Source organism: Pholcus phalangioides, unplaced genomic scaffold, assembly GCF_987345545.1.
Source record: "Pholcus phalangioides strain wild (caught in Gottingen) unplaced genomic scaffold, Ppha-v1.0 ptg000005l_1, whole genome shotgun sequence".
NCBI classification, from domain to species: domain Eukaryota; kingdom Metazoa; phylum Arthropoda; class Arachnida; order Araneae; family Pholcidae; genus Pholcus; species Pholcus phalangioides.
The window spans coordinates 11911438-12199795 of NW_028301598.1; the positions used below are offsets into that span (position 1 = coordinate 11911438).

The window sequence follows — 288358 nt, forward strand, 5'->3', positions numbered from 1 at the left end:
AATAAATTCACTACTTCGGGGTCTGTGAAACATCTGACAAGGAGGCCCGCCAAATATCCCAGCCTGGGAACGCTGCTGCAGGATGTGGGGGCCATATGCTAACACCATCCGGTCAAAGTAAAGTTAACTCATGCAACACCAAGTTCCCTATCTCTCAGATCACTTTGGTTGCAGTTATAGTGGATCGAATAGGTTAAGCGGTACGGGAGTTGCGACGAGGAAGAAAAAATGCATAGGGGTGGAGGATGAGACGTGCGCGCATAGTAGAAGACGACGATATAGAAAATGGCTGAAGGGGGGGATACACGAAATGTAATGGTGTGATGATGATGACCCCTACGCAGAAGAGGGAAGGAAAAAAAGGAGAACGGACCAGTCTGCAGATAGCAAAAATCAGCTGATCGAGGTGAAAACAAACATGTTTGTTCGACTCCCGCACCTCGTTGAGTAGTCTCTTTCTATTCTTTGTTTCCCTCCTCGAGTATGTGCGGTGTACAACAGTTCTCGTCGCTAGTCGCTATTGTGCCACTCCAGTACCTCGTGGTCGCCTCACTATGTGTTTAAATGGAGCTGAAACGGGGGTGTTTCAGAATACTTTCTGATGAAAATTAATTCCAAGAATTGGAAAAAATTTAAAAAAAACATTTCTTTTGTTCTCAATGCACAAAATGTCCAAGCTTTACATATTATGGCCTCTGAAATGCATCAATAAACTTAAAACTATGGTAAAATAGGCATTTATGGCAGAAAAAAAATCCAAAAAGGCAGTTTTATAGGAAAGCTTGAAAATAGGCAAAAAACGCATTTAAGGCATTTTTGAACATCCGGGCTCTAGTAATCGAACACAACCCATTGAGAGGAAATTACATTTCAATTAATTTGGCAACATTTATAAATGATTAATAATAATTAGTGTGGTCCACCTGCTGAGGTTCGAATCATATTGAACAGGCATACATTTCTGACGCACTTTTAAAGCGTTTCATCATATTTATCAAATAAATGTTGCGATTCCATACAAAGCCGTAGAGGAGGGGGGAGGGAACCTAGATCCCCCTCCCTGGAATGTGAGAAAATGACCGAATAAAGGGAAAAGGATGTGCAAATATATTGTTCTATCACTTTGGTTCCCCCCCCCCCCCCGAACGAAATTTCCTGCTACGGGCCTGATTCGATAACTTTGACAACTTTTCGAATCTTTTATTGCTGTTTTTGTATAATTAATGTAAATTAACAGAAGTAAAACATTTTTAAACACATTAGAACTGGATTTGAAAATGTAGGTTAATGCAAAATTACTACAGTATATTCTGCTTATAACGTACCCACTGCGAAAGTTTTCTCGCTTAGTACGATTTATTTTCGTAATCCTAACTTTTATTAACACTTATCGAAATTTCCCATTTAAAGCGTTTTCTCTCCTGCAACGTTTTTCATGATGATTTTTTGGAAAACGCTGTAAGTGGGATTCACTGTATATGAGCTCTTCAACGTTATTACTTGTTTAAAAACAAGAGTTTCTTGCCACAAATAAAATTAAAGATCGCAATCTCAATATTTGAATATTCAAATTCGAAATTCAAAAAGACGCTCTGGTATAGGCTGTCGAATATTAACAACACTAGTTAAGAACAGCCTAAACTCATGGGTGGAGATACGGAGGGGGGGGGGGCATGGCAGGGTAATGTCTCCCCCCCCCCCCCCCCCCCAGTGCCAATGACGGAGCCGACTGATCTAATGTATATGCCTATATATAAATTGGTGTCATCATCATGCCCTCACCTCGCCGTTCATGTCTATCTCCGCCTATGCCTAAACCTCCGATAAAATTTATTCAACAGTAGGCAAACACATTGTCTTATCAGAAAATGAACTACCGGGACTGTAAGCAACGTAGCCTACATCCTAAATTTTCAGACCTTTGTTCTCTTAAATGTTTCTATGCATGGACTCTCTATTCATGAAACAAAATATCTCTTCTGTTGGTACTGTACTAGGTGAATAATTAGAGAGAGAAAAATCTTACTTTTTTTTTCGGAAGTTCAGTCGTAAAAATTGTCAAAATATAGAATTTATATATTGTATATCCATCTTTCGGAATAATTTAGATGGGGTGTTAATGGCTGGAAACTGCTAAAAAGTTCTCAAGCCTCCTTAGGGAAACATCGTGACATGACAGTTTATAGGTTCGGAGGAAGGCATGAAATTAACACTCCGGAGGAGTGTCGAATTGGGGGGCAGTCATCATCTAGATCTGTTCATGCTACAGACCAGATGGTAACTCTAACGAGAGGGGAGGTTTTCAAGGAGAAAAACTAATAGATTTCTTTTGTGGTACCCCTTTTCGTTTGATGTCCTAAGCATGTTTTTTTTTCTTTGTTAATATAGCCCTGTTATTCTTTGATGGCAGAAAGAAAGGCCATACTTTTTTCAGGAGTAAAGAATGCGACCCCCATCTGCATACTCTTTTCCCCCTTTAAAATAAGCTAACGCCATACCTAATAACACTAAAAATGGTATTATAAGGTCTTTAAACTGAAAGCGTCCTTTCACAATCAATAGTAGTTTAATAGGAAAAAAATTAAATTTTAATCAAAAATTTCCAAAACATCTGCTGAAAACGGAAAGGGTTTCGTTTGGAAAAATTGCGGCCCTTGAAATTTGGCGGCCCGGTGCGACCGCACCTTTCGCACCCCCCTAAATCCGGCCCTGTCTGTGCTCTTTGATGCCATCCCCGTAAGGGGCGCCAGTTTTCACAAGGAAAACAAATATATTATATTTAATCTGCGTAAGACTTATGGCTACTCGCTTTAATCGCTGCGCAGATAGCGAAGAATGGAGGAACGGGGTATGGACCGCTACCGCAGCGGACTCCGGGACCCCAATAGAAACGTGATTTTAATGTCAATGTCAAAACTATACAACTTTCAGTTTGCAGTTAAATAAAATATAGAGAGAGGAAAAAGTACGACATTTGAATGGACACGTAGGAGCAGTCACTTCTAATGCGAGGTAGAAAGTCGGGGAGGAGAACTAATAATTGGTCGAATATCCCGACTGTGTTATTGTTTGGATTGTTCATATGTAACAACTTATCTGGGGGATTAGAACAGTTCTCGTTAAAACAAGGTTTTCGCTAAAACGGGATTGGAGTATGCAGAACTTTTACATAAAACAAATGGAGAAATACGAAAATTAAATAGGTGTTTCATATCCATTCCACGTAATAAAATTCAATTCTTAATCTGGAATCAAACGAGATCAGTATGGGTTCCGCATGTGGTGCCATCTACAATTCAGAAATATAACTAAACAACAGATAGAAATAAATACGCAAAATGAATTTCAATTAAATCTGTTCAATAATTATACCTTTTCCTTCATCTATACACTTCTCCTAAAAGTGTTCAATTGAGCCACTACCTGTGTCTCCCCCCCTTCACCTCTCCTCCCCTCCCTTAACAAAATTAACATTTTTCCTCTACCTCCTTCTCTGTTCATCGATGATCCACCCCCTGCCTCACCGCCGGTTTTACCAAATCGTAATGTCGCATTTTCATCGCCGAAAAAATGGAAACATTTTCTTCACAGCTTGCAACTTCGCTATCTCACTTCTTATTTTAACATCTGAGGTTGTGCCGTCATCTTACCTGCAGAAATTTTTCAACGCCAAGAACCACTTCTTCATCGAAATTTTTTTTTCCCGATTGTGTCAAAAAAAAAAATATATATATAGGCCTATATATATAAATTTAAAAATATATAATTTATAAACTCACACAAACACTTCACACCAATACATACATCACTTCCTTGTCTTTCTCTTCACCGGGGGAAGCGACGGGCCCCCAGCCCTTATGGAGATAGATGGCCCGCACAAGGACCAGGCATCTCCGAAAAAATCTCTATTCTGGTTCTGGTATACACTTCTCCTAAATCAGTCTTAAGTACCTAATGACATTCAACCCAATTATTAAATAAAATTTTCATTAACGAAATTAATAGAAAACCCCCAAAAGGTTGAAATTAAATTTCTTCTCATTACTAATGCGGCAGTTTTTCTGTTATTGAAAAAACATTCATTTGAAAAAACATATTAATATGATCACGGCCACAGAAATAAAAGGGTATAAAGAAATAATTTTAGGGTTATATAGTTCCTTTTTTCCTCAGACTCCAGGCCGCTCAAAAGGAAAAATTGGGAACTTCTAGTTCTGTTTCTCTTTCACTGAAGGTTCCGCTAACATACTTTATAACGAAGTCGCAAAAACCAGCGAAACTGTTCGTTACACGCGAAATTCGTTATAATCCGAACGGGCATGAAATATTACGTATTTGAGTAAAAAAAAGCACAATCTGAACGACTGCACGATATACATTTTTGAATAATCTGAGTTTTCCCGAAATGGAAAGACATTAATTAATTAGACATTAATATTAATGCTGTGGTGAATAGACATTAACTACTCAAAGTAGTAAAATAAAAAATCGAAAGAGTTCAATATTATAATCCATACATATATGCGTCATCAAAGCACATAATCGTTATTCTTTTCTTCATTCAAATCATTTTTGCCCAATAAACGTGCAAAGTGTAATGATTCCTGTTTAACCAAGAGCCCGGTTACTTTTTCTCGTCCGTTATTTAAAAAGAGCTCTTTCTTGGAATCTCTTTCTGCCCAATTTTTGCTCTTTGCTTTGATGCTTACTCCGATTTTTTGCTTCGAAAACCCGAAGCCAAGAATCTGAAACTAAAGCTGTACAGTTTCGATTATTTTCAAGGATAACAACGCTGTTGTGGTTCAAAATTGTTGAGTACTATTTAAGCTGACAGTACTCCAAGAAAGAAAACTTTTGGCCTGGTGATCATATTAGTGGGGTACCATTTTTGAGTTGTTACCGTGTCCGCAATAACCCTTTGTGTGTCGGTGAGTAATTCTCCTGAATAAATATGTACTACAGCATTTTAACCTAAACAATTAAGTCACAAAGAAAAAAATAATATGTCAACACACAGAGGTCTAAATTACTTTAAGTTCTTTAATTCTTAATTCATATAACCAAAAACAAAATATATAAAAAAAAAACAACGATGCTGAAATACCTTACTATACTTATCAAAAATTATTAATTATTTGGGTGCAAAACACAAAAAGCCAAATATTGCTGCAGTTTGGTTTTTCCTGACCACTCAACAAAATTTGAAAGAGAAAATTTACTCACTATCTCCCATATTAAGGTCACTTCATTCTTGACAACCGGATTTCGATGAACAGTTCCCTTCAACTTGAACACTCAGTACGGACAGTTCGTTATGTCATGTCATCCTTAGACGGGCGAATCTGCTTGACCAATTGAACGATTAATGTTCTCTGTATCTGCTGAAGCGACGGTCCGTGCACATACTTTACGATGTCGGAGCATCAAAGTTCTCCATCTGTACTACCACTCGGGGTAGTGTGGACATGAATGAAGTAGCATCCTTAGACTGGACTGCAAGAGACAGCTGCTGGGCTTCATCTTATATGACATGGCAGTAAACCTTCCTTCCTGGATCAGTTTGGAGCAACTGATATGACGAGACGATGCTTCATACCGTTATTTTTATAGCTGTTTTTCTTGAACTTACATCTTCAAGTAAAATGTTACGACTTTTGGCAGTTCAGAACTACATAGGGGTTTGAGTGACTTGACTTGGGATTTGAGTTTCAGGGGCTCTTCAAGTTACGTGGGGGGGGGATTCTTCAACGGCGGGACCACGCTTTCTCGTGCAACTGGTCCCGATGAACTGCACGCCTCCAAAGTTTTTCAGTGATAATATGTAAATTGAGTGATGGGCGGGGCTTGAGAAAGCGCATCCTCTAATTCGTCGCGCAAACTGCGTCATCCAAAATTTTACCCAATTGTATCCCGAGGCGCGAACACAAACATGAAACCAAAAGAAAAACATCTTCTCTCAATACGGGGTCGATTTAAGAAAATGAACGGCTTTCAGCAAAGTTTATAATTACAACAATAATTTTCAATATAAGATTTCCCAATTAAATGCATAAATATTCATCAAAATGAAAAAACATTAACATCATTGTGTGGGGAAAAAAATTAGCTTTCCAACGATATGCGACATCATATATAAATATTCTTGTTTCGCGACATGCCGAAAAATTTAAATCCAAACAAAGGAAATTCTTAAAAAAATTCAAATTCAACACTTTCTCGATAACAGAGAATAATTTCAAGCATATAACATTATTTCAAAAGTTTCTCTCCCTCAAAATATTTTACAACACAAGCCTTTTTTTTTTTCAAAAGCATCGGAAACAGTGGAGAGAAAAATGGGAAAAAAATATAAATTTTTAAAATTGAAATACTCACACGGTCTCAACTCTTGATTAACAAAAATGTTTGTTTCCCTTATTTAAACATCGACTCAGAATATGCAAAAAGCGAAAAATCGGCTTTTCAAGTATAAAAAAAAATATACAACAGATTACGAACAAGTGAGAGAGAAAGAGAAAAAAAGAAAAGGAATCTTATCTTCCTTTTACACGTACCGAACGCGTTCATGTGGGAACAAGAAAAACTGACTCATCAAGATGGCGATGATATCTTTGATTATCAGTGGATCATTAGGTGTGTCTCTCTCACAAAAGAAAGGATATATTATTCAAAAGAACACACATTTTCTCGTTCAATTTAACTCTGAATTTCTCAAAATTTTACAGGAAGAATCAGAAAAATTCAAGGAATTTGGTATTGAGCTCAAATGATTCAGATGTCGAAACAAAGCATTCAATAAATAGGATTTTCCGACAAACACATACAGTGTGATACATAAAGAGTGTGTGTCCACTCTACACAAACGATCTGTGGTTCAGATCTCGGGCATTTTATGAATATCAGACGGAATGATAACACAAGAGGAAAGGAACTAGACAACCACGAGATTCGGTTCAGCCTTCCACATTAAAATGAAGACAGAAGCTCAAATATTTTCCACGCTACAAACACAATTATATTTACATTTAGCAAATTTCACTTATTTGACATGACAATTCTGGGTTAAAATTATGTCAGGCATCTTTGTCAAAGGGGGGGAAAGTGTCCTACTTTTCCCACCGTGACAACGCACTCCGTTGCCTCAAAAATTGAACCGAAACTAGTTAAGATTCGTAAATGCGCTTTCAAAAGGTGTTTTGGAAGTTAGATTCACCTGTAACTCTTTTCTTGTTTCATAGTGATTCGGTTTTCCGCCAATAAAGTAGAATTTACTGAGCAGAGAAAAGTACAAACAAAAAGAAAAAAATCGCAGTACTCAAAACGCCCCGTGGGTACTATGTCTTTCAGAGAGAGTTAATTGTATTCAAACCTTGTATACAAAGGTAAATTTCTCGGTAAGAAGACAAGGTTACAAAGAAATTCGTGTTGTGAAACCGGTTGAAAATTCGTTATAGGCGTACTTTGCTGAAATCGGTGTTCATTATAAGTATAGATAAGCGATACAAAATTCACAAGCACATGAGAAAACTTCATTATATGCGAAAATTCATCATATCTGTTTTCGTTTTAAGCGAGTCCGACTTCACATCTGGTTTTTTTTTTGCCACACAGTTAGTAAAAATACCCATCCAGTTGCTAGTTGTTTTTTCTATTATTTGTCAAAAGTTGTCCTACTCCTCAAATTACGTGAAAATAGAAGACGTATGGTCATTCAGAAAGTGGAAACTGAAATTCATTATTTTCCAATTCAGTTGGAACATTTTTCGCGTGTTGGCAACACTATTCATGAATGGTAAACGAAACGAGAAAAAGTTTCTAAATTGGTTAACGGTTCCATTCCGTGTATGGAACGAAACGATTAATAAGGTTAACATAACACGCGCAGGGATAAAAATATTTACTCTGTGATTCCTAACAAGTGAGTAACCGCAACATCAAACTCCTGTTGGTGTCCTTATATTCCATCATGACGATCAATATCGTGAAACTCTCCCCGCTTCCTCAAAACCGGAACAAAAGGAATACAAGTAATAAGGACCAGAAGTAGTAACAAAAGATATTGTTCCGGATAATTTTTCACAAGACTTCGAGATTGCAAAACAAGAAGCGATTCGATGGACAGAACAGCAATTTACACGTATTTACAAGCTAATCACAGAGCTAACAACTTTCTCACAAAGTTCAATCACAACTGACTTTTCATCCAGTCTCTCTAATCAGGAATCTTCCCTCCTGTGATCGCCTTACTATTTATAGCTCTGGTCGAAACTTCGAAAAAAAGAATATTCCACAAATTTCTGTTCCACAGTACCAGGTTTGTGGCGCCACTGTCTGGAGGGGCGGAACCCTCGGGAATGTTCTCGGCCAACCCTCCGCCAGTTCTCCGCCAATCGCACGTCTTTGTGCCAAACCGAAACCGGTATCAACTACTGTTGCCAAAAGATTTCAATAGTTTTGAGAGCCGTCGAACAAATCGTGCCATCTATCATTTATAGATCGTAACAATAAATTAAAAAAAGTCAACTTTTATTCTTGAATAAAAATCAAATACTATGCATACTATTTCAATATGTGAGAAGAAAGTTATTAAACTCGCACACACAATAACAGAGTAACCACATTTCTTACTGAAGTGATTGCTTTCATTACTATTCGAAATTCATTAGAAAAAACCACGAAAGAAAACTCCGGCAGCAGTTGTCGCCAGGTCAACTAGAGGGAAGGTATGCACACCTAAAAAAAATGGGGAGGTACCAAAACTCCCTTCCAGCTGAGAAATCAGAATTTTCGGTAAGGGGCCGTTCAAGTATTACGTCAGCAAATTTTTAGCTATTTCTCACCCTCTTCCCCCCGGCAGCAAAATTTCGTCAGCACTGCCCCCCCTACTTCCTAACGCATATTGGTGGGATCAGAAACGCATACGGGAGTGGGGAGCATAGGTGACTCGTGTACCTCCCGCCCAGACGAAAAAAAAATTAAAATTTCGAAAGAAAATACTTTTATACGTTATTGTAATCGATTTCTGCTAATTTCAATGCTATTTGAAGGGTAAGAACTCAAAATTTCTCTTTAAAAAATTCATTGCGACCCACCCTTTAAGCCATATATGATAAACCCTTGACCCGCGGACCAAATGCGGCCCTAAAGGTTATCTGATGTGGTTTGACCCCCAAACCCAATTTTGTAAAAATGAACTAAGTGGCGCATTTTTACAGATCGCTTTAATGACCCGTGGTACAATTCCAGAGCATTTAAGGTTTCCGTGGCACATTTTTAGATCACTGATGTAGGCCCGTTGCATATTCGAAGATCACTTAAGTAACCCGCGACACAGTTCCAGAACACCTGAACGATCCGTGGCACATTTAGAGATCCCTTGAGTGACATGTGGCACAATTTTAGAGCACTTAAGCGGATCCCCACAGTGTGGTTCTATATCGCTCAAGTTACCCGCGGAACATTCCCAGATTACTGAAGTGATCCGTGGCATAATTACGGATTACTTGAGTGATGCGTTGCACAGTTCCAGAGCACTTAAGCGGCCCGGAAACATTTCCATAGCACTTGAAGGATCCGTGAAACATTTAGAGATCGCTGAAGTGGCTCTGTAAGGGATTCATCATTCGGAAGAATGTTAGTTCAGGTACCCACAAACTAGCGAAAATTTTTTCTCGTTTTTGGCGCACCGAGTAAGATGCCATTAAGAATATTTCTTAGTTTCATAAAGGGCGGTTGATGACGTAAGCATCATCCGAACCCCCCCCCCCCCCCCGGTCAGCAAAAGTTAGCAAATCGGAAACCCCCTTCCCCCAATCGATGCTGACGTAATTCAAGTATTACGGGGTTTCTGACTGAATGACCCCTAACTTCAAGGTATCGCGAATTAAAAGCATGCGCCAGGTGCGAAAAATTTGAAAGCCCACCTATATTTAGGATGGGCAATATTGAGATAAGATATAAATGAGACATTAAATATTTAGGTGTTGGACCGCAGATTCAGTTTTCAACAACATTTTGAGGATGCGAGAGAAAATGTGTTTGATTTTTCTCCTAAACTGAGAGGTTTTGTGAAAGCCACTTGGGGAATATGACCAGGACTTGTTAACGAAATACATATTAAGACAATTGAAACATCAATATTACATGCCTGTGAGGCATGGTTCAGAAGCCTGCTTTACGTGCGCACAAAATTATTACAAATACAACGTATATAGTAATTAATTATCACATGATGGTACGATTCATTTTCAACGTAAGCAAAAGAGTGATTAAAGAAATTTAATTTCAAACAAAATGCATAGAATATCTTATTCGAAATCCCCCCCCCCCCCCCGCAATTTAAATAACATTAACATGAAGAAGGAAATGGAAAAAAAAAGCGTTGCATATAAATGCGTAAGTTGCAGGTCGTGTGACATTTTATTGGCAAACCGTTGGTGCTAGAGGCATACCTCCAATTATAAAGGGTATCCAATTAACGTGAACTACTCAGATATGTCATTCGCCTTGCAAGTTGCTTTGTATAGTTATTAAAATAAAGATGTCAGCATTTTATACAGGCACCCTGTGTGATAAAAAAACTCAAAGTGAATGTTGTTGCCCTGTCCCTCCTGATGACAACAAAGAAATTTCCACGCTTCCAAGTGTAATGGGATATCCGAATTCAAAACTTGAAGGAAAGTTGGAGAAAAAACAGCTTTAAGTACGGATAAACCGTTTCGCCTGCATTTAACGCTGATTAGAAGAAACGCAAAAACATTTTTTAGTTGTCATCAGGAGAGACAGGGCAACAACATTCGCTTTGAGTTTTTTATTACACAGGATGTCTGTATAAAATGTTAACATTTTTATTTTAATAACTATACAAAGTAACTTGCAATGCGGATGACATATCTGAGTAGTTCACGTTATTTGAATACCTTTTATAATTAGAAGTATGAGCCTATTCATCAGTAAAATGCCATACGCGCTGTTGTCTATGCACCCTATATATGGGGTGATTCAGAAAATATGGGGAAAACTTTAAGAGGTGATAGTACATACCAATGTAAACAATTTTCATCAAAGAACGCATGGTCTAACATGACACGCAAACGTTGAAGCGGCATTCCTGATAAAAATTTGTCAAGAGAAAAATAATACCATGCATGCAAATGTAACCTGGGGGGGGGGGGGAAGAAGAAGAAACCGTATGCAAATGTGCTGCGTCACAGTGAATAAAAGGCGCGGACGCCAACCCCGTGGAGTTATTCCGCCGTGCAGCTGTTCTAATAGGTTGTACGTACTTTAGCAATACTTTAGCAATACTGAAAAAGACGACATGAATTTCATTGACGAAGCTGTGAATGGAAGTACCACAGAGGCAGCACGAATATAAGGTGAGCGTTTTTCTCAAGGGTGGTTGTCCAATCCGAAAACATTTGCGCGATTGCATCGGCAGCTGTGCGAAACGGAGCTGGCTAACTTCACAGGGCTGGCGTCCGCGCTTTTTATTCACTGCGACGCAGGTTCACATACGGCTTCTTCTTCGTCCCCAGGTTACATTTGCATTCATGGTGAGTTTTTTTTCTCCCGATAAATTTCAACAGGAATGCAGTTTTAACGTGTGCAGAGTGGCCATTTCGAAACGCGTTAAAGCGTTTGCATTGCATTTTAGACCATGAATTTTTTCTTCGATGCAAATTCTTTGTTTTTGTGTGTACTACCATCTCTTAAATTTTTCAACTTGTTATTTTATTAATACACTTTCATTAATTCTCGAATTATCACTTTTTTCATCAATGATGAAATTATATTATTCGTTAATTTTGGAATTATCTCATCGATGCTGAAATTATTCCTTTCGTTTATTGTTTAAAAACCTTTAAACTCCAATGGATTCCAGAAGTAAGTAACGGAGATTGCGCCAACGTTAAACCGTCACGTGATCTTCCGATGTTGCGGACACCGTTCTTAGTACTGCGAAGGCAGAGAACTCTGACGTCATACTCTCTCCGATAAAATAGGCTCGATGGATGCAGGCCTTAAAATTAGGTCTGGCGCTCTACATAACTGTTCACGGTTACGGTCAACTCCAATCTATCGGCCAGAAAAATTCCTTGTTCACTTATTGCGCCATCTACAGTCTCTATGTCACAATTTTTACGTGAAGACATAATATTTGGTGATACAGCGTCATCTAGTAGTGAAATTTTTTATTTTACATTTAAAAAACAACAACTTTTTATGCACCGGTAAGCATTTTGGTGCGAACCGTCTTCACTTCTTCGATCAGGAAAGTTCCTTGTTGACTTATTGCGCTATCAACACTTTTATGTCACATTTTTGTGTTAAGACAAAATATTTCTTAATACAGCGTCGTCTGGTAGTGAAATTTAAAACCATTTCTTCTTTTATATTAAAAAGACAACATTTATGTACAAACCGCCTCCTATTCATTGATCAAGAAAGTTCCTCGTTGAACTGTTGCACCATCTACACTTTTATGTCACATTTTATGCTTTCAGAAAATTTTATCGTAATACAGTGCCATCTAGTAGTGAAGCTTTCAACCATTTTTATTTATTTTTTTTGCATCAAAAAACATTGTTACGCCATGATGAGCATTTTGGTGCAAACTACCGGCAATACATCGGTCTGAAAAATTCGTTGTTGACTTGTTGCGCCATCTAGACTATTTATGTCACACTTTATTCGTTAAAACAAATTTCTCGTAATACAGCGCCATCTAGTACTGAAATTTCCAACCATTTTTTATTTTTTATGAAGCAAAAACAACCGATAGATTGGAGACGGTTTTCACCAAAATGCTTATCATGGTATACAGTCAAGAAAATACCTTGTTCGCTCTCTATGCCACCTTTAATACGTTACGGCAATTTTTCGTGATGCAGCACCATCTAGTAGTGAAATTGTATACCACTCTACGACATGGTGATAAATATTGAGCAAACCACACGTTTTCATTGGTTTATTTTATATTGATTTTTAAAATGTGTCACGCACTGTTCTCCTACCCTGTATTTTCCATCGTGTTTTCAAAATAAAGCTTGGTAAAAATTATTAGTGTTTAAAACGTTCAATAGTTTAAACCTCTATTTTCAACCGCTAGATGGCCTCACGGGTAGTAAAAAGCGGATCGCTCATGATCCGGCTGACACGAAGATCCTTGTTCAATATTTTTGTATGACAACACAGAGAGCCCGCCGATGAACCGACTCTCTCTCTCTCTTAGCCTAATTTGAAGGCTAATAACGGATGCGAAAAACAAGCTATAAAATAGCCCAATTCGCACGATATATCCCATTTAAAGGATAGCAATAACCAAGAATCGAATTATCATCAATTATTTTTGGAATGATGGTAGACGTCACTCGTACTTTCAACGACAACATCAACCAGTACGATCACAAGGACGAGGATCTCAAAAGACCTCCATCGGAACAGGTAAAAATAATTATCATACTACTAATAATAATTATTATTTTGCTGTGACAACAACCTCGTGGAAATGGAAGTTATTAGAGAATTAATTGTTAGAATTTTTTGAGAATGTCATGGATCATGATATAATTTATTTGAGCAATCAATCAATGCCATCGTGAAATGACAACATGATGCTTTCGTGACACGGAGCCATCGCGACAGCACGAACTGGACTTGGCTGGCGCTAGTTTATGATGATGGCTATTATTGTCATTATTATGCATGAAGTATTGCGTTTCTAAATGTTATATTTTAGCAAGGATTAAACTGAGATTCAATTGAATGCAAATTGAAATTTCCATAAAAACGGAAGATATGTTTCAAGAGTGACTACCTGTTTTTATAACCGACCGAGTCACATTATTGTGACCATCTCCCATTTTTGATATCCACCCTGAGTGGTTAGTTGCATTAGTTGCACGAGCTGGAATCAGGGGGTCACGTTAACGTATGGGCTAAACCGGTCTTCTCCCGGGGACTCCGAAGGGGAAGCTCCCGCGATAATAATATCTGGTACTATGATTTTTTTTCGGAGACGCTTCAGAAGCAACTAACGGTACTATGTATTTTATTCTCACACCTTGATGAATGAGGTGACCATCCCACGATATTACCTATTTTCACGTGATTTTGGTCATCCCGACCTCATATCATATCATACCTCCTCTAGGATCCCGACTTTTATTGTAAAAATGACGCGTTTTTACGTATTTTCAACGGAGCCAACTTCTTATTCTTTATTGAAATCAAGGGCTAAAATTAGCTTCTCAAATCTTAATTATCTTATGATAGTTATGACTACAATATTTTTTGGATCAACCACTGTGGTGTTTTCTTTATTTATTTTTAGGGGTATGTTCCATTCTTTATACAAATACAAATACAAGGCCACAACAGATAAAATGCCCAACGAGGTGGCTGAGAAAAAGAAAACATATACATATATATTTCTTTCTTCGAGATTTAGTGTTGAGCATTTTATTTTACTTAATTTTTTTCGTACAATCTTTTACGTATATTTTGCATTGTAATGTAATTTACGTTATTTTAATTTCCTGTTAACGTTTCTCATTTTCTTGTTTTTTAAGTATTATTATCTAGTTTTTAGCAATAGTGATAGTATGCCTCGAACTCGACTAGTATTGTGTAGGGCTTGCGACGGGAGGTTCCCCTGATCTAGGGGGATAGTAGCTGATAGTTTCAACTGTAAGGGGATGTTTGGATAGGGCAATGATGGAACTCTACGTCGAAGTGTTACGAGAGAGTTGTTAGTTCGAAGTGTTGGGGTTTTAAAGGGCCCGCTTTTTTCGGAGCCACCTGTCGATGAAGACGCAATCTCCACGAACAACGACAGTTTAGAGGGTGAATAGGTGGTCGTGGATGAGGTAGAGGGGGATAGTGATAGGGGTTTAATCATCGGCGATTCTATGGTTAGGGAACTGGGGAACAGAATGTGTAGGGGTTTTCGGGGTTTCGAGCACTGTTGTCTTCCTGGGGGGAAGATTAGCAATGTTCGAGAAGCTTTTCATCGCCGAAAGTTGCCCTGACGGGTGATTCTGTGGGTGGGAACAAATCAGGTAGGAGCGAATATTATTGAGTCTCTGTCAGAGTACCGGGATTTACTATTATGCGCTAGGAAGGGGGGTTCAGATGTGGCAGCGATCCCAGTGCTGCCAAGGGGTAATAGGGGGTATAGGAATAGGATCCACCAATTCAATATAGGCCTGAAGGACATTTGCTCCTCACTTGGGGTTACGTTCTTGGAGCTTCTCGCACTTACCGATAGGGTTCGTTGGGATGGGATTCACCTGAATACGAGGTCGGGGAGTGCCTGGGAGGTTTACGATAGACTTAGGTCAGGTTTTTTACTTCCAGACCACGTAGATGGGAATGGGGGTTAGTTAATGATAATAATAATATTATTAATGGGGAATTACCCACCTCTGACTTGGATGGCTTCTCAATTGACACTAAATCACCGGGCAAATTAAAATGTGTGCTAATAAATGCCAGGTGCTTGGGTAATAGGAAAGATGTTTTAGAAACTATGATAGCTGTGTGTGGGCCTGGATATTATAGCCATTACAGAATCTTGGGCAAACGATGGGGATGAATCTTCTCTTACACATCTCAGGATACGACACTTTTCTAAGAAATAGATCGGATAGGAAAGGGGGTGGAGTGTTGTTATACGTGAAATTATGTTTGAAGGCTAGAGAGTGTAACGTGCAAAGAAGTGATATTGAAACTACATGGAGCTTGAAAACAAAAGACGTCATAAACTTATTGTTGGGGTTTGTTACAATTCACCTAATAGGGATCCAAACTACATCGCTAAACTTCATGATGAAACTTCCTACATTTATGTAAGCGTAAGAGCGTTGTAATATTAGGGGATTTCGATTACACGGGTATAGATTGAGAGAATCTTTCAGCTAGAGATCAATATGAACGGACTTTCTTAAGTTGGTGCTCGATACCTTTTTGTGTCAGCATGTATCAGAAGCCACTAGAGGTAGTGCTATTTTGTATTTAGTTCTCACTAGTTCCGAGGATGTTGTTGACCATCCATGTTTCGGTGGGGGGGGGGGGGAATTTTTTTCCAATGATCATCGTGTCGTCAGTTTTTTCTGTAAGTTTTCTTCGGTTAAGATTCATAACAATAATGTTTTCAGAAAACTAACTTCGATGTTTTGAGAGAAAGGTTAGCGGAAGTTTTCAAAGAGACCGGTTTGAATCAGTCGGGGTGTTAAGCTCGAGAGATTACTCCGACTCATCCCGGAGGACATACGGTATTTCTTGTAAATCGGACGCCGCAAATGCAATCCATCTCGCCGTAAGAGGAGAGACACTACTCGTGATTCAACTCAAAGACATTATTTCATGCCAAATAAATTAAATTAAGATCCCTGTCTAGTCTCCCACATAACCAGACTGGTTTTTTGTTAGCAACTGATTAACAAAATTAAGCTTTACATTTTTTACAAAGGTTTAAAAACGCAAAAAAGTATATACATATGTAGCAGGCCCACGCATGCGATACCTTTACATTTTTTTGCAGTATATCCAATGGCAATTGGAGAAATGGTCTTCATTGACGTCACTAGCTTCGTGCGGAGGCTTTTTTCTGTAGGTGGTGTTGGTTTGACGAGCTCCCTCTCGAAAATTTTAGAAATTATTATCGAAAAGCAATTGGTGAAGTGGCTAGACGAGAATAGTGTATTATCGGATAATCAGCATGGGTTCAGCAACGAAAAGTCACGTGTAACTAACTTCCTTTGCTTCTATGATCACGTGACTAAGGCTTTAGGTAAGGGCAAAAATGTAGATGATGTGTACTTTGATTTCCAGAAGGCATTCGATCGGCTCCAACATGGAAAATTCTTGAAGAGGTTACACGGGATTGGGATTGGAGGCATCTTGCTGAATTGGATAGAATCGTGGTTGACAGATAGGTCACAATAGGTTATGGTGAACGGGGAATTCTGTGATTGGACAGGCGTCACTATTGGAGTTCTTCAAGGAAGCGTCCTGGGCCCCATACCTTTTCAATAGGGGATTCCTAGCAAATTCGCAGATGACGTGAAGCTAACGGGAGTAATCGGAAATCAAAGCGATAGGGAGTTGCTCCAGACCAACTTAAACAGGATTGCAGCATGGGCAAATGAATGGAGCATGAGGTTTAGCGTTGACAAGTGCATGGTCGCTCATTTTGGTTCGAACAACCCACGGTTCTCTTACGAGTTGAATGGTGTCACTATCCCGGATGCAATTAGGGTAATCGATTTAGGAATTCTCATTGACGAGCGGCTTAGGTTTTCTGAACATTGTTCAGCGGTGGTCAAAAAATCGAATAGAATGCTTGGTCTCATTTTCAAAAAGGTCCCTTCGCGTTCTCCTAAAGTCATTCTTCCGCTTCTCTGAGGTTTAGCTCGTCCTGCACTGGAGTATGCCGTGAAGTTTTGGAGACCATACCCACAGAAGGACATAGACTTGGTTGAGCTTGTGCAGAGAAGAGTTACGCGTGTCCTTATTGGAACACGGGGCTCGAGTTATGAAGAGAGACTACATTTTTTAAACATGTCTACATTGGATGAACGCAGGTGTCGGGGAGACATGATCGAAGTGTTCAAAATTTTCTGTGGGATAGATAGGATGGAACGAACACACACACGCGCGCGCGCGCGAATTATTATTCACTATTCCGTCAATCGACTGCTTTTTGCTTTTACAAGGGGACATCACACCAGTATCGATTGGTAAGGGACAATGCGAGGTTATGGTGTCGCAGTAGAATTTTTCTCTGATAGGGTTGTTAATAAATGGCATAGCTTTACCCCGGAGGTAGTAAATTGTAACACAATTGACACATTTAAAAATAAATACGATGAACATGTTGTGGTAAATCGAGAAGCTCTATCCATACTTAGAATAAGACAACCATAAGTATTCTTATGGGCATTGCGTAATATTTCTTCATGTATATATGTATATATGTTTTTGCAATTGTATTTCTAATTGGGTTGCTGTATTTCTGTGAAATATATGCCATCCATATTATATCTTTTTCTCAGCCACCTCATTGGGCATTTTGCCTGTTGTGGCCTTGTATTTGTATTTGTATACTATTTTCACTTCTTAGAGATAAACTCGATCAAAGAATCGATGGCACTGTTCTCAAATTCGCAGATGACGTAAACTAATATCGGGAGTGGTCGGAATGAAAGTGATAGGGAGTTGCTAAAGGCCAACTGAAATAGGATTGCTGCATGGGCAAATGAACGCAGCATGACTTTCAGCGTGGACACGTGCATGGTGTCTCAGATTGCGTCAAACCATTTAGGAAAAGCATCATCAGAATATTATCTGAAAATCACTGCAAATATCACGTCTGGATAAAATTAATTATAAAAGCAGTTATGTTTTCCTCACCATGAGACTAAGACACTGAATATCTGCTAGTACTTCTATTCGCACATGCTGGCCCTTCGGCAGCATCCTAAAATGCCGCGGTTAGATCAAATCTATAAAATCCTTAAGACCGATATCATTCGCGTTATGTTGCGAAGCTCATGGCACCCAAGAAGAAAATTGCCGTGACAAATGGCCTTTGGAAATCACCGTGTTATATTATTAAATGTAAAATTGACCTTTAGAACATATAAATTTCTAAATTTTTGATTCGTGGCACCCTTGAGAATGAGACGTCAAAATGAGAATGCCAAATCACGTTGAAACTGTGCGAAATGTAAATCATTATAAACTTAATATCAATACATAAAGATCACTGATGTCTGATATTAATGTGTGTTGAATAAAATACACTGCTGGCCACCCAAATTGCAACACCAAGAAAGACAAGAGATATCGCAACAATATTTATTTTGTAGATAACATGTTGACCAAGCATCAAATGATTAAATTTATAGACTTCTGTGAAGTGTGGTTCCTGCCAAAATCAGTAGCCAGAGTAGCCGCCATTGTTGGAGATCACCGCTGCCACACGCCTCGGCATTGATTCAAAGAGACTTTGGATGTGTTCTTGGGGTACAGCAGACCAAGCAGCTTCCACGCGTTGCCAAAGTTGATCTGGTGTGGCAGCTGGGGATGTAATCTGGGTCAATCGTTGAGCAACCATGGACCACATGTTTTCTATCTGCGAAAGATCCGGAGAGCGAGCTGGCCAGGGAAGCAATTCAATCTGGCGATTGACGAAGAACCTTTGGACAATGCGTGCCACGTGTGGTCGCGCATTATCCTGTTGAAATATGGCTGTGGGCAAGCCCTGAAGGTAAGGAAGGACAACTGGCTCCAACACCTCGGAGATGTAGCGCTGGCTTTTAAAAGTACCGGCAATGCGTACTAGAGGAGTGCGAGAGTGATATCCAATACCGCCCCATACCATAATACCCGGTGCAGGACCAGTGTGGCGGTGCATAACGCAGCTGTTCAGCATCCTCTCTCCACGGTGTCTCCAGACTCGAATCCGACCATCGTGGTGTTGCAGACAGAAGCGTGACTCGTCAGTAAAGACAATTTCATTCCATTGTGCCGTCCACATCCTTCTTTCATCGCACCATTGGCGGTGGAGACGTCTGTGGTTTTGCGTCAAGGGTAATCGAAGCAATGGACGTCTTGCGGACAGACCACTCTGCTGTAAACGGCGTCGAATGGTACGCGCAGACACTGGATGATGCGGTACAGACTGAATGTGCTGTGCTATGGTTCGTGATGTGGCTGAGCGATCCGTCACTGCCATACGCACAATACGTCTGTCATCACGTGAAGTGGTGCACTGAGGTGGATGCGATCGAACACGTCGGTCCTTCGTACCCTCCTGCATCCAACGATCACATATCCGCATTACAGTTGTTTGGTTTCGTCCAACACGACTACCGATTTCCCTGAAAGGTAATCCGCAATCTCGGTAGGCCACTATCCTTCCTCTGTCGAACTTGGATACTTGATCAAAAGATGATCGCTGTTTTCTACGAGGCATAATTGATCGTTTTTTTGAAAAAACCACAAGAAAAACACAATTGCCGTACTTCAAATCGTCGAAATCTCCGAGCCTTAAATAGCGTTTTGAAGTGGCGCCACAGGCGCGCGTGATTTGCGTCTGCGCTGAAATTCTAATCATTTGCATATCTCACCTCCGCTAATGCATGTTGTAAATTTCATATTATTTGCATGCTTCCTTCAGGGTGTTGCATTTACGGTGGCCAGCAGTGTATTTTATGGCATCCTTGATACATCTCGAGGCACTTAATCGGCACAGTGAATTGTCGTGACTCACTAATTGTAGGTCACAGCCCCGTTACCAACAGCTAGGATACCTCGTGGAAAACCAACGCAACTCAAGGCACCAAAAAATCAACAGTGGCGTTTCACACCTTTTTTCAAATCATCATGTAGACTATAAAATGAAAATTATTGCAACAGTTTAGGTTTCAGAACACGAATTCTAAAGCGCTTTACATTCGTTACACCATTGAGAATGAGATTATGTTTTAAAATATCTCACTGCCTTTGTTACATCTCGAGGCACTTCGGAGGCACCTTGAATGACTGTGAGTCACAGCTCCATTACCAGAGCCAGGAACATTCTCCCCCAAAGATATCTTGATGAATATTGATCATTTTCACGGCACTAAAAACACAAAAGTGCCGTTGCACATCCATTGAAAATCACTGAGTTGGATTACCGAAATGAAAATCACTATGAGCATAGCATTTAGTCCTAAGAATATGACTTTTCAGACTTTTTGCAATTGTGGCACCCTTAGGGATGAGAATAGGATGTGGAATACCTTAAGGCACCCTAACTGATCTCGAGGAACTTCTGTGATGCATCATAAGGCCGTGGCACATTGATTGACTACCGCTACATTATAATGCGTTGATTATAGCCGTAACCGTATTTCCAGAATACATCTTGACACTCTTTCGGCATTTTATATGGGACGACAATATAACTTATCATCAACGATCGAATCACAACAATGAAAATTACGCTTGTCTTCTTAATTACTTGTATCATAGCTAATGTCAACTGTAAAATTTTGACTGAAAGAATTGAAAGAAATTCATTGCAACACTATAAAAGTGATCGGAAAGTTTATGGAACCGTAAAAGAATTATAAATAATTGTTGAGTAATTCATTCGATTGTTTACAAGACTACTGCTACTTAACCGTACATGAACCTCGTACACATTCCTCTACGGAATCTCTAACGAATTGTTACATGTCGGAATGTGCGTGTACGTGTTGTGAACCTAACATGAAATTTATTTCTGTGCAATACTTGTTATGTGTAGTGCTGTCACCTGTCATCAATTTTTATAACTATGAATGAAGTGAAATGATTGAAGATTTCACCGTTGTAGTCCTGTTGCTCTCTGTGGCGAAGCTTTTAACGAGAAGAAAAAAGAAGTCTCGCCACAGAGAGCAACTGCTGTGATAATTTGCATAAATATTTATTCGTAATTATTACTCTAATTAATTTTTTAATTCTATTGTTGCTCGTGAAGCTTGTGGAGCTGCACATTTATTTGGTCCCCAAAGAAAAGTGGCTCGAGAAAAGAAAACTCGCCAAGAATCAAGCCGTCGACCACACAATATCTGTTGGATTCGTCCGGTAAGTAACAATCACTTTATTACTCAGTGTTGTACTTTGGGTTTCCATTTAAATTAATCCACATCGCTGTTTTTAATCCGTAACGATTCAAGAATGCTTTGATATTGATGCAATTTAATTTTTTTAACGATCCGAAAAAGACGAAAAGTCTGTTGGGCAAACCTCTCAACTATCGATAAAGCGATTGTTGAGAAAAATAACAACAATGAGCGTGCGAAATCTATACTTCGGTTTCAGAAACAAAAAAATTACTGTCGGATAAGTGAAAAATAAGAATGTTATGATAAGAAGTTATGAAAAATAAGAATTATTGTTAAACTGACAATAGTTTTGATCCATTTCTTCGACGAAATTGTTGGTGTCTTTCAAAATGAGGCTCTTCGGCATTTAGGCATTGTTAACGACCATAACGACGATAAACATTATGTTTATCACCGAAAGTAATGAAGGGGGAAAATAATTTGATATTAAAAAAACCACCATTGTTGGCTCAAAAATCTTCTGATTGGAAGAATGAATTCAATTACTCGATAAAAAAAATTATAACCGTTGTTGATGAAAAAATATACCCATTGTTGGATGTAAAGCCATTGTCGAAAAAAAATGAAACTATTTTTGGATAAAAAATTTCAACCTTTGTTGGATAAAAAATGCAAACATTGTTGGATAAAAAGTGCAACCATTAATTGATGAAAAATTGCAAAAATTGTTGGACAAATAATATATAACCATTGTTGGATAAAAAGTGCAACCATTAATTGATGAAAAATTGCAAAAATTGTTGGACAAATAATATATAACCATTGTTGGATAAAAATTACAACTATTGCAATACAAAAAATTACAACTATTGCAATACAAAAAATTACAACTATTGCAATACAAAAAATTACAACGATTGTTGGATAAAAAGTGCAACCATTAATTGATGAAAAATTGCAACAATTGTTGGACAAATAATATATAACCATTGTTGGACAAATAATATATAACCATTGTTGGACAAATAATATATAACCATTGTTGGACAAATAATATATAACCATTGTTGGACAAATAATATATAACCATTGTTGGACAAATAATATATAACCATTGTTGGATGAAAAATTACAACTATTGCTATACAAAAAATTACAACTATTGCTATACAAAAAATTACAACTATTGCTATGCAAAAAATTACAACTATTGTTGGATAAAAAACAATCATTGCCAGTTAAAAAATATTGCAGCAATTGATGAACACAAAAAAAAGAGATATCAAGAATCAGCCATATTGTTACGTGAAAGTACGACAAAAATCATTGTTTAACATAAAATGTTGACGCCATTTTTTATTGAAAAAAATGAAGCCATTGTTTTTACAACCACCTCGTTGGGCATTTCGTCCGTTGTGGCCTTTGTAGTGGTACATAAAAATAAGATGAAGCTGTTAAAAGAACAACGAAGTAATTTCTTGGTACACTTCCGCAAGGTTGGAACTCGAGGTCGAAACGTTACACGAGAAAGTTAGGGTTTTAGAGGGCTCATGTACAACGGAGCCATCTGTCGTCGAAGAAGTTTAGAGGGTGAATGCGTTGTCGAACATGAGGCAGAGGGGGGTGGGGATAGTGATGAGATTTTAATTATCTGGTATTCTATGGTTAGGGAACTGGGGAACAGGGTGTGTAGAGATTTTCGGAGTTTCGAGCGCTGTTGTCTTCCTGGGGGAAAGATTGGCAACGTTCAAGACGTTTTTCGTAGGCGAAAGCTCCCCGGGTGGGTAATCATGTGGGTGGGAACAAATCAGGGAGCAGCGGATATAAGGGAGTCTCTATCGGAGTACTGGGACTTGCTATTATCCACTCTGGAGGCGGGTTCAGATGTGGTAGTTATTCCAGTAGTGCCAAGAGGTAGTGGGGGGGGGGGTATAGGAGTAGGATCCACCACTTTAACTTGCAAGGAAAGGGTCCGAAGGTGTCGTCCTCAAAAAATTATGAAAAAATTAAAGTGCATTCATCTCACCCAGAAATACAAACGAACGAAAAAAATTAGCGGCGGAGGTCAATTATTAAAGACGCAAAAAACTGTTAAAAAAGAAAAGTTGGCTACTCATCGCCTTTTGCTCTTCTTGGCGATATCTATAAAATGTTCTTTTAACTCTCGAGCTCCTTTTTTCGTTTTCTGTTGAATACTAAGCGAGGAGAAGAAAAATAACGGGAGAGAGGTGGGGTGAGGAAATTTAATATGACAATATATAAAAGAAAGCGATGGGAGACAAAATAGCATAATGCATAAGCAAAACGTTATACTTTTATTTTTTAAATTTAGCGCTTTCGTGCTGCGCGCGTTTTTTTTCTTCACCTACCAGCTTCTCTCTTCTAGAAACCAGTTATTTCTTTTCCCTCCCCCTCTTTCTTTGTATATGCTGTACCTGATCATGTGTTGTTTGAATGTCTCTAACAGCACCTCCTAGAGATAGAAGGCCTCTTACCTAGACTACCTAGCAAGTTTGCCACATTTTAAAACACAGCATCCTATTTCGTATTTTGGCGTAGATCTTCCTGATTGGCTCACAAATACCACATAGAGATTGAATGTGGGGCACAGAAATCGCCAATTCTGAGCCCGATTATTTCTTTTGCTCACAACGATGATACTGGCACACGAGCAGGGAATTTTTTCTCCCCCGAATATTTTGAAGGAAAATGGACTACTTACTGATGTCATAAGCAGAGTGTGGAGGCCTTCTATCTCTAGGAGGTGCTGCTCTAACACTCTAGAGTTGTGGTATTTTTGTCATTCTTGGTCTCTATTGACGTTAAAAATATTAATATTTACATTTTTTGAGTGACCCATAATAATTCCGCCGAATATTTTCATATCTTTGTGCATATTTTAATGAGTAGAATTAGTGGTAATTCTTTTGAAACTTTTTGAGGATGATACCTTTGGATTCTTTTCTTGTCACGCCTGAAGGACATTTGATCCTCACTTGGAATCACATTCTTGGAGCTTTCTGCATTCACCAATAAGTGACTTCGTTGGGATGGGATTCACCTGAATACGGGGTAGGGGTCTGAGAGGTTTACGATACGCTTAGGTCAGGTTTTTTACTTCCAGACCACGTAGACGGGAATGGGGGTTAGTTAATGATAATAATAATATTATTAATGGGGAATTACCCACCTCTGACTTGGAGTAGCCTCCTGCATCCAACGATCACATATCCGCATTACAGTTGTTTGGTTTCGTCCAACACGACTACCGATTTCCCTGAAAGATAATCCACAATCTCGGTAGGCCACTATCCTTCCTCTGTCGAACTTGGATACTTGATCAAAAGATGATCGCTGTTTTCTACGAGGCATAATTGATCGTTTTTTTGAAAAAACCTCAAGAAAAACACAATTGCCGTACTTCAAATCGTCGAAATCTCCAAGCCTTAAATAGCGCTTTGAAGTGGCGCCACAGGCGCGCGTGATGTGCGTCTGCGCTGAAATTCTAATCATTTGCATATCTCACCTCCGCTAATGCATGTTGCAAATTTCATATTATTTGCATGCTTCCTTCAGGGTGTTGCATTTACGGTGGTCAGCAGTGTAGCTAACTCTCTGATTCACGGATAGCGTGCGGAATATTTATCTTGAAAAGAAAAGAGCATTCAGATAGTATAAAAGTAGATGAGGTGACTTGTCATTGTTTACTCATAAAAGAAGGACGTTAAAGAAAGGATAAAAGACAAAAAGCGGAGTTGAATCTAGGTTGGTAGGTAATATTGGCTCTGACCCAAAATCATTTTCTTGTACGTCAATAATGAATGTAAGGGGACAGGTGGCCCTTTCTCAATAGTAGGGTCTAGGGTAGACAGCAATGTAGGAATGTGTTGGGCTTTTAATGATTTTTTTCGCGTCAGCTTTTAATAGAGAAAACGATATTCAACTTATGGGTGTTGCATGAGGGTAATGAAATCCTCAACGATATTCGAGTAGAAGATGTGGAAGTCTAAAACTTTTAAAAAATGCATGTGCTAGCAAAGCACCAGCACCAGATGATATATTTAGGGAATGTGCAAATGAACTATATGGGCAAGTTACAAAGATCGACAGGGGTAGTGTTGCTGAGGGTATTGTCCCAGGGGATTGGAAGCTTGCTAATGTGGTTCCTATATTTAAAAAGGGTATTAGAGAAACCGTGTCGAATCGTTCAGCAAGTTTGACGAGCCTCCTCACGAAAATTTTAGAAATTATTATCAAAAGGCAATTGGTGAAGTGGGTAGGCGAGAATAATGTAATGTCGGATAATGAGCATGGGCTCAGGAAGGGGAGGTAATGAGCAACTAACCTCCTTTGCCTCTATGATCACGTGACTAAGGTTTTAGGAAATGGTGAAAAAATCGATGTTGTTCATCTTGATACCCACAAGGCATTCGATTGGGTCCGTCATGGTAAACTCTTGAAGCGTTAATATGAGATTGACATTGGTGGGGGGGATAAGTAACTTGTTGAATTGAATAGAAATCGTGGTTGCGAGATAGTTCACACTGGGTTGTGATCAACAGGGAATTTTTTGATTGGACAGGTGTGAAGAGGGCAGTTCCTCAGGGAAGTTTCCTTTGGCTCATGCTTTTCCACTTTTAATCGATTAACTCGATCAGAGTATCGACGGGATTGTTAGTAAATCCGCAGATGACGTGAAATTAATGGAGGTAGTCGGAAATCAAAGCGATAGGGAGTTGTTCCAGACTAACTTAAACAGGATTGCAGCATGAGCAAATGAATGCAGCATGATGTTTAGCGTTGACAAGTGCATGGTCGCTCATTTTGGTTCGAACAACACACGTTCACTTACGAGTGGGATCATATTACTATTACGGATGCAACTAGGGTCACCGATTTGGGAATTCTCATTGACGAACTGCTTAGGTTTTCTGAACATTGTTCAGCGGTGGTAAAAAAAAAACGAATAGGACCATAGAATAAATGTGAGTGAACCACCGAGTAGTAATATGTGATTACGAAGGATTGATTTATACAAATGGTTTTAAATGGTAAAATTTGTAAACTAAAACCCGGAGCTTTATTTGAAGATATTCTAAGTGAGAATGAAATTTTAAATTTTGATCAATATATGCACCAAGATATTTTATAATAATATATAAATTTGATCAAGAGTTTGTGCATGTACATGAGTTAATGCAGGAGAAGAGTTGATTATGGAAAGGTGGATTAAAACCGATTAGCTAAATATATTTGTTAATGAAATGTTAATAAATTTAGTTTTAGAAATATTTATCTCTCAAGGATGTTATCAAGAAACCAATTTCGAAGATTTAAAAGGTCACTGTTAATACTATACTGTTAATGAGTGTTGTTAATGACGGTTTGGTAATTTTCTCCGGAATATAAAGTCCTAGTATCATCAGCAAATGCTATTATTTCACCAGAAATTTTCACATGTCATTATAAGATTATAAAAAGTCCTATATATATAATAAAGAACCCGCACTCATAGTTCGAAAAATATGTGGTAGATGGCAGCACTATAACAAGCATTACACAGAAACAAGCTTCTCGTTAGGTTCACAACACGGACATGCACATTCCAACATGTACCAATTCGTTAGAAGTTCCGCAGAGAAATACGACGAGGTACATGTGTGGTTTAGTAGTAGTAATCACCATTCCACAAAGACCCTTACAACAATAGCACAAACCAGTGTTTCTCAAAGTGTGAGCCCATCAAACAAGGTTTCCGTCCAGCCGAGAATATTAGTATGTGCTCACACAATGGTTAGAAAGAACCAGCTTCTACCCAATTCATTCAATTATTAGTTTCACAAGGGTGTCGAGAAACATACGTTAGCCATGGTTCATACCAGTGTCGTATTTACAGGGAGGGGGAAGGACTTAGCGTGGCCCTCAGCTTAGCTTAGCCCAGGGCGGCAAGTCTGAGATATGAGTGAACGTAAAAATTAATAGAAAGCAAGAGGGGTAACAAAAATTCTATAGCCCATCATAAATCCACCTCTGCCCAGAAAACAAGGGACTAGGTCAGTGAGTGACCATGCGAGTGACCTAAAGAGTATGCAAGCATGCGAATGACCAAAAGTGTGAACTAGAGAACAAAAAAAAAACAGGTCAGTGAGCGATCAAAAGCGTGACTTCGAGCGTGTGCAATCTTGTGAATGGCAAAAAAGAGTGGCCTAGAAAACGAAGAAACATGCCAAGGAGTGATCTAGATCATGTGCAAGCATGTGAATAACCAATGACAAAAAGAGTGACCTAGAGAGCAAGGGGGTCAAGTTTAGTGAGCGGTCAAAGAGCGACGTCGAGCGTGTGCATGGATGTCATAGACCAAAACAGTGTGCAAGCATGTAAGTGACGAAAAGAATGACCTAGAGAATGTGCAAGCATGTGAGTGACTAAAAGAGTGAATTAGAGAGTGTGCAACCATGTGAATAACCAAAGTGTATGCAATCATGTGAGTGACCAAATGAGTAAACAAGCATGCGAGTGACCAAAAAGAGTGACTTAGTCACACAGTCGTATTTACAGCAGTGGAAGCCAAGCAGGGTATAGCACAGGGCGGTGAATTCCAGGAAATCGGACAAGAATGGAAGAAGGACGGAAAACTCGTAAATCTACCTCTGGCCAATGCTCAAAGTTTGAGCCCTTGACTGAATGGCCACCCACTGGCCACTACATACCTTAATGATCGCAATGAGAGGAAGCTAAGGGCGCGAAAAGGGTGAAAAACGTTGCCGTCACAATCGCGTCAGATGATTATCGATTTACCACGTTTGAAAATTCTTTGGATAAGCGAACATATTTTTATTGGTCAATCTTGCCATTGGGTCAAGCATGAGTAGGCCGTCGTCTGGCCCATTCTTTGGCATTTTCTCACGTGTAACCAATCATACGTTTTGTTTTTCATGGGCGATGATTCGTTGGCGTCATTCCAGCGGTTTCAAATGGCCCCAGGTTCAAAGACACCGAGGAGGACTTTGAACTCAGGTTTATTGTCAAGGGACCCCACCCATCGCATCAAGCATGCGAAGCACGCGTTTCTTTCTCTTCTTATCGATTCTTTTCCAGCTTTTATTGGCGATGGACATCGCGAATTCATCGACTTTTTCGCCACCACTTTGGCGCGAAATGTTTTCTGTTTCCAAGAAACTGTGGCGATACAGTAGCCACCACTGATAACCGTCACACGTTTTTCTGTTTTCACCATAGATGGCGCCACAATGCTATACCGAAAAATCCAACCACCACAATAACTAAGACAGAACGCTAAAAGAAAAGTAACAAAAATAGAACAAATACTTATATCCGTCTGCCCTCGTTATAATAATTGTTCCGTTCCCCGCCAGTTTCATTGCATTGTGGCTTTTGCCTGAAGCATGTCGAAGTTTTCTTTGACCAAAAACCGTATTTTTTGTTACATTTATTGGCATTTCTGAAAGCTTTCTTAGGTTTTTTTTTCAGCCACCTCATTGGGCATTTTGACTGTTGTGGCCTTTGTATTTTTATTTGTTAAAGGTGCTGTTCCGCGAAGTACATGCCACCCGGTACTTTCTTTCTGAATGGAAGAGGTAACAACCAACCCCCCCTCCCCCCACTTCAGTACATGAGAATATCTGATCATTCGTCAGGATTTTACAATTTTTAAAGTTTTAAAAAAATACATAAATTTCAAAAATTTAAATTCAACATTTTTTTAAAAAATACTTCCCATTATTCAATCGCCAAATCCGAGGTTCATTTTATTAGCACCTGTCGAGTAAACATTTCTGCGAAATTTCAGAATTTTTGGGGCAGCAGTTATTTTCAAATCTTACGGATGAGCTCAAAACGTGCAATTTGAGAAAATCCCGTTCAAAGCGTTTTCTCTTGTGTGCGTTTACACTTTAATTCATTATTTCTTTCTTTTATTATGAAAAACAAATTAACCGATTGACGCGAAATTTTTTGTAATTTATTTGCGATTGAATGAAATATTCTTTGAAGTCATTTTTTTGAAAATTCGACTTCGGGTGTCGCGACACCCCATAAAGGTCCTTTTATAAGGAAGTTATAACGTGGAAAAAAAAATGAGTTCCCGGTGCACGATGGTCCAAATCGCGAATGGAGTTTCCGTATCGAGAAAAAAAAATTGTGTAGAGAAAGGTCTAGTGTATCTTGAGGTGGTATTTCGTGACATTTGTTTACATCGGGGTCAAAGTGATAACTTACTGAAATAGGATTTTCGCCGAAATGCCGCGAAAAACTTTCTTCGCTTATTCATAGGTTTTGTTTGAGTGAAACCGCAAAATTCTTTTTGTCACTCGTTTTTAGGTTTCTTTTCGATATTCTTTGTTTTTTTTTTTTCAGTTCTTTGTAGAAAAATTGTTTTAGAAAATGTTACTTAAAGTTTTGTTTAACTTTTGTTTATGTTTTTGAGTAACTTTAAGCACAAAAAGTGACTTACTAAAAACGTTCATCTTTGTTCAACCGTGGAAACTTGTGTAAGTGAATGTGTCGAATGATTCATTGCCAACAGTTTTCTTGAAATTTATTTTCGTGATTTATTATTTTTTACCTATGACTACATAGTGCTAATGGTGTATTGAGCTTGCCTTTTAAAAAGCCCAAAGCGATCAAGTCATTTAGGAAAAGTCTATACATACAAAATTTAAACTTTCCCTCGAGTTTAGAATTAAATTTTGTCTGAATATGAAGAAACGTTCAATAAAAATCACCTTTTAGAAAATTGAAAATCATGCAACAAAGCCATATTGTGTTTCCTCGAATGGATCGTTGTGATTACAAAGAAATGTCAATAAATCATGGAAAATACTCTATAAATATCAGTGCAGAACTCGAAAAATTTCCCAAGACATTGACTTCACGAGCAAGAACCCTAAAATAGAAATTTAACACACGATTATGAATTTCACCATGCATATCACTTACTTAAATAAACTTTAAAAGAGAAGCCTGGTTGCTGACGATTTTTTTTTTTAATTTCTTAATTTGTAGAAAACGCACGCGAAATCGGTAATCAAAAATATTCAGACTAGGTTTCGCAATTTTACACATTTTATTCCTGAATTGTTGAACTGAGAAAACAATTTTTTTTTTAGAATGAAGAGCTTGATTTTTTTCAAGTGCTCCGAAAAGAAATATTTTCACTGCCGTATTTTTGTTCAAAATACTGCAGTGAAGTTTAGCATCATTACCTATTTCAATATTTTCGTTTTGAATATGGGAGTAATATTATTATTTTGAGTGCAACCAAAATCATAGAAATAACAAACATCAGAAAAACTGAAAAAAAAAAATTAATTAGCAAAAGTAATTTTGGCTTTAAAATGCAGAGAATTGCGAGGAAAAAAAACATGGTAATCGTGTTAAAATAGTTTTAAAATTACCAGATGTTATTATTACAGTAGAGTCCGGACTATTCAGCCTAATGTGGTAGAAGGCAGGGCCGTATCAAGAGCATCATGGGCCCCCGGGCCAAGTGGTTTTTCTGAGGACGTACCAGGTAAATTCTAGAAAATTTGAACCAAATCTGATTTTTGTGAGGCCTCTCTTCTCTTGAGGCCCATGCATTAAGACGGCACTAGTGGAAGGGCTGGGCGGATATAACAGAAAAGCCGGATAGGCAGGAGTTCTATAAATGTTCACTTCCTACCCCCCCTCCCCCTACCATCAAAAATAACATTTTAATACCAAAAACCGCTCCTATTAACATTTTGTGACATATGGAATGGATAGGATGGACCATGAACTTTTAGTACACCGCCAATCGACTGCTTTTACAAGGAGACACCAGTATCGATTGGTGAGGGACAATGCAAGGTTATGGTGTCGCAGGGAATTTTTCTCCAATAGGGTTGTCAATAAATGGAACAGCTTACCCCCGGAGGTAGTAAATTGTAACACAATTGACACGTTTAAAAAGAAATACGATAAACATGTTGGGGTAAATCGAGAAGCTCTATCCATTCTTAGAATAAGACAACCATAAGTATTCTTTATGGGCATTGTATAATATTTTATCATGTGTATATATTGTTTATAATTTTTATTAATTGCATTTTTAATTGGGTTACTGTATTTTTGAAATATATGACATCCATATTTTTATGGGTATCTGTTTATCAGCCACCTCGTTGGGCATTTTGCCTGTTGTGGCGTTGTATTTGTATTTGTATAATGCAGTTTATACATACATATAATGCCCTTTTTATACATAAATGTATGTGTTACTGCCAAAGCCAGCGAATTGACCAATTTCGTTGTAAATTATTTTATTTTTATATATTATTATTATTTTTTATTGCCCAGAACACAACACATAAAACATACAATCAAAACAACAGAGAAAGACACAAAAAGTAACCTTACGATGACACAGACACTTTGTGACCACAAGAAATAGAAAAAATTCAATATAAATTAGATTGAAGAGTTAATTGGGTTATGGAACAGCCTTGTTAATGTACTAATTGGTTAAATATTTTATAAAGTCAAATATATATATATTCAACAAAAATTAAAAAAAATTAATTTTAAAATTACATTTTTCTATATACAAATACAAAAACAACGCCACAACAGGCAAAATGCCCAACGAGGTGGCTGAAAAAAAGATGCCCATAAAAATATGGATGTCATATATTTCAAAAATACAGCAATCCAATTAAAAATGCAATTAATAAAAATTATAAACAATATATACACATGATAAAATATTATAGAATGCCCATAAAGAATACTTATGGTTGTCTTATTCTAAGAATGGATAGAGCTTCTCGATTTACCCCAACATGTTTATCGTATTTCTTTCTAAACGTGTCAATTGTGTTACAATATATCTCTCGGTTATCCTTCCTTTTTAAAATTCTTTCTCCACGGTCATTTTCATATCGACACCTCGAACCTTCTAACTCCGGCTTCATACTTTTCAAAAAGAATTAACCATTCACAAAAATCGAAACCCATCTTTGCATCCACAGACTGTTTCAAATTTAGTTTCTTTCCTCGAACAATAACCGACTGGAACAACCTCCTCCCAAACATTATTGATTGTGAAACAATTTCCGATTTTCTTTGTGACATCAATCATCTCTGCCTAACTTCATCACCGTATTTCCTTGTATAGGCCTCGGCCAACCAATTTTGAATAAATAAATACCTCCGGGGGGTAAGCTATTCCATTTATTAACAACCCTATTAGAGAAAAATTCCGTGCGACACCATAACCTTGCACCTCACCAATCGAATATATATATATATATATTAGGTATTTTTTAATTGAACAAAAAATATACATGTATATAAATATAGACATATATAAAATCAGTCAGTTGGCGTACACAGAATTCACGTACAATCACATATTCACACATATTTTTCAGTTGATATTGACAGGAAGTTTTTGGTATGAATTATTTATATTGTGTTGTGTTTTATGACCTATTGTTGTTGTCGAGCGAGACTAGGGTTTATTAAGAATGTAAATATATTGTGGTTAGATGTTATGTTATTATTTGTATGATTAATTGCGTGGTATTGGTTCATTATTTTTGGGGCGGTATATCTATAACAACTCTTTTCGAAAACGTTTTATTTCTTTTAATATAAGTTATTCAATTTAAATGAGGCTCTGTTTCGTTTCATTTCTAACCATTTAGTGTTTAAGAATGAAAATTTTATTAGGCCTGGCCAATGTCCGAATTTCGGGCTCTCGCCAGCCAGTTCGTGAAGTGCCCGGAGATCCCTGGCCAAAGTCTGATAACAAAATGCGTGATCCGGGGGTCATCGCCAAGTTCGCGTAATTTATCGTGGTAATTATGTCCACGTTGGCTACAGCAACCCGTCAACCGGAGTCACGATGTGGCGATCGTTCTTTTTTTTATTTCGAAATTTTACGGGGAAAAATTATAAGCCTATATTATTATTTTTATTGTTTTTTCCTTTCAAATTTATCTTTTTTTTCTCCCGCCACGTAAAACAATTTCAATACACCATGTAGCCACGTATCACACGTTGGCGATGGAAAAAATAGATTTGGTTCTTACCGGACCTTCTTACATCAGCACATCGAACTTTTTCCAGGGATCTCCGGCTACCTCGCGAATTGACCGGCCAAATCTGGAATAATTTCTGAAATCTGATTTTGGCCGAAACTGTCGGCCAATTCGCGAAGTGGCCGCACTTCGGGCTCTCGCAGTAACATATACATAATATAAATGTTTGTTATGTACGGTACTGTACGTTTTAAATATTTATAGATAAAAAGGAAGCCAAGAATATAAATATTGTTACGAAAATTGTGTAAAAAGTTTTTATTTATCATTAATTATGCCATTTTTCGCCAGTAAATAGTCATCATCTCACGTAAAAATTAACGCATTCCTCTGTAAATATCGCCGAATTGGCAATAAACTTAGCGACAGCTCTGATGATTTGGCGACGTCATTTCGCTAAGAGACTAGACCGGATAGTACGGAGGTCGAATAGTCGCGAACCGGATAGTCGAGATGCTATTGTATTTGTTTATGATTCTCAGTATGACGTTGATCTACATTTTTGACGTGGATCAAAAAGAATTTTCAATTTATGCCTTAGTTTTTGAGAAATATTTTTTTTTCAATGGTATATTTTGTATGGTAATCAACGGCTATTATTGACCCAAAAAACACACACAAATGGTTGCTCGATCAATCGATCGCTCTAACTCTTCACTCGAATCTATCGCAGGATCAATGGGCCCACTTTCAATCATAATTAACATGGTCTAAGATAATGATCCCGGGCTCAACAATACTATCCTTTAACAGCATTAGACGTTGGAAAAAAATGGCAACCCTCCCTTCCATTCTCGCGTGTGTGTAAAACTTATTTGACCTCTTTGTTTTATGTATAATAATAATGGCAGTCAGTCACTCACTTACTCAATGCCAATGCTACAGGTCCTTCAGACGGGATGGATGTCGTGTTTTGAGAACTGTCACCATGGACACCGAAGACATGTATTGATGATTTCGTCATGTCCACGAAAGTTAGTCAACTATCGCTGACACTCACTAACTATCCGAAATGGCGGCTAATTTCCTTTTCATTCGAATGAAGATTAATCGATATTCTTCAAGGTTTTATCAATTAACGTCATTCTGTTCGTCCATTTTTGGGTTAATGATTCTGAGTACAATGATTGTCTTAGATGGTGATTATTTTGAGCTTATGATGATGATGTGGTCCCATACGGGCCAGGGCTCTGAGTTTTTAACTCCAGGGCCTTAAGCCCCCAAATTATTGAAGACACTATATATATAATTCTGAATTTTAGATCAATAATTTTTCTTCTGATCTGAATTTTTAATCAGAGAAATTGTTCAAAAATTCAATATAGAAAAATTGTTACACACTTAATTAAAAAAAATTGTTTTAGATTTAATAAATTCTGAAACTTCTCTTGATTGATTCTGAAACAATTTGTCTTAATAAATTTTGAAACAATGTCTTAATTGAAACAATTTGTTTTAATTAATTTTGAAACAATGTCTTAATTGATCTGAAGCGATTCTTCCTAATTAGTTCTAAAAATATTTTCTTAATTATACGGATTCCTGAAATCACAAATTTTTTAATGACAGTTTAGAATCGATTAATTAAAGTACTTTTTGCATAGCCTTAAATTTTTTTAAAACTGTCTTTATGTTTTTTTTTCGCTTGTTTTGGCTTCTTAAATCCCCCTCCATTTTTTTTATTCAATCGCATTCAACGCGGCCCCCAAAATTTTGAAGATGGTTCTGCAGATGAGATGTTTGAAGAATAAGAAAAAGGCTTTATGCCAAAGGTGCTTAGCCTTTAGTCGAATGCGGGCCACTACATCGGTTTCAAACGGGCCACTCAATTCAGTAATCTGGGAGTGCGTCGCCGGTCACACTTGAGTGATCTGAAACTGTGGTGCAAAACATTTAAGTGATTTACAAATATGCCGCGAGTCACTCAAGTGATCTGTAAACGTGCCGCTTAGTTCGCTTCTTACAAAATTAGGTTTTGATGTCACGCGCCACATAGGCCCACTCCGGGAGCCACATTTGGCCCCACAGGCCATGAGTTGGGGCATGCATGATAATTTACTTCTATGGTTATGTGCGTCCAAGACTTTCGGAAAAGGCAAAAACGTCGATGGTGTTTATCTTGATTTCCAAAAGGCATTCGGTCGGGTCCAACATGGTAAACTAAGAAGCGTTCACATAAGATTGGGATTGGGGTTGAATGGGATAGCATCGTGGTTGAGAGATAGGCCACACCGGGTTATGGTGAACGGGGTATTTTCTAGAGATTAGACAGGTGTCAAAAGTGGAGTCGCTACGAAGTGTCCTTGGCCCCATACTTTTTCACTTTTTATCGATAAACTCGATCAGGGTATCGATGGGATTACTAGCAAATTCGCAGATGATGTGAAGCTAATGGGGGTAATCGGGAATGAAAGCGATAGGGAGTTGCTCCAGACCAACTTAAACAGGATTGCAGCATGGGCAAATGAATGAAGCATGACCTTTAGTGTTGATAAGTGCATGGTCACTCATTTTCGTTCGAACAACCCACGTTTCACATACGAGTTGAATGGTGCCACTATCCCGGATGCAGCTAGAGTCACCGATTTGGGAATTCTCATGAACGAGCGGCTTAGGTTTTCTAAGCATTTTTCAGCGATAGTAAAAAAAATCGAACAGAATGCTCGGTTTCATTCTTTAAACAGGGTAGGTCTCTTGCGTTCAGGTCTCTTCCAGGTCTTCTTCCCAAGTCTCTTTGCGTTCTCCTAAAGTCATTCTTCCGCTTTTCCGAGGCTTAGTTCGTCCTGGACTGGAGTATGCCGTAAGGTTTTGGAAACCATACAGAGGGATATAGACTTGGTTGAGGTGGTGCAGAGAAGAGCTACGCGTGCTCGCGTTGACTCACAAGTCTTGAGCTATGAAGAAAGATTTCGTTTTTTGAATATCTTTACATTAAAGGAACGCGTAGGTGACAGGGGGATATGATAGAAGGGTTTAAAATTTTTAACGAGATGGAGATGATGGACCATGAGTTATTAATAGACCGTTAATCAACTGCTTCGATAACGGGACATCAGTATCGTTTAGTAAGGGACAATTCCACAATGTGATGCCACAGGGAGTTTTCTATAATAGAATTCTTAATAAATGGAACAGCTTACCTTCGGGGGTCGTGAATTCTAGAACATGTGACACGTTTAAAAGGAAGTACGATACACATAAATCGAGAAGCTATCCATACTTAGATAAGACAACCTTATAATCTCTTTAATAAGCATTGTGTGCGCTATATAGTATTAATCATTCGTTTTTTCCTTCGTAATATATGCTTTTATATTGGGTTGCTGTATTTTGGTTTCCATTTGGCATTCATATTTTTATGGGCATCTTCTTTGCGCCACCTCGTTGGGCATTCTGCTTGTTATGGCGTTTGTATTGGCATGATTCAGTGGTTCTTTTCTGTACTCTCTCTCAACCGGGATCCGGAAATTTCGCCCCCGACTTTTCAGTGGCTCATTTCTGTACTCTTTCTCAACCACGTGTATATCCGTCGGTAGTTATAGCTTAAAAAATCGTAATCCAGGATGAGACGAACTGAACCTGCAAAAAATAACTTTTACAAAAACACCAAGAATTTAGTTTAACCTTTTACCTGCCGAATTAAGATTTGAATTGATTTTCTTAATTATTTTTCTGTCCCTCTTGATCTTTTAGATTAGGAACATCAACCATAAAGTCATAAAATTCATAGGGGAAAAAATTCCTGTATGTTTTCTAGACTTGCCAATGTCTTGTCCATAGAAACAAAATTAAAATTTAAAACAAAAAAATTAATTTTATTCTTCCTTAAAAATAGGGGGATTTAAAACATTTATATTCATAGCATAAGTGCTGAAATGAATGAAATTTTTGTTTTGTAAATTAAGATTGGAATTTCTATATATTTTTTCTAATAAATGAACCGATGTTCCCAACTGAGAACATTGGCCGCTCAAGCATGAAACCGCGCATTTTTCTCTGTATTTGCTTTCTTGAAATCGTTTTCCAAGGTTTGCATTTATACACACACAGGCACTTTTTCAATTACTATTTCCTAAAATTTTTGTGGAAATGTTGTTCGTGTCAAAATTATTGCAGAGGCGTATTTTAATGTTTATGCCTTTTTGGTTGAAGCTCTCGTTAATATTTTATTTAAAAAATACTGTCTATATGTTTGTGAGACACACTGTATAAATTACAGCTATCAGAACTAGACAGTATAATATTATATTGTAAAAGAAAAAGTGTTTGGTGGAATCGATCTGCCGCCATAACAGTCATCATCCACAACGACTTCCTGGAAGCATTTCGATTTTTTTGCTGCAATCAATCGAAATAGCGGTCTAAATACGGGACGATCCAGGTATTCTCTCTCCGGGGCAGAGAGTCGGGTGATAATGGGCACCGGGTACGATTCCCTGGAGAGACAGACAACAGACCTAATCTGGGCAGTCTGGTGCTAGGTGTGTGTGTGTATGATGCCTGTTACGTGATTGATGATGGTGTCCGACCGATACTATGTTCCGGGATCTGTGTATTGCCCCAAGGGAATTGAGATCATAATGATGTAGGTCGAGAGAGAAAGAGAAGCCATTACTCCGCCTTCGATGTAGGTACACTAGTGGTACACAATGTGCACTACCTGGTTATAAGGACAGCTTTGAGATTGAGAGGATCCGATCAATAGTATGGACTTGGCCCTTTGATTCCTGTGCGTGGCACCTTGACTACAACGTAATATTGTGACATTATGCCATCACGGACTGCTTTGCTTCGACCTTTCTGTTTCAACGTGATCGGGCAGCAGCTTGTACTGCCTGTGCCGTACGCGGATCCCGATTTCATCTATGTTGACTGCAGCAGTTCATCACCACATGTGCTCTTGAGTACGTGAAATGTTAGTGTGTGACTGAGAGAGTGAGTGAATGAGCTAAGGGGTGGCTTAGAGGGTGAGTGAACGAGGTAGTGGGTGACACACAGAAAGTGAGTGAACGAGATAGCAGATGACCGAGTTAATGGGTGACTGAGAGGATGAGAGGGTAAATGAGCGATTAAACGAAGCGACGACCAAGTAAGTGACCGACTGAGGGAGCGAATAACTGACCGAGAGACTGAGTGTGCGTCTGAGAGAGTGAGTGAATAAGTGAATGAATGACGTGAATTAGCGAGTGATTGTCATGAGTAAGCGAGTGATATTGTCAGATTGTAAACAAGTAGTCGAATGAGTTAGTAAGTGAGCAAGGGAATGAGTTAGGGAGTGAGCAAGGGAATGAGGTAGTGAGTGAGCAAGGGAATGAATTAGTGAGTGAGCAAGGGAATGAGTAAGCGCGAAATGGACAGAGTGAGTGGTAAGTGAGCGAATAAGCGAGTAAGTGAATGAGTGACAGAACAAGTGACCGAGTGACTGAGTTAGTGTGCCATTGAGAGAGAGAGTGAATTAGTGAGCGATTGGGTAAATGACGGAACGAATGAATAACCGAGTTTATGAATGCGCTACTGTGCAAGTGACTCAGTGCGTGTTGTGTCTTTCTTGAAAGGGTGTAGAAGACACGTTCACACAAGTTAAAAGAACACAAAAATCAAAGTTCAGCCAACCACTGTAAGACAGATGGCAGATAATTGGAGGCCTTCGAGATGACATTTTATAGTGTTTAGTTCCGTCGATGTTCAATGAATGGCGCAATAAAGATAATCAAAAAGAGCTTAGGAACTTTTCTCTCTTCTACACATTGGTGATAAAACTTTTGTCTGGGAGTTATTTGATGATGACGGTGTTATCACGCGATAATGTCTTTTGCACCATGTCCGGCACGAAAGTTCGCTCGCATCCGAGTTGAAACAAGTAAAACTCGGAGTCCGTCCTTCCAAAAGAAGAACTTTTCAGACTCTCTCCGAGACATCATCACACAGCATTGTTCACAGAAGTAGGTTAATTAATGAAGTAGTCACGCGCGGGTTTCGAAAACTAAAGACGATCCAATCACGCGACGTTTTCTTATTCGTCTCGTGCACATGGAACGTTCCAGAACCAACTATGAATACATAAAGAAAGTTCCAAAACGCCTTCACGTGCTCCTAAAGAAACGAATTTTGAATATTTTAACGATAAAGGGAAGCACTTCCGCCATTTACTCAACGTGACAGATTTCAACATGGACATTTCATGGTGGGTTCATTGACCTTTCCTCCAATTTTCTTCCTTATTTTTTGTTAATGTCCATTTGTAATAGATTTCTTCCCGTGGAAATTTCTAGAAACGTCAACCGCGAATGACAGCATTTTCGCATCCATCTTGTTTACCTGTCCGTTATGGAAAGCTTATTTTCATTATGATCCGTGTGAATATGTACACCGTGTGTACAAAGAATTCTTGGATTTAAGGGTTTTTTTTGTGATCGCGTTTGTCGCGCCATCTTTTCAATACATATGACTCTTTATTTAGTCTTTAATTATGACCCCAATGAAATTAAATTAAATGAACCTTAAACTTTATATTCGATTCAAATTTGAGAATTTTCAAACTCGCAAAAAAAGTGTTGAAATTCAAAATTTTGAATATGAAATGAAAAAATAAAAACTTTGCTTCTCTCGTGATACGGTCGGCCCTCGGTATTCACGGTTTTCGTATTAACGGTCTCTTCCCCAGTTTTCTCGGAGACACTGTTGCGATAAAAATTCTCGAATCGGAACAAAATATAAGTTGCATTGTTAAATAAACACTTAAAATATCCTTCCTGGTTTTTCTCGTGCTTCTGAGAATGTTTCTTAATCCCTACAGGCCACAAAGTGTGTGTTTATTTTTTCCCCATTATTATTTTTTGTCTACATTGTATTTTCTTGTGTTTTGACATTCAATGTGTTTTTTATACAGTCAAACCTCGTTAATGAGTCGCTCTTGGGAGAGCAGAAATATGACTTAGTAAGCGGAGTGACTCGTTAAACGGAGTAAGCCCTAGCTGTGCCAATTCCTGCCTGAGAACAATTGGGACTTCCAAAAAGTGACCCAGTAAGCGGAGTGACGTGTTAACCGGGTGACGCACTAACGAGGTTTGACTGTACTTTTGTCTCGTGTATGTATTTGAAATAAAAAAAAGACTTGTTTAAATGTTTCTAAAAGTGAAAAACTTTCAAGGAAAATTCGAAATATCGACAAAAGTTAACTTCATTTCTGCGCTTTACCGTTATTACGGCATCGAAGACTCCACAGTCATATCAAGAAATAAGAACTGAAATTCAATCAGCCGTTGATGTAGCCACACCTGCTACTATACAGCCCTGGATACCACATGTCTCTCATGTAGGAAGTGCTGTTTTCCCGTGAGTGTGATGAAAAAGGGTGTATGCACGTTATGTACTGCATAGCTTGTATACTATAACCGTCATTACTGAATCTGAAAATCCGTGAGCGTTGGGGGGAAAGAATACGTCACATCTCCCAGTATTTTTTATAAACAAAGTTTGACTAAGAATATACTTTTTCTAGATTATTTATGGAGAAGGTTTCACTGATACCACCATTGATTTCCACACACATTTTATTTCCATCTCCCCCTTCAGAAATTTTTTTCCTCATGCCCCCCCCCCCCCAACTCAAGCCAACCCATGGGATCTTATGTTATACACGTAGCTTCTACCACCCCCGGGACTTTTCCATCACCCCCAAGGGTCGATACGGCCCACTTTGAAAAACACTGATGTGGACATAGAAGAGAAATTAGAGAATTAATTAACAGCAACCGAGCTGACTGCTTCTGAAACCGATGCGATACCCTATGAAGATGTTTAAGATTGGCAAGTAGAAAACAAGTGAGCAACATAGCAAGGGCTCCGTAAATTTAAATCGGCAATGGAATTTTCCCATGAAATAGACCCGTCTGTGGTACGTTTTTCACATGTAGAAAAATTGGTAGAGGAATCCTTGTTACCATGCTCTAACAAATTAACTGAAATTTAGAAGAAACGGCCAACAGACATCATGTTGTTCTTTCAGAAAACATTGCCTAGAATCAGTGAACCCCCTCTACTTCTTCCATACAAACCGGATACTGTATAAACGAGATTCCTAAGGAAATATAAGTTCATGGTTTGAGTTATTCGCGGATTTTCCGTATTAGTGGCCATCTTCGGAACGTAACCCCCGCGAATATCGAAGGATGGTTATACTGTTGTTCTGTATACTTCATTGTCTGTAAAACGCAGAATGTGAAGTAAATGCATTTCATCAAGTAGTTTTCAGAGAAAACTAATATTGGGATGCATTCCCATGGCTTATAGTTTCTGGGTCATTTTACTTAGCCCCATCGAATGCCGCTTATACGCTGGATGGGGCGCCGAATAGGTGTCTCGCACTGGTGAGAATTCGGTCTCAAGCATTCTGACTAGGCCTCGTTATAGAAAAACATTGAATGCTATTTGCATATTCATTGGGAAACCAAGACATTTGCGTGATTTTGAACGTGACATGATTGTGAGCACCAGGAGTGGTTCCAGTAACTCCGAAGCCACTAATCTTCTTGGCTTTTCTCGTACAACAGTATGTCCAAGAATGGCAGTCAAGTCAAGAAACTTTTAGTGGAAAACGAGCTAGTGGATGGAAATCGTTTGTGAACGGAAGAGGTGCCAGGCGACTGACACGCATTGTGTGTATCATCGCAAAGCATATTCGCACGCTCTACAAGACGGATCTTGAAACGAATTGGTTTTGATAACCGACGGCCCACAAGAGCCCCTTCGATTTCACTGCAAATCCGAAGAAAACGGCTTTTCTGGACTAGCGAACGACGAAGTTGGACACTTGATAAATGGACACATGATAAATCTGACGAGTCACGATTTCTTCTCTATGACGTTGAAAGCAGGATCCGTGTGTGGCGCGAGCAGCACGAAGCCATGGATCCGGCATACCACGGGACAACTGTTCAAGCGGGTGGAAGTGGAATCCCGATCTGGGGAGCATTTTTCTCGGTCCTTTATTTCCATCGTAAACATCCGTCAATGCCAGCGCCTACCTCACATCGTTGCTAACCACCTGCACCCGTTTATAGCCATAATGTTTCGTGATGATGATAGCTATTTCCTGCAGGACAATGCACCTTCCCACGAGGTCAGAATTATCGCAGGTTGGATTGAGAAACACGATTCAGAGTTTCAATTGTTTCAATTCCCCCTCCCTCCCCCACCTCAGTAACCGATCTCAACCTGATTCAGCATTTGTGGAACGAGGTTGAAAGGTCCATTAAAAGCTTCGAAACATGACCTAATCTGAGGGAATGAAGAGCTGCCATTTCGTCAGGATGGGCTCATATTCCTCCTCAGCGGTGTTTCAGCAACTTGTAGAGTCCATGCCTAGAAGAATATCTGCTGTATCAAAGCCAGAGGAGGTCCCACACGATATTAGTGGTGAGTAGGTATTGAATATTAGGATGTTCATAAATTTGCACTAAAAAGGAAAGATGGAACCATCACGAAAGATGGAAATGAAATTATTTGTATTGTTGAGGAATTTTATAATACTCTATACAAACATGAAGAACAGGATTGAGACAGAGGAAAGGGAGCAGGAAGAAAAGAAAGTGGAGCAGAATTTGTACAAGAGTAGCACTTGTGCTGAAAAAGGAAGTCTACAAGGCTATAAGATGCATGAAAAAAGGGAAATGCCCAGGTGAAGATGGGATTTCAACAGACATCGTTCAAGAAGCGGAGAAGAATTTTCCAATATGTTAGCTACATGATATAGTATGTTAGCTGATATTATCTCTCCAAAACTCTTTACCGCCGTTTTAGAAGTGCTAAGGAAACTGGATTAAGACGAAAAGAACTGAAATAAATGGAGAATTTCTCAACCATTTGCGTTTTGTAGACGACATTGTTGTTATCAGCAGTAATCCAGACGAACCAAAAGAAATGATATAAGAATTAAGTTATGTTTAAGAACTAAAGTTATGTTTAACTCTTTTGCTTTGAAGAAGATCCTGCTCAACAACACAGAGATATAAGAAGTAGAAAACTATGTATACCTAAGACAAGAAATTACCATGGACAACGGAATCATTAATGAAATAATCAGACCGATCAGGATTGAATGGAACACTTTTGGCAAAAACTATGTAATTCTGAAGAGCCACATGCCATTATGCCTGAAAAGAAAAGTTTTTAACCAGTGCTAACACAACAAGTGTGTGCTACCAGCACTGACTTATGGAGCTGAAACATAGACACTCACAAGCAAGACGATACAAAGGCTACAGACAACACAAAGAAGCATATAAAGATGTATGTTAGGCATCACAAGAAGAGGTAGAAAACGAATCACTTGGATAAGAAGCCACACAAAGGATATGATATCATGGAAAGAATTAAGCGTCTAAAATGGAAATGGGCTGGACATATTGCAAGAAGACAGGACAACAGATGGACAACAAGTATTCTGGGTTGGTACCCCCGTGGTGTTAAACATCCGAGAAGGCGTTCCCACACAAGATGGATCGACGAGATCAGAACAGTAACTGGAGTCAACTGGATGCATCAGACAGAGTAAAATGGAAAAATCTCTGGAGGAGACCTTAATCCAGCAGTGGATTGAAAATGGTTGATGATGATGATGATGCATCAGAAGACAATTGCAAAGAAACCTGTAGGGGCCTGCCAGAAATATGGTTAAGATTATTGCAGAGAACGGTATTGGAATTCAAAGGGCTTATGATAACTACAGAGAACCAATCCGCTGGGATAATCTCAGAAACCTGTCTTGTCACCAATAAACACCGGGGACTAAATCAATTACGATGAACTAGAGAACTGTGTTGAAATAGTTTACAAAGAAAACACTGTGTTGGAATAGATAGGCGTGTCGTGATAATTACATTGAACCCTGTTGACCCATTTTTGACCGCTCCTACATTTTGTGACCAAATCGCACAATTTTTTTATATATGATACTGGCTACTTGCATAACACACTTCGAAGTTTCAAAACATTGTACATCAATTTAGCATGTTTTTCTTCGTAATTAATGTAAATTTCCAGTTAATTAATTTACTTTACTATTTTATTCAACGCACATTAATATCAGACATCAGTGATCTTTATGTATTGATATTAAGTTTATAATGATTTACGTTTCGCACAGTTTCAACGTGATTTGTATGCTGCTTGTGGCATCAGCGGATCCAGAGGGAGAGGGGGGGTGATTTTCACTGTGAATTGGGTGACCATACATCCTTCATTTTGTCCCGTATTTTCCGGAATAGTCCCGATTTTTTCTGTTTTTTCTCCGTTTCCAATTTTTTGCAAAAAAAAAAAGTTTTATTTTTTCCTATTTTAAAATCGAAGTTTTCTTGAATTTGTTATTTAATCAAAAACGTTTATGCAGTTAATTTTCAACGGATTGATTGAAAACGGAATATTATCACATAAGAGTTCTGAAAATTTCATGAATTATCACGTTGGTTTGGGGGGGGGGGTGATCATACCTATCACCCTCCCCATAGATCCGCACCTGGGGCGTATGGTATTACCATTGAAATTCAACTTTCACTTAATCCCATAGAACTAGAGCCGATCTGATAAGACAAATGTCAGATTCGGAATCAGTGCCTCAAAAGCAAGCACTATAAAATCACTGAAATTTGTTTAGAACAAAATCAGTATTGAGTAGTGTAATCAATAGCAAAAATCAGAAACCAAAAGTTATTTTGAATAGGTCAATTCATAACATAATAAGTTTGATTAAAAGTTTCCGATTGAGTCGTTGTAATTATTCTACTGTTTCTACCAGTCACACATTCGTCAAGCTACGATTTTTACATCCTTCATTGAAGCCTTTCACGCGTAACAGTTTCGATGAAAGTTCAAAAAAATCTGAAGAAATATTGCCGTTTTATTGGTCAACATGTAATCTGATTAAAACGACAACGTAAAATAACGATCGCGCAGTAAACCTATACGTACTAGATGCACCTTCCCTAAAAATATTTGACTTTAAGGCGAACAAATTGCCACATTTTGGCAAAAAAGTGTCGATTTGGCTAAAAAAAATTTCAAACAGATCTTATTTGGCTAATACTTTACAAATCTGGTGATAAATTTGCCAACATAGGGGACGAAGCTAATACGTAATTTATACGTAATAACAAGGTTATAATATCACACTACATGGGGAGAAAAAGCACCAATTATGGAGGAAGAAGGTAGAACTTGGCTTCTAATGGGCTTGAATATTTCAGTTAATTTTCAAGAAGTGACAACCCGCCTGCTGGCGAAGAAATGTACTTTCGTTCGGAGTTTGGCACATGACTGACCGTTAGAAAAATGACACGTCACAAAATTTCGAAACCTTATAACTCATTTAATATTCATCCAATCCAAAAACGGGAAACATTTTTCTATATTAGTTTTTAACAAGGAATTACGTGTATAATTATTGGGCGGTCGATAGTTACCACCCTGTATATAAAATTGATTTTCTGTGCGCGTGTGTGTATATTCTCTATACAAATCTGCAATTTTAGATCTGTCGTCGCCAAATTTCGCATACATACAAACAGGACCAGTATTGAACCATAAGATACTTTAAAAGTTCGTCAGAGCTGGGCAAATGCCCGAAATGGACAAAAACCTGTCGTGGAACAATGGTTCCTAGACCTCAACAATCACTTTGGGAATGTTTACTTTGGTTATCGTGGTTTCCCTAGAAATGAGTTTCGGATATGTACATGCCTTTACAATGGTTTGTCACATCTTTAATGCTGCCAGTATTATGTACAATAGTTTATGCCTTTATAATGGTTTGTCACTTTTTCAATCTTCCCATAAATTGAAGGAAACCCGGGCAGCGCCGGGTATTATAGCTAGTCTATATATATAAAATTGATTTTCTGTCTGTGTGTGTGTGTTTATGTATGTTCTCTATACAAATCTACAATTTTAGATCGATAGTCACCAAATTTTGCACATATATCAAATGGGACCCGACTTGAATGATAGGCTACTAAAATTTCGTCAGAGCAGGGCAAATGCCCCAAATGGGCAAAAAAATGTCGGGCAACAATGGTTTTTGGATCTCAACAATCACTTTCCGAACGTTTACTTTGGTTACCGTGGTTCCCTAGCAATGCGTTTCAGACGTGCATATGCCTTTACAATGGTTTGTCACTTCTTCAACGCTGCCAGTATTATGTATAATAGTCGGAGTATTATGTATAATAGTTTATGCCTTTATAATGGTTTGCCACACTCTCAGTGTGGCTTGCTTTTCAATACTCTCAGTACTGAGGCTTTTTGAATAGGTGTCATAATCATCATCGTTTTGAGGGCCAGGTGAAGGGTGATCCTCATAGAAATCAGTGTTAAAATTACCGATTTTACTGTAGAAGTTGCGGAAATTTGGTGGGGTTTTCTGTCACAATAATAATAAAAAATAGCATTGAATTCTCGATTTCTGAAATATTGAGTTCGCTTAGAGATACGAAGCTCAGGAAATTAAATATGAAGTAATTATCCAGGACCTACTTTCGAGCTGGATATTCATGCAATGGCATTGATTTAAACTTTTTATTTATATCTTCTCAAGCATGAACATTAATGTCTCCGTATTGTCTTTTAATATTGAACTGCATAAATTCATGTAATTTATGATGTTTTACAACTAATTATGGGCCCGTAAAAAGTACATTTTTGAAAGCTGAAACAAGCAGATAGGTAACTTGAAGTTCAAGTGGGGGAGGGGGGGGGGGATCAAAATACTTGGCACTCCTTAAAAAATATAAAAAAATTATTCATTTCTATGTTTCTTTAAATCTAGATTTTTTTTTCTTTCATGAGTCGCTGAGGAAGTCGCCATATTGGTTAACTTAGACACGGTGTGCATGTCCCTCAAAGAAAAAGGGAGATATCACGTGATCCAAAAAGCCTCATTCAAGAAAACTCGGGCAGCGCCGGGTATTATAGCTAGGCATTTGGCCAAAATAGACCAAAATCCTTAATATTTAGATTACAGGGTATAATCTATATCTATCATCCAGATTTATCTCCCGCATTTTTTTAATTATACAAATCCGCATTCCTCTACCATTTTGGCAATTGTGCAAGTTCGAAACATGTTCCCTTATTTATTTTTGTAATTATGCAAGTTGCAAAATGTTTTTCTTCATTTTTGTCGTTATACAAGTTCATATATGGCATGTTTTTCTCTCATTTTTTATATTGTGCAAGTTCACAACATGTTTTCTTTCCTATTTTTGTAACCGGGCAACGGTACCCGGGTATTATAGCTAGTACAATATAAAATAGAATTACAGTATTTAGTAATTTTGGGAAGAAAAAAAAATCATGAAAAAATGTAAAAACCGAAATAGGAAGAGTAAGGTTTTAAGGAGAAAAAAACGCAATATCACAAATACATATAATAATTCATAAAAAATATATATACAATACAGTAGACTCTTGGTAACTCGACACCTCCAAAAGTATCGATAAACATGTCGACTTAAGCGGATGTCGAGTTAGCGAGGTTTCACTCTAAAATTTTGTCCGATCGTTTTTGTGTACGTAATTATAAACATTCTAACAATTGTATTAAATAAAATGTTAATTCTCATTAATTTTAATTCGGGGTTGTTTCAAAAGGGAATCAAAACGTATAAAAAATTTACCTCATGAAAAATAATCAAGTACATTTGTTTCTTTTTCTTTCCGAAGAGAAAACAAAAATTTTTCTATACACTTTTCAATTTATACCGTGATTGTTCGGCTTTTTCCTGAAGAGCTTTTAGTGCATCGTGGAGAGATGGTGCAGATACTTCTTCATCTGAACTTTCTGATTCTATTTCTTCGAAACATGAATCACTTGCTTTGGGAGATTGATTCTAGAATATCGTCGTCTGCTAAAAGTCCTGAAGTTGCAAGATCAGAGTCGATACTCACAAATTCATCGTCGATACAATCACCCGTAGTGCTATTTATGCTTTCTTCACACTTAATCTGGGAGGAATCTTCAGGAGAAATAATCTTTTTATTTTAATTAATTAACTTTCTTTGGAGAAATAATCGTTCTCCAAAGACTCGGAACAAAAACCAACATGACGGAAGCAGTTCCGAATCGTGGCACTCGTACCTGAATTCCACGCAGAATCAATCATTTCAACTGCATCTAAAAGAGAAATTTTTGCGTCCATTCTAACATCCACAAATTCACTAATTTTTTGTCCGTAATTTTGCTGTAGAGTGCTGTAGTGGTGGGTTGGTAAGATACAGAGTTAGAGATGGGAAGAGTTCAGCGTACACGGGTTCAAATCCACCCACCTCCAAGTAATTACTTCCGCTGTGGTGGTCGAGTGGTTATAGTGCCGGACTCGTGATGCGAGGATCCGGGTTCGAACCCCACAGTGGTGGTCGGCTGAAGTTGGTTTTCTGTGGTTCCCAACTTCAAGGCGCAAATGCGAGCCGATCTCCCCGTTAAAAAGTCTCGCCACAGAGAGCAACAGTTCTACAACGGTAAATAATTCAATCATAACACTTCACTCATAGTTAGAAAAACTGGGGGCAGATGACAGCACTACACATAACAAGCATTACACGGAAACAAACTTTACGTCAGGTTGCACTACACGTACACGCACATTCCCGCATGTACCGATTCGTTGGGGGGTTCCGCGGGGGGGGGGTGCATGTGTGGTGTAGCAGTAGTAGGTAGGGCCTCCAAAAAATGGCTCGGGGATCCATGATGTCTTAGGTCAGCCACCTCGTTGGGCAATTTGCCTGTTGTGCCGTTGTATTTGTATTTTCTGTAAAAAGTTTTCATACTTAAGATAATTCCTAATTTCCTTGATTGAGATTTTTTGCGAAATTTTTTGCTTTCCTTGAATTATTGGTCCTGATAATGGGATTGAGTGAGATTGAGAGATTTGAATCACAACAGAGTTGCTTCCTCTACATCGCTGAATTCTGATTTCTTACGCGTTTTCTGCTTGGTTCATAAGAAAATTCAAATGCTGAAAAAAATTTCCATCATTTTTAGCAAAAGTTGAAATGGGTTCCGTGCAACTCCATATTCTTCGGTGAGTTCACTCTGAGTTTTCCTGATTCTAATTTTTCGAAAATTTCAACTTTTGATTTTAAAGTTAAAGTATGAAGTTCGCGTGGAGCCATTGCATTCACGGCCGTCGATACTCACAATGATAACCAAATGTCATATTCAGCGTCTAACAACAAGGCTCTTTAACTCTTTTTCTTTTACTCCTTCTCCAAGAAATCGTAAAACCGAGTTCCGCCAAAAGCATTCTCCGCAACAGACAATATCAAAACTTACAATAGATAAGATTTTTATCCATAAATTGAACGTATTGGACGTTGATAATTTCAACATCCAATAGGGATCATACCACACTTTAGGGATCATCCACACTTCTTTTGATCATGAAAAGAATGAAAGACCTGTCCTGGAAATGCCACTAAAATGATAGTCCGGCCAAGAGGCTTCAAACATTCATTCTTCACATGCACGCCCCTCTCCCCACCCATAGCGCAAAAAAGACACCCATCATAGACATATGGAACAAAGAAACAAAGGATTATCGAAGTTCCCACGGACAACGTCAAAAAATTCTTAGAATGGTAAAACACGGGCAATTGTAAAAACCAGTCGTAGTCGAGTTAAGCCAAACATGTGTCGAGTTAGAGAGTTTCCCCTTCATTGAAATTAGTATTGGGCCAACCAAGGGGAATAATAGATGTCGAGTTTCATCCGGATAGTCGTGTTATCCACGTGTCGAGTTACCGAGAGTCTACTGTATAATATAATGATGCAACGGGTAGGGGGTGCTTTATCACTTATATATAAATCACTTATATGATTTTCTGTGTGTATGTTCTCTATACAAATCTACAATTTCAGACGGATAGACGCCAAACTTTGCATATATACCAACGGCACTTGAACGATAGGCTACTTTAAAAGTGAATCAGGGCAGGGCAAACGCCCGGAATGGGCAAAAGAACTGTCGGGCAACAATGGTTCCTTTGCCTCAACAATCACTTTCGGAATGTTTACTTTGGTTACCTGGGTTCCCTAGCAATGCGTTTCAGACATGCATATGCCTTTACAATGGTTTGTCACTTCTTTAATGCTGCCAGTATTATGTGTAATAGTTTGTGTTTGTAATGGTTTGTCCCTTTTCCATTCCTCCCAGTAACTGAAGAAAACCCGGGCAGCGCCGGGTATTATAGCTAGTTACTTATAAAAAAATCTATAGATCACTATGAGATTATACGTGACTTGAAATGACACCGCGGTGTTGACAGCAATGGAATTTTAAATCAGAATTTAATCAGTCAATCAGTAGCGAAGAAGGGAGTGTGAATTTGACGATGAAATCAAAAGCGATTTTCAATATTGAATATTTGAAATAAGTATTGTTTAAGAAGTTTTTGGAAATCGAAAATAAGGAAGACTGTACGAGATCATTTGGAAGGATATTAATAAAATTCATTATAACGAGGAGAAGCTAAAATATTTTTTACATCGGATTATATGTATTGGATGTTCGTGCCGAATTTAAAGGTAAATAAAATTCTTTTTTCTTGATTATAAGTATGATTTGAAAAAATATAAATGCCTTAAGATATTTAGGTGTAGAAAAAGTTCATTTGAGGGAATGATCGTAACTTACTGCTAAAATTCTGATAGTTTTTTTTCGTAAGGAAATGATGGGAGCAATAGTGGTTGCATAATCACTTCCCCAGAGTGGCAGACCATAAAGTACGCGTGATTGGAGCATTGAATGATAATAGGTTAACAAAAAAAGGATCAGCTTACATATGGTTTCAGGTGGTATAAATTATAAATAATGAAACGGGGTTTTGTTTTTGATAATTTGTAATGCGAGAGCCATTTTAAATTTTGATCAATATATATACGAAGGTATTTTATGGTGAACATTTGCTCTAGACATGACAGTTACATGAATTATAGCTAGTACAAACTGGTTGCCGCTGTGGTGGTCGAGTGGTCATAGTGACGGACTCGCATCGCGGGGACCCGGGTTCGAACCCCACCGTCGCCACAGTGGTGGTCGGCTGAAGTTGGTTTTCTGTGGTTCCCAACTTCGAGGCGCAAATGCGAGCCGATCTCCCCGTTAAAAAGTCTCGCCACAGAGAGCAACAGCCCTACAAACAGTACAAATATTCAGTCACTACACATCACTCACTTCACTTCTGAGATGTAGATGGCAGCACTGAAAAATCATACACAACACTAGATACGCGCTCAGACTGTTAGGTACACACACTTACAATTCCGGCACAACTCGCTAGGTAGTAAATTGCCTATGGCGATAGACCTGAGTTGTGCTCGGTATGGATAAAGAAGAGAAAAAGTACAAACTGGTTAATGAAAAACTATGTCGTAGGCAACAGGTGGAATATATATATTTTGTTAGGAAAATTTAATTTTATAGATATTGATTAGAAGATCGTTAGCGATGAACAATTACGAACTGTTATTAGGTCGGCATTTATATTGTAGATAAGTGTTGGGGAGTCTTCTTGTGAATAAAATATAGCAGTATCATCAGCAAATGTGATGATTTTACCTTTAATATTTAAATTACAGAGCTATACTAACAATAGAATAATTATTGCATTTGGTTTTTTGAGTTGTGTTGGTGAGATAAGATTGAGGAAATTTGAAAGCATTGCCCCTAATTCCATAGGAATACAATTTTGAGAGCAACATTTTATTACAAGGATGACGTCACTCTCCGCTACCATACGAATGATTTTAACAACTAGCTGTTGCGAAGATATATTTTGGAAAAAGAGAGAAAATTCAACTTTCAGTGTACACGAGCTCCAAGGAAAGATTGAGGGATTCGGTGCTTCTGTAGTCTAGTGGTCTAGGGCGTTCACCCGGAAAGTGAAAGGACGTGGGTTCGATTCCCCGCAGGGGCAGTTGAATTTTCTCTCTTTCCAAAATATATCTTCGCAAAAGCCAGTTGTTAAAAACCTTCGTAACGTTTTATTATTTACACTAACAAATGCTTTTCTTATATCAAGAAAAATGCCTATTGTATTTCTGGATTGATCAACATTCATGTACACGTATTTGGACAAGTTTAAAAGAACAGATTCTGTGTTAGTTGGGATAGCTGAAGAATTATGTTGGGGTAGTTACAGAAAACCATTATTTGTTGCACGAAAAATCATGTGAAAATAGTCAAAGAAAACCAACTCTGCTGAGGTAATCAGGGCCGTGTTAAAAAGCATCATGAGACTCCGGGAAAATTGGCCCCTAACTGGCTGGACGGGCCTGCCTACAAAATTAAATGCTTAATCTCGAAAATTTTTGCCACATCTCATTTTCATGAGGCCCCCCAGGTCGTGGTCTGGTGGACCGACGCGTAAAGCCGGCACTAGGGATAACCAAAGAAACTTTTGGGACAGATAAAAAATCCCCGGAGAACCAAATTAGTTTAGACAGAGAATCGAGAACCGTGTTGGGGGATGGTTATATAGAATGCTATGTTCAAATAATTGCAGGAATTCCGTTTAAGGTAATCACAAAGAACACATTCTCTGGGGATAGCCACAGGAGGGTGTGTCATGATAGATAACGGCAAAGAACCAAATTTGTTAAGATAACCACTGAGAATCGGAATTAGTTTCAGTAATCATAGAATCATGGTAATAAGAGATAATGAGAGATAATCAGTAGCGCTTGAGATCAGCAGAAAATCATGTTGAAATAATAACAGAAAGAAGAGGGAAAACTAAGTCGAGATAACAAGAAAAAATAATAATGGCACTAACAATAGAACCAAGTTAGTCGAGATGACAAGAGAAACAAATTTTGCTGAAACAGCTCGAAAATCATGTTGGGATCATTACAGAGAACAGTGTTGTAACCACAGAAAACTGTATTAAGATAATTACGGAGAGCCGACTTTGCAACTTGTTCCAACCAAAAGAACGGTGTTATGATTGATATATCTTACAAAGAACCAAACTAGTTGAGACAACTACAGAACCACATGCTGAGATCCATAGAAAATCCTCTGGGGATAATCTCAGTTCACCGCGTTGGGATAACCGCAAATAACCAACTGTGTGAGTCACACTAGTATCGGCATTTCTAAAATATGGTGACCAAGTCAATTAAGGGAATATTGACTCTGCGTGCTCAAATTCATTAAACAAAAAGACCACAGCATATTTAATTTTCAAGCCTTTTCTAGAACTCTCCTTTCGAGCATACAAACGGACATTGACCTCTAGAAATGGACATTCCCATGCGCTATTCAACTGGTAGTTTTACTATTCCCGGAAGAAAATTACATTCATTTACATACGATAAAAACAACAATCTTAACAAGGGACGGACGCGGAAGTTCTTGAGAATCCATCCATTCGGGAGAAGAAAAAAAAATCCCTAAGGGGTTTCTAATGGCCATTCAAAATGAGCAGGAGAGAAACTTTTCCGGTATTTTTTCCTTCTCTCTTTGTTATTTAAAAGGGCGGGAAATTTCACCGACCAATGGCGATCGAGGAAGCGTCTGCGCATGCTTGGTGATCCACATTTCGACGTCCGGTTTCCGGGAAAAAAAACTAACAAAGATGGACGCTTCCACACTGAATTGCCCAAACAAAGTTTAGAAACTTCGGATTGGGTGAAAGTGTTTTTTCAGTGTGCGTCAATCGTTGATAACAATCGAAATAATTGTTCACCGATCGCTTTGCTCAAGATGGACAACAAGGACAACCCGTTCCAATTTGTGGTTGTCCAAGAACTTGAAGTCTCTCTGAAAAGGTAATGGATAATTAAATATCTTTTTACGGTTAAATTTTTATTTTAATATTACGTTAATATTGATGCTACGGTAAGTGTGATAAATCTGTTGCTGTGCATAGCAGTAGGTCATGATGCATAATTGTCGATCGTCTCGATAAGTTTGATAAATAAAGGCGATTATGCATACGACCCAACCGTCATTGTTAAATTTTGTAAATGCTTGAAATTTATCGCTATTACCGGTGACTACGCATAATATCCGCAACCATCGTTCATAAAGTGTTTGAAGTTATTATTATTGTTATTTTTAATGCTAAAATATCAAAAGATATACTGTAGAACTTCATTTATCCGAACAACTCGGTCAACCGAACACCTTTCCAACCCCTCAGTTTTCAGCTTTCTATAGTCAATGATGCTCAACAGGTGGTATGTTCTTGGAACTTGAACCCTCTTATCTCCCAACTCAATAGCTTCCTTCTAATGTACAGTAATTCACTTCCAAACAATTGTACTTTATATATTGTATCTGTGAGCTACAGATGTAAATAGGGGCGTATTCGGGTATAGCTTATACAAATACAAATACAACGCCACAACAGGCAAATTGCCCAACGAGGTGGCTGACTTAAGAACATCATGGATCCCCGAGCCATTTTTTGGAGGCCCTACCTACTACTGCTACACCCCAAATGCACCCCCCCCCACGGAACCCCCCAACGAATCGGTACATGCGGGAATGTGCGTGTACATGTAGTGCAACCTGACATAAAGTTTGTTTCTGTGTAATGTTTGTTATGTGTAGTGCTGCCATCTGCCACCATTTTTTTTCTAACTATGAGTGAAGTGTTATGATTGAATGATTTATCGTTGTAGGACTGTTGCTCTCTGTGGCGAGACTTTTTAACAGGGAGATCGGCTCGCATTTGCGCCTTGAAGTTGGGAACCACAGGAAACCAACTTCAGCCGACCACCACTGTGGGGTTCATAATTTTATGACATGAATGTCGCTCTCCACTTGTTAATACAAGATATACAGAAGACTGGATGTTGTGAAGATATTTATTATTTTAGATGTTAATTTTTTAAGGAAGGAAAAAACTCATCTCTGCCTCTACCGGGAGTCGAACCCGGGTCCCTCGATTGCCGGACGAGTGCTCTGACCACTAAGCTACAGAGGAGCTTTATGTAGTTATAAACGATTGACAAGCAAAAAAAACCGCGGAACAGATTCGTCTGCCATCTTTTTTTTCTTTGTCTCACGAATTCCTCTTAATCGTATGGGTGTGCTTTAATGAGAGGGAGGAGCGCGTCTTCTTGACAACAAAAAGTTTTTAATCACGGTTTTTTTGGGGGGATATCATTTGTGTCCGAATTTCAATTTATTCCTTTACGTTATCGAATTAGTTCTGGAATCGATTTACCAAACCTTTCACTTTTCCGGACACCTTTCGGTCCCGATGTGTTCGGATAATCGAGGTTCTACTGTATATTATTGCTTACCAACTATTTCTCGGATTTAATTCATTTCTTAGCTTATAAGTTAGACTATAAAACGATTATAAAAATACCACACGCGCATATCTGTGACAACACCATGAACGAGAGATCCGTCACTTGATACAGTAAATAAGCGACTAAAATCGAAAAGAAGAGCACGTTTCCTGAGCTGCCGTCGTCTGCTAAAAACGGGCGTGATCAGTGACGTCACGCAGTAGCTCCGAGATTCAGATTTTATATACATCTGTCCGCGGACGGTGATTACGATTCGTCCGTTGACGAGACAAAAGAAAGAAAAGAAAGATTGCCTGGATTTTCCAGGCTCGCCCGACTTTCGGGAACGCTCTGATGTCTATCGGATGGGGAGCGGGGCGCGTCTGGTAATAAAAGTTTAAAAAAAAAAAAGTAGCTCCGAGACCACGCCAACTCAGCCAAACTGGCAAACGTGACTTCAAAGGGATGAAGCAGTTCTTATTACGTAGTCCAGACATCAACCCGTGTTTAACAACCAATGAAAGTTAAATTATTGTTAGGGCTTCCCATCATCAAAATCTGCAAGTACAGTACATGATTTTATCAAACCTGATAACTAAAATTATACAGAGCTGCCTGCAAGCATGAAAAGAAAAATTATAGTTATTATTTCCATTTACCGTTTTTAAGATATTCGAGTTTAATCGGGGGAGTGGGTTTCTTTTCCAAACACACTCCGTAATTTCTTATTTATTAGTTGCGTGCTTTACTTTTGACTAGCGAGTGTGTACATGGATAATGAGAAACCAAGCTAATATTTAAGGCGTGTTTTAGATTTGGCGTATATTTATTTTTTATATTAATGAAATAAACTTATATTAAGACGACATTTAAATTTTGGAAAATCATTCGCGACCCCCTCTCCCCAATGCTCATTTATGTACACCCTCCAGGGGCCACGACCCACAGTTTGGGAACCACTGCTCTAACATATGTTTATAATGTAAAGGATAAGGTTCTTGCCCCCTCCCCCTCCAGGGTAAAGGCTCTCCAACTTCTTCTTGAAGCCACTACGGTTTTTATCAAATATTTTGAATCAAATGTCACAAAGATAACAATTGTGGCTTGAAAATCACAGCGATTGAGCAATCCAAGGAAATATATCTATACAAATATATTTGTTCGTGTATTGAACACACTGCACTCTCACATTTTCAAAGAGAGATGGCAGCAGCTACTAACACAATTATCCAGACAGTAATCGGTAAAACATAGGCGCAACTCATCCTTATCGACCGGGATGAAGAGCGAGCCTCACAGAAAAATCCGTTTGGTGATCAATACCAAATGGTCAACTTTTCCAATGTTTTCGATGTCAGAATTTTCAATTTCCAAAGATTTCGCCATGTCAAGCAAAATATTAATTTCCAGTTTTTTCTCCGTTATAATCGGTAATTTTTCATATTGTTCTCCGGTACTGGGTTCAAATCACGGTTATCGGTTTTGTTAATGATGGATAGATAAGGTAGAGAGAGACAGGAGCCACAGCTGTAACGGAAAATGAACTCTGGCGCTCCTTCCCTTAATTTTGACGGAAAAAGAGTAAACACAGCGCCCTTCCGTCCATCGATCGGGCCACCAGAGTCCTCCTTCCCTCCCCTTTAGTTGCCGAGCCGCTCCTTGGGATGTGTGACAGGTGCGGTTGCACCGTTCCCCATGTTTTCGGGGGGAGGGGCGAACTCGGTAATAATTAGGGCAAGGATTTCTATGAATTTGCATATTTTTTTATGCTTTCGCGTGTTTCACTATTTTCACGCGATAGAGATTTTTCACTATTTCCACAATTTCAAGATCTTTTTTTGATTTTCAGTAGTTTTAAGGCATTTTCCCCCCATTATTTCTCGTGATTTTAAAGCATTTTTCATTATTTTCAGAATTTAAGGCATATTTTGCATATGCTAAAGCATTTCTTGAAAATTTCAGAACAAATATGAAGAGGGAATTTTTTCCTTCCAAGCTTTCTCGTATCTAGCTTCATTTCTCACAACGTGTGATTTTTCGGCAATATCAGCACCAATTGGCAATTTTATTTGTGTAATTTTTTATGGAGCATATTCTGTCGATTTTTGGTCATTAAAATTCTAGTCCTTGTAGCGACCCTTTTTCAACTGTTTATTATCATTCTTTTTATTATTATTATTATTTATGTCAGTGTGGTAACATGTGTATTTTTATGCAGTCAAAGCCGACTATCTTTATTGTTTGTTTTGCATTCGGCTTCTCCGTACGTCTGCCACACGCTCCTGCCGTTAAAGTTATAATGGTTGTATAAATTGTAAATAAAACATGTAAATAATTAACAATCGCTATATTCAACGTATGAGCGAGCCTACTGAACAACGTCGCGCCCCCAACGCGTAACATCCTGGTAATAAATAACAGTTTTTCCATCAATTCTGGGATAATTTCCTTAATAAGTTTTAAATTTTCATCAAAACTGTGATAATTTATTTCATTAAATGCCGGAATTCTGCATCTTCATCTAGAAAGAAATAATTCTGAAATTATTATTGCTTTCACAAATTCTGAATTTTCACAGAAATTCTGGAATTGTCTCTAAAAAATTCTGAATTTTCACTGAAATTCTGGAGTTATCTTTGTCAAGTATTTATCGTATTTTCGATTCGGAATTAATTATCATTTATAATTAATTCTCAAACAATTTATTTTATTTGGTCCTATTTTTGTTTATCGGAATTATTTCTTCGTCAATTCGAGATTTTTCATTAATTTTTGTGTTAATTTAAATTTAATTTTGTCTGCGTTTTTTGTGTGCATATATTTCAGCATTTCTGTGAGTTCTGTAATGATGTTCTATCTTTTGTTTCTTTCAAACCGAGCACAACCCCTGTTTATCGCCACGGGCAATTTACCACCTAACGAGTTGTGCCGGAAGTGTGAGTGTGTATACCTAACAGTCTGAGTTCGTGTATAGGATTGTGTGTGAACTTTAGTGCTCACATCCGTATTAAAAATTCTGAGTGGAGTGCGATGTTTGAATATTTGTAGCATTGCACGCCTGTTGCTCTCTGTGGCGAGACTTTTTAAGTCTCGGGCAGGTACTCGGCCCGCATTCGCGCCTCGAAGTTTGGAACCACAGAAAACCAACCACTACTGTGGGATTCGAAACTGGGTTTTCGCGATGAATAGCTGAAGACATCCTTTCTAACCGTACAGTATCAATAGTTACTGGCAGTGGATCAGTGACGAAACAACTAACTCAAGGTTGCTCGCAGGGATCCTGTTCTGGACCACTATACAACATCTTCAAGCTCAAACGGCCAAATAACGTGTGGGTTCAAGCCTATGCGAATGTCATTATCGTATTGTTCCCGGGCCCCGCGGCGGAGGATGTTGGATAAAATGCCTCCAGGGTCCTGGCTGACATTAACAACTGGCTAACTAGGAACCGCCTTAAATTAGCCACCAACAAAACAAACTTCCTATGAGTGTCCCCCAAACGTAAACGTCCGCCACAAATTCGTTTGTCAAACAACTTCACAAAGTTAAAATTCTGGGTATACATTTCAACGACAAATTGGACTGGAAAGACCATATCACTGAGCTGAACACAAGATCCAATCAGCTACTCACGAGGCTTCACTACCACTACTACACCAGGTAGAATGTGAAGCCAAATTCACAGCTTCTTGACCCGTCTCAAAACTCCTGTTACGCTGAGGTACGGCGAGACACTTTCCTACGCCCAGATGGAAAGGAGAATCACAAGATGGTCCCAGCATTCTACACAAGCTGCGGAGGGATGCCGCATTGACATAAAAAGGAAAAGTACCCCCACAAACTAAGAAAATAAGATCCCATAAAATAAGATCTACAATGATGACTCCAAGACTGAATATGCAGTGACTTCGTGCCATGGTTCCCTTTGAGAGTAACTGGAGCAGTAAATTCAACAATCTAAATACGGTATTCCACGTGGAGTTGTTTGCGCTGCTCACAGCTACGCAACAGGCAAGGGCCATCAAGAAAGAAACACACATTCTTTTTGATTCACTTTCTTCATTATATGCGGTTCTAGATCCTCTACCACGCCACATGATGGTTAGGAAGATTAGAGACCCATTACTGCCAAATATAGGTCTATATATATCTATATCTCGTGGATCAGAGCGCATAGAGGAAATACTGGGAATGAAGCAACTGATCTCTATTAGCTAAAACAGCCATCGACAGAACTTTTTCCAAAGTTTTGGGCGATAAAGAATTTTCGAAACGATCTGTTATAGAAATGGCAATCACGGTGGTTAAATGACAGGAAAACAGGTCGTAAGATCTCTATGAAGTACTTCCACAAGTTGAATGTTCTAATTATGGCTGGTCAAGAGAGGCTATATTATTTTTTTCAGAGCATGACTCTTTCTCCACCTACCTTCATGTTTTTCATAAGAGTAGGTTTTCTAGCATGTGTAAATAAGGAGGAGAGGGAACCGTCTTTCGCTGTGCCACAGCATGAGAATATAATAAGGATTTTCCTTTTTGCTCTACTACGCCAAAGAATTATACCCGCTATGGAAGCTATAGTTAATGCGAAAACACTCCAGAATGGAAAGAATATGAAGCGCTTTATTAGATACGTCATAACCAAGGAAGACAAAATAACAGTCACGAAACAGTGAAAGAACGAATGTTTCGGTTCCCTCGCAAGCCGATAACAACCCCTCACCGGACTCAGACTCAGACCTGCAGGCATGAGATGAGATATTTGAAAGTCATCTCACAATGTGTTTGTGTGCAGTTTCTGACAGACAATGAAGTTCCTTGATTCTCGTTGCTGTCAATAAACAATGTCGTCTCTCTTGTATGTATTATATGTTTATATACATATCCTATAGTACATAAATGTTTGTACAATATCTCTTATATATACAGTCGAATCCCGTTATAACGAACTCCAAGAGACCGAAATCAATTCGTTATAACGAAATTTCGTTATAAAGGATTTCCGATTTTTAACGCGCAAAAAAAATTCGTTGTAGCAGAATTCGATTCTAAGGAAAAAAAAACAAAACTTATTTACGTTCTAGATAATATAAAGAATGAAGTTGAATTTTAAAAATAACACAAAGCAACTTAAATCGATTAAGCATTGGAGTTTTTTGCATAAGTTTTACTTAATTAACATTTTAAAGGCATATAATCCGTAACTTTTTTTTTTTGGACAAGTATTGCGAAAGCCGAGGAAACAACAAATTCCTCTAAAGCAGCGGTTCTCCACCGGTGCTCCGCGGAGCCCTTAGGGTTCCGTGTGAACTCCCAGAAGCTCCGCGGCCACTCGAGGAAAATAAAATAACCCAGTAAATTTGAAAAAAAAATTATTATTAATATTTTTGAATAATAAAAATAAGTCAGAAATTTTGATGAATAAATGAAAAATAGGTGTACAGGGCTCCGCCATAGAAATTACATAGCGGAAAGGACTCCGTGGGTCAAAAAAAGTTTGAAAACCACCGCTCTAAAGTATACGCATGCTCAAACAAATGGTCCGGAAGGTATCTTCCACCAATGCACTTATCTTCTTTAAATGTCAGTTTTGTTAGGTAAGAGTTAGAAAAAGATTCCGGCTTTCTCTGCTTTGAATACATCGAAAGGATCATATGACTTTATTACTTTCACTATTTCACCAGCTTTCCATTCATTCACATTTTCCATATCAACTGAAATTTGCTTCCCCGCAAATCTGTTTTGCTACCACACCATACCGTTCTTTGAAACGATTCAACCAGCCGGCACTTGCTTTAGAGTTTCCGCATACAAAACCACGTGCGAATTCCAAAACCTTTTCTCCTATGAGTGGGCCGGTAACTGGCACATTTCGGGAACGAAATGTCCAGAAAGCTACATCCATATCTTGTAAATTCGAAAGTCAGATCTTTTTCTTATAACCGCTGTTTGAATTTTCAATATTTCAATTTCATCCGATTTTTTCAGAAACGTTGAAAGAGTAGATGAAGATTAACTCTTTTGCTTTTCGACACTTGTTTCCGAGTTCGTTATAACGGACTCTTCATTTCGTTATACCGGAATTACACAATACATTGTTTCTATGTACAGTGATTTGAAGGACTGGAAAAGTTTGTTATAAGGAGATTTTCGCTATAACGGGATCCGACTGTATATATTTATATATATATCGTTAAAAATTCATTGTTTGTGTATGAAAAACTGAAAACAAAATTGAAAATGAGAAGAATTGGAATTTGAAAGCAATATATGATAATTGAAAGCGGCATATGAAGAGAGAAATTTCGTGTATAGTGTGTGTATATATACACAGGGCAATCATACATCGCCCCTGCTTGTAATTGGTAAATTTAAAAGAAAAAAACCGCGTGCTTTCAAAAATACGCATAGCCTGCGAACTGTTATGCCTTGGATGGACCAAACAATTTTTTCTGAATGGTTCCATAACGTTTTCGTGCGTGCCTCAAGTTAGAGCTCATATGGCCGAAAAGCAGTTGCCGCAGGAAGAACTGCTGTTAATGCCCCGACATTGCGAATTCAAAAGGGGGGCGGGGAGATGATGGCAAAATAACATATCCTTCTCCCAGCGAATACAACTCCACTTATCCGGCCTATGGGCCAGGGCTTGAGTGAAAAACCGACATGAAGTGACGGTACAGAAAATCTTTTATCGAAGGCTTGCTTTCACGTGATGACGCCGTGACTGTCAAAGAATTTTGGAAGAAATACAACATAAAGGACGCTATTTTCAATATCGCCAATGCCCGGCTTGACCTTATATTGAAGCTTATATTGATCTTTTTTTTGTTTTGTTTGTTTAAAGGATTTTATTTTCATTTTCGTCCCGAGCCCACAGTGAAGTCCCGTTACTGTACGTACATATTACGAGATTTCTGTCATCCGTCTATTCGGTTATCCGTCACAGCCCTGGTCCGGACGGTGACGGTTAATCGCGGTTTTACTGTGTATATATATACCAGTATATATATATACACAGTACACACACACACTCTGTCCCCCATGGGGGGGGCAGAGCGAAGGTCATGGTCGTTTTCGGGTCCTCGCGATGCTAGTCCGTCACTCTGATCACTCGACCACCACAGCGGCTTGTAATGATGTGTGAATTTTTAGACGCCATTTTCCTTCCTCACAGAATATATAAAATCGAGGCTGAAAGACCCCCCCGAAATCATGAAGACGCTTCTGGTCCCGCTTCTAATTTCACATAGGGACCCACGTCTGATAAGGTTGTCCCTGCTCAGTTGCGGCCTTGGGTAGAGAGTGTGATTGTTAAAATCACAGTTGTGCTTAACCTTTCCGGTCCTTGGGCCAGATGTAAGGTATTTCTACCGCTCGCGGACCAGAAACTTGCACACGAAAGGTGCCCATATGACCTTACTTTACGGGACGTTCCCGTAATTTTTTTCTATAAGAGAGATGTCCCGTTTTTTTACCTTATACCTTCAACAAGGATTACTTAAATTTTTGAAATAAAAAAATTACGATTATTTTCATGGCATAAATTCAATAATATTCAATAAATATTCATCTCATCTGCATTTTTTATCTACTAACATCTACTTTTTTTGGTGAATTACATTTTGATTTGCGGTACCCATTATTTCCGGCGATTGGCAATTTTTCAGCAATTTTCGCCATAGCTGCTGGCAATTTTACTTGCCTAGACTATAATTGACAACTTTCATTTACTTGCCTTTGACATTTTGTCTTGGTTAAAATTAACTTACATTTGGCAATTTGTTTGACTGTAATTAAGAAATTTACTTGATTTGACAATTTTTTTTACTCCAACTTTAAAAACCTTTGGGGATTTTTTGATCGTATCAGGCAACTTTACTTGCATTTGACAACTTTATTTGAATATGACAAATTTTTGACGATATGCAGTATTTTTAAGAAAAAAATATGATTAGATTAGCTACCGGAACAATTTTCGTGAGCCGGACGGAACCCCTTGACGGGCCGCATTTGACCCGCGGGCTGGAGATTGTGAACCCGTAGCCGCTCTTTTGGAGGTGTATGATGGGTGCGGTGCCACCGGTCCCTGCACTTACGGTAATGATGATTGGTGGTTTAGTAAATTCTGAATTTTTCCGTGGGTTCTGGAATTCTGAAAATTTGGAAGAATTTCTTTGATTCGTTATGTTTATTCTGAATTTTTATCAACTCCGGAAGTATCGATTTTTTCCATTTGGAATTTTCATTAATGCTAAAAAACATTTGTTTCTGTTTATTCTGAATTTTCATGGGTGCTGGGATTATCTCCGCGTGTTAATTATTTTTCTGTTTGATCGATTCTGATTTGGCATTAGTTCTCAGACTATTTCTTTCATTATATTCCAATTTTAATTAGTTTTCAAATTATTTCTTTCCGCCCCGTGTGCACCCGTGGTTAAAACGGTGCTTATTGTCCAACGTGTATATCGCGTCTGGCGTCATTGACCTAACAGAGTAACACGCGACGCCATCTGTCGCCATGTAATCGATTGTATTATCATTTTACGTAGTATACAACATACTGTGATATTAGATAATAGTCCAGCTATTAGGTAGACGAGTTTTTTTTCCAACACGGAGTATGTGTGTGACAATTATATATATATATATACTCCGCCTTTTTCTTTCTCTCTCAATATTTTTATTTTTTTCTAATCGTTGGAACAGTCATTTATCGGTTTTCTTCGTAGCTGTCGCCATCTCCCGGGAAAAGCGAAAACGAACAACTGAAAATCATAAGCTCTCTCATATTGTCAATTCGGGTGACTTTGCCCAGTGTTCTAAAGTTTAAATCAAAAAATTTATTCAACCCGCAGGTTAAAAGTCGAAAACTAAATTTTTATGTTCGTATTCACGGTTCGTAGATATGATTTATGCAGTTTTTATTTTGATGGGTTACCCCTCCTTTTTATTAAGAAATAAAAACTGGGTGGGCAAAGTCATTCCACTATTACGGGTGACTTTGCCCACCACCTGATTAGTGTATGTACGAAGGTGGGAATAGAATTAGGGTGATATGAGCAACATAGGGTGTCAAGAGAACCAAAATGACTAAACAAATGCAATAAAATTTTATTTTTAAAACATACGACTTAGTTCCGACATTTGCTTAAAGCGGGTTCACGAAACATTACAGTAAATTAGGAATTTACTCGTTAAAGGTGAAATTAGGTAAATTATATACATTAAGAATTCATTATAGGGATGTAATCTGTCTAGAAAAAGTGAATTTCGAAGAGAACGAAGGAGAAATAAGAAAAGATCTACCGAACTGATGGTTTCACCGCAATATAAGTCAATATACACAGAAAACAACTTACATAGTTTGAAGCTCCAAGCACGTATTATCTTCAGAAAACACGTTGAATTTAATGTTGAAAGAGTTGAAAAAAAGTCCGGAATCGAAAGAAAAACGAGTTAAAGCACTAAAAGTTACAGATTCAATGGTTTCCATGAAATTCCACGATTCTGCCGTGGAACAAATTACGAATAAAGTCAAGCCATTTTCTGTGTATATCAGTTCTTATGAGAGCGAACCTCGTGTTTGAAACGAACTTCTTTTTTTTCTAGCTGTTGAATAGTTTCGATTCATATTTATGTCATAAAATTTGTACTTTCTGAAGTTGGGTACTGCGATACAAAGTAATGATAATCAGAAAATAGGCAAAGTGACCCCAAATTTCCTATGGAACCTAGGGTGACATGCCCACTAAAATTAAAATCTTCAGGTAAGGTGCAAAACCCAAAATCGCTAATTGCTTTACAATCTTCATTACATCTTCTAATGATGATAATAACTTATAGGACTCGACTGATTACCAAAAAGGCTGCACAAATGAAAGTTTAAGGTCTTTATATTTGTAGATCATATTTTATTTTAAAAAAATTAGGGAGCTGGGATGTTAAATACGGGACGTTGCCAATTGCCACCAAAAATAAATGTTGCCATAAGTCGACAAAATACCCTATTGCAGTTGAAATCGCTGAAACATTAAGGGAAAAACGTGAATCAGACAAACAAAACAAAACTCGTGTTACCAATAATCAGTTTTATCAGTTACGAAACTGTTCCCAAATTTTAATAATTTACAATTATATTCATCTTAGCCGCTCCATTATTTTACTGTTCTGGAATCAGCAAAATGCAGTGTCAAAATGTTAAAAGACATGATTCATATTGTTTAAAGATATGAAAAAATCAACTTTGTTTTAAATCCAATCTTCCTTAGTAAACAATGAAAATGTTATACTTTTTTTTCTACCTCACTGCCCCAAAAATGCTCTCCCGGTTGGGAACAACTGATATAGAGGAAAAACAGAAATTTCAAACTTTTATCAGTCTTTAAAAATTTGTTGTCTAACAAATTGGTAGAAAAAGCAAATTCTGGCTCCTTGTCGAGTTTTCCCCTAGCTAAATATTTGCTCGTACAAAAATCCTAATTTTTTCCTCCAACTTCGAATATGCAGAAATTTCGAAATGTTTGAACTAAACAAGAAATTTTTAACATTGAATTCGATAGAAAACTCAAAGGTTGTGTTCGAATTATCCAAAATTTGAATTGAAGTTCCGCTGTATTTAGCTGACACAATTATTTTATTATGAAATTTCCCAGTTCGATGGCCGGTTCGTCCTTGTCAGAAATTTTCCTGACACAGGGGTACAACAGAAACTGTGACGTTGCCACAGAAAAAGATTGCTACCGCAGGGAGTCTCACACCGAGGGGTTAGCTCACCAATTCCTCGGTAAGTATAAAAAAGGCTGTCGTTCGGAATCGGCAATAATACAAATACAAATACAACGCCACAACAGGCAAAATGCTCAACGAGGTGGCTGAGAAAAAGATGCCCATAAAAATATGGATGTCATATATTTCGAAAATACAGCAACCCAATTAAAAATACAATTAACAAAAATTGTAAACACATGATAAAATATTATACAATGTCCATAAAGAATACTTATGGTTGTCTTATATTAAGTATGGATAGAGCTTCTCGATTTACCCCAACATGTTTATCGTATTTCTTTTTAAACGTGTCAATTGTGTTACAATTTACTACCTCCGGGGGTAAGCTATCCTATTTATTAACAACACTATTAGAGAAAAATTCCCTGCGACACCATAGCCTTGCATTGTCCCTCACCAATCAATACTGGTGTCCCCTTGTAAAAGCAGTCGATTGGAGGTTACTGTAAAGCCCTGCAATAACTTCTTACCTTGACCCATCAAGCGCCCCAGAAGAATTCATCTTGACTCTTAGCTTGGCGTGGACGTCCTACACGACGAGCGGCAAGGATACCATGACCTCAAGTCATCCGCCAGTTCCACCTCCCAATGAAGCTGGGTTACACGAATCAGCCACGACTCGCAGCCAATTAAACTTCAGGTCTCGGTCTAATTAGCCCTCGTGTGCTTAAAATGACCGTGGTGAAACAAAAATGATCCAATGATCAAATGAAATTTCCAACTACCTAACACGTTTTTTTAGCGTGTGAGGTGTCATCAACACAAGTTGAGACTTAGTGTGTTTCTTGCACATCGTAATGACGCGGAGTGGATAACGTGGTAACCAAACTCAGGGTTATCATTACCAAACGCAGGGCCCAGTGCGAAAATATTCTCCAATTCCGAAGGACGAATAATTTATTATATTATTTTGAATATCTATAATATTCTCGTGGTTGAATGCTTTATTATAGAAAATTATTTTTCAATTACAGTGGCATTTTCTATTATAACGAGAACTCGGTGTACTCCCTTCTTATTCTTCCCAATATTTTCAGTAACTTCCCTTCTTCATCAAAAGAGTTTTATAAACGACAAACTAACGGTATTAACTGTTCATGATCTAAAATGTAGACAAAATATAAATACAAGGGCCGCGACAGGCAAATTGGCCAACGAGGTGGCTAGAAAATTATGTCCATAAAAAACATGAATGTGAATTATCACCAAAATACCCAATATAAAAGCATATATCACCAAAAGGCACGTAATGAGGGGCTCCATTTTTAACGCATGTCCAATCAAAAGATTACCCGTTCACCACCATAATCCACTATGACCTATCTCGCAACCACGAATTTATCCATTCAACAAGTTGCACCAGAATCCCAATCTCACGTGATCGCTTCAAGAGTTTACCATGTTAAACCCGATCGAATGCCTTCTAGAAATCAAGATAAACATTGACGTTTTCACCATTTCCCAAAGCCTTAGTCGCGTGATCACAGATGTAATGGAGATTGGTTACTAATGACTTCGCCTTCTTGAACCCATGTTGGTTTCCCGACAATAAATACGTTATTCTCGTCTATGCACTTCACCAATTGCCTTTTGATAATTTCTAAAATTTTCGAGAGGAAGCTCGTCAAACTCACTGGGCGATAATTCAACACGGTTTCTCTACCTCTCTTTTCAAATATCGGACCCACATTAGCAAGCTTCCAATGCCCCGGGACGATACCCTCAGCAACACTACTCCTGTAAATCTTTGCAACTGGCCCCAAAAATCATTAGCACATTCCCTAAGGACCCCAAGATATATATCACCTGGTCCTGACGCTTTACTTGCAGATATATATTTTTAGAAATTTTAGGACTTCCACATCATCCACATGAATATCGTTGAGGGTTTTATCCCCCACGGCATATCCGTACTACCGATATCATCTTCCCTATTAAAAACCGACGCGAAAAAATCATAGAAAGCACCACACATGCCTTCACTGCTCTCTACCCTGGATTTTCTACCGAGAGGAAGCCAACTTTTCCCTTACAACCATTATTGGCATACTTGAAAAATGATTTTAGGTCAGCGTCAATATTATCTACCAGCCTAGATTCAACTTCTTTTTTTACGTTCCCTAATTACCTTCTTCAATGAAGTTTTTTTTTTTCAGTAAATGTGATGACAGAACACCTGATAAAGTTTTGTATTCACTGAACGCCCTTTTCTTTTCAAGTTAAAGATTACGCACCACTTTTCTGTGAACCAAGGGGGTTCGACTAACAAACGCACAAAGAGTATGATGCCATGAAAAACAGAGGATAGTTTAGTCCTAAATGCTTCTCATTCGAAAATTTTGGAGATTATCATCAAAAAGCAGTTTGTGAAGTGGATAGACGAGAGTAATGTATTGTCGGATAATCAGCATGGGTTCAGGAAGGGGAAGTCATGTGTAACTAACCTCCTTCGCTTCCATTATCATGTGACTAAGGCCTTGGGTAAGAACAAAAAATTTGATGTTGTTTACCTTGATTTCCAGAAGGCATTCGATCGGGTCCAACATGGTAAACTCTTGAAGCGTTTACACGAGATTGGAATTGGGGGCAACTTGTTGAATTGGATAGAAAATCGTGGTTAAAAGATAGGTCGCAACGAGTTATGGTGCACGTGGAATTCACTAGTTGGACAGGCGTCACAAGTGAAGTTCCTCAAGAAAGTGTCATTGGCCCCATACCTTTTTCACCTTTTATCGATAAACTCGATCAGGGTATAGATGAGATTGCTAGAAAATTCGCAGATGATTTGAAGCTAATGGGGGGTAATCGGGAATCAAAGCGATAGGGAGTTGCTCCAGACCCACTTGAGAAGGATTGCAGCATGGGCAAATGAATGGAGCATGACGCTTAGCGTGGACAAGTGCATGGTCGCTCATTTTGGTTCGAACAATCCACGGTTCTCTCATGAGTTGAATGGTAGGTCAATATCCCAGACGCAACAAGGGTCACCTATTTGGGAATTCTCATTGACGAGCGGCTTAGGTTTTCTGAACATTGTTCAGCGGTGGTCAAAAAAGCGAATAGAATGCTTGCTCTCATTTTCAAAAAGGTCTCTTCGCGTTCTCCTAGTCATTCTTCCGCTTTTCGAGGATTAGTTCGTCCTGGGCTGGAATATGCTGTAAGGTTTTGGAGACCATACCTACAGAGGGACATAGACTTGGTTGAAGGGGCGCAGAGAAGAGCTACGCGTGTTCTTATTGGCACACGGGTGTTGAGTTATGAAGAGAGACTTCATTTTTTGATTATGTTTACATTGGATGAACGCAGGTGTCGCTGGGGTCAGTCCCACCCGGGGGCCATTTCCTAAAGTCAAGAGAGACTGCTATGTCTCTACTTCAGTGCCTCACTCCACAGTGCGTTAAGTAAGGAAGACAGGGTCGTGTCTCTAGTAGTGTATATGGTAGCATGCCAGCACGCAATGCAAGAGGGCCTGTGTTAGTGTCCCGGTGGAGACAAGATGACTTTCTTTCCGAGTTTACTTCAGCATAATATCCAGAAAATATCTGTTTCCTTCGGAGATGTAGTTCGGATTCTTATTCAGTGTATAACAAACTCCTACCATAAGCTTATGATGCGATATGTTTTCAAGCTCAATCCGTGTAGTTTCAATATCCCTACTATGCACGGTACACTCTCTAGCCTTCAAACATGATTTCACGCAAGTCAAGAGACTCCACCCCTTTCGTATCAGATCTATTTCTTAGAAAAGTGTGGTATTCTGAGATGTGTAAGAAAGATTCATTCCCATCGTATGCCAAGGATTCTGTAATGACTATAAGATCCAGGCCTTCCACAGCTATCACAGTTTCTACAAAATCTTTCTTATCACACAAATTCCCGGCATTTATTAGAACACATTTTAATTTCCTCCGTGATTTACTGTCAATCGAGAAGCCATCCATGTCAGACGTGAGTAGTTCCCTGTCAATACTGATATCATTAACATTAACTAACACACATTCCCGTCTACCTGGTCTGGGAGTAAAAAACCTGACCTTAGCCTATCGTAAACCTCGCAGATCTCCCATCTATTCAGGTGAATCCCATCCCTACCCTTCAGGCTTCAGTTGAAGTGGATCCTATTCCTAAAAATGCCCTACTACCCCTTGGCAGTATCGCAATCACTACGACATCTGAACCCCCTCCCGAGCTGATAACAGTAAGTCCCGGTATTCTGACAGAAACTCACTATTAGTTGCTCCTACCTGATTTTTTCGCACCCACATGACTACCCGCCCAGGGAGCTTTCGTCTACCAAAAACATCTTGAACGTTACTAATCGTCCCTCCAGAGAGGCAGCAGCTTCATAAACTGCGAAAATACCTAGACACCCTTTTCTCCAGCTCCCTAACCATAGAATCCCGAAATCACCATTACCTCCTCCCTCATTCTCAACCACTCATAACCCCTCTAAACTGTCGTTGTTTGTGGAGATTGCTTCTTCGATGACTTCTACAACTCACATAGCCCTGTTTTTCACGTATTTGACCCCCCAAAGATGATGAAAAATTCACTCCCCCTGATCACTAAAGCGAGGTTTAACGCATGAAATTGCTGTATTAAGTCTCTTTAGTCGTAAGCCAAAAATTTCCAAAAAAAAAAAGAAAAAATGCCGTTGGAAATGTGGTCTGCTAACCAAGAACAAAAATCGTGTTACATAATGTTACTGACGTGAAAGCATTTCTCGTCGAATGCATCGTTTCCATTTTCTCGCGCCTGAGTGGAAAGATGCTCGTCTTCCACTGAGAAGGTTACCGTCAAAGTTCACCGGTTCAAATCCGGGTAAAGTACATTAGAAAGAAGTTCTTTACCTGCCGAGCCTGGGGCGACCACCTTCATTTCCGATGGCGCCTTCATTTCCGACCCAACTCCATTGATTGGAAATTGCCGTAGGACGGTATAGGACTGGAGTTGGTGTGCAGTAAAAATGTAGTAGTATCGTATACATTTTCTGACACAGCTCACACCTGCCTCCTTCGGGGGCAAAAATATACTAAATAGCCCTTTGGTGCTAAGAGTTATGTGTGGTTTCCCATGCAGTCAATTTTCATGTAGTATATATAAAAGACCAATAATTATTGTTCTTCAACACACATAACACGCCTTAACGCGTTTTTCATTAGAATACCTATATAAGCAGGGAGGGCACGTGCCACGTATATTTATGCATGACGTCACGTGACCTTCAACTGGATATTTGTAACAACAACAAAAGAGGCCATGTTTTATTTTTCTTCTTTGCGGTCATGTAATAAGCCGACTTGAAATTAATGAACGCGAATGACCAACGAATGAGACTCCCTTTCGAGGAAAACAGTCTGCCGATGGTATCCATGGACAACGGTCATGTGTTGACGATTCAGCCTTTGCCCTCCATGTCCAGGACGTTCAACTTTTAACGTCGTTCTTTCCATCTGTAATACTTCAGTATAGAAAGGGTATTACGCCATGTGATGTGTGTGAGTCTGGAAGGGATATTTTTAGCATAATATTCCGAATAAGAAAATGAGTTTCTTCGCCAATTATGAGAGAGCCGATAATTGGCTTTTGATGCCCCGGACAGACAATGACGCATTGTGCTTAGAATGGCGACGGAATGTCCCTTTATATCACGTGGAAATATCGCTCACCTTGCAGTAATGAAGACGTAATATACTAATTCGATCCTATAATTTTCACCCACCGCATTATCTCCCGATTCACCAGTGTCTTTCAAGGTGAATGCTCTAGGCCTGCGTTTCTAAACCTCATCACCCTTGCAACCTGTGAGATAATATCGATGTTCTAGACCCAGGGGTTCTGGAACTGAAGTCGCATGGGCTCTGTAAATGGGTCGTATATAAATTTACTTACAATCATTCATTCGTTGTACTACTATTTTCAGGGGTGTCATCAATATTGGTGGTCTGTAATCCAGATATTTTTGGGGGCCCCTCTTGAACCAGTTTTATATGCAGTAACTGAAAGGCATGCAATTGTTACAAATTGCACAGGAATGCTAAAAAATTTCTATGAGTGAACACATAAAAATTAATGAAAATTCGGAATTGATGAAAATTTGAAATTGATGAAAATTTGAAATTGATGAAAATTTGAAATAATTGTGAAATAACTAAAGATTCATAATTTCAGAATTAATGAAAAACATTTCCACAACTAATGAAAAGCAAAGCATTTCCAAAATTAATGAAAAGCAAAGCATTTCCAAAATTAATGAAAAGCAAAGCATTTCCAAAATTAATGAAAAGCAAAGCATTTCCAAAATTAATGAAAAGCAAAGCATTTCCAAAATTAATGAAAGACATTTCCATAATTAATGACGAAAGTCCATAATTCTGTGAATGAAATGTTTTGTGTTTTTCAAAATACATTTAACTAGTGATGGGTACAAGATTTTTACCGAAATTTAAAGGATTGTATGATATGATCATAAGTTACACCCAAAACTGTTGACGCACGTGTGAATGTTTTGAAATTTCATTCAACATATCCTTCAGAAAAGACTGTAATTAGGAAAAACACATGTGATAGGTCTCCTAAAATCATTCTTCCGCTTTTCCGAGGCTTACTTCATCCAGGACGAACTAAGCCTCGGAATTATATGCTGGATTACTATGCTCGGGGATTCTCATCCTCGAATTAGTATGTTGCAAGGTTTTGGTTTTGCTGCAATACCTACAGAGGGATATAGACTTGGTTGAATGGGCTGCAGAGAAGCGCTACCTGTGTCCTTGTTGGCACAGGGGGCTTGAGTTATGAAGAGAGACTTCATTTTTTGCAGATGTTTATATTGGAAGAACGCAGGTGTAGGGGGATATGATAACCAGAAGTGTTCAAAATTTTCAACGAGATGGATAGTATGGACCATGTGTTATTAATAAACCGTCAGTCAACAGCTTCGACAAGGGGACACCGTATTGTTTAGTAAGGGACAGTTGTGGTGTTGCAAGGAGATTTTCACTAAAAGGGTTGTTAATGAATGCAATATCTTACCTATGGGGGTCGTGAATTCAAACACAATTTATAAGTTTAAAAAGAAACAAGATAGACACAGTGGGATAAATCGAGAGGCTATCCGTACTTAGATAAGACAATCATAATCTTTTTAATAAGCATTGCATTATATAGTAGTAATTATTAGTTTCTTCGAACTCCAAGAGACCGAAGAAATCGCTTCGTTATAACGGAATTTCGTTATAAACGAATTACAGGATTTTGCATTGCTCCTATACAATCTTATCTTGGGGGGGATTAGAAAAGTGTTCATTAAAACAATTCTCTCTCGCTATAACAGTTTTCGTTAAAACGGGACTCGACTGTATGTGATTAAATATTGGATTGCATTAATTTGGTTATACAGTAAAACCTGTCTTTAACGGAACCTGTTTTAAGCGGAAACATGTCTTCAACGTAAAAAAAACGTGGTTCCCATGATTTCAATGTCGATATACTCATTGAAAAACCTGGATTAAATGGAACCTGTTCAACGCGGAAACGGAAAGGAAAATTGTGCCCTTTAACGGAAAATCGCACACGAAAACTGCGAGTGTTTATCGCCCAATTGACCAAAGGATCGTAAAAAATTTTCAAGTGCCCCACCGAAATGTTTTACGCAATCTATGCTTGCAAATGTGCGAGTTCTACATCACCAATCCCCTTAGATTAGTGTAAACCGTTTCTGTATTCTGTACTTGATGCTCTCTCCGAGACCGCCCATCCCTTTGGGAAAGAGCGCAAACCCTCCCAAGATGGTCTCTCTGAGCGGTCATGTCTGCCTGTCTGTCTGTCTGTACTTGATGCTGTGGTTTTTATGAGCCATATATAGTAAAGAAGTTCCTTTCTGAAATTGTAAAAAAATGTTTCGGAAATTCAGGCTTTTCCACGGGAGAAAAATCAGTGTAAGAGTTGAATTTCCAAATGACATGCAGGACTTAAAAAACTGTATGCAAACTGTGTGCATTCCGCGATCGCGAGGCTGAGCAGCGCCGGAATTAATTAAAGAAGAAAAGAAGGCAACTGCCCTGGCTGCGAAATGTAAGGGTGGCAAATTTTAGTTGGGAACAAAAACACCCTTATAAACCATCCAACCCTTTAAAACCATCGAATTATGCAGTGGTTGGGGTGACAAAATCATGTTGCTCTTTCTCTCACAAAATTTTTAGTTACGGCCCCGACGCTCTGAGGATTACATAAACATAGACGATGATGTACAAACTGAACCTGACACGAGAGGGGGCTGATATTGACACCTTAACTGAAAATATTTGCGGAAGTTAAAAAGAAACGAGTTCTTTTAGAAGAAAAACGGCGTAGTTCGCAATTTTATACAGATGCTGTCGAAACCAAAATACAGTATTCAGTAATTAGAGACTAATTATGTATTTATTTTATCTATTTTTAAATTATTTATTTTATCTATTTTTAAATTATTTACTTTATCTTTAATTAAATTATTTACTTTATCTTTAATTAAATTATTTACTTTATCTTTAATTAAATTATTTACTTTATCTTTAATTAAATTATTTATTTCATCTTTAATTAATTAATTTTTATTTTATTTCAATCACACTCGAGATCGTTACATAATTCTGTACATTATATCATTTGAACCTTTATTAAGCGGAAACCTGTGTTCAACCGAAAAAAAATCTCGGTTCCTTGCGATTCCGCTAAAGACAGGTTTTACTGTATTTGACATCTATAATATTTTTTACGGGCATCTTTTTTCAGTCACCTCGCTGTCTGTTGCGGCCTTTCTATTTGTATTCTGTTATCGTTTTTTCAAATTTTCTTCTAACATGGCAAATTTACGTACATGCGTAACTTCATATCACAGATATCGTCAAAATTTATTTCGAAAAAGTAATGCTAGTGGGATGTCTAAGTGTGGTCATCCAGCTAAACAATATACGGCACTTTTTTGGGTACTACATGCTTAAAAATGAACGAGTTCAATACTCCCTTCACCGCGCCTAATTTATCGGGTTTTTGTTTGTCTCTTCCATGTTCATTTCTAAATAACAAAACTGACTTGAATCACGGGAAGCGAGCAGTTTTGTGGTTATTTATAATCGAGACATTCATTCTGACAAATTAACGTCACGACAAAATTTCGAGGAACCGTCGGGGCTAACGATATATTCGATTTCGAATGTTTAACAATAACTGTCATTGGTTGACGTCTTTATTAACAGTTATAAAACGATGAAAGTTACGGTCAAGTCTAGTGAACATAATTTATTCAATATATACAAGAACGAATTAGTGTCGTTCTCAGTTTTTATGGTTCGAGATTCGACTTCATCCATTTGGACAGAGATAGAGAAGATATACAGGGTGCATAGCAAACAGATTATGACATTTTACTGGCGAACAGTTGATCCTAGAGGTATACTTCCAATTAGAAAAAGTTTTCAAATAACGTGTAGTATTCAGGTGTGTCGTTCATATTTCACGGGCGGGGTTGTATAGTTATTAAACTGAGAGAATTAACTTTATATGCAATCTCGTTGTGCCACTGAACCCAATTAAAAAGTGTTTGCCAACAAGAAAAAAATCCACACGCGAAGTGCAATATTCACCGAGATATTCGAATTCGAAAAACGATGGAAATTTGGGAAAAAACAGAGTTAAGTGTGGAAAAACCGTTTTTCCTTCATTTAACGCTGTTTCCCCCCAAATTTCCTCACTTTTACGAATTCGAATATCTAAGGGAATATTCCACTTAGAAACGTGGAAATATTTTTTGTTCGCATCAGGACAGACAGGGCAAGAACTTTGTAATTTGGTTTTGCCGCACAACGCTTCTGAATGAACGCCAAAACTTCGCAACTGGACTTATCCCGTTGCCGAGATCTCTTCCAGCCCAGCTTCGTGGCAGAGTCCGGAACACTTTATTTTGTGTCAAAAAAAAAGAAAAAAACATACAAAATTTTTACAACATAGTTTCCCCGGACAATTGTCGTGATTAACAAATTTTAACAGGATACAAAAACAAAAAACAAACGAAATGAGAATCTTATTGTGAAATAATATATATATATATCCATCGGAGCGAGTCATCTCGCTTGACGCCTTATTGGTGAGCAAATGGGTTTGATGAGTTGCGACTAGAAGCCAGCATCAGTTTTATTGGGTTGAGTTCACTCGCTCCGGTGGGTTTAATGAAAATAATACATAATAGAAGTATCGTGTGGGGGAATGTATATACAATTAGGGAGCACCCGTGGCATCTCGCTTAGCACCTTATTCGGTGAGCAACAGGAATATGAGTACGCACGTGTTTTGTGGACATGAAATGCATGAAGAACTTGAATAGAGGAAAGAGAAATACACACATTTATATACATATATATAACTGCCAGGTCGAGTCGTCTCGCCGTAAACCTATTTTGGTGAGCAATGTGGGCTTGGTTTAAATAGGGGATTGTCTGGAGAGAGCCTTAGCTAAGGATCAGCTTCGGTCTTGGTGTTTTGGTTGACTCGCTCTGGCTGGTTATATTTATATTAAAAAAATGAATATATATATAAAATATAAACTCCATGTAATATGGGGTTATTATGAAACCATTCGTGTCCTCCCGCTTAGCACCCCTGCTATAAGAACAGAATGGAGGACACTTGTGGTTATCACATTTACATCATTGTAACGGGAATGCCATAAAAATTATTGTTCGGGTCCCGTTAGTACATGCTATATCTTGTACATGCAATGGTTATGTATTAGTATTGGCAGTTCTGTGGATATGATTTTTGTTGTTTTATCCATTTCTGTTTTTTCTCACATTTATTTTTGTAATATTTAAAACATTATTTTATAAATCTGGTGGACAGATTTCTTGTTTTTTTGTTGGCGTGTATATATCTGACAAGGCTTGTAATCCTTGCTGCTGTGTTTTTGTTTTTGATTATTTGAGTGAACCATTGTTTTCGGAATATTTGTACATGTGTAGATGTTTTGTAAATTTGCACTCTGTTGCATAGTGAACAGGAGTACCCACCATACCGCAGGCACATTTGTCTGTTCGGCGGCGTTTCCGTTCGTGTAGATATATAGGGAATTGGCCGTCTCCTGTTATGAAGATAGTCACCTCCCTATTCCAGTTTAGTGTGTTGTATGTGACTCGAGGGACAATTTCGTGCACTTTCCTAGCTGTTGTTCCTTGGTCCCAAATTTGCTGCCATTTCTAGAGGGTTGCTTATTTAAGCTGTCGCTTCAGGAGCGTTAGTGGGAAAGGATTATCAAGTTTATCAAGTTTATTGATAAAATTGTTATTTATTGATAAACCCGTTTGGCACATATTAGGACTGTATAAAAGTTAATTTTCGCATTTTAATAACTATACAACACACCATAAAACATGAATGACATAACTGAACGCTACACGTTATTTGAAAACATTTTCCTAATTGGAAGTATACCGCTAGGATCAACGGTTAGCTAGTAAAATGCTATACCTCTTGTTTGCTGTGTACCCTGTATATTAGAATATAGACTATAGAGAAATGGTGTTCGACGTAGATCTTCTTTTCAGTCTTCACGTTTGTCTAACTTTAGTTGGTGAACAAATACGGTGTATAATACATGAATAGGGCTCAGGGTTTTTTTATGACCTACAAAACATAGAAAGATGACCTTAAAAATCGAAAATATGACCTTATAATTTTACGTATTTTTCATACTTTCTTTTTCAGTTAAATATCAAATTAAAAAATGAACCTTAAATGCATCAATTTATCTGATTTGAAATAATTCAAATGAGTTTTAATTAAAACTAACTTGAAATTCAAATGAAAACGACACTCACTTTATGCATAATTACTTTATTGGAAATGTATGACATCCATATTTTTATGGGCATCTTTTTCTCAGCCACCTCGTTGGGCATTTTGCCTGTTGTGGTGTTGTATTTGTATGTTTGTATTTATCATGTTAGAACGTTCTAGAAATTAAGAAATGTATTTTAATATGTTTAAAAAAAGAAAGGAAACTGCTATAATTTAGTTTCTGCTAAGAAATATTTCATGAAACCAGCAAAAGTGTCTGTTAAAAATCAAAAACAAGTAGAGCGATATTTGATAAAGTCTTGTCATAAAGTTGACGTCTTGTTTCTGCTTACTCAATCACTTCACTCATAGTTAGAAAAATTGATGGCAGATGGCGGCACTTCACATAACAAGCATAAAACAGTGACAAACTTGTTGTTGGGTTCACAACACAGACACGCAAATTCTAATACGTTGTTAATACGAAGGGGGGGGGGGAAATCGAATAGAGGGGAAAGTTAAGCCTTCCGATTCGGGGGCGGGGGTGATCGTATAGGAAAACAATTACTTGAAACAAAATTATTAACACGAGAAGGTTCAGGGTTTGAGTTGTTTTTATTTTTACATATTCAAACACATGATGCAACCAGATATAAAAATTAATCTGAATAGAAGGGGGGGGGCAGAATTGTTACGTTACATCAATAAGGATGGGAACTTAGCCCATAAGAGGGGAAATTACAATTAGCTCCGGACGGTAAGAATATGGTTATCACAAATCTGTACTCACAGTATTACTGTCCACCTATCACATCATCTGGCCGACACAGACGATAACCAATTCCTCAGTGTCCTTCACCACATTATTAGAGCAGTCAGGCTAATTGATGGCATGTAGATACGGCTGGATGGCATGGAGGACCGCGAGAAGCCTTTGTGTAGATGGCGTGGTCGGTCCATGTTGGTGAGGGCGATTGATGTTCCATCGTCGAATCCGACAACATCCAGTCGTCGGTACAGCGATTCACTTTTTTTACTTATTATACATTAATTAATCGGCATGGTCAATATAATAGGCGGGGGGGGGGGGAGTTATTCTCCCATAATTTTGTAGATTAGCGCATCTTTCTCAACAGGAAATTTGGAGCGAAGACGAACATATCACGTTACGACTGCTATACACCGCGGCAAAAACCAGAAGTCTGTAAGCTCGTCCGAAAACCCGGGGGCCTAAAGTGCAGGAAAAACCTCATGAAAATGACATATGTTTAACATTTTTGAGTGTAATGAATGTAGAGGTAAGCAGACATTTCTAGCCAGGTAGGGGTCTCAGAAAACTTCCTTTTCCGGGGCACTGTGATACTGTTAAGACAGTCCTGGTTGGAAAATCAACTTCAGCCAAACCACCACCATGACGTCAGTGGGGTTCGAACCTGGGTCCTCGCAGTGCAAGTCAACTACAACGCTCACAAAACTTTATGGGGGGGGGGGGCCTGCAAAACCTACTTAACCTCTCCTGAAAAAAAAAAACCTAGTCGCGGTTTTGACTTTAGACATGGCGAAAACGCATTTAACTCGAAGATTTCGTTATTTCGTTTGTCCAAATGAGTAATAAGATCTTTCGGTCGTGCCATCCAAGGTTTACCTTCGGAAGCATAGGAAGGGGTTACCCCCCCACCCCCAGGAATAACGTAGTGGCTACCGGGAAACAAATCAACTTTCCCACCAAAAAAAAGAAAAAAAAAGAATTCGATAAAAGTGCATCCATTACTTTAATGAATTCTTACCTGCTTTTATCTTGTTCTTATCATTGCTCAAGCTTTTTGAAGATAAATGAGCAAAAAATATGATTAATTATTTGAAAATTCCTAAAATACGACTGATTTCTCAAAAATGCGCAAAATATGACATGGCATAAAACATATGGCGTGTCATAAAAATCCGAGCCTTATAAATGAATATCTGTTGATAGAGAGAGAAACGAAGTGAGGGTGTGTATGGAATGATCCCGTCCTCTACAGGGTTGAGATATAGCACCTGGAAGAAACGATAAAACACTTTTACCATTACAGTTCAGATTCACCCGCATAAGAAGTGTCAAACCGATTTCCGCATTTCCAGATTTCAAAAAGTTGCGTTAATACCATTTTGGAACACACTGTACGCATAACCCTGTTGTGGCGCTGTGCTGTTGTATTGCCACATCACTTATGGTTCTTGCATACGTAGTTGCTAACATTATCTCGTACGACCAAGATAAGAACTAAAAACAGAGGATTAATAATTCTTTCTCGTGAGCCCCGAAGTATGGCAAGTTCCCAATTTTTCTATTGGTCAGTGAGGGAAATAAATATCTTGATTGGATATTATCCCAAAATAAGTCTCTTTATATAGACGTATTCGGGCAACAAAAAAAGTGATTTGCCCATGTTGATGATGGTGATTTTTCCGGGATAGATAAAGGGTAGGAAATTTATTCGTCTCATATTCCCGAGTGAATATATGCCTTTCCATTCGCGAACATTGGTTTGTGACTTATTGAAGTCAAAACTCATCCCCCCGAAGAGAGAAATCTCCCTCACAGTAAATGTTCGTTATCATTAAAAATTGCACTTTTTGGCATCGGACGGGCCCATTTGAAAATGAATAAAAAAAACAAAAACAAAAAGAATGGAAATCGAGAAAGAAATGCACACCGTTTACTTGCATTTTGCTGGGGAAAAGAAGGCACTGGAAATATAATAATAATAAAATAAGTTTTTTCACAAAATATACACAATTTCCGACAATAGTATTGTAGTCTCAGAACAAAATTCGTCGAAACCTGCGCTAACGTTCCAGCCGAAATGGCCAGAACTGAGTTCAGACAGAATTGAAAAACCCGTCACAAAGTTCGTTAACAGATGGCGCAGCATTCAGAAAACTTTAATATAGTACAGTAGGTTCTCGACTATCCGGCTCGCCCCCGTCCCGTCTCCGTTCTATCCGGGCCTAGTTAGAAATTCCATACATAATAATTCCCCATGATTTCACAGCTGCAAGAAGACCGGTTTAGGACTACGCAAAATCGACCATTAAAATGTCCCGTGCTGCGCTAGCCAAACCTCAAAACCGGATTTTGCGGGAGTTCGAGTTCGAGTGGAGGGACATTGCATCGGGGAAGATCGCTAAAAGGGAGAAGGAGTCGTTCATCAAAGACTTTTTCAAAAACTAAAACCTGTGAGTTTTGATCCTTTCATCTTAAAAAAGAGGCCAAACTTTTGGCATTTGCGTAATCATTTATCAGCTAACAGTCAAATAAGTTTAAGTAATTTTTGTAAGAATTTAACTTAGGTTTTAGGTCAGTGTTTGGTTTATTGTAAAAGCGTATGTATTCATACTGTATAGTGTACATAGTTTTATGTTTCCTGCGATCAAAGGTAGACATAATACCAATTATAATAAAATGTGTCCAACTATTTTCATTCTTACACCATTCATTCTGTAATAAATTTTTAAAACGCACAGTTCAGTACATAACAAGCATTTATTAAGCAAGCACCTGTATTTAGAGGTCGGAAAATATTAACAAGAGCGGGTTTTTGATGTAAAAAGGATATTTTTTTGATGAACGGGGGGAGGGGGTGGGGTAGGAAGTGAGCATTTATAGAACTGTGGCCTATCCGGCTTTTCTGTTATCCGACCCGCTTTTCCGCCTCAATAGGCCGGATAGTCTACTACATTTTCAAAATCCCGGCTCAGAAGTTTGCATGGATTTCTGTGAACTTTATATTGACACTTTGAAATGAGGGGGTTAAAGTCAAAGTCTCGGTCGATCTTTATTTTTAGAAAAAAGACGGTTTTACATGTTCTTCATAAAGTCTCACACACACATGCTAGAAATTTTGTGATTTCACAATCTAGTGGCGAACTATTGAACCTGAGTCTTGGTTAATTTTTTTTTTCAATAGTTTTGCAGCTCTAGATTGCATTTCTGGAAGTCAGATTGCTGAAGATGGGACTTACACCACTCTTAACCAGCATCTCCTAGAGATAAAAGGCCTCCGCGCACTGCTCGTGACGTCACGAAAGTAGTCCATCCTCACTCGGAATATTCAGACAAAAAAATTCTGCTGCACGTGCTAGTATCATCGTTGTGAGGAAAAGAAACGAACGGGCACTGAATTCGTGATTTCTATGACCCACGTCCAATCACCATGCGGTATTTGTCAGTCAATCCGGAAGATTCTACGTCAAAATAAGAAGAAACGAAATAGGATGCTGTGGTTCAGAATGTGGCAAACTTGCTAGGTAGTCTTGTCGGACTATTCTGATGACGTCACAGATGAACTTGCAACCCTTGCGGAATCCTTCTTTCTCTAGGAAGTGCTGCTTCAACTTCCTCAAATGCTGTTGCTGTGACTCATATAACATGTCTTGACTGGCTGATTCATCATCACCGAGCCAAAATCTCTGAAGCTATAAACATGAAATTTGGTCAGCAGTTTTATTTCATGATATAAAGACTCACACAGAAGGATTTTTTCGAAATTCGACGTATAAGGGGGGAGGGGGGGGGGTTAAAAGGTTACTTAGAGGAATCACGCTAAGCCGAAACCGTTGAAGCTATAAATATGAAATTCGGTCAGTAGTTTCAGTTCATGATGGACTCTAAAGGGGTCACAAGGTTGTATGCAGGCATCACGCAGAGCCGGTATCTCTGAAACTATAAGTATGAATCGGCAAGTGTAAACTAATGGTCTTAGAGATCCCAACTGAAATCAAAAAACAATTCATACTCCCCGAGTCTCTCTCTGCCATTCCGAGGACAGTATTGCGAAGTACGCCATGCTTGGTATAAAGACTAATATGAATTGCAGCCTATAAGGGGACGTCGTGTCGAGGTTGCGTCTCTTTTCCGTGAGGTGGCGGAATATTCCTGGACACTTGATATTGGAAGGGTTTCCAATTCATGCACGAAACTGCGGAACTTAAAGAAAAAGACTTTATTTCAAAGAACACTCAAAACATACAACCTTCCAGGACGGAAGCCACATTCCAACTCACGTTCTCTTCTATTGGAAGATAGATTTTCTCTTCTCACCTTCTTTTAACAACGTATAAACAAACAAAACGCATTATGTGCTGCAAGGCCACAGAGATTTAGTAAAAATGTCCATACTGGAAAAATAGATTCGTTACAAACCTAGATTATAATAAAGAATAAAATAAAAAAATTATTGTTCACACACACATGATTGGACTATAAAAAAGTATCAGGAAAGCTCAAGTGGTCACACAGAGGGTCGGTCAGAAATAAGTATGAAATTCGGTCAGTATTGCATTTTTTATACGGGATTTCTGAAAGTTCAACCCCTAAGAGAATCGTGATAGGTTCAAATGCTACGTATATCAACGAATCATCGCCGAGTAATTTTCCGATTTCCAAATCCACGTCAGCGAAGCCGCGGGTAACAGCTAGTGGTGGATATTTTAAAAATACATATTATATTTTAGTTTATATACAGGCAGCAGCGCCATCTGTTTAATCAAATTTGTAACTGATTTTGGTATCCGGAACCCTGCAATTTTGAGGTTTAGAAAACCTGGTGGCACTCAGACTTTGTCGCCTACTTTCCAATTACTCCTAAAAACGAATCATTTTCTCCAGAAAGTTTCAATGGCTTCTTTGCAGTCGTGTATTATGACACGTCATTTCTCAACAGTCACCTTCGAGGAAGTCAAACAGCACATTCTGACACGCAGCAATTCATTAGAAATTCCTTGGAGTATGGACAGAAGTCCTTGGAGAGATTCCGGGTGTGTGTGAGCACGGATGAGAAAACAATTAGTTCATTGTTTTTCTCATTGCTATATATGTACTGGATATTATTTCATAAAGAGGTCCACGACTTATTCACACAAAGGTTCAAGAACCCCTGCCTTAGAGGAATGTTGAAGAATCCCATGCCTCACAAGCATTCCTCTGAACTCTGCTGTTAACTGGTAGTGCCACTTGGCGAGTCGTTGCTAGACTCTCGTTGTGAGAATCCAAGAATCCAGTTTCGAACTTCGTCGCCGACGCAGTGGTGGTTGGCTGAAGTTGATTTCCTGAGGTTTTCCAACTTCGAGTTGCCGGTGCGAGTCATTCCCTCATTTCAATGTCTGTCCGCAGAGAGAAAGCAGACTTCAATAATATAGTGTACTTACACATGGAGAAATTCAGACAGTTATCATTTTCTTTTCAAAATAAAGAAGTTAGATGACAGCACCAGTATAAGACGGTACACGCATAACGTTGGCAGCATAAATACGTTTGGGCCACACACATACACACACTCGACACGTTACTTCTTTCGTTATAAATTAACCGAAGGTGAAGTTTATGAGGTACATGTACAGTGAGGTAGTAGTAATTCTCAAGTGAACCCAATTATATAGAGTGGTCATGAAATTACTTTGCCGGTATACGGGCCCCTAGTGGCCGCAAAAATGAACGAATGCGAAAAAAGTTCGAGATGTAGGTTATCTCGTTCGAGAATGAAGGGAGGAACAAAATCGTAGCTCTCGCGGTTACGGTCACAGCAACAAAATTCAAATCATCGTGGCACTCACTTTCATACATTGCATAATCAGCGCAGTAAAAACCATAAATAGCCTTAAAACGGCACCTGTATACGCCATGATAAACGTCGCCACTAGGTAAGCCGACGCAGATCACATTAGTGCGGCGGGAAGTCCCCCACTGAGTGGTCAGCCCATCAACCCCCTGGTGAGATCCTTCTTCTTTGTCTGCGTTCGCCGCCGGGGTTTGTGGTGCTACAGGTACCGTTCTAAGGCCTTTATGACTGTTTTACTACGCCGATCACTTTGCAATGAATGAAGGTGAGTGTTGTTATTTTATCATTATTATTATTTGAAATTTTGTTGCTTTGACTGAAACCGCGAGAGCTAGGGTTTTGTTTCTTGCTTCATTCTCGAGAGCATATTTCGAAACACCTATATCTCGAATTTTATTCGCATGAGGCGGCCGCTAGGGGCTCGTAAATCGACAAAATTATTTTATGACCACCCTGCACATCCTGACATCGCAGCCAAAATTCTAGCTCACATTACCATTCCCTACCACCTAGCGGTTATTACGCCAATATCTGATTCGTAAAATCGGGTTCGAATCCCGGAAGTCTAACCGCGATCGCCCTCTTTGGACACGAAAATGACCGTGGTCATTCAAACAGTCGTCATTTCCTGTATGAAAATACCCACAACGCTAGCGGTATGACCACATCGGTCACGCTATGCTTAACGTTCGCACGCGTTTTGAACGAAACCAGGACACAAGAAAAACAATTTCGGATGGTTATAACCACCGAAATTGTTTCTTATTACGGCACCACGTGACACATCTTTTCAGGAAAGCCCCTTCCCCTCCGTTTCCAAGTTATGCTGTTGCAAGCTTCGTGAAGGAATTACAATGGCTGGCGCTTCTTGTATGTGTGTGTTTTACGCCCCCCCCCTCCCATCCACTTCTTTCTTCAATTAGAAATGTTATCTAGGCCAACTTTCTGGTTATTAGTTTTGTGCTTCGACAAAGAGAAATGGAAAGAGAGAGAGCCCTTTTGCATGACAGAAGCGAGAGGACTGACCACACCCAAGGAATAGGTAAAAGCCAGGTCAGTTCTCGGTAAAGATCTCGCGGCGGATATCGTGAACTATGACACATACTACACTCTCAACTCTATTTTATGTGGTTTACCGGATTCGTTATAATTGGCAGTTGAAAATTCACAGATGCCATCACGGAATACACAACAAAAAAAATCTTCTCTGATTGAAGATCAATATTCTTACAAATACAAAGGCCACAACAGACAAAATGCCCAACGAAATGTTCGAAAAAATGCCCATAAAAAATATAATAATAATGTCGACTACATATCTAAACTCTACATCAAAAATACAGCAACTTTATAAGAGCAATAAAAAACCAATAATTATGATAAATTTATGGTTGCCTGATGTCTAAGTATTGGTAGCTTCTCGATTTATCCCGATAATTATGTCTATCGTACTTCTTTTTAAACGTGTCAATTGCGTTGGAATTCACGAGTCATAAGCTATTCTATTTATTTTACAACGTTAATGCGTACAGCATAAAACAACAGAAAACGGTAAAGTTTTTCCTCTTCCCTTTGTTTTCCCCCTACTATTTTGTGTTTGAAGGCAAACTTTCATTAGCTCACGGAATCGAAAAAAAAAAATGTTGTTCTTGATAATTCGCGGCAATTTATAGAAGATGTAATGATTTCCACTGTGGAAGTTATAATGCGGATCACGAAAATGAAAAAAAAAAAAGGCTTAAGGTGTCCAATCAAATTTAAAACGACATTATGGAAGAAAACATCGTTTATGAAAACGCCATGTCTTGTGATTCCAAAATACGGCTTGTTTCGTTTGTATAATGCTTAAGACCGCATCCACTTCAGTGTTGCGTTTTTATATGCAAGTAAACTGTGAGTAAAAATTTTAAGCGCGTTCTACGGAGAATGTATTGTTGAAATTTCACTTGAGTTTGAAACACGATTTCTAAAAATCTATTGATTGCGTCATATCAAAATATTAGTATTATATTTTTTCATAAATTGTTAAAGTTCCTCACAAAAATTCAAGTTCTACCACACGTGTAACAGTCTAATTTGAGTGTTCTATACACGACACGTTGAATGAAAATTTAAAAAATTCCCACGTATAAATCAATAGATTTTAGTTTAATTTATGAGCCTACCATACAATTCTTTAAATTTTCGTATCAAACCTGCAATATTACTAGCCAAATGTACTGTGAAAATAACAAATCATTCCATTCATAGGAATTTTTGGGGCAATCGTGTTTCGAATATGACGTGAACTTTGCTTGAAATTTGCCATGAAAATGGTTTTTCATAGGAAACAACAGTCCAATATTTGTTATTGTTTTCAACATATGTAGACACTTTCTATCATAAAATGTTATTGAAGTTCACTCCAGCACCACACAATACATAGAAAAGTAACAAGAAAGGGTACATTAAGAATATTTTAAAGTGATTTCCCATAAGGAAACAGTGTAATGTGGTGTCTCTAAAATACAGGGTGGAAGAGAAGTCCTGGGCACATTTTAAAAATTAATAACAAATCAACCAATTGACAGAAAGAGTGCGGTTTCCACTAAAATACTCACCATGGTTTAGAGTTTTCTCTATCAATTTAAAAAAAAAAGAACTTAAAATTTCAATCATGGGTAGCGCTGTAAAATGAAAAACTCGACATACCACATAAAATGCAACCTAAACAGTGAATAGTTGAAGTTTGTGAAAATTTACGTTACGCAAAACTATCACATTTCCACGTGAGCAGATCGTTTAGATGTAGCCAAACTCGAGCTAAAAACGGCGCTCATGATGAAATGGGATATTTTTGTGTAACGAAAATTTATCATAAACATTAATTATACGCTGTGTGTGTTGCATTTTATGTGTAACGTCGTGTTTGTCGTTTCAGAGCGCCACCTGTGAGTGAAATTATAGTTTTCTTTTCAATTTATAAAAAAATCTCAGTTCCATGATAAGTATTTTCTTGCAAAACGCACCTTTTTATATAAATTGGTTGATTTATTATAAATTTTTCAAATGTGTCCAGGACCCCTGTCGTGCACCCCTAGACTGGATACACAGTCACTTCATCTTATATTGGTAAAAATCGTAATCACCTGTTAGGAAGCCTGTTGATATATAGTCGATTCCCGTTTTAACGAATACCGTTATAGCAAAAATCTCGTTTTAACGAAAACTTTTCTAATCCCCCAGATAAGTTTACGTAGGAACAATGTAAAAATCTGGAGTTCCTTTACAACAAAATTTCGTTATTACGTAGTGATTTCCCCTGTCTTTTTGAGTTCGTTATAACGGGATTCGACTGTATTGTAATTACTGTATTTGAGGTGTCGTATATTGTTCATTGCAGGGTAGTTCCTCACACCCATCTGTCGGAATTGCGTAAAGAAATGAATCGGCAACTTGGCGTCGATTCGGTACCTCAGAACTACGTTTTTCTCAGATCTGTTGGCAGAAATTTTACTCAGGTCAGAATTTTGATTTTACACTCATTTAATACATTCACAAAATTCATAACTCGGCTAAACTCAGCACAAAATCTATAACACTGCTGGAATCAGCGCGTCCACCTGCTTATATCTACGTAAGCAGGTCGATTAGACTGAAGGTTAAGACAGAGCGGCGAGCCATGATCTGTTTATCAGGAGGAAGAATCAGCCCATTATTCATAAGAAATCAGCACAAAATTCATAAAAATCGCCTGATATTCAAACATAACCTATAAGACCTTCGCGAAATCATAACAAGTAACTCATATGTACCCAGCAAAGGTTCAAAAGACTCAGCTGAATTCATCAAAAAAGACTTAAGACTCGGCTGAATGCAGCACATAGTCATAGGAACCCAGTAAAAATTCATAAGACTCGGCTGAATTTAGCAGAAAATATTCATAATATTCATCTGAACTCAGCACAAAATTCATAAGATTCGGCTAAACTCAGCACAAAATACATAAAACTGCTGACAGAGCATGTTGTTCATAAGGCGGCTGCACTCAGCACAACATACATAAGACAGCTGGATACAGCACAAATTTTCGTGACCGCCGAAATAAGTTTGTAAATTCATAGAAACCCAGTAAAAAACCGTTAGACTCGACTGAACTCAGCACAAAATCCACAAGACTCGTCTGAACTTAGTATATTCATACACTTTCAATGTCTGAATCGTTCATCTCGACACAAGCCGATATCTTTAGTCTACAAGGTCATCAAAATTTTGCACTTTAATTAATAAAGTAACAGAATAATATAATTTCCAGTCGCACGAGATGCATTACAATTACGTGATAGTAAGACACGCATTCCTTTAAAGCGCAATATCACGTGTTTACGCAAAATGTTTTGAATTATATCGTAATCTTTTTTTTTTCGTTCCTCTCTGTGTTTAATTTCTTGAACAGGTTCGACCGCGACAGGAGATGGAGATGAAAGTCAAGAATTTCATGCCTCCTTACGTAAGTTCAAAAACTAGTGGTATTTGTGAAATTTTTTGTACGAAACAGCAGAGATTTGCATTGCACTTGAAATTGTTTGTTTGGAGTTTCAGGATTCGCATTTAACCCATGTGGGATTTGTAATAATCGCTAATCGCGTACTTCCAACTTATACTTGAGAACATTTTGTAGTTCCGGGAAGTATAAAACTGGAAATATGTGTATACATCCTCCAGTCTAAGGAAATCAATCAGCAAAATTTTAACTTTCGATATCACCTTCTGTATTGAAGACACACGCGAAAAAGTCATTGAAAGCATTACACACCTCTACATTGCTTTCCACCACCCCTAAATCCTTCTATACAGGGGAGCAACTGTACCCTTACATCCACTATTGACGTATCTAAAAAATGATTTTGGGTCAGCGACAATGTTATCTGCCAATCTAGATTCCACTTCCTTTTTTATTTTCCCTATTCACCTTCTTTTCTCAGTAAATGATGACAGGACACCTGTTCCCCTTTTGTATTCTCCGAATGCTCTTTTCTTTTCAAGACGAAGATTACGCACGTTATCAGCGAACCAGAGAGGATGCGATCAACAAACCCGCTTTTTTACGGACAAGGGGCATGATGCCATACAAAACACAGGGTATCTTTGCCCCAAATTCTTCCTATTGACGTACCACACCAATTGATTCCAACCGAACTTTGAAAATTCCCGCTAACCATTCTCTCAAAAGTTCAAAGTTGATTCTTGGAAAACAAGGAATCAATCTTCTGTGTTATCAGCGTTACCCGAAAAGTTTTGGAGAAAAAACTTACGACACGATCATCACATACTACAAGGAAACTCGTCCCCCACGAAAATCCAAAATTGAAGTAGTGGCTTCTAATGACGTCATTATGTTTTTTTCATCCAAATTTACTCAAAGAAACTTACCTCGTAACGTTATGATGAAAATTCAATGAGGTATCAATGTTTGAAATTCTTGATTTTTTTCAAGAACTTAGTATGTACAAATACAAACACAAAGGCGACAACAGGCAAATTACCTAACGAGATCTGAAAAACAACTAAATATTTCACCCTTTATTTATGCTTGTGCTTTTTTTATACAACAATATAAATTCCACAACAGACAAAATACCGAACGAGGTGGCTGGAAAAAGATGCCCACAAAAATATGGTTGTGGAATATACAGTAATACCCCCTCTCAATGGACACCCTGTATCACATCCAGGTCACCAGACGATAGAACCTGGGCCGTAGTCAGTTGGAAAGGGAGAGAAGGGTATTGAAAAGAGTGTATTTGGTCAGAATCGACACGTTTTTTTGTACCTAAAAGATCTTATTTTTATCATCAGAGATCCCAGAATTTACACTATTCTGTGGTATCAAGAATAACGTTTTTTTTTCTGAACCTATCACGCAACCGACAATCAATGAAACAAAAAGAACATTATCAATGAGTCGATTTTGCAATCGACAATTTCTGAAAAAAAAATTTAATTTATAAAACGGGATTAGAGTAACTACAAATTTTGTTGCACTAACATTAACTACAGGAAAATTGATCGGAAAAATATAGTTCCATCAATTTTAAGGAACAAACTTATCCCTGTGTAAAAGTTTTTGTTACTCGTTATCGAATAGCATTTGTAATTATCTCGCTATCGACTTACCGATGTGTTAGTAACGCGAATTGCCATTTCTGGTTAAAAAAGAAACATTTGCCAATCCTTTGATTGATCATTTACTTATTCGGTATTGATTCCTGGACACACGAACGCGGGACTCTCATCAACGACAAACAAGACACGTGCGTGATGCGTGCCATAATAAATTATGTAGAACAAACATATTATTAGCGATAATTCTAAACCATTGAATGAAAGGCGAAGTTTTAATTCACAAATACTGTATACATATTATTTTGATTATTTTATAAGTATTATTCGCTGACTTTTTGTACTGTATTCCTTTTCATCGTGTTTAGGTAAGTACATAGATGGCGTTAAATTTTCAGTGATGCCGTAAACTGGGTAATTTTTCCCATTTTTAAGAAAATGTTTCCCGGAGGTGTTAAACTTACTCAGTTGATCGTTTGTGGCGCTGCAGTCGTTAAGGCATTCGCGTTATATGTAAATGAGGCGACCTGAGGTACGGGGGGGGGCGTTTCTTGATAAGTGGGGGGGGGTCTTCAACGCATGGCCCGCGGGCCACATCTGGCCCTCGGTGCTTCTTATCGAGGCCCGTCGATCATTTTCAGAACATATTTGAAAACAATGAAAAATGATTAATTTTAGAATTAATTAAATAAATAATTTGGTAATTAACGAAAGAAAAGAATCTAGAATAAATTAAATAATTCCGGAACAAATTGATGAAAGAAAAAGAATAAATCAATGAGAGAAAGTATTTCGTAAATTTTTGATAAAATTATTTCACAGTCAACGAAAGAGTAATTTCACAATTATTGAAAGAAATGATTTCAAGGTTTATTTAGAAGGAAAGTAATTTCAGAGAATCAACCGAAACAAATAATTACAGAATCATTTAAAGTGATTGCAGATTGAAACTAATCTCAGAATTAATTAATTCAATCAGTAGTTAATAAAAAACGTTTTCAAAATTTGTAAAGCAAATTATTTCAGAATTAACCAAAATTGATAATTAATAAAAGAGATGATTTTAGAATAAATAGAAGTCTTCGATTATTTTTATCCTTGTTTAACCCGGGGTCCTATTGACCCCTTCTATTGAGATGAAACTAAATTACATAAGTTGTAGGCCCGTGGGCTTCGTGAGAAGTTTCTGTTTGGCCCGCCGTGTCTGATAGATCCCCTTGATAAGTGATATCGCCAATCAGACGGTTTTTTCCGACAAGATTCAATATCAAGAAAAATTTGAGGACCTCAAACTTTCATTTCTGCTTCTTTTTTTTAAAAACCAGGTGAGTCCCATCAGTTATTATTATTAGTAGTAGATGTAATGAAGATCGTAAAGCAATTAAATAGTTTGGAACGTTCTTTTAACAGCTGGCTGATGCGAAGATATATTTAGGAAAGAGAGAAAACTAAACTACCCTTGCGGGGAATTGAACTCACATCCACTCACTATCGAATGAGTGCCCTGGACTATCTGGAGGCAGTTTCAGTAATTGTGAACTTTGGCCTGAATTAGGTCCGACCGTCCATGTACGGCCCCGTTCAGTGCACTCGAGCTCTCTAAGGAAAGATATTCGTTTCCTTCGTAGTCTAGTGGTCTAGGGCAGTGGTGCGCAAACCATGGGTCGCGATACCCCCGGAGAATCTCTCGCGACCCCGTAGCTCATTGACGCGACCCTCCCGGGGGGTCGTGAGAAATTCTCTGAAATAAAAACTTCCAAATAAGAAATTCATTTTTATTTAAAAATATGTCAAAACTAAAGAATGCCTTTATTCAGCTGAACTAATTACTATGTATCATACAATGTAATTTCATCAAATTCTACTTGCACAATAATCAATATGTCGGAGACCACGAGCTCCATGTGAGATGCGAGATTGATGGACTGCCGTGTAGGATGGTCATCGACACCGGAGCCAACGTGAGCATCGTCAGGACGAACCTGGCTCGGAAATTCCAGCAACGACTTCTCTACGTACCACCATCGTTGACGCTGCAGACAGTCACGGGGGAGAAAATGACTGTGCGCGGAAAACTGGAAGTCTCAGTGAAGTTCGCCACGGTCACCTATTGACACACCGTCTTCATGGCAGACATAAGGGATCCGTGCATCATCGGAGTGGGCTTCTTGAGGAAACACGGATTTTCCTAGGACATGAGAAATGACCAGCTGCACACGCCGAAGGAGCGTATCGCCCTGCTCGGATGTGGTCGTAACGAAGTACCTCCAAGAAAAGTGATGGACATTCCAGAGGTAGAAAAAGAATGCATCACCGACGCGGACAAAACCAATGGCAGAACCGGAGCTGTTCTCTCACGAGGGTCAGATGGCATGAAGAGGACGATCCAGCCTCCTAAAGAAAAATCGCATGGAAATGCCGACGCCCTGACGAGAGGGCCGGGTACACAGAACCGTCGTCGTTGCATCAAGGCGGAAGAGAAGTATGGACCGGTGAACCCTATAGTGAGAAGGATAACATCTCAAGTCTCAAGTGACGATCATTGGAGCGATAAGAATACTCGGAAGGCCCAGCTAGAAGATTCCGACATACGACAGATCATGGAGTTGAAGGAATCCACCTGGGGTAAACCGACATGACAAGACGTCGCCTCTTCCAGTCCGACGACCAAGAGATACTGTGCGCTATGGGACTCTCTGGAGATGAGAGATGGCGTGCTGTACCGCAGATGGGAGTCGGATAATGGAAAGACGTTCCGGTGGCAACTCGTCCTGCCAAGGAGCCGTGTGAAAGATGTGCTGAAAGAACTGCACGAAAGCCCGACCGGTGGACATTTCGGCGTGATTAAAACTCTCCATAAAATCCGCGAACGATTCTGTTGGGACAAATCCAGGACCGATGTGCACGAGTGGTGCAAGAATTGCGACGCTTGCGCCGCCCGCAAAGGAATCGCCCCGAACATCCTACGACCGCTACCGAGGACCGCCCACGTGAGCACCGGATACTCGCCATCGCTGATGGGACAGGACCTTCGCAAGCCAGGTGATCTGATGTTTCGGCGACCCATAGATGCTGCTCTTCTGCCGGAAGAACACGTCCAGAGACTCCAGGAGCACCTCGAGGACATGCATCGAATCGTCAGACACCGGATCAACATCGGCTCCGAAAAGATGAAGAACCGCTACGATGTGAGGGCCATGACTCATGACTTCAAGGAAGGGGACCTCGTCTGGCTCTGGAACCCGAAGCGCCGGGAAGGACTGTGCCCGAAACTTCAAACGTCATGGGAAGGACCTTACAGAGTCTTGCAGAGACTGAACGACGTCGTAGCTCGGATCCAGAAGACGCCATCCTCGAAGTGCAAGGTGGTCCACTTCAACAGACTGGCCTCTCACCGCAGTGACAACCCGCCGAACTGAATTGTTGGGACGAACAATTCTAAGAGAGGGGCAATGTTACGATCTGTAGGCGATAGATGACGCGATTTGATCGATTGCTCTCAAAAATATCGAAATCGGTTGATATCGGTTTCGGTTAAACGGAAAAAGATCCGATTGGCGGAGGGCTAGAAGAACATTCTAGAAAGCCCCGCCCTTCCGGAGAATGGTTCAACTCCCCTCCAGACAGACCGTACGGTGGCGCCGCCGACTAGGAAACTGTAAGATAGAATTTTGTGGAATGTTCTATTTCTCGAAGTTTCTGTCGGGGTTTTAAATATTGCGGCACACACAAGATGGCAGACTAGAGAGGCACAAGGAGATTCAGTCAGCTGTGTTTAAACTTTGCGAGAAAGTTGCTAGCTCTCTGATTAGCCTGTAAATACGTGTAAATTGCTGTTCTGTAAATAAATCTGTGATTGTCCGTCGAACCGCTTCTTGTTTTGCAATCCCGAAGTCTTGTGGAAAATTATCCGGAACAATATCTTCGCATCAGCCAGCTGTTGAAAATTTCCATACGGATAAGTGGAGAGTGACATCATCCTCGAATAGAGAAGGTTCTCTCCATGGGAAATTCGGGGTCCCTTTGCCCACTTTTCAGATTTTGTCACTTTGTGTGTATCCCAAGGGCACCAACTCTAAAAAGTATAAATCAATAAAATCTCATAATTTTTAAATATAAATTGAAACTCTACACAACAGCTTGTGAAAAAGAAGTTTATTTTAAAAACACGAGATTTTTCGCTCTTATAAAAAGAGCCAATGTTCACAGAAAATAGTTTTGCTCTATTCGTGAGTAGTTCCAGGGTGGATCCGTGAAATCTGTATGGGAACCATTCAACCTGTAACTCTTTTAGTGCCTTAACTCGTATTTTTCACTTCCGATTCCCGATTTTCTTTCAACTCTTTAAATATAACGCATATTTCTTATAGATAATACATGGTTGAACTACGTCACGTTGTTTTCTGTGTTCATTAACTTATGTTGCAGTAACAAGCCTGACGCTACCGCTGATAGATGGCACCTTCATTTCCAACCTAACTCGTTAATGGCAGTAAATTGCGACATGGCCGGAGTTGGTGTTTGGTGAAGTAGTCGTTTCTAGTATAAGATAAGGGGGAACATTTCCAACTTGTTTATTCACTTCGGTATTTTTCATTCAAAAGGGAACATAACAAAGCGGTTGTTCTACTTATGTTAAGAGATATTTTAAAAACGACGCATTTTTCATACTCGCTTTTAAAAAGTCAGGTTTTACTGTAGAACCTCTCGATAACGTACGCTTAAAATTTAGTCCACTGATGAGGAGTGTCCGTCAATGTATAGAAAAATACACAATTGAGCCCCAAAGGTGTAATTCAGAAGAGAAAGTCAATAGAAGTGTCAACCAACGGAAGTGTCCGTTATGGGAGGTTCCATGGTAGAATGATCGTGTTTCTTATGTTACTCACTAGAGAACAGTAAGGGTACCTTCGTTGGGGCTAAGTGAAAACTTTTGGAATGAACAGGTGGCGTAGAAATTTCCAATTTTTCAAATTTAACCACCTCCAATTTTAATCAAAAGATAACATTTCCACACTAATTATCTTTCAAAACATTTACAAAATTTAACTGTAGATAACTCCTTTGAATATTGAGAACGTTGAGCGAGAAAAACATGAAATTTAATCTACAGTAGTTTTGATGCACGAAAACACGCGGCCACATACGGCTGCTCTTACGGAGAAAGCGCTGTCGAAGTTTCGGTGAACAGTGTTCAAACACTCACCGTGTAGCCCGGACTTGTCGACACGTGACTCTCACGTTTTTGGTCCACCGAAAAAGCATTGAAGAGTCGCCGTTTCTACTCGGGCAGCAAAGTCATGGACAATATTTGAAATTGGTTCCGATCTCAGACAAAGGACTTCTACGAGCAGCGTATTTACCGCTTTGTGAAACAGTAGGACAAGTGCTTGTCTAGCTTTGAAATGAACTATGTCATTTCGTTTTATTGCTTCTGTTCCGTTTTCATTTGATCCTACCCCCTATATAATAACACTAATGGTATTTATTCACAATCTTTGTATATTTATGCAGATTTGCTATTCAGAACTTCGTGGATATCAATAGAATAACCCTTTTCGAAAATGGAAACAGAATTACCATGCAGAAAACGTTCGAAGGCTTAATGAAAATATGAAGCCATCCTCACTTCAATCACGCCCCCTATCCCCATTCATGCAAATTCATTAACATCGGGCACGTTTTGTAATTCTTACTAAAGGTCTTTCGAATACACATCGAGACAAGAACGTGCAAAACGTGCAGAAATCGAATGGAAACGAACACACCATCAACAAAAGACACCACAAGGGCGACGGAGTATCATTATACATGAACGAACACAACTATCTCGTAGGATAATTTACCCAAATGAGGGAAAATACATATATAAAAAAAGAAACTATCGCTGCACCCCATTCTTTGCATTAAAGGACAGAGTTCATGGAGGCCGTTTCCAAAAGCCGTCTTTCTAATCAATATACGAGCAGCTTTTTTGCTTTAGTAATTTGTTGAATGGATGGTGATTTGCATAAGCAAGAAGAGCCCCCACCCGTGTACACGCTGATAAGATAAACTATTGGCCAGAAGCTCCGATAGCGAATGCCTAACTCACGCGAACTCTATTTTAAATAACGACCAATGAATATAATACAAATGATTTTCAAGGGGGGATAGTGTTTGCCTTCTTCTGTACATAGAGTTGATGGAAACGCTAAATAGGTAGAATATCAATTTTAGTTGAAGATACTGCATGGGGCGATTGAAATTGTACACGCTGATGTAATTTTTAAATTAACTATTTAATGATGATGATGGCGAGTATTTAAATGTGGGTGGGACCTACAAATTACACCTGTTTGTGATGTAAGCGCTATTCTGCCATTCACACAAATAATGTGAATAAATGAAATTCAACATGCCACTTCTATTTGACCTTCACTCACCTTCAACGCGATATTTATATGAACACGAAAATTCAGGTATATTTCACAGGTTGCTTTTACTACTAAAATATTACAACAGATGGCAACACCACTAGAATACGAAACACGCATAATTCTGACAACATAAATACGTCACAAATATACACACCATCATACGTTCCTGCAGGCACCGAATCGTTTGAAATTCCTTAGAGGAATGTTTAAGAGGTGCATGTACGGTCAAGTTAGCAGCCATTAACGCATGACCCACCGAGCCGTTTTATAACGCGTGCTTGGTGCCATGCGGGCCGGATTAAAACGACAAATGTTGCTTGCATTGTGTCGGTGATTGAAGTCCCCTGGTTTGAGTAATAGTAGACTCTTGGTTTCGAAACATATACTCTAATCTAAAAATGAATGGCAAAGGGTAACAACATTTGCGTGAATGTGTGTGTAGTCCTCTAAAGACTAGCATGGCCCTCGTCAGGTAAAAGGTACAGCAATATGATATGAGAAAAATTCTGCGAACTCTTAAGTATTTGTTAAATATGTTTAAAAACGGTGACAGAAACCTTCCGATTAATTATAGACCGTCTCTTTTAAATTATATGGAACGCATTTTTCTCCGCCATATTGGCCAAGAGACTGGAACTATGATCTGATCACAACAAAATCTTGCCGGAAAATCAATGCGAATTTCGGAGGGGAAGACGGTGCGTAGACCGTATATATATATATATATATACCAGGAGTGGGTATATATATATACCTCTTTGGGTGTTTTCTAAACAATACTAATCGCGTTGTGGCTAAAGCCAAAGTCACTTCAGGTGGAGTTGTTCGAATTCTCAGTGGGGCACGTCACGTAACTCATCTGTTCCCGCAGCATTAAAACTGTTTGATTCTCTGTCAAAGTCCGTTATAAGTTACGCTGCACCAATTTGGTCACTAGACCATTGGTTTCATATTGAAAAAGCTCAAGATTTCTTTCTTCGCAAATTATTTACAACGTCCAGATATTGTCCTGTACTTAGACTTGAATCTGCCAGACGTCCAATATATCTGTGGCTCTTCTAAAAATACATTTTTTTTTTCTGGTACAAAATCTTAATGCTTCCAGATAACAGACTCCCCAAAATCTGTTACAATGCTCTGTTGAAACGCCCCCCGCCCCACTGAATAACAGCCGTAATTGCACCTTTAATATTTTGAGTTTACTCCATATAACTGGGACCTATTCGTTTGGGACCTGCAAGTGGCACCGGCTGCGCTCAGAAAACATTTTCCCACGGTCATTTCAAGATACATAGACCTAAAAATTCAAAACGATCTTTTATCAATTCATAGGTCATCATCTCTCGTTTAACTTTTCTTTATAAAATCCTCCATGTGTTTTTAATATTAACACCTCCAATATTCTAATCAAACCTTCTCATTTCTCTGTTAGACTCAACCATTCTCAAAAATTACAGCTCCTCATTGCCTTTTCAGATTGTCACAAATTTAGCTTCTTTCTAAGAACTATTATCGACTGGAACAACCTACCACCAAATATTGTAGATTGTATTACGATTTCCGAATTTTCCTGTTACATCAATCGTAGTTTTCGTCATTCATAACTTCCGCATCCTCTTGGATAGGCCTCGGAAAAACAATATTGATTAAATAAATAGGTCAACGAGATATGCTCAATACCACGGGATTTTCCCCCATCTCACATCTGCTTTTTAACATACCTTTGTCATGGAAACGCCAAATTTCTCAAATTAGAAGAGATAGTGGTTTCTTGCGTTTTCTTAGTGGATATGTCATATTAAATCCTGACCAGAATTGATTGCCTTAATTGCAGAGTAATTTCAATTATGTTTTTCGACACATTTCCTATTTTATTCGAATGCTCACTATTCAATCTGCAAAGAAGCACATTTCTGAAATCGTTTATTTTTCCGAAATCCCACCAGACAAAATTTCATTTTCAAAACATCGAACTTATCCGAAGATCAAATTGGAAAACTATTTCTTTTTTTCTAACGACGTTGTGGAGTTTTTAAATTTTTTATATTTGATGGTCGAATTTTCTTTTTTAATTGGTATCATGTGAGTTGTTTATGTGCTTACCAATGAATCGTGGTTTTCTTTTTTAGTTGCACGCCATCCTTGCATGGGTTTGGCCCCATATGCAAATAAAGATATAGATTTGCTAATACTTTGATTTTGCGCTTTCTTAGCGCAAATAAACTTCAGTGGAAGAGCGCCCGAGTGGCGTGGTGGTAAGATGCTCGTGTCCCAACGTGAAGGTTGTTGTCACGGTCTCGGGTTCGAATCCGAAGGAGGATGTAGATAAGATTTTTTCCCTAACGAACTTCAGGCGACCACCAAGGCCAGTCCAACCCGTCTCATTAATGGCAGTGAATTGCAATACATCGATATGGCCAGAGTTGGTGAAGTAGTAGTAGCTTTAGTGGATACGTCGTTTCAGACGTTACTTAGTTTGTCTCTCGGCGCTGCAGGGTCATTTTAAAAGGTTGCACTCAATACGCCAAACTAGAAAAAAAAGATTTGTATGTACAATTGCCAAACTGGTTCTGAAGACTAACTTTATATATAAAAAAAGAATTACCCAATGTGTCACGTGGCGTGGCGTGAGAATCTGAAAATGTTAGTCGATAGCCGTGTATGCAAATAAGTTGATAAAATGGCAAACGAATGGTAAACCTTGGTTCGATACTCATGACCTGCCACTACTTAACCGTACATCCATCCCGTACACATTACTCTACGGAATTTCTAACGATTCGGCAAATGCCGGAATATGTGTTTTGAGTGTATGTGTGGCTCTAACGTAGGGTTGTCAACCGTCCTCCTTTAGGAGGATACGGCTTCCTATTTGTTGTCATTTCAAGCGTCCTCCTACGCTTTAGAAAATTCGTCCCTTTGTCCTCCGTTTAGTTTCCGGAATCATTGGCCCTTTTTTTTTCAAGGGAATTCTTTTTTCACTCTGAAATATAAATCTCTTCATTGGCATGAGTGTGTTGTGTTTTTTCCCCCACACATTTTTACACGCTTTGACCGACGCCCTCGAAACTCCCAGGTGAATCCAAGTTGCCTCCAAGCAAGGCAGATGCTATTCTAACCAGGGCCCAACTTGCCCCAGGATAACATGAAGAAGACAGTCGGAAAAACAGCTCTGAAAGAAGAAAACCATAATATACATTTTGAGTATACCATTGTTTGCTCACCAACAGCAGATGCCGTGTACTGAAGTAGGGAGCAGGGGAGGCGTTACCTATTCCATTCAGAAGTGAAGAAAATAGAATGTAAACAGCACTCCATGCTGATTCCTCTGACAAAAAAAAACAACACTTACAAAAGATTAAAAAAAAATTTCTGAGGGTATAAAAAGAACCCCCCCCCCCCGCTGCAGGCAAAGTAATGAAACTGACCAGAAGATAGACACAATTCGTTGAAAGCGATGGGGGTGCTCCAACTCATGATGTCTGGGCTACACATTATGAGTTATTTACGTCAAAATGTTGACACGTTCCAAGTCTGTGAGAGCGACGTATTACTTTTTGCAGATTATGACGATTATACTTCGCAAACATCATGTTCCTCTCTTTGTTGACAACTTATCGGGTGAGTACGAATAACCTTTTTCATAACTAGAGCCCAGATAATACGCAACTGCATACGTGCATAGGCATTTGCAAATTCTGACATTTTTCAATATTGAATATGCGCACAAATGCATAAAAGTGAAGAATTTCAGAATAAGTACATATTTTCTTCACATTTATTAGCATTTTTAAACATACGTAACATCACACTGACGGACTCCATCATCTTTGGCTGAAATTTGAGCAAAATCTCCAATCGCCGGTAATTGTGAAAAACTAAATTTATTAAACTTACAAAAATGGTTGGCAACTATGCATAATAGACGGTGATTATGCAAATAATTGGGTTTATCAAATTTCCGTAACATATGTAGCGGTTCGGTTTCAAATGGGAAATTTTTTTTTTTGTATATTATTATGGGGGGGGGGGTGTGTTTCCATTTTTTGCAAGGATAAGTAGCGCCATCTGTTGTGAAAATTGGGGAAAATTACGTCATCAAGGGTGCGTGCAGGCATCCTCCTTTCTCAGGTTCGAATCTGGTAACCCTACCCTAACGTATTGATGTTGTCGAGTTGCTCATGTTTCGTGTTCATGCTGCCACCTGTCTTCCACTTTCTGAAGTAAAGACGGAAATGCTTGCATTTTCGTGTTATGTCTGTATCGTGTTGTAGGTCTGCCTGCTCTTTGCGGAGAGACTTTTTCAAATGGGAGACCGGCTCGCATTCGCGCCTCGAAGCGGGAAAACCGCAGAAAACGAACTTGAGCACACGACCGACTGGAATGTGTTTTCGGAGTTTATTCCTGCAAAAGAGTAAATATAAGTTTCTCTTTCTTTCAGAAAATTGTTATCGTAGCAAGTCAGCAGACCCACAACTTCGAATTTACATTGAGAAAAATATTGACCTCGGTTGTCAGTTTCTTATTTCCGCAATGGAAGATAGATGTCGACATCTTTCACATGCGAAATGTGTAGTTCACCATGATACACATACGTATAAGCTTCTAGGGTTAACCTGATTGGGATCGGTTGGAAACATTATCATTCAAGGTTCTCTGAGATCATTATTGTGATTCGGATCAGTTAGAAACACAATTATTCGGGTTTCTTTGAGGTGTCTCAAATGAGATCAGTCGTAAGCAGGGAGGGGCACAGGGCACAGGGCACCAGTACCCGCCCCCATCCAAGCCCACCAAAAATTAGGGGGGGAAATTAATATTTCGGTGAAAAAAAAAACAACATATCGAAATAAAATACCCTTAATATGCTATATTTACCAATTTCTGTTCATTTAAATGCTTTTTGAAGGGTGTCAACAAGGTTGTTGTGCCCCCTCCAAAGGTCGATTTTGCGTGCGCCCCCTGGTTGCAAACATCATTATTCGAAGTTCGAGATCATCGTTGATTGGGAAGCAGAAACATTCCTATGCGGGGTTCTTTGAGACCATCGTTGATTAGGGATCAGTTGACACATCATTGTTCGGTGGGTCTTGAAGATCACTAAATATCGTAAGTCGGGTGCGTTGCGAGTTACGCTAACCAAAAGGGTGCTGAATCTACCAAAAAATATCATACCAATTCCAATAGCAGCTACAACCACATTGACGTATTCAATGCAATATAATTATGTTTTTTAGCGTACTCACACACACAAATTACCAAGGGTTGCAAAAATACGCTCTACTTCGGAACAGCATTGGTCATGGGCCACAGTAGAACGCATTTTTTAAGCTATCAAAGCTTAAATTTGCGATTATAATTTTTGGAAAAAAATTTGAAAGATTAAACGAAATGTTAATGACACTGCAGTTAAAAGCATTAAAATGTGTTTCTAATTAGGCACCTACTTAACTCAACAAAGGTGTATTGCAACCCCCCCAGTTGAAAGTTAGAAACCACGTGCACACAAAACTACCACTGTTGCTGCCAAGTTGCCTATTCGTGAATTACTCGATGCATACTTCCTTAGTACGTAGCAAAAACTACAAAAAATAGTTCGGAAAATTTTTTTCTGACGTTTCCCTACTAATGGGCCCTAAAACTAATCTCAAAACCATATATACCTACAAGTGTAATAGTTATTTTCTTCTAGAACCAAAACCGGAACTGTCATAACCATTGAGTGATTACACCGCCATCTATTTTATTACTTTACCGCACACTGACGACCGTTTCTCGTGCCGCAGAGGCGCACACATTTCAACCCTTCCACGTGCAAAAACAAATCATTTTTTCCAAGATCGAGAAGAAAAAATTAGGTAGGAAGAAAAGTAGGAGTTTATGGAAAGAGAAGAAGCATGTACAAGAAGAAATACAAAGAAAAGGGAATATATGAAGTTACACTCAGCCTTTTTTTTTTCTTTTTAATGTGTCACCGAAATCAGGAAGTAGAAAAGAAATGGCTGCACGACGTTAGGTGCACTTTTCAGATGAGATGGTCACGCCATTTCCGCACATTCAATCGTGAGTATGACCAACGTCCTACCTACACAGACATTTCTCTCACGTTACCTAGTGTTTGGTACAGTGAGGATTCTAAAGAATAGACAGGATTATCACTCTCTGTGCTGCCTCTTGCATGGTAAGACATAATTTGAATAATTAATTTCGGTATTATTTCATTTTTCCATTGTCATTAGTCATCAAGCAATCAGGGAGTTACATTTGAGTCAATGGCGTATATGCAGCATTCGATTTTATGACATGTTTGACTTATTCAATAATGCTGGGTTATTTCGGGGTGTCAGTTACCTATACGCCGCACAGAAGAGCCACGGCATATGTTTCGGAAATCACAGGTTTATAGAGGTCGGTTCTAAATTCATGGGATAAGATTTAAAGCCCCGTTCACATGTGCAAAATATTGCGGTAGCATTAGGAGTTCTAGCATCCGCTTGACGACTTTTTGCGTTCGTAAGGAAAGAAATGGAGAGCTGTTATTGGTGAAAATTCTTGAAGCGGGTTTTAAATCCGCTTTTTCTATTTCCCACGTGAACGGGTCTTAAGACGTGATATAAGAGACCTAAGTGCCTAAGCGAAGATTTTTGATCATAGAATGTGCGGTCGAATCGCAATAGCAAAGGCGGTCGGTAGATGGTGTTTTTAGAGTGCACACAACGGCACTTCAGTTTTTGGCAAAAAAATGGCCTTACAAGCAGGAAAGTTTTAGCATCTATAATAGACTATTCACATGAAGTCACATTTATAGACGTGTGCTGTGAAAGAAAATTCTACCAATGCCTGTGGGTGTGCAATGAAAGGAAATTCTTGCAAAAACCATAGGCTTGCCGTAGAATGAAATTTTCTAGCAATAAGTATAGGTGCGCCGTGGAATCATATTCTGTAATAAAAAGTATAGGTGCGCCGTGGAATCATATTCTGTAGCGATAAGTATAGCTGCGCCGTGGAATGAAATCCTGTAGCAATAATTATATTTGTGCCGTGAAATATATAGGTGTGTCTTGAAGGAAAACTCTCGCAATAAGTATAAGTGTGCCGTGAAAGGAAATTCTTGCAATAGGTGTAGGTGCGCCGTGCAATAAAATTCTCTGGCAATAAATACAGGTGTGCCGAGAAAGAACATTTTACAGCCATAAGTATAGGTGCCGTAAACCAGTGACTTGGTTAATTCATGCGTGAACGCTTTGAATCCTGCATAGAGTAGTTGCATCATAATCGGTCCAAGGGGTCCAAGTCCCTTCAGAATCAATTTCAAAACGAAATGTCACGATACCGTAATATCAAGAAATACCCATCATACATTAGTCGTCTATACACGTGTAACTTGACAAGAGTTATAATGACACTAATATGACAAAAAAAGACATAAAAGAGACATGGATGTCATCATATAACTTTGATATGACCGTCATTTTATTTATGTTCCGGGGTGAGACACTCTCTCACTATTATTTCCCCATTTTATTATCTTCAACCCCTTGATACTGTATCTCGGTCATTTTATTCTTTTTTAAAGGAAGGGGGAAAAAATATAAAAAAGAAGAAATGGTTTCAGTCCAAATAAGATGCGCAGTAGATATGTGCGGTAGCAAATTGACGGCATTGATTATTTTTACACGCTCTGTCGTCTGCTCTTCTTTCTCTGTCTCACGCAACCAACAACGGCGCTGTCGTCTGCTCGACTGTTATGGGGGGGAGTTGAATTTCGTGAAAGTTTTGTGAGTGTGCCGTGTCTGTGTGTGCTGTGTATTATTATTACATGCCGGAAATATAAGTCCAATTCTTATCGGGATAACAGTCGGAATATAATACGTTCAGACTCTTGCAAACGTAAATAAGATCACAAAGATAAGTATGAGGAGTGCATTGGGAATCCGATTTCATCCACAGGTATATACCGTTACCGGTAAGTTGTATACTCTTGTAATTAAGTATTCGTAATTTAAGGATTAATATGCCTTTCATCTATAACACTAGACAGAAAATTGGAAAATTGTCTGCGTCGTGAATAAAAACAGTCAGTTCCTTTGTAACTCGGTGTGCTGAACATGAATCTGACCATAAAAAAGCTGGATTGGATCTGGTTTTCTTTGTAATTTCACATTTAATACATATATAGTAGTACAGTATAAATGCATTGAAATACAATAGAAAAAATAATAAATATGCAGGAAAACACAACATAAATATATAGAAACTTTGCAAATACATAAAGACACAATATTTTAATATACAAAGAAACACTACAAAAATTACATATAAACACAACAAAAAATGCATAGAAACACAAATATATTACAGTAGTATTGTTCATTAATTAATTAACATGCTGATACCTCTGACAAAAAAGGCCGATAGAACGTTTTCATGGTGATATTCTTGTTTCGTTGGTCAAAACCGTTCGGAATTGTGTAATTTCATGTCAGACTTATATGACGACAATTTGTTATTGTTGGACTTTGATGTCCTCAATTTCATTGTTGACCACAGACACCCCTCATAAAACACTTTTTTGAACACTTTTTGCATGGTAGTATTTCCAAAAAGAAGACTGATGGAACTTATTCATAGTGATAATCATACTCAACACGCACTTTCATTGTCGTCAACAGATACCACTCGCATGAAGCACTTTTTTCACACTTCACATGTTAATATCTCAAAAAAACAAGAGCCAATAAAACTTTTTCATAGTGATAATCGTGTTCAGCAAATCAAAAATCATTCCGAATTGTATATTTTCACGGCGGACAAAATTTCATTGTTGTCCAGTGAATCAAACTTTAAAATGTAGTCGAGCCCGCTTATAATTAAATGCTGCGAAGTTTATTCGTTATAACAAATTACTTTCCGTTCCAGTCAACATGTAATACCAAAATAATTTTGAAAATTTCGCTTATAGCGAATTGTCGTATTTATGGATATCGGACGTATAGAAGATTTTAGCTCAAAATTGAATTTTTTTATGGGATTAATTTTCATAAAATCGAAAGTTATCTTGTCAGAATGTGAAGTACTATTGTACTATTCCAACAACCAGCTATGGGTGTGTTCTGTCAACGCCATCTGTAGCTGGGCGAGATATCTTGCTAAATATAGCGCTTGTTCTGTTCATTCCCAGAATCACCACTCGAATAAAAAGGGATCGACATAACCACAGTTTCGTTCATGTCAGTTTCTCAGTCTTTGTAAACCACAGGACCATTAAAATGCCTGTAACAGTTCGACGGACTACTCACAGCCGTGGTTCTCTTGCATCTCAGCCAATGTTTAACCCCCACGGCTTCCCAGAATAGTCCAATAAAGAACCACTGAACCAATACATATCAGTATCAACAGTTCGCCCCTGAGAAGGTTGGAAATGCCCTTCGAAGTTGTGACGCACACTTTGAGAACCACTGATTTGTAGTATCTGGTTCTAACATTTTATTCAAACCTATGTGAATATGGTTAATCGCTACGAACGTGAACAATTTTAATTTTAATTTCAATCAAATTCTCAATTCTCCGAAAGCGCCACCTGTCTTATCTTTGTGGACTGTAAGTTCAGAGATGATGTTTTCAGTGGATTCCTCTCATTAAACTCGAGTGTTTATCGTGTACTAGTTATAACGAATATCGCGGATAAAGCGAATTTTTTTCACGTTCCCGTGCGAATTCGTTATATCTGGTTACACAATTACAAAATTGAAGGCATTTTAATTGGGGTTTTTTTTGCATCTCACGGCACGCGTAAATTTGCTAGTGAAATCACACCCCCGAACGCAAATGAATTGATTACAAAATGTTTGTATTAACGTTGTTAAATACAAATACTTATATATGGTTATTATACGGCATTGAAAATTCCGCAAAAATCTGTCGTTATAACAGAGGTGTCGCTAAAAACCAATGTTAACGTTCTCAAGACTTTCTAAGTATGAAAAACATAATTGGCTGTAATCTAAATAATGTTATTTCATCATGGTAATATACATATTAGGATTTACATATCTTAGAATGATAAACAGAATGGGGATCATAATTTCTGGGCATCGCCAATTCTCACTAAAATTGTTACTGAATATGTCAATGGAAATCACCAATTATTGCCAAAAATATTACTAAATGTGAGTGAGAGAAATCACCAATTATTGCGGCATATAATGCCGGTGAAATCGTCAATTACTAAATAAATGCTACAGCAAGTATGCAGTGAATTAAATGTACAGTATTTCTGCACAAAAAACAAGAAAGAAACAGTTGGAACGGTCAAATGTGTGAGATGGACATTTGAATGAACAAAAAATAATTTTTTATAAATTTTAATCAAACTCAATCAATCATGTTTACTATGATATTGTTCTTAAATTATATATAAACTAGCATTTATACCCGCGGCATCGCTCGCGTGGATTTCGTAATCTGAAAATTGCTTGGCGATGATTCCTTCCAATAACATTTGAATCCCCCCCCCATGACCCCCTTGGGTGTTGCATTTCCAGAAATCCCGTCTTGGCGAGTCTCTATATTATAAAATATAATATTGACCGAATTTCATATTTATTGCTTCCAGTGGTTTGGGCTCAGTGATGATTGCCCCATTAAAACTTTTGAACCTCTCTCTATATGTACTATATCCCCCTTACAGTATGAATTTAGAAAAATTCATCATTAGCGAGTTTTAACATTAAAAAATGAAACTACTGACATAATTTCATATTTAAAGGTTCTACGATTTTGGCTCAGCAGTTATTGTCCCGTATAACCTTTGAGCCCCCTTGTGACCATTTTAGGGGCGAATTTCGAAAAAAACCCCTCTTGGTGAGCCTTTAAGCAGCTTTCACATGTGCAACAAAACATTCCGGGAAGTTCCAGGTAATGGGGATTTTCTCTACAAACCATTCACATGATGTTTAGTTTATGTCGGTAATCCCCCTCTTCTTTCCGGAAGTCGTCACTGGTTAAGTGGGTTGAACGGAAGTGGTTGATTGAAGATGGCTGGCGAAGGAGTTTACAGTAGTTTTCACGGCGCAAAGGATTATGGGACAGAAGGTCGGTGTCGACCACCAATCCACCCCAAGAAAGATGGGCTTTTTTTTGTGTGTGATGAGCTTCTCTCCCACCTTTTTTTTCCTTACGAGGGGAAAAAAGTTTTCATGCCGGTAATTATCACCAAAGTGACCCCCAATCTTGCACATGTGACTTCCAATCACACACACGGGGCTATACTGACCAAAGTTCATAAATAAAGATAGCTCCAGAGAGAGAGCGGTTTTTCGGCTCGGTATGATTTTCCTGTATTACCTATGAGCAACCTCATGACCCTCTTGGGGGTCGAATTTTGGAAAAAAACCCTACTTAGTGAGTCTTCAGCCCCGTTTAAATGTATAAGATTGGGGAGTCGCTTTGGTGATTATTACCTGCATGGCAACTTTTTTTCCTCATGGGGGAAAACAGGAGGGATGAAGATCCGTCAAAAGAGTCCCATCTTTGTTGCCGATTAATGGTGGGTGACAATAATCCTTTGTGCCACGAGAACTACCGTAAGCTCTTTCGTTAGCCATCTTGAACCAATCACTTCCGTTCAACCCACGTAATCAGTGACGACTTCCGGAAGGAAGAGGGGGAAATACCGACATAAACTAAACGTCATGTAAACGGGTTGTACCAAAAATCCCTGTTACGGGTAACTTCCCGGAATATTTTATTGCACATGTAAACGGGGCTTTTATGTCATGAAATAAAACTACTGACCAAATTTCATATTCATAACTTCAGTGGTTTCGTCTTGACGATGATGAATCAATAAGTCAGTCAGGACATGTTATTTTATGTATATATAGATTATCTCCAATTTTAGTAATGATCGTGATTTGAAACAAACCTAATTAAAAAACGTGACATTTTTATGAAGTTAAAGTAAAATGGTGAAACTCTTGAGCAGAGAGTGTCCCGTTTACGAGTCATACAAATAAGCGCAAGTCATAGCTTGGAGAGCATGCAATAAATATTTTTCTTTATAGTAAGATATCAATAAAAAACAACAGACGAACATTCCCTCAATGTGATGAGCTCTAGTTCTAGAAATCTCTGAATAAAGCGAAGCGAAAATTAACGCGTTATAAGCTTAATTTATAAGGTTCATTATTACTATTCTCCACGAGAATCAGCCGGGACCGGCTTGTAGTCTATCTTATTCGTTTTTATATCTCATGTCTTATCTAAGTATGGATAGCATTCCCATTCATCCCATTATATATATCGTATTTATTTTTGAACGTGGCAATTCTGGTAGAATTCAGGACTGAATGAGGGGAAGAAGGTATTTTTTATTCAGAATCCTATTAGAGAAAAATTCTCTCTGCGCACAATAATCTGAAATTATCCCTTCCTAGACGATATTGGTGTCCCGATGTCGGAGCAGTTGATTTGCGGTGTATGAATTACTCGTGGTCCGTCCAATCCATCCCGCTGAAAATTTTAAACACTTCGATCATCTCGCCCGACACGTGCGTTCCTCCAATGAAAACATATTCAAGAAATCAAGTCTTTCTTCATAACTTAAGTCTTGTGTGCCAACAAGAGCACGCGTAGTTTTCTTTGCACCAGTTCAACCAAGTCTATGTACTTTTGTAGGTATGGTCTCAAAAACCTCATGGCATACTCCACTGCAGGACGAGCTAAACCTCGGAAGAGCTGAAGAATGACTTTAGGAAAACCCGAAGAGATCTTTTTGAGAATGAAACCGAGTATTCTATTCACTTTGTTTTACCATCACTGAACAATGTTCAGAAAACCTAAACCGCTCGTCAATGAGAATTCCCAAATCGGTGACGCTAGTTGCATTCGTGATAGTGACACCAATTAACTCGTAAGAGAAACGATACACTTGTTAACGCTAAACGTCACGCTCCATTCATTTGCCCATGCTGCAATCCTGTTTAAGTTGGTCTGCAGGAACCCCCTATCGCTTTGATTTCTGACTGCCCCCCACCCCTTAGCTTCACGTCATCTCCGAATTTGCTAACAATCCCATCGATATCTTGATCGAATTTATCAATAAAAGAGAAAACTACGGGCCCAAGAACACTTCTTTGAAGAACTTCAATTTTGAAACATGTCCAACCACTCAGAAAATTGCGCGTTCACCCTAACCCGTTGTGACCTATCTCTCAACCACGACTCTACCAAATTCAACAAATTGCCTCCAACCGCAATCTCTTGTAAACGTTTCAAGAGTTTACCATGTCGAACCCGATCGAATACGTTTTGGAGATCAAGATAAACAACATCAATGTTTTCGCCATTTCCTAAAGCCATAGTCACGTGATCATAGAAGCAAAGGAGGTTGGTTACACATGACTTCCCCTTCCTGAACACATGCTGATTGTCCGACAATATACTATTCTCGTCTATGCACTTCACCAATTGCCTTTTGATAATAATTTCCAAAATATTCGAGAGGGAGCTCGTCAAACTTACTGGACGATAACTGGACGGCTTCTCTACTACCCTTTTTAAATATCGGAACAACATTAACAATCTTCCAATCCCCGTAGCACAATACCCTCAGCAACACTTTTTCTTTAAATCTGCGCAAATGTCCCCAATAATTCATTTGCTTATCCCCTAAGGACCCTAGGATAAATATAATCTGTCCTGTTGCTGCGCTTCAATATCCATTTTTCAGAAGTTTTAGGTCTTCCACATCTTCCACCTGAATTTTATTGAGGGCTTTAACCCCCCCCCCCTCCGACACAACCGTAATTTGGATACCATCTTCCCTATTAAAAACCAGCGCGAAAAGTCATTGAAAGCAGTGCCTACATTGCTCTCTACCCTAGATATTTCCATTGGGGAACAACTTTACATTCATTGTTGACATACTTGAAAAGGGATTTTGTACCAGCGAAAATGTTATCCAACCTAGACTCAAGTTCCTTTTTACCTTCACTAACCACCTTCTTCAATGCCCTTTTTTTCAGTAAATGTTGACAGGTCACCTGTTCCACTTTTGTATTTTCTGAATGCCTTTCTCTTTTCAAGATAAAGATTACGTTTTTCCGTGAGTCAGAAGGGATGCGACAAACAAACGCGTGTTCCCGAACAAAGGATATAACGACATGCAAAACAGGGAATAGATTGGCCCTAAATTCCTCGCATTAACGTACCACACCAACTGATTTCAACTGGTCTTTTAAAACTCCCGCTAAAACCTCTCTCAAACGATAAAAGTCGGTTCTTCGAAAACAAGGAACCATTCTGCCGCTATAAGCTTTACCCGAAGAAAAGTTATAGAGAAAACCAACTAACCAAGAAGAGAAACTAACCAAACTTCCGCCAATAAATTGTTCTCATTCATTCATTTCATACGGCAGCTCTAACTTCCACGACTCATTTCAAAATCTAGTTAAAATGTGCAAAAGGATCAACGAAGAGAAAGAAGATTTTCTTCGGTAGTTCACACAGAAACTTAAACGATTTTTTGGAGTCCCATTCAAAACCTGTCAAGTCACAAAATTTCTACCTTTCGTTATTGCATCAAAAGAAATTTCCACCTTAACACGTAAAGAAAATTTGTCGATGCGTTGGTGATTGAAATTTTTGACTTTCACCATTTTCGCGTCTTTTTTGTGTCATGAACAGTGTTGTGTTAGCAAATAAAAAGTGGTAGATAAAGGAGCAATTTCAATCACTAATATTTTAACGAGTTTTCATTTAATTATTACGTCATGAATTCATTTTAGAACTAGGACAATAGAAAAAAGACGCAGTTTTTTTTTGTTGACGTTTCGATTACAAAAACTAAAAAAAAACCTTTTAGCTCCTATTTCCCCCACCTCCTCCAATCAGTTTTTTACGTGGGTGATGCTATAATCACAGCTAAACTTCTTTCTTCTTGCTGATATTGTTTCGCATTTACTTGGATTTAAGAATCAAAACTAAAGTTTATATTCCCCTTTCGCATACTTTTGGTGAAACATCCCGTATGATATTTATATAGACAATACAATTTCTAATTCCATGTGATACACTTATTCAAACTCCACGACAAACACCAGTTGAAAATCACTGGGATAGGGCAGTGAAGCGCAAACATAATTATAATAAAAATTGCTCCATGGTACACATACGTAATCACAGAGTGTTGTTACTAAAATGGAATAACAAATCGAATATCATATCGTCCTCCTCATGCTAGAAGTACGAATGTGAAAATTTTAACTTTTTTTATCAGCTGGTTGGATACCTTATTTTAATACCTAAGTGAATAGGTATCCCTATTGAAACATGCAACAAAACATTTCAGGAAAATAACTTCCATACAGTAAAATGGGTGGAGAAAACATTCAAACATAATTTCCCCCACGTTCTTTTTTTTTTGCAAGGACATTGCACATCCATGCTCCTTGCAGGAGGGGGACCATATTTTATATTTTCTGTACATTTCATAGATTATTACATGTTTTGATTTTCATTTGGTCCACCTCTCCAAAATTTCTGATATGAATAAATATTGATACAAGGCATGTATAAAATGTCTGTTTCCATACTTATACAGGGTGTTCTTTAAGTCCTAATTCGCCCTTTACCATCAACAGTTAGTTGAATGGTTAGAATTTAAACAATTCTCAAAATGTGTTCAAAAATCACCCTGTACCAGATTTAAGAGTGAAATTACAGTGTGTCACAAAATAAGAAATCTTAATTTTTCTACGGTCCTTCTGTGTCTTCCAACTTTCAGTTAAAAAATTATTGCTTTCTAATTGAATTGTACAAGTTGAATGGTAGGTCACTATTCCGGATGCAACAAGGGTCACCTATTCTCATTGACGAGCGGCTTAGATTTTCTGAACATTTTTCGGGGGTGGTCAAAAAAGCAAATAGAATGCTCGGTTTCATTTTCAAAAAGGGCTCTTCGCGTTTTCCTAATGTCACTCTTCCGCTTTTCTGAGGCTTAATTCGTCCTGGACTGGAGTATGCTGTAAGGTTTTGGAGACCATACATACGGAGGGACATAGACTTGGTTGAATGGAGTGCAGAGAAAAGCTACGCTTGCCCTTGTTGGCACACTGGGCTTGAGTTATGCAAACACCAAACATGGCCCCCGCTCTGTCCCTTGGGGGATATAAGCAGGCTACCTTGCGGCTGGGCCACGCTGAAAAAAAGAAAAAGCCCCGCTAGCCACCAAGACCACGGGCCGACCTTCGATCCACGCAAAGGACTAGGGTTGCTAATAAATGGAATAGCTAACCCCCCGGGGGTTGCAAATTCTAACACAATTGGCACGTTTGAAAAGAAATACGACAAACATGTTAGGGTAACTCGAGAAGCTCTATCCATACTTAGAATAACACAACCATAAGTATTCTTTATGGGCATTGTATAATATCTCATCATGTATGTATAAATGTATACTTCAGCGCCTCACGACACAGTGCGTGAAATTAGGAAGGCAGAGTCATGTGTCTCCAGTGGTGTAGATGGTAGCATGCTTGCCCGGTATGCAAGAGGGCTTGGGTTCGAGTCCCGGCGGAGACGTGATGACTTTTCTTTCCGAGCTCACCTCAGCATAATATCCGGAAAATAATTGTTTCCTTAAATGTATATTCTTTGTAATTGCATTTTTAATTGGGTTGCGGTATTTTTTAAATATATGGCATCCATATTTGTTATAGGCATCTTTTTCTCAGCCACCTCGTTGGACTTTTTGGCCTTGTATTCATATTTGAAAGTTGAAACAAAACAAATCCATGTTTGTAAGGGCAATATTTGTTGGACAAACTCATTGTGCTGTTACTTCCTTTTTTCACAGATTTTGAATTCAAATATCTCAGTGAATATTGCCCTTGGAAACATGAATTTTTTTGTTGGACTCAGGAGAAACAGGGCAACAACTTTCTGATTGAAAATTACAAGATGGGGGGAAACGTACAGAAATATAGATTTTTTTTTTTACTTTGGCACAGCGTAATTTCACTCTTAAAACTAGTGCAGGGTGATTTTTGAACACATTATATAAGCATGTTTTAAATTCTCTACGATGAACGGTTGGCGATATAAAGTCCAAATGAGGACTTACAGGACACACTGTATAATATACAATAACTCTTGTAGTATCTGGTAACTACTTGGTTCGTTTTTAAGTTTTTCAATTGATAAATTTATGAATGTTTTTCATAATCGCTGATTTTATGCTTAGTTTGTATATAAATATACAATATACATGATTGCACGGATTATCAAACTTCATGTTGCCCTGTATCCCTCGACATTTTAAATGCAGTGCAGCACCCGTATTAAGACCATTGTCCCATCTTAAGAGGTTCTGCAATAACACCCCTAAATTACCGTCAAAACTTGGTAGCGAATCACATCCCAAAAAATACATTCAATTCTTAAACTATCTCGCGGCACACCGTTTAGGAATCGCGTCGACTGACTTGGCGTGTCTGTTGGGGTCACTGTGCTGCGGTCGATAACAGTGAACACATAACACTGATGTTGATATTTCGTGGTTTTCTCCAGCTTTAATGCTGATTCAAGCCGAGTGAGTTTTTCTACCGATAAACTCATAACAAAAAAAATCCAATCAATCATCATGGCTCACAACTGAAACTAAACGGTTTCTTGCCTCTGGTAAATGATTTCCCGGAAGTACAGAGACCCAAAAAGAGAAGACCATAGTGTGTAAGTGTGTGTGTATGTGTGCGTAATATAAATCTCTTCTCGGTCTTGATGAAATATTCAATATGGCCGTTCATCCTAGCCAACGAAGCGTTGCGAACCGAAGAGAAAATGTCCGGATTCCGGGTTTTTCCGGCATTTTCCTCTGAATTATTCGGATAATTATCTTCTGTGTTGTTGGTAGTAGTTGTGGAGAAAAATACACGGAATAACAATAATAATGGAAATATTAGTTCAACGTAGTTAATTATTAATAAGATCGTGTAATAAACAGCTGTATTCTCTAGCTGCAAGCACTATACATGTGCACGTATCCTACAATGCAGTCTTAACGAATGGGCCCACCCGGGCACGGCCCGAGGTCTAAATGAAAATAAGTTCTGGTGGAAATTTTCGAAATTAAGCCGTCTTTCACTCGAGTGTTTAGGGATCTAGCCTCTGACTCTGCAGGCCTGGGTTCGAATCCCGGTTCAGGCATTCATGTGTCCACTAACACTAACAAATTCCCTGGACGTATCATGCTTATCCTTTGGGAATACGTGAAGATCACGTTATTATTAAATAAGTAGGCGCGCGCGCATTTCTAGTGACGTAGGAGCCTCAGAAAAATCACTCTGCCCGGATCCCCATTATATTTTTAAGAGGGTCCTGTTGTCCGATTCAAGAAAGACCTAGACTGAAAATTCGCCGAAACATTTATGCAAAAAAATTAACACATTATAATACTCCTTAAAAATTTCTCAAGAACGTTAAGCGGGGGGGGGGGGGGGGAGGCCCAAAAATTCATGTTTCACCTGGGGCCCGAACTTGTGAGGAACGAGTCTAGAATGCATATTTTTCTCGAATGCCGAATATCTAGTTACTGTTAGCGAGCTCATGTTTTTATTGTATATCGTTGGGAAAAGTTACGAGTGTGGGATTGTTGATTATGAATGGGAACGAAGCTGCTCCTATTGTGAGACCCTTTTACCTCTCTCATCTCCTTGGAGAGTTCCTCAAGTTTAGTACGCTGTTGTACCGACTCATTCATAATTTCGGCCATCATTGATTGCAAAGATGCGAAATCGAAATTTGACTGCGGCTGTTGACTCGAGGCTACATTAACGGTCCCGAATGAACGGCAAAGACCTTCATTATTTTCTATTAACGTGGCGATTTTAATCGCCGTTGCTAGATCTTGGGGATCCTGGTTTAACACACTTTTTTGAATTCGGGGATTAAGTCCCGCTAGAAATTGGGATAATTTTGTGCGGTCGGCGAGACGCTCCACTTCCGGGCTAGAAAAATTTGCCCCTTCAAGGAAACCGAAAGCCGCATTCTTGATTCGTGAAGCGAATTCTTTGACGTTCTCATTTGCCTTCTGTTTACAACCCGTGAAATTTTGCAAATGATATGTTAAGGGAAATTCGTTGTGGAAAAACTTCAAAAATTCAGTTTTGAAACGTTCATAATTTGTTTCCGATCTCAGTTCCGGACTGGTGGCAACAAATTCGGCAGCGCGTCCTTTCAATTTTGATTTCAGGACAATTAATTTTTCATTATCCTGCCAGTCTGCTAATTTTGCGGTATCCTCTAGGGATTCAATGAAATATTCGGCCGAAAACGACGGTTCTGAACCGGAAAAATTTGCGATTAGCCCTAAATAGCCAGTGATTGTGTTAACCTTTACTTGGGGTGCTTCACCCGATGAATGCACCACACTACTACCACCGTGATTAGGCATTGTAATATACCGCTTACGAAAAGTTATTGAATATTAATATGAAATTACGTAATATATTAATGCAACCTTGGACTCACATTGACACGGTACTGGTCTGAGGCACCATTGTTAGCGAGCTCATGTTTTTATTGTATATCGAGTGTGACCCTACTGCAACATTGATTCTAATCATCCCACTAATGTAAACAACCCAAAATGCCGTGATCGAATTTTATTCATAATCTTACGAATTTTTGTGCTCCATAGATATTCATTGCGCTGTGATTCTAAGTCAATAACCACAGGCCCGTGTAAATGACAAGTCCAAGGAAACAAAGATAAAACAGTTAATTAATCTTTAATTATTAGGCTACTATAAATAAGGGCATTAAATATACGATTTACAAATAGAAGCTAGAATAGTGCATTACATAATTTCAATTTACATGGAGAGTGATAAATGGTTCGTAAAGTCGGAAGTGTGACTTACCCCAAATCCGGTGAAGATCAACTTCACTCTTTCAATGGTGCCCATTTCACGCTTATCTTGTGGACTTCCACAACCTCTCTCTATCTCACTCACTCAGTCTCTGTCTATCTCTCCTTGAGTCTCTCTCTCTGTGTCCCTCAAACTTCATATATATATTTTTCTTTGGCTATCCGCCTACTCCTACCTATATTCCATCAACTTCATTTCATTCGCTAATTCCGATTTTCTTTCCTAAATTTTCTTTTCCGAACTTCTCTTCACTTTACATTATTGGATAACATTTTCCTATGGACATGCGTTTCATTGGCTACTGCTATCCCTTTGGTTCGGTTGACGTTCCTGTGGGAACTATTCCCGGAATTCACAAATCTCCTTTCACCTAATACCATCTGCTCTAACCCTGGACTTTCTCACGCTTTTACCTGTATACAAAATTCTGACCAGCTGCAAATATCATTGAAATATGAGCGCGGCCGCTGAATTTTATTACCATATTCTTCTTATACAACTTATACCGATTTCTTTCATAGTGTCCTGCACCCTTTATGCGATTCATTTCAGTCCCCATATTTATAGATCTGCTTATCGCTACTTTTTATACTACTTCTTCGATTCTGTATTCCTTACGTGCTACGCGCCAAATTTATAGGTTTCTTTCATGATCCATATTCTTTGGGACTCTAACTCCTAACACCTGGATAACACCTGGCTGGTATGGCTTTGAAATACATAATTTCAAAGTCCATCCTTTCATACCATTATTCCTCGAACGATACGATTATTTAACTTTGCTAATTCCTTTACAGTATAGCATTACTTACGTCATTTCTCATTCTTATGCGTAAATACTCTTCTGGGATCAATCATACACCGCCTGGGGCTGGGCTCTTATTATTCTTTTCCATAGTAGGTGACTTAGGTTGTGTCAGACTCGTAAGGTGGCTTTACTCGAACCGGGTGATCATGATGCAGTATGGTGTCAGGTACATGTATAACACTGCACTGGACAGGACGGTGTTAACGCATTGGCCCACCCGATGGCGTCGCGATGATTAAATTTGGTACTAAGATTTTTGAGAATAAGTGTATGAATTTGCAGGCAGGAACTTTCAGCTAAGTCACTTAGCGGGGAGGCCCCTCCGTGCTGTTATGATGGCTCTGGTCTCAAACACTTCGAAATACAGTCAAGTACATTTATAATATACCTTGGATATAACATACACCGTGAATACAACATCTGGATCTTTTAATCCCCAATTTTTCGCCATTCACACTTCCATATATTTTTATCTCTGTTATTACATACCTGTTTGTAACAAATATAAGTATTCTAACAGTAAAATTGAGTGTTATTCAAAAAAATCCGTCTTTCTAATGTATTCCTGTGAAGACTTCATAGAGTTATGCTCTTTAAATAATGGAATACTTACTTTTTCTGCTACGTTTGGATCAATATTAGTAGATGATGACGATGATAAACGATTGTTGTGATCGGTAAAAGCAGAAATCCGCACTGTTTTCAACAGCATCAAAATCTCTACCTATTGAAAAATTGTGAAAAAGCATGTTGATCACGTCCCACACAAGGATCGGGCTGATAGGGCTTCAGCCCGGTGGCCGAAACAACTCTCTATTTTTTTCTCTTGCACACTATAAATTCACTGTACAGGGGCCCGTGAAAAATCTAGCATGGGCAATGCCAAAGTTCCTAGAGCCTTGGGCCTCTGCTGCAGGATGTGGGAACCATGGTGTTGATTGACAAGTAAAATTCTTAAACATTAGTTTCTTTTCTTTATGTATTGTATGAAATTGCCGGCAACTTTGAATGATAATTATTTCCATAAACTCACATAAAACCAGTAAAATCAATTACTGTTAAATAAATAAAAAACTTAAATTAGTAGCACGAAAGTGCTACTAAAAACCATGTGCAACACGGGCCTTATGCTATGTTTCAGCTACAACTGCTGGTCTTTTTTTTAAAATCGCATTGACCGCTCTTCCCATTCTCGACCGAACTTTTATGTATATGATGACTGGTTGGTTCACTAACACATTTCAGAAGATGAAAAAGTGAACATACAGTGGAACCTCCCCTAACGGACACTTTACTGATCCCAGTCCCGCGGAAAAGAGAGCTTCAACGTATTTCACTCCCCGTTAGTGCACACTCTCGATAGCGGACAGTAAAATCAGGCAAACTCTAATATCCTAACTTTTTTTGGTCATAAACCGAGAATTTTTGTCACATTCAACTAAGATTATGTTTTATCCCAAGCTCGTGTTGACAAAAATGATAAATCGTTAATTAATTACTTATTAACTCTACAAAATGATGGTTCAGGGCGTTGAGTTCAAATGTGATGCTGGTTTTTTTTATCTTCTCACTTATTTCAAGTTAATTTTTATCGCAAAATATTCGTAGTGCACGTATCATGTACGGGTAAAATAAATAACTGGTTTGATGAAGAGAAGAGAAAGGTCATACATTTTCCCACATTTATCAGACTTTCCAGCTTTATTCGGGAATTATGCATAATCGCCGATAAAAGTGATAAACGTAGTGAAATTTAATCAAAATTTCTTTATTGAGACGACTGTGATTATGCATAACCACTGGTGTGTATCACTTTTACACTAACAAATAAATTTTAACCAATCAAGTGTCTTCAGTAATTGAAACTGCAGAGGGGCCGTTCAAGTATTACGTAAGCAAATTTCTAGCCATTTTTGACTCCCTCCCCTCCTTGTCAGCAAAATTTCGTCATCAGCTCTGCCCTCTGAATCCTAACTCATATTTTCATAAAGGGTGGTTGATGACGTAAGCATTATACAAAACCCCCTCCCCCCTTGTCATCAAAAGTCAGCAAATCGGAAACCACCCCCCCCCCCCATCGATGATGACGTAATACTTGACGTATACTCAAGAACAGGATAAAAAACTTGACTTTGATAAAAGAAATTATGACAAAGAAAGTATTTTACAAAAGTTGACCATTACACTATCCTATTTCTTTGTCAAATTTATTTCATAAAACATCTTCATCAAAAAGCTTTTATAGTGTAATATCGGGAACTTTTTCTCAGCCACCACGTTGGCGTTTTTCCTGTTGTGGCCTTGTATTTGTATTCGCATTGACAATATTCAGATAATACAAAAGTGGAGGAGGTGACCTGCCATAATTTGCTGAAAAAAGGAGGTTGAAGAAAGCAATAAGGCAGTGTTTCCCAAAGTGGACAATGGGAAGTGGAATGGTCCAGGGGGCGATAGAAGCTACGGATTTAATACAGGATCCTATGGGTTCGCTTGAGTTGGGAGCTATGAGAGGAAAAAAATTGCTGATGAAGGGCCATGGAAAAAAAACTTTGGGAAACTGCAATAAGGGATAGTAAAATGGAAGTTGAATCAAGGTTGGTAAATATCATTGGCTCTGACCCAAAATCATTTTTCAGCTACGTCAACAGTGAATGTAAGGGGACAGTTGGTTCCCTCTCCAGAGAGGATCTAGGGTACAGAGCAATGCAGGCATGTGTAGTGCTTTCAATGACTTCTTCGCGTCGGTTTGTAATAGGGAAGATGATATCGAAAATACTGATTAAAATGTAATGGGGGGGGGGGATATTCAGGTAGAAGAACTGCAAGTACTAAAATTTCTAAGAAATGCATATGCAAGCAGAGCATGAGGACCAGATGATATCTATCCCAGGGTCCTTAAAGAATGTGCTAATGAATTGTTGGGTTCAGTCGCACAGATTTACAAGAGTTGTGTTGCTGAGAGTATCATCCCAAGGGATTGGGAGGTTGCTAATGTTGCTCCGATATTTAAAAAGGGTAGTAGAGAGGCTGTGTCCAATTGTCGTTCAGAGAGTTTGACAAGCTCCCTCTCGAAAATTTTGGAAATTATTATCAAAAAGAAATTCGTGAAATGGCTAGACGAAAATAGTGTATTGGTGTATAATCAGCATGGGTTGAGGAAGGGGAAGCCACGTGCAACTAACCTTCTTTGCTTCTATGATCACGTGACTAAAGCTTTGGGAAATGACAAAAACATCGATGGTGTTTGTCTTGGTTTCCAGAAGACATTCGATCGTGTCCAACCAGCACCTCCTAGAGATAGAAGGCCTCCACAGTCTGCTTGTGACGTCAGTGAGTAGTCCATTTTCCCTCAGAATATTCAGGGGAAAAATTCCCTGCTCGTGCCAGTATCATCGTTGTGAGGGAAAGAAATAATGGGGCTCAGAATCGGCGATTTCTATGACCCACATACAATTCCTATGCGGTATTTGTGAGCCAATCAGGAAGATTCTACGCCAAAATAAGAAGAAACGAAATAGGATGCTGTGTTTCAAAATGTGGCAAACTTGCTAGGTAGTCTTAATGACGTTTATGGCAAACAGTGCAGAGGCCTTCTATCTCTAGAAGGTGCTGGCCCAACATGGTAAACTCTTGAAGCAATCACGTGAGATTGGGATTGGGGGCAACTTGCTGAATTTGATAGAATCATGATTAAGACGACGGTCACAACGGGTTACGTTGAACAGGAAAATTGGACAGGCGTCACAAGTGGAGTCCCTCAAGGAAGTGTCTTTGGTCTCATTCCTTTTTTCCACTTGTTTTCGATAAACTCGATCAGGGTATCGACGGGATTGTTAATAAATTCGCAGACGAGATGACGTAATGAAGTTAATGGGGGTAGTCCGGAATTAAAGCGATAAGGAGTTGCTCCAGACTAACATAAACAGAATTGCAGCATCGACATATGAATAGAGCATGACGTTCAGCGTTAACAAGTGCATGGTTACTCTTTCCGGTTCGAACAATCCACGTTTCACTTACGAGTTGTGAAGTGTCACTATCCCGGATGCATCTAGGGTCACCGATTTGGGAATTATCATTGACCAGTGGGCTGAGGCTAAGAACATAGTGAAGTGGCGAGCAAAGCAACAGAATAAAAGGAAGAAGTGAGATGAGAATATAGCCAAGAGCAAGACACGTGGCACACATAGTGGGGGAGTTTGATGTATCAGAGTGTATCGCTCAGAAATTCACAATCGGCTTGGTTTTTTTTAATTAATGAATGCTCCACATCATTATAATTTGCAAGAAATTTTATAATTATAAGAACCATTGCTCAGATATCAATTTATAAAGAATGTGTATATGTGTGTGTGTGTGGTGCAGTGAATATTACTATTTTTTAGGATAACTATATCGAAATATTCCATTTATGTTTTGGTCGCTTTCTTCCCTACATCTCTTCCCGCGTACCTGAAGCGAGCACGTCAAGATAAATCAATTATATTTTCCACTAAATTTATGAGTAAAAAATAGGAAAAATTCCAAATTTATCAACGTCCCCCCCCCCGTGTAAATTTGGAGGTGGGAAATCGCTTTTCCACATTCGAATAGCTTTTTCATTTGTATGAATATTTGTTTATTTTATTTTTTTTACACAACAAGAAACGTAATTATTGACACACAAAAATCCATCATAGCACACCTTCGGGACGCTTATGGCAGTATGGAAATATTGACGGTACACAGAAAAAATTAATAAACAAATAAAACTTGCCAAGAAACAAACATGTATAGTGTAAGAATTCACTATATTGTACATACAAATACAAATACAATACAAATACAAATACAATACAAATACAACGCCACACCAGGCAAAATGCCCAACGAGGTGGCTGATAAAAAGATGCCCATAAAATATGGATGTCATATGTTTCAAAAATACAGCAACCCCATTAAAAATGCAATTAACACAAATTATAAACAATATATACACATGATAAAATATTATACAATGCCCATAAAGAATACTTATGGTTGTCTTATTCTAAGAATGGATAGCTTCTCGATTTACCCAACATGTTTATCGTATTTCTTTTTGAACGTGTCAATTGTGTTACAATTTACTACCTCTGGGTAAAAATTCCATTTATTAACAACCCTATTAGAGAAAAATTCCCTGCGACACCATAGTCTTGCATTGTCCCTCACCAATCGATACTGGTGTCCCCTTGCAAAAGCAGTTGATTGGCGGTGTACTAAAAGTTCATGGTCCATCCCATTGAAAATTTTGAACACTTCGATCATATCTCCTCGACACCTGCGTTCATCCAATGTAAACATATTCAAAAAATGAAGTCTCTCTTCATAACTCAAGCCCTGTGTGCCAATAAGGACACGTGTAGCTCTTCTCTGCACCCCTTCAACCAAGTCTATGTCCCTCTGTAGGTATGGTCTCCAAAACCTTACAGCATACTCCAGTCCAGGACGAACTAAGCCTCGAAAAAGCGGAAGAATGACTTTAGGAGAACGCGAAGAGACCTTTTTGAAAATGAGACCAAGCATTCTATTCGCTTTTTTGACAACCGCTGAACAATGTTCAGAAAACTTAAGTCGCTCGTCAATGAGAATTCCCAAATCGGTGACTCTAGTTGCATCCGGGATAGTGACACCATTCAACTCGTAAGATAACCATGGGTTGTTCGAACCAAAATGAGCGACCATGCACTTATCTACGCTAAACGTCATGCCCCATTCATTTGCCCATGCTGCAATCTTGTTTAAGTTGGTCTGGAGCAACTCCCTATCGCTTTCATTCCCGATTACCCCCATTAGCTTCACATCATCTGCGAATTTGCTAGTAATTCCATCGATACCCTGATCGAGTTTGTCGATAAAAAGTGAAAAAAGTATGGGGCCAAGGACACTTCCCTGAGGAACTCCACTTGTGACGTCTGTCCAACCAGAGAATTCCCCGTTCACCATAACTCGTTGTGACCTATCTCTTAACCACGATTCTATCCAATTCAGCAAGTTGCCCCCTATTCCAATCTCGTGTAAACGCTTCAAGAGTTTGCCATGTTGGACCCGATCGAATGCCTTCTGGAAATCAAGGTAAACAACGTCGACATTTTTGCTCTTACCCAAAGCCTTAGTCACGTAATCATAGAAGCAAAGGAGGTTAGTTACACATGACTTCCCCTTCCTGAACCCATGCTGATTATCCGACAATACATTATTCTCGTCTATCCACTTCACAAACTGCCTTTTGATGATAATTTCCAAAATTTTCGAGAGGGAGCTCGTCAAACTCACAGGACGATAATTAGACACCACCTCTCTACTACCCTTCTTAAATATCGGAACAACGTTAGCCAGTTTCCAATCTCTCGGGACGATACCCTCAGCAACACTACTCCTGTATATCTGTGCGACTGGCCCCAACAATTCATTAGCACATTCCCTCAGGACCCTGGGATAGATATCATCTGGTCCTGGTGCTTTGCTTGCACATACATTTCTTAGAAGATTTAGGACCTCCACGTCTTCTACTTGAATATCGTTGAGGGTTTTATTACCCCATGCAACACACGTATATTGAATATCATTATTTCCATTAAAAACCGACGCGAAAAAGTCATTGAAAGCACTACACATGCCTACATTGCTCTCTACCCTAGAGCCTCCTATCGAGAGGGGGCCAACTGTCCCCTTACATCCATTATTGACGTATCGAAAAAATGATTTTGGGTCAGAGCCAATGTTATCTGCCAACCTAGATTCAACTTCCTTTTTACTATCCCTTATCGCTTTCTTCAACAGCCTTCTTTTATCAGTAAACAATGATAGGTCACCTCTTCCACTTTTATACTCTCTGAATGCTCTTTTCTTTTCAAGGTAAAGGTTCCGCACGCTATCCGTGAACCATAGAGGGTGCGATGTACAAACACGCTTTTTTCGAACAAAGGGTATGACGTCGTGCAAAACAGAGGACAGCTTCGTACTAAATTCTTCCCATTGACTTACCACCCCTACTGATTCCAACCGGTCTTTGAAAACTTCCGCTGACCTTCCTCTCAAAACATCAAAGTTAGTTCTCCGAAAACAAGGAACCAGTCTTTTGTTATCAACCTTACCAGAGGAAAAGTTACAGTGAAATCTGACGATACGATGATCACTGGAAGAAAACTCTTCCCCCACCGAAACATGTTCAACTAGATCCTCAGAACTAGTAAGAACTAAATCCACGAACTAAACATGTTGATTTAAAATACTTTATTATATAAATTTGTAACTATTAAAATTACTATGGGTTAAACTTTACTATTTACATCGCAGTCGAGTACAAACACATCCCGACATTTCGAAGTCTCGACTCTCTCTGTTCGTATTACACATATACATATATAAGTATACACTCGCAGCATTCACAGCGACAATCATGGATGACTAACGCCATCTGCTGGACTATTGGTTGCTATACAATAGTATCGCTACACATGCATGATTGATTTTTCAATTCAGATACATTTCCCCACTAAATTGGCGTAAAACTCAAAATACAAGTAATTTTCGGTTTGGCTAAACGCGTGCGCATGAAAAAAGTTGAATGGGAAATTCATGAAAATTATCCATTACTTGCTATTTGCATTTGATCGTCACCACACCATTTCGAAGTACGTCGAGACCTAAACATCAGCGATTCTGGTGATGTTTTTTCCCTCGACGGTTTTTTACAGCGGATACAAGTTGTTCGACGGCCATCTTGAAACCACACACAAGCGAGCAAGGCAGCGAAATCAAAATACTTTGAATACGTTGCTTTCACCGTTTGTCCCGGAGTTCCCACCCTGCTGCGCCGTGTACGCCACTATACGCAGGCGCATTGGAATCCATATGTTTGATTTCGCTACTCCGATCTTTTCTCTTGTCACCGCCGCACTATGTTCTTAGCCTTAGGTTTTCCGAACATTGTTCAGCGGTGGTCAAAAAAGCGAATAGAATGATTGGTCTCATTTTCAGAAAAGGTCTCTTCGCATTCTCCTAAAGTCATTCTTCCGCTTTTCCGAAGCTTAGTTCGTCCTGGACTGGCGTATGCTGTAATGTTTTGGAAACCATACCTACAGAGGGATATGGACTTGGTTGAATGGAGTGTACGGAAGAGATACGCGTACTCTTGTTGGCACACATGGTTTGAGCTATGAAAAAATACTTGATTTCTTGAATATGTTTACATTGAAGGAACGTAGGGGTGTCGGGAGATATGATTGAAGTGTTTAAAATTTTCAACGGGATGGATAGAATGGACCATGAGTAATTAATACACCGTCAATTAACTGCTTCGACACCAGTATCGTTTGGTAAGTGTCAACTCTAGGTTGTGGTGTCGCAAGGAGTTTTTCATTAATGGGGTTGTAATAAATGGTATAGCTTACCTCCGGGGGTCATGAATTCTACCATGATTGACACGTTTAAATAGAAGTAGAATAGACATAGTGGGATAAATCGAGAAGCTCTCCATACTTAGATAAGACAACCGCAATCTTTTTTATGGGCAGTGTACAATACAGTGTTATAATAAAGAGTGATTATAATTAAATCTGTCGTACTCTGAGTAGTTTTTTTTAAATCAAACACTGCTTGTGTGAGAATACAGCCAAATTTTTGGGATATCTTAATGAGACCATGTGAGATTTATGAAATAATAAAAAAAATAGTTCAATTTTCGACCACCAGGTGCAAAATGGGGCGCTTTTACATTTTTTGCATGGTTGATATAGCGTATATACCAAGTTTCAATGGAATACGTATTTCAGAACGGGCGGTACTTAGGTCGGATTAGTATCAGTATATCGAACCTACTCAGACCTATATAGCGCCCATTCTGGTTGACGTTTTCTATTGAAACTTGTGTGTGTGTGTGCTATATACGCTGTATGGACCATGCGAAAATATAAAATGCATTGAAAAAGCGCCAGTTTTCCCCTGAACTATTTTTTTTATTATTTCATAAATTTCGCTCCCATGGTCTGATTAAGATATCCTGAAAATTTGTCTGTATTCACACATACAAACAGTTTTTTAAAAAAACTCCTCACAGAGTACGGGTGCCTTTAATTGTAATCACCCTGTACATATATTATAAATTGTCATTTGTTTTTGGTTGATATAAGCTTTTATAATGGGTATTTTGGTGGTATTTGACGTCCCTATTTTTTGTGGGCATAATGTTTTCAGCAATTGCCTGCTGTAGCCTGTGTTTGTAATTGCTTAAATGGTTTTTAATGATTATTTCAAGTAAGAGATCTGAGGGGTACACGCATATGTATGTGTACCCAACTCAAATGGTCCTAGTAATGATATCAACCCAAATTTATATTAATTTATTTATTTTTTGGTTTTAAGGGACATTTTGACATTCAATAAACACAAATCAATCAAAATTGGTATAAACGCGGGTATGAAGAGGTCACAACGGTTGTGTGGGATACAAGTATAAACTTGGGGAAATCCTACTCTAAGTTAGAAGAATGGGTCCACTCCTGACGGACCATTAGCAAAGCTGTTAGGGTTACCAGATCAGGTTGGAGCTCCAAGTAAAAATGTTATGTAGTACATTATGAATGGAATCGTTGAATAAAAATTTGCCTGAAAATTAACTGCATAAAATTATACTGACGTCTCTCTCATCAAGGTTCGTTGATTCTCATAAACGTTGTTTTTCCCTTTGGATTATAAAGGCTGCAGACCCGGAGATATACTTGAAAGAAGGGCCATACACGGGGCCGAATAATTGGTCACAGGGTGAAGACAGTGGATTGGAGGAAAGTGTCGGGGACAACAACAGCCAGAAGTCACATGACAGAGGTGAGAGCCAATATAATCACTTTTATAAATTTTTCCAAACATTTCGGGAGATAGAAGGCAGCACCTGAACATACGCGTAACATTAATTACTCTTACATGAAATGCGCAGCTAAATTCGACAATAATTATTTCCGACGCAGCCACTTTTCTCTCGGAGTTGGAAGGCGCGGGAAAGCATTCTCTTGAATCCTTTCCTGAAAGTTTTTTGTAAGGTTTACGGGCGTTATATACTCGCAGACTTTCTTCAGGAAACCCTTAGCAGTCTTAATGACTCCCATGGAACTGCACTGGCTCTAGAGTTGGTTCTGTGCCATGTCTTCTCAGAAAGCCGTCTGTAGTCCCACAAAAGCTCTAAAATAAAAATTTTCACACAGGATTCCTTAACTCCGAGATGACGTGACTCCGGAACAGCGATAGACACACAGGTGTTCAGGGCCGTAACTAGGTTGGGCAACCAAGGCACTGCCCCGGGGCCCTGAGCCGAATGCGACTCTCACAAATAACATGCATTTGTTTTGCATAATTTCTGTATTTTTAAGGGCCCCCCCCCCCTCAAGAAAATGTCTGCTCCGAGGCCCCAAGAAGGCACGCTACGGTCCTAAGCTGTTCAAAATCAAGAGAATTTTCACTTTCGTCCCATCATCTCCGGGACTTTTGGATGAACTTTAATGAAGTTTGATATGTACACAGACTGAAATTACACAAACAGAACAGGCATATAACAGTTGTTGTACTCACGCATGATCGTGCGTGAAATGCAACAATGTCAGACGGTCTAACACAGAGTAACGATATCGAACAAAAAATGAGTTAATAGGGTATAGTCACACTCTCTTACTGTTATGCGGGCCGCACAGCGTGAATGGGTAATTGACGTGTATTTGACTGTGGTTTGTAATTTGACTTGAATTGTCCACTTGCACCTTCATTTTGGAGATCTGAAGCATTGCAACTCCACACACCAACAACGAAAGTAAACTTAATATAATCTAGAGATTCCAGAGACACACACACACACATATTATATATTAGCTGTTACCCGCGGCTCTGCTAATCTGAAAATTACTCGGCGATCATTCGCTCATATAACATTTGAACCTATCATGTTCCCCTTAGGGGTTGTTTTCAGAAATCCTGTCGTAGTGGGTGTCCACACTATAAAATATAATACGAATTAAATTTCATATTTATAGCTTCAGCGGTTCACAGCTCGGTGCGTGCCATGATTGCCCCACATGACATTGGAATCCCCTTATGACTCCCTTAGGGGATGAAATTTGAAAAGTCCCTCCTTGGTGAGTCTTCACATCATAAAATAAAACAACTGACTAATTTCATATTTACAGCTTCAACTATTCCGGCTCACCGACGATTGCTCCATACGACCTTTGAACCCCACCCTTAGGAGTTTGAATTTTGAAAAACATTTTTGCAGTGAGTTCCTACACACAGTGCAAAATAAAAATACTGACCAAATTTTGTATTTTTCACTTCAGCGATTTCAGCTCAGCGTGATTTTTCTATATGCAACCTTTGAAGCCCCTTATGAACCCTTTGGAGGGGGGGGGGGTCGAACTTTGGGAAGCCCCTTCTTAGTGAGTCTTTATATCATGGGATAAAACTAGTGACCAAATTTCATAAACATAGTTTCAGCGATTTTGCCTCGGTGATGATGAATCAGTCAGGACATGTCATTTTATAGATTTCAGTTGCCAAGAACGTACTAAATCTCTAAAAATAATTCCAGAGAACATTATTATGTTGTTGGCAACTGAAAAAGATTGAATTACCATTATTTTTCCTCTCGAAGTTGGACACCAACAGTGTGGCCATGGAGTGGTTGAGTTATCGAGTACCTCAGCCTCGCGTGTGATTCATCAAATGACCATTAGGTGATCTTAATACGTATTTTGCTTGTTATACGTCGTATAGCTACCAATGAATGAACGGTCACGTCACTGTTCGGCGTTACACCGGCTTAGGCCAATCGAAGGTTTTCCATAATAATGCGATTCCGAGATTTTTTTATGCATCGAAATTATCAGGTGCGGAATCGGTTAATGATTCCGCCGAGATTCGTGCAAAATTACAGCCACGGGTAACGGGGAAACACATTGTCTATCCATTATTTGGCATCTTGCCAATTCAGCTATTTTAATACGTCCTCTTTTAAAACTGAAATAGACATTTTTATGAATTATGCTCCTCGAAATACATGATTATTTTTTAACTGTCTGCGATGATGATAATAATCACTACACCGCGACGGTCAATACGCCGCCCCGGCTATATTACGAGATGGGAGGTCTCAGACTCTACTCGGGGAGGGTAAACCCTTAAGGACACAGAAAATAATGAGCAAACTTTACGAACAAGATGGATGACTGAGAGAGAGAGAAAAAAGAATGGCTCTTAATGTGGGGGGGGGGGAGGGGTGCGTATGTGTCTATTTGAGGTTCTTCCGTGTTGAAGGTACCGGTTGCGTGTGCCCAGGGCCCGACCTGAATTCAAACGGAAAGGGCGTGCCCTCCTCCCCACATGTGATTTTTTTTATTTCTTTTCCAACGTCCAGACGCGGAAGTCCTTACGAAGAGACATACAGTGTATGGGAATTCTCCTCTTCCCCCCCCCCCCTTCTTCTTATGTACCCCGTCCATTTTTTATTAATAAATATACTCGTGCATGCGCCAGAGCTCTTGTTCCATTGCATGCAAGCGATAGGTATTGCGAACTCTTTGGGCATGTTCGAAGCTGGGCAGGTTCCGATGCTATTTTTCAGTGGTCGAATCGAGCTTGCTATTTATATAAGAATCATGTCGGGCTATTTTAATATCTCGCAACATAATAGTTTATATGTTTTCTATGTCGTGTGCCGATGAGGCACGACATGCGGTAAGTGACGTGCCATGTTTTGGTCTCGGTCTCATTTTCTCTTAGACATGAGATCTAAGATATTGGGATCTGTTTTAATGACAGTTTCTCGTCTGCAACATGGAACTAATAAATATGCTCAAAGTATGGTTTTGTCGTCATATTGTGGGTATCGTGATGACACATCATCGAATGGGAGGGGGGGGGGGTGGGAGGAGTATCCCCGTAACTGTCCTGCAGGTGTAGGTTTTTTTCAACTGCGAAGTGCAAACACAAGCCGGTTCTTTTTCTTCAAGAAAAAAAAATTTCCGCTACATCGAGCGGCCAGACTTACAGAAAGAACCCCCCACCACCGGTGGCACAGTGGTTATTCGCTGTAGTTGCTGTTCTGTGGTTCCCAACTTCGAGTCGTGAATGCGAGTCGATATCCCCGTTAAAGAGTCTCGCCGCAGATACCAACAGGCCTACAAATATTAAGCCATCATACTTCACTCGCAGTAGAAAATAGATGGCGGCACTAAAATTCGTGTACAACGCTATATGCGCACTCGGACTGCTAGACGCCTAACCACACTCCCGACAGACCAGGCACTGCCCAGGCTCTGTCCCTCTCGGGACATAAGCCTTTTACCCTTGCGGGTTGGGTCGCGCTGGGGAAAAATTGCTTCCCTTCCCACACTGGGAATCGAACCCGGGCCTCCTGGGTGAGAGCCCGGCATCCTAATCACTAGACCATGTGGGAACTCACTCCCGGCACAACTTATAAATTCTTTATGGTGATAGACGGGAGTTGTACTGGGTTTGAAAGAAATAAATAAAACCGCGCACGCACGCACACACACATACAAGGCTGCATAGCAAACGGGGGGGGGGGGGTATGACATTTTACTGGCGAAACGACTTCCAGTTAGAAAAAGTTTCCGAATAATGTGTGATACTCGGATATGTCATTCATATTTCAAAGGGTTGTACAGTTATTGAGTACATTATGGGTATAGTATTTTATCTTGTGTATATATTGTTTATAATTTTTGTTAATTGCATTTTAATTGGGCTGCTGTATTTTTGAAATATATGACATTCATATTTGTTATGGGCATCTTTTTCTCAGCCACCTCGTTGGGCATTTGGCCTGTTGTGGCCTTTTATTTGTGTTTGTTGTTCAGTCTCTTCTGATGACAACAAAAAAGATTCCATATTGCCAAGTGCAATATTCACCGAGATATTCGAAAAACGGAGGAAATTTGGAGAAGAAACAGCGTTAAATGCGGATAAAACGGATTTTCCTCATTTAGAACTGTTTTTCCCTTCAGCTTTCCTTCGTTTTTCGAATTCGAATATCTCAGTGAATATTGCACTTGGCAATATGGAATCTTTTTTGTTGTTATCAGAAGAGACTGAGCAACAACTCTCTAATTGGGTTTTGGGACACACGGAGACTGTATAAAAAGTTATTTTTTTACTTCAATAACTGTACAACCCTTTGAAACACGAATGACATACCTGAGTACTACACATTATTCGAAAACTTTTTCCAATTAAAAGTATACTTCTAGAATCAACGATCCGCCAGTAAAATGCCATAACTGCTGTTTGGTATGCACACCCTGCATAAGAAACAGTATCACACACACACACACACTTTCAGTGCCGCATTTATTCCGGGGGCAAGTCACCTCTAGGTGGCTAAAACATTAGTACAGGGTCGTTGATGAGAAGTCCTGGACACATTTTAGAAATCAACAACAAATTAACTAATTGACATAAAAAAGTGCGGTTCTCACTAAAACGCGCATCACGGCCTTCAGTTTCCTTTCGATAAATGAACAGAAAAAGTTCTAATTATACTCACAGGTGGCTCTGAAACACAGAAAGTTTGATATAACGCATAAAATGCAACCCAGGCAATGCATAATTAATGTTTGTGACAATTTACATTCCATAGATATCACAATTCAATACGAGTGCTCTTTTTGTTTTTAGCTCGGGCTACATCTGCGCGCTCATGTTGAAATGCGATAGTTTTATGTAACGCAAATTGTTTAACGCAATAAACGTTAATTATGTACTGTCTGTATTACATTTCATGTATTGTGGCAATTTTTCATTTTACAGCGCCACCTGTGAGAAAAATTTGAAATTTTTCAGTTTCTAAAAAAAAGCATCCAAGCCACGATAAGTATTTTAATGCAAACCGGTGCGGCTTGCATTAAAGTACCTTCTTATGTCAATTACACCAAAGGTTACACCTTATTATGTCAATCGATTGGTTGATTTATTATTAATTCGTAAAATTTGTCCAGGGCTTTTCGTGCACACTCTGTATATTGACCGATGTCGATGAATAGGTTCTCTAACTGTACACTACTGAACCGAACATGCACCTCGTACACATTCCTCTGCGGAATTCCTAACGAATCGGAGAATAACGGAACGTGCTGTGTGAGTATGGATATGCATGGCCCTAACGTTTGTGTTGTTAGAATTGTGCTTGCTCCGTACACTTGCTGGTGCAAGTACACGAAGACTGATATAAATTAATTGGATATAGAAAGACTGATATTCGGGAGCCTGGGGTTCCAATGGCACAGCCCTGGTCTATGAATGGACTGTGGCTGTGTTATCGGTATTCACGCGCACATTGTGTTCTAAAACTGAACAAAACTTATTCCGCGAACAAGCTCAGCTTTGCACAATTAATTCCAGGACACACGCGATCCTTTGAAGTTCGCGAGCAAATGCAGAACATAGTTTTATCCGAGGATGATGTGGCTCTTCGCTGTACATACGAAGGTTTTTAACAGCTGGCTGCTGCGATGAATTTAGGGAAGAAAGCTGAACACACACGTGCTCTAAGGAAAGACTCGGAATCGTTGCCTTTGTAGTCTAGCCCGGCAAGCGAGAGCACGTGGGTTCGATTCCCCGCAAAGGCAGTTGAGTTTTGTCTTCTTCCTGGTCACTGCATCCTTTACCCCCCCCCCCCCGTTGCCTACGTAACAGTCCCCTATATACAGCATGCGAAGCATTAAATCACGCTTATGATTTACAGTCTTGAACAGAGACAAATTTTTGTGGTTTTGCCGCCTGTGGGCTGCACAAACTTTGCCGCCCTTCTCGCATTCCAGTCTAATTTTCTTGACTGTTCTTTCCTAGAATTCCGCCACCCTGTGCTATGACCCCCCCCCCACCCCACTTCTGCACGTACAACTGTGTCTCTAAGTCACACTTTTGGTCACTCTCATGCTTACACACTTTCCAAGTCACTCTTTCAGTCACTCACATACTTGCACACTGTTTTGGTCACTTACGTGCTTGCACACGGTTTTGGTTAGTCATCTGCGTGCACACTGTTTCGGTCACTCATATACATGCACACTGTTTCGGTTACTCACATACAAGGACACTGTTTTGGTCACTCACATACTCACAATCGCTCTATGCCACTCTTTTGGTCGCTCACTGACATGGTTCTTTGCTTTATAGGTCACTCTTTTTTTGATTATTCATACATACTCTATCTAGTTTTTTATTTGAGCATTAACATGCTTTGCACACGCTCTAAGTTACTCACTGACTTTGTCCCTTACAGTCTCGGCAGAGGTAGATTCATTTATGGTTACACAAATTTTGCCGCCCGCTAAGCAGCCCCCCTCCCCCTCTCCCCCCCCCCGTAAATACGCCACTGCTCTTGAATCACTAAATTGAGTTCGAGATATCGATGATGAATGGAGATTCCTTCATCTTAAAATTAAACTGATGAACTGGTGATTTTTTTTTCTAGCAACACCGGAAAGTCTAGCGGACGACCACTTGCTTCTATCCAAAGTGTCGGACCTGATCCACTGCCTAGGGAGCCCAGATATAGATGATAATCGGCCGCCAAGCACCCCGACACCGGCGGAAATGGCCATCATCCCCACCATGGACGACGAAGACGACGAGGACATTCTTCTAAACGACGGAAGCAACCACCGACACCGTAGCTTGGGCAGATACAGGTTCATGTCCAGCGTGCCAGACTTACACGGGGAATCTACGAAGCCACAAAAACAACAACAGCAAATGCAGCTCGGCAGTTCTGGTTCGCAGCAGCAGTTGCACTCCCGGAACCGCAAAAAGCGGGACCAGAGTGACCAGAACCTCGATCACAATGAACCTCCTCGCGACGTCAAGGGTAGTGTTTCGAATGTTGGTGCGAAACCGAGGGCAAGTAGTCTCAACAGGTGAGCCAAAAATTTTCTTAGATAATTGACCAGAAATCGTTGTATACAGTGGAGTACACTTATAACATACACCGCTGGATGTAACGTGAGGTTTTGCAATCACCGATTTTTGCCCCAAGACACTTAAATATTTGCCAAAAATCGATTTTTATGCAAATTTTGAATAAAAAAAAGATCTAAATAATCGATTTCACAGGGAAAAAAAGTATAGGCAGAGAATGAAAAATCATTTATTGTTAATTATTAAATGTATAAAATTATTTAGTATAGTAAAAGTTGGAAGCCATGTTAAAAGTTGGAAGGAATGGTGAAATATTCATGCCATACCCAAGCAGTTGAAAGATTCATTCGCCTAGTGTCTGAGGCGTCGGAAAGTGTGTGAAGAAGAGACACGGCTTCATATCAAATCAAGGAGCCACATAATGAAACATTTTAGTACCAAAAAACATTACAACAAATATGTAAATCTTCAAATTAATACAATTACAAAAGCCATATATAAGTTCAATTTTTATAAGTTTTATGATTTATTGCTTCGATTTTTAAATTTATACTTCATGTATTATTATACAAACTATTATCATTTATAAGTTTATAGTTTAATACCTGAATACTCGGCAAAATTTATAAAAAATTTCATTAATTTTGCAATTTTCAATACATTTTCATGAAAATGTCAATTTTTATCAATTTTTGGGCGCTTGGGGCACAGGAAGATATGAAGGGATTTCAATTAAAAAAATTACGCCAACTGATATATCCCAGACACAACTTTCTCACCCCAAGCCAAAAGTAATTTCGAAAAAAAAAATTCTTCCTATACTTTTCGATCCACCCTAATATACACACGTCTGAAACGCATTGCTATTGAGCCACGGTAACAGAAGTAAACATTCCGAAAATGATTGTTGAGGCCGAGAAACCATTGTTGCACGAGAGTTTTTCTCCCACTTCGGGCATTTGCCCATCTTTGACAAAATTTTAAAGTAGCCTATCGTTCAAGTCCGGTCCCATTTAGAATATATACAGAATTTGGCGACGATAGATCTAAAATTGTAGATTTGTATAGAGAACATACACACCAGACAGATGCACAGACAGGAAATTAATTTTATATATATAGATATATAAAATGCATGTTATTACATGCACTGTGGATATGGCATACCAATACCACTCTATTAACCACTTTTCAATCAAGAACGTCCAAACACTAGGTGGAATAAATTCTCTCTTTTTTCTTTCCTCTCTCCACATCACCGCGAAGCTTTGCTGCAAAAGCCAATACTTTTTTCTCTTGGTTTTTGTATACCCTGATAGTGATTTGTTTTCCACATGTGATGTACCTTTCTTATAGGAGTGAAAGGGAACAGGTAGGGTGAAGGTGAAAAGAGAAATCTACTTTGTATCTACATTCTTATCAATCTATATTATACCTAGAAAATGATTCGGATATTAGCCTACTGCAAACAAAAACCTGAAAAAATGAAGCAAAAAGAAAACAGGCTTATTTGTGCAACATGGTATAGTAAACAGGTGAAATTTTGATAGTCCCCCCCCCCCCCAAACACTTCATTATTATAAAAGTTATCATCGAAATAATTACATTACTGTACTTACATTAACAACTACCACTTTAATTATCTACAACGTGTTTTTCCAAACTTCTAGTTCCATCGCCCCATGTATTCACATTTTTTTTCGCATCTTTTCTCACCTCAAGCCCACCGCTAGGATCCTATACTGAACCCATAGCTTCTACCACTTTAGGAAACACTAGTCTATAGTTAACAAAAATCGCTTCCTGTTAATAACAATTATAACTATCCTAACAATAAAATTTTGTGTTATTAGAAAAAGTCTACGTCTTTCTATGCATTTTCTGTGAAAACTGCATGGAATATGCTCTTCAAATTATTGTATATTCACTTTTTCCTGTTATTTTTGGATTGCTTAGTAGAAGACACTTTCGAATCTATTTATTGTCTGTTTTAAATGCACTTATTGCGTTACTAGTTTCGCTAATTTTGAAGAACAGACAGAAGCAATTGGATCTCCGCAAAGCTGATCTCAGTTGATTTTGGGTTGAGAAGGTTAAGAACCCCTTTTGTACAGTATAGCGATGTCTGCAATAAAAACTAAAGAAATGAAAACTAAATTTAATCAATAGCCGCCGTTCGTGAGTCAATGCGGACTCGAAATTGGACAGAACTTAGACTTTTGAAATGTTTTCGAATGACAAGATAGTTTAGCAACTCTGGATGAAATTCAAAAATTTCATCAGGTGTGGATCAACGTCGATGCCGTGCAGTTTGAACTCCAAAGCGGCAAAGTCCGCCCTTTCGAGGGCGTACGGCAACATCCTGGTATCACCTTTGCTGAAGATCCTTTCTAAAATGGCAGCAAGCTTGACGAAAAGGGTGCAGTCTACGTTTTCGGCAGCCTCTTCGGGTAAACCCGTCAATTCCTTGAGCTCCTTTAGATGTTCGTCGGTTACCTTGAATTTGAACGCGTGCGTGAACGCCGGTAACAACAGTTCCGAGCCGAGGACGGTGACTATATTCTGCGTACAGGTACGCTTGTAAGCGTTCTCGTATATGAACGCCCTAAGCGGAGTCACGAAACAGAACTGCATGAAGTACTCGAACGTTCCCATGTCCTGCAGAGTCTCTATTTTAGGGGGAAGTTCGAATCTACAAGCTTGTTTGGATGGACGCAGACGGATTGTCAGCGGTTTCGCGCTGTCTATGAACTTCTTCGTATCGCTGACGAACTCTAGGACCTCCTCTTGTTTGAACTTCGATTTTATTTTGGGTTCGAAGCGTTTAGTTTCTGGCTCTCTCTCCTCTTGGTCTGTGCCAACCTCAGAAACAGCTACTTCTGCTCCATCGGTCAGTTTGTCGACTTCCCCACCAGGAGGCAATGTAACTTTACTATCGGACATCGCGTAGGGTTAAGGGTTCCTGAAAAAAAAAATGAAGGAACATACAGAAGCGTTATCTCGATAGGACTTCTTCAACTTATATGTGAAACACACGTGGATAGGATTACTCAAAATAAGTGATATTAGCCCCCTGGTTTTTGCTGTAACTATTCAAAAATAGGTGATATTTGAATGCGCCTGATTTCCTTATGGTTGATATGGGTTGCTGCTCAAGACCACCATATTTTGCAGGCCTCTAATTACAGCAAAAAGCATTCACTAACCAAAAGGTTGACAAACGCTGCATTTTTGAACAACCAAACATCGTTTATGATATTTGTGAGGACCCTCTAATGCTTGTTTAGCACATACCTATCCTATACATATCCATTCATACCTATCCAGTCACCAGTTCAATCGGGTTTCAAATGGTAACAGCGGTTATATTTCCTTAATAAGGTCCCCAGCCAACTTGGAGAAGCTTTTTCATCGCCAATATGCGATACTTGTCTATACGTAGTAGCTGTATCAGAATAGCTTCATGTGACGTCATATTAGACTGTGACGTCACTAAAATGCGTCAAAAGTCGTGGATTTTAAAATTAAATAAAAACTAATTTATTAATATTTATTTATTAATAAATATCGGATAAATAATAGTAATTTATATTTATTTATAATAATTAATAAAATAATTATTATTTAACCACAACTATAAATATAATATATGTAACATGAATTATAATAAAATGTTTTAATTAAAATAATAATATTAATTAGTATTATTGTATTAATTTGAACGTTATTTATTATTAGAATTAAAAAATGTTATCATATAACAAATTAATATTATTTATTATACTAATCAAGTGACGTCACAGTTTGGTCAATCGCTGTCGTGGTTATAAATGCCATCAAATACAGCGAAATCAATATGATTCAAGTATTCCATTGGTCAAAGCCGCACAGATGGTCAAGGGCACCGAATTCCAGATGTCAAAAAAAAAAAAAAAAAAAAAAAAAAAAAATGGCGCCCCGGAGGAGGAATACATAGCCAGGTTAAATCGCTGATATTGCCTTTAATTTAAATTTATCACTGCAATAAATGATTATTTATCATAAAAATTAATGGAAGGTAATTACATGTAACAACTAAAATTTGTTTCAGTGCGTGGCGTCATCAAAAACGAATAATATAGTGATTATCATGGCTCCGTGTCTTATTAGGGTTGCCATAGCTATAATTCTTGAGGAATTATGGGTAGTAAGAAAGTCGCCAAACTTGTTACGGAGAATTCACCAAGTTGGCTGGGGACCCGAAATATAACCTGTTACTTACTTGGATATAGAGGAAGTGATTCGCTTGAATGTTTATGATTGAATTTCCAAGTTTGCTCATGAAGAAAATTCACCGACTACTTCCGAATAGCAACATTCTGTATGAGGCAAATATTTTCCAACATCTCCAAGGAAGATAAGCGGAGCAAATAATCCTTTGTAATGGCTGGAATGTGTGTGCGTGGGAATTGGACGCACCATTTTAACTCAAATATAAAAGACATTGCATTATATTTTTTATTGTGCATGTATATAGTGCAGGGCTCTCATTTATTTTGTGTAATTGATTTTAATTGAGGAGAGAATCATCGATATGTTGCCTCAAATAGCACAAATGTAGCAGATTTCTATTTATGATTCTGCCAAAGCAGAAATTGTAGCCCTTTTTTTAGGTTATTTGGAGGTACATATGGACCATTTGGTTTATTAATTTTTTCTTTTTCTCAGTTTGAGGGTTTAACAAGTAGAGTAGTCATTAAAAACTTCTGTATGACTGGAAAACAAAATGTTGTACTTACTACTTCATGGTCTTGGACAGTAACTATCATTCATCATATTTGTGTATAGGTGAAACAAAAGTTTACATAACAAAGCGATTGTATGCATAAGCCTATTCTAGGTTTGGTGATGTGCACGGCATAAACAATATGTACAATGCTCAGCAAAGAGCTAGAAATGAAAGTGCTTCGTTTGTCAAAAACGATTACACTGTCATTGAACAGTAATGCAAATAACTTTAGAACAAGTATGGGCAACGCAATAAAACCATCCGGCTCACCTTGACTTACTTACATTGGACCTTGTAATTAAGTTAAAACATTTCACATTGGGCTTTTGAAAGTGGTCTCGAAAGAGCATCATTCTTAAAAAACGTACGTCTTCATAATTTGGTGAGCATTGTCGAAGAGAGTTGGCAGACTCTCCACTTTGGACGAAAACAAAGAAATCAAAGTAATATATATATTGTGAGGAGAGACAGAAAAGATTTATCTGTGGTTGTTAGTGCGCTGTTTTGGCCAAAAATTGTTTTTGCAACCAAGTCATTTCTGTCATTTTGCTTTGGCTGGAGTAAATCTTATAATATACTGAAATAGTACTTTAAAAAAATTTTATTTAAAAAAAATATATATATATTGACTATGTTATCGGGGGGGGGGGGGCGGAGCTACCCCTGCCCCGTTCTACTTTTTCCTAATTTTTCTAACTTTTTGAATGGGATCCCTGATAGTTTTAGTTTTTATAAATGCATTTTTAATTGTGCTGTATTTTATAAATATATGACATCCATACTTGTTATTGGCAACTTTTTCTTTGACACCTTGTTGGGCATTTTGCCTGCTGTGGTCTTATATTTGTATTTGCATTAAATGATGGATCTCTTGGATTGTTGATCACGCCATTAGTTGCTTCGGCCAGAGTGTGCATAGGGCGTGCAGTTGAAACCGCATGTTAAACAAGAATTTTCGTTTCGAGTAGATGAAAAGTGTCTGATGAGCCATACTTATGCGACCAATAGTTTTCGAATAAAACGTAAGACAATTTGAATGACGTCATGGAACCGAAACCAGTCGATAACGCCTTCAATTTTTCGAAACTAAAAGCCGCTACGCACCACTCACTCACTAACGTGGTGAATTCTGTGACGTGGGAATGGCATTCCCATGAATTATTTTCATCAAGTTATATGACATTACTCAGTATCTCTTCTCCATAATGAATATTCCAGACAAACAGAGGGAGAGATAGGCACCATTAAAATAATGTCTCTACTGCTCCTAATGCTTAATGCCTCTAGTTCAGAATATAATGCCATATAGGGTGTGAAATAAAAAAAAGGCAGCGTCTATTGATCTCCATTGGAATAATGGTGCCTCTATGGTGGTGCCTCTATAGTGACGGACTGATCCGGGTTCGAACCCCCACCGTTGCCATAGTGGTGGTCGGCTTAAGTTGGTTTTCTGTGGTTTCCAACTTCGGGGTGTGAATGCGCGCTGATCTCCCCATTAAAGCCTCACCACAGAGAGCAACATTGCTACAACAATACAATCGTTACACTTCACTCATAGTTAGAAAAATTGATGGCAGATGGAAGCATTATACAGAAACAAAGTTTACGTCAGGTTCACTACACACTCCAATATATACCAGTTCGTTAGACGTTCCGCAGAGGAATATGGACGAGGTGCATGTGTGGTTCAATATTGGTGTAATGGTGGCCCACTATCCCGGTCACGTTTGATAAAATAGGGATATATTTCATGGTAAAAATAAATTTTTAAGCTGTCAACACTTAGATGGTGTTTGTACGAGAGAACCGATTGGTATCTACTTCCCAAAAGATTTTTAATTTATTTCTTTACTTTATTGGCACTATTTTCAATTTTTGGTCGGTCAATTTTAGCCATGTTTTAGGGATATCCATGTGGTTTTTTCCTCAACATCAGTTCTTTTTAAGTAATATTTCTTATTTTTTAATTTTATTAGTATATTTTTCATTTGTAATTATTATATTATTATTATTATTATATATTTTTCGTATCTCATTTTATCAGTATATTTTTTTACAACTCGTTAGCAATTTGCTTGTTTATGGCCTTAGTGTTTGTATTTGTAAATATAAATGAACTAAATTGAAAAATAATAAAGTATATACGAGTTATATTTCGGCACAATCGATTACAGTATTTATATACAGGTTGCATAGGGCATACTCCAATCAAAAAAGTATCCGAATAGCTTGTGACCCTGATATATATGTCATTCACATTGCAAGGGGTTGAATAGTTATTAAAATAAAAAAATAACTTTTTATATGGACACCCAGTGCTCAAAAACACAATTAGAAAGTTGTTGTCCTGTCTTTCGTGATGCCAATAAAAAAGATCCACGTTTGTAATTTTTTGGTTTATTTGCATTTTTTTTTAATATTGACATGCCACATTAAATAACTTTTTGTAAACACCAACATGGTCTATGTGATCTCTGGTGTTTCGAACACTTGATGATGTGTAATTATATGTCATAAATAAATAAATAAATAAACATATTCGCTGAGATATTTGAATTCGAAAAATGGAGAAAAATTGGTAAAAAAAAAATTAAGGAGAAATAATAAGATAACAGTAATAATGATATCTAGATGAATACAGACCCGTCATTTGGGGGTGCCCCCCCCCATCCGGCTTTAAAAAATACATTAGAAATGGACAAACGACGTGAAGAGTGACAAACCCATTACAAAGGCATGAACTATCATGCACAATACCGGCAAGATTAAAGAAGTGGCAAACCATTGTAAAGGCATGCACATGTCTGATACGCATTGTTAGGGAACCACGGTAAACAAAGTAAACGTTCCGAAAGTAATTTTTAAGACCGAGAAACCATTGTTGCCCGTCGGTTTTTTGCCCATTTCGGGCAATTTCCCAGCTCTGATGATATTTTAAAGTGGCTTACTGTTCAATCCCCGTCCTGTTTGGTATATATGCAAAAATTCTCGACGATCGGTCTAAAATTGCAGATTTGTGTAAAGAACAAACATACATACAGACATACATGCATATGTACTTTCGCATTTATATATAAGATACATTGTACATATATTGAGTATATGTTTTTTACCCCAGCCCCGGAAAAAGTTGGAATCACGGGTCTGTCTAGACTCTAGAGGCATAATCTTGTAATCTAATTACATAGATACATAATCTAGTTCAGTTACATAATCTATCTAGAAACTAGATTATTTATATTCCATGCAAAAAAGTTCAAATAAGAGCTTTTGAAGAAATAACAATAGTACTTTCAATAAAAGGTAATAAGTGAATCAGAATCTAAGGATATTTAAATTAGGAAAATTAGTATGATTTTTTCTGTAATTGTCTATTATTCCTAGTCATAGACATATGAATGGAATAAAAAAATAAAAAAAACCTGGCATTTTCTATGCAGAAAAAAAAAAAATTAAAAACCCATCAGAGGCAAGTAGTAAAATCACGGATATCTATTGAACTGAAATCGATTCCCAATTCTTAATCGAACTGGTCTTTTTTTAAAGTTTTTCAGGTATTTTGTAGAACGTACGCATAATTTGTCAACAAAGTAGTCATTTTCATGATTCTAAATGTCCGCTAAGGGATATGGACCATGTAAAAGCCCGTCTGGTATTTATATTCAATCATCAAATCCTCCAATTATTTTATTCCATTATTGTTATATCATATCTCGATAACTCGATTTCTATTTCCTAAATCGAAACTTACGTCTCTCGTAGAATTTTTTTCAACTAGTGCTGCCATCTATGAGTAGTAACTCAAGTTAGTAACAGAACGAAAGTTCTTTTATATTACATCAACGAATCAAGCATTCATCGAATGAAAAGAATAACCGATTGATTAAACGAAGAATCCTGTAATTGTATTTTAAATGCTTCTAGGTTCCAGCATTTTCCCTTCTTTTTAAAAAGGATTTGAATTTTTTATATTTGACTGCCATCTGGTAGCAATGACTTGAACTAAATATATTCACAGCTTACTATTTCTGTCAATAGATGGCAGCAAAAATAAGTAACATGGAGATATTTCGCATGTCTTTGACGGGCTTCTAAAAGAAATACAATACTGCATGATACTCTTGAAGCTTATTCGCGTTTGCTGAAATGTTTCAGACTTATAGTAAGACTAGCTGATACCCGGCGACGTTGCCCGCCCCGTAAAAAATGTATAGCTTATTAATTACTTCTTAATCAAAAAAATTTCTGCATCAAGTAAGAAAAAATTACTTTTATTTTTAAATATTTTAATTAAAAACTTGAGGCAATCGCTTGTGGATACACAATACTTTTTCTTTTTCCATCTGGTGTGTAGATGTACAAATTTTTGCTATTACCAACACGCGAACAGGCGACGAAAAGGTGTCCATGTGAAAAACAGGGCTCAAGTAAGTTGATACCTGCCACTGCTAACGACTGGCCTTGCGCTTTGTTGATTGTCATGGCAAAAGCTAAACGAATCGGGAACTGTAATCGCTTGAAAGTGAATGACATTTCTCCAGTGATAATTGGGGTACGTGGAATGAAGACGTCTACTTTTGGCACATCCAGTTAGAATCGTTGCTTCGATGATGTAATTGTGCAATTTCTTCACGCAGAGTCTGTTGCTATTGCAGAGCATTGGTGTTTCCAAATTTCTCAAAATCATTATAGGTGCTCCGACTTTGAGGGTCAAGTTGTGTGGTGGCACACCCGGAATATCCAAAGAGTTCAGACATTCTGCAGGATACAGAACTGTCTGCGCTGTGTCTGTGACAGTGTCAACCGATTTGTAAGATGTGTAGTCTCCCGGAATAATTTTTAGGATTTTTACGTTGATCTTGTTCACACTGTCATTTTTCGGTGCCAGAATCGCTCTCTCACAAAGCCACTCATGGTTTCGGTGATTTTGTTGAATGTTTGGGAAGACTTTGTCTGCAAGTTCTTGAACCGAATTTAATAACTGGCAAAATCCACTTGGGAACGTTATCAGTCCAGTGCTTGGGTCTACGGGAATTCTTCCATTGCCAAGTTTGATCAACTGATGTGAAAATGATAGCAGTACTGAGTCATTTAGCAGTTGAACTCGCATGTTGGTGGATAATGATAATTTTTTAGCTTCGTGCCAGAGTGTTGATGTCCTAACAAACTCGAGGCGACCACCGATAGACAGCACCTTCACTTCCAACCCATCTCACTAATGGCAGTAAATTGCAATGTAGCGATATGGCCAGAGTTGGTGTTTGGTGAAGTAGAGTGCTGATGATTTGAGGCAAGCATTGAGTTCATCAGCTGGCGTTGAACATTTTTATTCCCAGTTTTATCGCCGTAGTTGTTGTTCTCTGTTGTTAGTGACGCCATATGTCCAGCTTCTGCAGCGAATATTATTCAAACTCCTTTTAAGCACTTTTTAAATTGAAACTATACCTCAACGATGGGTGGTTGATGAGATAAAGGCCACATTAGCACTTACAGGACACCCTGTATACATGCAAGCAAAAATATCTGGCGCTTCCAGGGTTTTTTTTTAATTACTGGGAGGATTGGAAAAGTGACAAACCGTTATAAAGGAGTAAACTGTAATGATGGCAGTGTTAAAGATGTGACAAACCATTGTAAAGACATATATTCACGTCTGAAATGCATTGTTGGAAACCACGGTAACCAAAGTAAACGTCCCGAAAGTGATTGTTGAGGCCCCCAAAACCATTGTTGCCCGACAGTTTTTCGCCCATTTCGGGCATTTGCCCAGCTCTGACGAACTTTTAAAGTAGCCTACGGCTCAATCCCGGTCCTGTTTGGTATATATGCAAAATCTGGCGACGATCGGTCTAAAACTGTAGATTTGTATAAAGAGCATACATACATACATACATACATACATACTTTCACATTTATATATAAGATATTAATAATCAAGATTACGATGATAATCAAACATCAAATTTATTTTCTAAATATCCAATAAATTGATTTTTAAGGTAATTTTCAAAGTTTTAATCAAGATTAATTTAGTTTTTTATTAATATTTGTTTTACTTAAAAGAAATTAAAACAAAAATATTTTTTAAGTTTTTTTATTGGTGACAGAGAAAAAAAAAATAAATTACTGACAGAATAAACGATTGATAAAAAAAGAAGACAACGAATGAATATCGATTGAAAATCATAAAACAGGGTGGACAAAAAGTCTGTAAAAACTTTAAAAATTCATAAAAACCGGAAAAATAACCGAAAAAAAAACCCAACGGTTTGCAGGGTTGCCACCGCTAGGTCACGGGAATTTTTTTAAGACGGGAAAAAATAATTAAAAAAACAGCCGATAGTTGGCACTGAGGTACGCAGGTCAAAGAACAGATACGCAAACAACGAACATCACTCCAAATCGTTTATTACAGCAGTATGCATTCCACGTGACCACAACCAAAGGGGATAACACATTCCAGGCGAGTCACAAATCCAGCAACGGCAGAGTGCAGCAGGTCCACATATGCGGTTTACAACGGTGAACTGGTTGCGAATTAGGAGAGCAAGTTCTTATAACATTCTCATTTGCATATTTCTACCGAAGTCACTCGTACCAGCGCCACCTATCGCTGTTTTTTTTCCTGTCTTAAAAAAAATTCCGTAACCTAGCGATGCTAACCCTGCAAACCGTTTTTTATTTCGGTTATTTTTCCTGATTTTATGAATTTTTAAAGTGTCTACAGACTTTTTGCACACCCTATATATATATTTCCACTTTATTGAGGTCAATGTTGCGTCGTTAAGTGTCCGTGTCGTGCGAAACGAATACTAAATCAGCCATTCTCTGCTCAATACGATTTTTTTCTTTTGTAATTTTTGTGAATTTTTACAGACCTTGTAGGTACACATATATAGATTATAATTTCTTTGATTATCTTTATGTAATTTATCTAAATTGAGTAGCCGCGGATTTTTCAATACATTATGCATATATATATATATATATATATTCAAGATTAATTTTTAATAAAAAAAATAAAGTTTTACAATAATTATGAATAAAGATTTATAATTAAAAATTATTTCAAGACATGAAAACGAAAAGTGTAGCTGTATGGATTTCATACATGAAGGGTGCACCACCTTCTCAATCTGTGGTGTAAAATATGTGATATTTCTGTCGTTCGCGGGACAGAAACTTGCATACTATGAAGGCTGACCATATGAACTGTATTTTACGGGACATTCCCGTAATCTTCGCCGACCCAACTTTTTTATAAAATGCCCCGTTTTTTCCGCTATTTTCAACATTTTCAGCAAGGCGTAGTTGAATTTTTGAAATCAATAATTGAGATGATTTTCATGACTTCGTCATAATATTATTTATATCATAATTAATTATAATGATATATATCGATCTCACACACTGCAAATTTTTTGGTGAATTATATTTTTATACTTTTTTTACCCATCGGGACCAGTAGCCAATATTTTCCGCCATTAGCAATTTTTCAACAATTTTAGCGAAAGTTGTCATCTTTCATCGCTTTTCACAACTTTTTTTTGGCTGCAACTGGCAACTTAACTTGTTTTTGACAATTTTTTGGATATAATTGGGGATATCCTGCATGGATCTTGATTTACCGTATTTTTATGAATGAAAATATTCTTAGCCTAGGTATTCACCGTATTGTGTGTATTGATGCATATTTTACCGAAACACCTTTCCGCGGGCCGGATAGAACTCTTTGTCCAGCCGGAGGTTATGCATTGCTGCTATACATACTCGGTCATCTGTTGCAACTTAATTGACAGATAACTCCTGAAGGAATGAGCTACATGGGAATATAGCAACATACAAGTTTCTTCCGCTATACGAATAGCGCGAAAAGTTCGAACGCATCTCTCCCATTTAAGAAAGTTTCTCTCCGCAGACAGACCTGCAACACTAAAACTAAAAACACAAAAACATCAGGCATCCACGTCGTTCACTTCCTGCTTTGAAGAAAAATGAACGTACTTTTCTCTCCGCAAAAGTAGGCAGACTCCTACACTATACTACACTAACATAGAAATTCGGTTCGGCCATTTGCCATTTTTCACTTTAAAATATGGAAGACAGATTGGGACGCTAGCAGAACACGAAAGAAGCACAACTGCGACAACAGACATACGTTAGGGTAATAATCTTCATTAAGAAGATTAATTAAAAATTCTGCAGAGGAATGCGTAAAGATTTCAATCCTGGGAAACGCAACGAAAGGTTCTTTGCCTATATATGAGGCAACCGTCGATAGAAGGCGCCTCAACATGTTTCCGCCGAAACTCCCCTCCGTTCAAGACGAGAACTGAAGTATAACATGACTTTCTCTAGAGCAGCGTTTTCCAACGTGAAAGCTCGCGCGGAACCCTTGATGATTATGAGGCTATTCCGCGGAATCCTTAACAAATTTTGAATATTTCTTCAATATACAGGATGTACCAAATCCGCATTCACTCTGCGGAGCAAGAGTCGAAACTCGTAGCAGATAAAAAGTGTCTAAAATATATACGGTATACAGTATATTTGTGAGTTACATATAGTGTGAACCTATGACCCATATTTTATCAGATAGAAGTATTTTTTCATAATATTTGGGCATTTCATCGTTTTAGTGAAAATGTTTAATTTAGTAATTAACATTAGTAAATGTTAAAACTTACTTTGAAATTTTTAAATCGTGAATTCGTTATTTTAACATGAGCTATTGGCGCCTACATCACAGAAAAATGGCCGGGTTTTTTTTTTACATTTGGCCATCTAAGTTATACGCATAGCTTCAGAAAAACGAGAAACATGCTCATTTAATAATTTTTTCCCACCACTTTCATTTTCTGCCAAATAGGACTAATTAGACCGTTACTTATTCAGTTCACAGCCGATTCCGAACAGCTTTTCTACTATTGTCTACGCCAAACGTTTTGTGTGCAGACTTTTCTCAACAGCAATGTGCTGTTTGATCATCAGGGCGCTGGTTTTTTAATAGTTCTCTTGTATTAGAAAAGACTCTGGCTGGGGTACCCCTTGTACCACAGTTCGCGAATATCTTATCGACCTGGCTACTATATTCCACTGATATATAAGTAGTATTCCACAAATACTAATGCACAGTATCATTGATCTCTCGTTTAAATATATTCATATTATAATTCACGAAATACAAGACGCTGTCAAAAGAACAAGAAAATAGTAGAAAAATGTTTGATGAAATAGTCTTAAGTGATAAATAAATAATATTAAATAGCTTCACGCACAAGCGATTGGTGAGAAATTCGGATGATCTCTGCTTGACGAATCGGCGGTAAATACGATACAAGATAGCCTTGTTCTAGCGTAATGACATAAAGGAAGGGAAAAAAGTAGAAAAGTAAGAAAAAAAAAAAACAGATGAAAGTAAAACGGTATAATACTATACTTTTGCTTATCTGTAATACTTACAGATAGTAGGTATGACGTATATTTCTCTTTTCATCCTCACCTACCTGTTTTCTTTCCCTCTTATATACATGTATATAGTACAATCTATAATAACAACCTTAGAATAGAAGTTTTTTCTCAGGTCGGAGATGGAAAAGAACTACTTTTTTTTTATATGGTTGCAACAGTTTTGTGGTGATGAGGAGAGAGGAAAGATAAAAGATAGATTTGTTCGAATTTATTCCACTGGCGTTTGGACGCAATATTACGTCCTTGATCGTAACGGGGTCAATAACAAAATACAGAACAAGGAAAAAAATCTACTGCTCACTGTACTTGGTCAGCCACGTTGTGTTTGAATTTTGGCATACACCATTCTCATCAGAAATATAGAACAAGTGATCAAAGGAAGACAGAATGAATTCACCCCCCCCCCCCACTTCTTCCAAACCAACACTAACTATAATAAAATATGGAGATTAAATTATTCAAATTTTAGCACAAAATTAAATCGTGGTCTGAGGGGAGCGATAAATTCCAACTTGAGCAAAAACATAAAATATGAAGTGAAAGCACCATCAGTTTTCAGCAATTGACCCCTTGTAAAGTTTTTTTTTCCACCCCTTCAAAGCACTAAACAGGCAATCAGCAATGCCGACAGCTAGCCGCGACACCAAAGGTTGTCGATGCTGCTTAGAGCCGCGTCGCATGGTTTAGAAACACTAGAAACACCGTAATACTGAACATTAGAAACACTAATGTCCAGTATTACGGTTCTTTTCTTTTAGATAACTTCTGAAGAGTTACATTCGATTCCTTTTATGTGCTTTGCTCAGATATGGAAAACGAAAAAAATATTATTTGAAAATTAAAATATTAAGAAGTTTTTTCTTTCAAATCTTTAGTACAAGATGTATAAGAATATAAAGAATACTTGAGATTTAAGCAACGGTGATTTAATGCGAATTAGAGTTATTCAAGTAATTTTTTATATGATTTTGAAAAATATCATGTTGTGGGTAATTTATCTCACACAAGAATGATTATTATATAACAAACAAAATTCAATTAAAACCGTTGAATTTTTTTGTGATATTTTCTTTGAGGTCTATGCGGAGGAGGATCATACTCGGCGAAGTTTCAGTTGCGCGATTTTCACCCATATACAACGTTTTGACGTGATGTCTTGAACGTCGTATAAACGATTTGTGGTGAAGCATCTGTAGAATGGGAAAAATAGCCTCGGGAAAGTTAGAACGGGTGAAACAGTAACAAGAAAAATTTTAAAGCTATCGGGGTTCTGAGATTTTTGGGGTTTCGTCACTTTTTTGCTTCCGCGGAACCTTTCTCATTTTCCGCGGAACACCAGATGGAAAACCCCGCTCTAGAGAGAGCGATTTCCGACTTCACTTCGATCGGTAGTGAAATAGCCTCATGGCGATATGGCAGGATTTGGTGAGCGGCAGAAAATACCATCATCTGAATCAGTTTGTATTGATGCCAGGCGTTCAGCACGCATTTTTGCTGCCCCTAATTTGTTAAATGAATTTAAGACCAGCGCTTCCCATCGACCCTCCTGGAGTGCAGGTGAATCGTCACTACTGCCTCCACGGACATCGGCATCTGCACCCTTCTCCCCTTCGGGCATACAAACCTCACCACGAATCATTATCTGTAATTATATTCCCGATATTGACCTCAAAACCCCATATGATTCCTGAAAATAGTGACCACACGACGCATTAAGACTTTTCTCACTGAAAGCTTTCTATAACTTAATGACATTAAATACAATATATATACACATAAATCATTCGATGCTTTCTAATTCTGGACCTTTTTCTTTTTAATATAATCTCCGGCATGGCCTTGGATCAACTCGTATTACACGGCAGTACTTGCTGAGTATATATAAGCTCGTAGACTATGGTGAAGACGATGCGAGAATCTTACACTAGGGAATTTCGCCCTTTATATTATATTGCGGTATATATTGTAATACATTACTTTTTAGTGAAAAGAACTCGAAAACAGTAATTTTTTTTTAAAGGGAAAGCTCGGTCTGTCGCCATGACAACGATGCATGAAAACACAAAGCTCTTTTCTACTTTCTTTCTAAAACGGAGAGCCCGAATTAGGCTGTCACTTGGATTCCGATGCATAAGCCCGCTTTCATCTCAGGCTATGCACACGATTAATCATCCTTGGTGATTCTAAATCATGTCCAGATCATCCGCCTCTTTTTTCTTTCATTATTATTATCATTATTCGTGAGAATTTTCGTTTCTTTTTTTTGGTGTTACTCAGTCTCGTTTATCGTATAATGAGTGAATGAATCATGTGAAATTATATGCGGTCACGTATATAGTTATCGCGTGTTCTTGATGTAACTTCAAATTTTATAAAGAAAGCTATCCGACACATGAGTTGCAGAGCCGATCGTATGATGATCCTGGATCAGAAATGTTTTGGGCAGGCGCACGGACTTCCAATGGATATTCGAGGTCAAATCATGAAAGAAATTCAAATTTTCCATTTTATTGTCCTAATGGTACCATCTGGAGACGAAGTAACTTCGAGAGAGAACAATAACTTCAATTTAAGTTCGACCATTGGCCCGAGAAATATGCAAATGTTCCAGACACATTTTGAAAATTAATGAAAAATCAACCAATTGACATGAAAAGTTACCGTTAGCACTGAAATATACGGGGTGATTATAATTAAAGTTCCCGTACACTGAGTAGTTTTTTCCCTCAAAAACTGCCTATCCGAATACAACCAAATTTTCAGGATATCTTAATGAGACCATAAGAGAGGTTTATATGAAATAAATAATAACATTAGTTCAATTTTCGACCACCAGGCTACAAAGTGATCTTTCTTATTGATTTTTTTCTTTTTCCCATGGACATCATATAGCGTGCATACCAAGTTTCAATGGAATAAGTCCTCCAGAACGGGTGCTACATAGGTCGGAGTAGTGCCAGTATACTGACGGATGCTACATTGGTCTGAGCAGTGTCAGTATACTGAAACTACTCAGACCTATGTAGCACCTGTTTGGTAGACGTATTCCATTGAAACTTGGTATACATGTGCTATGTGGACCATGGGAAAATGTAAAATGCAGTAAAAAATGACACTTTTTCACCTAGTGGTTGAAAATTTACTTTCTTTTTTTTCAGGAATCTCTCTCGAATGGTCCCATTAAGTTGTCCTAAATATTTGGCTGTGTTCGGATAATTACTTTTTGAGAAAAACTACTCAGAGTACGAGAACTTTAATTATAATCACTCTGTATATCATGACCTAGAGCTTGTGGGGTTTTGTATATTTAATTATTATTAAATTTGTATATTAATTCAAAATTTCACTCACAGATGGCGCTGTATATATATCGCCGTATTAAAAATATATATATATATATATATATATATATATATAAACATACATACAGTCAAACCTCGTTAATGAGTCACTCTTGGGAGAGCAAAAATATGACTTAGTAGGCGGAGTGACTTGTTAAGTGGAGTAAGCCATAGCTGTGCCAATTCCTATCTGAGGACAATTGGGACTTCCAAAAAGTGGCGCGGTAAGCGGAGTGACGTGTTAACCAGGTGACGCAATAACGAGGTTTGACTGTACACCATTTTTAGTGTATTTTCAAAAGCCGGCCCTTTGCTGCAGGGGGGGGGGGGGCAACAGCTCCCCCTGCCCCCCAAATGACGGGCCTGCATGAAAATATCGCATTTCAATATGAGACGAGCACCTTTTGTTGCTCAGGATAGATCAGAACCAGAGTTTCCTCAAACTTTTTTTGTTCTGCCGGCATCTTCAGAATTCTTTTTTTGTTTTAGCTCCCCCCTCCAACTATTTACTCGAGTGACGACTTATCGAGGTTTTACTTCTAAGAGGTTGGCTGATTTATAGATGACACTAGTGCTATATAACCAATCGTATTCTCAATATTATTGTAGAAAATCGCATTTTATGTTTATGTAAATATGGGTACGGTCCGAATCCGAAGTCTATCGTTTCTGGGAAGTGACGACTTACCACTTCACATATTACCCAGACTTCTGACACTGACCATTTCGAGTTCTCACTCATGATGACAGAAATGTTTCTTCATAAATTTTTGAAGTGAAACTTCTTTGACCGCGGTGTTTGTTTCTTAGAAAATCAGCGTAACGAAAATTGTTACGCTTTAATCACTGCATCTGCAACACGAGTATCTGATAACGAATCATTGAAAGCATTTGGGATGGTGTAGTGGGGTAAATTGTTCATCATTAATCAAAAGTGTGTCGACGGGAGTGGGTTCTCCCTCCATGCGCTGAGTAGAAAATCCATTGCATTATTTCACTACTTTCGAACCTGAATTCACAGGAGGCATCGCACTCTGAAGGAGATAGGTTCTACACGTTATAATCGCTGTGAAAAATTAGTTTGTAAGCACACCAAATTCTCGTTTAAGGGGTGCCACGACTCCTGAAGTTGAATTTTCAAAAATGACTTCAAAGAATATTTCATTCAATCGCGAATAAAATAATAAAAATTTCACGTTAGTCGGTTAATTTTCTTTCATAATAAAAGAAAGAAGTAATGAATCATAGTGTAAATGTACTATAGTGAAAATATAGACCAAGAGGAAACGCTTTGAACGCGATTTTCTCAAAGTGCAGTTTTTGAGCTCATCCGTAAGATTTAAAAACAACAACTGTCCCAAACATTATGAAATTTTGCAGAAATGTTTACTCGACAGGTGCTAATAAAATGAACCTCGAATTTAGCGATTGACTAATCGGAGGTATTTTTAAAAAAATGTCGAATTTAAATTTTTGAAATTTATGTATTTGTTTCAAACTTTAAAAAATCGTAAAAATTCTAACCAATGATCAGATATCCAAGTTGGAGGTCTATTTTACTAACACATGCCAAATAAACATTTCTGCAAAATTTCAGAATGTTTGGGGCAGTTGTTGTTTTTAAATCTTACGGATGAGCTCAAAAACTGCACTTTGAGAAAATCGCGTTCAAAGCGTTTTCTCTTGTGTACGTTTACACTTTAATTCATTGCTTCTTTCTTTTATTATTTGTTGTTATTTTAACTTTGGCATTGCCAAAAAGACCACAAAACATGGTGAACAACTTGAGCTCACGCCAAGTGAATAGAGTTTACTCTACAATAATGAACGATCCAAGGAGCCAAATGCCTGAGATAGATAAACTGTACACATGTTTTGTTGACCTTTTTTTCTGGCGTTTCAAAATCCACCTAAAAATATTGTTATAGAGGGATTTATCATAGTGAAGGATATCGTTGTATCGAGAGAAGTTTAACATTACAGACTATAGGCTGTTCAAACGATATTTGAAAAAATACCGTTGTAGAGGGATATATCATTATATCGAGTATCGTTTTAGCGAGATTTCACTATATATGTATTTGTTTTGTGGGCAGTAAGTAAACTGAGCATAAGATTTTTTGTGACATTGAAAACCGTTATTTTTACACGCCCCCCTGAAATGTGCTTTTCCTGTCACACAACCCCTATTCAGCGGTCACCTTCGCAGACGGGCACTTTTTTGCAGAACGCCGAGTGGCCGTCTTAGAGGAGTTTCGATGTATTTGGTTCATAACTGTTGTTCTGAGTGCATTAGAAAACTACTTGGCAGGCGGCCAAAGACTCACTCAAGAAACATTTGGGAATCGTTATGCTGCTGAAAGAGTGTTATTGGGAAATTTGGGGAACTCTAATTACAATGAAAACGGATTTCGTACGAGGAGTTTGCAGTTAGTCACCAACGGGTCGATCCATCAGGGATGCACAGACTGGAAAGGCTGTGCATCCTTGAACTATAGGATACCCATGAGCTTTGCGCATGCATTGGCTTTCTTTTTTTCTTTCTTTCAAACCGAGCACAACCCCGTCTATCGCCGTGGGCAATTTACTATCGAGTGACTTGTGCCGGAAGTGTGAATGTGTGTACCTGACAGTCCACGTACGTACCTAATGTTCTACGTGAATTCTTATGCTGCCACCTGTGTTTCAAAATTGTGAGTGAAGTGTGATGATTGAGTTTTCGTACCGTTGTAAGCCTGTTCCCCCTTCTGGTGAGACATTTTACTCTGAACATCAGCTCGCATCCGTGCTTCGAAGTTGGGAGCCACAGAAAACCAACTTCAACCCACCACAAACTGGGCCATGGGAATGGTTCGAACCAGGGTCCTCGCAATGCGAGTCCGTCAGTATAACCACACGACCCAATAACGGCAAAAAAAACTCAAAAATGAGTACTTATTGAGTACGTATTGACCACTTATAATCTCCATTTATTACCATCGAGCAATTCACTACCGTTTTATCTTTGAAGCGGGTGAGCTTCGTGGGGGCCCCCTTTAATCAGGTAACGGATAAAAAAATACCCCGCTTATACGAATAAATTTTTTCCGGAATCAAAATCTGTATGCAAATTATATATAAAATTTCAGTTACAATGTTATATTTGTATTCGTTTACACGATTCATTCTGTTTGGTTCTCCCTCACAGGCGACCCTCAAGAGCACCCTCTAAAGAACGCGGCGGGACGCAGATGACAACTTGGGCCGAGACTCGCACAACTCGACTCAGAAGAAGCAAAGCCCTGGGAGAGAAAAAGACCGCCAACGGCCACACCCTACCGAAGAAGTCAGCTAAAAACGGCAGGGCCACCGCAAGCACCGGTGGCACTAAAGTCACCGAGAAGCCGAAGAGAGAATCAGCGAGGAACTTCCCCAAGCCAATAGAGGTGAATGACAACGACCAAGACGAAGAGGTCGACGAAGACGACAACGGGAAGATCCTGATGGAGAGAATACGAGCCAATTCGAGGTGTTTGAGAGCCAGGTTGTCATCTCACACGAGGAGACAGGTCAACGCTACTGGTACCCCACCGAAGAACGACGCGCGGTATAACAGCAACTACAATGGCGTCTATACCATGCACACCAGAAGAAACCTGAAAGCGGCTTATGACTCAGTAGACAGCGACATCCAGGACAAAGGAGTGTCCATAGAGAAAACTTCTGTAGCTCTCGTCGACCAAGATGGCCAAGACTGCGATCCCGCTGATATAGTCGAATTCCAAAATGAGAGCCTGGAGAAAACCGAAGACGTCGAACCCGAGGTCTTACACCTGCACACTCTCTCCGTAGACGGAGAAGACATTCGTGACCAGCAGATTACATCCACCGAAATACACACCGAAGGGCACTACGAAGAGGTTCCCGAGAACGAGAACTTTGCAGGGAACGACAATCCCGAAGGAGCACCAGAAGTTAGTAAAGACGTTGCGACGCTGGAAGACAATGGTGAAAAGCCCGCGGATGACGTCCAGGTCGAACCAGCGACACCTGAGGATCAAGACACTGATAAGCAACAACCAGCAGAAGAATTAGAGGAAGGGTTGGTGGTCAACCGTCAGGGAGACCTCACCATTGAAGTGGAAGTCAGAGAAATCGAAAGTCGCGACGAAGGTACTGGTGTATCGAATGACGAGATTCAAGTCGACACAAACATACCTATTCACCCCGTCATCGACATCGACCAGTCGATGCAGTACGACAGCTATCCCGTGTATTCGGAACAGAACTTACCGTACACCTCGTCAGTAGAGTTCCCGGTTCCCGCGCCTTCTCCCGATGGCGGCAAGGCCCCGAAGAAAAGCGGCAAGACTCGAGGATCCGGGAGGAGCCGAAGCTTAGCTCGTAAGCCCGACAAACCACAATATTCCAGGGGCATATACTTGAGAAAACGCGAGTACAGGGACCGAAGCATCTCGAATATCAGGAGGAGTCAGTCTGACGGCAACGGGCTGGATGACGACCCGGATTCTACCTTGAAGACCACGGGTCACACGAGGAGAGGAGGAATGGGCTCCATCGAGAAGTGGAACACGACTTCGTCGACTGGCGATCTCACGGAACTACCTTGGAATCAAGTCTCTGAAAGTGAGTAGAGTCTCAGCCGTCTCTCTCTCTCTCTCTCTCATAGTATTTCAATGTTGCATAACTCATTAGATCACGGCACCATACTGAAATGATGTACAAAAGGTGTGCGTTCGTGCATGCGTGTGTTAGTTACGTCAGCAGATTTTTATCTATTTTTACCCGCCCCCTCCGTCAGCAAATGTCAGCAAAACTCTGACCCATTCCCCCCCCCCCGTCAGCAGAAGTTCGCCAGCTCTGCTCTCTACCTCCTAATGCATATTGGGATCAGAGACGTACGCAGAGAAGGAGGGGGATTCATGAGCCCTCACCCCCTTCGTCTCCCCACAAACGATCAAAAATTTATTTTTTTGATGCAATTTTTTTTTAAATTAAGGTTTCGGAAGAAAATACCTTTTTAAGTCATTATAATAAATTTCTGTTGACTTCAATGCTATTTGAAGGGTAAGAATTCGAAATTTCTCTTTAAGAAATTCATTGCAACCCACCCTGTAAGCCATACATGCTAAAACCCATGATTCGCCGGCCAAATGTGGCTTTCGATGTTATCTGATGTGGCCCTCCAACTCAGCAGTTTCAGAGCATTTATGTGGTCCGCAACACATTTCTAGAACACTTGAGTGGCCCGGACACATTTCCAAATGATTTGAAATCTGTGGAACATTTAGAGATCACTAAACTGGTTTTATAAAAGACCTATTTTGATTTTTTTTTTTCATAATTTTTTGTTTTCACTCTCAAAAACCACTACATAGTGACTTTTTATATTTCATTGCAGGGTAATTGAAATGTTATTGAATTAACTTCATTGTAACAACCAGTATGGGGCCTTGGTGGTTTTCATTAACCTAATGTATTGTTATCATTCACCTAACTTATTAATAAATTGGAATTGAAAACTTGTCAACTTGTTGGTTCAGGTACCCCAATCTAAGAAAAGGTTTTTTTTTTCGTTTTTCGCATTCTTAGTAAAGATTCCATTAAGAATATTTCATATTTTTATAAAGGGTGGTTGATTACGCCAGCATCATTCAAACACCCCCCCCCCTTTCTCGATTATCATCAAAAAGTCAGCAAAACCGAAATTCCCTCCCCCTCATCGATGCTGACGTAATACTTGAATGACCCCAAACAAGGAAAGGGTCCCAAGGTGTCGTTCTCAAAAAATTACGAGAAAAAAAAATTTTAAATATATTGATCTCATCTCCAAGACAGACATAAAATAAAATAAATTAGCTGCGGATTGAAATTATTAAAGCAGCAAAAACAGTTGACTACTCATCGCCTCTGGCGCTTCTTGGCGATTATCTATAGAAAAACTTCTTTTCACCCTTTCACACACTCTGGCTCCCCTTTTATTTCCCCTCCAGCTCTTTTAGAGAAATTAGTTATTGCTCTATTTTTTCGTTTTGTTCTTTGTACTGTAACTGATCTAACGTCAATGGATGGATCCAGGCCGACTCATAATCCGCCATTGATACGCAGTATGACGTCAGTGTTATCGCAACGGACAATAGCTGTCGCCTATACCGTTTTCTTTCTAACGATTAGACGTCTCACATTGAACAGGAAATTCGTTTTATCTATCCTCGATTAGCCTACCAGGATCTTTCAAGGCGTGTTAACCTGAGATCGTGTGTTGTTTGAATGACGTCACTCTAATACCCTAGGGGTGTGGGAATTTTAATTATTCTTGGTCTATATTGCGTTCAAAATATTAATATTTACATTTTTTTGAGTGACCCATAATATAGTTTTTTAATATTTTTGTGTACATCTAAATGTGTAGAATCAGTGGCAATGTTTTTGAAAATTTTCTAAAAGCGTCACCTTGGGACCCTTTTCTTGTATGTTCATATTAAAAAAGCAACCGCTTTAAAATTGTGCTTTGAATAACAATGATTTCAGAAACATTTTCTCGCAATGGAGTTCGAAAACAAAAGCTTCGTAAATTTTTTTTCGGAACGAGAAAGCTGTAAACGAAAATGGCTTCAAGCGATTATTACTTGAACAAGAGCTCAATTTCAAAACAAATGTTGTAGCGTAGTTTCAGACCAAATGACGGAACACAGTTTCAAAACAATTGTTGAAAAGAGCATGGTTCTAAAAACATTATTGAAAAAAAGAAGTTTTATGAAAAAAAAAAATCAATGGGGGATTGTTAAAAAGGGTGTAGTTTTAAACAATTTTAAATCGGGCAATTGTTAAAAAGAGCATAGTTTCCAATTAATAGTTTAAAACATAACAATTGTTGAAAGTAGTATTTTGGAAGTAATTGTTGAAAGTAGTATTTTGGAAGTAATTGTTGAAAGTAGTATTTTGGAAGTAATTGTTGAAAGTAGTATTTTGGAAGTAATTGTTGAAAGTAGTATTTTGGAAGTAATTGTTGAAAGTAGTATTTTGGAAGTAATTGTTGAAAGTAGTATTTTGGAAGTAATTGTTGAAAGTAGTATTTTGGAAGTAATTGTTGAAAGTAGTATTTTGGAAGTAATTGTTGAAAGTAGTATTTTGGAAGTAATTGTTGAAAGTAGTATTTTGGAAGTAATTGTTGAAAGTAGTATTTTGGAAGTAATTGTGTTGAAAAGGTAGTATACTTTTTGAAAACAGTTGTGGAAAAGTGTTGTATTTTCAAAACAATTGATTTAAAGCATCATGATTTTAATTTTAAAAAAATCGGTGAAAAAGGCCATGATTTCAAAGCTATTGTTGAAAAAAGATAATAATTTTGGAGCTGTATATAGAAATGTCCTCTCCACTTGTTAATACAAGATTCCTCGAAAGACTGGTTATATTTTTTCGGAGATGATGATTGCAAGGAAGAAAATTCCTTTCCGCCTTTACGGGGGCTGAGGTGAATTTTCTTCCTTGCGATCATCATCTCCGAAAAAATAACCAGACCTTTGAGGAATTTTGAAGCTGTTGTTGAAAAAATACCATAACTTCTAAGCTTATGTTGAAAACGCATCATGATTTAGACGACATTGTTGAACACCGACCATGATTTGGATGCTATTGTTGGAGCAACCTAACTCTTAAAATGTTTTTTAAAACAATACTCGTGCAAATAACCCTTACAACAGTTAAATTAGAAACTCTATTGTTAAAAGAGACTAATTTTGAGACAATTATCGAAAAAAATCTCAATTTTACTACTATTAAAACGAACCCGATATAAAAACCTTTGCAAAAAAATAATTTAATTTTTAAATCATTGGGAAAAGAGTCTGATTTTGTAGCCGGTGTTTGACACAAATGAACGATTTCGAAACGTCTTTTCAAATGCTCCCAAATATAATATATTTGCCGCTGTGGTGGTCGAGTGGTTATAGTGCCGGACTCGTGATGCGAGGATCCGGGTTCGAACCCCACAGTGGTGGTCGGCTGAAGTTGGTTTTCTGTGGTTCCCAACTTCAAGGCGCAAATGCGAGCCGATCTCCCCGTTAAAAAGTCTCGCCACAGAGAGCAACAGTCCTACAACGGTAAATCATTCAACCATAACACTTCACTCATAGTTAGTAAAATTGGGGGCAGATGACAGCACTACACATAACAAGCATTACACAGAAACAAACTTTACGTCAGGTTGCACTACACGTACACGCACATTCCCGCATGTACCGATTCGTTGGGGGGTTCCGCGGAGGGGGGGGGTGCATGTGTGGTGTAGCAGTAGTAGGTAGGGGCTCGGGGATACATGATGTTCTTAAGTCAGCCACCTCGTTGGGCAATTTGCCTGTTGTGGCGTTGTATTTGTATAAAAAATGTGTGCAGTTTGAATTCAAAAAACCATTGTTGAAAGATTATAAATTTGAGTGGGTTGTCAAGAACATCTTTGTTTCAAATGATTGTTGCAAAGGCAATGCTTAAAGGCAAAGAACTTAATTTCATAATAATGGTTGAAAATAATATAGTTTTGTGACTATTTTTGAAAACATCGTAATTTCAAAGCTATTGTTGAAAAGAACCTAATTTTACTACCTTCATTGGAAAAAACTGAAAGATTGCAAAACCCTTTTTTTAAGAGAGCTCTATGTCACAGCTGTGTATATATATATATACTGGAGCTTAATATAAAGATCATAGTTGAAAAGGTTAAATTTTCAGATGATTGTTGAAAATATCTTAATGTCAAAATAATGACAAAACCTCATTTGAGTGAGAGGAGAGTAATTTCAAAACTGTTGTTAAAAAGATATTGACTTCATCATTGAATACATTCAATTTTAATGTAACTAGTGAAAAGAGCATTGTTTCTTTCTTTCTTTTTTTGTGAGAGCCAACAGTGCTATTATTGCTGAGAAGAACATGATGTTAATGCCGTTTTAGAAAAAGCCCAATTTCAAAACGATTGTTGCAAAGCTCATTATTCGATGAATACATATTTTTATATTAAACTAATTTTTTAAACAATCATTATCTCAAGCTTAATTTTCTTTTTGGAATTTCAGATTTTTAACTTCGTCATCATTTTTGATTTAGGCAAAAAAGCCTCTGCAATAGGTGGCAACGAGATTAATTACAGTTCGAAAAGAATAGTACAAGAACAAATTACAAATAATTATTTCACAAGAACAAAAAAAAAATAGATATTATAAATGAACTCTTCTGTGTTTGCGAGATAATTTAAATAATTATGGTTAGTAAAATATGTATATTTTTTACAACATATTAATAAATAAATAATTGAAAAAATAAAATTTATCAAGAGGCAAATGATTCAGTCCAAAAAAAAAGATCTCCGAAGGATATTATATATTACTAGGGGGGCTCTGCCCCCCTTCCGCCTTTGGCGGCCAACCCCCCCCCCACTTCTCTCCCGGACATATCTTGTTTATTTCGTCCCACTTCATCATCGTGCTATGGAAAAGGGGAAAGGGACGTGTGAAAGCACCAGCCTACTGAAGAAGCGAATTTTAATGAAAATAATAATAAAGCAACAAAAAACAAATGAGATTCATCAAGTATCCCCAGAAAACTTCCCCATGGGGGTCCCCAGATTCAATTCGCTGAATTTCAGTGGGGCCCCACACTGGATATATCTTGGGCTACCGATGTGTTGAAAATTTTACAATGTTAAACCACAAAAATCAATGAGATACATTCAGGGGCACCGAATTACAACCTGCCAACATTTCCATGAAGCCCTGACCTGCAAGCTTGTCGGACACCCCCCTGTGAGAATTTTTCATTTTTATCAATTTTGCAACGAATAAAATCCAGGGCCCCACATCCAGTAGCGGGGACACAATACGCAGATTTTTAGTGGGGCCCCAGACTGGCTATATCTCGGGTTTCGGCTGTGGCAAATTCTACAACAGAAAAGAATGAGATTCATCCAGGGCGCCCAAAATCAAACCTGTAAACATGGGGCCCCCGACTTGGAAGCTTGTCGGTCATCCCCCGGTGCGAGTGCCATGAAAAATTCTCATTTGTATTCGTTTTACCAACGAATAAAATCCAGGGCCCCAAAATGAAACCTGTAAACATGGGGCCCCCGACTTGGAAGCTTGTCGGTCATCCCCCGGTGCGAGTGCCATGAAAAATTTTCATTTGTATTCGTTTTACGAACGAATAAAATCCAGGGCCCCCAAAATGAAACCTGTAAAGATGGGGACCCCGACTTGGAAGCTTGTCGGTCATCCCCCGGAGCGAGTGCCATGAAAAATTTTCATTTGTATTCGTTTTACCAACGAATAAAATCCAGGACCCCCCAACCAATTACCCGGGACACCAATTCGCATACTTTTGGTGGGGCCCCAGACTGGATATATCTTTTGCTTCCGCTATCGAAATTTTTCAACGTTAAAGCAGCAAGAAAACAATGAGATCCATCAAGGGCCCCTGGAAATGAAAACTTTTTACTTATACGTGAAATCTTCCCCGGGTACCCCTACCCTGTGTTGGGAGCACTGCTGTTGTGTGTGTATATTATACATATATATACCTCTCGGCATGGACCTCCCCCCCCCCCCCACAAAGGAAGGGCTGGCAGGGGCCACAACGATTCTTATCACTTTTTGATTTTTCACACTATAAATTAATCACAGAGGGGCCCCTGAAAAGCTGGTTTGGGGGCTCGAAATCTAAATTCCAGCCTAAGGGCTCTGCTGTAGGATGTAGGAGCCTCTTGGTACATGCACATAACATGGTCCCGATGGGTCAAATGGGTCCCGATATGTGAATATCGACCCAATATCGATATATGATATATGATATCATATCGATATATGAATATATGAATATGAATGTACGATATATGAATGTGAATATCGATATATGAATCGAACCGACTTCCGTAACAGATTTCCGTCACTCAAAAATTTCACTCACTTCCGTCACTCGGTTGCTTAGCAACAGGCCCTTTTCGAGCTTGTTTGTGATTTTATATTATAGAATAGATATACAACAAATAGAATAGGCGATTTTGACTTTATTTACACATTTTTTTGAAAAGGCAATGAAAGAGGTTGTATGCCTGGATGCGCCGAAATATTTGCATCTAAATGAATTGTAAGCTGAGCATGCCATTAGTACAGCGGTTCCCAACCTTTTTCAGTCCACGTACCCCCAGCTGGCTCGGTTCCTTTCAACGTACCCCCGACCCCGAATCCTCCAGGCATCTCCTCCCCAATCTGTTTCACCCGTTACAGATTCCGAAAACTTCCCTAAAAAAAAGGTATATGTTGAATTAAATTAAATGGTCTATTTTTCATTATATAGTTGTTTATTTTTGAAGTAAGCAAATTAACACAAAGATTGGAAAACAAAACTAATGCAATGTTTGGGGCTGCATTGAATTATAAAGTTGTGAAAAATTAGACTCAAAAGAGGATCAATACAAACTCAAATCCGAAGCTGCGTTCAATTTACTTCTGTATTTATTTTTTGTACAAGTATACGAAGAAAAAAGCGCGTTCAACGAGTTCCGTACTAACAAACGGCAACAAAAACATTATGGCTTTTCTAGAAAGTTCACTGTATTCGTCACCGTGGCGAGCCCAAAAACTGACTTACAGACGTGGAAGTTTTTTGTCGGCCTCAGGAGAGCCTGAGCGACAACTTCTAATAGGATTTTTGAGGACAGGGTGCCCGTATAAAAATTTAATTTTGTATTTTGTTTACCATTCCGCCATTGAAGAGGATCTTCAGAGTGGTATCTGATGCGAGCTCTAGCAATTTCTCCTTTTCTGGAATCGACAATGAAGCCAGTTCAAAATACTCTTCTTTGAAAGTACAGGGTGCGCAAAAAGTCCGTAGAAAATTTAAAAATTCATAAAAACTGGAAAAATCGCCGAAATAAAAAAACGGTTTGCAGGGTTAGCATCGCTACGTCACAGGAAAAAAATAACTAAAAAACAGCCGATAGGTGGCGCTGGTACAACTGTATCGATATCCGGGTGTATCGATCCGGTCCATCTAATCTGTCGGAACTGAAAGATGCGATCCACCAAGAGGTGTCGTGTACACATCCGGACCTGCTGCACTCTGTCGTTGCTGGATTTGTGAATCGCCTGCATTACGTGCCTGCCGGCGGTGGTTGGTCATGTGGAACACATTCTGCTGTAATAAACGATTTGGAGGCATTCTGTTCGTACGACTTTTCTACGTCAGTGCTACCTATCGGCTGTTTTTTTTCCTGTCTTAAAAAATTCCCGTGACCTAGCGATGCTTACCCTGCAAACCGTTTTTTTATATCGGTTATTTTACCGGTTTCTACGGACTTTTCGCCCATCCTGTATTACACCGGACAATATTAGTAAAAACCTCTACCTACTTTTAAAATTATTTTTAATCTTTTTTTCATACTTTTGTTCTTTTTTTCAGATGGGTGGCCGCCATTACCATTTTCTTTTCGCGTACGCCCTAACGGCCTCTTACGTACCCCCAGTTGGGAACCGCTGCAATAATAGGCGAGTCCAGGGCTCAAGTTCATTGGAGTTACGATATGTACACAGGATTTTTTACTTTATTTCGATATTTAACTTGATCACACATAATATTGGGTAGTGAATATTATGTGGTGGGGAAAAGAAAGCGAGAAATATCTTTTCGGGAGAGAAATAAGATTATTCCAAAATGATCCCACCAGACAGACAATATGAACTTGTGCGTCGGGTGTCCTTATTTGCCCTCGCACCGGGAAATTCACAGCTGGATTGTCGAGAGGAATGGCTACAGTAGAAATAGCATCTCGGTGTTCTGGTACTTACGGTGGACTGAAGACGGAATTTATCACGGTTGCAGCCTTGAAAGCACCAAGTTTGAATTTTTAGTGGAATCAAATTATGTGACTAATTTAAGATTTTTCTGAACATTTTACACGTCCTATATTACACCTAAAAGTTGCAAACAACGAACAAAATTCTGCGCACTACTAGAACACATTTTAACGCTTCACAAAACGATCACGATTATGCACATACGACTACTGCAGCTCGTCTGGCGCTACCTATCATTTCTGGCGAGAACTTTGTTCCCCACCTAATAGATTCAGCTACAAATGACTCGAGCAATCTTTATACGGACTTGATTTAAGATCGTTTGCAAAATATACGTGAACTAGCCAAAAACAAAAAAAAAACTTATGGTATTACCATGAGAAAAAAATTACCAAAAAATCTACAACCAAGCTAAAAGGCAAGTGAAACACAAATGTGTTAGAAATCATTTAGAAATGAAATAAATTAGTCGGAAATGACGGTTTCTCTTTCGACTATTATCACCAAAAAAGGAGGTTGATGGTACATTCCAATTTACACCGATTGGTCAATTTAGTGTGTGTGTGTGTGTGTGTGTGACCTACTTCAACCAATCAAAAAGTCCTGACTGAAAGTTGACATGGTCAAAAAGAAAGTTACGATCACGCCACGATATAAGTAAAAAAACTGATTTCTGGTTTGGGTTTGGTTGAATACATTGTCTTATCGCGTGACTGCAAAATATCAACCTGTTCCGAATCGTTAAATAAAAAGAATCTCAATCCTTATTTGCATAGAAAATTTTAATTTCACGTTTCATATAACTTATTTCCTTGTTTATAATACGAATGTGAAACTGAATCTGAAAAAAAAGTAAAGGTTATTTTTGCTATGAAGTAACTTATATGTCGTGAGCTATAGAGAAACGTGAGTTGAATAGATCTCGGAGTAATTTCCAGCCATATTCGCTCGTAATTACACGCCACGTGTTTTTTTTTTTTGTGTCCGGTTTTAATGACCCATACGTCGAGAGAAAACCGTTTATTTTTTTCCGTTTCTGTAAATATCAGTGAAGTTTATATTGGATATGAGGTATATATAAGGGTATATAAGTTGCGTGTGTGAAAAACCCACCAAGGTTTTTTGGAGATACGTTTCAGATAATCCTACGTATATTAAAAAACATACAAAATGGCGTGTGGTGTGTTTTTTCGAGACTTTCGTTTTCCAAAGAGTAACCTTGAAGCAAAGTATAATTAATGAAGAACAGAAGGGCACACGCGGTTTATGTATTCAAGTTTACGATACATACTCCATACTTACGTGATGTTAATTTTATGCTAGTCAACACCATCGAAGGAAGTACCCAAATAGGCTTGAAATTCGCTCGATGTGAAGATCACGGACGGACACGCGAATTATTAGCATTGCAGCATGAATGCATGTTTGCCTAAATAAATCCTCTGCCTGTAGATTTTAATGTAATTCAGTTTCTGATTTCAAAACTGAAAACGAAAAAGAAATCTAATTTCGAAATCTGTTGAACAGAGAGTGATATTTTTAAATTGTATAGAATGTGCATTCGGGTAATATGGAGTACAACTTATATTTTTTCGGTTATTCCAATTTGAAACATGCTAGAAACCTGGAACCTTGTTACTAGCTATAATACCTAGCGCTGCCCGGGTTTTCTTCAGTGAGGCTTTTTGGATCACGTGGTATCTCCCTATTTCTTTGAGGGACATACATACTGTGTCCACGTTAACAAATATGGCAACTTCCTGCGCGACTCATGAAGTAAACAAATTCAGATTTAAAGAAACGTAGAAATGAATATTTTTCTTTTCCTTTTCTAAGGGGCGCTAGGTATTTCGAATCCCCTCCCCCCTTAAACTTTAAGTTATCCATCTACCTGTTTCAGCTTCCAAAAATGCTTAATTAAAGCTGTGGAATTTTTTCGATGTACTTTTTACGGACCCCACCCACATGAATTTATGCAGTTGAATATTAAAAGACAATACGGAGACATTAATTTTCAAGCTTGAGAAGATATAAAAAGTTGAAATCAATGTTATTGCAATGAATATCCAACTCAAAAGTAGGTCCGGATAATTGCTTCATATTTAATCTCCTGGGCTTCGTATATCTCTAAGCGAACTCAATACTTCAAAAATCAAAAATTCAAAATTAAAATTATCGATGTGGCGGAAAACCCCACTAAATTTCCGCTTTTGTACAGTAAAATCGGAAACTTCAACACTGATTTCTATGGGAATCATCCCTTGCCTGAAACTCAAAGTGATGCTGATTATGACGTCTATTCAAAAAGCTCTCATTACTTAGATCTGGATTGAAAAAGGGGCAAACCCTTATAAAGGCATAAACTATTATACATAATACTGGCAGCGTTGAAGAAGTGACAAACCATTGTAATACGCCTGATAGGCATATACACGCCTGAAACGCATTGCTACGGAACCACGGTAACCAAAGTAAACGCTCCGAAAGTGATTGTTGAGGCCCAAAAACCATTGTTGCCAGACAGGTTTTATCCATTTGAGGCGTCTGCACTGCTCTGACGAAATTTTAAAGTAGCCAATCATTTAAATCAAGTCTCATTTGATATATGTGCAAAATTTGGTGACGATCGATCTAAAATTGTAGATTTGTATAGAGAACACACACACACACACAGACAGCCAAGAAAAAAAAGACATTTTAAGAAATCATTTTCGTGAATTGGGAGTGACTTAATTAAGAGAGTGATATCATCCTAGGATGATTCGCCCTCTGGTGGCAGTGCCAGGGTTTACGGAAAATTCACCGACAACAATTCACCGCCATGCAATTCACCGCGAGGAAAATTCATCGCTAGGAAAATTAACCGACAATAGTTCGATGAGAGTCAGAAAGCGAGGGAGTGAGCGATTGAGTTACCGAGTCAGTGAGCGAGGGAGTGAGCGATTGAGTTACCGAGTCATTGAGAGAGGGAGTGAGCGATTGAGTTACTGAGTCAGTGAGCGAGGGATTGATTGAGTGAGTGAGTGGTTGAGTGAGTGATTGAGCGAGCGAGCTACTGAGTGAGTGACCGAGCTACTGAATCCGTGAGTGAGTGAGCTACTGAGTGATCTAGTGAGTAAGTGAGCAACTGAGTGGATGAGTGACCCAGTGAATAAGTTTTAATTTATTTAATAATAGATTTTTTAATCATTTGTGACACTACTAGGTTAAAAAACTAATTCTCACTTACTCACTAGGTCACTCGCTCAATCACTTACTCACTCACTAGGCTACTCACTCACATACTCACCAAGTCACTCACTCACTCACATACTCACCAAGTCACTCACTCACTCCTCTCTCACTGACTCACTAGGTCACTCACTCACTCCCCTCTCACTGACTCACTAGGTCACTCACTCCCCTCTCACTGACTCAGTAACTCAATCGCTCACTCCCACGCTAACTGACTCACATCGAACTGTTGTCGGTGAATTGCTGGCGGTGAATTTTCCAGACACGCAGTGCCAGCACTTGTGAGCTTTGGCCTAAGTTAGGTCGACCATCCATGCACGATCCCGTTCAGTGCACACGAGCTCCTAGGAAAGATTAAGATAATTTATTGCCTTTGTAATCGAGTGCGTTCACCCGGAAAGTGAAAGGACATGGGTTCGATTCCCGCAGGGGCAGTTGAATTTTCTCTTTTTCCTAAATATATCTTCGCATCAGCCAACTGTTGAAAACCTTCGCATGAATACTTAATTCCCCACGCCGCATTTTACTGGCGTAAAGTTGATCCCAGAGGCATACTTCCAATTAGAAAAATTATCCAAGCTACGTGTGAAACTCAGATTCGTCATTCGTGTTGCAAGGGGATGTAATGCAAGGGGATGCAAGAGACGTGGAAGTTTTTTTGTTAGCCAGTTAGGGATATGCCTAGGGAAAAAAATACATATATAAACTGATGAGCCAAAAAAACTGGTACAGGCATGCGTATGCAAATAAAGAGATATGGAACCAATCGGAGTACGGCGCTGCGATCGGCAACTCCTATATAACACAACAAGTGTCTTTCATAGTTGTTAGATCGGTTACTGCTGCTACAATGGCAGGTTATCGAGATTTAAGTGAGTTTGAACGTGGTGTTATAGTCGGCGCACGAGAGATAGGACGTAGCATCTCCGAGGTAGCGATGAAATTTGGATTTCCACGTACGACCATTTCGCGAGTGTACCGTGAATATCGGGAAGGGAATGCGGTAAAAAATTAAATCTACGACATCGCTGCGGCCGGAAAAAGATCATGCAAGAACGGGACCAACGATGACCCGCAAATTGCTGCAGATTTCAATGCTGGGCCATCAACAAGTGTCAGCGTGCGAACCATTCAACGAAACATCCTCGATATGGGCTTTCGGAGCCGAAGGCCCACTCGTGTACTCTTGATGACTGTACGACACAAAGATTTACGCCTCGCCTGGGCCCGACAACACCGACATTGGAGGACTGGAAGAACGTTGCCTGGTCTGACGAGTCTCGGTTCCAATTGCTTCGAGCTGATGGACGTGTACGGGTATGGAGACAACCTCATGAATCCATGGACCCTACATGTCAACAGGGAACTGTTCAAGCTGGTGGAGGCTCTGTGATGGTATGAGGCGTGTGCAGTTGGCGTGATGTGGGACCCCTGGTACGTCTAGATACGACTCTGACAGGTACGTAAGCATCCTGTCTGATCACCTGCACCCATTCATGTCCATTGTGCATATCCGATATCCGAATGGACAATTTCAGCAGGACAATGCGACACCCCACACGTCCAGAATTGCTACAAAGTGGCTCCAGGAACACTCTTCTGACTTTAGACACTTCTGCTGGCCACCTAAATCAACAGACATGAACATTATTGAACATATCTGGGATGCCTTGCAATGTGCTGTTCAGAAGAGATCTCTATTCCCCTCTTACTCCTACGGATTTATGGACAGCCCTGCAGGGTTCATGGTGTCAATTACCTCCAGCACTACTTCAGACATTAGTCAAGTCCATGCCACGTCGTGTTGCGACACTTCTGCGTGCTCGCGGGAGCCCTACACAATTTTTAGGCAGGTTGACCAGTTTTTTTGGCTCTTCAGTGTATATATATAATTATATATACGGCATAAGTATAAGAGAAAGCGTTCAGCATTCGTTTTTGCTGTTTTTAAATTTGATCACTTACAGACGTGTAAGTTTTTCGTCGGCCTCAGGAGAGCCTGAGCAACAACTTCTAATAGGGTGTTTTTGAGGACAGGGTGCCCGTATAAAAATTTAATTTTGTATTTTGTTCATTTTAATATATATATATATATATATATAACTACACACAAACACACACACACACACATCCCCTTATCCATATAAGTCTAAAGTGAAGGAAAATGCCAAGAAATATGCCTAAAATTAAGGTCTAGAAAATGTCTGAAAAAATTTCTGAATTCTCTTCTCTTCTTATTCTTCACTGCCTGTCAATCGTGAATGCAAAGTTAGCAAAATGTTGATGAATGCGCGTTTATTAAAATATAAGTTATAATTGAAAATTATAACAAATAACATCGATTAATTATTCGATAAATGAAATTAAAATTAGCTATTTGATATAAAAATTATATAGAATGCATAGCAAACGCGGGGGTGGGGGTGGGTTTATGACATTTTACTATGCGGATAGCCCGTTTTGCCCTCATTTAACGCTGTTCCCCCCCTCCCCAAATTCCCTCCGTTTTTGGAATTCGAATATCTCAGTGAATATTGCACTTAGAAACACGGAATCTGTTTTTGTTGGAATCAAGAGACAGGACAACAACTTTATGATTGGGTTTTTGGGCACACGAGGACTGTATAAAAAAGTTATTTTTACCTTGCAACGTGAATGACGTATCTGAGTACGACACGTTATTTGGGAATTTTTCCTAATTGAAAGTGTACAATCAACGGTTTGCCAGTAAAATGTCATACCTCCTGTTTGCTATGCACCGTGTATTTCGAACACTTAATTTTGTTTTTATTTACCGAATATTTAATCGATATATTTACTGTATAATTATTAGATAATTACAAAATAAATTTTCTCTCTCTCTTCAATTTCTCTTTTTTCTCGCTTTAATTATAAGCTAAATTTTATCGAACGCGCATTTGTCAACTCTCCATTCACAATGCATCCAGAGTTTTGTAATCCAAAAATTCTCACATGACATCTGAATTGACAGTCAGTGAAGAACAGGGAAAAAAGCCGCCACAAAAGCTTCTAAAACTTTCTAGACCTTCATTTTAGGTATATTTCTTGCGGTGCGAAAGCCATTAATACATAATTTCCAGCTAATTACACGTATGGACCACGCCATAATATCATATCGTCCCGCACGCTACGATTTCAATAAAAGAAATGGCCCATGTGTGGAAACATATGTGATAGGTGTGAAGAGAGTCACGGGTTAAACGTCTGACCTACATCTCCTAATCATAGATATTGGAAACTTCCAACCCCAATTCCAAAATAGAGTAGAGTCTGCAAAGACGCGCATAGAGGTTAAACGCAGATATAGTTTCGAAAACGCCATGACATTATAAAGCTTAAATATATTTTCCTCCTCCCAAAAACACATTACAGTCTACCCTACCCTCTCATAATACATCGGTGATGACAGCTACAGAAACGAAAAAGTAAAAAGGCCATTTGCAGACAGTGTTTTAGAGAAATTACACTCGGTGCTTGGCGTCGAATGACTGTGGCGAAAAAGAGCGCCAAGAAGATTTTCCCGCCAAATGTGCTTGGCCGAATGGAAACAGAAACTAGTGGGAGGATTAATGGTAGTCAATAAGGTAGTAATTAAGTACTAGAGGGAATTACGTTTGCACAAGGCGGAATATATAACGTGGCATCAACTTATTAACTTGACAGCCACTTTCTAGGCGAGTCATTAGAATAGTTAACTATCAGGCTCAAATGTCCGTGAGATATTAAACTAAATGGAGCTACGGGGGTCCTTGAGAAAATATAGAATACCATGCGATTGATAGCCATTTTTTTTTTCGGCATTGTCATATAAATGAAATATCGATAATATAGGTTGTTATTGCGCTTATATCTACCCAATATATCGAGTTTATTGGATGAAAACTGGATATTGATTGGAGCTTCGAATATCCCGACGCCCTTTAATTAATGTAAGGTTGGCTTTGCAGCACGCAAATGTTGTATACAATGAAAACAACTTCATGCTATTTATGTCAATTCTGGTAAGACGGGTCTCCATCGCTTGTCCCGCGGGGCCAAATGAGGCTCTTAGAACTCTTTACTGTGGAGCTCCGAGCATTTTTAAAAAATAGGTACAAATTATTGAAAGACGATGAAATAAAAAAAATAAACACAATTGCACAGTTTTGCAGAAATTCTCGAAAACCCGTTTAATTACAGAATTTATTTCACAGTTAGTGACAGAAATAATTTCAGAATTCCTAAGAGAAATAATTTCAGAATTCCAAAGAGAAATAATTTCAGAATTCCTAAGAGAAATAATTTCAGAATTCCTAAGAGAAATAATTTCAGAATTCCTAAGAGAAATAATTTCAGAATTCCTAAGAGAAATAATTTCAGAATTCCTGAGAGAAATAATTTTAGAATTATGAGATAAATTATTTCAGAATTAGTGAAAAAATTGATTTCAGAATAAATAAAAATATTCAGTTATTTGCATTTCCCCCCCCCGTTTTTACCGTTATGCCCCCCCCCACACATAATATAAATTTCTTTTGGATCTAGATCCTGTTTTACAATTATAAATTATGACCCACGGGTATCATGGGCAGTTAAATTTTTTCCCGCAACGTCTGCAAGGTTGAAGACCCTTGTGGTAAGACTAAGACATCAACCTGGGCCGTAACTAGGATTTGTTAGGAGAGACAAAAGTTATTATTCTGCGCTCCTCCCTTTCTTGCTGTGGAACTCTTTTGGGGTTCTATAACAAAGCATTTGCTTTTTTGTTTTTTTAATGTTTCGAATTAAAACACTTTTTCAATCCTTAAAATATGACGTTCCTCCATCAAGTTTGCTACCGGTTCCAGTTGCTCCTACCCCCATTGCTACCTTCTACTTCCAGTCCCATCAGAAATATCAAGCATACGCAGGCAAAATGATGCTTTGAGGTGCCCTTACCCGGCTGGAAGTAGTCTCACCAATTGAAATACTTGGTCATCAAAATTCCTAACACCAAATTTCAGTATCATTGGGCCTCTGGTCATTGCTCTAGTGAGCTTATGCGTTGAGATGGCTCTGTCTTAAAACGATCGCAACCCCCCCCCCCCCCCGACGTATTTACATGCTATCATGCTAGGGTTTGCTACCTTTGAAAATTTCTTGGTTTTGACTGAGATTCCAACATGAAACAATTCAAAAATTGATTTTTTAATGTATTCTTTGTACTTAAATAAAGCAGTTTATTATTTGGAGTGAGAGGCCCCGACACGAAGGAAGCATGGAGGGGAAGTTCCTAGTGTTCCCGTATAGGCAGGAGAAGTAGGTACGTTGAGTTTTATGGGAAGGGTGCTGAAATAGCTTGGTCCCCCCCAAGGTTTCGGTGCCTATATCAAGGAGCAATGACCGCAGAACTGTAAGTCGCATCTTCCTGGAGAAGCTACCAAGTTGAAAAACGGTACAGTCGGTTGCAACAGCTTCAGAATTTTCAAAACTGCTCAATATATAATAAGCATTTTTAAATGAGTGCTACATTGGAGAGGCGCGTGCAGATTTTAAGAGCTCAAAAAAGACACCCTGAGATTTTGAGTGGGGTGGAGTAGACACGTGCAGATTTTTAAAGCTCAGAGAAGACCCAGATTTTGGAAGCTCGGTCAGATAAGGAAGAACTCAGAAAAAGATCTTGAGATCCAAAAAAGATGTGTGAAGATATTGAGAGATGTTCAAAGAAAACACGTGCAGATTTTGAGAACTCAGAGATGACACCTTCAAATTTTGAAAGAATGAGGGATGTACGTGAAGATTTTGACGATCTCAGAGAGGACACCTGCAGATTTTGAGAGAGCGGGGAAGACATTGTGTGCGGATTTTGAGATATCAAAGAAGACACGTGCAGATTTTCAAAACTCGTGCAGATACGAAGAGCACAAAAAAAGACGGGTGCAGATTTTGAGGGGAGGGATATGCAGATTTTTAGGGCTCAGAGAAGGTAAGTGAGATTTTTGTAGCTCAGGTAGGAGGAATGAATCATTACGGTGAATTGATTTAACCTCTAAATTGAAATAAAAATCTGATGTAATCCAGATCGATTTTGCTGGACCATTTGCATCGTCGACAATTGCTCCCTTTAATTTGAATCAGCGCACAGCCCTAGTCTGTCATCGTCGAGTGATTTAATACCGTCGTATGAAGAAGCGACTTTTGTCATTTCGATAGTAAATCCCAATGTGTGTAATAAGTACGCAAAAGATATAATCGCTGTTTTATGATGTAACAAGATTTCTAATGACGTGTTTTTCTTCTGAATCAGCAGTGAATGAATGTAAAGCCGGATTTTCTTAAAAGAAGGTTTTCTGCACCGCATACAGCGTTAAAACGCTGATTGGTTTAAAAAAAACCCTGGAATTCAATTTTTATAACGAATCAGCGTAATCACCCTGCACGCGCGCATAAAACCCGACTTGGGGATACGAACCATAGTGTACGCGGGTTTCCGATGCTGCGAGTCGGCGTCGTTACGGAATTAGTTAAAAACCCGGAAACCTATGTTTGTACCCTAACGTCTAATTAATCATAGGCACTTACACGTCGAGACGAAGGGGATTATTTGTTGATACCGTAACTCAGTGTCTCACTGATTGATCTCAGATTGTCAATACATCAATGTTTGTAGCCTATCAATAGATTTCTTTCAAACAAAATAATACCGGTAATAAATTATTCTCAATTAAAAACCGCCAAAGTTTCTTCTTTTTCTGAATTACGCCGAAGTTGGGGGGAGTGATTGCATGGTGTCTCGTGATTTGGCAACGATCCACGCGTGGAACAAAATCGAAAACGTCAGTAGAGAGAATTGAAATCCTTAATTATATGGGTATGTGTATGCATACACGCATTTTATACACACGTGTACGTACACCAGGACCGCATCTCGCCAACAACGCCCACGCAATCGAGCGGTGAGCAACCCCCCTTCACGAGCGATCCGCCGCCAAAAGTCCATCTGGGAAATGACCTTGGTTTTCCTAACGGCTACTTTCCTCCCTTCGCCCCGCGCGCGTGTTGTGTATGAATGTGATCCAGCACATCATTTTTGTTCGAGGTCATCTCTATGCTGACCCCGCCCTGCCCAAGAAGTAAAAAGAAAATAAAACACAGAGAAAGGCGTGCGCACCCGTAATAAGGCGCGCACACTCATACAAACTTTCCACCATCAATTCCAGCTTCTCCAGCAGTAAAAAAAGACAAAGTCAAGGAGATGAGAGAAAGAGAGAGGAGATACGTAGTATAAAACAATATAAATGTGTAGAGTTCAGTTCTTTTGGGAGATCAAATTTCATTCTGTGGCAACGCTCGCAAGAAAAGAACCGTCTTCGTTTCTTCTGGAGCAGAACGAGGCTCGAGTTTGATGTTGAGCCACATGTAGTGTTGTGATGTGTCTACACATTGACGGGTATTCGAGAGTGTGGTGGTCATCCTGAACTAGTCAGCTTAATGCTGAAGTGTGGTGGTGGTGGTCATCTATAATACATTAGAAAGTCCAAAAAATTAGCTTAAGAAATTGAAAACTTTTTTTGGTGGATTAAAATTGACGTCGCCATTCCGTGAGGACTTCGATTAAATTATCTTCAATGCCAATCGATTAAAGGAAGAAGACATATCTAAGTACTATTGGATGTCCGCCAGCATTGAAAAATAAAACCTAACTAATGGCCGTCTCCGACACGTTCGTTGTATTTTAAGGTAATGGTGGGTCGGAAGCCATTATATATTGCACTCGAATCCGTAAGAGGGAACCAATCGATTATTCATTTGGAGACAAGTTGAAGATTATCATTAGAGATCTCGACGACAATTGTTCTAGAAGAAGAACAAGTTGGTGTCTCTCTTTCTTTTGGTCTGGTGTGACGTGAGTGGAAAAAATAGAAGAATTATTCTTCAAGGTTACGTTACTCGCACGAGAAATTCGAGTCGTGGGAGACATTTTTTATTTTATTTTTGTGTGTGTGTTCTGTTGGGAGTCACGGTTCGACGAATCATCAGCGGCCTTGAAAGTGCACGATCCCGGAACGACCTTGCCGAAGCTAATCGACGATATTCAATCTGGGAGAGAGATGGATGATAATAAAAGTGACGGTGGCACGAATCCGGCAAAGGAGCTGCGGAGGAAGATCGGCAACTACAACAGAGTCGTCTTCCACCCATACCTCAAGTATAGGCTATCCCGCAGGGTGCTCCACCGATACGTGCCCGTGAGGCCGTGGATCATGGGCACCTCGGAGACCCGGAGGCTTTTGGGTTACAAGACGATCTTTTACCCGCCCTCGCATTTCACGGGCAAGTTCAGCCGTTTCCTGCGTACCCACCAGGGCGTGGCGAGGGCACGTGCCACGGCAGGCTTCCTGGACGCGTGCCGAAGGTACCAGCTGATACCGGAGTACTGGCCGCTGCGGAAGTCGTACCGTTCCGTGCAGGTGTTACGCATGGCCAAGAGAGCGGGCGAGCTGTACGTCCGGGAGAAGGTCAGGAGCGCGCATCGGAATTTGTTAGCTAAGAGGCTGTCGCCGCTCCTGGAGCGCAGGAGCGCGTGTTCGTCTCCTGGAGTGGCAACCACGGACGACGGAGACGAACAACAACAACAGGTGGACGGTGACGACGACGGCAATTTGTCTCCCGACAGAGCTCGCGGTGTCTCCAAGGGAATGGGTAGTTCGCCAACGCGATATTCGCCATCCCTCCTGGCCGAATACGCCGCTCTGGATCTTTGGATCGACCGGAACACGACTCCGATCTTCCCACTGCCCATCGTCCGAAACCGTGCCAAGGCTGGCAAGAAACGACTTTTCAACCGAAAATTTTACGGATTGTACAGAACGCCTACGCCTCCGTTGATCCTTGCTCAAATATTGACAGGTGAAGTTTCTTTACAAAATTATTATCATTATTATTACGTTCTAAATACTACCGGATGAGAATAGGTACGTGCATTCGTATCACCAAGAGTTTATTCTCTGTTAGGATAAATTTTTACTGTTTGATATACATTGTCTAGAAATATATCCCATTGTTATTGCAAATCGAAATTGCTCAAAATCTGTTGCTATTCCTCTCAGTTATAGAACAAATCAAATAATTTCCTATAATTATTGATACGGTCGAACCTCGATTTAACGAATCGGAAAAAGCCTGTAATTTTATTCGTTAAATTGAGAAAATCATTAAATCGGGGGTCAAATTGATTAGAAGCATAAACACATTCGAAACGGCAAATTTTAAAAGCTACTTTACTTTGGGGGCTGCGGTTACAACTTATTTCCGACAAAAATTGATAAAAACGAGTGAACTTGAGAATAAAGTCACAATTCATGAAAAAATTGCTTGAAAGTTTCGGTAAAATCGTAAAAGTTTGATTGGGATAAATTGAAAAGCGTTATCCACACTAGGATAAGACAATCAAAATCTTTTTTACGGGCAGTATATGAACTATTCGTTGTTTTTCTCCATCGTTATACAGTTGAATCCGGTTTTAACGAATACCGTTATAGCGAAAATCTCGTTTTAACGAACACTTTTATAATCCCCCAGATAATTTTACATAGGAACTTTGCAACTTTATAACGAAATTTTGTTATGACGAAGTGATTTCTCCGCTTTCTTGGAGAGTTCGTTATAATGGGATTCGACTGTATATGCTTTTATATTGGGTTGCTGTATTTTGGTTACATGTGACATCCATATTTATGGGCATAATTCTTTCAGCCACACCACTTTGGGTGGTTTTCCTGTCGTTGTTTTTGTGTTAGTATTTGTATTTGGTGCATCCGAAAATTTTGTCAAATTCTGTCAAAATTGTCATTTTATCCGCTAATCGAAAAACGCCTTCTCTCCGAATGACCCGCCATTCTTTGTTCGTGAAGACGGAGACATCGTTTGTCATGAACTTGAAGTAACTATTTATTTACTAAAATCTAAACATGTGGATAGCACAATGCAAGGGATTAGGCGCGAAAATAATAGCGAGACTCTAGCCCCCAATTTTATATACTTTGGGGGGGAGGGGGCATTAGCAGGGGAAGATTGATGCATTATCACGGAATATACAGGAATGATGAAAAATACATATTCACCAATGAAAATTCAGAATTGATTAAAGAGATAAATATCAGAATTGAGAAATTAAAATTCAGAATGAAAAATAATTCCAGAATTGATGAAAATTCAGAATTAATGAGAGAAAAATCCGTAACTAATGAGAGAAAAATCCACAATTAATGAGAAAGAAAATCCCACAATTAATGAGAGAAAAATATCCCAGAATTGATGAAAATTCAAAATTGATGAGAGAAATAATTCCAGAATCAATGGAAATTCCAGAATAAAATTAGTTGAAGCTCAGACACCTTGTTTACTACAAAAGATATGTATTTGATGTGTGTTTAATATTTTTTACTTCTATTATACAGTAATTGTGGGGCTACTTAAACCGCGGAGCCCAATGCGACCACGCCTGTCACACACCTCTTAAGGGCAGCTTTAGTTTAACCTTTATAACCGTCAGAATTTCAGGAAAAAAAATCGTTTAATCGAGGAATTCGTTAAGTCGGAGTTTGTTCTATCGGGGTCCGGACTGTAATTAATCAATCTGTAATAAGGATTCATAGAAAAGAATGAAATGACTATTACGATTTATGAATATAGATATTTGAGAATATAAAAGAATATAACTTCTACAAGTCGCACGAAAATATTGAACATTAGGCGCATAATTGCTTTCCAAGGAATCTTTCTGGGCCAAAAAATGGATTTTGAAACATCTTTTCTGGATAAATCTTGTGTTTAAAACAGCTTTGATGATAACCATTGTTTAAAAAAATTTAACAATGGCTTTTTTCAAACGTACTTTTTGATAAAAATTATTATCGAATGTATCTTTTCAAGTAATAATTGTTTCCAAACCGATTTCCTGTGTAACGCTATCTATTAAAAATTTTCTTTATAGATAACAATAGGTTTAAAAGAGAATTTTGCCGTGCAAAAATTATTTTTTTCCAAAACTTTCCTACGTAATGATAGCTTTACTAGCATCTTATTGAGTAGGGAATACAATTAGACCAGCTTTTGTAAGCAACAATAGTTTTGAAAAAAGTTGTCTGTGTAACAATTACTATCACTACAATGAATTTTTAAAGCATCAGTGGTTTACAAGATGTCTTTTTAGTATCCGTAACTTCTCAACCAATTTTCTAGGCAACGATGGCAAACATCTAGTTAGTTAACAATGGCTTTTAAAAAAATCTCCAGGCAAAAAAATTTATCAAAATAGCTCTGTGTGTAGATATCATTTGTTTTACAAATGCTTTTGCTCACAGCAATGAGTTTTCAAGAATCCTCATGAGCAATAATTGTTATGAATTATATCTTCCGCTAGAGAGAGATAATGTTTTATCGAATAAAACTTTTTAAGCAACTATTTTTATCAAACATATGTTCCCAAGTTACATTTGTTTCGAAAACAGTTCTTTGTTGAGCACCAAATGAAAAAATATTCCAGATAACATCTTTTTCGAAAAGAATTAGCTTTTCATATATCTTTCTATAAGTAACGATTACTACTGAAGGACCATTGTCATCAACGGTTGTGAAAATAGAGTTGACTGACAATCCATTGTATGACATGAATGTCGCTCTCCACTTGTTAATACAAGATATACGGAAGACTGGATGTTGTGAAGATATTTATTATTTGAGATGTTAATTTTTTAAGGAAGGAAAAAAAATCCATTGTATGATAATTACTTTCATAAAAAAATTTTAAGTATCGCTAACTGGCAAAAAAGTCTTTTGTATGTGTGTGTGTATATGTATATATAAAATTAAGAAGAAAGTGAAGAAAATCCAATAATTTAATTCAATATTTCTTTTAGAATGTATGTTATTATATATATAAACACTTCTCTAAATAATATGTTTTCAAAAATTTTTCTAGGAAACAATAGATTTCCAACAATTAGTTTTCCAAAAACTTTCTAGGTAACGATTGTTTTCCAAAAATTTTCTAGGAAACAATTACTTTAGGAAGATTTCTAACAGTTGGCTGATGCGAACGTGTGTTTAGGAACAATAACAAATTCAACTGCCCTTGCGAGGAATCCAACCCACGTCCTTTCACTTTCTGGGTGAGCGCCCTGGACTACAAAGGTAACAAATATCTCAATCTTTCCTTGAAGCTTGTGTGCACTGAACGGGACCGTGCATGGACGATTGGATCTAACTCGGCCAAAGCTCGCAATTGCTGACACAAGCTCCAAGGAAAGATCGAGATATTCGTTGCTTTTGTAGTCTAGTGGTCTTGGGCGTTGGTTCGATTCCCCGTAAGAGATCAGTTGTATTTTCTCTCCTTCCTAAATACGTCTTCGCATCAGCCAGCTGTTAAAAACCGTATGGATAGTGGAGTGTGGCATCATCCTTGCACGCGCTCGAACAGTTGTTTTCCAAAACCTTTCTTGGTAACAATTGTTTTCCAACAATTTTCTAGATAACAATAGTTTCCAAAAAAAAATCTAGATTAGGGACTCTGTGACAACAATGACTTTTAAAATTATCTTCTACGCCACAACTGTTGGTTAAAAAATACTTTTCATGATAATGTTTTTTTAAATAATTTTCTACTTAATTTTTTTTTTTTTTTATAATTTTCTATAAGACTGCTGCCTTCTAAAATAATTTTTTACGTAACAATATGACTTCCCAAACAAAGTATTGTTAGTTCTGTTTTTTTCGTTAATAATCAAGTAGTATAACATGCAAGGCCATATTTTAAGGAACTGAAAGCGGAACATCCAGCTAATCATTGTTAATTATAGCACAATGATATCGCCCATCATCTCACCAACAGAAAAACTAAAATCACTAATTTAAGATCAATACAAGGACGTATGTGTCCAGTCATGGTATAAGTAAAATCACGGCCTCTGTTTTACATCCTATAATGCAATATTACTACGTTCAAGACACTCCGAAACTTATTTTGTTATGGAAGAAGGAATGCGGATTGAACCTGCTCATTTGATGTTTCTTTTGAAATAATCCTGTGCAATTATTCATTTTTGCCATTTTTCATACGAAGACATAAATGCGGATTACAAGCCTTTTTTTATCACATCCTCCAGTGCTTTCGTCGCTGGACTTCTTCGGAAGCTAAGAATCGATGCCCCTCAAGCAAATTCTTTTTCCGGTGAAAAAGTCACATGAGGCAAGATCTGGGGGGAATAAGCTGGTTGTGGAAGTGCCGGAATGAGATGTTTCGCCAAGGTAATCTGGCACCAGGAGGGACCTGTGAGCCGGCGCATTATCGGAGGGTGTGACAAAAAAGGCTTTCAATGCGCATTTACATCTTTGCATGAACAATGGTAAAAATGTGCTCAGGGTAGTTACTTCAAAATCAGTTACTTACCAAATAAACAGATTCTATCTCTATTCATTCTTTCGTAATAAAATAGGTTTTGGAGGTTTCTGAAAGTGAATTTATTATCATAATCAAATTTTTTTTCTAATTTGAAATCCGTGAGAACGTCTGTTTTATTTTAAAAAAATTCTAGCATTTTATAAAATTTGGAAGGCAGAGCCTTCAAAATACGTATGACTGGTATCTTTACTAAATATAAGAAATTATTTTATAATCAAATAGATAAACAGTCACATAGACAATGTACGATGTTTCAAACAACCTGTTGATTTAGAGCTCGTGAATCGCCTTTTATGATTTTTTTTGGAGCATTTTCGATCGATATCCACGAGTTTCTTTTCTACATCGATCTGTTTGCTTAATATTTTTTTCCTCTCTTTTTGTGCCTCTAATCGATTTTAGAGGAACGCCTCTTGACGATATTAGACGGAATCAGATCCGAAACCAGAGCCAGAGAAAAACAGAGAGAGGAGCTGCTTCGCCGAATAAAGCAACTCCAGAGCAGGGTTGCACAGCAACGCGAACAAGGTGAGGAGTCTGACAACAACAACAACAACAACAACAATGACCAGAACAGATGTCTACGAAGTCTGCCGAAATTCGCCAAAAGGGCAGATTCCGCTGCAGGCAAGGCCTATCCTTTTCAAGAACAAAAAAATTACCGTCTTTTTTCTTTCTCTTATTCTTTTATCTTTTGATAATGTGCATGCATTTATCTTTTATTTATATCAAAAAGGCGTTGAATAACTAGAATGTATCACAACATTAACTATATTGTCCTCAAATCACGGGGGGTACAGATCAATGGCCGAATCAAATAAATCGAGCTTAATTTAGGGCAGAATACGTATTGGTCCATTATGGGCAAGATTTCGTGTCACAAAGCCATTAACATCCCCATCTTTTTTTTTTCTTTAATCACTCTAAAATAACAGGTTTTACTTCATCAGACGGAAAACACATCGTTAATGGTGGGGGTGGGAAGGGAGGTGCATGCAAATTGCAGGTCAACAATAAAAGAGAAAGGAAATGACCAATGAAAACAGTAAAAAATATTTTACTTCATATTCGATGTTGATTTCGCAGAAAAATTCGAGTTTTAGTACATTACCATTTCTGCAAACATCGATAACGTTCTGCTGTTGTCACGACTGGAATGTTTTAGAGAACTGGCGTTGTCTGAAACAAAGAAGAAGTTCACAGAACTTACCCCCTCGGAAAAGGACACCAGAAAATTAGTTGCGATAAGAGTAGAGACTATCTCTTCCAAACATATTTCAAGTTAATTTTTAAATAATGGCATTTAGTTGAAATAAATTCAATAAAAACATTTTAAGTAATATTATTTCAATTTTTCAAAGTGAAAATTCGGAGGGGTTGTGAAAAGTAAGGATGTGGTTATAGTGGAGCATAGAGGTAAGCAGTACCAGAATTGCTACTTGGAAGGAAAAAAAATGCGTAGGGATGAAGGAAGAGACGTCCGCGCATAGCAAAAGAGGAGGAGGATAGAGACGATAGTAGGAGGGGTTCTGAAATGTACGAGCGTGATGATGATCCTTCTGCAGAAGAAGGAAGGGAAAAAATGGAAGAAACAGACTAATCAGCAGATAGGGAAAATCAGCAGATCCAGGTGAAAACAAACCGGATTGTTCAAGTCGCGCACCTCGTTCAGTGGTCTATTTTTCTTCTTCGTCTCGCTTCTCGCGATTGTGTGGTGTAGAACAAAAACATGAAAACCAGACGCGCCTCCACGTTAAGATTCCATAGTAGAACAAAAACAATACAATTGTTTGCGTCACTATTCTCTATTATACACTCCCGTACCTCTTGATCACCCCATTATTTGTGTGGCCTTAGAATACGTGGTCCAACAGCAACAGCGCACTTTTTGTTTCGAAGATTTTTCGCATGCAATAGATTTTACTTGTAGATTTATTTTTATTAGACACTTTTGCTCAATCGACTATAAAAAAATGACACTTAATTACTTTACAACATCCATTTATTTCACAGATGGATCATTCTCACGAAATTGGCCTAAACTGTTTCCCCAGCAGTTAACATTAAATGTACAGTATACGGCATAGAACTTTTTTTTTTTGCTCGTCACTTTCTATAAAAAACCTGTGTCTGGCACACACAAGTCACCTCTCTATTTATCATTTTTTCATCGATACATTTTTAAAATTTTGCTTGAACAAATTTTCATTTCTTAAGGAAATGTCCTCCGGACCGTCTCCAGCTCACTTTTTTAAATTTCAAAATGATAACTTTTACCATCTTAAAACAAGAATGCATTCTTAATTTCAATAATATATATGTTTGGGATCGGTATATTTTCATGTTTCATTTTCCTTATCATTTCAAACACAGGGTGTTTCAAAAAGAATCATCCGATTTGAAACGCGTATATTACGAAAAATATTGAACACTGAAGATTAATTTTATATTACATGGCTAAACAAGAAGTTTTTTTAAAAACCAAATTAAAGGTGCTCAATATGTCTACCTTATGATGCAGGGCATACGGTAGTCAAATTCGTCTCAAACTTTTGCGAGCATGTTTGCATCCACTGCGAGTGAATTTCTGTGGACTACGTGCGAAACTCTGTTGGATGCACTCCCTCCCCATTTTGGTCTGACATGCGGGGACGGCCAGGGATTTCCCTTTACGCAGACAACCCAAGTCTCGGAATTGTTTATAACGTCGCCTAATGCTCTGAGTGGTACTAAGTTCAACACCAGAGTATTGTCGAAGAAAAGCACGATGAACAGTTGTTACGTATTCACACTTTGCGAAGCTTAGAACACAAACGATTTCTGTTGTGCAGTCTTGACAAACACTAAGTGGCGGTCGAAGGAAGAGCGTTAGCGCTACCTGTCGGCAACTTCGTGAAACTCGAGATTTCCTTCTTTCTACCTGTATATTATTCGATCAAAACGGATTAAAAGCCGAATAGTGGATTCTTTTTGAAACACCCTGTATTTTTCTTGAATAGTTCATAACCAAATGACAATTATCTCCCTGCTTTTTTCCCCATTTATGACATTGGAAAAACATCGGTTTAAATCCTAAAACACCAGTTGTCAGCTATCAAATTTCGTGTTGAAAAGGTTAAGAAGAAAGTAACCCTCTCACTTGAATTTCCTTTTGCATAAATTAGAATTTCACAAATTAGATTGAATCAAGAAAATCACACTATAATTTAGATCTTTTACAGTGAAAATATCCGTCAAAAATTATTTCAGTGACGTGTTTATGCTGCCCGCAAAAGAATTGACGGAAATAATACAAGATGGACGAGAAACTATGGGCACATTTTAAAAATTAATAACAAGTCAACAAATTTTGACATAAAAATACGCAGTTTTTGCACTAAAATACTTATTAATTATTTAAATACATTTAAAGACAGGTGGTTTTTTTTTGATAAATTAAAAAAAGATATTTCACTCGCAGGTGGCGCTGTAAAACGAAAAACTTGACATAACATATAAAATGCAACACTGTGTATAATTAATGTTTATGACTGGATTGGATTGGATTTTCAATTTATTGGCGCAAGGACCAATTTGGTCAAACTGCGCCAAAGCAAGACATAAAAATGAGAAAAATGTCATTCTGTCATGTCAAAAAACTAAAACATATAAAACGGAACATGAAACGTAAAACAATGACATAAATTGTAAAAACTATAATTTGTCGTATAAACCAATGGCTTTGATGAATTTAAAAATGCGAGATGCATCGCTATTGTCATTTAAAATGTCATGAAGTGAAAGATGACTATGACCAAAAGCGGTCGTAAAATGATGACGATGATGTGAACAAGTAAAAGCATGAGCAATGGTCAATGGACTTTGACAATGAGGGCACTCTGGTTGACTCTCTCGTAATAATAAATATGATTGTGTGAGGCGACTGTGTCCTATGCGCAACCGGGCAAGCAGAACTTCCTCCTTTCGGTTAGTCCTGCAGCTCGAACGCCAGTGGCCAAGTGTGGGCTTGATGGCATGAAGTTTATTATTAACTTGATTGTTCCAATGATCCTGCCAGCGGTGATGCATCACTTCCCGGAGGATTGAGAAGTGGTCACTGGCAGGTACCAAAAGGTTATTGTCAATGTTAGTTGTTGTTCGAGCTGCGGTGTCTGCTTTTTCGTTGCCCGGTATTCCTACATGACCTGGTACCCAGTATAATTTTACTGTGGTACCATGATGAATGAGGTAATGCAGTTCATGAAAAATGGCATGAATGAATGGATGAGTGTGAAACGTACAGGAACACAGTGCTTGTAACGCGCTGAGAGAGTCACTATAAATGATGCATCGTCGGTGGCGTTTGCGTCGTATATGACGTAGAGCCTGAAGGATTGCGTACAGTTCTGCCGAATAAATAGAGAATGTGTCTTGAAGTTTGAAAGATGTCTCCTCACAGCAGATGTAGGCACAACCGACATGCCCAGGGCTCTTGGAGCCGTCGGTATATATGGGGAAGTACCTATTGTACCTACCCCTGTGCCTAAAGAATATCTGTCGATATATGACATCTGCTGTGGTGGCTCTAGGGTATAATGATAATGAAAGAGAGACATCTGGCAGAGACTGCTCCCATGGTGCCAGTTGCCAAGCAACTGGGGCCACACGACTGATGTCTAATTCTAGTTCTTCCACAAGTGCCCTCATACGAAGACCGTAAGATGGAACACATGAAGGGCGAGCAGCAAATAGTCTATGAAATGAGGGATTAAAAATGACACGATGAAGTGGATGACCTGGTAAAGACTTCATTTTGATATAATATTTCAAAGAAAGTTGTTGGCGTCTTGATGTCAGTGATGGCTCGTTGCATTCGACATACAGGCTCTCCATTGGAGACGTCCGGAATGCTCCAGAACAAATCCGCAGGGCGAGATGGTGGACTGGGTCGAGCACACTCAGATAGCTCCGAGGTGCCGACCCGTATACAATGGAGCCGTAGTCGAGCTTCGATCTTATTAAAGCTTTATATAAGTGAAGGAGCGACTTACGGTCAGCTCCCCACGATGTAGAAGAGATGACCTTCAAGAGGTTCATCGTCTTCATGCAACGAGCTCTTAATTGCGCAATTTGAGGTTTAAATGTAAGTTTCTTGTCAAATGAAATGCCGAGGAATTTTGTATTCTCTACAATAGGTATTTGACTATTATTTAAAAATAATTGTGGGTCATCATGAAGCTCACGACGCCGGCAAAAATGCACAGCGACGGTTTTGTCAGCGGAGAAAGAGAAACCGTTATCATGAGCCCACTTGCTGATCTTGTTGAGAGAAGTTTGTAATTGTCTCTCGGCTGACCTCATATTCACTGATTGATATGATATTAACAGATCATCCACGTAAAGTGCGCCAGTGACTGACAACGGGAGTTGGTTCAACACCCCGTTGAGTCTCAAAATAAAAAGTGTCACACTTAAAATACTACCTTGAGGTACACCTTGTTCTTGAATTTGGGGAGTTGATAATGTGCTTCCGATCCGTACCTGGAAGATGCGGCGAGCAAGAAAGTTCTTAATGAAAATGGGCAAGTTGCCCCGCAAGCCGCAATTATAGAGGTCGGAGAGAATTCCGTGCCTCCAAGTACGATCGTAGGCCTTTTCTATATCGAAAAATATGGCTAGCATATGCTCCCTCTTCACAAATGCTTGTCTTATTGATGTCTCAAGGCGTAACATATTGCAAGTTGTGGACCTGAACCGTCTAAAGCCGCTTTGATGTTTAGATAAAATATTGTTAACCTCAAGGTAGTGCATAAGGCGATAGTTGACCATGCGTTCCATGAGCTTACATAGACAACTGGTCAAAGCAATAGGTCGGTAACTATTAGGTTGCTGAGGATTTTTGCCAGGCTTCGGGAATGCAAGAACAATGGCTGTTCGCCAGGTGTCAGGAAATGAATGACTGACCCAGATCCGATTAAATAATATGAGTAAATGTGACAGTGATTCTGGTGATAGATGCCGAATCATGGAATAATGAATGGCATCGGGCCCTACAGCTGAGTCAGGACTTCGCTGCAAGGCCGTCGTCAGTTCATGAAGGGTGAACAATGAATTGTACCCCTCCGGTGTAAAAGGCCGGAAGGTGTACGATGTACGTTCGGCTGATGATTTAATGGGATGAAACGATGGGGGATAGTTCGCATCACTGGAGACAGCGGCGAAATGGGCGGCGATGGTATCCGCAATATCCCTCATATCGCTGATAATAGTGCCATTGGCATTTAAAATGGTAAGTGGATGAGACTGATAATGACCATTGATTTTTCGGATCCGGTCCCAAATGACTTTAGATGAAGTAGATGAATTGATTCCCGTGGTAAACTTTCGCCAGGACTCGCGTTGAGCCTGGCGCCTGGTTCTTCTCGCTATCGCCTTTGCTTTTAAAAATGCCAACTTGTTGTCATGGGTAGGATACCGCCGGAACCTACTCCATGCTTTCTTTTGTGCTTTAATAGTAAGATTACATTCGTGGTTCCACCAAGGTTTAGGAAATTTAGGAAGTTTCGAGGAGACTTTGGGTATTGTTTCATTGGCTGCTGAGATCATACAACTGGTCACAAGGTCGACACAATGGTCGACGTCGGGTTGCGAAACCATATCCTCCGTGATTTCTGCCTTGACCGTGAAGTCTGCCCATCGGGCGGCCACAAGCTTCCACCGAGGAGGACCCTCAGGTATGCTATGGCTTCGATCAAGGCACTTAACCACTAGAGGAAAATGATTGCTCCCGTGGAGGTCCGGATCAACCGACCATGACCAGTTCGGCAAGAGTGAAGGTGAACATAACGATAAATCTATTGCAGTGAAACTATTGTTTGGGGCATGGAAATGAGTGAAACTGCCATCATTCATGATGGCGAGGTCCATGTCTTCTAACAGCCGTTCTACCATTTCCCCACGAGGGGTGTTGCTGTTAGAACCCCATATTATGTTATGAGCATTGAAGTCTCCAAGAAGAAAAAATGGTGGAGGTAATTGATCAATCAGATCTTCTAGATCTCTCTGTAAAACGGTGTCATTTGGTGGCAAATAAATAGAACAGATGGTAATTCTTAGGCCTGTAGAGATTTCCACCGCGATGGCTTGCAGGTTCGTGCGCAGCGTTAAAACGCGCGACGACACGTGATGTGGAACCAGCAGAGCAACACCGCGGCAAGCTCTACTCCCGTCATCGTAGTCAATACGAAAGAGGGAATGTCGCCTGATGTTCCATGTCTCCGAGGGCTTCGTAAAAGTTTCCTGGAGTGCCACGCAAACAGGATGATAACGATTGATCAAATCCTTGAGATCTTCATAATTGGATCTAAGACCACGAATGTTCCATTGAATTATGTTGGCCATAAATTAAGTAGAATTAGACGGTTCAAGATCTTTAAATTTATTCCGGTCTAGTTTACGGCGAGTAGTACCGGAATCTGATCTATTGTCAAGCTCCATGTCACCAATTGATTTGTCATCAAGAAGTGACACATTCTTCATGGATGGACATTTCAGCGCTCTCTGTACAGCTTTTCGTGAATATCCGGTCTTGAATGGTTTCTTTTTTGATTTGTTTGCAGAGTTGATTTTTGGTTTAGTATCTGTAGTTATTTTGAATGTGTTAGCCGTTGCTTTTCCCACTTCTTCTTCGGAGGTAATGGACTCCCTCCGGAATCCAGCGGAGCAACAGCAGCCACAACTATTGCACGGTTGGTTAGATGATGATGTTTGAGTTGATGTGTCAGCTATTGGTTCAGTCTGAGTTGTTACAGATGCTTTGGTGACAGTGTTAGTCTTATTAGCTGACGATGGGTTTGCTACCATATTAGAGTATGATCTAGTACCTATTGGAGTTTGGTTAGAGGTTATACGACGGCGTGCTTCGATATATGAGATGTTGTTAAGGACCTTGATCTTCTGGATCTCTTTTTCTTCATTCCATTTCGGACACTTTCTGTCAAATGCGGGGTGAATGCCACCGCAATTGACGCACTTGAATGATGTTGAAGTGCAGTTGTCCGAAATGTGGTCCTTCTCACCGCATTTTGCGCAGGTGGGTTGACTTCGGCACGCCGTTCGTGAGTGACCGAATTTCTGGCAGTTAAAGCATCTAACAGGGTTAGGAATGTATGGGCGGATTTTGAGGCTATAATAGCCTATCTTAATATCTTTCGGCAATGTCGGTGATGAGAATGTCAGGATTATGTTACGTGATGGAGCTGGATTGCCATCTTTGCGGCTCATGATATGCTTGGCAGATGTTACGCCTTGAGACGCCAGCTCTTCTGTTAGTAGTTCTTCATCCATGTTAATCAAGTTAGTATCTGAAATGACACCACGTGAATAATTCAACGTGGGATGAATTTTTGCTGTTATGGGAATATTCCCAAGAGATGTGAGCTTTTGAATAAGTTCGGATTGTTTCGGTGTGTTAGTTTCAATTAGAAGGTCTCCTGAACGAAGAGCCTTCACTGATTTTAATGTGCCTATTGCGCCGTAGAGAGCTTTGTCTATTAAGAATGGTGATGCTTTGGCCAGAGGTTTATCGGTGTCAGTAGAATGCAAGAAGAAAAATGAAACAGTAGGAGCAGGTTCAGTGACAATTGTTTCGCTCATAGCTATACGTTGACGTTTTGGTGCATTTGTATTTTTCCCCATTTTGGAGATAGTTTGTTCGGCCCCTACCGACCATGCCCACCATGGAGCCCTACGAGGGGACGCGCACACGTAACCGGTGAAGGTTAGTGGCAACGCCAGGTTAGGTAGGAACTATACACCACCGAAACAGGCGAGCAGACGCGTTCCAGATCCAAGAGCGACGTGAAGCAGCACCAAGAAACCTCACGAAGTCCGGCAGGCACGGTCCCTCTACCTGCCCAGTAGTGTAACCCCTTCAGCCACCGAGGCGACCAGCCGATTGACCCAGACGGGGCTAATCCAGGCCTCCCGTTTCGGCTGAATCCGAGGCCAAAGCTAGCGCATCAGGCTAACCAGGATCCCCATCTCCAGCCTTACGGGTCTCCACGCACGGCAAACACGCAGGTAGACAGCGTCCCGGATGGAGCATACGCTAGAAGCAATGCCCCATCCGGGAGGACCCCTCCCCGCCGGAGCGGGGCCCACAATGAGGGGTTGGACACAGAAGACAAACATGTACAGGACGAAACGAGACGCAAGACATGTACTGCAAGATGTGTAAAAATAAACATGTAATTTGGGCTATTGAAGGTGAAGTATATGAGCACAAAAAGCGATGACAATGACGTGTGATAGATTTGGCGTTACCCAGGGTGCACCACGAGGAGGCCTATCACATTACACCCCAATGTTTATGACAATTTTCGTTACATAAAACTATACCATATTTCAATATAAATGTTTTTTTTTGTTCGGGCTACATCTAAATGGGTGAATGCTTATTTTGAAATATGGTAGTTTTATGTAATAAATTGCCATTATTATGTTCTGCATTTTATGGGTTATGTCAAGTTTCTTATACTTACGAGTGAAATTTGAACTTTTAACTGAGTGAAAAGATTTTTAGAACAGTAGAAGTATATTTAGATACTTTTTTTTTATAAAGAAAGAACTTTTTTATAGAAAAATCAAAAAAAAAAAATCTAGGTCATGAGTCTTATGAGTATATTAGTGCAAACCGCACCTTTTTATGACAATTGGTTGATTTGTAACTAACCCTTCAATACCCGAGTATTTATATTTTGGAGTTTTCAAAATGTTTTATGCATTTTTGATATCCAAAAAATACATTCAAAGCATAAATGTCAGCAAATCTCAATTCAGCTCAGTCAGTTTTTCAATTTTTTTCCAATTTGCAATTTTTTTGTGTGATGAAATTCTTCACTTCATTCTAATTTTTTCAGCCAAGATGATGCAGGGTATATTCATCTTCACATACAATTTTTTCCGGAATTTTATTGCTAAATTTTATGTAATAAATCAGATTTTTCCCGGTGGCACTTTCTCCTAGAAGCCCCATCTTAAAAAACCTTAAAAGTTTAACTTTCTTACTTTCTTGTGACGTAAGTGCTACCCTCTGATGAACGCCCCCAAAGTTCATTTTCACCTATTTCTTACTCAAAACTTGCACATTCCTTCAAGTCACAGCTTAATTCCCTGCGGTAAAAAAAAAAAATCCTACGGGAAGAAAAACTTTTTTTTTCTTTTTTTCTGCTCCGAAGCGTGAATGAGGACGTCTCCCATTTCAAGCATTTGAAAAAGTCTCTCACCAGAGAATAGGCAAACCTACAACACGATACTCACATAACACTAAAATTAAATCATTTCCATATTTACTTCAGAAAATGGAGGACAGATGGCAGCACGAACACCAAAGAAGCGCATTTCGACAATAACATAAATACGTTTAGGGTCACACATAAACTCAAAACACACGTGCCGATTCGTTAGAAATTCCGTTGAGGAATGTGTACGAGGTGCATGATCGGTTAAGTAGTAGTAGTATTGAGAAAACCAAACCCACACATTTATGGCACCAGGGCGTGTAGAAAGGTTAATTTTTAAAATGCGTCCAGGACTTCTCGTCCACACTGTATTTTTACCGAAATTCGGGGTTCAAGTTGAAATGAAAACGTCGTGTAATTTAAGTTGCACGATGTGTAAATGAGATAATTCAACATTAAAATGGGGGTTAGTCGAAAGGAAACCTAAACGTTGTGTAAGTCGTAGAAACGGGGTTCCTATATAATAGGAAAATCGGCTCGAAACTCTTCGAATTCGTTGAATCGTTTAGGAAATCTGGAAAAAACTAGGATGAAATTGAATCTCATCTGTCCATCAAAACGAATGGCAATTCAGAGTAGTAAGAAGGATTATATGATTGAAATGTTTCAGGACATCCAATAAATTACGTTTATACTGAACCCTTCACAGTCCTGTGATCATCAAAAATGTTTTCGATTTGAATGTTTTTGATGATTTTTGAACAATTTTGTTTCCACTTTTTGTTGTTGTTGCTGTAGTGCGCGAAATGTGGCGGAAGAGATACCTGGAAGCCAAGAAGGTCACTCCGAGGTTGGAAGAAGAATGCTCCCGCCTCCGGCAGGAGCTGGAGAAGCTCCACCGCGAGCTCCTGGCCAAGGTCCAAGCTGGAGTTTGGGCTCTCTTGACCATTTCCGGTAAAACCGAGAAGCCTTCCAATAAAGTAAGTTTTCAAACTTTCTGATCGCGGTCAAAATGTTTTGAAACTTACCGAGAAATATCAAAGTTTTAGTTTAAATAACCAAAGATATCCGACTCTCACGACTTTGTGATTCAAAACATCCTATACTCCTACAGTCCGATTTCTTTACTGCCAAATGTATCTAAATCAAGGGTCCACAACCTTTTCAGACAACTGACCAGATATTCCGCAGTTCCGCCGCTCGCGGGCCAGAAACTTGTGTATAAATGTTGGCCATATGACCAGTATTTTACGAGATATTCGGGTAATTTTTGGCCATCCCAACTTTTTGTTATAGAATGTTCCGTTTTTTCCCTCATTTTCAAAGAAGCTTAGTTGACTTTTTCAAATGAGGAATCAAGAATTAGGATTATTTTATGACTTGTAAATCATAATTAATTATATATATATATATATATATATATATATTCTCATTTCACACGTACATATTTGTGAAACATATACATTTTTACAAGATATACAGAAGACTGGATGTTGTGAAGATATTTATTATTTGAGATGTTGATTTTTTAAGGAAGGAAAAAACTCTCTGCCTCTACCGGGAGAGTTTTTTCCTTCCTTAAAAAATCAACATCTCAAATAATAAATATCTTCACAACATCCAGTCTTCTGTATATCTTGTATTAACAAGTTGAGAGCGACATTCATGTCATATACATTTTTTTTGGCGGATAACATTTTAACTTGCAGCACCCATAATTTTCCGCCAGTGATAATTTTTCAGCAGTTTTAACGATAGTTACAACGTCACTTGCCTTTCATAATGTTTTTGGCTGCAATTGACAACTTTACTGGTCTTTGGCAACTTTTATGGCTCTTATTGCAACATTAATTGCCTTGGACGGTCTTTTCGGATGTAATTAGCAACTTCAGTTGCATTTGACAATTTTTTGACTGCAGTTGAGCAGTTATATATTCTGGAAATGTATAAAATAAGTGTCATGCATTGTGAAAAAAAACATATGCATCTTAAATAGTTGCAAGCTACCCAGATGGAAGCTGAATTGTAATAAGTTCGTGGGAACTCTGCACCATCATTAAAAACTAATTATTTTAAGATCAACGCTTTTAAACGGGCCGCACGTCGACCGAGGAAGAAAAGCGTCCGGTTTAGGCCATTACCCTGGAAATCATTGAAAAAGTCCTTGGTATCATTATGGAAGATCCCAGATTGAAGTTTCTTGAGGTAGCAGATGTTGTAGGCATTTAATAGAACGGATTCACGATATTCTCCGTAGGAAACTGAAAATGGAAATGCTTTGCGCAATTGGGTGCCGGGATCGGTCACGATTTATCAAAAGCGAAAGCAAAACGCATTAAAAAGAACAATAATTGTCAGTATCGGCTCGTAACACTAAAGATTTTCGGCGTTGGATTTTGGCCATGAGTTAAACATGGATTCACCACTGTACACCAGAGTCAAATCAGCAGTCAATGAAGCGTGGTGAAACGGCACCAAACAAAGCGAAGGCTGTTCTGTCTGCAAGGAAAGTAAACCCACATATTTTAAGGATTTTCTCAAGGCGATGTCTACAGAAACTACTTCCGAAAGCATCAGACGTTAATAAGAAAACATTGTGTCATAATTTTTGGGAATTAGAAAGAACAGCTGCAAGTGAAACGGTCAAGATTGGCGCACAAACAAAGCTTTGTTTTAGTAATATTACAATGTTCCACCTCACAGATCCCCTATTGCAATGGTTGAAGTGTGTGAATCAGGTTTTGCACCAATCTTTCATCAACCAAATTCTACACATTTGCCCCCCCCCCCCCATGTGAAGTTTGGCTTCAATTGGAAAAAAGAAATGTCATCAAATGAAGAGAGGCCATCGCAGCGGTAAATGACTTCTTTGAGGGTTATAGAAAACGTAATTTTCTGAAGGGATAAGGAAATAGGAAACTCACTGGAGAAGTGGTAAAAGAGCTTGAAGGAGAGAATGTTCAAAAATGAAATGTAATGCACATTTACTGCGTTTCTTTTTTCAATTATTTACGTGTTTAAAATTTCTCAATTATTTGTGTCATAAAATAATAATCCATTTGAAAACTCATAATCATTTTGTTTCTTTATATTTAAAAGCTTAGCTATAAGATAATGATTGCCCGTCTTCTTCAAGAAATTGAGGATCTTTCGAGGCGGGTAGAAGGCACCAGACTCAAACTACACACAGAAGTCAAGGTAAGTTTCTTATAATTGTGCATGATAGTTAGTTAGATACTTACTTGTCTATATAGGAGGCTTTGGTTTTACCCGCATTTACGCTGTTTCTTCTCAACGTTTCGCTGTTTTTTGAATTCGAATACCTCAGCAAATACAGCCCTTGAAAAACGTGGAAGTTTTTTTTTTTTGTTGGCCTCGGGAGAAACAGGGTTACAAACTTTCTAAATGGGGTTTTGAGGCCAGTGTGTCTGCATGAAAAGTTAATTTTCTATATTTTGATAACTATACAACTCCTTGCAATATGGAAAGACTTAACTGAGTTCTACACGTCATTTAGATACTTTTTCTAATTGGAAGTAGCCTATGCCTCTAGGATCAACGATTCACCAATAAAATGTTGTCTATGGACTTTCCTTACTATACCGTATGTAAAATTGATTTTCTCTGTGTATGTGTATGTTCTCGACACAAATCTACAATTTTTGACCGATCTTCCCCAAGTATATCAAACAGGATCCGACTTGAACGATAGGCGACTTTAAAAGTTCGTCAACGCTGGACAAATGCCCGAAATAGGCTTAAAACTATCGGATAACAATGGTTCCACGGCCTGAACAATGACTTTTCGAATGATTATTTTGGTACCGTGGTTCCCAAACAATGCGTTTCAGACATGTTTATCACTTTGCAATAGTTTGCCACATCTCTTATGCTCCCAGTATATGGAGAAAACCCGGGTAATGTCGGCTATTTTAGGTACCCACACGGGTAAATGGTTTATATCCCGGGAGGGACAGCGCCTGGGTCGCGTCTGGTCTGTCGGATATTTTAGGTAGTTAGCTTAAAAACATAGAAAACCTTATTTGTTCAGCAATCAGAATTTTGCTAACAACAACAAGTGCAACTGTAATATTTGGTTCTTAAGCGATTCTAAAAAACTTTGATAGTCGATTTCAATCTGACTCCCTAACCTAACCAGTCACATGTAGTTGTGCATCCGTTTCGAGTTCGTATGATTAGTGACGTCTAGGTTTCTAGATATTATGGTTATGAGTTGGACACAGTGTCCAACTCATAACCACTGTGTTAGAATGTTTTAGATGAGTGGTTCTCCTGGAGCCAGGTCGCCCTAGACTTTGTATTTTGGTGGGCTTCCTCTGTAACGAATTCATAGTGTGTAATTCGCGGTTTGTTTACATTGGTACCTCGTATTATTAGCATGTTGTGCTTAGATTTGATACTGTCGTGAACACATGACTCAGGAAAACGTCAAAAATTTAGTCAAGTACCAAAGAAACATCAATTTATAGCTGTTGTGTGCGGGTGGAATCAATAAGTGACGAACTATTCAATCTAATTTTCCGAATCTCAAAAAATGTTTATAAATTGATAAAAATTGAATTTGCCGCCTGACAGTCGAGTGGTTAAGGAGCTGGCCTCTCACTGTTCAGGCCTGGGTTCGAATCCCGGTTCGTGTATGGATGTGTACTGAGTCTTAACAAATTCCCTGGACGGATCATGCTGATCCCTTGGAAAATACGGCGGGATCACCTTAAAAAAATATATATAGCAACTTTCTTTTGCGCGTTATTTAATGCCCTGTTCGGCTGCGGCTAATATTTAACTTTAGTTTCATTTTATATTTGAAAGACTCAAAAACAAAACTAAAAAATAATTTCGTTTACAACATTTCGCGCAACGTAATGTTGTAAACGAAATTATCATGATTTAGCAATAACTTTTAATTTGAATATCTTCTTAAACGTTCTCGTGAATCACGGCCACGATACTGTGCAGAGTTTGGGCGGTCTTGATGGTACACCCTGTTGTGTCGATTTTCAGTGCTGCCATCTATATTTAAAAAGTTCTATATAGATGACAGCACCGCCAGATATGTTTTACTACGAACCTTGGCGAGAAATATAGCAATACAAAATATGCAGTGACTTAAAATGTACTTACTTAAAATGTATTTTACGGGGAAGGGGGGGGGGAATAAGTAGGATGAATATATACGGGTCGTCGTCAATTAGAAGCAAGTCGGAGCGCCAAACTTCTCAAGGAGGCCTACCTTTCTTCATGGGAAAAAAACCTCCTTATCTAGAAATATTATTAAAAATATCATTTATCGATTGATTTATTTTAAATTTGTACCACGTATATGTAATTGCGTATGCTGTCTTATGCCTGTACAAAATTTTACATGCATTTTGTTACTCAAATTTTTACAAATTTTCAAAACAAAGCATTAAAAACAGTATTTGGTTGGGCATGATAAAATTCTATGAAAAATCAATGTAATTTAATAAAAAGTGATTCAAAAATAAAGAGAACTGTTCAGTTCATAAAATGTTGAAAAAGATTCAGATTGTAATAACTCAATCTTATTCAAAATCAAATTTTAAAAGCTTTCAAAAATTTGAAGAAAAAAAATTATAACAAGTGTATTTTATGAATGTATTTCAAATGTTTTGCGTAATTTTGTAAACTGAACAGTTTCTTCTATTTTGAATTAATTTTTATTCAATTACATTGATTTTATACAATTTTACCATGCGCGCAAGCGGTTTTTAATGCGTTTTTTTTTGTTGAAAATTTGTAAAATTTAAGTATATGAGATATGTAACATTTTGTAGTAGCGTAGAATAACACACACAGTATGTGGTCAAAATTTGGAATAAAGCAATGAATAAATAATATTTTTAATAAAATGTTTCTACATAAGAAAGTTTTTGGCCATGTTAAAGAAAGAGGAATTCCTCCCCTTTAAAAATCCTTTTTTTTTACCGTTAGGTGTCAAAAATGCCATAAAACGGTGAAAAACGTGTCATTATATCCGGGTTCGTGGCATTTTCACCTTCGTTACAAGCAAGGTTTATTAACATTATTCTCTACGCTCTATGGGGATCTTCCCTGACCAACATTTACTGACGTTATAACCGAGGTCGTTACATCCAAGAGTTTTGCATAAACCGACTCTTTGTTATGTTTTTAAACATAACAAAATTCGAGAGCAAATGATGAAATTCAACCTCCGGTCGTTTCGATTGGTATTGGCAGGGCCGCAACTAGATGCTTGGTCAACCGGAGCAAGCACGCATTTTGACGCTCCTTGTAATGCTCAGAAGAGGTTAAAGGCTGAAAAGAGTGAAATATGCGCCCCCTCCCCCGATCCTGGTTATTGTTCCTTCTAGCAGGGCCGCAGCTAGCCATTCCTGTGCCTTGTGCAAAAACTTGAATTTAGGCTCCATTTAGGCCAGAAGGGGACTAATGAACAACCCTTCCAAGTGGGCTCTGTGCGGGTGCGCCTGCCTAGTTACGACCCTGCCTTCTAGTGTTAACCTGCTTGTAAAAATGTTTTTGTCAATACAGTGTACTAGTCTATTCATTCTTTTTCCCCCCAGCTGAGAGCAATGGCAGAGAAAGACGTGAGAAACCTGAGAGAAGAGCTCCTCAAGAAGAAGATCCAAGTCACCTTAACGAGGAACCAGGAACAAGCTGCCATGGGCAACGGCATACGCCAACAATATTTTATAAGCGCCGTATGAGGCAGAATCGACGCATACATCCGTCCTGACCGTGTATATTAATCGATTTCTTTTGAAGTTTCCTAAAAACATGGAGAGTTGCGTGGCATGGTTTCAAATCAGAGACCATCTATGGTCCATCTGTTCAATATTTTTCAATCACAACCCATGATAAGAACTTAATATGTACCGATATTGTACATTTTCATAAACCTTGATAGCAATAATCTTCTTCAGACTGGTCTGTAATAGATCTGCTCTGAGGGCGATAAAATAATAGCCGACATTGTACCTTTCTATTTGCATTCGTGAACAATATGAGCTATACTTGGGGGTGATCAGACTTCCCGAATCGACCGAAACAATCTCGATTTGGAGAGTACCTATACTGGTGTTCCGACTGGTTTTGAAGTTATCCTCCCGAAGCATATAATATAAATTGGCCTTACTAGGCAATAATTTGCTAGAATTAGTGATATTTGGCGATATGTCCCGATTTGGTGTAGTTTGAATATGGTCATCCCATGTTTTATTCAAAGCATAGCGTTTCGGAGTTCCAATTTTTCCTTATGGAAGGGTGACCATATTTTTTCGAGAAAAATGCGAGAAATTGAGATTCTGAATACTGGAGAATAAGGGACATTGGCTTCCCTTTTCAATAATTGGCAATTTTCGAGAAAAGATGCCAATGTAGTGGTGAAAAGTTTAATAGCAAAATTACCAATAATCGTGAAATAAACGGTTACTGCGAGAGAATGGCATTAACTTAAAATGTTATTATGGACATGATTAGCATGATATCGTCATATAATAGGAATTATTCAAATTTATTGTTCTGGTCATAAAACCAATAATAGGAGAATTATGATACTCGTATATGATCATAATTATGTTATAATTTAATATTTATGAAAGTTATCTCCAATGATTTCTGTAAATATTGCAAATTTAAGTAAGCTGCTGTGAAAAAACGGGAATAATTATAGAAACATCCGGGACGACCAGGAATAAGAGGAAATAGAGGAATGCCCCTTTTAAATGGGGGTCATATAATCACTCTAGTTTTACTTATTATAGGGCTAGGATTTTTATGACCGAAAAATGGACAGAATGTGCTCCAAAAACATGAATTTATGCCATAAAAACCTAAAAACATGCTTCCATAAAATAGCCTGATCATATTTCCTCGAGAAAAATAAGAGAACTTACAAGAAATCGGTACTCATTGTCAAAAATGATGCCATAGGTACACAAATAAAATTGTCAATATTTGCTAATATCACAGAAAAATCACCTGTCTTTACAACGATATCAAAGGTAAATGAAATTGTCAATTACTGCTAAAATAAAATCACCAATTGCGGGAAATGCAGCTAGGGAAGAGAGCTTGAGGAGGGGGGGGGGGTCCTTTCTTCATTTTTATGTTCAAATATGCAAAATATGTAAATATGTCTTAAATTCTGAAGATCGTGGAAAATGCCTTAAAATTACTGAAAATCATGAAAAAATGCTTTATCGTGAAAAAATCCTAGTCCTACTTATTAACATACGCTCCGATAGTTTGAAATACTGCCGTCTTGTGACGTGATTGGACAGTTTTAGTTTCGATTTCGTTCTTTGTCAATCAATGTACTACAAAAAGAGGGGTTAATATCTCGTAATTCGATCGAATCGCTCATACATCTGGGACTTTTAATTGAATGATCATTATCGGGTCATCTGTGTATACACGAGTACCCATCATGCATCGCACATGCGCACGTCAAATTTCGACCGTGGTATTTCCTTGAGAATCTACTATTTGAGAGAGAAATCTCTTGAGGTATAATAAGAGAAACAACGTATATCGGTATTATCATAATGCAGGGTGATTCATAAATACGTGTACAATATGATGGGATTCGGAAACTATTTTCCCTATATATATATATATATATTTATTATTTTTTTCCTGTTCTCAAATCATTACTCCTACTTGATATTTTTGCCAGTCCACAAATTATTTTGCCCATTTACGGTATTTATTTTTTGCCGGTTCCCAATATTTCTCCTGTTTGTCTATTTTCTGCCCGTCCGCAAAATGCCTTTCCAATTTACGGGATATATTTTTTGCCGGACCCCAAACTATTCCTCCTATTTACGGGATACATTTTTTGCCGGACCCCAAACTAAACTATTCCTCCTATTTACGAAATTTATTTTCTGCCGGTCCCTGAATTATTCCTGCTATTTAACGGGTTTTTTTTGCCGGTCCCTCAAAAATTATTTCTCCATTTTATTTTCTTTATTTTTTGTTGGTCCTCAAATTACGTATTTCTCCCATTTTTTTTATTTTTTGCTGGTCCCCGAATTATTCTTCCTATTTACAGTATTTATTTTTTGCCGAAGAGAGAGTACGGACATTATTCTACCCACACAATTTTCTTTTTCAGTCTCAAATTATTTCTTATTTATTTTATTTTTGCTAGAGAAGAGAGAGAGAGAGTCCGCAAACTATTTCTCATCTTTATTTTATTTTTGCGGGACTAAAAATATTTTTTCCTATTTACGGGATGTTTTCCGTCGGTCCTCAAATTATTCCTCCTAAAATACGGAATTTTGTTTTCGGTCGTCCCACAAATTATCTGTCCAATTTATTTATTTTTTTGCCGATCGAAAATTATTTCACTTATTTCTTTTTCGCTGATTTGCTATTTCTCCTATTCACGATATTTTTTTTTTTTTGCCAATTCGCTAATTATTTCTCCTATTGAAAAATACTCATTTTTTGCGGGTTGAATGGAGCCCCAAAAAAAATTACATCTACTTTGCATAATAACAACCCTTTCAAGAAGCGCCCCTTCTCAGGGAAAAGTCTACCCCGGGACCCTGAAAAAGCACACTATGGCCTTTCATTTTAGCATAACGTCACTCATTTAAGTAGTGCGACACAAACCCAACAGATGGCAGTCCTGGTCCGTGTCTTTAAAACTCGCTGTTTCACAGCATCTGTAAAACTGTATGCTTCTCAAGGAATCACCCTGTACAATGATTATACCCCCCTGTATTCGTACTGAGAGAAATAGACACCGCCTGGTATGACAATTTCGTATACACGATCGAGCAATAATATCCGCTATTCGTCACCGATTTGAATTGAATGTACAGGGTGAGCATGAAATGAGTTAACCTGTTCAGAACAATTTGAGTGAAATTTCTATACACGCAATCCAAAAGATGTCAGCTTTACAGCAGGGGTGCACAAACTTCTCTCCGCGGGTCAGATATGCGGTAATTCTGCCGATAGCGGATCAGAAACTTGTATATATTGGTTGGCCATATGGCATGCATTTTAAGGGACATGCCCGCAATTTTGGTCATTCAACTTAAATTTAGAATCAAGAATTCACATCTTGCTACTGCAGAAAACTTCGAACGGGCCTAACTTTATTCATGCACACCCTGTACATATAAAAATGGTTATTCAGAATGAAAGCAGAGATTTTTTTTCTTTTTATGAATATTTGACACTAAAATCAATGTGTTATTTTTCTGCCATTTGATAACATGTGCCGATCGTAATGCGCAAACACGATAGAATTTCAGTGTTTAAATTAGCTTAGTTTTTTGGCTCTGTGTATACAATTATTATATAATAGCACGTTTGATTTACTATTAAACATAATAACACGATAGTGTTATTATTATGCGTGTAAATACTTTTAATGTATGTGTGCGTGTTTCTCTGGGTCTGTTTCTTTTTTTCTTGAATGGAAATTTACTCTCGGGCGAATGTTATGTAAATAAATGTTTTTTCAATGTGAATTCAATGTTATTTAGAGAAATTGTTACATGTGTTCTTTTGTATTCGAGAAAATAAAATCGATATAGCAGATGGTGACTCGATTTTTCTTTTGTACAGTATTTCTCTGATTTCGTTTCCTTGTGCAAGACCGTTTTGACATTCGAGTCATAATATTGGATTGGATTTTAGCTCCACTGGTACAAACTAGGTCAAACCGTGCCAAAACAGAATCGTAACATGACAACATTTTGACGTTCGAATCATAATGACATTTGAGCATTTTAATCATGACCAATAGTTATGTATTTTAGTCATAACTAATATCTCAAAATTTCAGTTTTCTCGGCATTTGAGTCATATTATCTGGACTATTTATTAAGTTATAAAATCTTAGATAACTTAGATCTATCTGATATCTCAGAGATTGAGTCATAACATTTCGACATTTGAGTAATGAATAACATCTCAGCTTTTCGGGCATAACTAGCATCTTGACATTTGAGTCATCTCAGCATTTGAGCTAAACATCATCTCAACTTTTAGCTAGACATACAAATACAACGCCACAACAGGCAAACTGCCCAACGAGGTGGCTGACTTAAGAACATCATGGATCCCCGAGCCATTTTTTGGAGGCCCTACCTACTTCTGCTGCACCCCCCTCCCGCGGAACCCCCCAACGAACCGGTACATGCGGTAATGTGCGTGTACGTGTAGTGAAACCTGACGTGAAGTTTTTTTGTTTCTCTGTAATGCTTGCTATGTGTAGCGCCGCCATCCGCCACCAGTCTTTTTCCAACTATGAGTGAAGTGTTATGATTGAATATTTATCGTTGTAGGATTGTTGCTCTCTGTGGCGAGACTTTTTAACGGGGAGATCGGCTCGCATTTGCGCCTTGAAGTTGGGAACCACAGAAAACCAACTTCAGCCAACCACCACTGTGGGGTTCGAACCCGGATCCCCGCATCGCGAGTCCTTCACTATAACCACTCGACCACCACAGCGGCACATCTAGGCATTTTAGTTATAACTAACATCTCAGCATTTGAGTCATAACATCTAAACAATTGTCATATCGTCCCCCCGCATGCCAGATGCACAAACGTGTAAATGTTCCTTCTTTTTTTTATCAGCTGGTTGGATATGTTATTTTGCCTGAAACGCGAATGTGCATCCCTATTGAAACAGGTGTTACAAAATATTTCAAGAAAATAAAATAACATACAGTAACAAATGGAAAAAGTAAACACATTCTAACGTCACTTCCCACGTTTTTCTCCAAGGACATTGCACATCCGTGCTTCTGGCATGAGAACGGACGATATAATTTTTATCATCGTATTCGAGCTATAACTACTAACATCACATCATTTTAGTCTAAACTCTGAATATTTGAGTCTTCACATCACAACATTTCAGTAATCACATTACAGCGTTTGCGTCGTAGCATTTCAACATTTGAATCTTAACATCTCAACATTAAGTCATAGCATCTAAATTGTTAATCCATCTTCACCATTCGAGTCAAAATCTAGATATTTGTCTTAAGTCGTAACATCACAGCATTCAAGTCATAACATCTCGGCATTTCCGTTATAATCGACATCTCAACACTTGAAGATCGTCGCGATTCTACACTCATGTCCATAAATTAAGGATAATTCAGAATCACACGGAAATCGAAATCTAAAGTAAAAATTTCACCTGTAGAATCATCACACACATCTGCAAGAATGATATGCAAATTTCAGGAAGCCACCAGATGATGCCGATAGTACATCACAATGACGAGAGTGTAAGAGGGGGGTGTATAAGGAATGGTGGCAAAGAAGTGAAATTGTTCACAAGAGTTCTGTAAGGCGAATAGTTATGACACAGAGGACGCATGTGGTTATTTTTTTACGTGGCAGAATTATCAGCCGCCTGGAATGGGGGCCTACTCAGATGGAAGTATCCGAGGAACTTGGAATTGCCCAAAGTGGCAACGAGTGCCCAATTGCCCTAGAGTGGCCTCATCTCTAGGCTTTGGCAACGATTCCAAGATAACGGATATGTCAGTAGACGTTACAGTACAGGTCGCCCCCGAGTTACAACGCCGAATGAAGACCGGTATTTGGCAGTAACTGCCAAAAGAAGCAGACGGAGCACAGCATCCGACCCGTCTCGTCAGCTATCTGCAGCCACGGGTACCACAGTTTCAAGGCAAACCGCGCACAGACGTTTGGGAGATATTGGTCTATATGCTCGCAGGCCTGTCAGATGTGTTCCACTCACGGCAACTCACTGTCGGCAGCGATTAGCCTGGAGTAGAGAACATGCAATGTGGACATCGTCACAGTGGGCTTGTGTGATGTTTTCCGACGAGTCTTGCAGTCTGATTCACGTCGGACTTTCAAATGGAGAACGCCAGGTACCCGTTACCACCAAGACAACATCACTGAACGACACCGTTACGGTGGTGCAGCATTGCTCGTTTGGGGTGGAATTATACTGGGTTCCAGAACAGATCTGCATGTTCACAGCGGAACCATGAAAGCCCAAATTTATCGGGACATCATTCTGGAACAACATTTACGTTTGTTTAGGGGTGCCATGGGCGCAAAATTTGTGTTTATGGATGACAACGCCCGTCCTCACCGAGCAAACATCGTAAACGAATGCCTTGAATCTGAGGATATAACCCGTATGGAATGGCCAGCATTCTCACCTGACTTGAATCCGATAGAGCACGTGTGGGACATGCTTGGCCGACGAGTTGCAGCCCGTCAACCACCTCCTACATGTGTACTTCGGAGAGCATTGCTTGCTGAGTGATCTTCCCCAAGATCAGATCGGTAATTTGATACTCAGCATGCCTAGGCGTTGTACGGACTGTATTTCATCGCATGGGAGACATACAATGTATTAACCATCATACCAACCATGTAATAGTAAGTTTTTGTAAAGGAGATATATTTTACAATTGCTCCAGGCAGCAAAAATCGTAGTTTTTATGAATGGTATCGTACATACACCATCGTTTTTGTTGTTTAATAAATGGGCTTTATGAATAAGTAACTTTTGTTTTGTTTCTGAACCTTTATTTGCCGGAGCTGGCATTATCCTCAATTTATGGAGTGTAGATAGCCTTCTACATCTAACCTTCCCGCTGGTCGGATGTTGCTCCCTCTCTATCGCGTTTTTATAACTACAACCTAAAATGTTTTTAAGTTTGTTAAATCGTTAACAAATTGTTATTAATAAATAGTTAAGTTTCATCGCCCTGGCTTTTGTCTCCTGCATTTGATGCGATCCTCAAGCACGTAAAATGTCCTTTTGAGAATATGGAGTCTTGCCGATGTAGGAGTTTACAGTATTCCATCCGCTCTGCCGCATGTGGTGACCTGACAACTACAGGACTGAAGGTTGAATCGTTTGTCCTCAACCACCAAGTCCATTTTGCTAGCTGCCAGTGAGGATGATCTGTCAAGACTCGCTGTTTTAGTAGACAAATTTTGCGAGTGTTCTGAAAACGCAATTATGACTGTTGATAAGGTGCATTTAAATAAGAAATTGGATAACTTGCGAAATCAAGTTGATCGGATTAATCGATCAACTGTTAATCGCAGTTAAAATTTTTAGTTGAGTTAATCGACTAGATCAATTCGATTAAAGTTTTCATTAAAAGTTGTGAATTATAATCGGTTTTTTCAAAAAAAAATCATGTTCGAATCGGTACAGAACATTTTTGATAAGTGACCATGTTTAAAAATATTTGACTTAATATTTTGATCAAATTAGATTCAACGAAAACTGATGATTTCAAATTGAGCTTGATGCGAGTTTTAGACGAACAAAATTTATTGTCTCCACTATGAGCAGTAGTTCTTCGTATTCTTGGAAGCATCAGCTCATCTCATAAGTACCATTCGAGAAGAGTTTCTAGAAACACAGTATGATCGGAAGTAGTTTCGAAATGAGTAAATAAGATTTTAAAAAAACAAAAAGATCCAAGTAAAGAAATTACAAATTCCGGCAACTATGTTCAGCATATCAAATTGCTTGAAGCGGGAGCCTTAATTTCTTAACCTATTCCTACATTTGTTTGCATCTACCGAATAAGTGAGTGAAATGAATAAAACATTTTTTATAGCATCCACAGTCGAATACCGTTATAGCGAACATTTTTATAATCCGCCAGATAAGTTTGCAGAGAAACAATGCGAAAACCTGGAATTCCTTTATAACGAAGTGATTTCTCCTGTCTCTTGGAGTTGTTATAACGAGATCCGACTGTATTAATATTATATGGTCACAAAAAGTGGTCGATTAATCGATTAACCAGTTAAAAGTTTTAATCGATTCCCAGCCCTAGTTAGAATCTTCTATCGCTGAGAGAGCAAAATGAATTCTAGGTTGATGCGTTGTTTCTCTGTAAACTTATTACACTTTGATCTTAGCCAAAAGGCCGAGAAGTGATTTTGCCAATTTTGATAAATACAAAGAAACTCTTTCTTAGTCCTAATACTATCAGTTTTATCATATGGTTGACCAATCTGGGCAATTAAATTTATTGATGAATTTGAAAATACCTTTGGTATGTTCGCAAAAGAGATTCTATACATTCAATATAATATACCAGGTAATATGATTAGAATGGAATTGGGCCAGCCAAGAGTCTGTCTTGCTGAAAAAGCTGGTTTTAAAGTTTTATCTTCGTATCCTTGCAATTAATGACACTAGATTTACAAAAATATGCTTGTTGGAACTTAGACGCAAAGCTTTGAATAACCTTAATAATGTAAATAACTGGCTCCTCGACGTTTGGAAAATCTTCGATGAAACTGGCTTCAGCTTTCTTAAATTTTCTCAAGATCCCACAACAATTAAACAACATATACCCCTTATTGTAAACATTCTAATCTCACAAAGTATCCAGCTTGACACACAATATGTACAATCCTGCTATGGGTCATCTTTTTATAGAACAATAAAAAAACTCCTTTGGTTTGGAAGAATATTTAATAAATAACTGCAAAATTTGTTTTAAAAGAGTCTCGGTTCAGTTGCGTTTTGGCAGCCTAAGAGTCAGCCTGAATCCAAATCAGACTATTTGTATCGACCCATTAAAAAATTGTACTTTCTGCAACCTTAATCAATAGGAAACATGGAAACATTTATTTTCGGAGTGTCCAACCTACGCATCCTATAGAAGGCGATACTTCAACAACATGACCTTAAACATAACACGACACTGAATAATATTGAAATAAAAAAAAAATTATTTTTTAAGAGCTGTTCATGGTTTGCGTTCCCTCTATGGAGACCAGTGATCTTATATATATATATTTATTTTGTAGCTTCCGAATTTTAAGTCTCGCATGATCTGAAACAGCTGCATGAGGAAATTCGATCTAATGTCATCCTTTTATCTTTGAATAAGGGATCCTTTGATCAATAAATCCCCTCATCTTGTAAAACGATATAAATGTGAAAAATATGGGCGTATATATGTAAATATGTGCATGTTAACCCCCTCACATACCTTGATCGGGGTTTGCGAATTTTTTATTATTTATATATTTTTCCCCAATTTTGTTATCTCCCTCTTCTTGTATTAGATAGCTGTGTTTTGTCACTAATACGAATTAATGTTATCGTTTCTGATTGTTGCATTCTAGTATTGTGATGAGCTAGGGCTCAAACAATAAATATTCAAATTCTGTAAACTTATCTGGGGGATTAGAAAGGGGTTGGTTAAAACGGGATTCGACTGTACAGCGCAAACAAATCCGGTCTCTCAAACAAAATGGGGAAGGTGCTGGTACCAAAAAAAATTCGGGAATCATGCAACCAGGTGCGTCAGACCTTGTTCATTTGCAGATTCAAAAACTAGTTTCGCCGGAAAAAAATGCGACAATTTTTGTCAAACCGGCGAGCATATATCGCAGGCTTTTCGTAACTGAAAAAATTTCAAAAACGAAATTTTTAGTCGATACTAGAATCGATGTAAGCCGCTACCCGGTTTCGTATCTTTCGAAAAAAATCCAGTTGCGAAATTTACATTTGTAGCTGCAAATGAAACAAAAATACGCACATTTGGTTCGAAATTATTGGCACTTGATTTTGGCCTTGATCAAAATTTTCAATAGCTTTTCGTAATCTCTGGAGTTTGGAAACCCACAATAGGTGCCGATTTTCTCACATGACAGTGTAATGTGATAGGCCTCCTCGTGGTGCACTCTGCGTAACGCCAAATCTATACACGTCATTGCCTTCACATCCTTCATTTTCAATAGCCCAGATTACATGATTATTTCTACACATCTTACAATACTTGTCTTGCGTCTCGTTTTGTCCTGTCCTCGTCTTTTATATACAGCCCCTCATTGTGGGCCCCGCTCGGGAGGGGAAGTTCTCCCAGACGGAGCGTTACATGTAGCATGTGCCCTATCCGAGACGCTGTCTACCCTCGTGTTTGCCGTGCGAGGAGACTCGCAAGGCTATTTTTTTTCCATTGGAAACCTTTGTCACTTCCTTAACAACAAACAGGAGGCGAACGCAGCCAAGCAGTACCATCCCCCAGCAAAACTGGTCTTCATCTGGCCCAACAGGATTGGATTGGATTTTAAATTTATTGGCGCAAGGACCAATTTGGACAAACTGCGCCAAAACAAATATAAAAATAAGAAAAATGTCCTTTTGTCATGTCAAACACAAACTGTGCATGATAAAAAAGCAACATGAAACGTACAAACCAATGGCTTTGATGAATCGCTATTGTCATTTAAAATGTCATGAAGTGAAAGATGACTTTGACCAAAAGCGGTCGTAAAATGATGACAATGTGAACAAGTAAAAGCATGAGCAAGATTGTGACAATGAGGGCACTGCGGTTGACACTCTCGTAGTAAAAGATATGATTGTGTGATGCGACTGTGTCCTATGCGTAACCGGGCAAGCAGAACTTCCTCCTTTCGGTTAGTTCTGCAGCTCGAACGCCAAAGGCCAAGTGTGGGCTTGATGGCATGCAGTTTATTATTTACTTGATTGTTCCAGTGCTCCTGCCAGCGGCGATGCATCACTTCCCGGAGGATTGAGAAGTGGTCACTGGCAGGTACCAAAAGGCTATTATCAATGTTGGTTGTTGTTCGAGCTGCGGTGTCTGCTTTTTCGTTGCCCGGTATTCCTACATGACCTGGTACCCAGTAAAATTTTACTGTGGTACCATGATGAATGAGGTAATGCAGTTCATGAAAAATGGCATGAATGAATGGATGAGTGTGAAAAGTGAAGGAACACAGTGCTTGCAATGCGCTGAGAGAGTCGCTATAGATGATGCATCGTCGGTGGCGTTTGCGTCGTATATGACGTAGAGCCTGAAGGATTTCGTACAGTTCTGCCGAATAAATAGAGAATGTGTCGTGAAGTTTGAAAGATGTCTCCTCACAGCAGATGTAGGCACAACCGACATGGCCAGGGCTCTTGGAGCCATCGGTATATATGGGGAAGTACCTATTGTACCTGTGCCTGAAGAATATCTGTCGATATATAACATCTGCTGTGGTGGCTCTGGGGTATAACGATAATGAAAGAGAGACATCTGGCAGAGACTGCTCCCATGGTGCCAGTTGCCAAGCAACTGGGGCCACACGACTGATGTCTACTTGCATTTCTTCTACAAGTGCCCTCATACGAAGACCGTAAGATGGAACACATGAAGGTCGAGCAGCAAAAAGTCTATGAAATGACGGATTAAAAATGACACGATGAAGTGGATGACCTGGTAAAGACTTCATTTTGATATAATATTTCAAAGAAAGTTGTTGGCGTCTTGATGTCAGTGATGGCTCGTTGCATTCGACATAGAGGCTTTCCATGGGAGAAGTTCGGAAAGGTCCAGAGCAAATGCGGAGAGCGAGATGATGAATTGGGTCGAGCCCACTCAGATAGCTCCGAGGTGCCGATCCGTATACAATGGAGCCGTAGTCGAGCTTCGATCTTATTAAAAGCTTTATATAAGTGAAGGAGCGACTTACGGTCAGCTCCCCACGATGTAGAAGAGATGACCTTCAAGAGGTTCATTGTCTTCATGCAACGAGCTCTTAATTGCGCAATTTGAGGTTTAAATGTAAGTTTCTTGTCAAATGAAATGCCGAGGAATTTTGTATTCTCTACAATAGGTGGACGATCGGGGATCGTTTTATTTTTGTATTCTTCCTTTTTATCGTTTATTCTCATTATTACTGTTTTGTAAGATGGCAACAGTTGCGTTCAAAACATCGTGGTAACAAGTCGCACATGTATGTAGCTCGTATGCTTTATATGTGAAGAAATTAAATCTAATTCTAAAAAGTCGTCTCATAATTCCGAACAAGCGACTGCGAAGCAAGCCCCAAAGAAATCAGCAGGTGCATATTGTGAAGCGCCATGATTAATGGTCCGTCGAGAAGCCGGAGGCTCTTCGTGTGTACTTGTTTCGATTTGGAAGCCGGACAGCTCGGTGATAGGAAAGGAAACTTAGTCAACCAAAAATAAGTGAGCGTTATCGGTGAGTGAACTAAACTCTTTTCAGTGGCGTTTCTGTTCGAATTAAATCGTTCTCCAATATGCCGAAATCAAAATCTAGTGATATGCTCTCAGAATTCAAGCTCTGGACGAAGGAAATTCGAACGGCGGAGGAAGAGGTGTCAGCCATTTTAGAATCCAATGACGTGTATTTGCTACGGGAATTCAAGCGCGAGCTAAAAAACTTGAATCAGAATCTAGAGAGGTGCTACCGTGATATCGCGAAATCGAATGAATCACTCGGTGAAGTGGAGTATGACGGCTACGTAGAGCTGAGACGAAAAATTCGCGAGATGACAAGTTCGGTGTCGATGGCTGAAGATAGTTTCAGCCAGCCCAGTGAAAAATCTCAGTCGAAGGACAATAATCTCAAGCTGCCAACGTTCGAGTTGCCGGAGTTCAAGGGCGAGTTCGGAGGTTGGCTGAGCTTCAAGGAAATCTTCGAGGGTTCTATCGGCAACAACCCCAATTTATCAGATGTCCAGAAGTTCCAGTATCTGAAGGCGGCCCTGAAAGGTTGGATTGGATTGGATTGGATTTTAAATTTTCTGGCGCAAGGACCAATTTGATCAAACTGCGCCAAAACAAATTATAAAAATAAGAAAAATCATCCTTTTGTCATGTCAAAATACTAAAACTATGCATGATAAAAAGCAACGTAAAGCATAAAACAATGACATGAATTGTAAAAATCTATAATTTATTATAAAAACCAATGGCTTTGATGAATTTAAAAATGCGAGATACATCGCAATGGTCAGATAAAATGTCATGAAGTGAAAGATGACTTTGACCAAAAGCGGTCGTAAAATGATGACGATGATATGAACAAGTAAAAGCATGAGCAATGGTAAGTGGACTTTGACAATGAGGGCACTGTGGCAGACTCTCTCGTAATAAAAGATATGATTGTGTGATACGACTGTGTCCTATGCGCAACCGGGCAAGCAGAACTTCCTCCTTTCGGTTAGTTCTGCAGCTCGAACGCCAATCGCCAAGTGTGGGCTTGATGGCATGTAATTTGTTATTAATTTGATTGTTCCAATGGTCCTGCCAGCGGTGATGCATCACTTCCCGGAGGATTGAGAAGTGGTCACTGGCAGGTACCAAAAGGTTATTGTCAATGTTAGTTGTTGTTCGAGCTGCGGTGTCTGCTTTTTCGTTGCCCGGTATTCCAACATGACCTGGTACCCAGTAATATTTTACTGTGGTACCATGATGAATGAGGTGATGTAGTTCATAAAAAATGGCATGAATGAATGGATGAGTGTGGAAACTGACGGAACACAGTGCTTGTAATGCGCTGAGAGAGTCACTATAAATGATGCATCGTCGGTGGCGTTTGCGTCGTATATGACGTAGAGCCTGAAGGATTGCGTACAGTTCTGCCGAATATATAGTGAATGTGTCTGGAAGTTTGAAAGATGTCTCCTCACAGCAAATGTAGGCACAACCGACATGGCCAGGGCTCTTGGAGCCGTCGGTATATATGGGGAAGTACCTGTTGTACCTGCCCCTGTGCCTAAAGAATATCTGTCGATATATGACATCTGCTGTGGTGGCTCTAGGGTATAATGATAATGAAATAGAGACATCTGGCAGAGACTGCTCCCATGGTGCCAGTTGCCAAGCAACTGGGGCCACACGACTGATGTCTAATTCTAGTTCTTCCACAAGTGCCCTCATACGAAGACCGTAAGATGGAACACATGAAGGTCGAGCAGCAAATAGTCTATGAAATGAGGGATTAAAAATGACACGATGAAGTGGATGATCTGGAAAAGACTTCATCTTGATAAAATATTTCAGGGAAAGTTGCTGGCGTCTTGATGTCAGTGATGGCTCGTTGCATTCGACATACAGGCTCTCCATTGGAGACGTCCGGAAAGCTCCAGAACAAATCCGTAGGGCGAGATGGTGGACCGGGTCGAGCACACTCAGATAGCTCCGAGGTGCCGACCCGTATACAATGGAGCCGTAGTCGAGCTTCGATCTTATTAAAGCTTTGTATAAGTGGAGGAGCGACTTACGGTCAGCTCCCCACGATGTAGAAGAGATGACCTTCAAGAGGTTCATCGTCTTCATGCAACGAGCTCTTAATTGCGCAATTTGAGGTTTGAAAGTGAGTTTCTTGTCAAATGTGATGCCGAGGAATTTAGTATTTTCTACAATAGGTATTAGATTGTTATTGAGAAACAATTGTGGGTCATCATGTAGGTCTCGACGCCGACAAAAGTGCATAGCAACAGTCTTGTCAGCGGAGAATGAAAAGCCGTTATTATGAGCCCACTTGCTAATCTTGTTGAGAGCGGTTTGTAATTGTCTCTCGGCTGACCTCATATTCACTGATTGGTAAGATATCAACAGATCATCCACGTAAAGTGCGCCAGTGACTGACAACGGGAGTTGGTTCAACACCCCGTTGAGTCTTAAAATAAAAAGGGTTACGCTTAAAATGCTACCTTGAGGTACACCTTGTTCTTGAATTTGGGGAGCTGATAACGTGCTTCCGATCCGTACCTGAAAGATGCGGCGAGCAAGAAAGTTCTTAATGAAAATGGGCAAATTGCCCCGCAAGCCGCTATTATAGAGGTCGGAAAGAATTCCGTGCCTCCAAGTACGGTCGTAGGCCTTTTCTATGTCGAAAAATATGGCTAGCATATGCTCCCTCTTCACAAATGCTTGTCTTATTGATGTCTCAAGGCGTAACAAATTGCATGTTGTGGACCTGAACCGTCTAAAGCCGCTTTGATGTTTAGATAAAATATTGTTAACCTCAAGGTAGTGCATAAGGCGATAGTTGACCATGCGTTCCATGAGCTTACATAGACAACTGGTCAAAGCAATAGGTCGGTAACTATTAGGTTGCTGAGGATTTTTGCCAGGCTTCGGGAATGCAAGAACAATGGCTGCTCGCCAGGTGTCAGGAAATGAATGACTGACCCAGATCCGATTAAATAATATGAGTAAATGTGAGAGTGATTCTGGTGACAGATGCCGAATCATGGAATAATGAATGGCATCCGGCCCTACAGCTGAGTCAGGACTTCGCTGCAAGGCCGTCGTCAGTTCATGAAGGGTGAACAAGGAATTGTACCCCTCCGGTGTAAAAGGCCGGAAGGTGTACGATGTACGTTCGGCTGATGATTTAATGGGATGAAACGATGGGGGATAGTTCGCATCACTGGAGACAGTGGCGAAATGGGCGGCGATGGTATCCGCAATATCCCTCACATTGCTGATGATAGTGCCATTGGTGTTTAAAATAGTGATCGGATGAGACTGATAATGACCATTGATTTTTCGGATCCGGTCCCAAATGACTTTAGATGAAGTAGATGAATTGATTCCCGTGGTAAACTTGTGCCAGGACTCGCGTTGAGCCTGGCGCCTGGTTCTTCTCGCTATCGCCTTTGCTTTTAAAAATGCCAACTTATTATCATGGGTAGGATACCGCCGAAACCTACTCCATGCTTTCTTTTGTGCTTTAATCGTAAGACTACATTCGTGGTTCCACCAAGGTTTAGGAAATTTAGGAAGTTTCGAGGAAACTTTGGGTATTGTTTCATTGGCTGCTGAGATCATACAACTGGTCACAAGGTCGACACAATGGTCAACGTCGGGTTGCGAAACCATATCCTCCGTGATTTCTGCCTTGACTGTGAAGTCAGCCCATCGGGCGGCCACAAGCTTCCACCGAGGAGGTCCCTCAGGTATGCTATGGCGTCGGTCGAGGCACTTAACCACTAGAGGAAAATGATTGCTCCCGTGGAGGTCTGGATCAACCGACCAGGACCAGTTGGGCAAGAGTGTGGGTGAACATAACGATAGATCTATTGCAGTGAAACTATTATTTGGGGCATGGAAATGAGTGAAACTGCCATCATTCATGATGGTAAGGACCATGTCGTCTAACAGCCGTTCAACCATTTCCCCACGAGGGGTGTTGCTGTTAGAACCCCATATTATGTTATGTGCATTGAAGTCTCCAAGAAGAAAAAATGGTGGTGGTAATTGATCAATCAGTTGTTCTAGATCTCTCTGTAAGAATGTGTCATTTGGTGGCAAATAAATGGAACAGATGGTAACTCTTAGGCCTGTAGAGATTTCCACCGCGATGGCTTGCAGGTTCGTGCGCAGCGTTAGAACGCGCGACGACACATGATGTGGAACCAGCAGAGCAACACCGCGGCAGGCTCTACTCCCGTCATCGTAGTCAATACGAAACAGGGAATGTCGCCTAATGTTCCATGTCTCCGAGGGCTTCGTGAAAGTTTCCTGGAGTGCCACGCAAACAGGATGATAGCGATTGATTAAATCCTTTAGATCTTCGTAATTGGATCTAAGACCACGAATGTTCCATTGAATAATGTTGGCCATAAATTTTAAATGGATGTAGACGGTTCAAGGTCCTTGAACTTATTTCGGTCTAATTTCCGGCGAGTACCACCGGATTCTGGCGGATTATCGAGATCCATGTCACCAATTGATTTGTCATCAAGCAGTGACATGTTTTGTAATGTAGGGTTCTTCTTTGCTCTCTGAATGGCTTTTCTTGAATATCCGGTCTTGAATAGTTTAATTTTAGATTTATTTCCACTATTGAATTTTGGTTTAGTAGCTGTAGTTACTTTGAATGTGTTCGCTGTTGCTTTTCCTGCTTCTTCGGAGGTGGTGGACTCCTTCCGTATTCCAGCAGAGCAACAGCAGCCACAACTATTACATGGTTGGTTAAATGATGTTTGAGTGGATGTATCAGCTATGGGTTCGGTCTGAGTTGTCACAGATGCTTTGGTGACATTGTTAGTCTTATTAGCTGTTGATGGATTTGTTACCATATTAGAGTATGATGTACTAGCTATTGGAGTTTGGTTAGGGATTACACGACGGCGTGCTTCAATATATGAGATGTTATTGAGAACCTTGATCTTCTGGATCTCTTTTTCCTCATTCCATTTCGGACATTTCCTGTCAAATGCGGGGTGGTCGCCACCGCAATTGACGCACTTGAATGGTGAATTAGTGCAGCTGTCCGAAATGTGGTCCCTCTCACCGCACTTTGCGCAGGTGGGTTGACCACGGCACGCCATTCGTGAGTGACCGAATTTTTGGCAGTTGAAACATCTTACAGGGTTAGGTATGTATGGCCGGATATGGAGGTTATAATAACCGATTTTGACATCTTTCGGCAATGTTGGGGATGAAAATGTCAGAATTATATTACGTGATGGAGCTAGATTGCCATCTTTGCGGCTCATGATATGTTTGGCAGATGTTACGCCTTGAGACGCTAGCTCCTGGGTTAGTTCATCTTCATCCATGTTAATTAAGTTAGGGTCTGAGATGACGCCACGTGAATAATTCAACGTGGGATGGATTTTGACTGTTATGGGAATGTCTCCGAGAGATGTGAGCTTTTGAATGAGTTCGGCTTGTTTGGAAGTGTTGGTTTCGACGAGAAGGTCTCCTGAACGGAGAGCCTTCACTGATTTCAGAGTTCCTACTGCGCCATAGAGAGCTTTATCTATCAAGAATGGTGATACTTTTGACAGCTGTTTATCGGTATCAGAACTATGCAAAAAGAAGAATGAGACAGATGACAGATTTGAAGAAGCGGTTTCTGTGACAATTGTTTCACTAAGAGCAGTTCTTTGACGTTTTGGTGCATTTTTTGTTTTTCCCATATTTGAATGGGTATTGTTCCACTCTCACCCACCATGCCCACCATGGAGCCCTACAAGGGGACGCGCCCACGTAACCGGTGAAGGTTAGTAGCAACGTCAGGTTAGGTGAGAGCTATACACCACCAAAGCAGGCGAGCAGACGCGTTCAAGATCCAAGATCGTCGTGAAGCAGCACCAACAAACCTCAACGACGTCCGGCAGGCCCGGCCCCTCTACCTGCCCAGTAGTGTAACCCCTTCAGCCACCGAGGCGACCACAGCCGATTGACCTGGACGGGGCTAATCCAAGCCTCCCGTTTCGGCTGAATCCGAGGCCAAAGCTAGCGCATCAGGCTAACCAGGATCCCCATCTCCAGCCTTACGGGTCTCCACGCACGGCAAACACGCAGGTAGACAGCGTCCCGGATGGAGCATACGCTAGAAGCAATGCCCCATCCGGGAGGACCCCTCCCCGCCTGAGCGGGGCCCACAATGAGGGGTTGGACACAGAAGACAAACATGTACAGGACAAAACGAGACGCAAGACATGTACTGCAAGATGTGTAGAAATAAACGTGTAATTTGGGCTATTGAAGGTGAAGTATATGAGCACAAAAAGCGATGACAATGACGTGTGATAGATTTGGCGTTACCCAGGGTGCACCACGAGGAGGCCTATCACATTACACCCCGCCCTGAAAGGTGAAGCGGCGAGATTAGTGTCGGGATTTGCGATTACGAGTGCAAGTTATTCTCAAGCGTGGGATTCTTTGAAGTCGAGATATGACAACAAGCGTGAACTCGCGTATGCACAGTGCGCCAAGATCTTCCAGCTGAAACAAGTGAAAATCGTGAATTCAAGAAACATCTTGGAACTGCTGGACACGGCGAACGAGGCAATACGAAATCTACAGTGCTTGGGACTTGAAGTAAGTGGTCTCTCGAATGTACTGTTGGTGTACTTTCTAAAACAAAAATTGGATGATAATTTAATGAAGCAGTGGGAACTAAGTCAAGGTCAAGATTATCCCGAGTATGATGAATTCATAGCTTTCCTTGAAAAACAGGCCAGGTGTCTAAAGTCTGTTCAAGATGGTCCCAGACCAAGGGAAGAGTCGAAAGGCAATTCTAGACTTGCTTTTTCCTGTGCTACTCGTAAACAAGCTAATGTGTTGTGTATAGTGTGTAAACAAGATCATAAGCTCAGTGATTGTAGCAAATTTAAATCCATGACATTCAACGACAGGTGGATTTTCGTGAAGTCAAATAAGCTATGCTTCAATTGCTTGAGGAATAATCACTCAGCTGCAAAATGTTTGTTTACAACCCGCTGCCAGTGTTGTAAAGGAAAGCACCATACTCTCTTGCATGAATTCAAGGTACAGCCTCCTGTCGTAACACCTACGAGTGAAGAAGCAGCCGTGTCGAGCACTTTCAATGTTTCCAAAGCAAAATCAAGTCAAGTACTGTTGTCTACAGCACTCATAAAGGTCCGCGGGTGCCGGGGTGATTATGTAAAATGTCGAGCACTCCTGGATAGTGGCTCCCAGACATCTCTCATAACCAAGGACTGTTGCAAGAAAGTAGGAATGATATTCAAAAAATCTAAGCATTCGATTCTAGGGGTCAGTGATGAAATATGTGACGTTTCGACAGCACAAGTGAATCTGGAGTTCATCGCAAGTTGCGGCAGGGATCAAATCCATACAACAACAGCATTAGTTGTCGAAAAACTGTCTTCGAGATATCCGTTCCTGAGGGGATATTCGGTGACATTCAACTAGCCGATCCTGAATTCTACAAGTCGAGGCCGATCGATATAATTCTAGGTGCAGATGTTTTCTTCGATATTCTGGAGCCGGAACGACTCTCAATGCCTGGAGCTCCACTTGCAGTGAGGACAAAACTGGGATGGATACTGACTGGAAGGGTGCCAGCTAAGGGGACACGGCAAGGACTCGAAATTAGCTGCACTCAGACTCAGTGTTGTAGTGTCAGTGTGGACGAGATTCTCAACCGGTTCTGGGAACTGGAAGCGATTCCCGCCGAAAGAGAAGAATTGTCCGATGAAATGATGTGCCAGGAAATTTACTCTACAGATGTCAAGAGAAGTGATTCGGGACGGTATGTAGTGAGTCTGCCATTCAAATCTACAACTGCTGAGTTGGGAGAATCTAGATCCATAGCAGTCAAACGATTCAAGACACTGGAGAGACGTTTGTCAAGCCAACCCGAACTCAAAAAGAAATACGTGGACTTCATGAACGAGTACCAAGAACTGGGTCATATGGAGCTCATTCCAGAATCAAGCGTGAGTACTCATTGCACTGAGCATTTCTATATGCCGCATCATGGTGTCCTGAGAGAGCAGAGCAGCACGACTAAACTGAGGGTGGTGTTCGATGCCTCGTGCAAGACGTCATCAGGTATCTCACTAAATCAAATTCTGCATTGTGGTCAGAGACTCCAGGAAGATATCTTTGATGTTCTTATACGATTCAGATCGCATGCTGTTGCACTCACCGCCGACATAGAAAAGATGTTTCGACAGATTCTCGTTCAGAGGAATCACTCCGAGTTTCAACGCATAGTGTGGAGAAACGACCCAAGTGAGGAGTTGAAGGACTATAGACTGACTACAGTTACTTATGGTACAACCTGTGCTCCGTTCTTGGCCATTCGAACAATTCAGCAGCTGATTCAAGATGAAGAGCAACAATTCCCAGATGTTTCAAGGATTGCATCGAAGGATTTCTACGTCGACGATTTGCTGACCGGTGCTGCAACCATCAGTGAAGCAAGGATGTTGATGAACAAAATGATAAAACTCATGCAAAGGGGAGGCTTCCAGTTGAGGAAGTGGAACTCTAACATCAAGGCGGTTATGAATGACCTTCCCCCGGAACTTCAAGGTTCTACAAATCTGGTTCAATTCGAAAAAACTCCGTTCACAAAAATTCTGGGAATTCTATGGAATACATGTGTGGATACCTTCAGTGTTCAGGTTGATGAAACTTCCACAGAAATCCAAACAAAAAGACAGCTCCTATCCCAGATTGCTAGGGTTTATGATCCTCTGGGTTTTTTTGAGTCCGACCACCGTGATCCTAAAAATTCTGATGCAAGGTCTGTGGAAGGATCATAGGGGTTGGGATGAACCCTTTGACGCCTCATGTCTTGTCGGATGGAGAAAAAGCAGTAAGGAGTTTTCTCTCCTGAAGGACATTTCTGTTCCCAGATTTCTTGTGGGGAGTACAAGGACTGTCAGAAGTATGGACATTCATGGATTTTGTGATGCATCATGTAAGGCATATTCTGCAGTTTGTTACCTTCGCACTGAGTTTACAGATGATGCAGTGAATGTAGCCTTGATATGTGCAAAGACAAAAGGTTGCCCCATTGAAATCTACAACCATACCACGTCTGGAACTGTGTGGAGCAGTGTTGCTGGCTAAACTATCCGAACGAGTGAATGGAGCTTTGAATTTGAAAATCAACAACACAATTCTGTGGGTTGACTCGAAGGTTGTACTTCATTGGATAAAATCCGATCCCACTAGGTGGAGGACATTCGTCGCGAACCGAGTGAAACAGATTCACGTATCAAGTGATCCAAATCAATGGCATCACGTTCCCGGCAAGGAGAACCCAGCTGATTGTGCCTCCAGGGGGTTACCACCGTCACAGCTGAGAGAAAATTTCTTGTGGTGGAGAGGGCCAGATTGGTTAAGTGAAAGTGGCTTGGTGATACCATCCAATTCCGACCCTTCAGACCAGTTGATGGAGGATGAATCGGAATTAAAGAAGTCGGTGAATGCAACCCAATCTCACGAAATCGTGGAAGAATGGAGTGTGATCAGCAAGTATTCATCGTTTGTTAAACTTCAACGTGTTGCTGCTTGGAGTCTTCGTTTCATCCACAATTGTAAATCCAAGAACAAAATCGTTGGTTCACTAAGTGCTGCTGAATTAAATGATGCTACTCTAGCATTAGTTCGGATCGTGCAGAACTCAGAGTTCAAGGACGAACACAGTTTTCTTGATAAGGGAAATCCCCTTCCACCCACAAACAAATTCTTGTCACTAAGTCCATTCATCGATTCAAGGGGTTTGATACGAGTGGGTGGTAGATTGAAACATTCGGATCTTAGTACAAGTGTCAAGCATCCATTGCTCCTGCCTAAAAATCATCATCTGACATCCCTGGTAGTGGAGCATTTCCATCTCAAATACCTTCATGCTGGAGCTGAACTGGTTCTCTCAATGATTCGACAGCAATTCTGGATTACGTCGGGTAGAAGCACCGTGAGAAAAATACTCAACAGGTGCGTAACCTGTTACAGATTCAAGGCACGACCTGAGACGTCAATGTTGGGTAATTTACCCGCACACAGAGTCTTGCCCTGCAGACCGTTCCAAAGAACTGGTGTAGACTTTGCCGGACCGATTACAACGAAGCCGATATTGAAGAGGTCGAAGGTTCGACTCAATTCATACTTAGCGTTGTTCGTATGCTTCACAACAAAGGCCATGCACATTGAAATCGTGTCAGAGCTAAGTACTGCAGCTTTCCTAGCAGCATTTAGAAGATTCATATCCAGAAGAGGGAAGCCCACAGATATGTATTCGGACAATGCAACCAACTTCAAGGGTGCTGCCAATTATTTAAAGGTGCAGTTCGATTTCTGTAAATCTCAAGATGTACAGAAAGTTATATCTGAAGAAAAAATCAATTGGCACTTCATTCCTCCGTTATCACCTCACTTTGGTGGACTGTGGGAATCCAACATCAAATGTTTAAAGCGTCATCTGTTGAAAACGTGCAAGGGAAGTGCTCTCACTTATGAGGAGTTAACTAGTCTGACTGTCCAGATTGAAGCTTGTATGAATTCAAGACCCCTAACTCAACTCGGCCAAGATCCAAACGAGCTGCAAGCTTTGACTCCTGGACATTTTCTCATCGGTACTCCAATGACTGCTGTACCCGAAGGTGATGGTGAAGCATCGGGAAGTCTACAAGCCAAATGGGCCAAGATACAAAAATTGCAAAAGGATTTCTGGAATCGATGGTCCAGGGAATATTTGACCAGTCTTCAACCAAGGATGAAGTGGAAACGTGAAACGTCAAACATAGCAGTCGGCGATCTCGTTATCTTGAAGGAAGACACACCTCCCCTCAAGTGGCACTTGGCTCGAGTGACCCAAGTCTTTCCAGGTGACGACGGAAATGTCGGAGTTGTGGAAATCAAGACTGTGAATGGTTTATACAAACGTTCCGTGAATCATCTATGTCGTTTGCCAGTCGATTATTGACTGTCACCTTTTTGGGGCGGGAGTATGGACGATCGGGGATCGTTTTATTTTTGTATTCTTCCTTTTTATCGTTTATTCTCATTATTACTGTTTTGTAAGATGGCAACAGTTGCGTTCAAAACATCGTGGTAACAAGTCGCACATGTATGTAGCTCGTATGCTTTATATGTGAAGAAATTAAATCTAATTCTAAAAAGTCGTCTCATAATTCCGAACAAGCGACCGAAATCAGCAGGTGCATATTGTGAAGCGCCAATAGGTATTTGACTATTATTTAAAAATAATTGTGGGTCATCATGAAGCTCACGACGCCGACAAAAGTGCATAGCGACAGTTTTGTCAGCGGAGAATGAGAAGCCGTTATTATGTGCCCACTTGCTGATCTTGTTGAGTGCGGTTTGCAATTGTCTCTCGGCTGTCCTCATATTCACTGATTGATATGATATCAACAGATCATTCACGTAGAGTGCGCCAGTGACAGACAACGGGAGTTGATTCAACACCCCGTTGAGTCTTAAAATAAACAGTGTAACACTTAAAATGCTACCTTGAGGTACACCTTGTTCTTGAATTTGGGGAGCTGATAATGTGCTTCCGATCCGTACCTGGAAGATGCGGCGAGCAAGAAAGTTCTTAATGAAAATGGGCAAGTTGCCCCGCAAGCCGCAATTATAGAGGTCGGAAAGAATTCCGTGCCTCCATGTACGATCGTAGGCCTTTTCTATATCGAAAAAGATAGCTATCATATGCTCCCTCTTTACGAATGCTTGTCTTATTGATGTCTCAAGGCGTAACATATTGCATGTTGTGGACCTGAACCGTCTAAAGCCGCTTTGATGTTTCGATAAAATATTGTTAACCTCAAGGTAGTGCATAAGGCGATAGTTGACCATGAGCTTACACAAACAACTGGTCAAAGCAATAGGTCTGTAACTGTTAGGTTGCTGAGGATTTTTGCCAGGCTTCGGGAATGCAAGAACAATGGCTGCTCGCCAGGTGTCAGGAAATGAATGACTAACCCAGATCCGATTAAATAATATGAGTAAATGCGACAGTGATTCTGGTGATAGATGCCGAATAATGAATGGCATCCGGCCCTACAGCTGAGTCAGGACTTCGCTGCAAGGCCGTCGTCAGTTCATGAAGGGTGAACAATGAATTGTACCCCTCCGGTGTAAAAGGCCGGAAGGTGTACGATGTACGTTCGGCCGATGATTTAATGGGATGAAACGATGGGGGATAATTCGCATCACTGGAGACAGTGGCGAAATGGGCGGCGATGGTATCCGCAATATCCCTCACATCGCTGATGATAGTGCCATTGGTTTGGATTGGATTTTGAATTTTTTGGCGCAAGGACCAATTTGGCCAAACTGCGCCAGAACATAACACAAAAATAAGAAAAATGTCCTTTTGTCGTGTTAAAAAACTAAAACATATAAAAAGGAAAACAAACGTAAAACAATGACATGAATTGTAAAACTATAATTTGTTATAAAAACCAATGACTTTAATGAATTTAAAAATGCGAGATGCATCGCTATGGTCATTTAAAATGTCATGAAGTGAAAGATGACTTTGACCAAAAGCGGTCGTAAAATGATGACGATGATATGAACAAGTAAAAGCATGAGCAATGGTAAGTGGACTTTGACAATGAGGGCACTGTGGCTGACTCTCTCGTAATAAAAGATATGATTGTGTGATACGACTGTGTCCTATGCGCAACCGGGCAAGCAGAACTTCCTCCTTTCGGTTAGTTCTGCAGCTCGAACGCCAATGGCCAAGTGTGGGCTTGATGGCATGCAATTTGTTGTTAACTTGATTATTCCAGTGCTCCTGCCAGCGATGATGCATCACTTCCCGGAGGATTGAGAAGTGGTCACTGGCAGGTACCAAAAGGCTATTGTCAATGTTAGCTGTTGTTCGAGCTGCGGTGTCTGCTTTTTCGTTGCCCGGTATTCCAACATGACCTGGTACCCAGTAATATTTTACTGTGGTACCATGATGAATGAGGTGATGTAGTTCATAAAAAATGGCATGAATGAATGGATGAGTGTGGAAACTGACGGAACACAGTGCTTGTAATGCGCTGAGAGAGTCACTATAAATGATGCATCGTCGGTGGCGTTTGCGTCGTATATGACGTAGAGCCTGAAGGATTGCGTACAGTTCTGCCGAATATATAGTGAATGTGTCTGGAAGTTTGAAAGATGTCTCCTCACAGCAAATGTAGGCACAACCGACATGGCCAGGGCTCTTGGAGCCGTCGGTATATATGGGGAAGTACCTGTTGTACCTGCCCCTGTGCCTAAAGAATATCTGTCGATATATGACATCTGCTGTGGTGGCTCTAGGGTATAATGATAATGAAAGAGAGACATCTGGCAGAGACTGCTCCCATGGTGCCAGTTGCCAAGCAACTGGGGCCACACGACTGATGTCTAATTCTAGTTCTTCCACAAGTGCCCTCATACGAAGACCGTAAGATGGAACACATGAAGGTCGAGCAGCAAATAGTCTATGAAATGAGGGATTAAAAATGACACGATGAAGTGGATGATCTGGAAAAGTCTTCATCTTGATAAAATATTTCAAGGAAAGTTGTTGGCGTCTTGATGTCAGTGATGGCTCGTTGCATTCGACATACAGGCTCTCCATTGGAGACGTCCGGAAAGCTCCAGAACAAATTCGTAGGGCGAGATGGTGGACCGGGTCGAGCACACTCAGATAGCTCCGAGGTGCCGACCCGTATACAATGGAGCCGTAGTCGAGCTTCGATCTTATTAAAGCTTTATATAAGTGGAGGAGCGACTTACGGTCAGCTCCCCACGATGTAGAAGAGATGACCTTCAAGAGGTTCATCGTCTTCATGCAACGAGCTCTTAATTGCGCAATTTGAGGTTTGAAAGTGAGTTTCTTGTCAAATGTGATGCCGAGGAATTTAGTATTTTCTACAATAGGTATTAGATTGTTATTGAGAAACAACTGTGGGTCATCGTGTAGGTCTCGACGCCGACAAAAGTGCATAGCAACAGTCTTGTCAGCGGAGAATGAAAAGCCGTTATCAGGAGCCCACTTGCTAATCTTGTTTAGTGCGGTTTGTAATTGTCTCTCGGCTGACCTCATATTCACTGATTGATGTGATATCAACAGATCATCCACGTATAGTGCGCCAGTGACTGACAACGGGAGTTGGTTCAACACCCCGTTGAGTCTTAAAATAAAAAGTGTTACACTTAAAATGCTACCTTGAGGTACACCTTGTTCTTGAATTTGGGGAGCTGATAATGTGCTTCCGATCCGTACCTGGAAGATGCGTCGAGCAAGAAAGTTCTTAATGAAAATGGGCAAGTTGCCCCGCAAGCCGCTATTATAGAGGTCGGAAAGAATTCCGTGCCTCCAAGTACGGTCGTAGGCCTTTTCTATGTCGAAAAATATGGCTAGCATATGCTCCCTCTTTACGAATGCTTGTCTTATTGATGTCTCAAGGCGTAATAGATTGCATGTTGTGGACCTGAACCGTCTAAAGCCGCTTTGATGTTTCGATAAAATATTGTTAACCTCAAGGTAGTGCATAAGGCGATAGTTGACCATGCGTTCCATGAGCTTACACAAACAACTGGTCAAAGCAATAGGTCTATAACTGTTAGGTTGCTGAGAATTTTTGCCAGGCTTCGGGAATGCAAGAACAATGGCTGCTCGCCAAGTGTCAGGAAATGAATGGCTGACCCAGATCCGATTGAATAAAATAAGTAAATGTGACAGTGATTCTGGTGATAGATGCCGAATCATGGAATAATGAATAGCATCGGGCCCTACAGCTGAGTCAGGACTTCGCTGCAAGGCCGTCGTCAGTTCATGAAGGGTGAACAATGAATTGTACCCCTCCGGTGTAAAAGGCCGGAAGGTGTACGATGTACGTTCGGCTGATGATTTAATAGGATGAAACGATGGGGGATAGTTCGCATCACTGGAGACAGCGGCGAAATGGGCGGCGATGGTATCCGCAATATCCCTCACATCGCTGATGATAGTGCCATTGGTATTTAAAATGGTAAGTGGATGAGACTGATAATGACCATTGATTTTTCGGATCCGGTCCCAAATGACTTTAGATGAAGTAGATGAATTGATTCCCGTGGTAAACTTTTGCCAGGACTCGCGTTGAGCCTGGCGCCTGGTTCTTCTCGCTATCGCCTTTGCTTTTAAAAATGCCAACTTGTTGTCATGGGTAGGATACCGCCGGAACCTACTCCATGCTTTCTTTTGTGCTTTAATAGTAAGATTACATTCGTGGTTCCACCAAGGTTTAGGAAATTTAGGAAGTTTCGAGGAGACTTTGGGTATTGATTCATTTGCTGCAGAGATGACACAACTGGTGACAAGGTCGACACAGTGGTCGACGTCGGGTTGCGAAACCATATCCTCCGTGATTTCTGCCTTGACCGTGAAGTCTGCCCATCGGGCGGCCACAAGCTTCCACCGAGGAGGACCCTCAGGTATGCTATGGCTTCGATCAAGGCACTTAACCACTAGAGGAAAATGATTGCTCCCGTGGAGTTCCGGATCAACCGACCAGGACCAGTTGGGCAAGAGTGAAGGTGAGCATAACGATAAATCTATTGCAGTGAAACTATTGTTTGGGGCATGAAAATGAGTGAAACTGCCATCATTCATGATGGCAAGGTCCATGTCTTCTAACAGCCGTTCTACCATTTCCCCACGAGGGGTGTTGCTGTTAGAACCCCATATCATGTTATGAGCATTGAAGTCTCCAAGAAGAAAAAATGGTGGAGGTAATTGATCAATCAGATCTTCTAGATCTCTCTGTAAGATAGTGTCATTTGGTGGCAAATAAATGGAACAGATGGTAATTCTTAGGCCAGTAGAAATTTCCACCGCGATGGCTTGCAGGTTCGTGCGCAGCGTTAGAACGCGCGACGACACATGATGTGGAACCAGCAGAGCAACACCGCGGCAAGCTCTACTCCCGTCATCGTAATTGATACGGAACAGGGAATGTCGCCTGATGTTCCATGTCTCCGAGGGCTTCGTAAAAGTTTCCTGGAGTGCCACGCAAACAGGATGATAGTGATTGATCAAATCCTTGAGATCTTCGTAATTGGATCTAAGACCACGAATGTTCCATTGAATAATGTTGGCCATAAATTTCAAATAGATGTAGACGGTTCAAGGTCTTTGAACTTATTTCGGTCCAATTTCCGGCGAGTAGTACCGGATTCTGTAGGATTATCCAGATCCATGTCACCAATTGATTTGTCATCAAGAAGTGACATGTTTTGTACTGTAGGGTTCTTCTTTGCTCTCTGAATGGCTTTTCTTGAATATCCGGTCTTGAATAGTTTAATTTTAGATTTATTTCCACTATTGATTTTTGGCTTAGTAGCTGTAGTTACTTTGAATGTGTTCGCTGTTGCTTTTCCTGCTTCTTCGGAGGTGGTGGACTCCTTCCGTAATCCAGCAGAGCAACAGCAGCCACAATTATTACATGGTTGGTTAGATGATGATGTTTGAGTTGATGTATCAGCTATTGGTTCAGTCTGAGTTGTTACGGATGCTTTGGTGACATTGTTAGTCGTATTAGCTGTTGATGGATTTGTTACCATATTAGAGTATGATCTACTAGCTATTGGAGTTTGGTTAGGGATTATACGACGACGTGCTTCAATATATGAGATGTTATTTAGGACCTTGATCTTCTGAATCTCTTTTTCTTCGTTCCATTTCGGACATTTCCTGTCAAATGCGGGGTGGTCGCCACCGCAATTGACGCACTTGAATGGTGAATTAGTGCAGTTGTCCGAAATGTGGTCCCTCTCGCCGCACTTTGCGCAGGTGGGTTGACCACGGCACGCCATTCGTGAGTGACCGAATTTTTGGCAGTTGAAACATCTTACAGGGTTAGGTATGTATGGCCGGATATGGAGGTTATAGTAACCGATTTTGACATCTTTCGGCAATGTTGGGGATGAAAATGTCAGGATTATATTACGTGATGGAGCTAGATTGCCATCTTTGCGGCTCATGATATGTTTGGCAGATGTTACGCCTTGAGACGCTAGCTCCCGGGTTAGTTCATCTTCATCCATGTTAATTAAGTTAGGGTCTGAGATGACACCACGTGAATAATTCAGCGTGGGGTGGATTTTGATTGTTATGGGAATGTCCCCGAGAGATGTGAGCTTTTGAATGAGTTCGGCTTGTTTGGGAGTGTTAGTTTCGACGAGAAGGTCTCCTGAACGGAGAGCCTTCACTGATTTCAGAGTTCCAACTGCGCCATAGAGAGCTTTATCTATCAAGAATGGTGATACTTTTGACAGCTGTTTATCGGTATCAGAACTATGCAAGAAGAAGAATGAGACAGATGATAGATTTGAAGAAGCGGTTTCTGTGACAATAGTTTCACTTAGAGTAGTTCTTTGACGTTTTGGTGCGTTTTTTGTTTTTCCCATATTTGAATGGGTATTGTTCCACTCCCACCCACCATGCCCACCATGGAGCCCTACGAGGGGACGCGCACACGTAACCGGTGAAGGTTAGTAGCAACGTCAGGTTAGGTGGGAGCTATACACCACCAAAGCAGGCGAGCAGACGCGTTCAAGATCCAAGATCGTCGTGAAGCACCACCAACAAACCTCAACGACGTCCGGCAGGCCCGGCCCCTCTACCTGCCCAGTAGTGTAACCCCTTCAGCCACCGAGGCGACCACAGCCGATTGACCTGGACGGGGCTAATCCAAGCCTCCCGTTTCGGCTGAATCCGAGGCCAAAGCTAGCGCATCAGGCTAACCAGGATCCCCATCTCCAGCCTTACGGGTCTCCGCGCACGGCAAACACGCAGGTAGACAGCGTCCCAGACAGAGCATACGCTAGAAGCAACGCCCCGTCTGGGAGGACCCCTCCCCGCCTAAACGAGGTCCACATTGTGGGGTTGGACACAAGACATAAACATGTACAGGACAAAACGAGACGCAAGACAAGTACTGCAAGATGTGTAGAAAAAAACATGTAATCTGGGCTATTGAAGGTGAAGTATATGAGCACAAAAAGCGATGACAATGACGTGTGATAGATTTAGCATTACCCAGGGTGCACCACGAGGAGGCCTATCACATTACACCCCAGTGCCATTGGTGTTTAAAATAGTGATGGGATGAGACTGATAATGACCATTGATTTTTCGGATCCGGTCCCAAATGACTTTAGATGAAGTAGATGAATTGATTCCCGTGGTAAACTTGTGCCAGGACTCGCGTTGAGCCTGGCGCCTGGTTCTTCTCGCTATCGCCTTTGCTTTTAAAAATGCCAACTCGTTGTCATGGGTAGGATACCGCCGGAACCTACTCCATGCTTTCTTTTGTGCTTTAATTGTAAGATTACATTCGTGGTTCCACTAAGGTTTAGGAAGTTTCGAGGAGACTTTGGGTATTGTTTCATTGGCTGCTGAGATCATACAACTGGTCACAAGGTCGACACAGTGGTCGACGTCGAGTTGCGAAACCATATCCTCCGTGATTTCTGCCTTGACCGTGAAGTCTGCCCATCGGGCGGCCACAAGCTTCCACCGAGGAGGACCCTTAGGTATGCTATGGCTTCGATCAAGGCACTTAACCACTAGAGTAAAATGATTGCTCCCGTGGAGGTCCGGATCAACCGACCAGGACCAGTTGGGCAAGAGTGAAGGTGAGCATAACGACAAATCTTTTGCAGTGAAACTATTGTTTGGGGAATGGAAATGAGTGAAACTGCCATCATTCATGATGGCGAGGTCCATATTGTCTAACAGCCGTTCAACCATTTCCCCACGTGGGGTGTTGCTGTTATATCCCCAAATCATATTATGTGTATTGAAGTCTCCAAGAAGAAAAAATGGTGGAGGTAATTGATCAATCAGATCTTCTAGATCTCTCTGTAAGATGGTGTCATTTGGTGGCAAATAAATAGAACAGATGGTAATTCTTAGGCCTGTAGAGATTTGAGGGTTCGTGCGCAGCGTTAGAACGCGCGACGACACGTGATGTGGAACCAGCAGAGCAACACCCCGGCAAGCCCTACTCCCGTCATCGTAGTCAATACGAAAGAGGGAATGTCGCCTGATGTTCCATGTCTCCGAGGGCTTTGTAAAAGTTTCCTGGAGTGCCACGCAAACAGGATGATAGCGATTGATTAAATCCTTTAGATCTTCGTAATTGGATCTAAGACCACGAATGTTCCATTGAATAATGTTGGCAATAAATTTCAAATAGATGTAGACGGTTCAAGGTCTTTGAACTTATTTCGGTCCAATTTCCGGCGAGTAGTACCGGATTCTGTAGGATTATCGAGATCCATGTCACCAATTGATTTGTCATCAAGAAGTGACATGTTTTGTAATGTAGGGTTCTTCTTTGCTCTCTGAATGGCTTTTCTTGAATATCCGGTCTTGAATAGTTTTATTTTAGATTTATTTCCACTATTGATTTTTGGCTTAGTAGCTGTAGTTACTTTGAATGTGTTCGCTGTTGCTTTTCCTGCTTCTTCGGAGGTGGTGGACTCCTTCCGTATTACAGCAGAGCAACAGCAGCCACAACTATTACATGGTTGGTTAGATGATGTTTGAGTGTATGTATCAGCTATAGGTTCGGTCTGAGTTGTCACAGATGCTTTGGTGACATTGTTAGTCTTATTAGCTGTTGATGGATTTGTTAGCATATTAGAGTATGATCTACTAGCTATTGGAGTTTGGTTAGGGATTATACGACGGCGTGCTTCAATATATGAGATGTTATTAAGGACCTTGATCTTCTGGATCTCTTTTTCTTCATTCCATTTCGGACATTTCCTATCAAATGCGGGGTGGTCGCCACCGCAATTGACGCACTTGAATGGTGAATTAGTGCAGCTGTCCGAAATGTGGTCCCTCTCGCCACACTTTGCGCAGGTGAGTGACCGAATTTTTGGCAGTTGAAACATCTTACAGGGTTAGGAATGTATGGCCGGATATGGAGGTTATAGTAACCGATTTTGACATCTTTCGGCAATGTTGGGGATGAAAATGTCATAATTATATTACGTGATGGAGCTAGATTGCCATCTTTGCGGCTCATGATATGTTTGGCAGATGTTACTGGCGCCTTGAGACGCTAGCTCCTGGGTTAATTCATCTTCATCCATGTTAATTAAGTTAGGGTCTGAGATGACGCCACGTGAATAATTCAGCGTGGGGTGGATTTTGACTGTTATGGGTATGTCCCCGAGAGATGTGAGCTTTTGAATGAGTTCGGCTTGTTTGGAAGTGTTAGTTTCTACGAGAAGGTCTCCTGAACGGAGAGCCTTCACTGATTTCAGAGTTCCAACTGCGCCATAGAGAGCTTTATCTATCAAGAATGGTGATACTTTTGACAGCTGTTTATCGGTATCAGAACTATGCAAAAATAAGAATGAGACAGTAGATAGATTTGAAGAAGCGGTTTCTGTGACAATTGTTTCACTAAGAGCAGTTCTTTGACGTTTTGGTGCATTTTTTGTTTTTCCCATATTTGAATGGGTATTGTTCCACTCTCACCCACCATGCCCACCATGGAGCCCTACGAGGGGACGCGCACACGTAACCGGTGAAAGTTAGTAGCAACGTCAGGTTAGGTGAGAGCTATACACCACCGAAACAGGCGAGCAGACGCGTTCGAGATCCAAGATCGTCGTGAAGCCGCACCAACAAACCTCAACGACGTCCGGCCCCTCTACCTGCCCAGTAGTGTAACCCCTTCAGCCACCGAGGCGACCACAGCCGATTGACCTGGACGGGGCTAATCCAAGCCTCCCGTTTCGGCTGAATCCGAGACCAAAGCTAGCGCATCAGGCTAACCAGGATCCCCATCTCCAGCCTTACGGGTTTCCACGCACGGCAAACACGCAGGTAGACAGCGTCCCAGATAGGGCATACGCTAGAAGCAATGCCCCGTCTGGGAGGACCCCTCCCCACCTAAGCGGGGCCCACAATGAGGTGTTGGACACAGAAGACAAACATGTACAGGACAAAACGAGACGCAAGACATGTACTGCAAGATGTGTAGAAATAAACATGTAATTTGTGCTATTGAAGGTGAAGTATATGATCACAAAAAGCAATGACGTGCGATAGATTTGGCGTTACCCAGGGTGCACCACGAGGAGGCCTATCACATTACACCCCTCTCGGCGCATGTTATCTGGGACTGAAGTCGAGGAACGAATTGGAGCAGATCTTCCCCTGCACGGCACTTCAATCGCTCGAGGAGCAATAAGATAGCTTCCTCCCAAGAAGTGCAACGTTGGATCTTTTGGTTGGATATTTCCAACGCAACCATAGCTCGGTTTAGAGGAAATGTAGCTTCCCCCCCCCCCCCAATCATTGGTGCAATGCCGGTCTTGTTGGACGAAGGCGGCCAGCACATTCTTTTTTGGTGACGAAACATTCGAATCTCTCGAAGAAGCTCCTCTTCGAACGGTTATTGTTTATCTTCCTCCCTCACAACCTGTTCCAAAATTTCAGCATTTAAGAAAGCATTCCACCGCTTTGACCCAATCTCATATTCCTGCCTGTCTCAGAAAAATGAAGACATTTCTCTAAGTTCGTCGTCGGAGCTGTCTCTTGGGATGGCGCGAAGGAAATCCCAACGCTGGCAAGCGTATCCGTCAGACACCATCTCTCTTTCAGCACGAAGAATGATGTACTCGCTATTTACGACACTACTACTATTTTCGACACTTCGAATAACTTGGAGTCGCCCGGTGCCTCCAGCAGGTTGGCAATGGACATCGTGTCGCGGTTGTTGTGGGACTTGGCTGAGCGGAGATGCTGGGCTATTGTTGGGTTAGGAATGTCTTTATCTTTATCTGAAACCGACTATAGCTCAGGCCTACCACAATGAAGTGATTTTCTGCCCTTTACCCAATTGGGTGAGCTATAGCGGAAAAATGAGCCTCAACATCAGAGCCTTTCCGAGAGCCAGACGTCCCTCCCAATCTCCCACAACGCTCCCGCCTCTCGCACCGACAACGCTGCGGCCGCCATAGCGCATCCCGATCAAAAAAAAATACATAAATATATTAACGTATCCATGTCTCGCGACAACAGTCCTCGGTGGAACATTGTCTTAACAGTAGCATGGCAAATATTCAAAATCAAAAATGTACAACAGAGAATTTGGAAAGCTTTAATTCTCACGCTGGTGGGCCTCCTAGTGCCAGGCACCAGCGGGTATCCTCTAGAAGGATATAGAAATTCTCACGCTGGTGGGCTACCTAGTGCCAGGCACCAGCGGGTATCGCCCAGAAAGATATAGAAATTCTCACGCTGATGGGCCACCAGGCAACAGGGGTATCCTCCAGGAGCAGCAAAAGAAGTTCTCACGCTAGTGGGCCTCCTAGCGCCAGGCACCAGCGGGTCTCCTCTACAGAGATAGAAATTCTTACGCTGATGGGCTACCTAAATAGGCACCAGCGGGAATCCTCCACAAAAAACAGAGGAAGTTCTCACGCTGGTGGGCCTCCAGGCACCAGCGGGTTTCCATTATTATATCAAATAAGATGAAAATTATTCTCTCTCCAAATTCATTAAATTTTTTCAATTTATTCCAAAAGGTGTGTTTTTTTTCTTCTTCTCTCTCTCTCTCTCTCTTCCTTTAAATATTATTTATTATCAAATCACTTCTACCTTGGGATTGCCTCTTTTATTGGGCTATTGCCTCTTTTGTGGTTTTTATGTCTAAAATGTAGACAAACTCTTTTTTGGGCAATCCTTTTTTTTGGGCATTATAGCCTGTTTTAAAACAAAAGTAAGTTAATTACAACAAATGTTTTTACAGTTACAGAGCAAAAATAATAAAAATAATAACAGTGACAACAATAGTAAAAATGAATATGTACAAAAACTTGGATATTTTATTGCTACTCACTCGGGTAGTATTCTGAATCCAAGTCTACACTATTATTTGATATACATTCTTCAAAATCAGAATCATATCGTGGGTCAATGTTCGGAGCCCTAATTCTCTCCCTCACCATGGATCTGAGAACTCTATCAGAAGGTCCAATATTATCCAAGTTCCTTGACATTACTGGAGGCTGTTTATCATGTACTTTTTCAACATTAGCTTCTAAAAAGTGAATTAAATTGGTAATTTTAAAAAGCCAATTTGGAACTTTAAGAATTCTTCTATACCATTCTTTTATAAGTTCACTTCTAGGCGTAACAATATGAAATTCTTGTGAGTAGGGACATCTAGTAGCATAATGAATGGGAGTACCTGTGTCCCCACACTTGCAATTTGAATTATTGGATTTTTTTAAATCTTTCTAAATAATTAGGAAAGGGTCCATGATGAGAGAAGAAAATTGTGGTCTCTCTCGACCAACCTGCTGCTTTAAAGCTTACTTTTGGCAGTACAATATGTATTTGCCTACCTTTTGTTTCTGGGTTATCCCAGAATGTTTGCCATTTCCTCAACAGATATTCTTTCAAGATCTTTTTCGCTGCCGAACCAGGTGGTTGAATGTCTGCTACATTATTTTCAAATTCTGTTGCCTCTTTAGCCAAAGTATCGGCTCGTTCATTACCGAGAATTCCTTCGTGGCCTCTTATCCATTTGAGTGTAATATGTTTGTTACGGTATAAAATTTTTCTAATTGTTCTTGCATCCATGCTAGTTGAAAGTGGATTACATATGGCTAAAAGACCAGATTTACAATCAGTATAAATAATTACAGGGTTCTTTTGTAGTGTAGCTAGCTGTATTGCTTTCCTTATGGCAAGAAGTTCCGCTTGAAAGACTGAACATTGATACATTAATTTAACCTGCCATATTGCTGTCTCTACATCATCTATGTAGCTTACCCATGCTGCAGCCGTTCCTGAGGAAGTTTTTGACCCATCAGTAAAGATTGTATTTCCTCGCATACAGACTGGTTCTTGTTCTTCCAATATGTTAACCTGATTAATTACGTCTGTTGCTGGAAGCAAGTCCCAACCAGATATTTTTGATTGAAATGAGTTAGCAAATATTATTGTATTATCAATTTTAACATCAGTACTCAATCTGGTAAGAAGAGATGTTTTAGCAACAGTTTCTGCTAGAAATGGCAGCGGTGGGACTCCCGCTATTACTTGTAAAGCTGCTGTTGATGTTGTACAGTAAGCTCTTGTCATGTACAACAGAAAAGGTCTTTGAGCTACTAATAACTGATTGCTGGGTCTTACAGTTTGATTGGCTCCCCAAACGGCTGCAGCATATAACCAAATTTTAACCGCCACCTGCTCATATAAAATTTTTCTTTGTTTATCTTTGATTCCCCATTTAGATCCTGCTGAATGAGCCAAAACTTGTAGTGTTCGATTAGCCTTTATTTTCTGTTTTTTTAAATGAGCGACCCAATTGAGTTTGTCATCAATTAAAACCCCTAAGTATTGTAGTGTTGTGGCTCTCTTAATTTTATCATTTCTAAGATGAACAATTGGCCTTCTGGAAGTATCACTCAACCACAAATAGCTGGATTTCTCCTCATCCAACTATCTACAATTACCATAGTTTCTTTGACTTTTTCAGACACACCTTTGATTGTTTTGTGTGCAATCATTAATATTAAATCATCGGCAAATGCTTGCACACGTACTCCACCTGGCCAGCGTTGTTTAAGCAATTCATCCGCAACAAGGTTCCACATTAGCGGCCCCGAACAAGACCCTTGTGGACAACCCATACGTAATGATTGTTTAACAAATTTTCCCTCCACTTCCATTGCCACATATCGGTTTTCTGTAAGATTAATAAGGAGTTGAGCAAGTGCATTAGGAATTGGTAATTTGTTAATTAATTGTTTAAGTCTAGAGTATCTAATACTATTAAATGCCTTCTTAATATCTAAAGATATCAATGCTACATGTTTTCCAATGTTCTTGTATTGATTTACTCTATCTAAAAGATCACAAATAGCGTCTTCCGTTGAGCGCCCATATCTAAATCCATATTGCAATTGATGTAAAATTAGAGGTTCTTTGAATTATGATACGCTCAAATATTTTTCCGACATGCGGCAATAAAGTAATAGGTCTTAATGCATCTAATGTGCCAGCTGGCTTATCGGGTTTAGCAATAAAAATAACATTTCCTGTTTTAAGAATATCAGGAATAAATTGCAGATTTAAAAATCTATTGAATAGATAAAATAAAAAGTCAGGAAAAATATTGTTAATTTTAAGCAACAATGGGATGGTAATTTTATCTGGACCTGGGGCTTTTTTCCTCCCAGTTCTAGACAATGATCTCTTGATTTCATTCTTAGTTATAGGTTTATCATGAAGAAAATTATTTCTAATACCATAACTTATTGAAAGATCAAGTGAACATTCATTTTCATCACTTTTATTTGGGTCGGGATGGAAGTATCCAAGTTGTTCTCTTGCTGCATCTTCCAGAGATTGTTGTGGATTCTGAAGAACAATCTGGGGTGGTAATGATTTTTTCTTTACTGTTGTTTGATACACATTCCCAAATGGGTCCACGGCCTTTTCACAATTGTTGCGCCAGGCATTGTTTCTAGCAGCTCTAATCTTTTTTCTATATAAAGCTTTTTCTTTGTTAAACTGAATTTGTCTATCCAGTTTGTTTTCAGTCGTAGCCTTTTCAACCTTTCTTTGAAATGCTCTCAATCTTTTCCTAGCTATGCTTAATTCTTGATTCCACCAAAAAACACTATTAGTTGATTTTCTTATAAATTTTCTTAGTGTTTTGTCAGCTATTTCCTTGATGCCTTTCATTGCTTCTTCAGTGACTTTGTTGAGAGAACTTTTCCCTGTAGAATTTTTAATAGTTAGAATCCATTTATTCATTTTTGGTTTAATTTTTTGAATAAAGATTTTCAATCTTCTTTGTGAGTTACTGTACATAACAGTACTGTTTTCTGGCATACTTGCTCTCAACCAGAAATGGATATATTTATGATTACTTAATGAAACTTCATCCCTCACTTGGAAGGTCAGGATTTTTTGCATTAGAGAGGGTAAGATCTGGCCATCCTTTTGCATCCCCATGTGTGAACGTTGGAATTGTATTATCTCCATTTAAGATTTTTAAGTTCAATTCCATTATCATGTCAAGAATGCTATTTCCTCTCACATCATCATGATCATATCCCCAAATAGTGGAGTGACCATTTAGATCTGTCGCCAAATGAGTAGGTATATGACCTGCAGATCCAATTAGTTTTCTAATATCAGCAATAGTTTTGAACACATCATATGGAGAGGAATAAGCACTAGCCAGAATTGCTAATCCTGACAGCCACCAAGTTCTCTTCTTCAGAAAGTGCTATTAATATAGCTGCCTTGTTATTTCTTGATTTCCATTTTCCAGGAAATCCTAATATTTTCTTTTCTTTGACCGACACCCAAGGTTCTTGAATCAAGGCAATGTCAATTTTAAGTTCTTTGACACACTGTTCAAGTTCATAAGAGGCATCTGAGCCTCTATCTAAATTAACTTGGATCACCCGAATATCCATTTTATAGTCCTTATTTTATCTTATTGAAGTGTACACAGTCACTGAATGATCCAAGCTTTAATTTCTGTATTGAACAGTACCTTCGCCGAAACGAAAAGGCGCACTTCTGTTATCTTCATTTGTTTTCAAATAATTTTCCTGCTGATATATATTGGTATTTTTATTTGGATTTGAGATAACCAAGTACACATGTTTTTTAAGAAAATTATTTCCTAATATGAAATTTTTAAGTTGATTGCAGCCGCGAATGCTTACACACTCAACTGCAATGCCGTCTCGTATTGGTCTTGAAGACAGTATATACTGTTAATTTTGTTAAGGATCGGATTTTAGGTTTATTGGCGCAAGGACCAGTTTGGTCAAACTGCGCCAAAACACATGATTATAAAAAAGATTGTCCTTTTGTCATGTCGAAAAATTAAAAAGGCGCATGATTTTGCACAAAAGCAGCATGAAACGTAAAACAATGACATGAATTGTAAAACTATAATTTGTTATAAAAACCAATGGCCTTGATGAATTTAAAAATGCGAGATGCATCGCTGTTGTCATTTAAAATGTCATGAAGTGAAAGATGACTATGACCAAAAGCGGTCGTAAAATGATGACGATGATGTGAACAAGTAAAAGCATGAACAATGGTCAATGGACTTTGACAATGAGGGCACTCTGGTTGACTCTCTCGTAATAAAAGATATGATTGTGTGAGGCGACTGTGTCCTATGCGCAACCGGGCAAGCAGAACTTCCTCCTTTCGGTTAGTTCTGCAGCTCGAACGCCAATGGCCAAGTGTGGGCTTGATGGCATGCAATTTATTGTTAACTTGATTGTTCCAGTGCTCCTGCCAGCGGCGATGCATCACTTCTCGGAGGATTGAGAAGTGGTCACTGGCAGGAACCAGAAGGCTATTATCGATGTTAGTTGTTGTTCGAGCTGCGTTGTCTGCTTTTTCATTGCCCGGTATTCCAACATGACCTGGTACCCAGTAAAATTTTACTGTGGTACCATGATGAGTGAGGTAATTTAGCTCATGGAAAATGGCATGAATGAATGGATGAGTGTGAAAAGTAAAAGAACACAGTGCTTGTAATGCACTGAGAGAGTCGCTATAAATGATGCATCGTCGGTGGCGTTTGCGTCGTATGTGACGTAGAGCCTGAAGGATTGCGTACAGTTCTGCCGAATAAATAGAGAATGTGTCTGATAGTTTGAAAGATGTCTCCTCACAGCAGATGTAGGCACAACCGACATGCCCAGGGCTCTTTGAGCCGTCGGTATATATGGGGAAGTACGTATTGTACCTACCCCTGTGCCTGAAAAATATCTGTTGATATATGACATCTGCTGTGGTGGCTCTAGAGTATGATGATAATGATAGAGAGACATCTGGCAGAGACTGCTCCCATGGTGCCAGTTGCCAAGCAACTGGGGCCACACGACTGATGTCTAATTGTAGTTCTTCCACAAGTGCTCTCATACGAAGACCGTAAGATGGGACACATGAAGGGCGAGCAGCAAAAAGTCTATGAAATGAGGGATTAAAAATAACACGATGAAGTGGATGATCTGGTAAAGATTTCATTTTAATATAATATTTCAAAGAAAGTTGTTGGCGTCTTGATGTCAGTGATGGCTCGTTGCATTCGACATACAGGCTCTCCATTGGAGACGTCCGGAATGCTCCAGAACAAATCCGCAGGGCGAGATGGTGGACTGGGTCGAGCACACTCAGATAGCTCCGAGGTGCCGACCCGTATACAATGGAGCCGTAGTCGAGCTTCGATCTTATTAGAGCTTTATACAAGTGGAGGAGCGACTTACGGTCAGCTCCCCACGATGTAGAAGAGATGACCTTCAAGAGGTTCATCGTCTTCATGCAACGAGCTCTTAATTGCGCAATTTGAGGTTTAAATGCAAGTTTCTTGTCAAATGAAATGCCGAGGAATTTTGTATTCTCTACAATAGGTATTTGACTATTATTTAAAAATAATTGTGGGTCATCATGAAGCTCACGACGCCGGCAAAAATGCACAGCGACGGTTTTGTCAGCGGAGAAAGAGAAACCGTTATCATGAGCCCACTTGCTGATCTTGTTGAGAGCAGTTTGTAATTGTCTCTCGGCTGACCTCATATTCACTGATTGATATGATATTAACAGATCATCCACGTAAAGTGCGCCAGTGACAGACAACGGGAGTTGGTTCAACACACCGTTGAGTCTCAAAATAAAAAGTGTCACACTTAAAATGCTACCTTGAGGTACACCTTGTTCTTGAATTTGGGGAGCTGATAATGTGCTTCCGATCCGTACCTGGAAGATGCGGCGAGCAAGAAAGTTCTTAATGAAAATGGGCAAGTTGCCCCGCAAGCCGCTATTATAGAGGTCGGAAAGAATTCCGTGCCTCCATGTACGATCGTAGGCCTTTTCTATATCGAAAAATATAGCTATCATATGCTCCCTCTTCACAAATGCTTGTCTTATTGATGTCTCAAGGCGTAACATATTGCATGTTGTGGACCTGAACCGTCTAAAGCCGCTTTGATGTTTCGATAAAATATTGTTAACCTCAAGGTAGTGCATAAGGCGATAGTTGACCATGCGTTCCATGAGCTTACATAAACAACTGGTCAAAGCAATGGGTCGGTAACTGTTAGGTTGCTGAGGATTTTTGCCAGGCTTCGGGAATGCAAGAACAATGGCTGCTCGCCAGGTGTCAGGAAATGAATGACTGACCCAGATCCGATTAAATAATATGAGTAAATGTGACAGTGATTCTGGTGAGAGATGCCGAATCATGGAATAATGAATGGCATCCGGCCCTACAGCTGAGTCAGGACTTCGCTGCAAGGCCGTCGTCAGTTCATGAAGGGTGAACAATGAGTTGTACCCCTCCGGTGTAAAAGGCCGGAAGGTGTACGATGTACGTTCGGCCGATGATTTAATGGGATGAAACGATGGGGGATAATTCGCATCACTGGAAACAGCGGCGAAATGAGCGGCGATGGTATCCGCAATATCCCTCACATCGCTGATGATAGTGCCATTGGTGTTTAAAATAGTGATGGGATGAGACTGATAATGACCATTGATTTTTCGGATCCGGTCCCAAATGATTTTGGATGAAGTTGATGAATTGATTCCCGTCGTAAACTTTTGCCAGGACTCGCGTTGAGCCTGGCGCCTGGTTCTTCTCGCTATCGCCTTTGCTTTTAAAAATGCCAACTTGTTGTCATGGGTAGGATACCGCCGGAACCTACTCCATGCTTTCTTTTGTGCTTTAATAGTCAGATTACATTCGTGGTTCCACCAAGGTTTAGGAAATTTAGGAAGTTTCGAGGAGACTTTGGGTATTGTTTCATTGGCTGCTGAGATCATACAACTGGTCACAAGGTCGACACAGTGGTCGACGTCGGGTTGCGAAACCATATCCTCCGTGATTTCTGCCTTGACCGTGAAGTCTGCCCATCGGGCGGCCACAAGCTTCCACCGAGGAGGACCCTCAGGTATGCTATGGCTTCGATCAAGGCACTTAACCACTAGAGGGAAATGATTGCTCCCGTGGAGGTCTGGATCAACCGACCAGGACCAGTTCGGCAAGAGTGAAGGTGAGCATAACGATAAATCTATTGCAGTGAAACTATTGTTTGGGGCATGGAAATGAGTGAAACTGCCATCATTCATGATGGCAAGGTCCATGTCATCTAACAGTCGTTCAACCATTTCCCCACGAGGGGTGTTGCTGTTAGAACCCCATATTATGTTATGTGCATTGAAGTCTCCAAGAAGAAAAAATGGTGGAGGTAATTGATCAATCAGATCTTCTAGATCTCTCTGTAAGATGGTGTCATTTGGTGGCAAATAAATGGAACAGATGGTAATTCTTAGGCCAGTAAAAATTTCCACCGCGATGGCTTGCAGGTTCGTGCGCAGCGTTAGAACGCGCGACGACACGTGATGTGGAACCAACAGAGCAACACCGCGGCAAGCTCTACTCCCGTCATCGTAATTGATACGGAACAGGGAATGTCGCCTGATGTTCCATGTCTCCGAGGGCTTCGTGAAAGTTTCCTGGAGTGCCACGCAAACAGGATGATAGTGATTGATCAAATCCTTGAGATCTTCGTAATTGGATCTAAGACCACGAATGTTCCATTGAATTACGTTGGCCATAAATTAAGTAGAAGTAGACGGTTCAAGATCTTTAAATTTATTCCGGTCTAGTTTACGGCGAGTAGTACCGGAATCTGATCTATTGTCAAGGTCCATGTCACCAATTGATGTGTCATCAATTAATAACACATTCTTCATGGATGGACATTTGAGCGCTCTCTGTACAGCTTTTCGTGAATATCCGGTCTTGAATGGTTTCTTTTTCGATTTGTTTGCAGAGTTGATTTTTGGTTTAGTATCTGTAGTTATTTTGAATGTGTTAGCCGTTGCTTTTCCCGCTTCTTCTTCGGAGGTAGTGGACTCCCTCCGGAAACCAGCGGAGCAACAGCAGCCACAACTATTGCACGGTTGGTTAGACGATGATGTTTGAGTTGATGTATCAGCTATTGGTTCAGTCTGAGTTGTTACGGATGCTTTGGTGACACTGTTAGTCATATTAGCTGATGATGGATTTGTTACCATATTAGAATATGATCTATTACCTATTGGAGTTTGGTTAGAGGTTATACGACGGCGTGCTTCGATATATGAGATGTTATTGAGGACCTTGATCTTCTGGATCTCTTTTTCTTCATTCCATTTCGGACACTTTCTGTCAAATGCGGGGTGGTCGCCACCGCAATTGACGCACTTGAATGGTGAATTAGTGCAGTTGTCCGAAATGTGGTCCTTCTCACCGCATTTTGCGCAGGTGGGTTGGCTGCGGCACGCCGTTCGTGAGTGGCCGTATTTTTGGCAGTTAAAGCATCGAACAGGGTTAGGAATGTATGGCCGGATTTTGAGGTTATAATAACCTATTTTGATATCTTTCGGCAATGTTGGTGATGAGAATGTGAGAATTATGTTTCGTGTGGGAGCTGGATTGCCATCTTTGCGGCTCATAATATGTTTGGCAGATGTTACGCCTTGAGACGCCAGCTCTTGTGTTAGTTCTTCTTCATCCATGTTAATTAAGTTATTATCTGAAATGACACCACGTGAATAATTCAAAGTGGGATGGATTTTGACTGTTATTGGAATGTCTCCGAGAGATGTGAGCTTTTGAATGAGTTCGGCTTGTTTGGATGTGTTAGTTTCGATGAGAAGGTCTCCTGAACGAAGGGCCTTCACCGATTTTAAGGTACCAACTGTGCCATAGAGAGCTTTATCTATTACAAATGGTGATACTTTGGCCAGCGGTTTTTCGTTATCTGAAGAGTGCAGAAAGAAAAATGAGACAGTTGATGAAATTGAAGCAGTTACAGTGACATGTGTTTGGTTTGAAGCAGTTCTTTGACGTTTTGGTGCATTTTGATTTTTTCCCATATTTGAATGGGTATTGTTCCACTCCCACCCACCATGCCCACCATGGAGCCCTACGAGGGGACGCGCACACGTAACCGGTGAAAGTTAGTAGCAACGTCAGGTTAGGTGGGAGCTATACACCACCAAAGCAGGCGAGCAGACGCGTTCAAGATCCAAGATCGTCGTGAAGCAGCACCAACAAACCTCAACGACGTCCGGCAGGCCCGGCCCCTCTACCTGCCCAGTAGTGTAACCCCTTCAGCCACCGAGGCGACCACAGCCGATTGACCTGGACGGGGCTAATCCAAGCCTCCCGTTTCGGCTGAATCCGAGGCCAAAGCTAGCGCATCAGGCTAACCAGGATCCCCATCTCCAGCCTTACGGGTCTCCGCGCACGGCAAACACGCAGGTAGACAGCGTCCCAGACAGAGCATACGCTAGAAGCAACGCCCCGTCTGGGAGGACCCCTCCCCGCCTAAGCGGGGTCCACAATGAGGGGTTGGACACAAGACAAACATATACAGGACAAAACAAGACGCAAGACAAGTACTGTAAGTTGTGTAGAAAAAACATGTAATCTTGGCTATTGAAAGTGAAGGATATGAGCACAAATAAGCGATGACAATGACGTGTGATAGATTTAGCATTACCCAGGGTGCACCACGAGGAGGCCTATCACATTACACCCCTTAATTTTGTTAAAACTGATAGTGGAATTGTTTGAAGAATTATTGTTTCTATAGATCAAAAGCGCAGGATTTTTATCTTTTACTGGGTAAAAGTTTTTAGCTTTATCTTCAGCTATGTATTTTTGTTCCATACTTTGTTGATATCGCTGATTTCTTGAATTTGAATATCCTCTGTTGTTTTGATATCTATATTTTTGAAAACTTTCCTTTTGTCTACCCTGAGCAATTCTTTTACTAGAAATAAAATTATAAACTCTAGATGAATCTCGAAAATTTCCAGATCTTTGATTCGCAAATTTCTTTTTAGGTTTTTGTCTTTGTTCATATTCCTCTAGAACATTTTCCATTGGGTTAATGGCAAATATACGATCTCTAAGATATTTCCTTTCTAATATAAATTTGCGAATATTTTGGCAAGTTATGAGATTTTTACAATCAATCGCCTTGCCATTTTGTATATTTCAATATCTAAATCTTCCTGGGAAATTTTCATTTTTATATAAGAGGATAGAAAAGCTTCCATTTGTTTTATCTTGAAAATTTTGTTTTGATTTCTTTTTCTTTCTTTCAACCTTTTGAAATCCATCTTCTTCATTTGATATTATCTCCTCTACTGTAATATCTTCTTTTTCTTGAGGTTCCAGTGAAATGGACCTTCTATTTTTACTAAAGTCCGTTAAATTCTGTATATTTATTTTAATACCAGAATCTTTAAAATTTTTTCCCTTATGAGCTGCCTTATTTTTTCCCATCTTCGAACCATCTGTACTTTTCTTCTCTACCTCTTTATCTTTCTTTGATGATTCTTTTCCTTTATCATTTACTATTTTCTTCTGTACTTCTTGTTGAGAAAATTTAGTTTCCCTTTCTTTTTCTTTCTCACTATTCGTTTGTATGCCTTCATCCATGTTTTGTGAAATTGGATTATTATCAATTTCTTTACCTATTTCAACATTACCTTGATGTTCAGGAGAAATATTCTGAGCTATTTGAGCTTTTCCATTTTCTTTATTTTTTCCCTCCTTTGCATCCTCTCTTTTGGCTTTCTTTGTGGAAGAGGAGGTGGAAAGTCATCTATTATCACAGTTTTCTTTTTTGGAACATCTTCAGTCGAAAACTGAATATTTCCTTTTTTAAATTGGATCTGAGTAAATTCTTTTTCATTTACCTCAATCCAATCTCGAATTATATTTATATACATCCTCGCCCTTTTTCTTGCTGCTTTTGACAAACATGGTCGTCCTGATTCAAGGTTTGTTGATTCTACAATATCAATAAGGCAACTTAACATATGCAAAATGTTTGTAATTTTTCCTCTTTTGAACTCTTTAAACTGGAATTTCTCAAATTCTGGATTTATTCTATATGCAAAGTCTGTTGCTAGTTCGATTCTATTATGATAAAATTCTTCGATGTTATCCATTGGTGTTCCTGCATATAGATATTTAATTTTCTGTGCATATTCTTCCGAATTCAAAAGTTCATAGAGGGGTTTCTTACATTCCAAACATTTTTGTCCTTTCTTTTCACAAGTTTGGAAATCCTCAAGAGAACCTTGTTGATTTTCTTTTTCTTCTTCACTTTCTGAAGAACTAGAAAGTGGGTTATATGCTTTAGAGAAATTATTACTTTTGTTTTTATTTATAATTATTTTTCTTGGAGTACTTTGATCTCTAAGACCTATAGAAAAATGTTCAACTTGATTTTTATTTTTCTTCTTACTTTCTCCTTCACTTTCTTTTTCCATTTCCTTATCGTTTATTATATTCCTTGAAAGTTCAGTATCTTTTTCTTGAATTTCTATAACCCTCAAAGAATCCAGATTTGGAATTCTGTTTCTCTCCACCAAATTTTTAACTGTGTTAGTTTGATGTTTGATTAAATTTGCCAAGGAATTTAATTTCTTTTGTGCTGTTTTACGTTGTGTAGAGGGTAAACCAAATTTCAAATTCCTCCCTTCTCCAGTTTTGAAATTGAGGACTGTTCTAATTTCTTTGATGATTTCTTCTGTAGATAAAATTCTCTCAGAAAATGTTAAAAAATCAAATGAATCATCAGGTCTACTCAGCATGTCATCTTGTTTAGAGTTTTTATTTTGTTCAGTATTCTCCTTAATGTTAGGATTTTTCCCTTTCTTTCGTTCTTCAAATTTATCTTTATTTATATCCAAGGGTTGTTCCTTATCAGTTGATTCCAACAAAAAAGATTTTTCCAAGCATGCTTTTTGAGGAAAGATGGTATTTAAATCTCTATTTTGTTGATTATTTTTGAAAACAATATTTCCTGTTTGTTCGTTAGAACAATTCCCAATTTTCTGTCTCCATAGTAGAAGAATAATTATCAGAATCATTTTTATTTATGATTTTTTTCTTTTTCTTACATTTTTTTTACTTGTTTCCCAGTTTTTCCCATCTTTTCCACCTGATCTGGATTCAAGTCAAGTTCATCAAGAAAATCTTCAGTTTCTCCCATTACTTGAGAGTAAATATTTGTATCAGAATTTCCAGCCTCTTTTGATAATTGCGAGTATGGTGATGTAATGAAAAATTTGGATTTCCTTTGAATATTTTTGGATTCAGTTGAGTCAGTATCCTCACTCCTGGAAGATTGATTTGAATTAGGCACCATGTCTGTAAGGTCCATGTTTAAATTTCCGAAAGTTGTATTACCCACTTTATCTTCCTCTTCATTTCTCTCTTCCTTATCTTCATTAGGTTCTTTCAGGATTTGTGAGATTTGATTGAGCATTTCATGAATAGTGTTTGAAATAACTTTTCCTAAAAACCCAGATTCTTCATTTTTTAAAAGATTGTCCTCCTTTTGTTCTGAGGTTTCTTTTTGAGCCATTTCAACAAGACTTTGATCTGGGGTTGCAATCTGAAGATTCTCTTCATGTTGTTTCTCTCTAATGCTGCAGTGCGAAAGACCTAGTTGATTGAAGTTGGACGAGTCCGAAGGTGAGGAGATGGTAATTTCATTGAAATCACTCATACTATCAGTGTTATTCGCCAAGTCCAAAATGCCAAGATAATCTTTGCGATACTGGTCCAAAGAGTCCTGGATGTTACGCTGATTTGCATGCGATCTAAGGTAGTATCTAGACTTGCGTCTCCACTGGGCAATGGGAACTTCAACACTGTCATCTGCAGAGTTAGAAGCATTTTGAGGAAGTTGGGGATTCATTATGATATGCAATAGACCACAGTGATAGAAAGGTCACGATTCTTTGGTAGCGCCTGTAATTATGAAGCAAAGTCGTTTTTTCAAAATATTCAATGCAATAGCGCACTCTCACAGCATTAATTCGGTATCTGTCACAACACACATACACAATCACTTCACGTAATTAAAAGACCGTAGTTTACTATCCTGAGGGGCGTCAGAACATAGTTTTTCGTTGAGACGATTTGGTATCAAGTCTATATGAGTAGTAACACTTGTTCAACACGGGTCATATCGTCCCGGTCGGGGAAAAAAAAAATATATTTTAAAAATTTATAAAAAAAAATTTTTAATAAAAATTAAAAATATATATATACACATATATATTCTGTCCCGGAAAACATACATTGTCCCTCACAATATGGCCTAAAAATGTGGAAATTCTCATTATCGATATAAATTCGGAAGTGGAAGAACCACGATGCACAAAGTAATGGTTTCCAATACTTTTAAAAATATTCACAACATGGCAATCAACGGGTTCAAATACGCCATTTGACTATCAAAATGTTGCTAATTATATATATATACACACATGTTTACATGGTACTAGTGTCCGTAATAGATGGCTAATAACCATTAAAAAAAAAAATTTAAGAGTTACATAGATATAACACGGCACCGTAGTGGTGTTTCCGGGAAAACATTTGTAAGTTTTGAAAATGCCATCCTGAGGAAAATATTACTCAATCCTCTTAGAAAAGTTTACTATTGCAAAGTTCGCAATGTGGCCGACAAATCATACACAGAAATAATATAGGTTGCCACAGAAACTTTTCCGCTATACTAGATTAAAAAATATTGTACATTACCAATCCTTTCCCATTGAATGACATGGAGCCACGATGTTCACAAAACACACTGACAGTATTTTTCAATGAACCTCATTGAAATAATCCATCTCAATTCGCACACCCACACACAAAAACAATTACAAATATCACCCAAAGCAATCAAAATATGACACTAATCTGCAAAAACATCCGAACAACCGCATTGATTGATCGAACGCCCTAGTAACTTTACCGCACACCAACTTCTGAAGTTTGATACTGTGTAATGCTTATTATGTGTAGTGCTGAGTTCTGGTTGGGAATGTGAAGGAGGCGGGGTGACGAGAGAGTTGGTGAGGGGCACCGCAAGTTCACCATATCTACAGACAAAATGTTCGAGAGTCTAGATTCTGCGCTCTGATTGGGCGAAACGAAGGTTACTGGAGCGCTGTCTGTTTGGCTACTTTCCCTTTGCTTGGCTAGTTTCTCTTTCCATGTCGTGTCATTCTTTATCAGTGATGGTAACTAGTGGGAAATTTCCCATATTCGAGGGAAAAATTGGCCAAAATTTGGCCAAGTGGGAAATTTCTTGGCATTTGTGGGAAATTTTGAGAGTTCATCAAGCAAAAGAATTTTTTGAAAAAAATAAAAAATTGTAAAATAAAAAATTGTAAAATAAAATTCTATTGTGAAATACTTGACTAATTTTCACCGGTAGATGGCAGCACATTTTTTTGGAATGCGTGGGAAAAATTTAGTCACACACACAAAAGGGAAATTTTTTGCGGGAAATTTTGTTGGCAGAGGTTACCATCACGTTCTTTATAAATTTCTCTCGGCAAATTTTCTCTCTTTATTCTTCCCCTTTTCGATTTTTATCTTTTAAATTTTTAATCTTACGCTCAATTTTATTAATTTAACAAAAGGCGGTCAGGACCAAATCACATTGATCGCAATGGAGGATCTTCCTAGTAATTAATGTTATAAAGTAATCAGAAATGACGAGGAGAGAAAACCCGTTGTTGTTAGAGTAAAAGATGTGACAAACAAAGAAACCGCTATAGTAAGTACTGTATAGCCTTTCCGTTATACCAGGGGTCTTCAACGTGTGGCCCGCTGATCATTTTCTGAAAATAGTTGAAAACATTGAAAAACGATTTATTCCAGAGAAGTAATTGAAGAAATAATTTCGAAATCAATGAAAAAAGTAATTTCAGAATTTATGCAAGAAGAAATAAATACTGTAATTTCGGAATTTATAAAAGAAATAATTCTAGAATAAATGAAGGAAATAAATCTAAAATTTAGTTAAGAAATTATTCCAAAACTAATCGAAAATTCAGAATTAATGATAGAGATAATTCCAAAATTGATGAGAATCCTGAATTATTAGAATAAATAATTCCAGAATCGATTCAGAAACAAAAAATTTCCTATGTGAAGCTCAAGACAATCACCGACATGATTGAAACACTTCTGGCACCATAGAGAAGTGATCAGCCCAGTTTCCCAAACTTTAAATTTTTTCCTCCTTGTCAACCAATAATTTCTGAGGGGGTGATGAAATGGTCCAGAGGAGCGAAGGCTGTAACGAGATGCCTTTGAATTTCCCTATAGATTAATGAATTGGTGTAGTCAAAGCAAGGTCATTGAAAGGGGTAGATTTCTCTCTCCCCGCAGAAAAAATTTCTGGCTATGTAAGAGAACTTCAGATCTTAAACAGCTACCTGAGACGCGGGTGGATGTCTGGCCAAGATTTTTCTGTGGTCCTGCCTCACTAAAAATGGTCTGCCTATGAATTTACATGTATACTAAAGAAAATTTGAAGACGATCCCGCCAGGCTCGGGTGAGTTTGTGTTAAGATGACACTGTTCCACCCGTGTAAGGCATACATAGACAAGTTCTGGGGGAAGGCACGATGATATGCAATATATAATGGCCGCCATGGCCCGCAAGGTTAGGTAGGGCCCGGGACAATCATTTCCCTTCATGCTACAAATTCACTGTTGAAGGGCCCATGAAAAGTTTGGTCTGCGGGCCCACAAAATATCCCAGCCTAGGAGCCGTGCTTCAGGCTGTGGGGGGCCACGATGGTCCATAACCACCGGATTTATTACATTTACGGTAACTTACACAAAAAATATGTAGGTATCCTTCAGCTGGGATCTTTGGCGTCACCACTTTTTCACCCTTTAACTGTTTCTTCTACATCAAGGGGCGCAAAATGCAGGCCTGCCCCGGATGACAACGTATCTAGTTGCGGCCCTGCTCTGGGTATACACCTCAGGAACCAACTTCTGCAAGGGCCCTGGCCCCCCACGAGGGTGGGGCTGACAGATCTCCAGCCATGTGGCCCAGGAATATGGACGAGATGGCCTGGGACGCTTCTCAGTATTTTTCACGTTATAAATTCATCATATAGGGGCCCGTGAAAGATCCCTTCCTAGGGAGCCCTGCTCCAGGATGTGAGGACCATGGCCTCGGGCAAAGAAGACATTAAATAATAACCCCCCACCCCTGAACTTGGGGGGGAGGAAATTTTTTTTTCCATTATATAATCTGTACTAATAAATCCGCTTGAACCGAATAGAACCATTTCTGGTCGGCAGAAACGTAAAAAAACTTAATTATGCTAGGTGTTTGTATTTTCCTATCGTGGCGCATCTGTTCCATCGTTTGCATGTCCACATATTTTTGCCTTTTTTACACAATAAAGAAGGAAGAGAAAAAGCGATGAAATGAAAAAAAAATTATTATTTCTTGAAATTAATATTTATATCACAAAAAATCCAATGAAAAGGGGGGGGGCGGCTTTTCTTTTCAATATTTGCTATTCCGCTTCAAGTATTTTTTTTCCCGTGGTATTTATGTTAGGATGTTTGCTAACGTTATTATTTTGTCGCCAACGATAAATGGCCAAGCCTGACCACCCTCTACTAAATTAACCAATCAGGGCTTCTGAACATTTTGTCTGTAGATATCGTGAACATGCAGGGGCACCCTGTCGGGTTGGGTTGGCTGAAACACCAGTAGGTTTTCCCGGTACGTCCGTGGTCTTATGACCACTGTGCTTCAATTGCAATAACGATAGAGCCTGGACGTGCTCGGTTCATTTTGTATTCTATATGTGTGGAGGAGCGACTTACGGTCCGCTCCCCATCATGTAGACGAGACGACCTTCACGAGGTTCATCGTCTTCATGCAATGAGCTCTAAATGTAAGTTTCTTGTCAAATGTGACGCCGAGGAATTTGGTGCTTTGTACAACTGGTATTTGACCATTGTTTAGAAACAATAGTGGGTCATCATGATGGTCTCGACGTCGACAAAAGTGTACAGCGACAGTCTTGTCGGCGGAGAAAGAGAAGCCGTTATCATGAGCCCACTTGATCTTTTTGAGAGCGGTTTGCAATTGCCTCTCGGCTGACCTCATATTTACTGATTGGTAGGATATTAACAGATCATAAACGTAAAATGCGCCAGTAACAGGTTGTCTGTTACTGCTGATATTGGGTTACTGTCAATAAGGGGTTGCAAATAAATCACAAGAACAGGACAAAACTAGACGCAAGACAAGTACTGTAAGATGTGTGGAAATAAACATGTAATCTGGACTATTGAAGGTGAAAAATATGAGCACGAATAAGCGAAGACAATGACGTGATAGATTTGGCGTTACCCAGAGTGCACCACGAGGAGGCCTATCACATTACACCCCTATGGACACTTTGATGGCACCACAGCCGGCGCTCCGACGGGTCGGGCTTTTTCACGGGGAGGGAGTTCGACTAATCGATAAGACTAACTACGGGCTCCCTGCCGGTGCGAAGTCGGACCCTGAGGGGGCAGGGCTGATGGTAGGGCCCCTGAAACCATCAACCACATTTTGCAAGTCTGCCACAGGTCTCATGGTGCCCGTGTGAAGTAGTTCAAACGTGCCTGTGAGCAGCGGACTAACAACGTCCATGTTAGTGCACCTTGAGAATTGGACCAAAGAATTATGTATGTGGTTATATTATTGTCAGACAGATGGCGCACGTGTCATTGTATCGTATTACGGCTATTGGACGTTTAGGCAATTCGCACCGCGAATTATTGTAATTAACTGTACCATTAAACAAAATAGAAAACACTGGCGACCGAGGATTAAAACAAAAAAACCGGAACCGTATCTGTTTATGAGATGAATTCGCGACCGCAACCAGTTGGCACCGCATCGTTCCAGTTTCATTTTGAACAGTTCGATGAATCCGTTGAAGATTGGAATAGCTACGAGGAGCGACTGGAATCATATTTCGCCGTTCACGATGTACCCGAAGAGAAGAAAGCATCGGCTTTGCTGAGTGTCATCGGGCCACGCACCTACAGGATCCTAAAGAACCTGGCCACTCCGAATCTCCCGTGTACAAAGTCCTACCACGAGATCGTCACCCGAATCCAACTCCCAACGAGATGACGGAACGCTACAAGTTTTACAAGAGGAATCAACTTCAAGGTGAGTCAATAGTGGATTACACGATCGAATTACAGAAACTTTCGCGGAATTGTAACTATGGACCGAATCTGTCTGTGATGTTACGCGATAGGTTCGTTATGGGTTTGAGTTCCGAAAATATCCAAAAGAAACTTTTGACTTACGATACTGCGAAATCTACAGCTTTCAGTTTATAAACTGCGTCGAAGGATGTCCAAGAAATGCATAATCAACTGTCGCAGCTCGGCGTGAAGGAAATCAGCGAAGTGTCTCGAATGGCACCTATGGGAAAACGATACCAGAGCAACTCGGAATCGAAACAAAGTGAGACCAGCGGGACAAAATCGTGCTTGTTATCGTTGTTCGAGCACTTTTCACATGGCTCATCAGTGTATATTCAAGGACAGCATATGTAGATTTTGTAAAAAGAAAGGACACCTACAGAAAGTGTGTAGATCGAAAACTAATGTGAATCAGCTGAACCCGGAATCCGACGTGTTTCCTGTCAATAATCTACAAGCTAATACAGTAGAAACAAGAAGTTGATGCTTGAGGTATACCTTGAGGGAAAGACACTTTGCATGGAGTTGGATACTGGTGCCGCAGTATCATGCACGAATGTACAGGAATTCAAAAAAATATGTCCAAGTGTAAAAATTCTGAAAACGAGCCTGGTTCTAAAGAACTTTTATCAATCGTTGGTGCATCCAGTGGGTCAAGCTACCGTGCAAGTACGTTATGAAAAGCAAACTACTACTCAGAACCTGTAATTGGTGAATCAACCAGTAAATGCAATTTTCGGAAGGGAATGGCTATAAACCCTGAAAATCAACGGGCCTGAGATGAAACATCTCACCCAAGAAGGTTCAAGATCTTCAAAGCTTGAGACCTTTATTCAAAAATATTCTGAAATTTTCACCCCGGGTCTTCGTCAGTTGGAGAAATTACAGTGTCACATCGAATTGAAAGCAGGAACCAAGCCGAAATTAATGAAAGTGAGACCAATCCCTTTCTCACTGAAAGAACGTGTCGAGAAAGAGCTGGACAGATTAGTCTCTGAAGACGCACTTGAACCTGTGAACCATAGTGAGTGGGCGAACCCCATCGTTCCAGTGGTGAAACGTGATGGAAACATTGCATATGTGGCGATTACAAAGCTACCCTGAATCCGGTTCTAAAGGTTGATCAACATCCGTTGCCGAAAATAGATGACATCTTTGCGGAGCTTGCGGGAGGAAAAGCATTTTCCAAGATTGATCTCGCCGAAGCTTACCTACAGATGACAGTGCAACCAAAATTAATGGAGCATGACGTTTAGCATTGATACGTGCATGGTCGCTCATTTTGGTTGGAACAACCCACGGTTCTCTTACGAGTTGAGTGGTGTCACTATCCCGGATGCAACTAGGGTCACCAATTTGGGAATTCTCATTGACGAGCGGCTTAGGTTTTCTGAACATTGTTCAGCGGTGGTAAAAAAAGCGAAATAGAATGCTTGGTCACATTTTCAAAAAGGTCTCTTCGCGTTCTCCTAAAGTCATTCTTCCGCTTTTTCGAGGCTTAGTTCGTCCTGGACTGGAGTATGCTGTAAGGTTTTGGAGACCATACCTACAGAGGGACATAGACTTGATTGAAGGGGTGCAGAGAAGAGCTACGCGTGTCCTTATTGGCACACAGGGCTTGAGTTATGAAGAGAGACTTCATTTTTTGAATATGTTTACATTGGATGAACGCAGGTGTCGAGGAGATATGATCGAAGTGTTCAAAATTTTCAATGGGATGGATAGGATGGACCATGAACTTTTAGTACACCGCCAATCGACTGCTTTTACAAGGGGACACCAGTATCGATTGGTGAGGGACAATGCAGGGCTATGGTGTCGCAGGGAATTTTTCTCTAATAGGGTTGCTAATAAATGGAATAGCTTACCCCCGGAGGTAGTAAATTGTAACACAATTGACACGTTTAAAAAGAAATACGATAAACATGTTGGGGTAAATCGAGAAGCTATCCATTCTTAGAATAAGACAACCATAAGTATTCTTTATGGGCATTGTATAATATTTTATCATGTGTATATATTGTTTACAATTTTTGTTAATTGCATTTTTAATTGGGTTGTTTTTTTTTAAATATATGACATCCATATTTTTATGGGAATTTTTTTTTCAGCCACCTCGTTGGGCATTTTGCCTGTTGTGGCGTTGTATTTGTATAGTGTGGGGTGTAAAAAAATTCTACCATTGTTTGGGAGACATTTCTTTCTAGTAACGGACCATCAGCCCTTAGTGTCAATATTCTCTCCCCACAAAAGCTTACCTGTACTCTCGGCTACACGAATTTTGCATTACGCTATGTTTTTACAAGCATTTAATTATACGATTCAATATCGAAACACCAAGGATCATGGGAACGCTGATGCCTTTTCGCGACTACCTGTAGAGTCTCAAGAGGACTGTTTTAATGTAATGCAGATTGAAACTGTGCCTCTGACTGCTCAAGAAATTTCCAGGACTACCCAAAATGATAAATCTCTTTCGGAACTGTATCACTGCTTGCTAAAAGGGACTGAACTACCCGCACCTTGGAAGGGAAAAAGAGATTGAATTTTCCTTGCAACATGGATGTATTTTACGTGGAAATAGGGTCATCATTCCACAAATATTTAGGCAGAAAGTTCTTGAACTACATTTAGGCCATCCTGGTATAATCGAAATGAAGGCTTTAGCACGAAGTCATTGCTTTTGGCCTGGTATAGACAAAGATATCGAGGTTTTTTTATCCAATTGTGAATCTTGTCAGAAAACAAGAAAAGAATGGCCAAATGGTCCTTGGAAACGAATATATATCGATTATGCAGGTCCATATTTTGGAAAAATGTTTCTTGTAGTTTGTGATGCATATTCCAAGTGGACTGAAATCATTATAACACGAAACATAACTGCTAGTACCATTATATCACAACTTCGAAAATTGTTTGCTCAGTTTGGTTTGCTTCAAACTTTGGTTTCCGATAATGGAACAAATTTCACGAGCATGGAGTTTCAGGAATTTCTCAAGTCAAATGGTATCAAGCATGTAGTATCGACTCCATACCATCCTGCGACGAGTGGTCAGGCTGAAAGAATGGTTAAGTCATTCAAGTATTCGATAAAATCTACCTTTCTTACGGAATCGGATCTACGTAAAAGATTGCAACAATTCTTACTGATGTATAGAATAACGCTCATTAACTGGCGAAAAGCCGACTATGTTGTTTTTGAAAAGAGATTCGTACCAGATTGGACTTGATGCATCCTGATGTGGATTGGATTGGATTGGATTTTCAATTTATTGGCGCAAGGACCAATTTGGTCAAACTGCGCCAAAGCAAGACATAAAAATGAGAAAAATGTCATTCTGTCATGTCAAAAAACTAAAACATATAAAACGGAACATGAAACGTAAAACAATGACATAAATTGTAAAAACTATAATTTGTCGTATAAACCAATGGCTTTGATGAATTTAAAAATGCGAGATGCATCGCTATTGTCATTTAAAATGTCATGAAGTGAAAGATGACTATGACCAAAAGCGGTCGTAAAATGATGACGATGATGTGAACAAGTAAAAGCATGAGCAATGGTCAATGGACTTTGACAATGAAGGCACTCTGGTTGACTCTCTCGTAATAATAAATATGATTGTGTGAGGCGACTGTGTCCTATGCGCAACCGGGCAAGCAGAACTTCCTCCTTTCGGTTAGTCCTGCAGCTCGAACGCCAGTGGCCAAGTGTGGGCTTGATGGCATGAAGTTTATTATTAACTTGATTGTTCCAATGATCCTGCCAGTGGCGATGCATCACTTCCCGGAGGATTGAGAAGTGGTCACTGGCAGGTACCAAAAGGCTATTGTCAATGTTAGTTGTTGTTCGAGCTGCGTTGTCTGCTTTTTCGTTGCCCGGTATTCCTACATGACTTGGTACCCAGTAAAATTTTACTGTGGTACCGTGATGAATGAGGTGATGCAGTTCATGAAAAATGGCATGAATAAATGGATGAATGTGAAAAGTAAAAGAACACAATGCTTGCAATGAGCTAAGAGAGTCGCTATAAATGATGCATCGTCGGTGGCGTTTGCGTCGTATATGACGTAGAGCCTGAAGGATTGCGTACAGCTCTGCCGAGTAAATAGAAAATATGTCGGGAAGTTTGAAAGATGTCTCCTCACAGCAGATGTAGGCACAACGGACATGCCCAGGGCTCTTGGAGCCATCGGTATATATGGGGAAGTACCTGTTGTACCTACCCCTGTGCCTGAAGAATATCTGTCGATATATGACATCTGCTGTGGTGGCTCTAGGGTATAATGATAATGAAAGAGAGACATCTGGCAGAGACTGCTCCCATGGTGCCAGTTGCCAAGCAACTGGGGCCACACGACTGATGTCTAATTCTAGGTCTGCCACAAGTGCCCTCATACGAAGACCGTATGATGGAACACATGAAGGTCCAGCAGCAAAAAGTCTATGAAATGACGGATTAAAAATGACACGATGAAGTGGATGACCTGGTAAAGACTTCATTTTGATATAATATTTCAAGGAAAGTTCTTGGCGTCTTGATGTCAGTGATGGCTCGTTGCATTCGACATAGAGGCTTTCCATGGGAGAAGTTCGGAAAGCTCCAGAGGAAATGCGGAGAGCGAGATGATGAATTGGGTCGAGCACACTCAGATAACTCCGAGGTGCTGACCCGTATACAATGGAACCGTAGTCGAGCTTTGATCGTATTAGAGCTTTATATAAGTGGAGGAGCGACTTACGGTCTGCTCCCCATGATGTAGAAGAGATGACCTTCAAGAGGTTCATCGTCTTCATGCAACGAGCTCTCAACTGTGAAATATGAGGTTTAAATGTAAGTTTCTTGTCAAATGTAATGCCGAGGAATTTTGTATTCTCTACAATAGGTATTTGACTATTATTTAAAAATAATTGTGGGTCATCATGAAGCTCACGACGCCGGCAAAAATGCACAGCGACGGTTTTGTCTGCGGAGAAAGAGAAGCCGTTATTATGAGCCCACTTGCTGATCTTGTTGAGTGCGGTTTGTAATTGTCTCTCGGCTGACCTCATATTCACTGATTGATATGATATCAACAGATCATCCACGTATAGTGCGCCAGTGACTGACAACGGGAGTTGGTTCAACACCCCGTTGAGTCTTAAAATAAAAAGTGTTACACTTAAAATGCTACCTTGAGGTACACCTTGTTCTTGGATTTGGGGAGCTGATAATGTACTTCCGATCCGTACCTGGAAGATGCGTCGAGCGAGAAAGTTCTTAATGAAAATAGGCAAGTTGCCCCGCAAGCCGCAATTATAGAGGTCGGAAAGAATTCCGTGCCTCCAAGTACGATCGTAGGCCTTTTCTATGTCGAAAAATATGGCTAGCATATGCTCCCTCTTTACGAATGCTTGTCTTATTGATGTCTCAAGGCGTAATAGATTGCATGTTGTGGACCTGAACCGTCTAAAGCCGCTTTGATGTTTAGATAAAATATTGTTAACCTCAAGGTAGTGCATAAGGCGATAGTTGACCATGCGTTCCATGAGCTTACATAAACAACTGGTCAAAGCAATAGGTCTGTAACTGTTCGGTTGTTGAGGATTTTTGCCAGGCTTCGGGAATGCAAGAACTATGGCTGCTCGCCAGGTGTCAGGAAATGAATGACTGACCCAGATCCGATTAAATAAAATGAGTAAATGTGACAGTGATTCTGGTGAGAGATGCCGAATCATGGAATAATGAATAGCATCGGGCCCTACAGCTGAGTCAGGACTTCGCTGCAAGGCCGTCGTCAGTTCATGAAGGGTGAACAATGAATTGTACCCCTCCGGTGTAAAAGGCCGGAAGGTGTACGATGTACGTTCGGCTGATGATTTAATGGGATGAAACGATGGGGGATAGTTCGCATCACTGGAGACAGTGGCGAAATGGGCGGCGATGGTATCCGCAATATCCCTCACATCGCTGATGATAGTGCCATTGGTGTTTAAAATAGTGATGGGATGAGACTGATAATGACCATTGATTTTTCGGATCCGGTCCCAAATGACTTTAGATGAAGTAGATGAATTGATTCCCGTGGTAAACTTTTGCCAGGACTCGCGTTGAGCCTGGCGCCTGGTTCTTCTTGCTATCGCCTTTGCTTCTAAAAATGCCAACTTGTTGTCATGGGTAGGATACCGCCGGAACCTACTCCACGCTTTCTTTTGTGCTTTAATAGTGAGATTACATTCGTGGTTCCACCAAGGTTTAGGAAATTTAGGAAGTTTCGAGGAGACTTTGGGTATTGTTTCATTGGCTGCTGAGATCATACAACTGGTCACAAGGTCGACACAATGGTCGACGTCGGGTTGCGAAACCATATCCTCCGTGATTTCTGCCTTGACCGTGAAGTCTGCCCATCGGGCGGCCACAAGCTTCCACCGAGGAGGACCCTCAGGTATGCTATGGCTTCGATCAAGGCACTTAACCACTAGAGGAAAATGATTGCTCCCGTGGAGGTCTGGATCAACCGACCAGGACCAGTTGGGCAAGAGTGAAGGTGAGCATAATGATAAATCTATTGCAGTGAAACTATTGTTTGGGGCATGGAAATGAGTGAAACTGCCATCATTCATGATGGCGAGGTCCATATTGTCTAACAGCCGTTCAACCATTTCCCCACGTGGGGTGTTGCTGTTATATCCCCAAATCATATTATGTGTATTGAAGTCTCCAAGAAGAAAAAATGGTGGAGGTAATTGATCAATCAGATCTTCTAGATCTCTCTGTAAGATGGTGTCATTTGGTGGCAAATAAATAGAACAGATGGTAATTCTTAGGCCTGTAGAGATTTGAGGGTTCGTGCGCAGCGTTAGAACGCGCGACGACACGTGATGTGGAACCAGCAGAGCAACACCCCGGCAAGCCCTACTCCCGTCATCGTAGTCAATACGAAAGAGGGAATGTCGCCTGATGTTCCATGTCTCCGAGGGCTTTGTAAAAGTTTCCTGGAGTGCCACGCAAACAGGATGATAGCGATTGATTAAATCCTTTAGATCTTCGTAATTGGATCTAAGACCACGAATGTTCCATTGAATAATGTTGGCAATAAATTTCAAATAGATGTAGACGGTTCAAGGTCTTTGAACTTATTTCGGTCCAATTTCCGGCGAGTAGTACCGGATTCTGTAGGATTATCGAGATCCATGTCACCAATTGATTTGTCATCAAGAAGTGACATGTTTTGTAATGTAGGGTTCTTCTTTGCTCTCTGAATGGCTTTTCTTGAATATCCGGTCTTGAATAGTTTTATTTTAGATTTATTTCCACTATTGATTTTTGGCTTAGTAGCTGTAGTTACTTTGAATGTATTCGCTGTTGCTTTTCCTGCTTCTTCGGAGGTGGTGGACTCCTTCCGTATTCCAGCAGAGCAACAGCAGCCACAACTATTACATGGTTGGTTAGATGATGTTTGAGTGGATGTATCAGCTATGGGTTCGGTCTGAGTTGTCACAGATGCTTTGGTGACATTGTTAGTCTTATTAGCTGTTGATGGATTTGTTACCATATTAGAGTATGATGTACTAGCTATTGGAGTTTGGTTAGGGATTACACGACGGCGTGCTTCAATATATGAGATGTTATTGAGAACCTTGATCTTCTGGATCTCTTTTTCCTCATTCCATTTCGGACATTTCCTGTCAAATGCGGGGTGGTCGCCACCGCAATTGACGCACTTGAATGGTGAATTAGTGCAGTTGTCCGAAATGTGGTCCCTCTCGCCGCACTTTGCGCAGGTGGGTTGACCACGGCACGCCATTCGTGAGTGACCGAATTTTTGGCAGTTGAAACATCTTACAGGGTTAGGTATGTATGGCCGGATATGGAGGTTATAGTAACCGATTTTGACATCTTTCGGCAATGTTGGGGATGAAAATGTCAGGGTTATATTACGTGATGGAGCTAGATTGCCATCTTTGCGGCTCATGATATGTTTGGCAGATGTTACGCCTTGAGACGCTAGCTCCTGGGTTAGTTCATCTTCATCCATGTTAATTAAGTTAGGGTCTGAGATGACACCACGTGAATAATTCAGCGTGGGGTGGATTTTGATTGTTATGGGAATGTCCCCGAGAGATGTGAGCTTTTGAATGAGTTCGGCTTGTTTAGGAGTGTTAGTTTCGACGAGAAGGTCTCCTGAACGGAGAGCCTTCACTGATTTCAGAGTTCCAACTGCGCCATAGAGAGCTTTATCAATCAAGAATGGTGATACTTTTGACAGCTGTTTATTGGTATCAGAGCTATGCAAGAAGAAGAATGAGACAGATGACAGATTTGAAGAAGCGGTTTCTGTGACAATAGTTTCACTTAAAGTAGTTCTTTGACGTTTTGGTGCATTTTTTGTTTTTCCCATATTTGAATGGGTATTGTTCCACTCCCACCCACCATGCCCACCATGGAGCCCTACGAGGGGACGCGCACACGTAACCGGTGAAAGTTAGTAGCAACGTCAGGTTAGGTGGGAGCTATACACCACCAAAGCAGGCGAGCAGACGCGTTCAAGATCCAAGATCGTCGTGAAGCAGCACCAACAAACCTCAACGACGTCCGGCAGGCCCGGCCCCTCTACCTGCCCAGTAGTGTAACCCCTTCAGCCACCGAGGCGACCACAGCCGATTGACCTGGACGGGGCTAATCCAAGCCTCCCGTTTCGGCTGAATCCGAGGCCAAAGCTAGCGCATCAGGCTAACCAGGATCCCCATCTCCAGCTTTACGGGTCTCCACGCACGGCAAACACGCAGGTAGACAGCGTCCCAGACAGAGCATACGCTAGAAGCAACGCCCCGTCTGGGAGGACCCCTCGCCGCCTAAGCGGGGTCCACAATGAGGGGTTGGACACAAGACATAAACATATACAGGACAAAACGAGACGCAAGACAAGTACTGTAAGTTGTGTAGAAAAAACATGTAATCTTGGCTATTGAAAGTGAAGGATATGAGCACAAATAAGCGATGACAATGACGTGTGATAGATTTAGCATTACCCAGGGTGCACCACGAGGAGGCCTATCACATTACACCCCATCATCCTGATGTGAGAGGGAGTGTGCAGAGAAAACAAGAATCACACACTCATACATTTTCAGCGGGAGAAAAAGTTGCAGTTAGGAACTATCGTGGTGTTGAGAAATGGAAGTTTGGAACTGTACTGAACAGAGATGGTACCCTGTCATACAGCGTGCAAGTGGGACCTAAAATCTGGAGACGCCATGTCGACAAAATCCGGAAATGCGGTGCAGCTGTGATGAACAAGAGAATATCCGAGATGTGCCTCCTCTTGCCACTTCGGGAGAACAGTCTCATAGTAATAATGATCAGTTTTGTTTTTCAGGTTCTCACACTGATGTTGACAACCGACCTGGAGCGGATGATCGGCCACACACGGATGAGGACAAGACGGCTGGAGATGAGACTGGTGATGTTGTGTCATCGGGTGTCGAGCCAACGCTACCTGCCCACCCTGTGCTTCGTAGGTCCCCTCGAAAAAGAAAATCTCCGGACCGACTTGGATTTTGAAGGCGACATTTGCAAGCTAAGAAAGGGAGGAGATGTTATGAATGTGGTTATGTTATTGTCAGACAGATGGCGCACGTGTTATTGTATCGTATTACGGCAATTGGACGTTTAGGCAGTTCGCACCGCGTTGTTGTTACAATAGTATCTCTGTAATCGTGTGTCCGTTATCACCATGTATTTGCGTATGTCTGTAACCGAATTATTGTCATTAACTATACCATTAAACAAAATAGAAAACAAATTAGATGCTCTGTCTGTTTCAAGTCTATAAAGCAGCATAGATGCCCGCCCCAATCAATCCGGAGGAATCAGTTTGCATATTTGTTTTACAGCCATCCGTGACATTATACTTAGATGACGCTTCAACGCACAAGCAAATTCTTTCCATTCACAATCCGTACGGGTTTCACTTGAAGTTCAGAGTTCTATGTACAGACACAAACAAATATACAGTATCTGAATCGCAAGGATATATCAAGCCTCTCAATGCTCAATATATAGTAGTTCGCCAACAAAGCAGTGCTGCCCGAAAACTTCGGTGTAGCGGATACAATACGTGTTCCTATGGCTGCTCGCCAGATGTCAGGAAATGAATGACTGACCCAGATCCGATTAAACAATGAGTATATGTGAGAGTGATTCAGATGAAAGATGCCGAATCATAGAATAATGAATTTCATCTGGCCCTACAGCTGAGTCAGGACTGCAAGGCCGTCGTCAGTTCATGAAGGATGAACAATGAATTGTGGCCGGAAGGTGTACGATGTACGTTCAGCCGATGATTTAATGGGATGAAACGATGGGGGATAGTTCGCATCACTGGAGACAGCGGCGATGGTATCCGCAATATCCCTCACATCGCTGATGACAGTGCCATTGGTATTTAATATAGTGATGGGATGAGACTGATAATGACCATTGATTTTTCGGATCCGGTGCCAAATAATTTTGGACGAAGTTGATTGGATTGGATTTTAAATTTTCTGGCGCAAGGACCAATTTGATCAAACTGCGCCAAAACAAATTATAAAAATAAGAAAAATCATCCTTTTGTCATGTCGATTGGATTGGATTTTGAATTTTTTGGCGCAAGGACCAATTTGGTCAAACTGCGCCAAAGCAAGACATAAAAATGAGAAAAATGTCATTCTGTCATGTCAAAAAACTAAAACATATAAAACGGAACATGAAACGTAAAACAATGACATAAATTGTAAAAACTATAATTTGTCATAAAAACCAATGGCTTTGATGAATTTAAAAATGCGAGATGCATCGCTATTGTCATTTAAAATGTCATGAAGTGAAAGATGACTATGACCAAAAGCGGTCGTAAAATGATGACGATGATGTGAACAAGTAAAAGCATGAGCAATGGTCAATGGACTTTGACAATGAAGGAACTCTGGTTGACTCTCTCGTAATAATAAATATGATTGTGTGAGGCGACTGTGTCCTATGCGCAACCGGGCAAGCAGAACTTCCTCCTTTCGGTTAGTCCTGCAGCTCGAACGCCAGTGGCCAAGTGTGGGCTTGATGGCATGAAGTTTATTATTAACTTGATTGTTCCAATGATCCTGCCAGTGGCGATGCATCACTTCCCGGAGGATTAAGAAGTGGTCACTGGCAGGTACCAAAAGGCTATTGTCAATGTTAGTTGTTGTTCGAGCTGCGTTGTCTGCTTTTTCGTTGCCCGGTATTCCTACATGACTTGGTACCCAGTAAAATTTTACTGTGGTACCGTGATGAATGAGGTGATGCAGTTCATGAAAAATGGCATGAATAAATGGATGAATGTGAAAAGTAAAAGAACACAATGCTTGCAATGAGCTAAGAGAGTCGCTATAAATGATGCATCGTCGGTGGCGTTTGCGTCGTATATGACGTAGAGCCTGAAGGATTGCGTACAGCTCTGCCGAGTAAATAGAAAATATGTCGGGAAGTTTGAAAGATGTCTCCTCACAGCAGATGTAGGCACAACCGACATGCCCAGGGCTCTTAGAGCCGTCGGTATATATGGGAAAGTGCCTGTTGTACCTACCCCTGTGCCTAAAGAATATCTGTCGATATATAACATCTGCTGTGGTATCTCTAGAGTATGATGATAATGAAAGAGAGACATCTGGCAGAGACTGCTCCCATGGTGCCAGTTGCCAAGCAACTGGGGCCACACGACTGATGTCTAATTCTAGTTCTTCCACAAGTGCCCTCATACGAAGACCGTAAGATGGAACACATGAAGGGCGAGCAGTAAATAGTCTATGAAATGAGGGATTAAAAATTACACGATGAAGTGGATGATCTGGTAAAGACTTCATTTTGAAATAATATTTCAAAGAAAGTTGCTGGCGTCTTGATGTCAGTGATGGCTCGTTGCATTCGACATACAGGCTTTCCATGGGAGAAGTTCGGAAAGCTCCAGAGCAAATGCGGAGAGCGAGATGATGAATTGGGTCGAGCACACTCAGATAACTCCGAGGTGCTGACCCGTATACAATGGAGCCGTAGACAAGCTTTGATCTTATTAGAGCTTTATACAAGTGAATGAGTGACTTACGGTCTGCTCCCCATGATGTAGACGAGATGACCTTCAAGAGGTTCATCGTCTTCATGCAACGAGCTCTCAATTGTGCAATATGAGGTTTGAAAGTAAGCTTTTTATCGAATGTGATGCCGAGGACTTTTGTATTTTCTACTATTGGTATTAGACTATTGTTTAGAAACAATTGTGGGTCATCATGTAGGTCTCGACGCCGACAAAAGTGCATAGCGACAGTTTTGTCAGCGGAGAATGAGAAGCCGTTATTATGTGCCCACTTGCTGATCTTGTTGAGTGCGGTTTGCAATTGTCTCTCGGCTGTCCTCATATTCACTGATTGATATGATATCAACAGATCATCCACGTAGAGTGCGCCAGTGACAGACAACGGGAGTTGGTTCAACACCCCGTTGAGTCTTAAAATAAAAAGTGTCACACTTAAAATGCTACCTTGAGGTACACCTTGTTCTTGAATTTGGGGAGCTGATAATGTGCTTCCGATCCGTACCTGGAAGATGCGGCGAGCGAGAAAGTTCTTAATGAAAATGGGCAAGTTGCCCCCCTCTTCACAAATGCTTGTCTTATTGATGTCTCAAGGCGTAACATATTGCATGTTGTGGACCTGAACCGTCTAAAGCCGCTTTGATGTTTCGATAAAATATTGTTAACCTCAAGGTAGTGCATAAGGCGATAGTTGACCATGCGTTCCATGAGCTTACATAGACAACTGGTCAAAGCAATATGTCTGTAACTATTGGGTTGCTGAGGATTTTTGCCAGGCTTCGGGAATGCAAGAACAATGGCTGCTCGCCAGGTGTCAGGAAATGAATGACTGACCAAGATCCGATTAAATAATATGAGTAAATGTGAGAGTGATTCTGGTGATAGATGCCGAATCATGGAATAATGAATAGCATCGGGCCCTACAGCTGAGTCAGGACTTCGCTGCAAGGCCGTCGTCAGTTCATGAAGGGTGAACAATGAATTGTACCCCTCCGGTGTAAAAGGCCGGAAGGTGTACGATGTACGTTCGGCCGATGATTTAATGGGATGAAACGATGGGGGATACTTCGCATCACTGGAGACAGTGGCGAAATGGGCGGCGATGGTATCCGCAATATCCCTCACATCGCTGATGATAGTGCCATTGGTGTTTAAAATGGTGATTGGATGAGACTGATAATGACCATTGATTTTTCGGATCCGGTCCCAAATGACTTTCGATGAAGTAGATGAATTGATTCCCGTGGTAAACTTTTGCCAGGACTCGCGTTGAGCCTTGCGCCTGGTTCTTCTCGCTATCGCCTTTGCTTTTAAAAATGCCAACTTGTTGTCATGGGTAGGATACCGCCGGAACCTACTCCACGCTTTCTTTTGTGCTTTAATCGTAAGATTACATTCGTGGTTCCACCAAGGTTTAGGAAATTTAGGAAGTTTCGAGGAGACTTTGGGTATTGTTTCTTTGGCTGCTGAGATCATACAACTGGTCACAAGGTCAACACAGTGGTCGACGTCGGGTTGCGAAACCATATCCTCCGTGATTTCTGCCTTGACCGTGAAGTCTGCCCATCGGGCGGCCACAAGCTTCCACCGAGGAGGACCCTCAGGTATGCTATGGCTTCGATCAAGGCACTCAACCACTAGAGGAAAATGATTGCTCCCGTGGAGGTCCGGATCAACCGACCATGACCAGTTGGGCAAGAGTGAGGGTGAACATAAGGATAGATCTATTGCAGTGAAACTATTGTTTGGGGCATGAAAATGAGTGAAACTGCCATCATTCATGATGGCGAGGTTCATGTCTTCTAACAGTCGTTCAACCATTTCGCCACGTGGGGTGTTGCTGTTAGAACCCCATATCAGGTTATGTGCATTGAAGTCTCCAAGAAGAAAAAATGGTGGAGGTAATTGATCAATCAGATCTTCTAGATCTCTCTGTAAAATGGTGTCATTTGGTGGCAAATAAATAGAACAGATGGTAATTCTTAGGCCTGTAGAGATTTCCACCGCGATGGCTTGCAGGTTCGTGCGCAGCGTTAGAACGCGCGACGACACATGATGTGGAACCAGCAGAGCAACACCGCGGCAGGCTCTACTCCCGTCATCGTAGTCAATACGAAACAGGGAATGTCGCCTAATGTTCCATGTCTCCGAGGGCTTTGTAAAAGTTTCCTGGAGTGCCACGCAAACAGGATGATAACGATTGATCAAATCCTTGAGATCTTCATAATTGGATCTAAGACCACGGATGTTCCATTGAATTATGTTGGCCATAAATTTCAATTTCAAATAGAAGTAGACGGTTCAAGGTCCTTAAATTTATTCCGGTCAATCTTGCGGCGGGTAGTACCGGATTCTGTAGGATTGTCAAAATCCATGTCACCAATCGATGTGTCATCGATAAGTGACACATTTTTAATGGTGGGATGTGTCAAATCTCTCTGTATGGCTTTTTTGGAATACCCCGTCTTGAAAGGTTTCTTTTTTGTTTTATTTCCAGAACTAATTTTCGGTTTGGTACCAGTAGATATTTTGAATGTGTTCGCTGTTGCTTTTCCCGCTTCTTCTTCGGAGGTAGTGGACTCCCTCCGGAATCCAGCGGAGCAAGAGCAGCCACAACTATTGCATGGTTGATTGGATGAAGTTTTAGTGGATGTGTTAGCAATTGGTTCGGTCTGAGTTGTAATAGAAACTTTTGTTACACTGTTAATCTTGTTAGTAGTCGGTGATTGTGAAGTCGTATTGGCGTATGATTTCCCAACTATTGGAGCTTGGTTAGATGTTATGCGACGATGTGCTTCGATATACGAGATGTTATTAAGGACCTTGATCTTCTGGATCTCTTATTCTTCATTCCATTTCGGACACTTCCTGTCAAATGCGGGGTGAATGCCACCGCAATTGACGCACTTGAATGATGTTGAAGTGCAGTTGTCCGAAATGTGGTCCTTCTCACCGCATTTTGCGCAGGTGGGTTGACTGCGGCACGCCGTTCGTGAGTGACCGAATTTCTGGCAGTTGAAACATCTTACGGGGTTAGATATGTATGGGCGGATTTTGAGACTATAATAGTTTATCTTAATATCTTTCGGCAATGTCGGTGATGAGAATGTCAGGATTATGTTACGTGATGGAGCTGGATTGCCATTTTTGCGGCTCATGATATGTTTGGCAGATGTTACGCCTTGAGACGCCAGCTCCTCTGTTAGTAGTTCTTCATCCATATTAATCAAGTTAGTATCTGAAATCACACCACGTGAATAATTCAACGTGGGATGGATTTTGACTATTATTGGATTGGATTGGATTTTCAATTTATTGGCGCAAGGACCAATTTGGTCAAACTGCGCCAAAGCATGTCATAAAAATGAGAAAAATGTCATTCTGTCATGTCAAAAAACTAAAACATATAAAACGGAACATGAAACGTAAAACAATGATATAAATTGTAAAAACTATAATTTGTCGTATAAACCAATGGCTTTGATGAATTTAAAAATGCGAGATGCATCGCTATTGTCATTTAAAATGTCATGAAGTGAAAGATGACTCTGACCAAAAGCGGTCGTGAAATGATGACGATGATGTGAACAAGTAAAAGCATGAGCAATGGTCAATGGACTTTGACAATGAGGGCACTCTGGTTGACTCTCTCGTAATAATAAATATGATTGTGTGAGGCGACTGTGTCCTATGCGTAACCGGGCAAGCAAAACTTCCTCCTTTCGGTTAGTTCTGCAGCTCGAACGCCAATGGCCAAGTGTGGGCTTGATGGCATGAAGTTTATTATTTACTTGATTGTTCCAATGATCCTGCCAGCGGCGATGCATCACTTCCCGGAGGATTGAGAAGTGGTCACTGGCAGGTACCAAAAGGCTATTATCGATGTTAGTTGTTGTTCGAGCTGCGTTGTCTGCTTTTTCATTGCCCGGTATTCCTACATGACTTGGTACCCAGTAAAATTTTACTGTGGTACCGTGATGAATGAGGTGATGCAGTTCATGAAAAATGGCATGAATAAATGGATGAGTGTGAAAAGTGAAGGAACACAGTGCTTGCAATGCGCTGAGAGAGTCGCTATAAATGATGCATCGTCGGTGGCGTTTGCGTCGTATGTGACGTAGAGCCTGAAGGATTGCGTACAGTTCTGCCGAATAAATAGAGAATGTGTCTGATAGTTTGAAAGATGTCTCCTCACAGCAGATGTAGGCACAACCGACATGCCCAGGGCTTTTTGAGCCGTCGGTATATATGGGGAAGTACCTGTTGTACCTACCCCTGTGCCTGAAGAATATCTGTCGATATATGACATCTGCTGTGGTGGCTCTAGGGTATAACGATAATGAAAGAGAGACATCTGGCAGAGACTGCTCCCATGGTGCCAGTTGCCAAGCAACTGGGGCCACACGACTGATGTCTATTTGTATTTCTTCTACAAGTGCCCTCATACGAAGACCGTAAGATGGGACACATGAAGGTCGAGCAGCAAAAAGTCTATGAAATGAGGGATTAAAAATGACACGATGAAGTGGATGACCTGGTAAAGACTTCATTTTGATATAATATTTCAAGGAAAGTTCTTGGCGTCTTGATGTCAGTGATGGCTCGTTGCATTCGACATACAGGCTCTCCATTGGAGATGTCCGGAAAGCTCCAGAGCAAATCCGCAGGGCGAGATGGTGGACTGGGTCGAGCACACTCAGATAGCTCCGAGGTGCCGACCCGTATACAATGGAGCCGTAGTCGAGCTTCGATCTTATTAGAGCTTTATATAAGTGGAGGAGTGACTTACGGTCTGCTCCCCATGATGTAGACGAGATGACTTTCAAGAGGTTCATCGTCTTCATGCAACGAGCTCTTAATTGCGCAATATGAGGTTTGAAAGTCAGTTTTTTATCGAATGTGACGCCGAGGAATTTTGTATTTTCTACTATTGGTATTAGACTATTGTTTAGAAACAATTGTGGGTCATCATGTAGGTCTCGACGCCGACAAAAGTGCATAGCGACGGTTTTGTCGGCGGAGAATGAGAAGCCGTTATTATGTGCCCACTTGCTGATCTTGTTGAGTGCGGTTTGTAATTGTCTCTCGGCTGTCCTCATATTTACTGACTGATATGACATCAACAGATCATCCACGTAGAGTGCGCCAGTGACAGACAACGGGAGTTGGTTCAACACCCCGTTGAGTCTTAAAATAAACAGTGTAACGCTTAAAATGCTACCTTGAGGTACACCTTGTTCTTGGATTTGGGGAGCTGATAATGTGCTTCCGATCCGTACCTGGAAGATGCGTCGAGCGAGAAAGTTCTTAATGAAAATGGGCAAGTTGCCCCGCAAGCCGCAATTATAGAGGTCGGAAAGAATTCCGTGCCTCCAAGTACGGTCGTAGGCCTTTTCTATATCGAAAAATATGGCTATCATATGCTCCCTCTTTACGAATGCTTGTCTTATTGATGTCTCAAGGCGTAACAGATTGCATGTTGTGGACCTGAACCGTCTAAAGCCGCTTTGATGTTTAGATAAAATATTGTTAACCTCAAGGTAGTGCATAAGGCGATAGTTGACCATGCGTTCCATGAGCTTACATAGACAACTGGTCAAAGCAATAGGTCTGTAACTGTTCGGTTGTTGAGGATTTTTGCCAGGCTTCGGGAATGCAAGAACTATGGCTGCTCGCCAGGTGTCAGGAAATGAATGACTGACCCAGATCCGATTAAATAATATGAGTAAATGTGAGAGTGATTCTGGTGAGAGATGCCGAATCATGGAGTAATGAATGGCATCGGGCCCTACAGCTGAGTCAGGACTTCGCTGCAAGGCCGTCGTCAGTTCATGAAGGGTGAACAATGAATTGTACCCCTCCGGTGTAAAAGGCCGGAAGGTGTACGATGTACGTTCGGCTGATGATTTAATGGGATGAAACGATGGGGGATAATTCGCATCGCTGGAAACAGCGGCGAAATGGACGGCGATGGTGTCCGCAATATCCCTCACATCGCTGATGATAGTGCCATTGGTGTTCAAGATGTTGATGGGATGAGACTGATAATGACCATTGATTTTTCGGATCCGGTCCCAAATGATTTTGGATGAAGTTGATGAATTGATTCCCGTGGTAAAATTATACCAGGACTCGCGTTGAGCCTGGCGCCTGGTTCTTCTTGCTATCGCCTTTGCTTCTAAAAATGCCAACTTGTTGTCATGGGTAGGATACCGCCGGAACCTATTCCATGCTTTCTTTTGTGCTTTAATAGTAAGATTACATTCGTGGTTCCACCAAGGTTTAGGAAATTTAGGAAGTTTCGAGGAGACTTTGGGTATTGTTTCATTGGCTGCAGAGATGATACAACTGGTCACAAGGTCGACACAGTGGTCGACGTCGGGTTGCGAAACCATATCCTCCGTGATTTCTGCCTTGACCGTGAAGTCAGCCCATCGGGCGGCCACAAGCTTCCACCGAGGAGATCCCTCAGGTATGCTATGGCTTCGATCAAGGCACTTAACCACTAGAGGAAAATGATTGCTCCCGTGGAGGTCTGGATCAACCGACCAGGACCAGTTGGGCAAGAGTGTGGGTGAACATAACGATAGATCTATTGCCGTGAAACTATTGTTTGGGGCATGGAAATGAGTGAAACTGCCATCATTCATGATGGCGAGGTCCATGTCGTGTAACAGCCGTTCAACCATTTCCCCACGAGGGGTGTTGCTGTTAGAACCCCAAATCATATTATGTGCATTGAAGTCTCCAAGAAGAAAATATGGTGGAGGTAATTGATGAATCAGATCTTCTAGATCTCTCTGTAAGATGGTGTCATTTGGTGGCAAATAAATGGAACAGATGGTAATTCTTAGGGCTGTAGAGATTTCCACCGCGATGGCTTGCAGGTTCGTGCGCAGCGTTAAAACGCGCGACGACACGTGATGTGGAACCAGCAGAGCAACACCGCGGCAGGCTCTACTCCCGTCATCGTAATCGATACGGAACAGGGAATGTCGCCTGATGTTCCATGTCTCCGAGGGCTTCGTGAAAGTTTCCTGGAGTGCCACGCAAACAGGATGATAGCGATTGATCAAATCCTTGAGATCTTCGTAATTGGATCTAAGACCACGAATGTTCCATTGAATTATGTTGGCCATAAATTAAGTAGAAGTAGACGGTTCAAGATCTTTAAATTTATTCCGGTCTAGTTTACGGCGAGTAGTACCGGAATCTGATCTATTGTCAAGGTCCATGTCACCAATTAATGTGTCATCAATTAATGACACATTCTTCATGGATGGACATTTGAGCGCTCTCTGTACAGCTTTTCGTGAATATCCGGTCTTGAATGGTTTCTTTTTCGATTTGTTTGCAGAGTTGATTTTTGGTTTGGTATCTGTAGTTATTTTGAATGTGTTAGCCGTTGCTTTTCCTGCTTCTTCTTCGGAGGTAGTGGACTCCCTCCGGAAACCAGCGGAGCAACAGCAGCCACAACTATTGCACGGTTGGTTAGACGATGATGTTTGAGTTGATGTATCAGCTATTGGTTCAGTCTGAGTTGTTACGGATGCTTTGGTGACATTGTTAGTCATATTAGCTGATGATGGATTTGTTACCATATTAGAATATGATCTATTACCTATTGGAGTTTGGTTAGAGGTTATACGACGGCGTGCTTCGATATATGAGATGTTATTGAGGACCTTGATCTTCTGGATCTCTTTTTCTTCATTCCATTTCGGACACTTTCTGTCAAATGCGGGGTGGTCGCCACCGCAATTGACGCACTTGAATGGTGAATTAGTGCAGTTGTCCGAAATGTGGTCCTTCTCACCGCATTTTGCGCAGGTGGGTTGGCTGCGGCACGCCGTTCGTGAGTGGCCGTATTTTTGGCAGTTAAAGCATCGAACAGGGTTAGGAATGTATGGCCGGATTTTGAGGTTATAATAACCTATTTTGATATCTTTCGGCAATGTTGGTGATGAGAATGTGAGAATTATGTTTCGTGTGGGAGCTGGATTGCCATCTTTGCGGCTCATAATATGTTTGGCAGATGTTACGCCTTGAGACGACAGCTCTTGTGTTAGTTCTTCTTCATCCATGTTAATTAAGGTATTATCTGAAATGACACCACGTGAATAATTCAACGTGGGATGGATTTTGACTGTTATTGGAATGTCTCCGAGAGATGTGAGCTTTTGAATGAGTTCGGCTTGTTTGGATGTGTTAGTTTCGATGAGAAGGTCTCCTGAACGAAGGGCCTTCACCGATTTTAAGGTACCAACTGTGCCATAGAGAGCTTTATCTATTACAAATGGTGATACTTTGGCCAGCGGTTTTTCGGCATCTGAAGAGTGCAGAAAGAAAAATGAGACAGTTGATGAATTTGAAGCGGTTACAGTGACATGTGTTTGGTTTGAAGCAGTTCTTTGACGTTTTGGTGCATTTTGATTTTTTCCCATATTTGAATGGGTATTGTTCCACTCCCACCCACCATGCCCACCATGGAGCCCTACGAGGGGACGCGCACACGTAACCGGTGAAAGTTAGTAGCAACGTCAGGTTAGGTGGGAGCTATACACCACCAAAGCAGGCGAGCAGACGCGTTCAAGATCCAAGATCGTCGTGAAGCAGCACCAACAAACCTCAACGACGTCCGGCAGGCCCGGCCCCTCTACCTGCCCAGTAGTGTAACCCCTTCAGCCACCGAGGCGACCACAGCCGATTGACCTGGACGGGGCTAATCCAAGCCTCCCGTTTCGGCTGAATCCGAGGCCAAAGCTAGCGCATCAGGCTAACCAGGATCCCCATCTCCAGCCTTACGGGTCTCCACGCACGGCAAACACGCAGGTAGACAGCGTCCCAGACAGAGCATACGCTAGAAGCAACGCCCCGTCTGGGAGGACCCCTCCCCGCCTAAGCGGGGTCCACAATGAGGGGTTGGACACAAGACATAAACATATACAGGACAAAACAAGACGCAAGACAAGTACTGTAAGTTGTGTAGAAAAAACATGTAATCTTGGCTATTGAAAGTGAAGGATATGAGCACAAATAAGCGATGACAATGACGTGTGATAGATTTAGCATTACCCAGGGTGCACCACGAGGAGGCCTATCACATTACACCCCGACTATTATTGGAATGTCTCCGAGAGATGTGAGCTTTTGAACGAGTTCGGATTGTTTAGGTGTGTTAATTTCAATGAGAAGGTCTCCTGAACGAAGAGCCTTCACTGATTTTAATGTGCCTATTTCGCCATAGAGAGCTTTGTCTATTATGAATGGTGACACTTTGGCCAGTGGTTTATCAGTGTCAGTACAATGCAGGAAGAAAAATGAAACAGTAGGAGCAGGATCAGTGACAATAGTTTCGCTCATAGCAGTTCTTTGACGTTTTGGTGCATTTTGATTTTTCCCCATTTTGGAGATAATGTGTTCGGCCCCTACCGACCATGTCCACCATGGAGCCCTACAAGGGGACGCGCACACGTTACCGATGAAGGTTAGTAGCAACGCCAGGTTAGGTAGGAGCTATACACCACCGAAGCAGGCGAGCAGACGCGTTCAAGATCCAAGATTGTCGTGAAGCAGCACCAACAAACCTCAACGACGTCCGGCAGGCCCGGCCCCTCTACCTGCCCAGTAGTGTAACCCCTTCAGCCACCGAGGCGGCCACAGCCGATTGACCTGGACGGGGCTAATCCAAGCCTCCCGTTTCGGCTGAATCCGAGGCCAAAGCTAGCGCATCAGGCTAACCAGGATCCCCATCTCCAGCCTTACGGGTCTCCACGCACGGCAAACACGCAGGTAGACAGCGTCCCAGATAGGGCATACGCTAGAAGCAATGCCCCGTCTGGGAGGACCCCTCCCCACCTAAGCGGGGTTGGACACAAGACATAAACATGTACAGGACAAAACGAGACTTACGACAAGTACTCTAAGTTGTGTGGAAATAAACATGTAATCTGGGCTATTGAAAGTGAAAGGTATGAGCACAAAAATGCAATGACGTGTGAGATAGATTTGGCGTTACCCAGAGTGCACCACACGGGAGGCCTATCACATTACACCGCATTTGTGAACGGATCGACATCTGATTCTAATGGCAACTTTAAATTCCTCGGCTTTAATGGTGCTAGTGGTTAAGATCTCTTCTTAATTTCTGAAGTTCTTTATCTAAATTACATGAAATTCAGGTTAGTCAGAATGGCTACAATAAATAATTCTTTCATAAAGTCAAATTATTGCGAAAGAGTCCATTGGGGGAGGCACGTTGATAGTGATGGCTTAAAGGAGGCGCACAAGGTGCCACAAAGCCATAGCTGGCGCCCCGATGGGTCGGGCTTTCTCACTGAGAGGGAGTTCGTCCAGTCGATAAGACTAACCACGGGATCCTTACCGGTGCGAAGTTGGACCCTGATGGGCAGAACCGGCGGCAGGGATGGTTGTAGGGCAACTGAAACCATCAACTACATTTTGCAAGTCTGCCACAGGTCTCATGGTGCCCGTGTGAAGCGACATGATAATGTCGTGAAGTAGTTCAAACGAGCCTGTGAGCAGCGGACTAACAACGCCCATGTTAGTGCACCTTGAGAATTCGATGTTCTGTTTGTTTCAAGTCTATAAAGCAGCAAAGATGCCCGCCCCAATCAATCCGGAGGAATAAGTTTGCATATTTGTTTTCCAGCCATCCCTGACATTATACTTAGATGACGCTTCAACGCACAAGCAAATTCTTTCCATTCACAATCCGTACGGGTTTCACTTGAAGTTCAGAGTTCTATGTACAGACACAAACAAATATACAGTATCTGAATCGCAAGGATGAAGACGACGAAGCCCAGGACGTTTTTGGACGTATCGAGAGTAATCTGTCTATGATCCTGGAAGATGGTGATACCGTTGGTGTTGAGCGATCCTGGAGGTATCTCTCATGATAATGAAGATGGTAGAAGTGATATTGACAACACCGTGAGTTAGGAGTGGAGGAGGCATTCATAAGTCACGTCAATGCTCTATTGAGCTCAAAACCGAATATACTCCTCACTGGTCGTGAGGTTCGGCAACAGAAGAAATCAAGGAAACAATCGAAAAGATACGGAAATATGATCGCCGGGTCATCTAGGAATGCCAGACGAAGAAAAGACTACGCTAAAATACAATTATTCTATAAAAAGAACCGTTACAAATGAATAATTGATGCTAAAAAATTTGCAGCGGACTTGGACGACCGGGGTCTCCTCCAGTATTGGGAGCGAGTAATGAGGACCGCTTCTTGTGATGTAGACGGACATGTGGGACGACTCGGTGGATCTGGTAGGGACCCGGGGCCCGATGAGATTCGTGTGAAGGACTTGAATAAAATTCCCCTTGAACACAGGGCCTTTCTCTTTTCTGGAGGTTAACTTCTCCCTCCTCTTCTGAGACCATTAAAAGCCTTATCTTTTATCCCCGATGAGGCTCGACCTATAGCTTCGGCTGTCGTAGACAGTTCAATAAAATTTTAGCGAACAGGCTGATGAGAGGTCTTAGCCTTGGCGATGGCCAGTTGGCCTTCAGGAAACTAGACGGTTATGCCATAGGTACTTTTACCTTGAATGCAATAGTTTGACCTTTGAAACCCAAACACACCCCGCTTCCCATCTCATTGAGATATCGAAGCTATATATGAATGCAATACTGCGGTCGGCCCACGGTAGCATGTCGGGCGCTTATCTAGCATTGCTCTATATCCGCTGGGCCTTTGACAGTATTTCTCATTAGGCCATCTTTGGGGCATTGCGAGCGAGAAGTTTCAAGTCCCGCTTCTGCGACTACGTCGAATTATTCTATGGTAATACGACCACTTTCCTTCGGTGTGATCGCAGTCCGGGAAAGAGATTCGCCCACGACTCTTTTTGTTTTGACTACCTAGTACAACAACTGCCCCAAACTGGGGTTGAAATCACTGGAAGGCCTTGCGGGTAACCTTCTGCTTGTGTTCCGATCGACAGTGGGACTACGGTCGGCTATAAAACAGTTTTGTTAGGTCTGCCCGGGATATCGGCCTAGAGCTGAACGTTGGTAAGTGCCAGACATTGAGTATAGTGGAAGAGGGTCGTTGTTGACCAGAGGAGACGGTTCTTCGCGGATGGCTATCCTATCCCGGCCTTGGGCCTCGTGGAGGAACTCGCATACCTAGGAGTCGATTTCAAATACACCGGATCAGTGACATTTGAAGGGGTTGATCGGTTGTCGATGGCCATCTCGAGGGCCCCTCTCAAGCCTCAACAGCGGCTCTTTTTTCTGAACTTTGTAATCCCGTCATATTACCATCGTTTGGTTCTGGGCGGCACCTCGATGGCACTACTTGAGAAAGCTGACAGGATAGTAAGGCACTATGTACGAAGGTGGATCAGGCTGCCTCACGATTGTGCAAAAGCACTACTCCACGCGGGTGTCAAGTGGGGCGGTCTGTACGTACCTTCCATGCGTACAAGGATTTCATATCTGTGCCTAAACAGACTAAAGAATCTTGAATCTTCAAATATTCTATGATGACATGAAAATCAGGTTAGTCAGAATGGCTACAATAAATAATTCTTTCATAAAGTCAAATTATTGCGAAAGAGTCCATTGGGGGAGGCACGTTGATAGTGATGGCTTAAAGGAGGCGCACAAGGTGCCACAAAGCCATAGCTGGCGCCCCGATGGGTCGGGCTTTCTCACTGAGAGGGAGTTCGTCCAGTCGATAAGACTAACCACGGGATCCTTACCGGTGCGAAGTTGGACCCTGATGGGCAGAACCGGCGGCAGGGATGGTTGTAGGGCAACTGAAACCATCAACTACATTTTGCAAGTCTGCCACAGGTCTCATGGTGCCCGTGTGAAGCGACATGATAATGTCGTGAAGTAGTTCAAACGAGCCTGTGAGCAGCGGACTAACAACGCCCATGTTAGTGCACCTTGAGAATTCGATGTTCTGTTTGTTTCAAGTCTATAAAGCAGCAAAGATGCCCGCCCCAATCAATCCGGAGGAATCAGTTTGCATATTTGTTTCCCAGCCATCCCTGACATTATACTTAGATGACGCTTCAACGCACAAGCATTTCCATTCACAATCCGTACGGGTTTCACTTGAAGTTCAGAGTTCTATGTACAGACACAAACAAATATACAGTATCTGAATCGCTAGGATATATAGTAGTTCGTCACAAAGCAGTGCTGCCCGAAAACTTCGGTGTAGTGGATACAATACGTGTTCCTATGGCTGCTCGCCAGATGTCAGGGAACGAATGATATACCCAGATCCGATTAAACAATGAGTATATGTGAGAGTGATTCAGATGAAAGATGACCTGGACGGGGCTAATCCAAGCCTCCCGTTTCGGCTGAATCCGAGGCCAAAGCTAGCACATCAGGCTAACCAGGATCCCCATCTCCAGCCTTACAGGTCTCCACGCACGGCAAACACGCAGGTAGACAGCGTCCTAGACAGAGCATACGCTGGAAGCAACGCCCCGTCTGGGAGGACCCCTCCCCGCCTAAGCGGGGTCCACAATAAGGGGTTGAACACAAGACATAAACATGTACAGGACAAAACAAGACGCAAGACAAGTACTGCAAGATGTGTAGAAAAAAAAACATGTAATCTGGGCTATTGAAAGTGAAGGATATGAGCACAAATAAGCGATGACAATGACGTGTGATAGATTTGGCGTTACCCAGAGTGCACCACGAGGAGGCCTTTCACATTACACCGCATTTGTGAACGGATCGACATCTGATTATAATGGGGGGGTGTAATGTGATAGGCCTCCTCGTGGTGCACTCTGGGTAACGCCAAATCTATCACATGTCATTGTCATCGCTTTTTGTTGGATTGGATTGGATTTTAAATTTTCTGGCGCAAGGACCAATTTGGTCAAACTGCGCCAAAACAAATTATAAAAATAAGAAAAATCATCCTTTTGTCATGTCAAAATACTAAAATCATGCATGATAAAAAGCAACGTAAAGCATAAAAAATGACATGACATGAATTGTAAAAATCTATAATTTGTTATAAAAACCAATGGCTTTGATGAATTTAAAAATGCGAGATGCATCGCTGTGGTCATTTAAAATGTCATGAAGTGAAAGATGACTTTGACCAAAAGCGGTCGTAAAATGATGACGATGATGTGAACAAGTAAAAGCATGAGCAATGGTTAATGGACTTTGACAATGTGGGCACTGTGGCTGACTCTCTCGTAATAAAAGATATGATTGTGTGATACGACTGTGTCCTATGCGCAACCGGGCAAGCAGAACTTCCTCCTTTCGGTTAGTTCTGCAGCTCGAACGCCAATGGCCAAGTGTGGGCTTGATGGCATGTAATTTGTTATTAATTTGATTGTTCCAATGGTCCTGCCAGCGGTGATGCATCACTTCCCGGAGGATTGAGAAGTGGTCACTGGCAGGTACCAAAAGGTTATTGTCAATGTTAGTTGTTGTTCGAGCTGCAGTGTCTGCTCTTTCGTTGCCCGGTATTCCTACATGACTTGGTACCCAGTAAAATTTTACTGTGGTACCATGATGAATGAGGTAATGCAGTTCATGAAAAATGGAATGAATGAATGGATGAGTGTGAAACGTACAGGAACACAGTGCTTGTAATGCGCTGAGAGAGTCGCTGTAGATAATGCATCGTCGGTGGCGTTTGCGTCGTATATGACGTAGAGCCTGAAGGATTGCGTACAGTTCTGCCGAATATATAGTGAATGTGTCTGGAAGTTTGAAAGATGTCTCCTCACAGCAGATGTAGGCACAACCGACATGGCCAGGGCTCTTGGAGCCGTCGGTATATATGGGAAAGTACCTGTTGTACCTACCCCTGTGCCTAAAGAATATCTGTCGATATATGACATCTGCTGTGGTGGCTCTAGGGTATAATGATAATGAAAGAGAGACATCTGGCAGAGACTGCTCCCATGGTGCCAGTTGCAAAGCAACTGGGGCCACACGACTGATGTCTAATTCTAGTTCTTCCACAAGTGCCCTCATACGAAGACCGTAAGATGGAACACATGAAGGGCGAGCAGCAAATAGTCTATGAAATGAGGGATTAAAAATGACACGATGAAGTGGATGATCTGGAAAAGACTTCATCTTGATAAAATATTTCAAGGAAAGTTGCTGGCGTCTTGATGTCAGTGATGGCTCGTTGCACTCGACATACAGGCTCTCCATCGGGGACGTCCGGAAAGCTCCAGAACAAATCCGCAGGGCCAGATGGTGGACTGGGTCGAGCACACTCAGATAGCTCCGAGGTGCCGACCCGTATACAATGGAGCCGTAGTCGAGCTTCGATCTTATTAAAGCTTTATATAAGTGGAGGAGCGACTTACGGTCAGCTCCCCACGATGTAGAAGAGATTACCTTCAAGAGGTTCATCGTCTTCATGCAACCAGCTCTCAATTGCGCAATTTGAGGTTTGAAAGTGAGTTTCTTGTCAAATGTGATGCCGAGGAATTTAGTAAATTCTACAATAGGTATTAGATTGTTATTGAGAAACAATTGTGGGTCATCATGTAGGTCTCGACGCCGACAAAAGTGCATAGCAACAGTCTTGTCAGCGGAGAATGAAAAGCCGTTATTATGAGCCCACTTGCTAATCTTGTTGAGAGCGGTTTGTAATTGTCTCTCGGCTGACCTCATATTCACTGATTGGTAAGATATCAACAGATCATCCACGTAGAGTGCGCCAGTGACAGACAACGGGAGTTGGTTCAACACCCCGTTGAGTCTTAAAATAAAAAGGGTTACACTTAAAATGCTACCTTGAGGTACACCTTGTTCTTGAATTTGGGGAGTTGATAACGTGCTTCCGATCCGTACCTGAAAGATGCGGCGAGCAAGAAAGTTCTTAATGAAAATGGGCAAGTTGCCCCGCAAGCCGCTATTATAGAGGTCGGAAAGAATTCCGTGCCTCCAAGTACGGTCGTAGGCCTTTTCTATGTCGAAAAATATGGCTAGCATATGCTCCCTCTTCACAAATGCTTGTCTTATTCATGTCTCAAGGCGTAACAAATTGCATGTTGTGGACCTGAACCGTCTAAAGCCGCTTTGATGTTTAGATAAAATATTGTTAACCTCAAGGTAGTGCATAAGGCGATAGTTGACCATGCGTTCCATGAGCTTACATAGACAACTGGTCAAAGCAATAGGTCGGTAAATATTGGGTTGCTGAGGATTTTTGCCAGGCTTCGGGAATGCAAGAACAATGGCTGCTCGCCAGGTGTCAGGAAATGAATGACTGACCCAGATCCGATTAAATAATATGAGTAAATGTGAGAGCGATTCAAATGAGAGATGCCGAATCATGGAATAATGAATGGCATCGGGCCCTACAGCTGAGTCAGGACTTCGCTGCAAGGCCGTCGTCAGTTCATGAAGGGTGAACAATGAGTTGTATCCCTCCGGTGTAAAAGGCCGGAAGGTGTACGATGTACGTTCGGCCGATGATTTAATGGGATGAAACGATGGGGGATAGTTCGCATCACTGGAAACAGCGGCGAAATGGGCGGCGATAGTGTCCGCAATATCCCTCACATCGCTGATGATAGTGCCATTGGTATTTAAAATGGTGATGGGATGAGACTGATAATGACCATTGATTTTTCGGATCCGGTCCCAAATGATTTTGGATGAAGTTGATGAATTGATTCCCGTCGTAAACTTTTGCCAGGACTCGCGTTGTGCCTGGCGCCTGGTTCTTCTCGCTATCGCCTTTGCTTTTAAAAATGCCAACTTGTTGTCATGGGTAGGATACCGCCGGAACCTACTCCATGCTTTCTTTTGTGCTTTAATAGTAAGATTACATTCTTGGTTCCACCAAGGTTTAGGAAATTTAGGAAGTTTCGAGGAGACTTTAGGTATTGTTTCATTTGCTGCAGAGATGATACAACTGGTCACAAGGTCGACACAGTGGTCGACGTCGGGTTGCGAAACCATATCCTCCGTGATTTCTGCCTTGACCGTGAAGTCCGCCCATCGGGCGGCCACAAGCTTCCACCGAGGAGGACCCTCAGGTATGCTATGGCTTCGATCAAGGCACTTAACCACTAGAGGAAAATGATTGCTCCCGTGGAGGTCCGGATCAACCGACCAGGACCAGTTGGGCAAGAGTGAAGGTGAGCATAACGATAAATCTATTGCAGTGAAACTATTGTTTGGGGCATGGAAATGAGTGAAACTGCCATCATTCATGATGGCAAGGTCCATGTCATCTAACAGTCGTTCAACCATTTCCCCACGTGGGGTGTTGCTGTTAGAACCCCATATCATGTTATGTGCATTGAAGTCTCCAAGAAGAAAAAATGGTGGAGGTAATTGATCAATCAAATCTTCTAGATCTCTCTGTAAGATGGTGTCATTTGGTGGCAAATAAATGGAACAGATGGTAATTCTTAGGCCAGTAGAAATTTCCACCGCGATGGCTTGCAGGTTCGTGCGTAGCGTTAAAACGCGCGACGACACGTGATGTGGAACCAGCAGAGCAACACCGCGGCAGGCTCTACTCCCGTCATCGTAATCAATACGGAACAAGGAATGTCGCCTGATGTTCCATGTCTCCGAGGGCTTCGTAAAAGTTTGCGTGGCACTCCAGGAAACAGGATGATAGTGATTGATCAAATCCTTGAGATCTTCGTAATTGGATCTAAGACCACGAATGTTCCATTGAATAATGTTGGCAATAAATTTCAAATAGATGTAGACGGTTCAAGGTCCTTGAACTTATTTCGGTCCAATTTCCGGCGAGTAGTACCGGATTCTGTAGGATTATCGAGATCCATGTCACCAATTGATTTGTCATCAAGAAGTGACATGTTTTGTACTGTAGGGTTCTTCTTTGCTCTCTGAATGGCTTTTCTTGAATATCCGGTCTTGAATAGTTTTATTTTAGATTTATTTCCACTATTGAATTTTGGCTTAGTAGCTGTAGTTACTTTGAATGTGTTCGCTGTTGCTTTTCCTGCTTCTTCGGAGGTGGTGGACTCCTTCCGTAATCCAGCAGAGCAACAGCAGCCACAACTATTACACGATTGGTTAGATGATGCTTGAGCCGATGTATCAGCTATTGGTTCAGTCTGAGTTGTTACGGATGCTTTGGTGACATTGTTAGTCGTATTAGCTGTTGATGGATTTGTTACCATATTAGAGTATGATCTAGCTATTGGAGTTTGGTTAGGGATTATACGACGACGTGCTTCAATATATGAGATGTTATTTAGGACCTTGATCTTCTGGATCTCTTTTTCTTCATTCCATTTCGGACACTTTCTGTGAAATGCGGGGTGGTCGCCACCGCAATTGACGCACTTGAATGATGTTGAAGTGCAGTTGTCCGAAATGTGGTCCTTCTCACCGCATTTTGCGCAGGTGGGTTGACTGAGGCACGCCGTTCGTGAGTGACCGTATTTTTGGCAGTTGAAGCATCGAACAGGGTTAGGAATGTATGGCCGGATTTTGAGGTTATAATAACCTATTTTGATATCTTTCGGCAATGTTGGGGATGAAAATGTCAGGATTATATTACGTGATGGAGCTAGATTGCCATCTTTGCGGCTCATGATATGTTTGGCAGATGTTACGCCTTGAGACTCTAGCTCCTGGGTTAGTTCATCTTCATCCATGTTAATTAAGTTAGGGTCTGAGATGACGCCACGTGAATAATTCAGCGTGGGGTGGATTTTGACTGTTATGGGTATGTCCCCGAGAGATGTGAGCTTTTGAATGAGTTCGGCTTGTTTGGGAGTGTTAGTTTCGACGAGAAGGTCTCCTGAACGGAGAGCCTTCACTGATTTCAGAGTTCCAACTGCGCCATAGAGAGCTTTGTCAATCAAGAATGGTGATACTTTTGACAGCTGTTTATTGGTATCAGAGCTATGCAAGAAGAAGAATGAGACAGATGACAGATTTGAAGAAGCGGTTTCTGTGACAATTGTTTCACTTAGAGTAGTTCTTTGACGTTTTGGTGCATTTTTTGTTTTTCCCATATTTGAATGGGCATTGTTCCACTCCCACCCACCATGGAGCCCTACGAGGGGACGCGCACACGTAACCGGTGAAAGTTAGTAGCAACGTCAGGTTAGGTGGGAGCTATACACCACCAAAGCAGGCGAGCAGACGCGTTCAAGATCCAAGATCGTCGTGAAGCAGCACCAACAAACCTCAACGACGTCCGGCAGGCCCGGCCCCTCTACCTGCCCAGTAGTGTAACCCCTTCAGCCACCGAGGCGACCACAGCCGATTGACCTGGACGGGGCTAATCCAAGCCTCCCGTTTCGGCTGAATCCGAGGCCAAAGCTAGCGCATCAGGCTAACCAGGATCCCCATCTCCAGCCTTACGGGTCTCCACGCACGGCAAACACGCAGGTAGACAGCGTCCCAGACAGAGCATACGCTAGAAGCAACGCCCCGTCTGGGAGGACCCCTCCCTGCCTAAGCGGTGTCCACAATGAGAGGTTGGATACAAAAGACAAGGACATGTACGGGACAGACAGACGCAAGACAAGTATTGTAAGGTGTATGAAAATTAACATGTAATCGGGGCTATTGAAATGTGAATGATATGAGCACAAATATGCGAAGACAATGACGTGTGATAGATTTAGCGTTACCCAGGGTGCACCACGAGGAGGCCTATCACATTACACCCCACATCAATGTCTAGAAGGATATTTTACAGGCAGAAACGTCGAGGCCAAATTTGTTTTCATTGTACATTATTGACCGCCTAAAATGGATTCGACTATCGCCCCTATTCAACTCGATAAAGACACCCGTTCATACACTACTGTTACTTGCGGACTACCCCGTGAACTGGTAAAGGAAAATTGATATTATGAACACCATTTGCTTGGACTTTCGTCTGTCAATTAATATAAGCAAGACAAAGATTATAGTTTGTGGACGTTTGACAAAACACGAGCGTTGGTTCTACAGGAACGAAAAGCTGGAAGTAGTGTCATATTATACGTATTTGGGGGTTCAATTTTCTAGCTTTGGTTCATTTGGCGCTGCAAAAAGTATATTTTTGGCAAAGGCCAAAGCAGCGTTTAAAAGTTCCTGGCCGATATTGACAAAGGTTTGTTCATATCGGCATATGTTCATATCATTTAAGGTGGCATTGAAACTTTTTCATCCGCTAGTTCTATCAGTTCTCTTACGGGGCCCCAATATGGGCGTCAAAAATTGTAGATAACTTTTTCACCATTTTTTAAAAAAAATTTTGCCCTGCCTAAATATATCCCCGGTTATCTCCTCCGCATTGAACTACCAGGGCAACCCCAGGTATCGGTTGCAACGAAAAAATTCCTGCTCAAGTTCTATTTCCGAATTTAAACACGAAAAGTAAGATTCCCGAAAATTTGCCTAAAAAACCTATACAATAAGCTACAAAATGATTACGATACCAAATTCAATTGGCTGGCAACAATTTGGGAGATTTTAGACGAGAGTGGATAGTTTTTTAAAACTTAACCTCGATCCTGCAGTAATTAAACATTACTTACGTCCTAGAACGGTTGACTATTCAGGGTGAACAAAGATTTTCAGTTTTTCCTAACTTGCTATACCGCAGTGTGCTACAAATCAATAAAAACATTCTCATGTTTGGAAGATTATCTAATAGTTGGCTCAGAAATACATCTCAAGCGCGTATTAATACAACTTCGTTTCGGTTTGCCAGCTATCAGACCGAGATGAATATTTCATAGTTGAGCCTCAAGAAATATACAGCTTCTGTTATGTACGTAGAAGTGAAACTTAGGAGCATGCATTTTTCGAGTGCCCAATTTATGAAACTTTTCGGGATAATTACTTGCTCAGAATGGCATTTCCAATTTCAAACAAGTACTGACTGCGAATAACTCCAAAATCAAACATTTATTTTTTCCTTAAATACTATTTGAGACGTCTTTATGCCGATCCATCTTAAAATTAAAACCAATTTTGTAGCAATGCATAACCCAGTCTCATTGTAAATGTGTTTTTTTTGATTTATTACTATTATGTTTTGCATAATAATTCATTATGGTTCCCGCTTAAGTATGTTTTTTCCCCCGCAATGCTGCTCCACTAGTTTTTTTTTGTTTGCAAAAATGAAATTATGTACCTCCGCCTTTAAAATTGGCTCCACCAAATCAAATATTCTGATGTCAAAATAAATAAGAAACGATCACAAGTCCATCCAATAGGACAACAAATCAAATAATCACGTTCGATGAAATAGAATAAAAAATATTGAAAACAGGTGTGTTTTTACGCGCTATTTAACACGAGGTAAAAAAATGTGTTTAAACACTGACTCGTCAACAATCAAATCAGTAGCAAATTAAATAAGGAGTACCGACTAGTACACGAACCTAAATTCGTATTGATGTGATGAACCGAAATGTCAGCAATCGTACTGACGATTCGCTCATGAATTACACAAGAAAATTCAAAGCAGTACTCACACGTTCAAACGAACGAGTTTCATCAAGATGTTCGAACGACGTACAGTATATGGTACAAAAATAGCAACCCGTTCAATCTATCTTTCCGCCTAATGAGAAATAAGAGGGGAAAAAAATGAGTTGATTTTCGCCTTCATCGTCACCCTTTTCCCCTCTTTTATCTATTTTTTCATTGGCCAAACCACATCCTCGCTTCCTACTTTGCATATTTCTAACGCCAAGAGAGAATGACAACTTTTTTTCCCCCGTCCTTTTCTATTACTGCGGTTGCCAAGAAAAATATTCTCAGTGCGGGGCATTGGACAAATGCTTCATGAGGAATTTGGCAGGTTTCAACTTCCAAGGGGGCCCTTGACGAATCTCATTGTTTTCTAGTTGCTTCAACATTGAAAAATTTATAATAGCTGAAATCCGAGATAAATCCAGTCTAGCCTCCCCCCCCCCCCCCACTAAAAATATTCGAATTATGTCCCGAGTCCTTGGTTGGGGCATCACCTCGTAGAGATAGAAGAGGACTCTGCACTGTTTGCCATAAACGTCATTCAGAATTCAGACTACCTAGCATGTTTGCTACATTTTGAAACACAGCATCCCATTTCGTTTCTTCTTATTTTGGCGTAGAATCTTCCTGATTGGCTCACAAATACCGCGTAGTGATTGGATGTGGGGCGTAGAAATCGCCAATTCTGAACCCGATCATTTCTTTTCCTCACAACGATGATACTGGCACGAGCAGGGAATTTTTTTCCCTGAATATTCTGAGGGAAAATGGACGGCTTACTGACGTCACAAGCTGAGTGCGGAGGCCTTCTATACAAATACAAATACAACGCCACAACAGGCAAATTGCCCAACGAGGTGGCTGACTTAAGAACATAATAGGAGGTTCTGGTTGGGGGCTCTGGACTTTATGCTTTGGTAAAATTCATATAAATGAAAAATTTTCATGGCCCTTGGGGGGGGGCGAAAGGCCATCAGGGCCCAATGTGGGCGTTGACAGATTTCATTTCGGGGAGCCCTGGATGAATATTTCTTTTTCGTTTAACATTGTAAAATTTGTAAAATTTGCAACAGTGGAAGTCGCAAATAATTTCAGTTTGGGCCTTCCCCCTAATATCTGCGAATAGTGTCTCGGGGCCCTGGATTTTATTCCTTCGATAAATGAATACAAATGAAAATAAATTTTTCGTGGCCATAACAGGGGAGATGTCAGAGAAGCCTTTAGGTCGGGAGGGGCATGGTGAAGTTTAAATGTTTAATTTCGGAGAGCCTTGTTCTAATATTATTGTTTTTTCTTAAATTGTAAAATTTGACACAGTGGAAGCTAAATCGTCTGGGGCCCCCACTAAAAATCTGCGTGTTGGATCCCGGCTACTCTATGTAGGGGGCCCTACTACTACTAAATCAGACATGTACATCGTCCATGTTCCTCTGCGGAACCTCTAACGAATTGGTACATGCTGGAACGAGTGTGTATGTATAGTGTGAGCCCTACGGGAAGTTTCTTTCTGTGTAATGCTGGTTATGTGTAGTGCTGCCATCTGCAATCAATTTTTGAAACTATGAGTTTTTCTCTCAACTCATAGAGCGTGAAGTGTAATGAATGAATAATTATAACGTTGTGTAGACGTAGGTCTGTTGCTCTCTGCGGCGAGACATTTTAACGGGGAGATCGGCTCGCATTTACGCCTCGAAGTTGAGAACCAATGTAGGGGCCCTGGATTTTATTCGTTGGTAAAATGAATACAAATGAAAATTTCACGTGGTCCTCTCACGGGAGAAGATCGAGGCCCCCGTGGGGAAGTTGACAACTTTCATGTTGGGTGGCCCCGGATGAATCTCGTTGTTTTTTGCTGTTTAATATTGTAAAATTTG

General features: G+C 39.9%; 2 protein-coding genes and 1 non-coding gene across 6 annotated transcripts; 2 read left to right on the top strand and 1 right to left on the bottom strand.

The window, feature by feature from the left end:
* Positions 1-13204: 13204 nt before the first annotated feature.
* LOC149086305 (uncharacterized) lies at positions 13205-203271 on the top strand. Of its 4 annotated transcripts, none has more exons than XM_089232327.1 (11): positions 13205-13446; positions 21518-21624; positions 88560-88677; positions 89613-89666; positions 128160-128286; positions 134939-135380; positions 156149-157587; positions 182881-183105; positions 193497-193678; positions 195798-195896; positions 199283-203271. In XM_089232327.1, exons 1-11 carry the CDS (start codon positions 13357-13359, stop codon positions 199424-199426), a joined length of 3027 nt encoding a protein of 1008 aa, XP_089088453.1. In that variant the 5' UTR covers positions 13205-13356; the 3' UTR covers positions 199427-203271. The 4 variants fall into 4 exon arrangements, with proteins under 4 accessions (XP_089088453.1, XP_089088454.1, XP_089088455.1 ...); XM_089232328.1 differs by having other exon boundaries at positions 182881-183006; XM_089232329.1 differs by lacking the exons at positions 13205-13446; positions 21518-21624 and adding an exon at positions 54343-54506.
* Positions 131828-131899, bottom strand: TRNAE-CUC (transfer RNA glutamic acid (anticodon CUC)). The gene has a single exon. It is a non-coding gene; the product is annotated as a tRNA-Glu (tRNA).
* An 8507-nt stretch (positions 203272-211778) lies between the features above and the next one.
* LOC149086307 (uncharacterized) lies at positions 211779-222712 on the top strand. Its single transcript, XM_089232061.1, has 4 exons — positions 211779-212253; positions 218102-218982; positions 219084-220525; positions 220783-222712. Exons 1-4 carry the CDS (start codon positions 211779-211781, stop codon positions 222710-222712), a joined length of 4728 nt encoding a protein of 1575 aa, XP_089088187.1.
* The last annotated feature ends 65646 nt before the right edge of the window (positions 222713-288358 follow it).

Coding starts and splice junctions, on each gene's coding strand:
- LOC149086305 (XM_089232327.1), top strand. CDS start 13,357: ATGATGGTAGACGTCACTCGTACTTTCAACGACAACATCAACCAGTAC. Junction 128,287..134,938: donor CCAGAAGTCACATGACAGAG/GTGAGAGCCAAT, acceptor TTTTTTTTCTAG/CAACACCGGAAAGTCTAGCG. Junction 157,588..182,880: donor TTGGAATCAAGTCTCTGAAA/GTGAGTAGAGTC, acceptor AATCGATTTTAG/AGGAACGCCTCTTGACGATA.
- LOC149086307 (XM_089232061.1), top strand. CDS start 211,779: ATGCCGAAATCAAAATCTAGTGATATGCTCTCAGAATTCAAGCTCTGG. Junction 212,254..218,101: donor TCTGAAGGCGGCCCTGAAAG/GTTGGATTGGAT, acceptor CCGCCCTGAAAG/GTGAAGCGGCGAGATTAGTG. Junction 218,983..219,083: donor CCAAGGACTGTTGCAAGAAA/GTAGGAATGATA, acceptor GTTCATCGCAAG/TTGCGGCAGGGATCAAATCC.